We start from the raw sequence: 288,358 nt of genomic DNA on the forward strand, positions 1-288,358 counted from the left end.
TGGAACACAAGCCATCTTTCTGGTGGTTTGGGACTTCAATGTAGTCCTTAACCCCTTTTTAAGCTACCTAATGATAATAGTTTCTCATAAAGAGTGTCTGTAATTGGTCTCTCTGAAGACCAATTACAGACCAATATTCCCAGCATTGCTTCACCCACCGTCAACCCGAACAGAGGCCCCTGCCAAGCAGAGCCGCTCCTGCGTGGGTGTGGTTGTGTTTGGCAGGGCCTTCAGACAACGACATTTTTTAAGAGTCACATGAGTCAACGTGGGAGTTTCTGTCGATACTATTTCTGTTCGAGTAAAACACGCTGAATATCTATGCTGAAAAAGTAAACAAACATGGAAGCTACAGGTCAGCCAATGTCCGCAATCAAGGTAATTAAACCCAAATCAAACGTATGTAGACCCATGTTGTCAATGCACAGCATTTAACCCTCACATGGCCACTTCTGCAATTATATAACTATCTTCAGGCGTCCAAAAAAATTGTTATCTTCCAGCCCACATTTAGTTCTGGCCGTGATCAGTCAGAAATATTTGGAATTTCTGATAGTGATTACATTAAAATGAAATCCAACATTGACTCTAATTCAGTCAATATAACTAGTTAAGCTCTACGCAATTTGTTAGCCAAGTTCTAAGCTAATGATGCTAATCACCATCTTGGAATAAAGCCTGAACACGAAGTCAGAATAACGTGAGGTGTTCCTGTTCTTCCAGTTCACTTTCAAACCTTTACAGGAGCTGTAGTTCCTGGGTGTCAACACAACAGTCTTTCATCCCTGTTAAAAAGTTTGTGTGTAAATATGTGACAGAAAACCTCAGTATTGTGTTTTAGCTTTCCACAAAGACCCAAAAAAGAAGAAGTTCTGTTTAGAAAATACTTGTAGCACACGAGCTAGCCTCAAAGTCGGTTCTCCAAGTCACTGACTCACCAAAGCTTCCTCACACGGCCAAAATGTTGATCCGGAACATCAATAAACACAACGGCAGACAAAACAACGATGGAAAAATAAAAAATAACCCAACTGTTACATCAACAGCAGCATGAAAACATCGCTGCCATCTATGACTTGTGTGGAAATTACTTTCATGCTCAGGTGAATATGTTCAGAAAACATGACTCATTCCTTGACTCAGCTTTCAGAAGCATACATCTCTGCAAAGCTCCTCTCAGCCACAGGTATGTCAGCGCGGAGAGAGAAAGGGGATGATGTGGTACAGGTTCTCAGCTCTAAGTGCAGGCTCTTGTTATCTGAAATGCTACAAATTGATGGAAAATACAGGTAGAGTGTGCAACATGTTGACGTATATAGTGTGGTGGGTATAAATACTGTAAATTACACGTGTGCTGTAAAAACACACGGAGAAGTGAACACGGTTGTTTGGTCTGATATGGAATATAATTTATCACTTGAACTTTCCTTGAAATCTGTGTTGGTACACTTGCAATGTAACGTAATGTCTTCCGATGCTTCCATTACGAGGATCCACATACTTCATTATTCTTGCTGTGATGGCCGGGAGGCGGGAGGAAGCATGTGGGGGAGTTACTTAGGCTATTTGCAAGATAAGAGTAGCAAAGGTGTCCGTTTTTCAAAGCGTTCAACAACATCAATCTGCGCCCACGTCAAATGTGTTTGACGCGATTCAAGAGCACATTTCACGACGTTCGTCTTGGGACTGAGCAGCAGAGAAAAATAAATATGTCAATCACGACTGTCAAAATCTCATTGTTCTGGAGGATTTTATGACTTTCTACCTGTCCTTTCACATGCGTGCCATGTGTTGAGGTCTGTGGACATACTACTGCGGTAGTATTCAGGCATAAGGCTTCGCGACAGATACTTTACACACGCCAGACTGTTAGACGATGGAAGACTGTGAGACAACGATAAAATGTTCATATTAAAAGCATTTACTCCTCTCCGGGCGCCAGACTGTCTGACACTGGCTCAAATTGATTCTTAATCGGGTTTGTATAGACCCTGGATCTACTGTTGATGAGCCCAGTGAAAAGTGGACATCTACGGCTTCGACTCTCCGCAGAAATGTGATAACACAACTGACCCGGCGGAGGGGGAAAATGACTTCTCAGACTTCTCGGCTGCGTTTTTTAAACAACAATAATTATGGAAAGGATAATCTGCACATCTTGAAAACGGATTTATAAGAATGATCCATCATTCAGATGCTGCAGAACAAAGCCACGGACTCAAAGGGATGTCATTACTCATCACAAGTCACAACCAGTTGGTATTAACCAGCTGCATAGCTGCGTAGCTAGATGTCTTTTTGGGGGGACTTGTTTTTTTTGTTTTTTGGGGGAGTAATAAATCACTCAGAGTTGCCGTGGAATGCAATCCAGCTTGGTCTTGGTCTTGGTAGAGGTGATTTTCTGTTTCTAGGCTGACATTCCTCATTATCTATTTTGGCTTGCCTTTGCGTGCACACTGGGCTGTGGAAAAGGCTGGTTAAAAACTGAGCGGTGAGGGGGACGGGGGCCTTGAATGCTCCCCTGTGCCCCCCTACCGCCACCCTCTCCAGCGATGCTCAGCATGCCTGTATTTGAAGAGGAAGCGAGGGAGGTTATCCCTACCTTTTGCCTCGCTTATGAATTTTTCCTGCGCGCTCACAGAGGAGGCTTGTTTCCAGAGCAAGCAGACGTAGCGGAGAGCCACGCTGCAAAGCCTCATTCAAGCTGAGGGGAGAATCTGCTGTGGATTAAGCCTCGTCCACAGTCTGGTCTTAATTTCACTCCTTTTGTGCAGTCAGACTGAGGGAGTGCTTCTGATTTGTCTAAAGCAGAGGTCTTCAATAGGGGGTCGGCGGCCCCCAGGTGGTCCGCGGACGTACTGCGGGGGGGCCGCGGAATTTTTGGTTGATTAGAAAATTAAAAAAAAAAAAAAAAATTCTCTAAACATGAATGTGTCCATTATTTTAATAGTTCAGTATTGTATGAAAGATAACAGGTATGTTTATGCATGGCAGTGGCACTAATGGGCCATCACTCATTTTTCGTTTCCACGTTTAAAAGGAAAACATCAGTTTGAATAGCTTGTGTGCATGATTATCATGCAGTTGACAGACAATGTTGATGTTGGCATTGGTATCAGCTGACAAGGTGTGTTTATAAAAGGCAGTGGCACGGCCCCCCTACTCACTGTAATGTTTAAAATGAAAACATGAATATATGAACTTGTGTATTATTTGAATAGCTTAGTACTGAATGCACAATAAAGAGGTATGTTTATACACGGTACTAGGCCCATTTAATATAAAACACATTTTTATACAATATCTATAGTCGGGGGTCCCTGCTCCATCTCTCTATCCGTTTGGGGGTCCTTGGCCTGAAAAACGTTGAAGACCCCTGGTCTAAAGCCTTGAAGGCTCACTAAAATTTGATAAATTTCAGGAGTCAATAATAATAAAAACATGCTATAAATACAATGGGAGTAGATGGTTCTCCATTAAACAACTCAAAATGACTCATGAACTGTAAATGTCATTACAGTGAGTTTATCAGCACTTGACTGCTGTGAAATACTGAGCATTTTCCTATTTAAATGGAGTGTGTACCAGTGAAAGAGATGTAAATACAACAAAGGAAAAAAAGCTCCATAGACAGTAATAGATATAATGTAACTCATAAACTGTACAAGGTCATCACAGCAAGTGTATATACAGTGGCTCAGTGTGCAATACTGAGATTGTGCTGGCTACATGTGCTACGTTATAAATTCTATGGGAGTAAATGAAATATATAACTTGTAAACTGTACATGTTGTCATAATGAGGGTTTGTTGATCATTCTGAGACATCAACACAGCGTACTGTATGTCTATGTGGGATCGTTTTTAAATTCTAATCATTCATAAAATGTCACAGTGATCGAGAATAAAATGATCTCGGGAGCTTTAGGAGGAGATACGATTCAAAGAGGTCTTTTGGACACTTTATGTAAAGGCAGAAAACTGAGTAAAGTCATTCACATATCAATATTAGAACGGTATTTGATGCATAAACGGTTTAACAGGTAGAAGTGACGGAAAAAGGCACGTAATAATAATAGAAATAAGAATAAGTATGCAAGACAATGTGAGCGCGACAGTTGCAGGATTGCAATCACGCTAATAACGGCAACAAACCTGTTGGCATAACAAGCAGTGAAAAAATAAAGCCTTGAATGGAAGCAGGAAGCAATGGAGCAGGGCTATGACTCAGGCACTTGCCTTCTAAAGTGTTTACAGTGCAATCTCCCCGTGTAGGTGTCATAAATTGGCCGAGGCACCCTGGGCTTAACGGCCTCCTGGGGTGGTCCTCCGCCAGCCTTCAGCCCAGGGTGGGCTAACGTCAGCCTGCAGGCCCGGTGAACTCGTCAATGTCGCTTTGCTGCTTCTATTCTGGTCGTGGAGAGGAGCAAGTGGGTGAGTGTTTGAGTGGGAGTCGGAAAATAAAAAGAAGAACCTGTTGCAGGTCACGGTATGTTCCAAGGCACGTGGTGGTCTCTTCATTTTCAAAGCACTACAACACATTTAAAGCAGGCGGGAAGAATTTACAAGGTGTCCCTGCAAGGAGGAGTCGAGATTCACAAACTGATGTTGCAAAAAAATGCCATGTGTGCGCTGCCAAAAGCCTCGTGAGGGCTGTTTATCTGTCAGCAGGAAGTGGAAACAAGAACGCTGATCTCCCGCCTAAATCAAGACTTACAATTTACAGCACGATTGTTTCCGCCTTTGTCTCCGTTTAAAAAAACGCAGAGTCATTAATCTTCAAAACAGACATTCATATCCATGATTCCAGCCAATAAAGGAAGATTTGGGTGTTTTCCCAGCACTGGGATTTTTAAAAAAAATATTAATCTTCAATGTAGTTCGCCAATGTTTTCATCTGTGCTGAACAAAGGAGCCACGTGATGCCAAACCAAATGTCCAAATGTTTCCGTTCAAAGACCTCCATGATGATTCCCTCAGCAACACATTTTCAAAGGAGGAGGGCATTGTGTTAGAATTACAACCTATTAATTAATATGCAAATAACAAGTAAAACTGCCAACCTATTTCGGTTTTCATGATCAGTTCCAAATTAGGATTAACAAATTTGAATGATTTCATGTGCAGCAGTTTTCTTTCTACTCGGCAGACGGAACATTCCTATGTGATGTGATAACCAAAACCCTTCTGCAGGATGTGACCGCCCCTTTCTTTATAACCCATAAATAAAGAGATTGTGATCTATTTGTTCCTTTATATGCCCCGTTTGGTTCTGCGACATTCTTAGATCCTTTGTGTAAAGTCAAATTTGGCTTTTTTCTTTTTTCTTTATACACTTTATTGCATTCCTTCCCGAACCAAATTCCTCTTGTGCTTTAATGGGTGGTTGTTCCTCTGTATTTTTCACTGAGAGAAAGCTGCTGATGCCAGATTTGTGGTCCAAAAGAACAGCACCACAGGGAACTTCAGAAAAACTCGCTCAAGTTTCAGTTTTTTGAAATACAGTCGTGCCTGTTGGGGGGGGGGGGGGGGGGGGGGGCATCTCCCAGCCCAATATGTCAAATGAGAGATGGCGTGGGACTCTGTTCTGTAAAGAAGGGTGAACGGCCTCCCACAGAATAAAGTATACGACATGAAACTCCACGTATGATAGGCTGGCTGCGAGCTTCTGGGTGCACGTGGTCACTGGCTGACACTTAGGTGACCCCTTTGACAGGTGCTGACGTTTTATGTGTCTGAAGGGCAGCTTAAGAGTTTTCTACTTTTTGTTTTTTTGTTTTTTACAAGCCCAGCCTTGGTTTGTTTCACAGAGCTCGGGCAAATGGCATGACACAATAATGCCCCAGTGTCCGCAGACTGAAAAGAGCTTTTGTGCATTTCTAGAAATACATAACTATTTACAGTACATAAAGCAGTATACTATACTGCGTAGTTATACTTTGTTTTTGTGTTATGCCAGAGTCTGTGTATGTTGTGAATAACTGAGTAGAGCCTGAAGTAGACTGTGAAAAGAGCTCCATTTTGACACAAACGTGGCTTGTTAAAGAAATAGTTTAACATTTGGGAGCACATGCTTATTTTTAAAGACAGTTAGATGAGAAGATCAACACCGCTCTCATGTCTGTACGGTATATATGTAGCGGGGGCCTGCAGCACGTTAGCTTACGAATGTAAGCAGGGAGAATAAACTAGCTTTGCTCTGTCTGAAGGTAAAAAAAAAAAAATCTACAGAGCAGCACCTCTAAAGCTCACTAATTAACACGTCGTTACTGGACTACATCTTGGCCGGGAGCAGTGACTTCAGGCAACCAACAGAGACTCCGTCAAGTTACTTACACTTTGCGTTTTAGAGCAGATTATACAAATATATAAAGTGTTAAAGAGCTTTAGAGGTGCTGGTGGGAGGATTTGTTTTTCTACCTTTGGACCGAGCCAGGATAGCTTCCCCATGTTTCCAATCGTTATGCTAAGCCTAATGTCTCCTGCCTCTAGCTTCATATTCAACAAATGTGTGCCGTGGATCCTCACATCTAAGTCTCGGCAAAGCGAATATGCACATTTCCCAAAATGCTTATCTGTTCCTTTAACGAGCCATTTTTGTGTCAAAGTGTGTGTGCTCTGTTTACAGTTATATAAAACGACAAAAAATCTGAGAAGATGTATTTTACGCAACATGTACTGTATAATAAATGCAAACGTTTATACATTTCCAGAAATAAACAATGGCGCTATTCACTCTTCCCAAACTGCTCAAAAAACAGAGCATGAGTCTTTGGAACTTACTGTACTGTAAATGTGAATAGACTAAACAAAAATAAAAAATCCTTGACTTGAGTTTGAACTGTGGATCAGAATATTTTCATTTATGCAACAGGGCCTTTACTTGTTTGAAACCAAGGCCTCTCTACCACATGATAAATATACATATTAATAAACTGAGTAAACAGCAAATGAAGTAAGTGATGCCTGCAAGTATCCTATATATACGCAGCATACATTGATTAGTTCCTGCATGGGATTCATCCCCCTCAACTCCTCCAGCGTCTAACGTTGCTCATTGGAAATATGCTAATGAGATGAGTCACGATGGCTGATTCCCTTTGAACTTTTATTTTGTCGTGGGCTGACTGAAATCACAGAGGTAGAGAGCAGGAGGTGTTCTGCCGTATGCCCACGGCCCCTCTTCCACCATCTGCCGGACCTCGTTTAATTTGAATAATAAATGATTGCCTTTTCTCTCTCTCTCTCTCTCTCTCTCTCTCGCCGCAAAACACAGAGGCGCCTCGGCTCCTCATATGTTTTCACAGTTGAAGAGAAAAAGAAAAACAACGACCACCAGCCATGACGGAGGACTGCCCTGCCCGGGGTCTACAGGCCACAGCAGCCTGCAGCACGCTGAATATACACACCGATTCAGAGCTGAAATGCATTCTTCCAAGCCCCACACTGAAGGGATTGGATTCTTCCTTTATTTTGAGTAACTGCACATGAATAGGCATCCTGTTTTTCTTTAAGAACAAAAAGACGCTGAAAAATATTTTCATGCTGGGTTGATTCCCTCAAATGAAAAAAAGGTTCAGTCCCATGGAACAAACTAGAAATAGATTTTATCAGCAGGATATGCTCATAAGGTTACATTCTCGCTGTTGATGGCCACCAGATAACAAGAGGAGCTCTATTCAATCATTGGAACATGATAATTTATAGACTAGTCACTCAGTGTAGAGGATATAAAACGGTGGAGCCTGTGGCTGTGGAGCGGATGGTAGAGGCTTTAACTTTTCTTGCACAGATAAGTTTCCTTACTGTCGATTTACATAGTTCCCAGCTGGAGATGTGCTGAGGCAAATCTAATTCAAACTGTTCAAACCTCAAAGACACACAGTGGTATTCCAAATAGCAATAAAGCCACTGGCCTCTGCCCTCTGGTGTACTACCCATCGCCACACTTTATAACCCCAGCTCACAGTGTTCAGATTGGAACATGTGCTCACCAATGGATTCAAATAGAGTCAATAGGCGCCTCTTTCCCCTTCAGCAGTCAGCATGCGGATCTCGAATAGCAGAGCGGTGTGATTAGCATGCACATACTTGGTAAGAATTCAATCCATTCTAATTTCCACTTCGTATGGAGCAGAATCCGAACATGAATGTTAACAGCATGCTAATCCTCCTTTCGTCAAAAGCTAATGCAAAGCTAAAAGCAAATGATGTATGAACCTGACAGTGTGCTTTGTCTTTGAAGAGAAGCTGTGGTATTTATTAAGAACAAACGTCCTGAACAGTCTGTCGAGGGGGAATATGGAAAGAGTACGTAAATCTGGTCCCCTGCTGTGCGCCTCCACCGTGCAGCTCTTACAATGATTGTCCTCTGCAGGTTTCCAGAAGGCTGGAAACAGGGAATGCCCTTGACACATGAGGTATGATAGAAAAAAGAAAAAAATAGCTGAAACCCGAGGGATCAGCGGGGGCAGTGAAGCAGGTTGTTCCATTTCCCCTTCGTTTAAAACCGACTGCCAAGCTCTGCTCAGACTTGGACCCATGTGCCTGGCCAGGAACAATGGGAGCCAGCTAGAATTAATGAAACAATTATCGGCAAACCTTGCAATTAGCCAGCTCTCCAAATTGTACTCTGCATGAGTTGCTGACAGAATATCAGTTGGGATAAAATATACATAGGTGCCATAATAGGAAAACACAAACTCAAACAGCCTCGGAGGGTCTCCGGGGCTCCTGGGACACAGAGATGGAGCTCCCCTTTCCGCTTCCTGTTTCCCTTTCCGATCAAAACTATTAGCAGTGATAATAGCAAAGCACACATCCCAGCTGCTGCCTTGCACCAGCATTTCAATTAGCACGGTGTGCAAAATCTTTCATTATCACAGCTAAAGTGAGATCACCAGGGTATAGCGAGCGAGTGCAGTCAACACTCCGATAACGTGGCGCTATTCCCCGGGATCAACACGAGCCCTACTGTGAAAACATTCTACACTGTCACCTTTGATCAAGTACACACCAGATGCATGAGAGGGGTTGCAGCATGTTGCATCATTTGCTTCTATTTAGAATCAGTCCTGATCCTGAAATGGGTTTTCTTTTATTTAATGTGACATTGTGTTGCAGCACCTTTGGGTATACCTATTAACTGTAATTTCATGGTGAGTGTGGCTTGTTAGTTGTACTGGTCATTGTGCCAACTGAGCTACCATGCTGGAAGTGTAATCTGCCCTACAAAGGCTAAATGCAGTATCAACATATTGGCTCAAAATGTTGTTAAGACCTGAATCTGACATCGTTTATATCATATAAAAAACACATTATACCATAGAAATGTGTAATAAATGTGAAAACATCTTTTCTATAATTGCAGTAACTACAAGACAGAGCTAAAACCCAGCTAAACAGCAGAAACTAACAGAGCTAAAGCAAGAGCGCTATACCGAGCTAAAACTAGCTGGTGAGATAGCTACAGCTAGCCTTAGCTTAAACTAAAGCTACATTTATTCATTCATTTTCCCTGGTTGTTATTTATAATAGATCAAAAATGAACTGACATCTTAGTCATTCCATATAACAAAATGTGGCAGAAGCTGAAATAATCCGGCAAAACTCGTGCTAAAGCTAACGTAATCGTAGCAGTGACTAGTGGAATTCATGTGGTTTGGCGTTGTCAGGCTAGCATTAAATCACATAATTAAATGTACAGTTTATTATATCAAATTCATTATAAATATTATTAGTCGTTGGAAAAATTCTCAGCACGCATACAGAGATACATTTTATTCATTGGAGGTGCTCAATAAGAAAGTCAGAGCATATCTATTGCCGCCACACGACTGTCAGCGACTAGAAGCTAACGTTGCTAACAGCGGGAACAACGGAAACAGTGCTGGCGGAGGCAACAGTGTCCACATGAAGGGTAACCGGAGGCAGGGTGCTAAGCTTCTGCGACGGCGGCGTGGGTCGGGATGGTGTCATCGGCGGTGACCGCCGTTTATGAGCGAAGTGCAGAGCGGCGGCCATCGACTAGCCAATGGGGCACAACAGAAAGACTCACACGGACAGCGAAAGAAACAAAGCACAGAGAAGCTCGTATTACAACACACAGAGGGAGAGCGACATTACTCCGCTATATCTTTACATAGCTAGTAGATGTTTGCTGCTATATTAATGCTATGAATCCCGTACATACAACCTTTAAGCTATTGACTGTAAATAAACAAAACAAAGTTTATTTTCTGAAAGAACACATTTAGTATGTAGTTCCTGCATTTTCCTCCTGTGCTCTGTGATGATTATCCAAAGGCAGCATCTGCATTATTCATGTAATATGTAGGTTTTATGGCAATCATTTTAATTATTAAAATAATCAAGCTAAGAAGACTGAAATGATGGCATTAAAATCTTTCAATATGTTATGTAGTTTGCCAGCCAGTATAAAAACTTTAAATGCTAAAATGTTTTTCTTTCAAAGATATATATGACCATATGGATTTTTATCAATCAAGTTGCAAATAAGCATATGTGAAAGTACATTTCAGGAAAACAAAAACACAAATAAAATGTTTTATGCCCAATTTTTAGTCTGTCCCCTGGACAAAGCAGCTGCAGCAGTGGTTGCACTGAACAATAAACAAACATAAGGACATTATGTTTCATGCCGTGCACTCAAGCAACTGTTCAGGTGATTGTGTTTTAACTATCCTCTTGAGGCAAACCTTTAGTTTTGCTTTTCATCTTGCTTCACAATTTTCAAACAAATTTGAATTTGTCTGTTGCACAGCCAGGTTCGTGGTCGTCGTGTACAAATGCAAATAGAGTTGTGGTGCGTTGACGCACATTTGTCTGACAGTCCAGAATTATGGCAGGCAGACTGGATCCGGCCGTGAGCGGGAGGAGAGAGAGGGAGAGAGGGCCCCCGGCAAGCTGCCCTGGCTTTGTTTACAACAAAAAGTTATTGTTTGATGTGGTCGCGCAGCCGGCTCCAAAGCTCCCGCTCCCACAGGATGTGCTCTGGGTAAAATGCCAGACGGAGACCACTGCTGGATGACTTCGACCTCGCCATACTGGGACTCTGAGCACAGTCCTCCTGAGGCCTCTAGAGACTTAAATAAGTACATAAAACAGCAGTTTGATGATTTTGTTTTGTTTGGGGTCTTTTATGGGAGAAATGTGTGAGGAATATTCTACCTCTCTACCAGACAAGTCCAGGCGGCTTCAGCAGAGAGAGCTAGATGTAGGAGGTGTGAAAATCCCATTTTGTAGCTCTTTGACAGCTTGACTTTTCTTAATTTTCCTTTAATCTAAAGACCTTTACGTTTGTCACTTCAACTGTGTTCTTCAAATGGCACGATTGGTGACATTTTAAGAAGCGAGAGTTCCAAAGTTATTTATTTCTATCGCACATATCTTCTGTTCACAGTCCTCACTCTCCAAAAACATAATGAATTTCTCGTTCCTTTCACTCATAGGGAGATTTCTCTTTCAGCCACGATCTGCCCGACGCTCCACTTCTCTGCCAAATCATCAGTGCAATCAAGCCACACGCTACCAGTTTACAGAGCGCTGCAAACCCAGAGAGCCCTCATTGTGTTTATGATACAACTATCCAATCGTAGCAAATGTAGGCCATGTAAAGGATGAGTCGTCAAAAGAGAGCGCAAGCATTTATTCATCTTTTTTATCATTCGCCCTTAACAATAACAATAAAGTGGGAGAAAATGATATCATAGTGTATCACAAAAGAAAAGTACAATGGGTTTTTTTAATTGCTGAAGTAGCACACAAATAAGAAGACTGTGGGGCTAAACATTCAGTCCACACAGGTGAAGCATTTCCAGCTGAAGCTCTGCAAATGGCTTCTAGCTCTAGCTTTGTCGATGTGTATTTTGGCAGGAAATCATTAAAGAGGGTCTTTAGCTTTTTCTGATGTTTGTGCATATTTGTGAAGAAAGGGCTTTGGTTTGCATAAATATGGAAGAAAAGGTAGGACGAGCCTCCTGACACGCCAAATCAGGTTCTGGCGTGGCACACAAGCCACAAAGGTAGATGTAACAGTAGCCGGTATATGGTGATAATGTGCCTGAAGCAAGACTGGGAAAGCAAAGAAACATGTGTTGGTGAGCCAAGCTGAAATCCCCTCTGACCTTGCCCCTTTCCCTGCAGCCAGGAAGAGATGAAAGGAAGTGCTGATGCCTCTACTGCCCCCCAGAGGTGCTGGCTTCACTGGCAGGAAGGGGAATCATCTTCAAGGCTGCTCTTCATGTGCAGCACTAATAGCGTGTGTGTTACATAAACTCCACGTTGGCTGATGATGGCTCGAGTTTAGATTTTGAGTTCCAGACTTCAGCAGTTTAACATTGTGATTTACTGCTCTTGGAGAAACGGGGCATGCAGACAAGAGGTTCAAGGTACTGTAAGTCCCAACTGCTTCACGCAGGATGTATTTCATTTTTCATGTCGGTGTGAGTACAGAGCAAGCACTAAACCTTAGTGCTTAAAAAAGAGGCTACCTGCAAAGTCCTTGAGGAATCCTAAGAAACAGGCCTAAGTGAACTGTTGGGAAATTATGCCCTCTGTCCCTTCCTCTTAAGAAGTGATGGTTCTGGCGGAGTTGCGAGAAAAATAGCACAAACGCTGAGAGACGAAATAAAAAATAAATGAATCACTGACACAGAGACTGTCTAAGTATGCCTCTTCTATCCTTTTTTTTCCCTCTCCGCAGAAGTTTGTCAAGATAGTTTATAGCCAGCTGTTTCATCTTTCAGCAGTCATGGCTGGAATTAATAGACCCTTAAACACAGGCAGCTGTGAATCTTCTATACTGTGGCTTGTGGCATTAGGAATAATAGTTGTTATTCTGACATGATGAAACATCCCTCATCAGTATGACTTCATCTTACTTGAGAACAAGGAAGCGGACGGAGAGCACGATATGCAAACTCCACCGAACAATCAGATTGTTCTGAAGTGGCTTTGATGAAAGAAAACATAGTATAAATATGAGGCTGTGCCGACATCTGATTGGCGTTTTGCACCGGCGCCTTTGAAAAAAAAAGAAAAAGAAAAGGGATTAATAAAAATGTAAGCAATATGTGAAGTCATTATGCAAACACAAAGGCTTCTGTTTCACAGCAGAGTTTCCCGTGTAAATGATTGATTTGCTTTTTGTTTATTTGATATCACTGACAGAAAGTACAAGCAGATTTATTTTCTTCATATGCAGCAGCACTCTTAATACTTCTTCCTGCGCCATGATGAGTCAGGGTAAATCTATACACTGAATATAAATAAGAGTGCGCCTGCAGAGCTCTGTAGTCGCTATCGGCACCTCCTCTCTCAGCAGCAGCTCCTCCACACTGCAGGACCAGAACTCTGGGAGTCTGAACTGTCGGTGACCTGAGAGGCGAGCAGCACCTGCTGAACCTGCTCCGTGTGCGAGTGCGTTCTCGGGGCTTATAAACCCTCACCAGGAGCCTGTTTCGGTCTGTGCTTTCAGGAAAGCTGGTTCTGAACTTGGCATGACAATAACTACCATCACAAGCTTGTCCACCTCCCGATCAATAAGCTGTTGGATGCCGCAGAGTCGTGAGCACCATCCCCCGTGAGCAACCAAGTCAACACCTACTGCTCGACCCCCAGGCCCCCTGCATCTCTCATCATTCATTTTAACCCAAAATTAAACATCTCAATCATTCCTGGACGGGATTCTCTTCCAATTATTCCTTATATAAACACTTACACTTAAATCACTTACACGTGGCGTCATGTTTTGTATCAATAGTCCACCTTTTCTAATTTCTGTCCATTCTTCCATTGTATACATTTCCCAAACAATCTGAAATAATTGCCCTTTCCCTGAGAGCTTTATCACATTTTCTTGTTAAACTGTAATTATGCTTTTCTGAAGACAGACGTAAGCGTCATACACAGGGGAAGGGTGTAATGGGTAACCGTAGGTCAAACCTGCAGACCTGCGTGTCAAGCGAAAGTCATCTGCTAATTGAAATCCTGTCAGGAGGCGGGATCGAACCAGGACATAAACACGTTCCCGTACGGTTCCGTTCAACTGCACTACATACAACAACGTATCCGAGTGCATGTTCTGCTAGAAGAAGAACCACATTCCAGCTTCATAACTTTTTTGTTGATTGGACGTAGTCACCGACTGCCATTTAGTTTTTTTCCCAATAAAAATAAGATATTTTTAGGCGACCAAAGCGGTTACAGTTAACTTACATGAATTGAAAACACACTGGGAAGGGTTAAAAATCAAAGACGAAAAAACACACACAACTCCCAAACCGGACAACGTTGTGGTCGCAACCCGTCAATCACAAGGCAGCCGCCCTAGATCAAACCCTGCTTTATGGTCTATTTGACTCTAAATGGACCATCATTTACGAAATGAAGATCATGCTGTATTGAACAAGCCTTAACACTAGTGACTGAGACCATAAACTCATGTTTACTGATTAAAAAAAATCAAGTGAGAAGTAGTGTCATTTTCTCATAGACTTCTACACAATCAGACTTCTTTTGCAACCAGAGGAGTCGCCCCCTGATGGCCATTAGAGAGAATACACTACCGCATTGGCTTCACTTTTTGTAACCGGAAACTGCTGCCTGATACAAGCACAATTTGATGCAGGGTATCGATCTCTCCTCAGTATCCCTTATACATCACAGCTCAGTTGTTTGGAGTGGTACATCTCATAATTTTCTGATTACATTACATTGACAGCCCCAGAGGGGCTTCAGATCAGACTCCAGAAGTATTGTTGACATTCAGGTTGTCATTGTCTCCAACATGGTTGTTGTTCGTTTTGGTAGTTTTTGTCCTTTGTCAGTGTTCATATTTTGTATTTATAACAATGACAATAGAAATGTCAGGGTAACAAGCTAACAATAATAGACAACCACCAATGCAGCAACAACAATAATAATAGATAATAATAAGGCACAATAAATAAATTAAAAATACAAAAAAATTAACATTTATATTCCTCATCTACATATTTCTTTGAGCACTTAATTGTAGCTTGTCTGTTCTGTAAAAAGGTAGCCCCAGGTGTGACAGAACAACAATGGAGGGCATTTTCTTCAGCTGGTGACATTCCTGACACATTATTGCGCTTGTCCGACCGGCTCATTTCTAGCCAATACGGGTATTATCCTGCATGAGTGTATTTGACAGCTCCATTGCTTTTAAAACTGCGATTAGGATAATTACATAGGACCACCTTTCTGCTGAAACTGAGGACAAGTTTGACCGTGGCACTGGAATTTTAATCAGGCTCATATACAGGATCTCTCCTCTCTGTATAAAAGAAAATCACTGTCATATGAAATATATCTGAAGTTAAGCATCGCTTTGCAGTCAGACAAAACCAACGTCAAGCCGCTGAGAAACGCAACATGAAATAGAATTAATGATACACAAATCTCAATGGAGCTGCATCCATATCAAAGCCAATGATTATGCGGGCAAAGCCGTGTCTGATTGCAATAGCAGCTAGTGAGGTGATGAAAGAATAGTTTATCATGTGATGTCTACCTCGATGCCTTTGAAACAGCACCACATGTGGGGTGGATTGCTTTAACCTTTAAGTGGTGTCAAAAAAAAATATGAGAGTCAATTGGACATTGTGGCATTGTTCAGGTGGCAACACATCTGTGTTAACTCCCACTGGGCTGCAAACCGTCAGCCATAGGAGAGAGTGAGTAAGGTAGGTATGTGGATGGATAGCTGGACAGACTGAAAGGACTAAATCATCCTTTGTTTCTGTTGCCACAAGCCTGTTAAACTCGTCCTATTATTTGGGTGGATGGATGGATGTATGGATGGACGGACGGACGAATAGATGGACGGATGAATAGACCAATGGATGGAGGATGGATGGATGGCTGGATGGACGGACGGATGGATGGAAAATGGATGGATGGACAGATGGATGGATGGACAGATGGATGGATGGATAGACGGATGGATGGATGGACAGACGGATGGATGATGGATGGATGGACGAATGGGCGGATGAATGATGGATGGACGCATGGAAGAATGGACGGATGGAAGAATGGGCGGATGGATGGATAGAATATGGATAGATGGACAGATGGAATATGGATGGATGGATAGATGGATGGATTGACGGATGGATGGATGGATGAATAGACGGATAGATGATGGATGGATGGATGGATGGATGGATGGATAGAATATGGATATATAGCTAGATACTGTTGTCTGTGGCTGTTTTCTTAGTTTGGGCAATTTCTTCGCACACAAAGCCAAGCCCATTAAAAAATAAATAGAAGGCTTTCTGAGTCTTGTGTCGAAACATTTGACTTGGGTTGCACTGAGCCCCGACCTCAACCCCATTCAAGACCTTTTGTGTTAAACTGAAACACCGACTGCAAACCAGGCCAGCATCAGTGCCCTCACCTCACTAATGCCTATGTGGCTGACTGAAAACAAATCCCTGCGGCCAGCATCCAAAAAAACTGCTGGAAAGCCTTCACTGAAGAGCGGAGGCTTATATGGCAACAGAACAATGCCTACGGTTGTAATATAGATAGATGGATAGATAACATTCAAATCGCTTCTAAAAAAAATAACACACTTTTTTGGCCCATTGCAACTGGTTTCTCAGCATTATATATATATATATATATATATATATATATATAGAAAAAAGACAAAGCAGTGCTTCGCTGTTTAACAAAAATACCAGATGTGTCAAGAAAAAGAGAAGTGATCTCATCTAAACAACCCGCTCTGCACTGTTCAAGAGATTTTGAACAAAACGCATGGTGAATTGTTCAGAACACCATATGTATTAAATTGACAGGCTCGTGCTGAAAAACACGATAAAACTTATTGTAGTGCCACTAAATGACAGCCAGAATAATATCAGTCGTAGAGGTAGACGGTAGTAGTAAATGTGCCAGTGCTGGTGTAGAGAGGTTCTCACAGCATACAAAGGGAAAGTTGTTAGTGTTCATTGGCCCGGCAGCTCTGCAGAGGCTTGAGGATAAGCCTTAAGCCAGAGCACAGCAGCTAGCCAGGGGTGAGGTGAAAGCTCAGACAATACGGTTTGGCTCTGAGGCAAGCATCCTGCTGCAATGGCAGACTACACCAGATAATGTGTCACACAGCAGCATGTTGGTGTCGCAAACAACAAGACCCTTATTCACTCAGTCAGGGCGAAGCGTCATGGAACGAATGAGAAACTACGGCGGGAAGAGTTAGAGAGGCACGGAGAAAGCAGAGCGAGGAGCAGAAATCTCATGAGTGGGATCTTAAGAATAGGTTAGTGAAGGTGCGATGCTGCCGGCACAGAGAATAGATCTCCATTTCTTTCTGTCCTTCCCTCTATAGGAATTGAAAAGGGGCGGCCGGATAATATAATTGGTTCCAGCAGCGGTGAATGACGCAGGGAGGGACTTAAACGTACCCAGAGAAACCTGACAGTACATGCCGGAGAAAGAAAAGAAAAAAGGAAAACAAAATAAATGCAAGTTGACAGGCAAAATGGGGGACAGTTAGGCTTAGTGGTATTACCATGACAAAGAGAAGAGAGCACAGTGTCTGCTCCCTGCGTGGCGGGTGAAGAGGTTTAAGGACAGAGCAGCAGGAGATGAGGAAGTGGCACACTGAGCTGAGCGTGTGTGCTTGTATCAGCCCGAGGGTGTGTGCGTGTGAATCTGTCGCCCTGCGTCTCCCACTTTCATGTGTATGTATGTCAGTAATCATACCTCTTGCAAGGCGTAGCACCACGTCTGCTCTGATATTAACACTAAGGACTTCCTCCACTTCTAAATGATTAAGTATGTTTGTTACGCGCTCACGCGGGGAGCCTTAAAGTGTTTCGGATTGAATCAGCTGAAATGGAGTCGACTATCAAAGACTGATAACTCCTACGGGGCCCTTCAGGCATGCAGGAGACTGATTACTCCTCTGCAGGGCAAGGAGTGACATCATCCCTGACTGGAAGCTGTTAGGAAGAGGGCGAGCATGTACCGTCTTCACATGCCTCACACGCGACTCTCGAGCTTCCCAGACCGGTTTGTGTCTGCACACAGTGGACTGTGACGCTTTGCATCAGCCGACCACATCAAACGGCAGAGGACAGGGTTAATCTCGCCCCATGGCAGCGCCAAATCCTCACTGCCAGATCGAATGACAGGAGCAGATCAAGCCCCGGTTTACATTCTCTCTGTTCAACATGGAGCAGAACTTTAAAAAAAGTGATATTATAATTTCAACGTGGCTTTGAAGCTGAAGTAAATGATTCGGAAATGATGTGAGAGTAATTTAAAATGAAAGTCAAATGTCATTTCACATTTAGATAAAATAATGTATGTTTGCAATTGAAAGTGGGAAAGTGTAAACGAAAGAAAACGCTTAATGGAAAAGAATATTCTGTTCAACATAATTTCATACATAGCGTTCAGTTCTGGAGGCGATGGAGCCCTGAAACTGCAGCAAAATGCAGTAAAATTAAGTCAAAAATTCCCCATGGAAGAACATAACATAAACTCACAGACGCCATGCTTCTATCTTCATCACTTCATCTTCATCGAAGTGTAAGTCCAGGCATCTGAGACATGTTGTAGACGTGTATGATATAACATCTCCTTTCTCTCATGATGTCAAAATAAGTAAACAAAAACGTATAAGTAGCATAAGCTGGATAACTTTGTTAGCATTTGCTTTTCCGGCTCGTGTTTACACAGCAATGCAGTACAAACACTGCATGCAAGCTAGCTTCAGCTAACTTCAGCTAGCTTCAGCTAACTTCAGCTAGCTGGAGAGCGGGAACGGCTGGCGCTCATGTCTGTTTAGTCACCAGTGTTTCCAGTTAAGCTAGCGAGCCACAGTACTATTAATGGCTCCACGGATGTTACACACGCACTAAATGCTTTAGAAAATTGGGAAATGCATGGGGAAAATAAAGAATATGTAAATGATTAAATATTTGAACAATTGTATGTGTGAGTTAAAGAAAAAATAGAAAGCTTTATTTTTTGCTCTCCATCATAATTATTATTGTGCGATGTATACTAACAATCTGTTGCTGTAGTCAGTTATAATTCTGACTTGAATGAAAACTATCTTTGGGATATTTTATTAATTCAATCCAAATTCACAAATACATGTGTTGCATAATTGCAGCAGAGTGTGTCCGCTTGCACCGAACGACTTCTCCCTGGGTTATCTATTCTGTTAAGTATTATTATGCAAAGAGGGCTAGCTTGCCCACATCTGTTAGCCTTAAAAATCTAAAACTAATGGTTATCCCAAGCTGTGACACAAACAGTAACAGTCGGGTAGTTCATTTAGCCGTTATGTTGCCTTGTCTGACTCTATAGCGTCAGACCCACCAACATGTGTTGTTTGCTGCTGGCACAGACTTCTTGTGCTGATAATTTCTACTTGTGCGGATATTCTTGCTCTGGGAATTAACGGAAACAGCAGGCCCTTCCACACCATATTGCCTCCGACAGGCAGGTTATGTTTTGCTAACCTCTTGTTTTTAAGCACTATACAGTGTGACAAAATTCACTCTCCAGCTCTAGAAACCCACAGCAAGTGATCCGCGGAAAGTAAGTCGGAACAGCAGCAGCAGCAGCAGCAGCAGCGTGGCTCTACAGTTTTACAACAGCACTTCCCAGTTTCACTGTTTTTTGGAGACAGATGAGATTCCATTGTATACAATAAACTGAGAGCCGAGGGCTTTTTCTGCACTGATTATACAGTCAACACCGAGAGTCACCAGACACCTATTACAGGAATTATGTTACTGTGAAATAGACATGCGGTGACAACATGCAACGATATGGATTTTTTACATGGGGTCTGCACTCTGCAGCGGTTAAATAGACCACCACAGTTGTGTTAGCAAGAGACCTGACACTAATAGAAGTCAATTGGTCGGTGTTGTTGTGTTGTAGTGATCGTGTTACAGCTCCTCTTACGGCCCAAGTGTGCTCCTTGTTGCCGTCCATGAGAGGGACGAACTGGAGGGTGTGAATTGACGTGAATGCGTTTTGTCGTTATCAACACGACACGTAGCGCAGCAGTGTGGCACGGTGCAGCGAGACATTTAGGAACGTAGGCAGGGCAGAGGGATGACGGCGCCGGGTCCCGGGTCGCCCCAAATCATCGGTGTCAAAAGATAGTTCAATCACAATTATTGCGTTTTTGTTACCGCTGTTAAAAACTCCCACGTTTTCATTCATTCTCTGGCTTATCGTGAGGAAGGTTTTGACAAAATCCTTCACTTTTGTGGACAGAAGATTGACAAATGACAGATATGATGTTTGCAGATCGGACGCAATGTGATGGCGTAAATATTGCAATATAATGATGTCATAATTTGGGTATGGCTAAATTGAATGAATACAGTAAATAAAAAAAATTTTAAAATGTAATTTAAAGTACATGTTTAGATGTGGATTAAAAGGCACTCCGATTGATTACACTACAGGCTTTATAGGGCAAATACATCCATCTCTCATATCATAATATCAAGGCAAGGCAAGTTTATTTGTAGAGCACATTTCAACAACAAGGTAATTCAAAGTGCTTCACATAAAACCATTAAAAGCATCAAAACACAAGGCAAAAGAAAAGGAGATTTCAAAAACAATTAAAAAACAGTGTAAGAAATAAAATGCAGTAGTAAAATGCAGAAATGCAGGAAATTGATTAATATATTAATTGAACGTTGTTCAATTAAAGGCAGCAGCAAACAGAAAGGTCTTCAATCTTGATTTAAATGCAGCTTTCTGGGACTTTGTTCCAGATATGTGGACCAGAAAAACTGAACGCTGCTTCTCCATGTTTAGTTCTGACTCTGGGAACAGATAGTAGACCGGTCCCAGACGACCTGAGGGGTCGGGATGGTTCATAAGGTCGCAGCAGATCAGAGATGTATTTTGGCCCTAAACCATTCAGTGCTTTGTAAACCAACAGCAGGATTTTAAAGTCAATTCTTTGTTGGACAGGAAGCCAGTGCAAATATCTCAGAACTGGAGTGATGTGATCCACCCTCCTGGTCTTAGTGAGGACTCGAGCTGCAGCGTTCTGAATCAGCTGCAGCTTTCTGACGGACTTTTTACAGAGACCTGTAAACACACCGTTACAGTAGTCCAGTCTGCTGAAGATAAATGCATGGACAAGTTTTTCCAAATCCTGTTGAGACATAAGTCCTCTAATCCTTGATATATTCTTCAGGTGATAGTAGGCTGATTTTGTAATTGTCTTGATATGGCTGTTCAGGTTGAGGTCTGAATCCATAATTGAACCTAGATTTCTGGCTTGGTTTGTGGGTTTTAACATCAGTGATTGAAGCTGAGCGGTGATTTTCAATTGTTCGTCATTGGTACCGAAAACAATTACTTCTGTTTTATCTTTGTTTAATTGAAGAAAATTCTGGCACATCCAGTTGTTGATTTGTTCAATGCAGTTACCCAGCCCTTGTATGGGATTATAGTCCCCTGGTGACATAGTTATGTAGATTTGTGTGTCGTCTGCATAATTATGATAACATACTTTGTACATGTAGATGTTGAACAGAAGAGGCCCCAGTATTGAACCTTGGGGAACACCACATGTCATTTTAGTCAGCTCCGATGTGTAATCAGCTACAGACAAAGTATTCTCGGCCCTTCAAGTAGGATTCAAACCAGTTAAGTGCTGTGCCAGAGAGTCACACCCAGATTTTTAGTCTTTCTAGGAGTATGGCATGGTCGACCGTGTCGAATGCAGCACTGAGATCTAGTAACACTAAGACTGAACTTCTGCCATTGTCTATGTTCAAGTGGATGTCGTTGAAGACCTTAACAAGAGCAGTTTCAGTGCTGTGGTGCTGTCGAAAGCCTGACTGGAAAACATCAAAGCAGTTATTTACGGCCAAGAAGTCGGTCAGCTGTTGGAAAACCGCTTTTTCAATTATTTTACTTAAAAATGGGAGGTTTGATATTGGCCTATAATTTTTCATCGTTGCGGAGTCTAAACTAGCTTTCTTTAGGAGTAGTTTAATAACTGCAGTTTTTAGGGCTTGTGGGAAGACACCTGAGAGAAGGGATGTGTTTACAATTTGTAAAAGATCAGTGCTCGTGCAGTTTGAAATATTTTTGATACATATATTATCAATACAATTCTTCCTCTCAGTATTAATGCAATACAATTCTACAGCACCACAAAGTACAGCCTCAAGGACAGCCATTAAATGAACATTTCTCTAACATTCATGATGGTAGTAGACTGCATTCGTAACACTGCAGCTGTAAATGAGTAGTTATTTCATTTTTTAACATCAAAAAACATGATTTTTATGTTCCGTTATGTCGTCTTTTTAGGTTATTTTTAGTTTGAGTGTAGATACACGGTATGTCACTAACAGACGAGCAGATGACCATCTTAATTTTCATCAAATTTAAGTTCAACTGCTATTAATACCACAGCTATATTTTTAATGGATCGTGTAGCGCAGCTACAGTAGAGGTTGAACTCTGAGCCGTCATAAGGGCTTCAAGTGTTCTAACTCTTTCACCCGAAAGAGAACAAAAGGTTATTGTGCCTATTTCTGGAAGTTTTTATTTGTAATATAAATGTTAACTAGGACACAAAGGATGCAGGCACAGAAGTAGAAGATAATTAAGCAGAGGTTAACTTCTGTGGCTACAAGGAGGTTAGAGGAGAAATACGCTCACTGGTTATTGAAGAGACAATGAGATGTTACTTGAAAATTACAGAAATTAAAAAATGTGACATTGAGTAAAAAAAAAAAGGGACATGATTTTGTCTTCCCTGTCAGTTTGCGTTCGGTGTGATCTGTGCTAAACTTTGAACACTAGTTTAGAAGCAGCACTCTGACTGAAGGCTATATGGAGAGAAATCTCAGATCTCACTTGTGAAAGCGATCCTAAATTCAGGTCTGGCGCCCATCGTTCACCCTGTAATCAATTTGAAATAGTCAAGCACATCCGAGCCTCCGACCAACACCTGAATGTCAAACGCTTGCTTGGCTCAGTTTGCCTCGAATGCAATTTGAGGGAAAAAAAGATTTCATCTCCTTTGAGAACCTTTATTGTTTTGTGTTTTTTGCACCCACGTGACAGAAGCAGCCCCGGCATCAGTAGCAGCAGTGGTCGCATTTATTAAACACACAAATGCATGCTTAACACTGCACCCGCTGCTTATTGAGTAATATCATTACACTCCTCGGAGCAGTGTTAAAATGAACCAGCATGACTGTACATTTCTGACCATGCAGAGGATTGAATGATTATTTTTTCTTATTTCCCCTCCTGAGAAGAAAAAGCGCGTTCTCTCTCTCTACACTTAGTTTCTCTGTATTGTTGCCAATGAATGGGATTTCCATGGACTCCAAGGTTTCTTGTATTAGAGGAGAATAAATGAGAGAATTGCATACATGTCACAGCCTTTAGTTCACGCAACAAAGGAGGGAAGGTGTTTCAACACATACAGGCCGGCAGTAGAAACACACACTGCTGCTGCAAAGGGACATCATACCGTCATACATCTCGCTTTATATTAACACGGCGCTACTGCCTTCAGTGAAGACGGCTAGAATATTATTACAACAGGAATTCTCTTTCATTACTGCACTTCATAATTGACGAAGAAAAATATCTTAAATAATAACAGATATACTGAGCATATTTTGGCTCATAAGGGATTGATCTTATAAAATAAATACAGCTTTTTTGTTTTATTATTACATGACCCTGTACTATAGGACGGTTACACACATTCAAACCTGTGCAACCACAGCCGCCTACACTGTACTGCTGATCAGGGTTAGTACAATTCATAATTTATATTATATTATTTAATTTTAAAAGCTATAAAAAAAATATATGTACATTTATCCATTTAGTATATAAAAATGTTTTTGGTAAATTGTCAATCAGAGTATCAGCAGAAAATAAAAAGATTCACGTTCAATGTGTTTTCCATCTGCATCTGCTATAAAAACTAAACTACTAATTGAATACTTAGCACACATTGGATATCCATAAAACAATCCTTCCAGACTTGTTTGGGGTTTTACGTCTGATTCCGTGGAATATCGGCAGAAGATTGGCAGAGGTTTGCAATCCGGGAAACAGGATATCGGACAAAGGAAGAAGTTGAGATGCTGCTTGGCAGGAGATTCTCCATTTCTGCTGGTATTATAGACAAATTAGATACGCTGCAGGCCTACTCCCCCCCCCACGCCCCCATGGAAATGACCCGCACAGTGTAATTTAGGAAACATGCAGTGGACGACACAAACACTCCACCTTCTCCCGTAATCCCTCCTGCTGAGCAAAACGTCTGCACGCTCAGCAACGACGCGTCGACCGAGAGCCGCCGTGGAGTTCACCGTTTCACGGAGCGTTCTCCTCTGATCCATCAAAGACATGTTTTGCAGTCCAGTTGTAATAAAGCTGGCTCTGTGAACTTTCTTTTCCAGAGATATATATATATATATTCGCTCTTATATTAACTACCATTCACCTGCCTGTTTTAAAAGTCCTGCAGAAGGAACAGCACACTGAGCAGAAGTCATTGTTGTGTGGGGCTTTGTTTCGCAGGAGAGAAAAGAACAGCCGTGTGGGTGCTCGGGCTAATAACAATTTCAATCCCTACGAAGCCCAAACATCTGATGTGATTTAGGAAGCTGAGGCGTTGGCAAGGACGCTCCTACAAAGTGTTGGAACTCATTTTGCTCCAAAATCCCCACAGACGTACGCAATCACCTTTCCCTCACTGTATTTACTTATGTCTTATTAATGTTTGCAGATGGCACAAATGCCAAATGACTCTGCAGGCAGTGGTTTATCGCATGTAAATATGGCAAGAGAGCGACTTCCGCTGCTCTGCCAACGCCTTCATCAATCAAACCTTTTATTACCGGGACGTGATAATGGCGCAAATGTGGGAATGGTTTTGTTTTTTTGGCGTTTTTCCCACTACATTTGGCTACGCTGTCCGGTGTTTTTGAGCAAATAAACATGTTCCATCGAGTTTAGACCGAGTAGACCTTCAGCATAACACACTTCTGTTGTTGTTGTTGTTGCCTTAAAGTACTCCAAACACCAGACTGCAAATAAATCCTTTGCATATCCGGTGAACAACACAGGCCAGTGATTTACAACGCCGCAGATTCTTCTTTGCTAACGACGTTTCTTTGATCATTTCTCAAACTCAAAGGCTATTCATTAAATTCCCTTTCAAATATGTTCAGGGCGCTTTGGGAGCCCATCTGCCGCAAAGGTGTTAACCCACATTTAATTACAATTTACAATAAATAACCACAAATTAGGTAGTAATGGAGATTTTCAGAAGCCATGCAGATGAGATTCAGAACGTGCATTTCACCACTAAAATAAGGTGCCGTTGATGGCCTTCAGCTCTTTATGGAAGAATCATATCTGCCACCCACACAACCTCCACCAGCCAATCAGAACACGCCTCCTTTGTCTTGTGACGGGCTATGAATCCATTGTAAACAGCCCTTACAAGAGCCACAGGTATTCTGCAACAAGGCACACTTGTCTTAGTGGGAGGTTGCACACACATTACCGGCCCTAATCCTCTTCTTTCCTTTCCTCTCGACCTCATCAGAGGAGGTAGTATTTCGTCTGGCAGCTGCTGCAAGCTCTCACTTCATTTTGCGGGAGCTCCATGAACCTCAAGGTCCAGAGAAACACATATAACACATGCTGCCGAGACATATAGACAGTATCTTTTCTCCATGTGCCGCTCGTCTGCGCTATAGGGTTGCGTCACTAAAAAGACCGGGCTGACAGAGAATGCTTTGAAGGTTTCAGTCATACCCAAATGCGCTGTTTTTCCCTTTCGTGCGCCTCCGTCAAGGTTCCTCCCTCGTGCGTCTGGATCGGCGATGCTGGGAGAGGATCCGCTACAAAGAGAATTGCAGATCAACTTCAGCTTGACAGTAGATGAATGCAGCCGAGCACAAAGAGCCTAAACGCCGTTGCCTACACCTCAACATTAAGTTAGAAGCACATTTCATTTCGCACGCAATGTGCCGAGGACATATTTTGCTCGCGTACAACAACATTTGCAAATTTCCCTTCTTGTTTACTTCATATTATCGCTACAATAACAACAATAACCCTTTGCCGTTTCATAACTGGGGCACATCTTTGTTACTCGCAATGATCCGGAACAGTTCGGAGAATATTGTTATGCATTCATGGAAATGAATGTGAATCAGAGGCACATGGCTGTGGTTTGCAGAACAAAGCAGGCTTTGCACAATTAAGCGACACTGAGGGTGCTGCTGTGATTGTCCTTGCCAGGCAGTGATGGTTCCAGTATCTCAGAAACAGACAACCCTCCTGCGCTTTCCGTGCATTGGACATCCCACAAACCCTGCAGTGGGCGATAGCTCGGAGGGCAACAAAAGAAACCAGCTCATTAATGGACCGGCATCGAGGGAGGCTTTGCAGGAATCGAGCAAGTGAAAAAAAGGGGTCGACCACAAACAAGCAAACAGCAGCACGGCACGTCATTCGGCACGATGCTGGAGACAAGCTCAAAATGTCTGTGTGATGCTGTCTTCTCCCCCAAACACAGCCGTGTCAGTTTCTGCAACTGGAATGACGTTCAGAAGCAGAATAATAAAAAAAAATCTATTTTTGCCACTTCATGTTTGTTTACTCGGAAAGAAGCGGGGACTGGCCTGCTTTCTCTCTCTCGCTTCAAAACATCCTGAAAAACACCTAGAATCTAAGCTTTAATGTCATTAAATAGCCTTTTATCTTTATAAATATGATTAAAGTGAGAACATAATTGGGTTTACAGCAGATATTAAGATATGTTCTGGACTAACTCAAGGCTGATCTCCAGTAAAGACGCCGTAATAAACTGCCACTGTTCCACGACTCCGGTTCCTCCGATCAGGTGCGCGCTGCTTTAACACTGAGCAGATGTTCCCGTTAGTTCAAACCACACGTGTGTAAGGTCTTTGTGAATGAAACAGACATTATGAATAATGGGTGTAATATTTGTAACTCTCCCACGCAGAGTTAGTAGAATTACTACTTTGGATAATTAGACTTTAAAAGGGAAAGTAATGGGACTTGGTGATACTGACGCCACAATGCAGTGAATAAACACACAGGTCATGTTTTACTTTGCTCGTTAGAGTTCAACACTCACAGCTCTGTTAAAATGTGGGAAGAACAGAGAAAATGTATACATTATATATTACTCTTCTGTATTCTTTAAAGTTAACGTTGGAAAGTGCAGTACTCTAGTCGTGTACTTACGTACAATTCTGAGGTACTGGTACTTCACTTGAGTATTTTTATACTTCTACTCCACGACATTTCATAGAGAGATATTGCACTTTTACTGCATTACATTTATTTTTAGGTACTATTGTTGTTACTTTGCAGATTCAGATTACTAATGCAAAATATAATCAAATGAATTATGATATATTATTATAGAATAAGTGATGCAGCACTATGTAAAGTTACAATTAGCCCCACCTGCTACATTAAAGTGCTGCTTACACTTTAAAAGAACCACTCATTGTATTGCAATTACATAATATATTTGATTATATATGATTCAGACAGGGGTCTTAACAGAGTATTTCTACACGGTTGAGTTGTTATTTCTACCTAAATAAAAGATCGCAGTACGTCTGCCACCACTGAAATTTTAAACTCGCTCAAACAACTCAGAAAGACCGCTGCCACACACACACACACACACACACACACACACACACACACACACACACACACAGAGTTTATGCAACTGCCAATGCAACTTACAAATTGCAGTGTGTGGGATAGGATGTCACTTTTCACTCCCCGACTTTGAGGGGAAAAACAACTCTCTGTATTTGCCTCGGAGATGTAGTTTTTATATTTTTAAAGCACTCGGTGTGTAACGGAAAGATGTAAGCCGTTAATAGTAGGGGTGGGTGGGGGGGGAAATCTATACAGCATGGTATCGCGATATTTTGCGTGGCGATATTACATCGATACACGGACGCCAAGTATCGATCTTTTATTATATAAACTATTTTTTTTAAATGGTCAGGTGAGGTCAGCAGAGGTGCCGGGTCTGGTGCGTGATTGGTAGGAAGTTGGTCGAAACAAAGATGGAGACATCAAGAGGAAGAACTCAGATAAAACATGTTGTTGACACAGTTTTCCTTCGGGGACATAATTTGAAGTTGAAAAAAGTAATGAATCACAATATATGTTATCACAATACTCAGAATATCGCAGTATCGTGAAAGCATCGTGATAATATCGAAGTATCGCGATAATATCGTATCACGAGATCTCTGGCGAGTCCCACCCCTAATTAATAGTAGTTTGAGGAAAACTCTAGAAAGAGGATTTGAATAAGCAAGACGATATGAGGAGTGAAGAACAAACTCCATAACATCCATCTCTGATAGCAGAAGCTGTTGTAGAGCACAGAACCCATCAGCTCTCCTCACAGAGGAGCGTCAGCAGCCCGCTCTGCTGCGAGCTGGATGTACTTAGTGAAATAGCCGCCATGTGAGAGGAATCTAGGCCAGAGCCGTGTTTCTGTTTGCCACAATTTACGCCCGCCGTGCACTCTGGGGGCTTCCTTGGAAAAACAGGTGCAATATCAGCAAAATCCCGTTCCACCTTATTGAAACAGTCGTGGAAAAATAAGCATCGATCTCGTCGTCTATGAGATTCGATCTGTAGACGTCGATAGAATCCATTCCCTCTGTGTCACGCTTTCATCACTCACATTAGGGCTGGGCGATATGGCCTAAAAAAAAAATCTCCGATTTTTTTACAAAAAATCCGATTCACGATTTAAATCGATTTTTTCCCCCACAAATTTTTGCAGATGACAGAAGCTGTTGAAAACATTTTTTTATTTTATTTTGTGATGATTTTCCCTCGTAGGTTGATAAAAATAAAGTGCAAACAAAACCTGAACATTGTAGAAAGGTGCCTGTAGTATACAAAAAATATTTGGTCACTCTTTTGTTTCCCTGAATCATTTAAATATAAAATTAAATTAAACATAACATTAAATGGCATTAAATAGTAGCCTTCCATTGTAAACAACTGTGCAAATGTAACTTTTTACACTAAGCTTTTCTAACTGAATACACTGATACAAACACAGCATGAAATAAAATGTATGTGACCCTTTAACATTCACATTTTCAAAAGTGCAACATCTGATCTAACATCAACATAACATATTTTGCACAGTAAATAAGTGCATGTAAACAAAATCAAGTGCATTCACAACATAACCAACAGTATTAAACAGTAGTGCATGTTTTTTCTAAATATTTTTTGCCAGGAAGACGGCATCGCTTGTGCTCCCGCGGTCCTGCTCCCTGCTCAGGGCGCAACGCTTCTCCCACTCGGCGGCATGCCTCTGTTTGAGGTGCTGCATTAAATTTGTTGTGCTGCTTGATTTTGTAGCAATAGCTTTTAGACAGACCTTACATCGTGGTGCTGTTTGTTCGGTGTCAGATGACATGAACCCGAACCATTTCCAGACCACCGAAGACACATTCTTCCCTCTCTTAAGAACGAGAGCTTCACTGCTGGCCGCCATTGTTTTCGTTTGTAAACAATGCGCGCGCACTCAACTACGGGAACCCAACGGGGGGGAGGAGTGGGGGCGATTTTCTCGATTTTCAATAAAACACATCGCCTTAAAGCACACATTCGAATTAATCGATTAAATCGATTTATCGCCCAGCCCTAACTCACATAAACAGTTTTTAATCAAATCTGCAAAACTCTAATAATGAATTTCCCCCCCTTCAGACGCTCCACGCCTCCTCTGGCCTGTTGTCTGTTTCCTGATTTCCTTTACATGTCAACATGTCCTCCTCCTCCTCCCTCTCTTGACTACGCTGCAAATCAGTGAACTTGCTTGAAACCATTTAAAAAATCCATATAATGTGATTATATGGATTTAAATTGTCTCTTTTTTCCCCTCTTCTCCTTTGCAAATAAGTGAGAAACCAAAGAAGAAGAAGAAACCTGGTGCACTGAAGACATTACCGGGAAAATTAAGGGCCTATTTCACAGACCAGGATTAAACTAATCCTGGTCTAATACACTGAAAAAGAGAACTTTGACTGTCTGTCTGTGAAACCAATCCTTAAATCTCATTGACTTTAAAATGTCTGATATTTCTGTCTTGTACTCCAGCTGCCTTACACAACACGGGAGAGCGATCAGCACGAGGGCTTCATTAACAGCACAGAGATGGGTCATACATGGGTCACGCTTCGAGTGATTTGGGGAAAAAAAGGATTCACGATGAACAACAAACTAATTCACTGCGCATAAGGTTTCGACTTTCAACAGAATTCAATCAAAGAGCTCTCTCTCTCCCGCTCTCCCTTTAATTTGCTGAATATATTAATCTATTCCCTTTTATCTATTTTGGACGATACCAGACCTTTGCTGTATCACTGCGGTGGCGGCCTCTACAGTTCAGTGTGATTTCTGGCACAGAAGACAGAGAATGAATCGCTCCATCATGATGTCGCCCGTCTGCTGTTCTTTAGCTTTTTTAAGGCATTTAAGCAGACACTTCCAGACACAGAGAGTTACAACCAAAGCAGCAGTCGTCAAACTGTCGTCTCGCTGCTCCCTCTTTGCTTTTTACACTGAAAATATTTCCACAGGCAACCAGGATGTAACAATTGGGTTAATTATTAATGGTTACATGATCTCAAATGCTTTTTTTTTGCTCCCAAAACACAGCTGACTGTGTGTGCGTGTGTGTGTGTGTGTGTGTGTGTGTGTGTGTGTGTGTGTGTGTGTGTGTGTGTGTGTGTGTGTGTGTGTGTGTGTGTACGTGGCTGATGTTGAGTCGGGCAGTGTGTAAAATATTTAGGTGTACAAGCCCTTTCCAATCTCAAGAGCTCTGCACAGGATGCTGCAGTCAATATCACGGGGCAGGAATTATCAATGATGACCGCCGCGCTGCACGTTGCAGGCTGCACGCTGCAATGCAAGACCCTTGCATTGCAGCCATTAGCCAGAGCCGAGCCGGTGACTCTGAGCTCGTCTGTGCTCGACTCAAGTGTTGGATTGTTTGATGAGAGAACATTGCCCCCTGCTGATTCCCTTTTGTACTGGATCAGAGGCCTCCAGCAGCCAGTGACTGACAGGACACATGTGGGATGGGGGTCACCGGGATGCTGCAGAGCGATCACTCGTCACTCTACTCTCGTGTCGCAGCTCTGTAGTCGTTTGTCACGTTGTGGATATGCTGCTGACATGGGACTGGGCTCTGAACACCAAAGAAATCTAACAGAATATGAAGTTTGAGAGGAAATATTCACTCATATCCTAAATAAATATTCATGACATAATAAAAAAAAAACCTACTAATTGATTTGGTGCATCCTTATTCTCACTGCAGCATTAAAGGCTCCGGACATCTGAGATATGTCTCTGTGGCGTTAAAGGTGCAGTGTGTGCTGTTTGGTGACCTAGCAGTGAGGGTGCAGATTGCAACAAATTGAAATTTGTCCCGTGTGTGAAGCGTGGAGGAGAACTACCGACGCAAAAGGAACGCGATCGAGTCGGTGTTCGGTTCGTCCGTTCTGGGATTCTTTAGAAACATGGCGGCCGGCTCCATGACGACAACCGGCTCCGTATGTGGAGATACGAACAACTCGCTCTATGAAAACATGCCTATTATTATCATTATCAATGATTCTTTAAATATTCATGACTAAATATGCAACAATCACAAGTTTTGGAGAAATCCGTCAACGTACAAAGAGAAGCGGATACAGCGCCGATGAACCTTAATTATCACGTGATCTGGAGAAAACGAGTCATCTCTTCGGGATCAATCATCTCATTATCTTCAGAAATCTGCCTTTTCTTTTCTGAATTGACAAAGATTTCATGAAACTATGAAACTTGCTCAAATGAGTAAAATTCTGATGAAAATACCCAGAACTCCCAGCAGTCTTTCGCATCACTGACCTCCCAGCAGCCTCGTTCTCAGGCTCATTCACACGAAGGAAGGAAAATAACTCTGGATTCAGCTATAAGTGCATTTTACAACTTTTAGGACTCAATGATTTAAATAACTGCTGTTCAAGGGTTTGTGAAAATCTGCTGAGCTACAGACGTTTGACCGATAGACTGCAGTTCATTCTCAGCTAAAGGGAAACAAGAGAATGTTGAAATAACTTTTCCAGGACAACACAAGACTTCCCAAGACTTTCTCTCATTTTAATGTGTTTTCAATGCCTGGAAAGTTGGTCAACTGTTTTTGCGGTTGTCAAGAACGCGAAAACAAAAATGCCAAATGTTACCTTGTTGAAGCTTGTCTTACATGATAGTTACCTGAATGTCTTTAAAGGTGTAGATATGCTTTTCAGCGTCATTTAACAAACACCATCACCCAAAAGCATGAGAGGTTTGTCACGGCCCGACAGTCGACAGTTCATGGGCCGAAGCTGCTCAGACCGGATAAACGAGAAAGTAGAAAGATCAGCGTAGAAGAGGATGCGTTGGGAGCCTTTAATAACAATAAGCAATGAAAGCTAAGCAACTAAAAAACCCGATGAAGACCATTCCATGTAATCTGCCAGCTTCATGATGAAACGTTCTTGTACTAGTAGTCATCCAACATAATGGTTTCAATATTTCCAACAATTTTAAATGAGAGAAATTGGTATTCTAAGCGCCTCCAACTGATGATGATCTGTATTCACACAGCCTGCCGTGTCAGATGAACGCCTTCAATTAGCAGTCAATTCTATTCAGCACTTCCTGTCACGCCACCGCTATCTACATCCTCTGAAAGCACCCGAGACGGCTCCCCGTCCGACGGTTATAGAAATCACTCCTGGGGAGGATGTGAGGAGCCCCGCTGTGAACAAAGTGTGAAAACAAGTGTTTTGTAGGAATCGGTGGTTGGCTTGTAACGCCCGACGCTCCCTACCTCGTGCGCTGAAGATGTGAGGAGCCAGGAGTTGAAGTGTCGTCCTTTCAGTCTTAACCCGGGATGAAAAGCGGAGACTCCAGCGGAGAGATGAAACACATCCGATGCTTTGTTTCGTGGTCTCATGCTGGCGGGGGTCTTCACGGGCCCTCGGCGTGATGCTTGTCCACCTCACCAGGTGTTCTCAGTGAAGACCGGCCTCTCATTGGCTTTCGCTCTGCTACCTACATGTCGTAAATGCATTCAAAACAATACGGTGCAGCTGCCTCCCAGTTTAATGCACTCATCCGCCTGAATATTACAGTATCAGCTTTGTGTAGTTGTGTGGGTGGCATCGTGCTATTATTGTGAAATGACAAGCATTGGCTTGGGAAAGTCTTTTCTGAAGATAATAAAACATCAGCAGTAGGTCCTCGTCTCTTGCGACTCAATAACCAAATTCATACTGAGATGCCGAGGAGCATCCCGGTTCCTTTGTGAGCTAGTAAACTGGTCCAGTGTGGAGATTCCCAGTCAGTGTGATTATTAATAGTATTGTGCTGCAGTAGTATGGGGCAGCCGGGCACATAAAGGAACATATTTTCAAAGCCAACAGCAGGCCAGTGGGAGTCCGTCTTCAATGAGAAAGAGCTAAAAGGCCAGTCTGCAGAGAGCCTGCCTCCACTCAGTCCGTGTGTCTTGCTGGGTCGGCCCAATAGCGCTCCGGGGTCAGCCGGACCCCCGCTGGAGGAGCAGAATCTAAACAAAGAAATGAAATCCTGTTTCGTAGAATGTGGTGCTTTCATGAAAATATTATGTAAACACACGGACACAAGAATGACCTGAAGGGATAACATGTAGACAGTAAAATACGCAAGCTACAAATATGCAAACTAGAGCTGCAACAATCTGTCAAATCATCACTTTGTCAATGCACAAAACATTACGGCGATTTTGATTCAGATTCATCGTTGCCAAACATGCTAAACATGTTCAGAAGGGATCACTTGCTGCTTTTTTCTCTGATTTAAAAGGGTAGAGATGACATAGCCTACTTTTCTCTGAGACCATTTAACTCGACTTTGAAATTAGCCTCATGATTCACCTTGCTGTTCTAATTAGCAGAAGAAAAGCTTCGTGCAAAAATGTAAAACACACTATAAAGAAGTGTGAGACCCCCCAAAAAAGGGAAATGAAAGTAAAATAAATTCACTTTGAAAGGGGACAAAAGACAAAAATTGACATGGGTACCGACTATAGCTTGGAACGAGCTATTGGGCACCAGACACATTTTTAACAAGCATGGGCAAGTTAATATCCAGCTTTTATCGCATTGTTTCACATAACATGAGTAACTATTTTAACAAGTTGCACACCAGGAGCCCTTCTCATTGTCTTTAGCTACATAAGAACATTTCCACTAATATATTCATGTCCAATTTTCTGCTTTTTGCTAATTCGACTTACAGCATCGATGTGCACGGTCTGTCGGGGGCTGGTGGTGTCGCGCTCTGTGTCGCTACCTTGACAGCACAGAGAACAGGAAGTTGTAGCTGGTGTGGTCGCGCTCTGTGTCGGTACCTGACAGCCCGGAGAACAGGAAGTTGTAGCTGGTGGTGTCGCGCTCTGTGTCGCTACCTTGACAACACAGAGAACCGGAAGTTGTAGCTGCCCGCTGCACCAATCAGCTGAGCGGTTACTCGGACGCCCCTCCCAAACAATACAGGCAGCAGGACAGATTTCTGGAAACACACTGCCGCATATTATGATTTTACGATAGACGGATTTTATTAATCTACTTTATTACATCAAACAGTGTTTTTCAAATCGAGCGACGTTGAGGTATTTTAAAACCTCACTGAGACGATGTGATACTTCCGGACAGCACAGTAACGATAGTCAGTCCGTGTTGGCTACTGTTAGCAATCAGACGCTAACCGAGTTACCTAACCTGTGGGACAACCCGTCAACTGGTATACAAAGTTGTTTTTCAGAAGCTTTTTGGGGCGGTAACGTAATGTCAATCAGCTGTTGAACAACCAACTGACAAAGTCCGATGTGTTTGTTAGCAACGTTGCGTGGTTTAAAATTCAAGCTAGCCAAAGAACACTGACTTAGCTTAACTGCTACAATAAACGACAACATCCACCAAACTGGACAAAACTTTGGAATTTGTGGGGTTTAAATCGGGCTCGGCTGGTTCGCTGACCCCTCAGAAGAAGATGAAGAAGCGGAAGGAGCTGAACGCTTTGATCGGACTCGGAGACAGCAAGAGGAAGAAGACCAAGAAGGGGACAGGTCACCGGCTCCTCCGCACCGAGCCGCCGGACTCCGAGTCCGAGTCCAGCTCGGACGACGACGAGTTCAACAACATGAGCAGCGGAGCGAGCGCTGGGAAGTGAGTGGTGATCCGTTTAAAGACGTTTGTTGTGCTCTAAGGGGTACCAAGGGGTGTGTTTTTACTCATTAACGTGCTGAAGAATTACAATAAAGTCTTTCATCTTGAATTTTGTTTTTCAGAGTCCAATGACACATCCTGCACACTAAGAACTTGTTCAGCCTTTTTATTTGTGAAGCTTGATATCAGCCAAATACAAAAATAATCAACACTACGTTCATCATGATTGATATGATATATTCCACCAGTGTGTAACGTTATATATATATATAATAAGACACCATTATTTACCAGTGATCCTCATAATTCCCACGACACAGAACGCAGTCTTCTTAAAATACCTCCTTCATTAATAATGAAGGCGGCTGCAGATGTAATATCTAACATTACCTTGTCGCTTCTCGTCACAGAAGAAGCTACATGCAGTGCTGCACCGTGTGCTACCCCTTGTTTCTGTTCATCGTACTGGCCGCTTGCGTCATGGCCTGTGCTGGACTCATATGGATGCAGATTGCGCTGAAAGAAGATCTGGACTCACTGAAAGAAAAGCTGCACAGCAGTAAGACTCGCCCTCACACAGTTACCTTGTGACGGGTCATAAAAAGCTGACTGCACCAACACTTGAACATTTTATATCCCCGTTGCTCATGCGTTCCTTGGTCTTTATCGCTGCATTTTAACTAACTGTAATGCTTTTCATCACAGTGGAATTCAGCCAGAAGGTGTCATCGAGTGAAATACCAAAACTAAGTGAGGACCTGAAAAACAAGGACAGGAAGCTTGAAGACATTGAAAACGGGGACAAGGGATTGAGCAAGCTCTGGTCCAACCTCACAGAAATGAACAGAAAGGTCAGTTGGTTTGATACCATAGCATTCATATTGTCACACACACACACACACACACACACACACACACACACACACACACCAGAGCTCATGACAAAGTGGTGGAGAACATCTAGACTTGCAGCAGTTGGCCGTACTTTAATTAACGTTCGTGCTGCACAAGCTTTCTTTGGAAGTAGAATGCTGATTCCGTTGTAAGAGGTGTAACTGAATACTCCATGTCGTTTCCCTCCTGCAGATCAGTTTGCTGGACTCTGCAGTGAACCATTTAAAGGCCAACTTGAAGTCAGCCGCTGACTTAGTCAGCCTCCCCACGACAGTGGAAGAGCTTCAAAAGGTAAAGACGCAGCCGAATGGAATAAAAGGAGAAATGTGGTGGAGAATCTTTTGATATTTGTTGTTGTGATTATTGTGCATTCAAAACGTGTTTTTCTCTTCCAGAGTGTTGCAACTATTGGCAGCACACTGACAAGTGTGCAGCATGATGTGAAGACGATGCAGGCTGCGCTTGAAAAGCAGACGAAAGAGGAAGAGTTGAAGAAGACAATGGTAAACTCAACACTTGTTTTTACAGCTGATTTGGTGAGATTTAATAGTCTGTGAGAGTTTTCAAACCTAAACATCTCTTCTATGCTTACTTTGGGATTATTGTGTAGGCTTTCACCTGCACAAGTTCCACATTTGTTTGTCATACATTGACTTTTTTTTTGTAAGTACAGTCAATCATCTATTTTTATCTCGGAATGAATCAACACTGTTGTCTCACATTAACGGGGATGATGAATGTTTGCAATGAGAAGCAGAATCGTCAAAGAGAATCGCTTTACCTTTCAAGCGGTACGTTAAAGAGTTAAGATGTCAGTGCAGTGTTTGGGGCAGATGGCGATCATCACAGAGGAACCTGAAGCTGTGTTCCTTTTAAATCGAGTACACGACTGCTCGCGCTTTCCTCCAAAGATGTTTCACGACTCAAAGTTAGATTTCACTTATTTTGTTTGCCGGCATGTCTATTTATTTACAGCTCTATGCTCCCTGCTCATATGGCTGGAGGCTGCTTTTCTCATGTATTATTAATGCGTGACCGTATGCTGAGCGGTGTTTATAACATGAGCTAACGGTACATTTTGCTGAAGTGAAAAGGTTGAACAACATGGCGTGCTAGCGTCCCACTCCTCAGTTCCTAGCTGTAGTGTTGCGTCTGCATATTTGTTACTCAGTAGTGAGACAAATTTACTTAAATATGGCCAAAATGATTGTGTTGATGAAATAGATGTTGGCTGAGCCTCTCAACTGCGGCACGAACGCAAACCAGAAGCCGCTGCTCGATTCATTGGTTTATTCGTTTCCCCTCACGTTCCTGAATGTTTCTGCACTTCTCGTCAGGCTCACATTGACGGAGCCGTCGGGTTAAGAAGTTCCCGTCACTTCTTTGATCCATGCGTCGGCATTTCATTCATAATTCATGAAACAAGTGCCAATCTATTTTGGGAGCTGGAATGCTGTAGTTCGCTGCGTGAAACTAGGTCAAATATCTGAGACATCTGCAGGATGTCAAAGAGAGGAGCGGCAAATAATCCTCCACTGATATCATCTTCACGCCGTGACTTTATCATGGGGTCAGTGATGAATTACTCGCTGGCTGAGATCTCTGTAGTCCTGTAACGTTGGACTGATTGGATGCCTACAAGTCAAATCCCATCGAACAGTAAACTGCAGGTTGCTTTACATGGATTGCTTGTTTTTTCTGTCAAAGGACATCACAGAGCTGAGGAAAGCTGTGAGTGAGGCGAACAAGACAGAGGAGCTGCGTCAGACACAGACTGACGAGCACGTCCACGTCCTGCTCTCTACGGTGGCAGAACTCCAGCGGAGAGTGTCGTCATTAGAGAACGGCTCAAAGAGAAGCGTGAGTCATGTGACGCTTCACGCTGTATTACAGGTAGCCACGGCTGGGAATCACTCAACGCATTTTTACATTTCATCTCTTCATCTGGTTCACAGTCAAAGAACGATGACGCAGCAGGAATCACCAGCGAAAGTCCAGCAACCGATGCGGCGAAAGAAGAGAGTACAACCAAAGCAACACCGGGGGATGTGCAAGGTAGAGTGTGCGATGAAGCACTTCATGGCGGCGTGTTTCTTTGCCCCGTGTCCCATTTAAATGTGATTTTTTTTCTTCTTCTTCATTTTCACAGAGGTATCCACACCACTGACAGAGACTCAGACAGGCAGACGCCCACGCTTCGTAACACCGAACCGCTCTAAGAGAAACGCTGAGAGGGCATGCCCGAAGAGGGTGTTCCTGACTGGAGTCAGTTCTCTGAAAGGTGCACATTACCGATCCCGTTTTATGTGTCCGCATTCATTAATTAAAGGAACAGTGTAACGTTTGAGAAAATACATATATTTGCTTCCTTGCCGAGATCGAAACAGCTGTCGTCTTCCAGTGAATGCAAGGCATTTGGAGAGCATTGCCCTCATAGACGAACCGGGTTTTGCATGTTTGTAAATTAAACTGTTCTTTTCAGACTTGGAGGACATCTTCCAGCAGGAAGGCGTTGGACGCGACTCCCCCGGATTGGACTACCGCGGCCTGAGGAGAGTGTTTAAAAAGCCGCATCCCAACGCTCGCACCATGGAGTGTTTCGACAAAGAAGGAGACCAGAGGTTCTCCCTGAGGGAGCTGAGAGCTGCTGTGGGTTTGTGAGCACATCGTCTCTGACGGCAGTGAACGGTCTTTGAACACCCAGCGGGGTTCTGGGAGTTTGAAGTTCCCGACGCGTTTTCTGTAATTGCTGAACTTTTGTGAACCGAGTATTTATCATACTGATTATGGAACAGTGGCGCTGGCATGCCCCATACTCACTCACTCAACCCCCCCCCCCCCTCCTATTTCAACACATCATCCACAAAACATGCGCTTCAAATTTTTTTATTCATCCAATTCAACCTGTGTGCAGAATAGTCCGATCTTATTTTAGCTCATTCCGTGGTTGACATGAAATAAACCGTGGGAAAATTTTATTATTTTGAATCCAGTTTTCCACCCTCAGTTCTCAGACTTACTGTTTTTCTGCACCTTTTATTGAGTTTTGTTCTATTTTGTTTCCAGTTTGTCACATCTTGATGTCACATGTTTGTGTGTTTAGCTTCTCTGGAGGCTAAAAGTCTCGTTCTACTTCCCCAGCGATCAACATCTGGAACAACTCCATGAACTGTATTTATAGAACCTGAGATAGAATTTTAGGAACGTTTACAAATTATTACTAGAAAGTTTTTTGTGAGACTCCTAACTTAACTGAAACACATAATTGAGCATAAAGAGTGAGGATTTATATCTGCTCTTCTCTCGGCTGTCGTTTCAGATTTCTTTCTGCTCAGTTTCTCTTTTATTTTCAGTTAGTTGCTATGTTCTGATTGTTTGGTTTCAGTACATTTTAGTTTTTTGCAGCTTTCCGTTCTACACGTTTCGAAGGGCTATGAACACTTTGAATCATTGTGAGGGTTTTGAAAATGTAACTCATGAGGCATGTGTAGCAATAACAAAATGACGTAGGTATTGCTTGTTTAGAATTGCAGTAGACAGACGATGTGTAACAGGTAGTCCAAGAAGCGCTGACCATCAATCTCCACTTGATTCATTTTATTCCATTTTTATGGGCTTCGTGTATTTACACTACACATTTGTCATTGTCAAACATTGTTGTACTCTGTAAAAATAGTTTAAATGTATTCTCAGAAAGTATCTTGTGGGGGGGGGGGGGTCAGGGGTTGGTAAAAATATCTTTACGGTCTTAATCTTACCATTGTACATTTTTCAAATAATTGCGTTGTAATTAGCATGTTGCTTATGACGTAACATGAACACATTATTTATATAAAGTTAACAGTTTTTGCAGGACAATGTAACAGCTTTGGCCATCGTGACGTAGATGGAATAGGGTCCATGCTGCTGCTGTACTTTGGGGGAAATTCTATGAATGTGTTTTTTTGTGTGAGCACCAATGAATAAACAAAGTTAAAAAGGTTTGATTTTTGGTTTCTTTGAGTCATGACGTGAGAAACCTTTGTCCAAACTGCACGTCACATTTATTCCAGTCTGAAATATAACAAAATATGTGAAGAGGCGTTAAACATATTTACAACAGCTGACAGACCAAAACACACACACACATGTGGCTTCTATGTGAGCTTTAGAGAGACTCAGGCCAGAGCCCCTTTAGCCCTCCAGTCGTGGGACAGAAGCCCCAGCAGCTGCTCTTCATCCTCTTCCTCATCGCTGCCATCTACCTCCATATGTTCCTCCTCGCTGGGCAGCACCTTGCGCTTCACCACGTCCCGCTTGTCTCTCAGTACTTCGACCCGCCTGTAACACTCGATTTGTTCATCTATCTCGTCAATCTGTCGCTCGAGGCGGCCCTCCTCGTCGTCCTCCGCCACGATGGCTTCTGACTTGGTGTTCACCTGTCTTATCACCTTCTGAAACTCGTCCCACTCCTTGTCCATGTGATCTTTGGGCGCGTCGACGTTGCGCACTTTGGCGTCTCTCACGGGGTCGTCGAAGAAGCCCTCCGGCAGCGCCTCGGCGGAGTTGTCCTTCTTCTCGGCGCTCTTCTCCTGCACGTCCGCTTTCAGGATGGATCCAGAGTGAGAGATGGCGGGCGTGGACGGGATGGAGCTGTCAAAGAAGTCATCGGGTAGTCCTCCAGCTTCAGTCTCTTGAGTAACGGGGTCTGTGGCTCCAGCGGGACCTTCCATCTCCGCATCTTTCTCATCATCGTCGCCATCATCATAAACTCCAGCCAACAGACTCAGACCCGCGGACGTTTCAGTAGAAACAGTTCCCTTTTTGTTGGGTTTCTCAAAGAAATCTCCCGGAAGCCCTGAAGACGAAGCAGACTGACCCGCACCCGACGAGGGCTTCACTCTTTTCCCGTTCGCGTCCTCGTTGTCCTTTGCTTTCCTCTTCAGTGGTTGAATCTGTGGTGTCACTGGTTGAATCTTTCCTCCCTTCAGCTCGGCAACTTTCTCTTTATGCTGTTTTCCGAGAACATGCGCCGGCCACAGTAGCTCGGACTTGACGTGCACATTGCACAGCACACAGCTGAGGTGCTCGAGACTGTTGTATTTAGCAAAAGGAGACTCCACTCGCTTCTTGTCCGTTGTTTGTCTTTGCTTTGCCCTCATCATGCGCCGGAGTTCCTCTTGATTCACTATTTTCTTCCCCTTCTTTGAGGATGCCATTCTTGAAAACAACGCAGCTTGCTAGCTTAGCTTAGCTACTTTATTGCGATGAAGTACAAAACGCGTCTCAAGAAGATGACGTAGACGGGCTACGAACTCGCGTTCAAACTGTGCGTCGACGAAGAACTATCGCGAGATTTGCCGTTAGCTCAGAGGATTTATTGTACCGTTCAGTCGTCCGCCTGAATTTTGCCGCAAAGCAAACTGAATCCATCCCGTACAGCGTAAATCAAAGGAGCGACAACGATGTAGTCTGTCATTCGTTTTAATTCTTATCTGTGTGTTGATTTAGCGCGCGTGTGTGTTCTGTGATGTTTAGCATTATTTTCTGATTTCATCGCCGCACCCTCCATATTCATTATTTTTATTGTGGGCTAGCTAGCTTTAAGCTAAGCTAACTGTGGGGCAGCAGGTGTAACGTTATTTGAATAACAGAGCAACCAGCGAGCTACTGGACACCATCGCTGTTGTCTTTAAATTCCATAAGAAGCTTATTTAAAATATATAATTTGATTCCGATTTATGCAAAATCTTACACCAGAGTGTAAGTTAGCGCAATAACGTTATTTAGATAACGTTACGGTCGTCATCATGACTGGCGAGAAGATACGCACCCTTCGAAAGGACCACAACAAACCAAACAAGAATGAGGAGATCATGGACACGTGCGAGGAGACCTCTAACGGGACCATCCCTAACGGGACCGGGAACCACTTCAAATCCAACAAGGTGTATCAGAAAGCTGTCAAAACCTCAGCACAGCAGCACAATGAAAACAACATCAACGGGAATCCCTCACCCATTGACAACAACACCGACACCGACAACAACAAGAACCCAATAATCCTGACTAGTGAGGACCTGGAGTTCCCTGTTCACGAGTGCGTGTTTAAAGGAGATGTGCCCCAGCTCTCCTCTCTCATCAGGACCCACAGCATCTCTCAGAAAGATGTACATGGTGAGCTGTTTTCTGCTGTTACCTGATTTGCTTTTTTTCCAGTAATTTGTTTTAAATGCATTACATAACAGGCCTCTCTTGTCACATGTGGAATTATTTATGTTAATATATCATCTTAATGCGTTTCTCTTTCAGGTAACACGCCTCTTCACCTGGCTGTGATGATGGGCCACAAAGGTAAAACTGATTTCAAGAAATGGAATATAAACACCCTATTGTCATACAGAGGATTTACCAAAATTAACAAAAAAAGCGTCTCGTCTGGTAATCTACCCGTCTACCCAGAAAATGACACTAAATCCGCTGTGCATGGCCTTTGATCTGTGATAATGAGGCTTTACTGAGAGAGCACTTGACGCCCTTTTTAATATCACTTCAGCTCTTCCTCGCCCTCATACTCATGCTGCACTCATCACGTCTTATCTGACCACTCACCATCCTGGTTGGTTAATATTCTACAATACTGTTCGTATAACAAAGGAGTATGCAGTTAATTATATAGGCCATAATCACAAATTAGGGTTTTACAATCTGCACAATATAAGACAATCCCAAGACAATAAGCAATTTGGATACTGACAAAGCAAAAAACATGAGCAATAATAGTGGAACAGAGGAAGTATCTCACCTCCAGTACAGAAGTAGTGGTAGGTGGTGGTACTACTGTTGATGCTGACCTGAATATTAAAATCTTAACATTTGGCATGGCTGCTCAAAACAACATGGAAAGAAAACTGGTGACAAGAAACAGACAAAATCCCATTTGTCTCTGATAACCGTTCTTTCTTTCAGAGTGTGCCCTCCTCCTACTGGCCCATAACGCTCCCGTAAAGATAAAGAATGCCCAGGGATGGAGCCCTCTAGCAGAGGCCATCAGCTACGGCGACAGGCAAATGAGTAAGTTCTGTCAACACTGCTCTGAATAGCCGTCTGCTGTCTCGGGGGGGGGGGGGGGGGTTTCATATTTGGATGAGTTTGTGGTAATCTCCGGGTCAAACACTCACTGTTCTAACTGTTAGCTTCAGGCCGGTCTGATGGGTCGATGGGTTTATGACGGCTTCATGCTGCTGTCAGCTTTAGTCTCTATTTGTCATATTGGGACTTCTGGAACAGCTCTCTGTATGAATGATAATATTGTAGCAGTGGTGGTAAATGTCAGTGTGGTGGTGGTGTGTTCAGGAAGAATGTATTTTCCAAATGAAGAGGGGAAACAGTGATTTTATTATTTCTCACAGTTGATAAAATACTAATTTTAATGTTCCAGAGTCTGTGCTTTGCAGAGAGATTTTGCGGCGGTGTAGTTGAGAGTCACAGTTTAAATCCAGTCAGGACGGCAGAGAGCATCTGAAGATGGCATAAGAAAGAATGACAACATTTAGATTTTTAACTGATAAACCCTCAACAGTACCACTTCCATATTATGCCTAACAATGTGTACATCATTGACAATCATTTCATTCATTCATCTTCGGTTTCTGACACGTTAATGGTGTGAAAAGGCAAAGGGGGCTGAATACTGTTGGTCTGAACATTTAAAGGACCTTTTTACGAGTCATTTAGAATTGTTGAAAGACGGCCACTCGGTCGGTCGGTCGGTCCGGCTAAAAAGCTAAAAGTGTGGATTTTCTCTGAGCACTCGTCATCCAGATGTGCTGGAACGCAGCCGGGATGACGGCTTAGTGTTGGGAAGCGCTGAGCTTGCAGCCCGGCCGCTCCTCTGCTTAATGATGCCACTGCTTTTAGATCTGAGAGTCAAATGACATGTGAAAGGCACCAGCTAATGCATTTGGGATGAATCCACTGCTCTTTCCTTTTTTACATGTGATGTTCATGTTGTATACTTAACAGATAATAGAAACTATAAAGGCCAGGCGAGTGTCGAAGAAAAAAGGACTAAATATTAATTCTTTAATCTGATTTTGTGACAAAGCTGAGCTGACATACTTCTGTTGTTACTGTTTGGCTGTAGAGATAAGCTAACTGAGTTCTCAGCCTCCTGAGCTGGAGGTTGTGAGGCCCCAGCCCTTTGAGGAATGACCCTCAGCCTGGTTAGTATGCGTCGTGAGTCTCCGCTCCCGCTGTGGCCGGCTGGCTTGGGACTGGGACCAGGAGCTCTGCTCTGAGAAGGTCACCCCACTCACAAGGGTGAAGGGGGGGTACACTCACACCCACACCGCCAAGCAAGGACACGCAATAAAAGGCATCTCACAATCAATGATATCAATATGTCTGTGATAAGAGCGGTCGACCAATCGTATCAATATTCCAGTCAGACCAGTGGGAGGTACAAGTTGCGCACCTTGTTTAGCTCCATTCAAAGGTGATGGAGAGACATTGAAAGTGTTTTTCTCTCTCCTCCTCGTTTCTTCAGTCACAGCAATTCTGCGGAAGTTGAAGCAGCAATCCAGGGAGAGCGTGGAGGACAAGAGGCCGAAGTTACTGAACGCTCTCAAGGAGGTGAGGATCCCACTGCCGCCACTTCCACAATATCTCGCTGCCACGACAATCTCAAGTTTTGCATCGCTGAAAATTTCACTCATTTGTATTTTCAAAAATCTCTGCAGGATTGGATTTGCATGAATGACTTTTGTCCGTCCTAGAGTGTGCATATTAAATCTTCTCTGTACATCGGATGAATCACTCAGTCACACGTTTGTGTCTTTTCTGTAGCTTGGTGACTTTTATCTGGAGCTGCATTGGGACTTTCAGAGCTGGGGTGAGTTTTTTCTTTTTTTTAAGTTTTTTTTTTATATTTCACACACAAGAAGTTGTTTACATACCCAACTCTCAACAATTATTACAACGTTGATAATTGATGAGACCAGTTGAAGATAAATGAGTTCTTCACACTCTTCTGTATTTCAGTGCCTTTGCTGTCCCGGATGCTGCCGTCTGATGCCTGTAAAATCTACAAGCAGGGGCTTAACATCAGGTGAACGTGTCCTACAGGAGAGAATCTAACTCACTGCGTTTCTGAAGCAGCAAATAGTCGACATCCAGGTCGAGGACTTCTTTTAGATCTAAAAAGTAGGACGAAACAATCGTCACACGCCCCCTCTCCTCTCTCTCCATTTAGGCTCGACACCACTCTCATAGACTTCAGTGATATGAAGTGTCAGCGCGGAGATCTCAGCTTCATTTTCAACGGCGAGGCCGCGTCCGCCCAGACCTTCGTGGTTCTGGACAATGAAGCAAAAGTGTACCAAAGAATACACCACGAGGTGAGCGAGCGGTACGACCACACCTCTGCTTCACGGCAGCTGTTTAAGTATGAACCGCCTCACCGTCTTTGTGTCTCGCCCTCAAGGAGTCCGAGATGGAGACCGAAGAGGAGGTGGATATTCTGATGAGCAGCGACGTCTACTCGGCCACTCTGTCCACCAAGTCCATCAGCTTCTCACGCAGTCAGATCGGCTGGCTGTTCAGAGAGGATAAAACGGTACGTCATGTGGGAGAAACCAGGACTAAAAACACATTACAACAACAGAGAACGACTAAATATTTACAAAGGCATTTGCAAAAATATGAAAGGAGGCACAGCTGAAATATATAGATGAAATGAAGGTACGTTAAACATAGCTGCACCGATATCGGTCCGATAAGGACTCGGATAGCTGGATCGGGCATCTAAGGCGAATAAATTATCTTCTGAGAAGTTCGAACAGCCCTACCCTCAGGCTGCATCTCCGTAGTGTTGGGTTAATTCACAGGATAACTCGTGATGAAACGCCAACACCTGCTGGCTTTCTGTGCAGGAGAAGATCGGAAACTTCCTGGCTGACTTCTACTCGGTGAACGGTCTGGTGCTGGAGTCACGGAAGCGGCGAGAACACCTGAGCGAGGAGGACATCCTGAGGAACAAAGCCATCATGGAGAGCTTGAGTAAAGGAGGCAGCATCAGTGAACAGAACTTTGAGGTAAGAGGGGAACAAACCACAGTTCTGACTCTATCCACCAATAGTAACAGTAATGGTAGCCTGATGCCTGAACACGCCACTCACCGATACTCTGGTGTCCCCAGCCGGTGAGACGGCAGTCCCTCACAGCTCCAGACCCCAATACGATTTCATGGGAAGAGTACATCGCTGCAGAGCAGGGGAAGTGAGTGTCTTCGTCTCCAGCACAAATAGAAATGCAATCCGGGCCGTTTGCAAGACATTCAGTGGAGATGCTGATTCTTAAATCCAGAATAGAAGTCAATGTCTGTGTGTTTTGTCTTCAGGCCACCTCATCTTGGTAGAGAGCTCGTGTGTAAAGAAAGCAAGAAGAACTTCAAAGCTACTGTAGCCATGAGCCAGGACTTCCCTCTCGGCATCGAGTCGTAAGTACAGCCCTATAACAATATATTGCCTGACATTTTTGAACGACGTTATCAAAGATGACCAAGATATGGACTGTGCAGGACATTTGACAGATGAAAACCAGCCGGTGCTCTCTGGTGGACAAACTATGTAATGCTGTTTCTAAATGACCTAATTCTTTTGCTTTTAAACTAATCTTTCCTGCTGCTGGTTCTCCATCTGCACAAGCTGTCTCTTAGTCTGGTGATGGAACTGTCAATCACAACACTACTTTCAATGACCATTGATTGCCTTGAGAGGAAAACCCATTTTAATGTAAACAATGGGTTCATAGAGGAGAAATAAGGGGATTTGAAAGGATACAGTGTGTTGGACTGAGTAGACGAGGAGGTAGGATGTAGGATGCACACAGGATGTGGGTTGGGTTTTGACTGTAATGGGTTACCGGGACATTATGTAGTAAATTGCGTTATCTCCTCTACTGAACAAACCTTAATGGAGCTGGAATAAAACCCCAGCCTTTATGATGGCTAATGTTTTTTTTAATGTCATTTTCTCGCCTTCTGTGCTTTTTAATGTTATGTTGTACGTACTTCTGTTCATATGTTCACTTTAATGTAATTAATCACCATGCATTTTTATTTTCTCATTAATCTGTAAGGAGTTTAGACTATAACGTGTCAAAGTGGTGGAATAAAACCTGAGATGACGTCATCAAATGTCTTGTTGCTGCAGCGCTCCTCAAGACAAATTGCAGTTGTGACTTAATCTCCTTTTTGTTCAGATTTTTGGGAAAAGCCGGTGAAATAAAACTGCTGACTCACTGTTCCTCTGCCTGCAGGTTACTAAACGTGCTGGAGGTCATAGCGCCGTTCAAGCACTTCAACAAACTCCGGGAGTTCGTTCAGATGAAGCTTCCACCGGGGTTTCCCGTCAAACTGGGTACGTGCATCGTCCTCCCGCTGCGTTCCTGTGAGTGGGCGATCTCAGAGTAACACGTTTTCCTCTCTCTCTCTCTCTCTCTCGCAGACATCCCCGTCTTCCCCACGATCACAGCTACCGTCACTTTTCAGGAATTCCGCTACGACGTATTTGAAGAGTCTACTTTCTTCATCCCGGCCGAATATAAAGAAGATCCCAGTCGCTTCCCCGACCTCTGACCTGTAAACACAAACAGGAAGTGACCGGCGAGCTTATATGTATTTGAGAGTTGGGGGAACAAAAAAATAGGAATCCTGTATTGTTTTATTGCTATATATTAGTGCTGGGGAACTTAACGCGTTAATTTAGTGTTAACGCATTCCTTAATTAACGCCGACAATTATTTTATCGGCGTTGACGCGTTTCTTTTAATTTATTTTTTATTTTGATAGTCCGTTGCTCACTGGCAGCAGTGGAGGAAGTCTTCCGCAGACTACGTTGATGCAGCGTGTGGGAGAAGTATAGTTGGATAAACAAAAGCAAGCTGCAGCTGCAGCTGATTAGTATCGATTAGTATTCGCGTCGCGTTTGGTGTGAACGCACCTTTAGGATCGCAACGAATGACTGCATGTATGAGCCTCAAGAATGAGCTAAGAAAGTTAGCGGAAAGATGAATGTGAGACAACATCCGGTTTCTTCAGATGAACATCCGGTTTTCAGAATAAGATAAAGTATGAATTATATTCACATGAGTATACACAAGTATAAAACATGCTACCTGCACCTAATACACCTAAATTGTGCGTGAAGTGTCTTTATTCTTTGATCGCTGGGTCGCCATCATCACCTCTGAGTTACAGCATTATATTGATGAACAGTAGAGCTGCATTCACGTGCTCTGACTGTCATGAAGACAGACATTTTTGCTGAAACATGTTATTCCTGTTGCACAGCAGTGGAACGTTTAACATACAGTCACACACTGAGCACAGATAGTGAAGAGATAGAACTGCTGCTGTGTAAAAGGAATACTGCTGTTAAAAAGCACCTCATTTGTTTTAATAAGTGTCTGCAAACCAAATGTTATTGCGCTTTTGTTCATATAGCAGTACTTTTAAAATAAAAGTGCACAATACACTACTTTTTAATTCATTATTGAACTTTGCCATAACAATGCAATTAATCGTGATTAAAAAAATGTAATCGTTGCCCAGCACTACTATATATATTATGTTTGTTTTTTTTTAGAAAGGGAACTGGTTTTATTGATCAGTTATTGTTCATTTTTGCTGATGGATCCAATCAAACATGTTACAGAGCGCTATCTGACGTATAGATGCATATCGGCAGTTCTTAGTGAAATGAGTGAAGCTTTCATTGTGCTCACTGTTCACCTGAGCCGTACCACATGCTGCTCTGCTGCTGCTGTTTCCTGTGAAAGCTGTCAGAAGACACAGCCTGGACTCTTCTTCATCATCATCTCTATTTTAATATCGATTATTATCTTCTCATCTCCAAGGACTCACTACTCAATTCTCATCCTTAACTGCACTGACACCATCTGTAATTCATAAGAAGAAAATATCGCTATAATCCTCAAACTGAGCTTAATATTCATTTATAAATCATGTACTATATATATATATATATATATATATATATATGGAGTGAAACACTGTAGCAATACATTTCCAAGAATGTTTTTAACCATCTGGGAGAAGGTTCAGCATAGAAACACAACAGTTCGATATCTCCGCCTTTTTTCCCCGTGCGGGACCGCTCACGTTACCTCTCGGCTGTCACGTGTCTGCCGTGATCGTATGAAGTCTGCGAGTGGATCATTGTGTGTGTGGGGAGAACCCAGATGGGACATCAGGTAAACTGTTCTTAGTACTGCACTGATATCAAGTATATTTAAGGCATGCTATGGCTGCGTCGGCCTACTGGTTCACGTGCATCTGTCAGCTGTATTCTGAGCGTTTCTCATATTACCTGCAGACTTAAGATTAAGGGATAAACTAACACTTTGGAACACCTTGTGCTTATAAAGTCTCTCCTTGATGGCAGTCCGCTCATATTTCTCCCGTTTCTTTTTAAATCCAAGGCGAGTAAACTAAAGTTGATATTGCTGTAAATAATCTGCATCGAGTTGACTAGCTTCAGTTTACATGTACTGCAACCACACCTACTTCACTTCCCTTTAAATAAAGCACCAGCATCATGTTTCAACTGACTTTGTGCAAGTACAATAAAAGGACAGTATTCCATGTTGTACTGTGGGAGATCTGAATTTGTCAACCGCCACGCATTTCACTACACGGAGCTGTGTCGCTTTAATGTGTTTCTGCTTTATGGCAATGTTTTTTGAATCAATGAGATGTACTTTTCCACTCGAGTATATGCCAATAATTTGATTGTTTAATCGATAACAAAATAGTGAACACTCCAAAAGATTCAGTTAACTAATTGAAGACAAGGAAACGCAGTTTAATGATGAATCGTTATGAAATAGTTGCAGATTAATTTTGTGTCAGTGTGCTGATTAACAATTTCTCAACGTCTTGTTTCTTCCAAATAGGCTTTATTATAAAAGAAATCCTTGATAAAACAATCAACACTTTCAAATAACAAGAAACAAATGTATTTAACTGTTTCGAGGAGGGGGGATGGGGAGGCCTGAACAACACACCACGACACTAAACAAAAATGTAAAAGATACAATATGTGAAAAAGTGACAAAACAAGCTCAAGGAAAGCAAAGCCTACTTCCAGTTTGAACCGACTACGTCTGTAGAGGCAAAAAGAGCGTGTGGGTACTTTGAAGCGAGTCGATGACTTCTGTGAGAAAGATCCATACATTTGACGCTCACTTCACATTTTAGAATAACCCCAGTAGGGAGGAGGGGGGGGTGGTGGTGAGGGGGAGCCGCAACATGTTTACAACCAAAACGGAGGGACAATGAGGGACGGACCACCTAATCGCTGACATCCATGTCCTCTTCGTGGTGATCGTCGGCTCCGTTAACTTTGGCCTGCTTCACAGGCCGCGACGTGCCGTTACCTTCTACAGACTGAGGAGACAAAGCAGAGTCGTCAGAATCCTTCCTGTCCTTCCTGTCCTTCCCGCTGTCATAGCCTTGTTCTTCCTCATCATAATCTCTGGTGACCTACGAAAGGAAAACCAATGGATGTGACGGTGTGACGCATAAAAGAGCCCCAGACTAGTTTAAACAGCAACGCTTAGGTTAAGTGTGTAAGAGTGAAGACGACGTGTTAAATACACTATACTGACCTTGACGTCTCCCTTCTCTCCATCTGATTTCCTCTCCCGCTCGCGTTCCCGCTCTTTGTCCTTACTTTTCTTTTTCTTGCTGGCGGAGCGCTCGCGTTCCTCACGACTGCGGTCTTTGTCACCCTTGCGGTCTTTGTCTCTTTCCTTGTCCCTTTTCTTCTCCTTCTTGTGTCTGTGGACGGTTGGAGAGGAAAAGTCAGGCGTGTCATGAAACGCCCCGCACGTACCAACACAAAGGATATTTACTGTATGTTGGTCTGGACCATAAACATGATTTGAGCATTTTAGTTGATATGTCACAGAAACACACCAACCTTCGAGGAGGAGAAGGAGTCCTCTTTTTGGGAGGAGATCGGCTCTGGCTTCGACTTCTCTTGCGTCTCCTGTGTAGCAGGACAGAAAGCGGACGACTTGAAAACAGAGGATTTGGTCGCTGCAATACTAAAGTTTGTATTTTGAATTGATTTCTGCCGGATCCCTCGAGATGCTGCGCTCTACTCACCGGTCCCCGCTGTGAGATCTCCTGGCTGTGCTGTAGCTCTTAGGTGGTGTTTTGGATCTTCTTCTGCCTGAGTCCTCTTTCTTTCTATCTCTGTGGACACATTTCAGATCTCAGAGCAGCCCAATCACACCTTTAACTCTTACTGGTGTGAAGCACTGATGCAGCTAACCCACCTGGATCTGCTTGGAGATCTCCTGCTTTGGTCTCTGGAGTCGGTGTGTCTCCTGCGAGGGCTTTTGGAGCGCCTCTTGTTTCTGGAGTTTGATCGTCGCCGTGATTTGCTCCTAGTTCGCCTGCAACCACAAGTTTACGCCATTTAACTTTACTCCCATAACAAAAAAGCTTCTTCTTCTTGACTCTACAGATACTTAACAGTAGTGATCACCTGTGTCTGGAACGTGACCTGGACCTCCTCCTCCTGGACCTGGACCTGCTACGAGAGCGCTTCTTTTTGCTTTCCTTATCTGCAGGACAGAAACCATCTCTTAGTATTGTCAAGATACAACAATACAAAAGCTGAAAACTAGAACAATAAAGTCTTCCTCCAAACATTAGCGCACTTACTTCCAGGTTCAATGGCAGCAGAAATGAGCGACTGGGCCTCTCTGACTCTCTTCATGGCCTCTTCGATTTCCTTATTAGAAGCGTCCGCCTTCAGACTGGCACTCAGGTTCAAGCCTGCAGCCAAAGGATTCAGCCTGAACAAAAGAATAGCAGTTAGTCGACTCATCGTTACCACAAACTCATCTGCACAGTCATTCCTTTACTCCGTAGTTTAAAACGGCATTCAGACTTACTTTGGATCCGTCATGAACTTCAACAGCTGGTCAGCAGCCTGAAAAAGAGGGAAGACGGTAAAAGGTTTGTCGAGTTGAACATACTGCATATTTAACTTTACAAGTTTTGGAAAATATTGACTTCCCAGTGCCTCTCACCTGTGGATTCATATTGGCTCCTGGGAATCCAAATGCAGCCATTGCATCCATGTTCGGAACACCGAAAGGGTTTCCTCCCATCTGGAATAAAATCAGACATATATGAGTGTGACGGTGCTTTTGTTATGCCAGCGTATTGCTGAGATATTGAGCGTTCATGTACTCAAAGTGGTATTAATATCATTATTTCCATATTTCCAGTTCCAAACAATCACACAAAAGACATCACCCACAAACATGTTGTACTGCCATTGTTTAAATTGAACGCAACATAAATTGAACTGTCCGCAGTATATTGTTCCACATGCGGAGGAGCATTGGAAGTCTTACCCCTGGATTGGACATGGGATTGGGCGTTGGGAGAAGTCCTCCTCCTGGCAGAATTCCTGCTACAGCGTTTGCTGGCGCCAACAGTGACAAAGCTTTAGCCTCATCAGGAATAGATCCTACAGAAAAATAAAAAGCGGCATTAGGAGAGAATCTCCACACACTTCAACTACAGAGAAGACACTTTGGAAAAGACAAAGAAACAAAAAGTCTTCACACTGCAATTCCTCAAATTAGGTTCAACAAAATGGTTACCTTACAGATCAGAGAAGAATTCCCTTAATTCAACATAATCATTGCAGACTTATCTATTGCTGGAATATATCACACTACTCCAATGAACACTGCCAAGAGTATATCACCTGAAAGTGTTTTTTAAGTCATGAACCAAACGTTAGCAAGCACAGCTGCTTCTCCAGTTGGGTGAGCCCTCATTTTTCATTAAGACGTTTACTGAAACAAGCGACTCACGCTGGCGGCTTCGCTACTAAAAGCACACAGAGAAAAATCGAGATACAAACAACAGAGAGAATTTTAGGGATTTGGCAAGAACACTATACAAGCTATCAGTGTTTACTTACCAAAAACACAAATGTCAGAGCATATAGTGGTACGTACTAAATGACAATAGCAGAATTCAGGGTGGGTAGCGCGTCTGCCGTACATCCTTACCTGCCGCTGCTTCAATCAACCAAACCTAGGCAGAGGACTGGTTTGATCAGTCTGCGCTACCGGTCCATTCAAAAGATAACGGCATCATCTGTATTTGCATTTTGCCACCGATTGTATTTTCTTTTTAAATGCGACAAATAAAAACACCTCATAATCATCTCACAATAAATCCACCCCCAAAACAAGTCTTTCACAAAAAGACATGACGTAACTACGGACACACAACAATGACAACATGTAAATATCGGAGCACACTGAAGAGAGAAATTGCTGCAGGAGACAAAACTGTTGGATGGTATTTTCAGCAGGGCCTGGTTTACAGGACTGGCTGAGCCAGGAAAAAGAACTGTAAAACACAACAACAAAAGAAGACCACTGTTAAAGAGAATATATTTGACCAACATAGTGTCATGTTGGGTGGGCATCGTAAGACAACGTGGCGATTAATGACGATAACCAATCAATGAATAGAGTTCCTTGGTTAAGCATGTGCAGAGTCAGCTGCCTGGGCATTGAGTGATGAAGCAATTATTAACACCCAGCATCTTTGTATTGGCTTTTAACACCTAACCCGAATAACAAATGGTTTTTTTAAAACGCTTTTTCTGAGTTAATTGACATATTTGCATAAGATACAGCTGGCGATATAACAGTTTTAGTTCATGTCAGTACTTTCTGCTCTCAGTCATGATCTCACTCGTTACCACTGAAATCGTTAAAAACAGGTCACAGATATACCATTTGATTCTGTATACAAAAGACTAAGACTTCCTAAAACAACAGAAGTTTCTCATACAGCAGTAAAAAGTGCATTTGTTGGAGACTATTTTCAGTGGCGGAGTAATAGGTCAGTGGCATTGACTGAAAATAAACTACAATGCCTGAGCTCATCATAATGAACAAAAAGGTCACCCAGTGCAGCAGTGTGGCTCGATGATGTACTTTTAATGGTTGTTGGTCAATGACGGTATTTTAGTCTTTTCATGGGATGGTTAACACTTAAAGAATAAATGCCAGCCTTATCCGTTGAGGATCAATTCTTTCGCCATTAAATGGCAAAGCAGCATTCAAAAGTGTTGCAAAACAATGCAAAATGAGCACCGTTTCAGGCTAAGTCCCTGCTATCTGAGCTTTGTACCTTGAACTAAACCACCTAGAAAAGATCAATTAGACAGAAGGAAGGGGAAAGAGAAGGCAGAGAAAGAATAGAGGACACAAAAAAGAGCAGGTGGGACTTGAATGCTTGCTGGCCTTTGCACATGTCTACAATCCCCTGTTGGCAGGCAGAGGACCACTTTCAGCCATCAACGAGGGGGCTGCTTTTGCCTTCTTCACTACAAAAATCACACACACACACATACACACACACACACAAATAACAGAGAGAAGTTTAACAGAGGATAGTCCAATATGGGGGAGAAAATAAAATGCATATGGTTAAGAGTTTCAACAACTTCACTTTGCTGCGGCGCCCACAGCTTGGCAATGTTCAACTCCTAATCTGTCAAGCAGATTTTGGTATACTGCGATTTCTACATGCACAACCGATTATTGATCAGGCAGAGACATATGCATGACGCTTGATATGTATTTGCCCAAAGAAATAAATTCCAGTTTATCAAAAGAGTCGCATCATGGTGGTAAAACAGACATGGGATGTGCTACCGCAGTATACCAAAAATCTGACAATAGAGGTCTGTTGAAGAACTTCTCATGGACAATGGGAAGGAATGGAATAAACAATATCATTGAAATTATCTTTAAAGAGTTAATATAAACAGAGCAGGGTGAGTTGACTTGTGCAATTCACAAATGGGAAAGCCCAGATTAAATGCTTTTTACTTTTACATTTTCACTATTCATGCCATTCAATCACTGGACCACTCACACGTGGAAATAATGACGTCACAAACCTTCGGCAAACGGGACCACAATCAGCGCTCTGTCCACAAACACGGTGTTAGTCAGATGCTGAGACACTCCGACGGACTCCGGCTCCTGGAACTTCACAAAGCAGACCCGCGATGTCACCGGCATCTGAGAATCACTATTGAGAGGAAGTCACAAATATGATTATTATTATCCAGCATGAAATCGCAAACAATCATCAAAACAATGCATCTTTGTTTGTGCTGTATTTTGACAATGTGTGTTGTCCAATCATAACCACGGGCATGAAAAGGCATTCAGTGCATCGCTCAAAAACAAAAAGCATCCACACACACACACAATACTGCCATAATGAGAACAAATACATATCATGGACATTAGGGAGGGTTTGAGCTGTTGCAAGGCAGACTCCCTCAAAACACTAAAAGCCTCATCTCACTACAACTTCCCTGATCCCCATAAAACCAAGGCCAGGATCGACAATCAGTAAAAACGTTACAAACTTAACGTTATGATTGTAAGTAAAATTATAAGACTGAAAGACACATTTTAAAAAGGTACTGCGTTAAAGTAGGAGATACTGTGTAGAACTGAAGTCGATTTAATAGATCATCACATTTAATGCACTCATTTTATGTTGATTTACTCGTCTATTATGGAGGGAAATGCGAAATATTCTGTTTCTAAAATGGGTGAATTTGCTGCTCTTCTATGTCTTTGGGTGAAGTTATCAGAAGACCTCACCATTTCGCGGTTTCTCGATCAATCCAGAAAACAATGAATATCCTAGCTAATCAACAATTAAACATGAATAGATTATATGCACAAAGTTAAAATCATGATAGTAAGGGAGAGTCAACACAGACATTTTAACTTGTACCTTTTGTTTTATACAATTAAGAGACAGCGGAAAACAATAGATCCAACATGACTACTCATTGTGAGGATTGTAGTCCGTCTTTTATTATTTAACTTTCTGCCTTTGCTGAGGAGAAGAACACAAAACCCCAAAACACTCAAATTAACACGAGACGGTTTTTTCGTTGCCCTATTTAAGCCTCTACTATATTATTTGACCCTTCATCACAAGCTACACGTACAGGGTCATTTAAAGAAACGTTTGTGTGCAGTTACGTTGAATAGCGAGTTGGTGTTAGGTAACGTTATTAGGCTAGCGTTAACTGTTAGCTAACTACAATCATGGTTAGCATGCTAGGCCCCGTGGTTAGGCCTCGTCAGGTTTCCATCCAATAAAGTCTCCCTGTTTAGAGAAGATACACAGCTAAAATGTAACTTCACCGCCATCACAGTGACGTATTATCACAAAATAAGTCAACTCACTCTGGTGGAAACAACTTCAGTTCTTCGATAGTTCCCAAAAAGCCGAACAGAGTTCTCATCTGCTCCGATGTTGTGCTCGGCGACACATTGGTCACCTGGACCACCTTCGTGGTGTAATTCATCTTCCCCAATTAAAAGCCGTTTAAACAGCAAAGCCCACCGTTGACCACTAAACTTAAATGAAAGTCGCGGTTCTCCGCTGGTTGTTTTTAGCAGCTTGTTTAGGAGGTAAATGGCGGTCTAGACGCTAGGAGCTAGCTATCGACTACGTCAACAGGCTGTAGCATACCGCCGCCATATTGTTTACTCCGAACGAAGTGCGCATGCGTGTAGTTGACCTGCGTTACCGTGAGAGCAACGTCGATATTTTCCCAACAATATCGCAGGTTAATTTAGGTTTATTACGATATTTAGTTTCGCCACCTCTGATCTGTTGATCTAATATTAGCCTTGCACAGCAGCCTGCGCGACACTGATGCCACGTTTGAAAAGTTTTGACCATAAACCAACCAACAGAGGTCTCCCTTTCCTTTATAGAGGATTAGAAACAAGGACAACAACAGAGCAGAGGAAAGGAGAGCAAGTCTTAGCTCCTTTCATTAGATCTGTTCTGATAACCTCCAGTGTATGTAGACCTTCCTGAATAAACATTTATCAAAGTTCATTCTTGGCCTTGGAAATAGTAGTTTGACTCAAACAATCCCAACTCAAGCGGGTTGTTTTTGCTCTCAAACTAAATTTCCCAAACTTCTCAGCCAAGAATATTTTCACCTCATATTTGCTCACTGGCTCTTTCTGGAGCTTTCACCCACATCACACAGTTTTCACCAGCGGATGGTGTTCGCGAGATATGTGACATCAACCTCCACGATGATGACCATGTGATGTGGTCGAAAGCCCCAGAGCAAGCTACAAAGTGGAGTTTGAGTTGGTATGGTTTTATGAAAGTGCATAAACTATTGTTTTCCAGAGTGACTGACAGCAACATGCATGTTTGTTCTACTATAAGTTACAATTGGTGGACAAATTTGGGTCATTTGATTTAAATCGTTTTGGGAGTTTCCTCCACATTTTTGGGTCCTGGCTGTGTTTGGGGTCACTGAACTCTGACTGAACCCCTCTGAAACTCTCACTAGTATTCACTAACTGACCCTTTCTTTTTGATTCATAGAGTTTCATAAAAATGTTATATATTGCTAATGTAGGTCAGTCTGCATGTGTTGGCTGGGGGAGTCACATCACAACCCCCGCCACTGACAAAACTCTCGCTCTCTCTAATGGTGTTTTTTCCCAGAAGGAACAATGCAGCGTTTGTTCTTGAGGCTACGTCAAACATAATCCCTTCACCTGGATTATCGTCACACTGAGACAAGCAAGTAAACGCATTTTGAGTTCAGACCAAAACACAACTGGCCACATTTCACACAATTATAGTGTTGGGTGCAACCGTCTTATTTTGTACAAGATGGTCTATAAATAGTTGTGAAGGTTCACTGTTATTGTGTTTCACAATAGATCATAATGCTATTACTATTACTATTTCAGAAAACCATTATTTAATCTAGAATAAAGTGGCGGTACTTGTTTTTTGTTCCAATTTTGTCTCAATCCAAAATGTTTCTATGAATTGCACACATTCTAAATTACTGAATTTAAAATCCCTGTTCACTCTGTTTACTTGTTCTTTTGTAACCCCACGTTTCATTAATACTCTGAACTATCCTGCACTTAGTATGACTCAGCTTATCTATATCTTAAAGCACAATTGAAAAAAAATCACATGCATGATTGCAACACATTTGCCAATTCTGCGTGATAGATATTCTCTGCCATAGATCCGCTGTCTTAGGGGCAGCCATTGGGTCACCCAGCAGAGGATATTGGCACAATGGGATTGTTGTTCACGCTGCGACATGATTGGCCAGGAGAAAAGTTTACAGCACAGATTTCCAGTGACCGTGAGGGAGACGAGACAAATAAATACCCCAAATCCACTGGGAGAGAGACGTCCAGTTCAGAAGTGACCAGAGTTAGCTTTGTGTGGTGCCACAACAGGAAGGAAGCATGGTCAGCCGGTGAGTTCCAACTTTAATTTACTTTTTATTCTTTCATCTCATACTGATTTTACGTTTCTTTAACTTGATCCTGTGACTTTTACGCAGTGACGTGAACGGTCAGTGTGTCTGCAGCTTATTAAGCTTAAAGGATTTAGTTGCTGCCGTGTTGGTTGATGTCTTCACTGTTTGATCACAGATTTGAACACCCAGCTGGAGGCTACAAGAAGATGTTTGAGACATGCGAGGAGCTGTCTGAGCCTCTTCCAGCGACAGTCATAGGTATGTTTGCACATTTCTGACAGAAATAGACTGCAGTCAAATAAACATTTGACAGTTTTATAACTTGAGTATCTTTAGAGCCCCAAAATTTGTGTTTTTTATGTTGGTGTTTTGCAGGAAGGATTCCTTCCTTTCTGAAGGGAAGTCTTCTCCGTTTAGGACCTGGGCTTTTTGAGGTTGGAGATGAACCCTTCTATCACCTCTTCGATGGCCAGGCCCTCATGCACAAATTCGACTTCAAGAACGGACAGGTCACCTACTTCCGAAAGTAAGACCTGAAGGAAAGAATACTGTTGTGTTGTGTAATTTTTCAGGCTATTTGTAGTAAAAATCAACCTGCAGACACTTGAGCATGTGTGTGCATCAGGTCTCTATTCTATAATCAAGTCACACGAACATACATCAGCAATATTTTATAAGATAAAAGGCTGTCCATGAATCAATAAAACATTTTTGTGTCGAATGTTTCGGGATGAAATTCTTTTCCTCCTCCTAGGTATATCAAAACAGATGCCTACGTGAGAGCCATCACAGAGAAGCGCGTGGTGATCACTGAGTTTGGCACCTTTGCGTACCCCGATCCCTGCAAAAACATTTTCTCCAGGTGTGTTGCACGTAAAACACTTTAAAACATGAAATACAAATGGGTAATGAGTACTTTAAAGTTAGCATACTTTTCCTTTGGCGGTCTTTCCTCATTAAACTGCTAAATCTGCATTTTTTTTTAAAACTCCAGACTTGTGTTGGCGTCATTTCAGCTCATGATATTACCTTGTAATCATTTTTTTGTGTCCAGGTTTTTCTCTTACTTCAAGGGTGTTGAAGTCACAGACAACTGCCTGGTGAACGTTTACCCTGTTGGTGAGGATTTCTATGCCGTAACAGAAACCAACTACATCACCAAAGTAAACATGGACACCTTGGAGACGCTGAAGAAGGTATATCAATGCAAATATACAGTAGAATTTGAGCTGTAAAACACTTTTTTTCATCAGTGAAATGTCTTTATTGTGTATGCAGGTTGACCTGTGTAACTATGTCAACGTGAACGGGTTGACAGCCCACCCTCACATTGAGAGAGATGGTACAGTGTATAACATTGGAAACTGCATGGGGAAGGGAGCAACGTTGGCCTACAACATTGTCAAGATCCCACCCACACAGAAAGGTTTGGATCAGCGCTGGCATCACCACACATAACAACAACAGTTAAACTCTCCTTAAACCCAGTTCCTTTTTAAAACAAAAAACAAAACAAAAATGTGACCTCTCAAATAAAAGCAAAAAAACGCAATTCGTTTTTTGCTTGCTGAATCAAACATTTTAAAAAGCCTTTTATTTCTTAGATAAGTCTGATCCCATTGAGAAGTCCAAGGTGGTAGTGCAGTTCCCCAGTGCTGAGAGGTTGAAGCCCTCCTATGTGCACAGGTGTGTGTAGACTCCACCATATGTTATCAGTGTTGTCACGGAAAGTCAAAGTTTTGACATTCTCTCCTTCCCAATTTCAGCTTCGGCATGTCAGACAACTACTTTGTCTTCGTGGAGACCCCGGTGAAGATCAACCTGCTGAAATTCCTGAGTGCGTGGAGCATCCGAGGCTCCAACTACATGGACTGTTTTGAGTCCAATGAGAACCAAGGAGTGAGACCTCGCAGTACATTGTCGTCTTTGGTGATTCTAACCCTTGATATTTATCATCGTCGTCTCATGATGCCTCCTCTGTGTTTTACAGACCTTGTTTCACATTGCCAGGAAAGAACCAGGAGAGTACATTGATCACAAGTACAAAGGGGCGGCCATTGGCATGTTCCATCACATCAACACCTATGAGGACCAAGGCTTCATTGTTGTTGACCTCTGTGGATGGAAAGGGTAAATGTTGGACTTTAATTTAAAGGTGCAATATACGAGATTCAGCACATTAACTGTTTGCTAAGTAAAGTTACAGAAGAGTGACTGTTGATAACGCTGTCCCGACCGACAGTGTTTGAGCACCCACCCTCCACGTCCCCCTCCGGTGAACACTGTTAGCTGTCCTCACTTTCGCCGTTGTTTGCACCGTTAGCGCTGTTAGCACCGCTAGCTGCAAGCCGCCTGCTCAGCCGTCGCCATGTTGAGAAACATGGAAGGCAATCGAAATGCTCCCAATCCCGTTTAAAGCACCGTTAAGACTTCCCTGTACATCTTCTGCAGATTTGTTTGACACGAGAGGCATTGCTGTTCATTGTCCGTGCAGTTTCGAGTTTGTTTACAACTACCTCTGGTTGGCCAACCTGAGAGCCAACTGGGAAGAGGTGAAGAAGGCGGCCATGATGGCGCCACAGCCGGAGGTCCGCAGATATGTTATTCCCCTGGACGTCCACAAGGTGAGTCGCCTGTCTTTGCTCGTCAGGACACAAACGGCCCCCTACACAGGTAAAGTCTCATGTCATTTGATCTCATCGCGGTGTAGGAGGAGCAGGGGAAGAACCTCGTCAGCCTGCCGTACACCACAGCCACAGCGACGATGCACGCCGATGGGACCATCTGGCTGGAGCCGGAGGTGCTCTTCTCCGGGCCTCGCCAAGGTGCAAGCACATCCAACAGATTTAACTTACTAAGTCACATTAACATTTGATATACACTGGAAATGTTGTCATTATGTAACCATTTGAATGTGGTTTTTGTAGCTTTTGAGTTCCCTCAGATTAACTACCAGAGGTACGGAGGAAAGAATTACACGTACGCCTACGGCCTGGGTCTCAACCATTTCATACCGGACAGGGTAAGTTAACAAAATACCTTCAACTGGTTAAATGTGTCAAACAAGCCTTTTTTCCTGAACTGACTTTGTTGTGCGTAGATCTGCAAGTTGAATGTGAAGACCAAGGAGACCTGGGTGTGGCAAGAGCCAGACTCCTACCCCTCAGAGCCCCTGTTTGTTCAGACTCCTGATGGGGTAGATGAGGACGATGGTAAGACAAACAGCAATACAAACACAACATATTCAAACCTGACACCCACTGTGGTTTTGAACTTGTTTTCATGATAATCCGTTGCTGCGTCCTCAGGTGTGCTGCTGACCATCGTGGTGGCTCCAGGCTCTCAGAGACCAGGATACCTCCTCATCCTCAACGCCAAGGACATGTCCGAGATCGCCCGAGCAGAAGTGGAGTGCACCATGCCGGTCACCTTTCACGGGATGTACAAACCCTAACGCTGCTTTTCTCAGGGCGTCAACAGCAGCCAGCCATTACCCAGTATTAAAAACAGGATAAATGATGACTAAATGGTTGTGCGGGCTCATTTGACTTGGGCTGTAAAATAAAAATGTAATGTGAACTGATGTGGCGTTTTGATTCTAGTTGCTGGATGTACTCAAATATCGAAACCTGAATTGTCAGCATTGCCTTAATAAAGAAAAACGTTGCCTCAGATGAATATTTCATGCTTGGAAAAATAAACCTGTCAACATGAAAACATGTGGTTGTTAGTAATAAGCTACTAATTACTAAGTAGCCCAGTGAACTTGGGTTCAATCCTCTTTACTGGTTTTTAACATGAATACTGAATTCCTTCCATCTGCCGACCATGTGCTCAGATTTTGGGGATTAAAATAACCCGATGCACATTAATGATGCTTTGTAATACCTTTAAACAAGCAGGCATTTATCTTGATATATCATAGACCAATTAACACAAAAATAATCCTTTCGCCTAAATTCTTGAGATATTTGCAGAGATTTAATATGTTGCCACACAAAACCTCATTATGTTTGCATCTGAACAAGTGACCTTCTCGTGTCCGAATCTCATGCCGATCTTGCAACACAGCAAAGCTGATTAATTGTGTCGCTGCATAATCTGAGAAAAGAAAGAACAAAAGGGCATGTTGCAATCCATTATTCTTTTTAAGTGCATATGATGGATGTGTGGCCCTTATATACACAATGTCACGAGTCCACATAAAGCACATTTCATACGTGAGATCCATATGCATAAACAAGGCATCCGTTTGGTTTGAATGGTTTCTACAATTCCACTCGAAATAAAAAACGCTCCATTGGACTCACGTGTTTGCTCCCCAGCTGATGCAAGGCGAGGCAACAAAGCATCAAACATTACTAATATGGCTTTGGCTCGCTTGCTCCATCAGTCAAACGGAGAACCCTGATTATTTCGCCACGTTTTACACTCCACTGCCAGATTTTAGGATTGCATTAATGAAAAGCTCAAAGGAATTTCCAATGGTGTACTCTGTGCTCTGCCCCGTTGCACACATTTAGTCCACTTGACTGATGTGAACATGTTTATATCTTATTTCTTAATTAAACAATAAGAAAGCTATCATTTTTTTATCTTTATTTCTTTTTTACATGATGGCTTTCTAGCCTTCCAAAAAGAAAGAAATAAAACGAGATCACAGGACATCATTTTCAGAATAAACTTAATATGAAAAACACAGCAAAGGAAAAGATTAATGAAAGTCTCTGTTGTGACTATCACACGATAAAAGAAGTCTCTCATACTCTGAAATTCATTTGGGACAGAGGTTTGCACAGTCAGGCTCAAACCAGTGAGTTATTGACTTACTGTCCTAAATACAAAGTGGAATTTACACAAATGTAACAAAAACAATAAAACACAGGAAACAGAAAAATACAGCCACACTTTCACCAAACGATGCCACAAATCAAAAGGAAATGTTTGCAACTACTGCTACAGTGAATGGAAATAAGGAAACTATGATTGTGGAATAAAACAAAAAATAATGTGACAAAGAAAATGACTTTGTACTAATGTGGATTCAAAATCTAAGAGTTTCAAGTCTGCTTCAAATTTAGCCTCTTTTTTCCCCCTTAAAGGAGCAGTTCAACATTTTTGAAAAATGCTTCTTAGCTGTGATGAGCAGATTGATACCGTCGTCATGTCTGTACGCCAAGTAAGCTAGATGAGGGAGGCTATTAGCTTAGCATAAAGACTGGAAGCAGGGGGAAACAGCTAGCTTAGCCCTCCAAAGTAAAAAATAAAAAAGCCTACCAGCACTCTTTAGTTCATGATCAACATATTATATCTTGTAAAATGGTGTATTGAACACTTTACTCCCAGTTACCGGAGAGACGCTTGCTTTTTTTAACCACGCCTTCACTTACATTTCTGAGGACGCAGCTTCGGAGCCATGCTAGCAGTTTACCCCGGCTTAGTCTTTATGCTGTGCTAAACTAATCCCCTCCTTGCTCCAGGAGAACCTCAACGCACATAATCAGAGTGACGTCTTCTTGTGTCAAAATGTCTCCTTTAAACCGCAGCAAGCCTCTGTCCCTTTATTTCCACACAAAAACACACAAGAATGAAAAGTCAAGCGGAACAAAGTGGAGGCTCATACTACTGAATCACAGATTTCATGAACTTCAGGTTTACCTCGATGTGATAAGTGACTACTGACAGCTTTGACAATACCTTTTCAGTTATATAACTTTTGCATCTCAGAAAATGAAGGAATGAAGTATTGACAGTGCAAGGTTATAAGGTACATATATTAATATATTGTTTAGATACTGTCCTATAAGTAAAGTGCAAATCTCTGGATCAGATGAAAAGTGTGTGCAAGCATTTTCTAATTTTTGACTGACCCTGCCCATGCACCAATGAGCCCTTTACTTTGGCTGCCAGCTACTTTAAAACACCGCCTCGAGGAACGCTCCCGTCAGACGTCACATTCCCTTCGACTCAAAGCATTTTCTTTAAAGTCCGGCCATTTGGAGCAGCCGAACATCACGTCGCCTTGATCTCCTGTAGGTGTACATTTATCTTTGTTTGTAATCCGAACAAGCTGGAGAGCGATTTCTTCTGTATTTTCTAACACCAACAGTGTAAACGTATGCTGTTTATTCCCATGCCTCTGAGCGCATGTTCAGAGATCACTCTGTTGAGGAAGTCTTACTGTTGCCACAGAAAGCTTCAAATTGAATCCAACAGATTTCTAGCAACAACTCGTAGCATTTTGGTCGATCACCTGTTGACCTTATTATCCATTTTAATGATGACTAACTGGGAATGAACTGGGGTCAATTTGGGGGGGGGGGGGGGGGGGGGACGCCACTGAGACCGGCTCAAGTGGAAATGCAGTCATCAAACAGCTCACACGCACACACACACACACACACACACACACAGTCATGCAGGGTCGCCTGTAAACAGTTTGTGTAACTGATGTTTAAGACCAGCTTATTATTTAGACCAGAGGACATGGAGGGCCAACATTTGGGTGGCAAATTTTGAATTTTTCAAAGTGCAAGAAAAGTTAACTTTTTTTTTTTTAGCTCCTCTCACTCTACCAGAGGGCCGTTGTTGGGTGTGTGTTTGATCTAAGCTTTAAGGAGGAGGGGTGAAAGATCAGTTGGTCTCGTCGTAGGTGGAGAGCAGGGCAGCATCCACGGGCTCCATGCAGGAGGGGCAGGTGAAGGACCTCATCAGCCAGTCGTCTATACAGTCCATGTGGTAGATGTGCATACACGGCAGGAATCGGATGGGGTCCCCAAAAACAAAATCCAGCATACAGATCACGCATCTGAAAACAGAGGGAAATACGAGCTTGAATACACACAAGTAGATACTGTACAGTTGGAAAATATGTTCATAGCTAATTAAACATTTAACTCAATAAAAAGCCAACTATTCTCTGGTTCCAGCTTCTTAAAGCTGATTATCTATTCAATTGAATTTCAATTCAATTTGATTTTATAGCCCAAAATCGAAAATTGGCCTCAGAGTGCTTTCTATTTTTTGTCTTTATTTTTTTTTATCAGTTGGAATTATGTTACATATTGTTACCATGGCATTATGTAGACTGATATCGCAGCTGATATCACATGGACCATATGTCATATCATAGCACCCTTATTTACGATTAAATATTAGTCATACATTTTAGACTGTCACAAAAGAGATACTGAAGTCAGGAGTACAAAAAAACACGATGTCTGAATTCGTCAAAATTGCTCAGAACCTCCCTCTGTGTCAACATCACTCACTCTCTGATCTTCTTCTCTGAGCCGTCCTTCCCTCCATCGTAAACACCCTTCGGGAGGTGGTGGATGAGGCCAATGCGCTGAGCTATGCGGATCTGCTCCTCCTCTGTCAGCTGGGTGGCCAGGCGGGCCTGACTAGGTGTGGGGTGGTACATGGGCATGTGAGCCTGCTCCTGGTTACAGACAAAAGAGAAACAAAAACACAATCACCTCCTGTACAAAGTAAACAAGACTGGTGAGGCTCTGTGTGGGGACAAGATGAAAGATAAAGCAGCTGTCAGGTCTGGATATACTTGACAGGTCAGTTAATGATGATTACTCTGAAACCAGTTTGTTTACTCTGGTGTTACCTGACTAGACTGAACTCGAGGCAGAAAAATATATGAAACACGGGACACATACAGATTTTCACAAACATTACCTACTGCATATGGACATTTAACGAACACTATCTTATAACACCTTGTCCTTCGTGTGCCAGAAACTTTTCTTTTCTTAAATGAAACACCCTGGGAGTTGTTGGTAACGTTAGACTCTGACCTGGTACGGAGGAGGAGGCTCCAGGTCCGGGTCTGTCCCCTCGCCGAAACTCGCCCTGTCTGACTGGGACTCGTGAAGCAGAGAGATGTCATCTGATGTGGGAGACTTGAGACAGTTGCCCATGTCTTCGTGTCTCCAGCCCGGTCCTGCCCAACGTTAAAAATCTGATCTCTCTCTCTCTCTTGCTAAAGTTGCTCTCGGTAGCTAATGATAGTTTTGTCCAATATATCCCTCTGATCATTAACTAACGTTAGTAGTTCAACTACACATTGCTAAATATACCATGTACATTATTCTAAAACATCTCCATCAACGTTAAATGTTAAAGCTGTCGACACCAGTTTCTCTTGGTGAACACAGGGACCTCCAGCTGAAAAACAAAACAAAGAAATCCGGTGCTAACAACAAGTAGCCTAGCTAGCTACTTTTTTCGCTAGCCAGCTGGACGACTTCCGTGTCGCTCATTCCTTTGAAATAATCACGATTTCTACAAACTATCTACTTCAGCAGCAGCTGTGGCTGTTACACTGAGCGGCCTGAGCTTTGTACAGTAGCGACATCGCCGCCGTTGAACTTTGCGAGTAATATTAAACAGTTCGCTTCCTTGCTAGCCCTTTCTTCAACCGGAGGACATGTTATCGGTCGGTTGGATATGACGTCCGGGTGTGATTCTGCGCTGCGATTGGATGATTCCCCTCTACGTAGTTCTGACAGTGAGCTGAAGTCCCACCCCTTTCAGTCATGAACATAAATTAAAAAGATTGATAAAGAACAGAATTAGTCAATAATTCATAATTACTCTATCGATGAATAGATTATTGTAAAACATAGATTTTCTTCATACTTTTATTGCAAAAATATTTTTCAACACTATAGGCACAATTTGAATCAGTTTGTTTTAGATGTAATTGTTTTTTAAATGTAATATATACACAGCATATGGCATTCTGTGGTAAAACAAGCAAATAGACACAAAAAAACTTTTTTTTATCACATTATAGGATATATATACTGTTGTAATATGGTATGTATTATATTACATGCTATATCATATTTAATTGAATCTAATTGACAAAAAGTCTTCTGGGGAAGAATGCATGAAGCACAGGCTGGAGTCTCCTACGCAGACGTAGAGGTTTAAACAGAGGCACTAAGTGAAAACACCTGTGTGGGTGAAGCATAAAATCAATTTAAAGAAATGTGTCAGTTTATAACACGAGTTCAGATGTCATAATAAAGGTGTGATCAGTGTTAACAACTAATAAGAATAGTAAATCAAGGATATACATTTTAATAAAGTTTCTGTGTGAATTTACTGCTTCAATTTCACATCTATTAAGGTTTTTGATGTTTTCCCATGCTTCATATTTAAATTAAATAAAGGACATTCAATAACAGTGGCAGCTTGAGGACACCTTTATTTGTATATACAGCTATTGTACACATAAAAACCCACAAAGTATTTGCATTCCAGGTACTTATGATACAAATCTCCATGTTTTTGGTTACGTGAGTTTCACAGAATTGGCCTTCTTCAGGCAAAAAAACAACCAAAAACACAAACCTTAAAATGAACATTTTCAAAGATTCCTTTTCCTTTAAAGCTCATCAGCTGACACTGTGTATTGTACTTTTTTCTCTCTAAATATTTCAAACAGCATAATTCCTCTGTACATTATTAGTAAGTTAGATAAAGTAATGTTAATTTGTGAAACAAATGTGTCATGGGGTGTCTAGAGTGTTTCTACAGTCATCGTCTGCAATGGTTCGTACAATATTCACAAGGAAGAAAAAGGTGAAAAACGATGAAAGATCATTTTGCATCAGTTCACAGTAAAATTACACGCCCAGTAATTCTCAAAATTAAATGGTACATATGATTGTCGGGAAAGTCTCATTTAAAGGGTGTAGACTGGTAGAAATAAAAGTAACACGACAATTTTGCAGGATCATTTTAAAGGTCTGAAGTTTGTTGGAGGCTTGATTAACAAATAAGCATCTTTCTCCACGTTGTTCTATAACTGTATTCATTTCTCACAACTTATGTTCAATTCAAAAAAGTTAAATAACGAGGGAAATCAAGCAGTTTTTTCCCCTGCACATTCATTCATACTGTAAAAAAAATCCAGCATTATTGAGTTTTTCTTATTAGTATCCACATTGTCTGGTAAAGTATCCGATTGCCTCTTCGTCATGGCTTGTTGTATTGATCTGGTCTAATAAATGGCAATGGTGTGATGATCACGACGTATTTACAAAATCATCAATTTTTAAGAAAATGTAGTTACATATTCACACACCCCACAGATAAATACTGTTAAGAGCAACACTGAATCTTTTAGAAACATCTTCAGAAATGAAAATACCTATCGACACAAATGACGTAATTTGATCCATTCATTTATTTTCTGCATCCCACAACTATTTGAGATGTGTTATTACTCTCTATCATCAAGTACATATCAGGAAATAGACCTTATTTATTGTCATTCTGTGTGAATTGGCAAGTACAGTTTCAGGAAGTATTGTTCTTTTTGTTTTCATTCGTTTTGGGTTCACATCTTATCAAACATCCAGAGGGCTCGCGGCCTCGAAGCACTGATGCAAAAAGAGTCACATTGACCTTCACTACATTGTCGTACAGCGCCTTCTAATGCCTCTCTGGGATTCCTCCTCCTCCTCCTCCTCCACGCTGTGCGTCCTGTCCCTAGCACCGGTCGTCCTCCTCTGTGTCACTGAGAGGATCACAGCCCGCCACAGAGGTCGTCTGCACCAGGCGCTTACGAAAGTGTCCGTTGGGGACCTGCCAGCCGGTCCGCAAGCGAGGCCGGGCCGAGCTGACGGTGTTTGAGCGTCCCAGGCTGCAGGCCATAGCCGCCTCGAAGGTCAACGTCTCCATGGGGCCGGAGGGGTCTGGGCTGTGGTCGCCGTCTTGGGAGGCCAGGAACGGCTCGGAGGGGTAGCGTCGAAGTGGGGACGGGTCTTGGTCTGCGTCGCCCCGCCTCTCGCCTGCGACCCCCTCTTGGGTCTTCCATTTGGGCTTGCTCCACCTCACGGTCTCTGGGCTGCCTTGCTCATCGTCGTCCTCGCCGACGGAGGGGTGTAGCGGGGAGTAGGAGATGTGGGGGCGAGAGCGGGCCTGTGGTGCGGGTCGTCGGCCGCTGGGGGTGCTGGACTCTGAGGTGGAGGGCACCGGACTGTCCGAGCTGTTGCCCTGGAGCCGAGAATAAAGACAAAACGGAACAAACAAGACTTATTGGATCTTCTTTTCCAGGACATCCAGCAACTTAAACTTAAAAGGGCACTGCAGCAAATTAGAAATGGAGGGGGACATTTGCTGATTCAATTTCAATTTCACTTTTAAGTGTGTCGTGTTGTTAATTTGTGCCTTTGTTGCTGTTCAAGACCGTGAATCGGCTAGTTGGACAGAGCTGCTCTGACCCACCTGTTTATCTTGGGTGCGTGCTCTCTCTGCACTAGAAGACCGTGAGGGCTGCAAACTTCTCTCTTCTGAGTTACAACGAGACGCGTTTGGAGAAAGGAGGTGACAGCGCTCCTTAGATCGCCCACGCTCCTTGTCGCCCTGCTTCCGGTGCTCTGAGCGGGAAACTAGAGGGAAGACATTCAGCAGAGGAGACAACATGAATTAAGGCATTGCCAGTGCACCAGTGTTCCATGTTTGCCCATGGTGGGATGACCAATTAAACACTTTATACCATACGCAGTATTACGCACACAAGCCGGTGTGATTACAGGTGAGCGGGACTCACCAGCAGCCTTGTAGCTTTTGTGACGAGGTCGATAAACTCTCTCCGGACTTTTGTCCTCCTCCCAAAGACCGTTGACCCGCTGATCGGCAACAGTGGAGGCTGAACGTTTCATGGAGCCACTTGCAACCTCCGTCTGTTTATATGTGAAAACACACACAAAACAAAAACAGACAAACATGAAAGCACAGGGAACATGCTGGGATTACACGCGGATCATTTAATGCAGGAGCAGGAGGACCATTGCGGAGAGCTTTTTAAAAACAGAACATGCTTCAGTTAGTGCAAAAATAACGTGCATCTAACAGACTATTTTGGATTAGTTTCCTCTATTCTCGAGAAGAGAGAGAGCTCAAGGTTAGAAGGCATCAGCATTCAAAGATCGCCCCATGTTAACAATTCTTTGAACCTTAATCAGACTCCCAAAGTAGCAAAAGACAAGCCAAAACTCAGATTTAACTTCTCGGCATCACACAAGGAACTTTGGCGTTAAGAGCCCATGCAGCCACTGACGTCCTCGAGTTCCAGCACAGAGGCCGTGTCATGGAAGATGTACCTGCGACTCTACAGCCAGACGGGGCATGGAAGAGGCCCGCACACACAGACCCCTCCCTAGTGGGAGCTCCTGTGGGGCTTCAATCCCCCTACTGCACTCGCCCACCTAGGTGAGTACAGAAACAAGAGAGGAGGGCAAGGAGAGACACCAATCAGACTCGCCCCCCGACAGGACTGCCCTTTAGATACGGAGGTCCAGCTCAACTGAGAGGAGGGCACACAAGCCATTTCAAAACTGAGGGTCATCTATCGTAGACATCGCCATCCAATCAGAAGCCATTCCAGCCAAAAACGGACAGATTAACAACTGGCGACGGGGAGACTGACTTCAAGGAGGAATAGAAACAGTGGAGAAGACAAGCGAGAATAGACAATAAACAAAACAGATCACAGGGAAAGATGAAGTCCATACTTCAGCTTGGAAGTTCATTCAGTCATGCGCGTTCAGGGCTTAATAGCTACACAAACATGAGCCAGACGACATCTGTCTAAAGGGACGAACACATTCCTCTGCAAGAACAAACACTAATATGTGCGTTTTTCATAATCATTTCAGATCATTCATCGAGCAAGCGACGTAGACCAGTAAAACCAGACAGTATAGACACAGCAAAACAACGACAAGTTTGACAATCTGCCTTTGCTGTTCCAACCTCCAGAGGACGAAAAGACACGAGAACAGAGAGCAGCGAGGCCGTGCTCTGCAAGGCACGGAGACAAGTCACAGTTTGAATGATGTATGAAACGTTTTGCTCTGTGAGTTACAATATGTGCTCTGAGACAGTGTTTCCAACCTGGGGACCCCCTCTTAGGGATCACAAGATTACTCTTGCAACAGTGCAACACACACCGGCGGCATATGACGTGTGAAAACACACAGACATCCATTGTTTTCTACGCAAGCCTGCTGACTGGTAGGCTCGACACATCCTAGCTCACCCCTGACAACTTCTGTTGTCTTGTATAGTACGTTATCGTATGTTAAGGGCTTCAACTGAGGCGACACTACTTGGCGCCAAAGATTTGCACTTAAGTCAGCGATTCTGGTAAACGTATACGGTCCCTCCAGAAGTACCGTCCTTCTTGCTCCCAATGCATTGCTCTTCATACATCCGTGGACTTGTTCCTGCACCAGCACCAACAGTTGCTGATTGGTATTAATGGTGTTGTGTCCCGGTCCGAGCCACTTTGTTTGTTTCCTATTTACAGAGCCAGGGCTTTTTTTTCAGTTCACTCACAGAACAGACAGTTAACGGACCAACGAGGAGATCTTCGCTGAATTTAACAAAAAGCATATTGGATTAGAATCACTGACTGCATATTTAAATGAATAACAAGATAATAAAGAAGAAAAAAACATATTTCTACTCTTCAACATGATCTTCTGGAACTTGACCTCCAAAAACTATTCAAGAAACTGAAAAGGAAAATTGCTGTTTCAGTTAACTGGCCACAACCTCTCCACATAGCTGTGACAGGTCCACAGTGATTTGTTAAGAACCGCTGCCCTCAGACGTCGTAGGCTCATGTTGATCCTCTTTCTTACCGGATTCTGCTGCTGAGGAGCATCAGTGTCGGAGTTTATGGGCTGCAAAAACAGTTCCTGAGGTGAGATGGGGCTCAAAGCCACAAAGCCTCCCCTGGTCCTGTATTGGAGAGAAACAGTCAACAGGCTCATGAATGAATATACGAGTACAAGCATAACAGATGAGCGCATGAGCGCAGACTCACAGGGCTGAACCCGCGCTGTGGGCCATCATCGGCAGCGTCTGGGTGTTGGACAGAATGTCCTCCGGGAGCGTGGAGGCATCCAGACTCTTGAACATTAAGCTACTCTTCTGAAATGAGAGAAACAAAAACAAATCAAACGGAGGTCAGAGGGCTTCATTCTGATTTCATTTTCATTTTGTTCAGGCCCAAATTTAAGAAGGTCAAAGAGGACCCCGAAGACAAGACAATGAAGTCATTCCTTCCTCTTTGTGAAGAGTTATGTTTGGAAGTTGAAGAAATATGGGCAACTGGGATGGAACTTGATTCTTGATTTGCTAGACTGCAATTCTTCCAAAGTTTTTCCTTTTTCCATATATCTTTTTTCCTTCTTCTTCATCTTAAAAGGTAAGGTCATATCATAGCTTATCATTTAGAGTTTCTCTATGTTGTTGATCAAATTGTGCGTTAAATGAAATTATAATAGATCACAAGTCATTATCGACACGGTTGTCTTACTACTTACCGAATTTACGTACCTCTTTTCTTTGAATACATGATTATAAAACAGGGTGAAGAAGATGATAACATGCAGAGCTGACCTGAGCTTCAAGTTGTTGCCTGAGCTTCTTGGCTTTGTTCAGTTTGAAGTAGTCCATTATCATCATGGAAGCGTAGATCTTCCCCACCGTCATGTCCGTATCTGTGAGGGCAGACACGCCACATTAACTGCTGCTGCTCGTCTCTCAGCATTACATCGAGTATTTCCTCCTTACTGAGAGCCAGACCTTTGTTGATCGGCACCAGGAGGTCCAAGTTCTTCTGGGACAGATAAGGCCAAATGATACTGATCTCTTTCTGCAGTTCACCATCCAGAGCGATACGGTCCTCACCGCCTGAAGCAAACATCCACATTCAGCCGCAAATAGAATGAGTTACACTGTCAGTTCACTGAAGGTGAACGATTCGTCGATCAATCGATAAGTTAATTGATGTCATTTTTCAAGAATAGAAACCAAACATGTGAAATGTAATCATTCACAACATCACATGTGAAATGTCTCACTTCACATGTGATGTTGTGATTTCACATAAGCCAAATTTTACGTTTTAAAATTACGTGTTTCTAACTAAAAACTACAAAACTATTAACGAACAACTTTCTCAGCTGTGATGATTTGCTGCACGTTCGTCTCATATGACATCAACAGATCTGTTTTTAGTTGTGGATTGTTGGTCGGACAAAACAAACAATTTGACGTCTTCTTTGACATTTTCCCAATTCAAGTTCTCTTTCGAGACCAACTTTTTTTTGATTCTTATGAAAAAAATGTATTCACAAAAAAACGAGAATGAAAATAATCCTTGGCTGAACGCTTAAATGCTACATCACAATCTGGACGCGCTAATTCATGAGTCGGACCTCTGGCTATTTTGACGTCCAAAGCTGTGCGGATGAGCGACATCAGGGTGGAGGTGAAGTGGACGCTCATGTCCTCGTCCACAGGCATGTTCATCAACACCAACCTCTGAGAGACAATGAGGGACGGGGAGAAGAAGACAGAAGGAGATTCATTTAATCACTTCAGTGAACATTTCCAGCAACAAATACCACCCCAGATTATTTAGTTTTAGAAAATTTGAAATGACTCCTCAGAGATTTCCAGTTTTACTCCACATACTGAAAAACACATCTGCATTAGTGATTTTAATTCATTCAGAATTTCTCTCCAATCAACATCAACTGAGCAACTTCTGTAAATGTTCAGACAATAATCTGTATTTGGCTTTAACCATAAAGTTTTTAATTCAACTTCAGTTTTATGACCTTTGACTTGATAGACACTCTGTTGGAATGTTCCCTTAAATCCACCTTATTTACAAGTTGTATTGCTCTTTTCTGTATATACAGTATGAAGAATTTAGGATTTTACCTGAGGTTTCATCTAACCCTGAAGAAAAAAGTGATAATGTTGTCAGTACCTTGTAGGCGATCTTGGCAGGGCATTTTTTGCCCAGGCCCAGGGGCGGTGACATGTGTGTTAGCATCTCATACATGGCAGTGTAGTGGATACGACCACTTCAGAGGGAAAGGTGAGGGGAGGCACAGAGAAACAGAAGGTGGAGAGGTTCATGAACAGTGGCATAAAACACAGATCTAACACAGATGAAGAGAAGTTCCAATTTTAAGATCTTGTGCTGTGGCATTTGAGATTTTAAGAGCAATGTTGGCTTTTTCTATCACAGTGAACTCTAGATGCTCTTTTGGAAACATGATGGCTCATTGCACTGAAAATGTGCTTTGACGGCCCTCTGCTGGAGAAAGACAGAACATGACTGTTGATCAGGTCTGCTTGAGTTTAAATAAAACATAAACGCAGCAGTAATAAGATCCAAGTCTCACCACGCCAGACGATCATACTCCCCCCAGATGCGAACAAACTCGTCCAGGTGATGGGGACCCAGGATTGAGGAGTCTCGCGTCAGGTACTCAAAGTTATCCATGATCACAGCCACAAACAGATTTAGCATCTGCAAAAGAGACATACAGAAGAAAAGCACTGCGTAAAGACAGCAGAGGAATTGACAAATATATAACGCGAGTGTCATTTTGGTGGAGCCCTGACCAGGAACGAGCTGAAGAAGATGAATGAGACGAAGTAGCAGTATGCAAAGTCAGTCCCGCAGCCTCCCTCGTGATCTGGAGACGTGGTGAGTGGGGAGATGGACGAGTCCGGTTCACACTCCCGACCCGACAGACACGAAAGCATTATCTCCTGCCAGGACTCCCCTGTAGCACTCCTGGGGGTTTAAACACAAAGCAACACCTAATTGACATCAAATTCAGACCCATTTTCTCGAAGTGAACGAGAATGAATTAGAACCGAAAGCATCGAGGCTTGAAGGGTACTTTTGATGAGCCCACCTGAAGAGCAGCATCAGCGCACTGAAAAAGTTCTTAAAATTGTTGTGTTGATTGATGTGACTCTCATCATTCAGCTTGATGTTTCCAAACACCTGCAGAGAACCGGTTGTGTTTATTCCATTGGAACTCAATTACATTACATATATTAAAAAAATGTCCAAGTAAAACAATCAGGAACTTAATATAAACAATATTAAGAAAATAATCCACCAAATAGCTTATAAATATAAAAAAAATACAAAAACATCTGTAAAATAAATTTTTTATTGCTTCTTATATTTCTGTTATATTTATTGTGTCATATTTTAAATGCCTTTTTTGTATTTACTATTAATTTTCTTTCTTTTATTGAGCCTCCCAGCAAAAGCATTTTACTTGATTGTCCCTGTATAACCGGAGTGACAATAAATGTCTTCAAACTCAAATGTGTATATTCAGTCACATAGTCTGCATTTGTTTCTTAAAAAGTAAAAGTAGTGCAGAAGTCCTGTACATAACCCGAAGTTAGACTTCCACATTCTGTCTGTTATGTTATTTGTGACATATTAGTGAAAGGATACCTGCATTCCAATGATGGCGTATATGAAGAAAAGCATAGCGATGAGAAGACAGACATAAGGAAGAGCCTGTTGGAGAAGAGACGGCAAAGACAAAACTCGTCATCAATAAAAGTTGTATTGCTTTAAAAGCATCATTATGATCCTCGTGCGAGGAACCAAAGTGATAAGAAATAAGTGAAATGTCCAACCTTGAATGACTGAACAAAGGTCCACAGCAGGATACGGATGGTGTAGCCCTGCCTCAGCAGCTTGATCAACCTGGCTGTTCGGAAAAGCTTCAAGAAACTCATGTTGATTGTGTTCACGGACTGATGCATGAATGGTTGGAGAGAAAGAGAGGGAGGGGGGGAGAGAGAGAGAGAGAGAGAGAGGCAGACAGAAGGGAGAGACAGGATGTAAAACACAGATGGCGGCATTCATCACAACATGACTTAAGTTTTGTCTGGAAGCGGGGATCGTAACACGCGAGGGGAACTTGGAAAGAAAGGATGCTGCTTTTAATGCTAGATATTTGTGTGTTTTATTTCAAGGGTCGCAACATTGTGAAAACGAATGGTGTCTTGGCAGAGTCTTACCTGCAAATCCACAATTATCTCGGAGATGCTGCCAATAACAGTGATGAAATCAAAAATATTCCAAGTATCTCGAAAGTAGTTCTGCGGCAAAAAGAAAAATCTTTCAAGTAATTTGACTCAACACAGACAAATTCTTTGTCAGTGGAGCGAGGTGTGATTTAAATAGCTTCCGTCTTTGATTGATCTCTTGAGTAAAAACTCACCACCAAGCCGAATGCCATGATCTTGAGGATGCACTCCATGGAGAAGAGGACGGTGAAGGCCGAGTTGAGGTGTTTTAGGACCATGTCGTAGGCTGTCGGGGCCGAGTGGTACTGAAGGAAAAGATAACTTTGAGTTGACTGACAGACATGACAAGTGCATCATGCTGGACTTACATGTTTCAGACTGTATAAACGTTGCTTACTTCCCAATTCCGCCAAGCATTATTCAAGACATATCAGAAGTTTTGGAACACCGATACATGCAAACATGACGAACAAAGATCCTTTAAAGTCTCTACTGTTGCCATCTTGCATCCTGCTGTACGCAGAGCTTTACCTTCATCATCAGGACCACAGTGTTGAGAGCGATCATGATGAGCACCGTGTACTCAAAAGAGGGCGATGCCACAAAGTGCCACAGTCTGTACTGGAACGTCTGTCTGTTCTGCGGCATGTAGCGGGTCATCGGCTTGGCGCTGATGGTAAAGTCGATGCAAGCCCTCTGATGGGCAGAAACAGAACAAAACAGACGTGAATGAATATGTGTGAATGTAACTGTGTGTGTGTGGTGTGTCTGCATATGTTCTTCATCGCGACACACCTCGTTCTTCTCCAGAGTGCACTCCTGAATCATCTTGTCGCCCTGCTCCTGGAAGGTGATGATGATCAAAGCCACAAAGATGTTGACGAAGAAGAACGGAAAGACCACGAAGTAGACCACGTAGAAAACGGACATCTCCATGCGGTTCCCCCGACTCGGCCCCATGCTCTCCTCTGTGACGTCGGTGGAGTGCTGCAGGACTCTGGCAGGAAGGAAAGACGGGAGAGAAGAGATGTCATTTGTCTATTGTTGGGCTGTTCAGGCCAAAATCTTTTAATTCACTTATTTCAAGCAACAAGCCACTTACTGAGGCCACCCCTCTCCAGTGGAGACGGTGAATAGTGTGAGGAGGGCCCAGCAGACGTTGTCGTAGTGAAACTCGTGTCTCTTCCACTCTCTCCTCTTCACCTCCTTCTTGTCTCTGCTGTAGTCAATGTAGTAGCCACTGTAGGGAGCAGATTAATTCACCGATTGAACCAGCACTTTGCATGCAGAGAAAGGCATTGAAGCTTTTGTGAGGTGAAAGTACAAATTTGAGATACTTACATCCAGCGATATAATATACGTTATTCTGAAATGGGCCATTCTGCCAAATGAGTATGTTAACGTTTGGTACTTTAAAGTATATTTTGATCCTAATATTTTTCAACTCAAGCAGAATTTTGAATGCAGGACTTTTACTTTTACAGAATATTTCTACTCTGAGGTATGACTTCTTTTACTCCAGTAATAGTTTTGTGTTCCTCTTCCACTGGTTTGGATGAATCCACTTACTGGCATTCCTTCTCTGAATTCATGGAGCTGTCAGTGCAGTAGAAGAACTTCCCCTTGAAGAGCTGCACGGCAATGACAGCAAAGATGAACATGAAGAGCTGGTACACGATGAGGATGTTGAAGACGTTCTTCAGAGATGTGACCACGCAGTCGAAAACAGCCTGTGGAGAAGGATGACAAGAGAGATGGCAAAGCAAGCACAATGTGTCAGACATCTGTGAAACAACACCCGAAACCCCAAATACTGGCGAGTGTTTGCAGATGTTACCAAACCTTGAGTTTGGGAAGCCTCTTGATGGTTTTAAGAGGACGAAGGACCCTCAAAACTCTGAGGGACTTTATTGTCTTGATGTCTCTGCCTTTGTTGTTTCTGTTGACGTTGTAAAAACAGCACTTCGGAAAAACAGTTGTACCCTCAAACTAGCGTACATAGACATATGGCATAGACACATTCAAAACGGTGAAAAAGAAAAACGCACTGAAAGTAAAATGTCAATGCATGTGCATCTCAAAAGGCACAATGAAACACATAATTTCACCCTGAGTGTGTTTGCACGGAGCCCAGCAGGTGTCGAGCTTTTGACAATTTGTGCAAGTTCTACCCTTGAAATAATTATCTGTGGAAAGCAATTAGTTCACTTGCATTTATAATGTGTCCTCCAATCATGAAATGATGCCTTAAAATGATATTAAATAGGATTTAATTATCGGTCATAAGGACTGCCCTCACATAACTGAATTTACTCCGTCAAGGACAGAGCGTTAAATGACAGAATTCATACAATATGTACTTTAAACACACAAATTTGAACATTGTGTGAGTGTCGTAAAGTTTTGAGTTTCAACTGAGATATGTGGACGCATTTTGTGCACCACAATGTGTTCCAGTTTATGAAATATTGGATTATACTTTATTAATAACGCTGCAAAAATGAAAACGTTTCCCCTGACACCTGTCAGGCTCTGTAGTTTGGTGAGATTTAGAAGACACAACAAACAACAAAAACACAGTGAATAAAACCACACAGGTGAAAATAAGAAGACAATTATATGAGAAGCTTATGGGAGACGTTCACATTTAGTGTGACTGAATTTTTTTACCCCATCACATTCCTGGAAGCCCCAACAGTGACAAAATCCACAGGAACAACAGAGACAAATTGAGGCATAAAGAGAGATACACCGTGAGCAAAGCTCGGAGCATCACAGCTACATTCACAACAGAGAAATTAACATACAATACGATCCTCAGTACAACAAAAGGCACAAAAAGGTTAGTAAGTCATCTGAGACACTCATGGGAAATAGAGATGCAACGATTTTCTTGGCGGATTCCGATTTTTTAAAAGTCTGATCTGCGGATTTTTGCGGATTTTTTATTTTCTCTGCAAGAACTAACATTGACTGCAAAGCTCCAAATCTTCTTTTTTTTTTTACCACCATTAAGTACAATAATTACAACCGTCCTGAAGTCAGTGTCAGTGTAAATATTTTACTTTTACCTTGTTATTGTCATCTATCGTGATTATTTGCATAAAAACCCACAGTTCAAATGTTTTCAATATAAGGGAAACATCTCTTATTCTTATTCGATTGTACATTTTCATATTTCACATTTCAAAATGATGTCTTGTATTTGTGTTTACTGTCACACACCAATCACCAGGCCAAATTGCAATAAATCCGCCCAATAGTCATTTCCCCTGAATAATGCTTGAAGGCATCATAATAACCTGCGATAGCATTGGCTCCATGATAAGCAGGACGAGACTCACTGTGTTCACTGTGATTACTCTGATCAGCATACATGGGAATGAATTACAATAGAAGAAATGTCTGATGAGGTTCGTTGTGTTGTTAAGGTTGTTCCTCCATGGCTGATTTTGGACTTAGTAGTTGTGACAAATTGCGAGCTTTCTGTCTTCTTCGTGTGACGTTACTGTCTGTGTCGCTGTGTAGAGAGAAAACTGATCGGCCAGTTCAACCGGCAGCCAATCGATCGATGCATCTCTAACGGCAACGTCCACGAAAATAAATATCATAACGGCTTTTTAGCTTCACTCTCCACCCGTGTGTAAACAGAGGACACAGACATCTCGTTTCCTCTTGTTGTAGGACAAAAGCGACGCTCAAATCTGAGTTAAACGTTTCACAGGACCATGCATGCCTCCACATTTGCCGTTTTTTAAAAGCTACAATGCAACATTTCTTTGCCGCAAAAGGCGTCTTTGAGGGGAAGGTCTTTTATAACAACACAGTCCGCTCAGCAAATGATTTGCTGCAGTGAGTCAGTCATTAGTCATCGGCGGGCAGCACTATATAGTGACTCACGTTAGAGCAAAGGCAATCAGAGCTCCCACCACCACAATGAAGTCCAGGATGTTCCACATGTCTCGGAAATAAGAGCCATCGTGCAGAATGAGACCCTGGTCTATCATCTGGAGGACGAACAACACACCCACAAGGACACATAAAGCGAAGAGATTAAATACGCACAGGGAGCAAAACACCTCGGAGTACATCGAGAGTACGTTAAAGAATTTAAAGTGTGATTGGTCTCATCGAAGTGGAGAACAAGTGTTTCACCCACCTTGATGATCATTTCAAAGGTGAACACTCCAGTGAAGACGTAATCAAAATAACGGAGGGCCTGGATCATTTACAAACAGAAGAAATACATTTTATTGAGCAAAAACGACTTTTCTGATGGTGCATATCCAAATAGTCTGTCACTCACTAATTCTGTGACGTAAGTACTGCATAATAATTTCCTTTGTATAAATCATCAGCACAACGTATTGGTTTGTGCAAAACAGCAAAATATAAACGTTACAAAGAGGATCTAACATATATTTCTGGAGCCAACCACAGTTTATTTCAGTGTTTTTGCAGCTGTGAGCAGCTCCTCCATTTTATTTGTACATTGTGTCCTGTATGGATTTTCAGGGGGTGTTATTAAGTTACTCTTTAAGTTCTTCTGACCTCCTTCAAGAGCAGCACAGATGTCGAGCTAGGGTCTGTGCTGAAACAAAAAGCCATCCCATCGTTGGGAAATGACTGGCAGCCGAGCACGTGGCTGGTGTGGACTACTCTTGACACGTTCTGTGACACAAAGTTGCGAAAAACAAACTGCGCAGCTATTTCCCAGGAAAATCTGCCGATTCTCATCTTGCGTGTGTGTGAAACCGAATGTGTTGCGACACATTGTTGCTGACAGTGTTGCGTCAACTTGAGATCAAACAGTAAACCTGAAAGCTAAACTCTGAGATTTTCATTCATTCTATTTCCGTGAAGAATTGCTTCCTTGAGGAGAAACGTGTGTCGCAGAACGAGTGTACATCGAGTGGCATTGGTCAGCGTAACACCATCAGATCACTCTGTTGCTATTACTTCAGACATCCACTGCTTCTTTAAGGCGGCAGTACCATTCAAATGTATTATCCTTCATCCAAACGTAGATCATGCATACAACTACAGACACATAAGAAGGATGTATGCTGATCTCACCTTGTTTCTGTCTGAATTGGTACACACGGGGTCCTCAGCAGCCAGAGCAATGCTGCTCGCCACGATCACGAGGAGGATGGTCATCTCAAAGTAGCGCATAGTGACCACATAGTGACAGATCCTCCTGATACTGCGGATCAGCAGAGGGAGAAGATCTTTAGTTTTGGTTGATGACACGTTTTTCAAAGAAAGATTTTGTGGATTTTGCAGCATCTTACGGGTTGGAGGCTTTGAAGATGAACATGCTATCCGGAGCTGCAGGTTTGGGAGGAATTGGGGGTTCCTCATCCTCGTACTCATCCTCCGTCTCGTCCTCTTTGTCTGTCTCTTCAGAACGGTATGCCTCCAACTCTTTACTGGTCACTAAAACCCAGACAGAGGTGCAAGAGGAGAGAACTAAATGCGTCAGCTGTGCATGGACAGCTATGATGAAGAAAGAACAACGTGAGTCACCGGCACAATGGATTCATGAAAATAAAATAAAAGACTGTGGAACTCTTAGCAGATGTCAAACACCCACACACGGTGATCCTGACACTAAATCCCACTTTACGATGCACAGTAAAAGAGCGTGACTGCAGTGGGAAGTGATCAGAGCGCTACCTGTCATGGGCGTGAGCTCCAGCAGCGGCTGCGCGGACATTTCGATGGCCACGCTTGCCGCCAGGTTGGACTTGTCCCGTTTGATGGAGACGGAGCGGCTCTCAGACTCGATGGCCGTCACGGTAAACTCTGTGGCCTCTAAGGCGGGCTCCACGGGGTCTGCGTGCCCGCCTTCGCCCTGCTCGGACCAGGTGCAGTCCAGCAGCTGCTCACACTGAGGAGGATCAGGAATGTCTCTGAAATGGGAAAGAAAAGATCACGAAACTTCAATCAGTGCAACAGGTTAAGTGATGGCATGGAAATCTGTCCTGTAGAAAGAATTGTGCACAAGTTCTTGTATACTGAACGATAAATAATGAATTACATATGACGCAAAGAGGGATAAAATACAAACAAATGTTCATGACTGTGTTGATAATTCTTGAGAAGACATGAGAGCAGACTTACCTTCGGTAATCTTCTCCAACTTCTGCGTACGGGTTGATGATGCACGTTCCACCATCATCTTGGACTGACCCTCCTTCTGCCTCTGCTTTCTTCTTCTCCTCCCTGTCGTCCTTCTCCTCCCTCTCATCCAGAGTCTTCCTCTCCTGGCTGAGTGACCGTCTGACTTGTGGCACCTCATGCGGTGACTGGGTGCAGTCCAGACTCTTGGCTTCAGAGCGAGCGTCGCGGTGCCTGTGCCGTCTGTGTCGCGCCCCGTCGTCCGGCCCCTGACCGGGTCTGAACTTGCGGGCCATCCTGTGCCGGCCCCCGCCCCCGGCCCGGTGGTTAGCTCCTGCTGGCTTCTCCTCGCTCAGGTTTACTAGAGGCTCAGCGGTCGGAGGCTCCGGGATGGGGATGGTGACTGACATCGGGGGCTCCGGGAGGGGCATCCCCACAGACATGGGAGACCCGGGCAGGTGTGCCGGGTTGGCCTCTTGGGTGAGGGTGGAGGCGTTGTGGGGGATGGTGGGGGTTTCGGCGGTGTCTTCCGGAGGGTTTGCACACAGCTCCTCTCTGCTTGCCATCTGCCGACGTTTGCGCAGCTGGTTGGCTCTCTGCTCCCACACTGACATGTGAACCTTTCTCCTCCTCTCGCGGCGGGTGACGAAGGTGTTGGCGCCATTGAGAGGCTGTTCGACTGCGGGCATCGCCCGGTCCTCGGGCTCCTCTGGGACGTTTGGTCGGCCTCGGTGGATGGCTCGTTTCCTGTATAGGTACGGTCTTCTCCTCCCACTGAGGACCACAATATATTTTATATCAATGTGCGGCAGAAACAACCCCAAATTTAAGGAATTGTTGACAAGAAACATCAAGACTTGTGTCCATTTAGCATACCAGTTGTATAAAATAATATTCAAACAAATCAAATCAAAGAATCCAGAAAAGGACAGACCTTTTCTCTGAATTTATGTTCGTTAATCAGCAACATAAAAAATTCCCATGTACAATTATGCAAAATGCTAAAAGCTAAAAAAAATACAAATGCATCCAAAAAACAATTCATTAAAAAAATGAAATTACCTGAGAGGTAAGGACAGATAAAAAGAACAAAAACCACAAGAACAAAAAAAGGTAAGGTGCAGGACTTAAGTACAAACAGTGTCGAAAGAATCTCAATAATTGAGGAGGAAAACTCAAGGGAGGAATTCTGCGAGACAGAGATGCATACAATCATACTTACTGGTATTCAGATTCTTTTGGTGTCCATGTAATCAATGAATGATGATTTGAAAACAAGACATTAGTGTTTTACAACATACACAGAACATTTGTTGTGACACCGAACTAAATGCGTAAAAGGGGTCGCGAAGTGTAGATGAAGGTTATCCAGTTTACGCAGGTTTAGAAGGGACTGAAACCAGTTAATAATGTCAAGTCAGCATTCAGTTTCATGGCTGTTACCGTTAAATGTTTTCTTAATTTAAGGTTGAAATTGATTGGAAAGCTGGCAGAATGTCAGAATACACAACATTTTGGTCAGTGCCACATAACAGGCATAAAACAAGACAACGTGATGGAACCAGCAAAACACTGTAATACACAGCAGAGTCAGCATATTGATGGCTGCAGCACGTACAAGACTAACACTCAAATATGTAACAAACAAATGATACATTCAGTGTCACAGCTGGAGGCAGTTACCTGCCATTGCACGGAGGGGATTATTTGCCTTTTCTCTCACTTTATGGAGTTAAATAGTGTCTTTATTTGTATGTCTTTTGTCTGTAATGCAGTTTGTGACTTTGGGGAACATGCTGCACAACAGAACGGGTTATCGTTATTTTTTATTCCACGATTTTCGGGAGTTTAAACGGATCCACCATCATTCAGGATTTTGCATGTTTTAACAAATATCTGCCAATCATGTAAAACGTTTTGCTTGCAGTACCGTAGATGTGTGAAGAGATAAGATGAGTTACTTATGTCAAGTCAGTTTCTGCAGGTTGGTTTTCATATTGTACTGACATGAACAACAAATACATGTCCACCTGGTAAGCAGGAAAAACACCTTCATAATCTGTGATGATATATCTGATGATATATATGGTGTCGAAAATCTAGCTCGTAATGGAAAACCCCAGAGTTTGTAGTTAATGGTGTAAAACATGCAAAATAATGAGTGCTGTCCTAATTGAGACAGGCCAGTGCTTAATGTTAACCAACATTTGATTAACACTCAAGCACTCTTTAGCAATCGCTGTTTTAGGAATCATCACTCCGGGTCATTAATGCCCCTGATGTGACATGTACTGTAGCAACAGTTGGAAATATTGATCTTATTCGCTGCACCTATAATTGATTTTTTACACTTCTTCTCTCCGCAACAACAGAAGTAGCATGACGATCAAATTCAGGATCACCACCAGTTCTCCCACAAGCATCCGTGTTGTATCTTAAGTAGGTCTAAGGTAAAAGGCAAAACAATTTGAAGAATCGTGACAAATTTTACGCTCAATCAGAATTTTCCATTTGCTCAAGAGGAGCGCTGATCTGAGGAACAGCCACACGCTCACGGCTTAGATCTACTTGAGAGCATCTCGTCCTCAAACGCTCATTTTGTCGGCTGTTAAACAATAACTTACTCAGATATCAGACCATCTCTGCCTCTGGCATATCTCTGGTTGAAGAACTCCTCCTCCTCCTCTTCGTCCTAACACACACGCAGATTTAATACTTAATTAAATATTACACCTGCAACATGAATGAATATATTGATTAAACTGCTTGAACAGTGGTGGAAGCAGTTCAAACCTTCGTCAGTTCCTGTGCGTTGGCCAGATTATCCACGGCGATGGCCAAAAAGACGTTCAGCAGTGTGTCTGTCATGAAGGCAGGTAAGAACAAACGCACCAAACTGTGGGAACCTCTCAAGAATGAATACTGATTTTAAGTTTGTACATGTCCATGTAATTGTACTAAACTAAGCTAACCGCAGTAGCTTCACATTTACCTCAGCACCATGAGAGTGGCATCGATCTTCTCAACTAAGACACGTGCATTTTTCTGCCAAAATGTTGACCTAATTACTTTAAGATTTTCCATACAAAGCATGTAGTTATTAAATAAAATATGATGTGATGCTGTGGATTTAACTACAGCAAACATAGTATTTGAAATTAGCATTAAACTCAAAATGTATGTAGCAGCAACAACAATCCCGTAAAATAATATATGACAATATAAACTCTGATGGAGGAAATTCTGCTGGCAAATTTCAGCTTTTACGATTGACAGAATATGTTGCTGGTAATGACTGCATACTTCAACTGAGGTCACATTATGAATGCAGGACTTTTACTTTTCAAGGGCCAATAAGGATACAGTTTCCAAACAAGGTGAGCACTATGAAGTAGATCGACGACCACATGCCGTACTGCACTCCACCCTGCGAGCGAATCCCATCGTACATCACCTCGTTCCAGTCCTCGCCAGTCAGAATCTGTAAGCGAATGCACAGAATATTTAATAAACGACTACACGGCCTAAAAATACATGAAACCCAGAGACATGTTTCCTGTCAAACCAGTTCAAGACATGATATTAAAAATGGCAGTGAAATAGGTAATTACTAGGTGTGCTGATCAAAACACTCTTTCACAGCGCGGTTGGTTTTTGTAGCAGATTCTTATGTGGAGTCGTTCACGTTTCACTCGTCTGATATTCATGTGCGCATATGTGTGCATGGATGTGTGGGATGATAGCGGAGGCCGGGGCTGGAGAGCGAGTGAGCAGAGTTGTTTAATCTGCGCCTGGGGTGAGAAATATACCCAGGGTGCAATGTGTCATGGAGAGCAGGCAGAATGAGGGGATCCGTGGGAGCCAAACCTGAAACACTGTCATGACGGCAGCTGGAAACGTGTCAAAGTTGGTGGGAGTGTAATCTTCAAAGATAAACCTAGAGGGGAGGCAGATAGAAAGCAGGGTCAGATATGACCAAGGAAGAATAGGAGGAGGAAGAAGAGGAGGATACAGAGCTATTTTCATCCGGACATGTCGTTTCCTCTCCTTTTTTCATCATTGAAGAAACTGCCGTTCAGTTTGCAGGGTGCAGAGCAACCATTTGAAAACGGCAGCATGATATGTAGTTTTAGATATTTGAGGGAAATCAGCAGCACAAATCAAGAACAGAGAAGAAAGTTGTCCTCGACAACTCGAGAAGCGAGGATGCCAGTTTGGATGTTTGAAGGCTTTTACTCACCTTCCTCCAAAAAGCTGCATCCCCAGCAGAGCAAACACCACGATGAAGAGAAAGAGAAGAAATAGCAGGCTGATGATGGACTTCATGGAGCTCATGAGGGACACAACCAGGTTCCTGAGAGAGGCCCAGTATCTGACAGAAAGAATTCACAGACTTTTTTTAACAGAACCTCTGTGGAAATACACAAACATACTTCAACCCGGGGTTGATTGAGCTGAAATGCAGTGTTTTTAGTTGCCCCACTTACTTGGTGATTTTGAAAATCCTCAAAAGTCTCAGGGCCCTCAGGACGCTGATCCCAAATGACATGCCAGGCCTGAAGAAGCCCCAAACCACCTCGAAGATGCTGCCAAAAATTACCTGAAAAACATGCCAGCAACAAAACAAAAGCATGTCTTTTATGCTCCTTCCAACGAGCAAATTGGCAAAACCCTTTCTTTATCTGGGGAAAAATGACAGTAAATGTGGACAATTTGCACAGGTGATTTTAATACCTTCCCAAAGCACGCGGCACAGTTATTAATCCTAAACTTTTGTCGATCATATTTGAGGTCCGGGAAGACTTTAAGATCACAGCTGACCAAGCTGCACACCAAAGTCACACAAACAAACTAACTGAGGTAAAATTACTGTTTTTTTTCAATGGAGTCTTGCGGCTTTGAAGGGAGCAAAGATGATACAACAGCTACACTTCAGTCAGAAAGGGCTGTCTGACAGCAAGGTGAAGCAGTGGAAATACTCTCAAGCATACACGTAAACTGATATTGATTCTTTTGTGGGCTTTTCTTTGAAGTGTCTAAAATATGTTTTGCTGCCAAATTGAATAATCAAAAACACCTTTATCAGTGAATTCGGATAACCCACACTCCTTTTGCACCAGAAATCCAAACTTTTCCTCTGTGATATATAAAACGGTGTCAGTTTTTCTTTCTTTTCGAGTGTAATATGGAGTCAGAATAAGGAATAAAGGAGCTCACCCCACAGTCGAAGCAGTTGAAAGATGAATGGAAGTAGAGCCGGAAACCCAGACCATACATTTTCAAAAACATCTCAGCCAAAAACAGCCCCAGGAAAACAAACTCTGCATAGTCTAGAGGTGAGAAAAGAAAAACTCAATTCAGTCAAAGGAGAAGGAGGCAACCGCCCGCCAAAATACAAAGCAGTAAATCGTAAAACAATGTAAAAAACGGAAACCCACAGAGGAAGATGGTCAGCCAGTCGGGCTGGTTGTGGTGGACGATGGCCACACAGATGGTGTTGAGAGCCACAAGACTGAGCACCATCAGGTAGAAAGTGTCTGTCTTCACCATGCGGCGGATGGAGATGCGCAACATGCGCTCTTTACGCCGCAGGTAGGCAGCGGGGCCTCGCCGGCCACTGCGGAAGTTCATCCTCGACCGCGACATGCCTGAGAGGGAAAGAGGGAACGAGAGAAGTTCAGGAGTGAAGAAGTGGAAACACAGTTTGTAACTGAAGAGAAGAAGGCTGCTCGAAAGGACTGAAACAAAAAGTGAAGTTGTTCACTCACTGACAGTAGACGTGTCGGTGTACTTCTCGTCCCCTGGCGCTCCTCTCCGTGCACCAGTCTTCTTACTCGCTCTCTTTAGCACTAAACATGTCCCACAAAATATTAAGGTTGTAAAAATCTATATATATTTCAAATGGTACACTTAATACCTCCAAGAGTCACGAGCTGAGTTCTTGCACTTTTCTGTTATCTGCCTGTATCAAAGCAAACTGATTCTGTGGATCCAACAGCACATTTCAGAGAGGCTGTGTTTGTGATCAGTTCAACCCATGATGGTTTAAAACGTAACATTACTGGCGTCATAAGTCATGGCTTTTCATCGCTCGGTTACGCCTTTATTCAGAGATCACAGGACGGGTACAGAAAGATCTACAATGCTCACATGCTATGTGGCAGCTGGTGCAGGAGAAGGAGAGGCGGCTCTATTGAAACGTGTAATGACGTGAAGACGTGCGATCGGGTCCCTCACAGGAGGATTCAGTGGAGAATTTAAAAACTAATTTTGCCGCTGATTTCTGAAGTAATAAAAAAATCAATTAATGAAGAAGGTTCTAGGGACGCTCGGCCCCACTTCTCAGTCATCAATTTTATAATTCATTTAGTTTATAACTTTAATTTCATTTAAAGTGTCTTTTTTATAATATCCGCTGGGACCTTTTTTTAATTCCTATTTGTTCATGTGCTGAATGGAAAGCGGTTTTGCAGGATTTCATCCATACAGTTGGCATGAATGAAAGTTTGAAATATAAAACTGGAGACTGCTGGTCTGATTGTTTTCTTTTTTTGTTAGGATTTTTGAATCTCTTGTCCTCCCCACTGCAAGAGGACATTTAATCACTTGATTTAACTTTCTTCTTGCACACGAGTAGATAACTAAGTGATAAATGTGTCACAGCGCTTTCAACAACACGAAGTGCATCTCGTCAGATTGCAGTTGATCTATTCAGACACGAGGCAGACATGTTAAATTGCCAACATGTACATGTAACGAGGTGCATATTCAAGAGGGTCTTTAGTTTCACCACTGAGGCGGAACTGGTGACGTTAAATCAAGCATTGGTATTGTTGCCATGGCTATCTGCAGCTTGCACAATGACTTACAGTACTGAGGAGGACAAACCGCTGACCGGAAGTACGTTTCACATGTTTCGATGTACAGATTGAAAGAAGACACAGAACAGACAGAGTACATTTTGTCACGTAACAAACACAGACCGACGTGTACAGTCGGGCGTGATTAGTCTAAAGTGTGTGAACTTACCATCTAACGGCGATCTGCCAGAACTTTTATTCTCCTCTGCCAGCATTACCTCCTCTGTAATACAATAAAAGACTGGATGTTAAACACAGTATTTGTTTTCATTAAGCCACAATTCAGATCATCAGACGTGGAAATAAACATTGCAGGGTTGTGTTCTATCGGATGTCTGCAAACATTTACAGGAACAGAGGCCAAAGTGATGTGAACACCGATGTGAGGCCGGCATGACCTTCTTTAGAGCAGCAGCTCTTATTCTCTCTTACATTCTCGCAAATTCGCTCTCTTCCCACACTCACCCACATCCATGCACACATAAATATGCACCGCCGCTCTCACACACGCACGGAAACACACACCGATGCGTGTGCACACAAATTTAAGTCAGTGAGTCAGTATCACCTTTTTCTCACCTTCTACTTGCGTGGGAGACCAGCAATGTAGATTTGCCATTACACCACTGTGTGTGTGTGTGTGTGTATGTGTGTGTGTGTGTGTGTGCAACTTAACAGAGCTACTCTACTGTAGATCCAAAAAGTGTGTGTGTGTGTGACTGTTGCAGAGAGACCGCTTTACAAAATCAGCTGCAAAAGAGACCATTTAGCTGCTTAATTATTATAAACCTACATCGATACAGCTTGACTCTTCTAAATGTATCTTTTGCAAGTTATTTTTGGCAGCATGTCTCACAAAATGAATACCGCAATGAAGTTTCTGCTGAGTTTAAAGGAATAGTTTGACAATTTTCTTTCTTTTTATTGCTCAGACTTCGGCACAATGTAAACATTTTTGGAATGACTTTTGCTTTAAATATCAGTTTTTTTTTCTGTTATGAGCAAAACCTTTTCATGAAAACACAGAAGTGCATTATGAAGTGTGTGTCTGCGGATGTGAAGTGCTGCCCAGTACCTGCCCTGTCTATCCAGGCTCGGTAGCCGTTCAGTTCTCTTTCCGCCTGCTGCTGGCGGCGTAGCTTCATGAAGGCCCGCCTGTTCTCCACCCGCTCCCTCTCTTTGGCAAATTCTCTGAAGAGGGACGCATTAAGAACACAATGCATCACACAGACAGAAACACCAGTGTTCAAACACATTGGAAGAGTCACACTCACCCCGACAGGACTCCCAACACCAGGTTCAGCACGAAGAACGAGCCAATGATGATGAGAGGGATGAAGTACATCCAGTTCCATGTCATACCCAAGGCATCGTTGGTCTGAAACCCAGAACGTTCACGTCATCACACAACAACCGCTACGCTTCGCGGCTCATTCGTTTCAGCAGAAGCGAGGCTCACGTTGTAGAGCACGGCCGTCCATCCCTCCATGGTGATACACTGGAAGACGGTGAGCACGGCGAACAGGATGTTGTCGAACTGCGTGATGCCGTCGTTGGGTCCGATCCAGGTGCCGTTGCAGTCGTAGCTCTCTGGACACGTCCTCACTCCGCAGGCGAACGCCAACTCTGACGAGTCGACAGTCTCATTGTCTAGAAAAGAGAAGAAGCATATAGTTACGAGTCTGTTACGGTCGTGAGCTGTCACGATGCCTGTGATATACATCACTGTCATGTCCTGCTGTTTGTCACATTTATTATAGATCTCGCTTGTTTAAATAGCAAACTTGTCTTTTTAACACTTCAGTTTTAGTACGGAACAAACAAACAAGCTACAACGCGTTGACGAACGAGCTTTAGGGAACTATTGCTGCATTCAAACACTTAACTCACATTGTTTGCACACTGTATGACCAGATACTGTTTCAATGTCTCGTCATTGTTTGCGTGTGCTTTTACTAAACAACTAAATAAGCCCTTAATTGCACATCATGCTTTCTGCGTAGATGGCTGTTCTATTGTAAAGCCCCCATCCGCTCAAAAACCTGCTTTGCTTGTTGTTTCTTCACTTGGGTGTTCGAGCCTCACTGTGCAGATTGATGTGCAGAGTTTGACACCAACATCTGATTTCACTTGAATCTGCTTTAATCTTTCAGCTCACCTTCAATCTGAGGTTAACTTGTATGAGCAGGTCCAGTACGCAACTTACCAAAGAGTGAAATGTAAAATTGTCTTGCATCCCGTAGAGAAACAATATTTGCATATCTTTCAATGTGGTAGAAGCAGCAGGTATAAATATTTTTTACACATCTTAAAACACATGTAAAACACATTTTTTTAACTTAGAATTTTGGGGGACCATTAGATAATAAAGGAATATATGTAAATATTTGTCTTGTCTTAAATACTGTTTACACAGGTTTTATATCTGAATCCATCTTTGAGTGGTGCAGGGCGATGACAGTAAATGCTATGGTGTCACGCGTGATTACAGAGTAGTTGTTGACTAATTAAGCAGTATCTAAATTAGCCAGCAACAACTCTAATAATACCTCTGAGCTCACTGCTACTGTAATCGAGGAAGGCCTCAGAGTCTTAAACAAAGATGTTCACACAGTCTGAGAACACTGAGCAAACCACACATTTGGTGAACCTGCTGGTAAAGCTATCAAAGTGAATTGATTCGTAATCCAAAAACAAAGCGTGACAATATTCTTCTGAAGGCTTTGGTATTGTGAGAAAAGAACAGGAGGTGCGCACAGATGGCGAGGTGGTCAAGCCAGACACATACTAAAACATGGCTTTTAGATTAGCGTTTAAAGTAGCGTCACATAAGTCCTCCTTCAAACTTCGGGAATGTCTTTTGATTCCACCTCATCTACGTTTAGTTATTTACCAGAAAAACTCAATTGACCCAGAAAAATAAGGACATTATCATCAAGTATTTTAGGAGGCATTGGAAAAACACTCACAATAACTTTGGACGAAACCCAACGCTTTCATTCGAGTGTCGAACTATTTACTTTCACACTATTTTAACAAGAAATGTAGATGTAGACAAAAATGTAGACAAAAAACGAATACTATTTCATGTTATCGTTAAACCAATCTTGTCACTGACCTGATGAAGTCGCCAAAGCTTAGGCTTTGCCTCTACTCCTGATTTGATTGAATTGACACTGAAGTATGATGAGCACTAAATAATCGTACCAAGGATGTCGTCAGATGGCAGGCAGGTGTGGTGAAGCTTCCCGCTGTAGAACTCCAGACCGATTATGGCAAACATGAGGATGGCGAAGAACAAGAGAAGGCCGATCTGGAGCAGCGGGATCATGGCCTTCATGATGGACTTCAGCACAATCTGCAGGCCTTGAAGCATTGACAAAGAAAAAGACATCCTGTTCAAGAACACCGCAGTATTTTTCGTTGCATTGATGTGTTTGTCAGTAGCCCCCTCCCTTTTGTAGAAAACACTTCTCGTGTTTTTCCCAACACGAGTTTGCAACATCACAGTGATGGCAGTTGAATCTACAAAAGGTAGTCCTGTTCTCCCAGAACTCAATTTAAGAGATTAAAGAGAAACACATTCAGGAGGCTCCAACTCTGCCAGTATTTTTTCCTTTTCTATTTCACTGCCTCAACATGAACAAAACTGAAAACAGTCTTGTTACTACAAACACAGTAATTGTCTGTCAAGAATGGGAAAAAACTGCCATCCACGTGCTTTTCGGCATGTTTCTGCACGTGTGAGCTGTTTTTCACAGGTTTCTATTAAAGAAAGGTGCCAATGACTTGCTGCCCACAGTAACTTCTGAATGTGGCAAATACAACGGAGGGTTTAGTCTCCGATATTAATGCTGAATTTAAAGGATTTAAACTCAAAAGGGCCTCAAAAGTAACTTTGAAATTATGCACAAACACAAAGGTTGCAGTGGAGTCGTCATAGACTGTGTATCAGAAGTGGACGTAGTCACCGTGATGTCGCCTATTGAGTTGTGGACGTTTTGAAGCCTTGTCTTCGGTATTTTGTCCGTTGCCATCTTTGCTTTTTGAAACCAGAAGTGATACGAGAGGGTGGAGCTAACTGAACGTAGAATACTTTCTAGGCAACAGCAAAGGTTACAATTTACTTTCAAGAACTGAAAACACACTGTCAAAGTGTTGAAGTTGTTAGACGACAGCACGGACAACTCCCAGACCGGACAACCCTGTGGAAGTGACCTGTCAATCACAAGGTAGCCCCGCCCTAAAGCATTCCCTGCTTTATGGTATTTTTCTCAAAATGGACCATAATTTACAAAATGAACATCAAACTGTGTTGAAGAAGACTCGAAACTCGTGATTGAGACCATGTTTACAATGTTTACTGAGGTAATAAATCAAGTGAGAAGTAGGGTAATCGTCCCATAGATTTCTATGCAATAAACCTATTTTTGCAACCAGAGAAGTCACGCCTGATGGCCAGCAGAAAGAATGCAAGTTCAAGGCTCTTCTGCACTGACTTTACTTTCCAGACTCGGAGGTTGCCAAACGGGCAGCGCCACCCTGACACAATCAGTGCAGTATTAATATCACTGACATACACATTCAAAGGACTATCTAAAAAAGTCCTAAAAATCACCCCCAAAGAATAATCACTTGTAATTTGCATCATTGTAGCAGTGTGTTTAACCTCGAAGACTCACTGGGGATCCCGGAGACGAGTTTGAGAGGTCTCAGCACTCGCACAGCCCTCAGGGTCCTCAGGTCGACTGGGATGTTCATGTGGGCGCCAGCAGTGGCCAGGATCCTGATGGACAACACACACACACACACACACACACCCATACACACACACACACACACACACACACACACACACACACACACACACACACACACACACACACAAACACACATCATGTATACTTGATCCAAAGATAATTCTGATGGTTAGATTGTTAGGCAGACAGTTCATTGTGTTAAGACATTAATACATTAATAGCTACTTGTAATGTCCTGAAAAGAAAAAATCATAAAATGTGGGTTAAAATAGAGAAAATGCCACAGGGACATCCATTAGCAGCTACTGTATACCTGGTGCCAAGCCTCTCTTTCCTTTCTTGAGATGAATGTTTTTTTGTCTGTTTGACAAATTCAATGACATAAACAGGTAAAAGGCAACAAATGTAACAGATGTAACTCAAGGACAGTTTTGGAGATGAGTCCATTTTAAAGGAAAAAAGGGGAAATGATAAACAGATTTGATGTCTGTGCAGCCACTGAGCGGTACAGCATCTATACCAGACTTGTATGGCGAGAGACAAAGAATGCACAGCTACACCTGGCAGGCATTTCTACTCACATCTACCCACGCACACATTGATGTGCCTCCACCTCCACACAAACAATGAAAAACAGCAACAGGGGCAAACAACGAGCACGTACACCAGAAATCACATGTGAATGTTTCCTGTTGGCAAAACAAATGGTTTTATGTTACTTTCAATTCGAGGAAGATCATTTTACAACAAATTACACAAAAGTGCTGTTATATCCCTGCAAACCCAGTTATTGGTGACCCATAACCATTAAAGCTTTCAGTGTTGGCCAATATCCACTGCTAATGCACTGTGTGATCATTTCACTGGGTTGTGAAAATGATCCCAGAAATCATAATTATTTCTAGATTTTTACAAATTTCTTTCTTTCTGTCACACAGACACACGAACAAATCTATTAACTCGTAAAATCTTTGGGCAATGTTGGGGAGTGTGTGTGTGTGTGTGTGTGTGTGTGCGTGTGTGTGTGAGCAGGGGGTGGAAAGCACATGGAAGAAACTCAAGAGTAAGCCCACGCAGAATCTCTCCTGAAAGCAGTGGGAGGGAGAGAGGCCGAATGAGCGAGTGAATGAGCGAGTGAATGAGTGAGGCCCCGTTCACACTGCTGCGGATAAACCTGTGCAAAGTGGTGATCGCTCACCGTCAGCACCGGCATGATCAGGACCGGTCTACTGTCGATACTGAACGGTACGACACGTGCAGATAATCTAAGAATGAATCACATTAAAAGGTCATCATGATTTCAGCGTGTGTACCATTTTCAATCCACATCAAAATGTGAGCTTTAAATCTGAGCTGGTAATGCTGAAAGGATCACAGAGGAAAGCTTTTGGTGGCTGAATAGTGCTGCACATTTCTAAATAAACCAATCTTGATGATACAATTTAAACAACGCAATTTAAAACACCAGATATATACTTATACAGTTGCTCAAATGTGGATAAAGAATCACAAATATTCAAAGGGTACTGCAGAGATTTATTGGTGCACTTCTAGACAGTTGAGAGACTTTTGGTTCTGGGTCAAGCTTGAAAAACTTTCTATTTTCCATGATGCAACTGAAAAACGTCTTTTCTTTGACCCTCGTTACCTGGTGAATGCCATGACTCTCAAACGCCACACTTCTACATTCTAACGCTGCTTTAAACGTGCACATCTGCAGCCTCCAGGATGACGTCAAGAAGGCATCACATCATCAGGTGTTTTTTTTAGCCAACATGGCTCTACAGGCAGCAATGTCAGTTTGTTGGTCAGCTGGTCTGTCAGAAGGTTAAAGTTGAAATTGGAGTTGACTTTAACCTAATTTATAATGTATATATGTACATGTTAATGTACATACATTGCATATCAGTCTTTGAAATGACTGTAGCTTTACTGTATAGTCTGCAGTGTATGTTTTGATTCGGTGCGAGTGTCAGAAGTGTCCTTTCTACTGTACACACATACTGTATACACACACACACAGCTAGTGGCCGTGGAATATCAAATCAAATCGAATGTAAATGAATCAACACGACAAGCAATAAAAACAAATGAAGTCTTTCTATTTGGCTTTCTGTTATTTTGTGGCACGAATGAGGACACCAAACAATCACTTTTACTTCAGTGTGGTCATTAGGGGTAATTGGGTTTTAGTGTGCCTGTTAATGTACTGAGTGAGTGAGTGAGTGAGTGAGTGAGTGTGTCAGACCATGAAAGAGATGACACAGTGAGAGACTCTGAGGCAGCCAGCAGCTCCTTCAAGGCTGCACTTTGAGTGCAACGATTCAATGGAGGCTTCGTCTAAATTTAAGCAAATATTCTCTCTGTTTGTCTTATGATTCATCCCTGCACACACACGCACACACACACACACACACACACACACACACACACACACACACACACACACACACACACACACCGAGGGCATTTTCTTTTGTTTAGTTCTGAAATTGGTTTCCTGCAGAAACAAAATTCACTGAAACAATCTGCAATCATGCAAACCAACATTTTAGTCGTACAGCTTCCAATATCTTACATATATTCCTTCAGTTTACTTGATATGCTGTTTGTATCTATTTGCATCTTACATCTTTGAGACCACAAAATATTGTTGAATAAATTCAAAAACGGTGTGAGACTGGTTTAAATGACTTTATATGGGGCTCCACAGGGTTCAATTCCTGGTTTTATTTAACATCTACATGCTTCCACTACATATAATTCACAGATTATATTTTAATTCACAGATTTCTACCATCATCTTCAACTCAAACTGAAGCAATTATTTCCCGCCATCTACAACCAACACGTTCTCACTCCCAACCCGTCAAATACGGCAGCTTGGTCCGCGGCCCTCCACTTTACGTTGCCCTGTAGCGTCAGCTTTGCTCGTGTCAATTTACACTCTTTACATGCATACACTGTTTTTTCAAAATTACATTCAACGTTCACGTTGTTAGGGTTAAGTCAAACAAAAGACTTGAATTGTGGTTTGGGTTCAAATAAGTACGTTTCTTACGTTAAGTATGTTACGTAACACTACAACGCAATTAACAGCTAAGTAACTTAAAATACCTCAACGTTGACTTCTGGTTTCATACGGGACACGAACACCATCTCCTGGGTGAAAGTCCCATGTTTTTTGACCCATCCATTCACCCCAACATCCTCCCTTAGTGGACTTCTCACTCTTTATGCTATCACATGACTCCCTTGCTATACTTTGGCCGTAATGACGTCCACGTAGAGCGTCGTAGCGTGACATGGGGCCGCTGACCAAGCAGCCGCATTTGATGACTTAAGAGTGAGAACGGATCGTACTTCAGTGGCAAAACAGATCAGGATTACAGAAGCCTCATCAATCAATTCTACGACAAGATTGGTTTAAATATAACAAGAATAATAGACCACAAGTCAACACCTGACACATTCCTTCACCACCAGTAAGTCAGACTACTATGATCCCGTTTCCTGTTTAACCCAGTTACTGGCAGAGCCCCAAAATATATTCTTGACCTTCTTGCACATTATAAAACATCCAGACCTCTTAGATCCTCTGAACAAAAGGTTAAACGTCTGAATTGATCTGCAGTATGTAACCAAATTTGTCTTTAACCTTCAATATGTCGGCGCTCTACTGTACATGAAACTAAATCCAGTTTTGCAGGAGTGGAAATTCACTCAGCATACATATTATGTAATTATTACATAAATGCTGACAGATAAATGTATCATTTTTAGCAGGGCTCTCGGTACAGTAAAGAGACAATAAAACTCATAGGACATACACACACACACACACACACACACACACACACACACACACACACACACACACACACACACGCCCCACTACAGATTCAACTCCGTAACAATCCAGCAGCGAGTTAATGTTCATACTGAGAGGCTAATCTCTTCCTCGTTTGGCTCTCTAAGTGAAGCACTGTTGCACAGTATTGTACCAAACTGGCTCCGGAGAGGCTGAATTCATCACATGCACAGAATGCAGCCTCTCCCACACACCTCCACCTACACTAAGAACACCACCAAAAAACTACAGTGATCAGCAGCATCACGTTGCTCGCCATTTCAGCACAGCTCTGCGTATGGTAATGTCCGGCCCAATCAACATAATGAGTCAACAAATGAATGGCTTTGAATTCAACATGGAAAAAACATAAACTGTGCGTCGAATTGGAACATTAATACTGCTCTGTTGAATTAGGATTCGATTTTTTTTTTTTTTAAACACTTATTCACTATTAGTCATAGAATAATCGGCTGAGTGTGTTTTCCCAAAGAAAACCCAGCTGGGACTTTAAGCTATTGTTTGTTCAGTTCACTTATGAAAGCAAAATTAGAGGTGTCCTTGAAAACACCTGGCACAATACAAGAGACCTGGAGGTTTGAATCGTAACTCCTGAATTAGTTTTTAGAGTCACCGACATGGTTGGAAACACTTTCAGCTTCAAATTTCCATTTGATATTTGACTCATAGTTTTGAGATTACAGACCTCCCGGCTAAAATGCTAAATTTGAATTTACAACCATGCTGGAGCAACCGGCTCCAGGTATAAGAGTTTTAAGAGATTTAAAATTTGTATCATAATCTGGTTTAATAAAGACTGCAATTATTTTTGTCTGTATTTTGCTCACATGGTGTATATTCCTAAATAAAGCAATGTTAATTACATCACCACAAACAAACACAACACAGAGAAAGTGGAGCCAAAGAGTAATGATCCAGCACTGCTTGTTTTTTGGGTCTCAAGGCAAATAAATATTTCCATGTACTGCTGTGTGTGTTGTACTTTATGGGAACTTGGAGGCGACAAGTTAAATACATACACAACTCACAGAAGATGGTTGATGGGGTGGGGACAGCAATCTTTAGCCCCGGGGGCCCCTGACGGCTTAATCCAGTGATACATGCAAATACACATTCAATGATACAGATGAAAACTGCCTTGGCTTGCATTGATAGACTCACTCCTGCGTGTCTGTCTTTGTGACAGATGGCCAATGAGTCACTCCCAACTCCCACCCAGTTGTATTATTCATCCTGTATAAAGAGCAATGATTTTAGCAAAGTGCCACACTGTGTAAGAGGGAGAGCGGGGGGGGGGGGGGGGGGGGGCGGGGCAGAGACACCTGGGGATCAATAACATTCAGGTCTGATGAGGGAGTTGTTAAAACTAATCCAACAACACAAGGGCAACAGGTTCACTGGCAACACTCAGCCTTATAAATAGAGTAACACACACACATGCACACACACACACACACACACGCACACATACACGCGCACAAGTCGTTTGAGACACATTTTGTTGCTAATCAACGCATCGTGTCCACCTGCGCCAATCTGCGTTTGCCGCAGGACATAATTGACCATTTTAGGAATCCGTGAATTAAATTGGTTTTTGGGTAAGTTCTTATCGCTGCTCCGTTTTGCTACACACTCGTCACTCAGATGAAGGATTTTAATTGAGCTCGGTGTCCCAGCAGATTCACTTCTACCAATTCATTAATACGAAATGGAATGATCGCCGCCAGCGCTGGCCCAGTGGCCTCGATTTTAGTCCCAACTGGCCTCTATGTCACATGTGTGTTTTCTTTTAAGTCTGACTTACTTGTACTGTGCCACCAGAGTGCTTGTGTGCGTGCGTGTGCATGTGTGTGTGTGTGTGTGTGTGTTTGACAGAGTGGAGTGGAGAGGAGAGCAGCATATACCGGAAAATGTGTCAGATAGGTGGCAGGAAACCAGGTCGCCAGTTACCAGCTGTGGCTGGAATTGAGCGAGATGATCCGTGGACTGCTTTTTGACGATTTTGTGATTTTTTTTTATACTGTAAATTGTCAATTGTATGAGTAGAACTTAACTTCAACAGTTGAGTCTATATAAACCACATAACTTCCACATTTTAACAGTTACTTCACCGTCGTGTGTGGTTACAGGTGCAACAAAGCACACTTGTGGACTTTTTGGACTTCAGTTCAGCCTTCAATCCAATTTCCCTCAACTGTCTGCACAGCAAGCTGCTACAGCTGCAGGTACCTGGAGTGGTTTACAGACTTCCTAACCAACAGGAAGCAGCAGCAAGAACTTGTTACGTAAGACACACATTTTCAAGCTCCCACCGATGTGTTTTGGAGGACTGTAATTGGGTCCACACACCACAGCTCGCTCTGAACTCCATCAAACTCTTACACAACTTGCACCACTGGCCTTCAAGTGATATCTCAAATCTCTATTTATAGCAGCACTCACATTTTGAATGCATGATGGGTGGCTGGTAAAAACAAGAGCTTACGGTCATCTGGTTGGTTTCAACAGATTCACAGCAGAATCAAAGTATTAAAACAGACAAGCGGCTCATTAATTTCGTCATACTTTGACTGAAACACACTGAACATATGGGTAGACACAAGAGAAGTGGATTATGTTGCAGGTGTGGTTTGTTTCTGTACGTTTTTTATGGATATTTGATCGTGATCATGAAAAGCCATTCTAACTTAAACAGGTTCAAGCTGTTGCTGAAACTACAAATGAAGATCCTGATTGACAATTTACATCAAATTATTAAGTCTTTGCATTTTCATATATAGTTTCTCGGGGAGTACGTTAAGGTTTAAATCACAAACTGTTCTGAATGCCTGTAAATAAACAGAAAAGATAAATGTGCAGACGTGTTTTCTCCAGCCATGTGCAACCATGTAGTTCAAAAAACTGTTTCATATCCACAACTCGTCAAAGGCTTGTGAATAACGAGCTGTCGCTTTGAACAAACAGCGCTTCATTTATTTTGGCGAACGCGCCATTTCTTGAGAAACTGAAAGCAAATGGTTTTGGACCAAACCGATGCCTAATGAGAGAATTTCAAAGCATCCCAGTAAAGCAACCAGTGAGGTAGCAACTGTTCAGAGCAGATTATTAAAACCGACTCAACACTTCTGTCACCAACACAGCTGTTGAGTGTTTGGGCCGGCAGTAACTAGTCTGCAAACATGATGCTGATGTGCCTTTTATGTAAGAGGCCGAGAGAAAGAGAGACAGCAGGACGGAAAGACAGACAGAGAAATAAGAGATGCTGAGAAAGAGAAAGATGTGGGTGTCGGGGTGAAATGAGATGTCAACACACCAAAAGCAATCTTTCCTGCATGCTGAATAATGTACACTTAGCCATAAACAGCACAGGAGTGGTAACAATGCGTAACTTCTGCACAATGAATTCTCAAAACCCAGTCTTATAGGGAACAAATCAAGTCGACCATTATGTTTTTTTTCTGTCTCTCCATCATCCTTTCTACCCATTTTTTCCACTCTCCCTTTCTCTATGCCAGCCATCCATCCTTTCAGGGCTTTTGCATAACAGCGCTGCATTCACATTTAATTCACAGAGGTCCTGGGGGCGAACCGAAGCAGGTTTTAGACACAACTGCCAATCCACTTATCCACCCACCTATCGCTGACTGCAGAGCCTGACTGTGCCATGGAAACACACATTTCTTTTGCATTTACGTGTGGTATTTTTCTGCGGATGCATCTAGTGTTTATACACGCTGTACACGCTAATAGGGAAAATTCAACAACAACAAATCAACAATAAAGACCTGCCTATCGGGCCAACCACGGCTGACCACGTGTCAGACGCGAGGTGCAGCACGCGGGGATTACAAGCCGCAGCACAAGCACGCATGGCAACAACATTGATAAACGCCGACACAAGCAGCGTCATATGCGTGAGTGCACCAACATAACTTGACGATCAGTGTCTCCAAATTAATCTTTTGCTTCACCAGCCACAGCCTGGTAAAGTAAAAATGAATTCTGTCAAAATTAATTGCAGAATCCGTTGCTGAGCATTCATTTAAAACTTTTTTTTTTCTCTCCGCTCTCTCATACAATCAGTGAAGTTTGCAATTCATCATGGAGTTCGACCAAATTCAAAATTAAAATGAGCAGTTGGAGGCGTACCACATGGCGCACGCACTCATATGCACGAGCACAAACATCGTGATGAGAGTTACGTGGCATTTTAATGTTGAAAGGCTACTTTTGCTGAAGTTAGATTCTGGAAGGCATTTAGAATGAGGCCGCAAACATTTATCTTGTAAACAAATCCCATGAAAACACCATAATCAACGATTTTATTGCTCCAACTAACAAGCCTATGTAGCCAAGCTTATTCGTCTGAGCCATTGACCTCCATTGTTGAAAATAGTCCCCAACAAATGCATTTACTGTATTTAAGAAACTGTACTTTTGTGAAATGATTACATCAGATATATGTCTTTAGTAGGAAACATTGTAGTTTTGATGTTCTCGTGTGATTTGTTAACAGTAAGAAATACACAGAATAACACCAGCATTATCCTTTAAGTTTATCAGAGCTTAAAATAGTTATGATGAAGTATATGGTTAAAGGTTAAGTGAAATATATGGTACATTTATCTTCATTGTTAGTCCCATTTGTCGCTTAAGACATAAAAGGCCCACTTTCTTCCAGAAGACTTGCCTACAAAGGACTTAAACCCTTCATCTTGTTAGCTTGTTAGCTTGTTAGCTGTCAGAGCTAGCAAACTGTTGCTCATAGACTGGAGCTCAACATAAAGAGTTTAATGACATAAAATTACTGTTGAAATCAGCTATCCAGAGATATTTAACAATCATACAAACTATATATTTATATATACTAGATATTCCTTTTTCACAGTGGAAGACAAAGTCTCAGCAATTGACGTCACATAACATGACAGTAAATTATTAGCACTGCTGACGAGCAACTGTTTTCAACGAGACGTAACGTACTCTACCTACTTTTATTAAACATATCGCCACAACTTATTGCAATACATGGAAAGGTGACAGGGCTGGCTGTTTGACGACATAAACGACTACTTAAATTGAAAAAAAATAGATGTTTCTCGAGCCCAACACTGTGACCAGCAGTGTAATTAATGTAACGGTGGTATAAAGAGAGCAACTGTGAGGTAGCTAACGGTAAGCCTTTCCAGTCTCTAGACTACTCAAAGGGCTTTTATATTACATGTCATTCCCCCATTTACATCCATTCATACACTGATGACAGGGGCTACCATGCAAGGAGCCACCTGCCCATCAGGGGTATCTAACATTCACACCCATTCACATACCGATGGTGCAGCCTTCGGGAGCAATTTGGGGTTCACAGCTATGGCTGGTTGTCGCAGTAACATTATCTGCACTATTACGTCTCACCATTTTGCTAAATATGCTAACATTTAGCCACGCAATGCAACTTTACTATACAATAGCTGAGAATGCAGCAAGGCAGTGAAAAACAATACCAGCATTGAGTATATTGTGACAGGTTTTGCCTAAAAATATCCACAATTTGTAACATCCTTAATAATAACAGCAAAATAACACTTACATCCTCACTAAACAGTGCTGACCTTTTTCACAGCAAGCATTTCCACATGCCATAGTAAGAGAAACACAGGTGTAATTAATAACGTTAACGATGTGAGCCAACTCCTGATATTGCGCACACTGGCTCACTGGAATTAATGGCTTACATGGAATGGAGCCATTGTTTATTTTATTCGTCACACATGTGCTTTACCCAGCTATGACTGCTTTGGAGAAGATCTAGTAAGCATCCAAACAGAAGAACATGAGGAAAGCGTTGTAAGAAGTTCAGACACTATGCCAATCCAAAGTCGAAGTGCAGTTGCTTTGCTCTGATTTGATTGGCTCGCCGTCAGAGAGCAGGCGATGTTCAAAAAGTCGGTTCGCTACAGAGAACTGATATTTGTTCCTCCTCCAAAAACAGATTTCGCCAGTATGCTTGGCAAGTAGTAACTTGGGAATATGCTGACAATGTTTACAACACACATTTCCCACTTCCAGGCTGTCACTCACCCACTGAGCACGACGATGAAGTCCATGATGTTCCAGCCGTTCCTCAGGTAGGAGCCTTTATGGAAAACAAAACCGAGGGCCACCAGCTTTATCCCCGCCTCGAAGCAGAAGATCCCAATGAAGTACGGCTCTGTCTTCTCCTGTGGAGATAAATATACACGCAGCAGATCAGCAGAGCCTGTAGGACTCAAAACTATAACCTGTTGGGTTTGATGTGCACACGCTGGCACACAGACAACACACATAATGTCATGATAGCTCATACACGGACATTTTCACTACTTTAGTACTTTACTTAACGAAGCAATTGTTGCATTTCGGGGAATTCATTGGTAGAAATGGAATTTTATATCAGTTAGTATGTTTTCTTCGGTGTATAATCACCTGAAAATATGAATAGTTGTGTTTTTGATACCTAAGAATGAGTCTTTTATATCTAAATACGGAGCGGGTCATCTTCACAGAGGCGGCTGCCATGTATCTACAGTAGCCCAGAAGAGACAAAACTAACATGGCTCTAGGTCGGGCCATTTTTCACCTTTTCGCGGCAGCCACCGTAGTTCTCCTACACGCTTGGCACACGGGAAAAGTTTCAGTTGGTTGCAATCTGTAACCTCGCCGCTAGATGCCGGCAAATATATCACACTGGCCCTTCAAGTAAAAGTGGCAATACCGCCATTAAAATGACTCCATTACAGGTAATAATCCCACAATCATGAGCAGCATTTTAACATTGTCACAGTGGAGCTACTTTTAACAAGTTATGAGGCTTTAATCTATAACTACTTTCTTTGATAATCTGATTAAATGTTTTATATTTAACAGCTTAACTGATCTCTCTAATGGTCTACCTAAAAATTATACTCAAATAATGATCTCTAGTCTTGGTCTCTTAGTCTTGTTCCTTTCCACCACAGAAGGTACATTTGTATGTGCCATTCATCCTCATGTGTCCAAAACGCAACATTGAAACAGTGTAAGTTATCTTCCTTTAAAACATTTCTGTCTCAACCATTTCCATCCACCACCTTCTTAAAACGCTCCATGCCAATATAAAATAATCCTTAACTGAGAGGAAGCTTTTACTTTGGGGGATTCTGACCTTATTCTTGTGATTACTGCAGTTTAAGTCACACAACTTGATCTTCATAAACTCTGAGTCGTTCTGCTTTGCTTTCGTATCTACAGCTCACAACAACCTCGCCCACAACCCGGTCTTTCTATCGAGGATGTGAAAACTGATTTTGTCCTCACCAGTCTCTTTGCCATGGGGGTCTTATCCTCTCCAGGGAGGTGCTGCTCCAAGGCCAGGACGACACAGTTGGCGGTGATGGTGGCCAGGATCATGTACTCAAATGGTGTAAAGGCCACAACGTTAAGGAAAGCACTTTTACTCCAACACAAGGAGAAAACTAACACGTAACAAACAAACAAACGCTGACACACACACACACACACATGACAATATATTGTGCATCATTACACAAACAACCAAATCTGCATATTCTAAGTTAATACACTGACAGTCGTGTTATTCTTTATCCACAAATACTTCAAAGTGCATTTGTGCGTGGTTCAGTGCAAAGGAGGAAAGAAAAGCCATAGATGGATGGATGATTACATGACAGATGAATTATGGTTCATATTCGCTGGTGTTGGAGGCAATCTGTTGGAGAGATTGCAGTATCCATGGCAACGTGCTTTTAAAAAAAGTGTTTTTCTACGAAGAGGAGAAAGAGGCAGGTTAGGGAGGGAATGAGAGCTCGGGGAAGTCACCTTGGCCCGACTGGTTTAACGACACGAACTACGGCAAACGGTCCTCGTCACTCCTCTCACTGTACACCGCTGACACCACACAGCATGTGTCACACGGTGCATTCATTTTAGTGTCTCACGTCTTCAAAGCGTTACCTCTTTACTACGGAGGAGAGCAGTCAAGGTTTTAACCTGAACTGAGCGATTGTGAGTTGATTTACTTCATTGTGAGGTTTCACAAACCAGGCAGTTGTGATATCCTCGATAATATACCAGAGGCATTTTTTTGATAATTTTTTAGATTTTTAGATAATTTTTCAGGACCTCGTGCTCTGGGAAACTGTGATGAGCATCTTGTACAGTTTTCCAACATTTTACAGAATAATTGTAAAAAGTAATCATTATCTGCTGAGAATAATACAAGAATTTGATGTTTCATGATGAAATGATGAATAAACAAATGCAATGAAAGCTGCAATCTCGCATTAAAACATTTTAGAGTTGAACTGATCAGCCAATTAACACAAACATATCACCACCTTGGTAATCAATTAACCGTTGAAGTCATTTTTAAGCAGACATGTTGAACATTATTTAGTTCCAGCGTCTCAGTTGTGATGATTTGGCTGCTTATTGTCATTATCACATTATCTTTTGTGATAATGAGCTGATAATAAGTGTTAGCATGCGATTTGATGATGTCACATTGGGTCTTTTTGGGAAATTAGTTGCAGCTTTAAAATGCTAAAACATGTATGTTTACGTGAATTATTCCTTTCAGGATAATCACAAATCACTGATCTCAACCTCTCAAATCTGCCAATCCAAATTTTTCACAAGTGGATTCCTGCACAGACTTGAAACAGGAACACGACTCTTCACCACATTTCCTGCAAGAAACTTGCTTAAGGCTGATCTGTGCAGTTGCAGCTGGAAGTGAGTGCACATTTGTGCGTCTTGATGTGACTCCAAATTCAGAACTTAAGTGCCATTTTTGTTTTGTGTAGGTTTTTAAGCTTTGAAGTTGACATTATTTCTGGAAGCATCATTTCTATATTTTCTCAGGAATGACATCTACTGCAGTCGATTTTTTTTCTCACGGCTGAAACACCTGTTTGTATACGTGTGCGTGCATGGGCCCTATGGATACAGTATATCTGCATATGTGTGAACCAGCATGTGACTATGTGCCCCAACACTTGTCGGTGCTTGTGACTTTCAGTCCCCCGGAGTTCCCATGAGGCAGCTGCTCCTTGTTATTAATTTCCCTGCCTTCAGTGAAATGGGGTCAGTGACTCACAGAGGAGCGCTGCGATGGGGCCCTCTGGGACCCACACTGACTCACATTGACAGGTCCACATTATTGCCATTGAAGACAGAAAATAGCTGAAGTGGGAAATACTTAATAAATCTCGCCCCCTCCAGCTGCCCTTTACGATCTGTTACCTGCACCAGAGATCGTGCTTGTTTGGGACCATTTAGGACAAATCACATAGAGTTAACCATGCCGTTGTTTTTTTTGATATTTATTGTTTTTTTATGATCTTCAAGCAGCTGTTTATTTTGGTTTTAGTTTCGTGGAATGCCAGGGTGGGTTTATCTGGGCTCTACTCTGCCTTTTCTCTTCAATTTGTTGTGGCTGTTTCTCTGTTTTTAACTGGAGGCATTGATAACGTTTAGAATGCAACAATATATTAGTTTGTCTGGTCCATGAAATGTGGAATTAGGGGATGATTGGTATTATTTTTGAAACATTACTTTAACGATTAACTGATTCTCAAAATGTTTCCAGTTTCATTTTCTGTCTATCAACTGATGTGAAATCCAAATCAAGTCTGCAGTTCTGCTGTCAAAGTTACATTCGTAATGGAATGTGATGGATTAGATAATGAATTAAAGCGTAATGGCTCTTTGTGTTGTATGCAAATGAACAGAAACCACTGGCATAAAAACATACCTGGTCAGCAGTGATGTAAAGAATACACGAAGGCTGCAACTAATCATTATTTTTAGAATGTATTAATCTGTCGATTGCTTTTGAGAATTTTCTAACCATTCTATAAAAACATCAGAAAACAGCAAAACATTATCCACCCTAGTTTCCAAGACTCTAAGGTGACATCTGAAAATATCTTCTTTTACCTGACCAACAGTCAAAAACTCAAAGATACCCTGCTTACAATGATATACAACAAAGAAAAGCACACTGGATCATTTGTAAATGACTCAAAGCGATTAATCAATTATTTATGCCCTTGCCGGTTCATTTTCTTTTTCAGGAACTGGTACAATCCTTGAACTTAATTAACTCTATGGTGCAGAGACTTCGGCCTATTGGGCAACAGAAGTCCCATCTTCTTCTAAACTTGAGAGAAATACCATACTGTAACACTCCAATCTATTCGTGCAGGAACATATGCAATCAAAGAAACAGCATAGCAATGAATGCGAATGAATCCGTTTTTTTCACTTGCAAATCTCCAAAAGTTGGACACTGTGAGCAATATCTGGGTCTCACCCAGTCGATACTCTGACATGTGCTGCTCTCACAGCCCACGATCCACCACAGTACTACTGGCCAGCTCTCTCCCACATACCTCTACCTCTGTGATACCGACAGTCACATTACCATGCTGCCTGGCCAGCTAGTCTTGACCACTAGCCCCACTCCCACACACAAAACAGAGCCTGCAGTTAGGTAACAGTGGGAGACTGGCACACTGCACTGAAGGGGGTGTAAGACAGGAGGAGCAGTGGGCAGATATGGCAACTGAGTAATGCTGTTGAACTGATCATGCTTTAAAAATGTCGAAATATGTACACGATATATCAGAAAATCGCTTGATTAAAGCAAACAACAACAAACTGATTTAAGTGAACATGACATGTAATTGGTGACTGTGCATATATATATATATATATATATATATATATATATATATATATATATATATATTTCATGCACTCTGCATTCACGTTAAATTAACTCGCTGCACCTGCTGGCAAAATAACTTCCCTGGTGATCTTTGTTGGAGCTGCAGAAGTTCAGGAGAGAGAAACCGTTTGGCTGAAGCGGGAAGCAGAGAAACGCTGGTGGATTTGAACCGACACCTACTCATGGCCGGGTTCATATTCCAATGAGCACGAAGGCAAGCAGAGATGTGCCTACATGCCACCCCCACAGTGAGCAGAACTGCTTCTAATGATCACCAGTAACTTTCTGTCTTCTGCCAACACTGGAGCACATGGAGCCCACGGATGAATAGAATCGGGGGCAAGTTGCTGAGCAGAATTACGAGAAGAAAGGTTGAACTCAGCTGGGTCAATGAATTAATCCCGTGATTTAACTAGCAGCTGGAGATCATTATGCAGATCAGAAACCACTAAATAAAGAGTGTGAAGGTGTCATGCAAAACACATTGACAGCACTGAGATTGCACTGAAGAAACTACGTTTGTCACTTGTGAGTGAATGGGAGTTGTGCTTGTCATGCTGCCTGTAGCTGTCCATGGTGCTGAACTGACAACGTGCACCTTCTTTCTAATGAACTTTAAGGAACGCAAACACAACTTCAAACACGTTTCTTATGGAAGGATATGGCCACTCAATGAATCGCCTCGCCGTTTTCCTTATGATGTTGTCCTCTGCGAAGATGAAGAGCGCCCTGTTGACGGTGAGGCAGTTCTGCCGGTGGGGGACGGGGTTGTACATAGCCATGGTCCGGGCCCGCTGCGCCTTGGCTTGCTTCATGGAAGCCGTGAGCCCCGCCGCCACCGCGTCCTGTCCTTCCGCGCTGCCGCGCTCCACGTCCCCATCTCCGGAGTCCACTGTGCTGGGAACGGACTCGTCTCCGAACCGAGCCATTCTGCAAAAAAGAGATGAGGAGATCACCGGCTTAGATAGGTTTCGCTACGGGACGACTTAAAGAAAAAATGTGAAGTGGAGTTAAACGGGGGGAGAAAAAAGGCTCCACCTTTAATCCGGTGACAGCTTTTCGAGCGCCAAGATTCCCAAAAAGTTGCAGATTCCTATCACTCCATATCCACAAGAACAAAACCCGGATTATATCATTCAGTTGGCTAATATTTTAGGAGGGAAACATCATCCATTTACTTGAAGAAGAATCAGGAGAACAAGCTGCACAATCTCGTCATCTCTGAGATCCCATCTGTTTAACAGCGCATTACAATCAGCTATGAGCAACTTTTAATGTGCGCGTCTCTAAACTCTGCAGGCAGCGGGAGGGAGGGGAAAAAACACATCCACCGAGTTTATACCTATCGATTTTCTACCAACAGCTCTTTTGGATCTGACAAAGCGGCAGCTGCGTGATCCAAACCTACTGTGTGCTCATCAGAGAGAGAGATCCGAGGGAAGTCCTCGCAAACTTTACGCATCTTCTCGACCCGGTAAACTTGAAAAAAAAGAGGAAGATCTCACGTGAAAGGAAGGCCGTTTAACGCGTCTCGACCAGCTTCTTTAAATAATAGAGAGAGAAAAACTGCACACGAAGTTATTCTCTCATCAATCAGAAAATGCAGTGAGAGAGTTGCTTGAATCTCCAGGTCATCTTACAGTCACATCACCTGCTGGAAAATGAGCACGCAGCCAGGAGCGCATAAGCACCAGCAGCCCCCTCCCACAGTAATATTTCATGATGGAGATTTCAAAATCCATCTGAATGAAGGCTGGTGGAGAGGAGGGACACATATTTTGTAACCATAGCAATTAGAGTTTGCTGAGGATGAACAAAAACAGAAAAGAGCCCATATAGGCTGCAGCAGGCTGTGTGGGTATCAAAAACAATTATGTAAACATGTTAGTGGGTGCAGTGGCAAGAGAAAGGGGTGTGAAAATATATTTAATACTAAAGGAGACAATGCACAGACAAAGACAACACGTGTGGGGATGGGGCAAAAAAATAAATGACATAATAGTGATTTATAGAACAGGGGCTTGACTCCCCCACGCCCTCTCCCATTTGATAGTCAGACAGCATTGTCATATTTTCATTAATGGAGACAGACTTGCACTATTAGAAACATTTAAAAACTAGGCCATTGTGCTAATATTGGAGTAAAATCAGGAGCAAAAAATAGAGCATGAAATAGATCGGAGGGCTGCTCCCTTTTTTGAGGGAGCAGAGAAGAAAGCAGGGTCTTTTTCACGCTCAGTGCCACAAGTGAGACCTCATTATAGACCACGAGGCTCTCTCGCTCCATCTGCTGCTCTCCTCCCTTCCCCACTGTTTCCTGAAGATGACCACTTCAGCACCCGCGGACACGGTATTATCCAATCGTGGCTGAAGCCGCTGTTTGCCACGTCAAATAAACGCAGGGAAAAACAACCCGGGGCATCATCCCTGACACATGACATCACCCTCTTCTGCTGACTGACAGACTCAACTGTGCAGCAGCACAATAGCTAAGGTATCAAAGTGTGCAGACGGGCAGCGAGCGAGGGCTCAGACGAGAAGGAGGGGGATTGCAAAAGCAAGCCAAGAGAGAGTGACAAATTTATGCTTGGCAAACAAGTCGAGATCTGGGGGAGAAGAGGGAAAAAAATCGATTTAACAGGATCTGTGAATAAGTCCCGAAGTGAGCTCCAAAAAACTCTGTTAGCTCCTCATCTCATCCTAATCTGCAAGAAGCAGGCGGGCATGTCGCTTTCATGCAACAAAAGGCCTCACTGACCTATCCAGTGCACAATGTAAAGATAAAAGGGTAATATAACAGATATAAAGATATAATCTGCTATATTCTGGTATCTGCAACATATCTCACATTCACTTTTTTACTAAAAATGTTACATAAGCATTCATTCCTAAAAAAAAAAAAAGACTCATCGACTTGTTTGTGACCCAACAAAAATATTTGTCCATCTTTGCAAACAGTACATCTCTCTGTGTGTTTGTGTGTGTTTGTGTGTGTGTGTGTGTGTGTGTGTGTGTGTGTGTGTGCGTGTGTGCATGTCTGTCTGTCTCTTGCTCTCTCTTTGCTGTTGTTTCCATAGCGACATAGCTCTCTTGAATTCCTGCGCCGCTCGTTCTTTTTATTTCTGCCAACAAAAGCCATGTTGCACAATGGAGCAACCTCTTCCTACAGAAATCTCCTGACACGCACACGCACACACGCACACACACGCACACGCACACACGCACACACACACACACACGCACACCTCCGCTCCATCAGGGTTATTGGACAAACAAGAGGCAAACTGACTACAGCTCTGTCACTACAGTACTGTATGTGTATGATCAGCTGTAGTCTGCTTTAGGAGTGTTTGGCTTTTGTTTCTGCTCTTGCTCACAGCCTACTCAAAGGCTTCCAAAAATAGCTGTGTGAACTGTTAGCGGATCAAAGATCAAAGCAGAGAGGCTCATATCAATTAGCTTTGACCTGACCAAAGTTTGAATACCGTGAATGGGCCACACTTAGCTGATTAAGGGGTAAATTAGTGGCTCACTACCTCGATGTGAAAGCCACGGTCACCTGCCGTGTGTTTTTAACGTCAGCCGTCGAGCAGAAGACATCTTTAGAAACACGGTGGAGGGGAAGGCAGACGAAGAGAGGCTGCAGGTGACATGCACCGTGCAGTTCAAACGTTAATGGGCTTTACTTTGTGCCACAACTCTGAAGAGCATTTATATAATTGCAGACAGGCTTTCATCCAGCAACGACTGGAGTGGTTTTAGCATTAAATTTTTCTTGCTGTTGCCTAGCAACAGACATCCTCTCGTACTGAGTTGTGTCAGTTTGATTCGACCAATAACCGCCACTTACATCATCGCTGATTGGCGCGACACCGTGTGCAGATTACCTTGAAGCATATTGACATTATTATCACGTCAGTTAAATATTACACCTCTGCCGATTAAGGCCTCAATAAAAACAATTTTGCGAATTCAACAGTGAAAGTAAAAATAACTTTTCTCAAAAGTCATATCATGAAGAAATTCGATATCACTCATTGATTTGGAACTTTTCTTAAAATTGTATCCTACAATTGTACAAATTATCAATATTTCAGTGTCTGTAGTTGTTAAAATCAACAATGTCTAAATTCAGCAGCTGAGCTCTGAAGGCATCATATGCTGGTTCCCAGCTGCTCCTCTACTTTGATTCCCTAGCATCCCCTAATGGACAAATAACCACAATACATGTACAGTTGTGCTCTTATATTCATATTCAGCTGTTGTTTTTTTGGGTCCCTCGTTTAATGTTTTGTACTTTTAAGTGCGGTAACTCATGCATGCAACACTTACAGGTTAAAAATAAGAGAATATGCAAATGTTAGTAATCAAGGACGAAACACTGAGATAAATCTCACGTTTGAGTGTCTGTACGTGAGAGAAAAAGAAAGAAAAAGATGGAAAGCCAGAGAGGGAATGGCAGTGAAGTGGATGTGAGTGGGTGGTGGAGGTAAAATCAGAGGATGTGGGAAGGAGGAGGGGGCTTGTTGGTGGGTTGGGGGTTACACTGATGGAGCACCACTCTACCGTCGAGTGGTGGGAAGCAGATAATCAGAGCGATGTGGCTCCAGAGTTCAAAAGTTCACATGCAAGCACCCTCAGCTCCGGCATTAATAACGCTATCCAGTATGTTATTACAGTAAACCGCAGCCAACAATGCTACACAGGCGTTAAAAAAACAAAACATCAATTCAACTGATGAAAGCATGGGAAGTGATTCGGTGAATCATTGGTGGAACTATAACAATGACGGAAACAAAGGAAGCTGCATACGTATTGCTGCGATGGAGCACCATTTGAAACAAAGCACTTTGTAGCTAAGCAACAAAACAACTATAATAAGTGTTATACTTTATCAGTAATCATCAATCATTTGAACACTTGAAGTAGCACCAAGGAACAACGTTTTCAGAGTGGGTTAGTGTCTCTTGTGTGCATGATTTGATACGCAGTCCTGTTCACATTATTCCACTCATCAACAATTGGAGGAGATGCAAATAAATACAGCAGTCAACAAAGGCAAGGAAGCTAGCAAGCAAACATGGAACGTAAACAATACGCTGTGGGTTCAGAGATTCAAGCTACACCTTGTTTAACTTGTTTAACGTTAAAAATAAAGTTCTTTGGCTTCACACTATGTGTTTGTAAAGACTGGCCCTGACTTTGAATGTGTTCTTTTGTCCTCCATGGAGATGTATCATCGTTACACATGCAATTTAAGAGGAATCCTTTGCCTCTGAATCTCTTTTATACTTACTCCCACTCCTTCCTGCGTGCCTGCGGCGTGCTCTGGATTTTGTGAGCCTGGTGAGCCATGATGATGTCTTTCTGCTCCACGAGTCCCCCGCGCCGCCGCTGCATGCCGTGGGGGCTCAGCGACCCCGAACCCTGATCGGACGAGCCCTCTTCCTGACCACAAGGCACATCAAAGCTGGCGGCTCGAGGGGGCAGCCCCAGGTACTCGGGGAGGGCGTGAGGGACCTGCAGGGAGCTGGAGCGGACTCCTTGTGCCAGGCCGTGTCGGGGAGTGGAGCTGGGCTTCCTCCAGGCCTCAGGCTCGGGGAGGGACAGGGAGGACTGGACGTGCATACTTCCACCCGGACCACAGCCGGCCATAGAGAGGAGGCTGGGTGAGAGGGAGAGGGACTGGTCTGAACTGGTGAGCATCTCTACAGAGGACGGTAGTTGGCGGTTTCACCATAATGCTACAAATGAGACAAAGGGGTAGAAAGGAGGGAACCATTGATGAGTGAAAAAGCAGTGACACACATGAAACGTCTCACATTCTGCCTGTCTCCTCTCTGTTTGTCTATTTTTAGCCACGATAGAAGCTTGGCTCTTGGAACTGCAATGTCTACCACATTGCTCCAGATTGAAATATCTCCACTATTCGATGGATTGCCATAGTTATGGTCTCCAGAGGATGAATGTCAACACTGTACCTGTCTTTGACACCTAGAATAGGATTATTTCGCTGACTGTTTCACATTTTTAGAAGTAACTGTTGCAAAATATTGAAGGCAGATAAACGGACAGTTCCTGAACCAAAAACTGCTGCCAACCAGCGTCAATTCGGAATAATTGCAACCATGTAACTGTACTTTTTCTAAATGATCATCAGCAATGTGGGATATTTGTGGGCATAAGACAAGGAGGAACAAAAGCTTTAAACCAGCAGCCATGCAGAAATAATACCAGTAATTGTGCTGACAGGTGGAATAAGATTGTTTGCAGAAATGAGGTCAGAGAGGTGAGATTTTTTTTATCTTAAAAGTGTGGAACACTCGACCTTCTTGCTTTAATCTCATCTGTTGTTTCCAGAACACTGAACACATATCCCTAAAAAACATTATCCTGCCATTGTCCATATCAGCGTGTGTGTGTGTGTGTGTGTGTGTGTGTGTGTGTGTGTGTGTGTGTGTGTGTGTGTGTGTGTGTGTTTGTGTGTGTGTAACTGAGACAGAGAAATATGAGGGAGATGAGGTGGCAAAGGCTGGAAAACAGCAAGTTTGAGGCGAGCCAGTCAGAGACAGACGAAACAAGGTTGTTCCAACTCCGAAAAAGAAGATGACCTGAGTGTGGGACAGCTGAAGCAAAAGGCACAGTGACTCACACACCAGCAGTACGGCTCCTCAGACATGAACTGGACACAATACGGGTTGAGCTCATGCTCTCACAGGCAGCACAGCGCCCGTCTGAAAGGGCTACCAGGGTCAGCGCGCGCATTCACATGATTACAGCGCGGCCCTGCAAGTTCACAAACACACCCTGTGTCATCGGTCGGAGATGAAATCACTTTGTATCCGCAGGCACACCTTCAGAGAGCAAACTATAGGAAGGTTTTCTGTGTTAGTCCACGAGAGCTGGGTTACCTTTACAAACAGACATGATATCAATCAGCAATGCATTGATGATGTTGCTTTATAGATGAGAGCATCACTGCAGTGAGCCGATACAATTACCGCTGCAAGAGTCGTCCTCTCCGTCTGGCTCTTTTTATTATCAATTAAAAATCTCTGATCAATTAGTGCAAACACTGTAGCCACTGAAACAACTGGCAGCCCCCACCTCTTCCAATTTGTGCTCGTCAGCTGCAGGTCTGCGATCGTTTCTTTTTTTTAATTATTTTTCAGGAATACATTGACTGTCCTGTTAACAGGTATTGCTAATTAGGATGCTGCTTCTTGCGGAGTTGAAGTGTTTGACGCGAGTAGCAGCAGCAGCAGCAGTCATGAGTAAGAATAGATGAATTAGATGCTAAACATGTTCACAAGAGGCAGAGGGTTAATGCAGAGCGCGCGAGAGACAGGAAAACATATCAATAAAGTCATGAAATGATTCATGGATTTGAGGGCTTTTTTGTTTGTTTTACCTTGAGGTGACACGCGCGCTCCTTCATCGTCAGAGAGCCCTATTCAGGTGGATCCTTGAAAATTCCGGATTTCTCACTCAGTCCAAGTTGAGATGTTTGAGGATGATTTCTTGAGGATTTTGAGGATGATTTCTTGAGGATTTTGAGGATGGATTCCGCGCGTGGTGATTGCGGCTGTTTGTCTATAAATACCGCGGCGCGGCCGGCAGCCAGAGGAGCGTGGCTTCATGTGAACGTAAACAGGCATGGGGGACAGGAGCGAGGCATGAAGACAATCGCAGTCATCTTCACTGGCTGAGCTGCGGTGATGTGACTCACTTTGTGGGTCAGAGTGATCGGCTGTGTCTTCAAACTTCAGTTAAGGAGAGAAGTGAAATGTGGAAACACGGCTTGAAGCGTTTTACCTGTCTGAATATCAGATTTATTATTATTATATATTATATACATATTTTTTTCGGAGTGAAAGAGAATTAATGCAACAGGTCTGGTGTGAGCATGATGTTTTTACCACTAGATGGTGGACTAAAGCCGCATACCTGACACACAGCAGGTGCAGTGAATAAGGAATTAAAGTATACAGTCAACCTGCATCTATTACTCTTCTTTCCAGGTTTTTCTGTAACACTAATAACAGCATGGCCGGCACAAACCTTTTTGGGGGCCGCAGTAGTTTTTTTTTAATGCCTCTAACGCCCCAAATAAGTAAATAAGCGGTCGTGAAATAAATATTCACATCCTTCACGGAATAAAAAGTAGAACACAGAGTTGAAATGCTCCATTACGAGTAAAAATAAACATGTAATTTAAGCACTTCAAATGAATCAATTGGAGCAGCTGAACTCTGTTTTATTAGAGCCAGATCACATTGTTCTTTCCAGGAAACTTCCTAGGAAAATATTAGCTCATAAAATAAAATATTACCACAATAAACTACAATCAAAAGCAATAAAAGAAAGTAGATCACTGAACCTGGACTTACACCTGTTCAGTAGTTTCATCTAAAGAGTGAAACACATCAACATTGAAAGATTCTCTTGAACAGATGTAAATGAGCAAAGATGCAATATGTATTTTAATGATGAGAAACACAATTTAGTCACTCAAAAAGTGTCACATTTGTTGCATTTCATCGTTTTCTTTGCGATTTAATATAAATATATGATCTGTTCTTCAATTATTAATTTAGAGGATGTATGAGAACAGATGCTGAGTGTTCCAGTTCAAGCAGAATACGTTTTATACCTTAAAGTACAAAAACATAAACAAGGTAAAACTCATAATGTAAAAAGATGTAAGGGTGCCCATTTTCCTGTGTCTATATCATGAAACTATAGAGCCAAGGACAGAGAATAACTTTCCTGTGATTAAAACAGAGCCACGATGGTCCATGTACTTAATTAAAAGGTCAGCCGTGTTCATTTCAACCAATCCTGTAATTCCCTAAACTGAGGAAGAGGTGTTAGCTGTGGGACTGAGAGCGGAGCAGAAACCGTCTGCTGCCACCAACACTGAAGGGTAAATGAAGACATCAAATTAAAACTGTATTTCTCCTAATTCTTGTGCTGGGATGGCTTTCCAAATCTTTGTCTTAAGGGGAGACACCCAGGGGGGGATCGGGTAGACATTTTAATGAAAAGATACAACCACAAAACCTCCCCAGTTGATTTGAGGAAAAGTGTTTTTGTTTTACAGGTTTTCTAAAATGCCATGTTTAGATATGCCAATGAGGCACTGTCTTATCAAATATGTGTTCATTTGCATATTGGTCCACAATAACAAACGTCATATGAAGTCAGGTTCCAATTCCCTGTTTCATTTAGTTGACATATTAGAGTCAAATGTTTTTGCAGAGGGAATTCTCTTATGACTCCAAGAATCAGATAATACTGTCAACAGCCATATAAAGTTCATTCTCGCCATGTTTTTGGGAATAAAATATTCTATAAATCCGGCTATGAATGAGAACAGGAATGAAAATGTCAAGTTTGGTGTATGTAACTGCTACTGAAGTGGAGATTTCTGGCTCAGAGAAAAACAACATTTAAAGATATGTATTGTAAAATCACTTCATCTTTTTGTATTACAAGTTTTCTGAAATGTAATGTTTAAATATGCAAATGAGTCATTATCAAATGCTAACTGTTGGTGAATTTAGGACAAATCTACAGACACAAATAGACAAAGTAGTAAAACAAACACATAAAAGTGTATTTTGGATGTTTTCTTTCCGCTAGTTTGAAAGAAGACATGTTATAGAAGCAGACATATAGTGTCTCGCCTTAATCAAGGATTTATTGTTCTTTAATCTCTCAACTATCTGCTCAAATATCTCCATCAGTGTATTCGCAGTTGTTGTCAGACATGTCTCTGAGGGTTTTGTAACATGAAGAACACTGAGGATTTTCTAATGTCCCGATGCCATATTGTGTGAATTAGACATGGATTTATGTAATCTAGCAGACTCATCTCAGTGAGGAAATAATTGCCGTCTTATCCTCCAGGCACGCGGCCAAGTGGATGCATGACGTGGAGACGCCAAGCAGAGAAACTGCTGCCATTGAAAGACGAAAAAAAAAAGACATTAAAAATGAACCATCAGGTGTGTGTGTGTGTGTGCGTGCGTGCGTGTGTAGGAGGACGAGCATGCTGTTTGGTGCATGAGACAGTTGGTAGTAAATGGTTGGCAAATCAAATCTGGTCTGGCATGAGGGGCCGGCCTGAGGGTGAACATCAGGTTCGCTTTGTCTGCTTGCTGGTTCACATTTTACAGACTCCCGCTGGGTTTAATGTTATGTTTTCCTTTAATTTTAAAGTCAGATTTATTCGTAATCTAACCTTTTTTTTAGGTTCAGAGTATGGAGACAAGTCTTTGTTTGGTATTACAGTCGGGGCTGTAGAAGGGAAATGCTACTGACATTAATTCACCAACAAACTGGAGTCTGAAGTATAAAAACTAGCTGTAGTTTCTAAGTACTCAGCGAACAGAAATGTAAAACGTTCCTGCTGAAATATTTCTAAACGTCCTTCTGAGTTGTGAACACTTGGTCTGAGCTTCATTCTGTCAAAGTGTGAAGTTGGGTTTTAATGATTTAGACGAGTTGTTTCACAGATCTGGAAGTTCCTCCGTGTTCAGCGGCTCTCAAGCTTTTGGTTCATGACACCTTCAAATTAACTACACTTGAGTGGTGAACAGTTCACCCAAAGAATGATTTTGTGTCTTTGGGTTGTTTCATTTGATTTCATTTGGAGGCAGAAAACTATTTCAAGAAAATAAAAAAATAAAAACTGATGCCAGAAATGTGTTTTCCTCTGTCAGAAGTTCATCTAAATATCAAGCGTTTGGAGAATTCCTGAAGTCACTTTTTCAGGGTAGATGTACAATAAGGGAGAACTTTGTATTCAAAGATACTGAAGCATCTCAGGAAAACCTGTTTATTCTGTGACTTCCATCCGACTGCTCACATCGAGGGAAGCTAATGTTCTGTCTAAAATGTCAAAGAAGTGGAAAAAAATGTCTTTTAATCATCAAGAGTCAATTTATTTTCATATTCTAAAATGCAAAGGACATAACAGGATTTGAGAATAAATCCAAGGTTGAGTGCACAAAAATGTTTCACTGCAAGCGATTATGTACAAGAATGAAATCAACAGATCTTTACAGAATGCAACAGGTACTGCATCGATATTTAGAGTCAACTTTTTGAACCTAATAACGGAGACGAGACTGGACTTAGATTCATTTGATAATTATTTTTTCAAACACAGCACATTGATTCATTTACATTTGATTGAACTTTGTATGCTGAATTAAAAGTTCACTATTAGTGCATCGAGGACCGTTGTATGCTCGTTTGGTTTTCATACATTAAAGATTAAAATCCCATTAAGGCCAATGCTACGTGGCCTCATAAACAGGCCTGTTAGCATTACCTTGTAAAGGTGAACAAGCCAATGTCCTCGCCATCGGTTTACCCAAACATGCTACCCATAAATACGTCGGCTGGCAATTACCATTTGATTGTACGGTCATCGTTTAATTAATGTGAACGTTAGTGCGTCATACGAACACTAAGAATCAATGGTTAAACTTCCTTTGTTCTGCTTGCAGCACAAAGAATAGCTGCCACAAACATTTGGCGAGACTTTCTTCTGTCACGTTATACAGAAACACGACTTCAGTCTGGGTGTAAATGATTGAGACAATTAGTTATAAATTAGGGCTGGGTGACGTGGACACGTCCTCATTAAGATCATTGTGTCTTTTTTTCTTTTTTTTTACAATGTCCTCCTGGTTGTGTTTGGACCTACACACCACCTGCTTGCAGGTCGAGTTAAACTGTATTTTTTTCTTATTCATACAATGTCAGTTAAATAATGACTGCAGCTCGGAAAAGTTTCTGCAAATGTCCCCATTTTAGACACGTAAATAAGTTAAACAAAAGAGTTGCATAAGGATCCGACAGCAGGATAAGAGCACAATCCAGCCAGAGAGAACGCGAGTGATGCAGAACATTTGTACACTTTGATCATCACGGTTAATGTAACTCACCCGGCCCTAGTTTGACTTAACCCCATCGACAATTTGGGACTGATCACCTTTTTCTGCCAGTGTCAGTCCGTGAAACAACACTGCATTGTGATAGGAATATGCCTCTACTGAATACAAGATACAATGGATTTGAAAGCTATAATTCAGTTCAACACTATGCGTGCTATAGAAGAGAAGCCAAAAAACACTTACTGTCAGTTTAAATCAAATCAAATATGAAACTGACCATTTCTCAGAACACAGATGACTTTAAATACATGAGTTATACAATTCTTCTTTTTTTTTTTTGTTTTGAAACCTTCAGTGGGGAATAACGAAAGTGCTCTCGTCAAACCTGTAAAAAAATAATTTATACACACCCCCGTCGTCTGACTGGAGTCCTCTTCCCATTCACTCTGCCGCCCCCCCCCCCTTACCGCCCCGCCATCGGATTAATTGTCATTTGTTGAAGGGAAGGCAGGCCGGCAGTATGACGGTGGAACAGGCTGGGCCCGCTAAGGGCTCCGCCACCTCTCCCTCCAGCTCTGTCCACGTTCCTTTCTCTGGGCTGTAGCAGATGGTGGAAGACTTATAGGCCCCCTGAGGAAAACAACAGAAAATCAAGTCATCCTCCTCATTTCTCTCAGCGCTGTTTGGATTTACAACTGTGGAATGGAAAAACTCTTTTAACTGCATGTAGTCAAAAACAGCCGGGACAACTTTAAAGATCAAGTCTGGGGGTTTATTCTACACGATGTATTCCTGTTTGATGAGTAGGATTTGCTAAAAACTCTGTTTCAGAAACTGACTTCAAAAACAGTTAAAGTATATTCCTGACTCATGGCACGGTCAGGGTGGGAAAGAACTGAGACAGACGCAGTGTTTCGGTCTTTTCCTGGTGATTCGATGACAACCAAAACATAAACTTTTGCCATCAATCTCCTTCAATCTACAATAATCCATACCATGCTCCAGCTGTAGCCCCCCATGAGAAAGATGCTGTCATTCAACACAGCGCAGCCCGGGCCGCTGCGGCCCTCCAGGATGGGCGTCTGCAGGATGTTCCACTGGTCGGCTTTCGGGTCGTAACACTCCACCAACATCACGTCTAGATGGGAGAAACCTGTGTGAGAGAAGAAGAAAAATACCTCAAAACCATGACAGTACCTCTGTGTCTCACATACAGGTGATGTGGTAGGGCCAGGTTGCAGTAACAAACTTGCTTGTTTGACTTTAAAGGCCCTGAAAACACATTTTCTTGCAATCAGCGTCTTACTCTGAGCGATGGGTTCTTACATGAACTTTTCCACCGGCTGTATTTCTGTGTGAGCTGCTTCCTCTGTGCTCTTCTTACTGGCTTAAGGTTTCATGAGCTGAATATCAAACTGTGGCAGTGAAAAGCAAATTGGAGCTTCTACATTCAACAGACTAATGAGTTACTTAAAAACAGTATTTCATAAGAGACACACACACACAAGTTCCAGCTTTTCATGATTCCCATTCAAACAGCCAGCGTTGTGTTTTGCTGATGGAATACAACACATCATTGTAATTCAGTTGTTTGTTCAGTTTGCGTTCCATTTAGTACCTTGAATGCTGGAGCATAAAAGAGGTCGCACGGTGTAATGAAGCTCGTCGGCCGCTGATAATAGCAGCATCTCTTTCAGTGTCGATCTTGACCTCTTCTCTGTTAATTCCCTGAAACGCTGGAGTGCTTACCTTTCAAATGGTTTCCACCAATAGCATATAGGCGGTCGTTCATTCCAGCCAGGGCATGAATGGCACGCTTTGTGTTCATATCCTGTTTCCTTGCCCACACATCCATTACGGGGTCATAACAGTAGAGCCAGGACACATACTCTCCATTGTGAACTCCTCCTGCAACAGGTGAACATAGAACCGTGCTTTTAATGCGATGTCGAAAGTTCACACCGAAGCGCGACACACTGGCTGCTCGTATAATAAACGGAGGAGCAAACTGACACGCGTGTCTTTTATTGGATCTTATATAAACACCGTGAAAGTATCGAAACTCTCACTCCGTGGAGAAATACACGCGAGAGACTGTGCCTTAACTCGACCACTTCACAGATGTGAACGTCGACATTCTGAACGTGTCCCGGTGTGCGTTTCCGGTTGCAGTGTTTGTGAATGACGGCAGCTGACAGGAAGTAAACATGGGCCCAAGCTGTTGCCTAGCAACGCAATTCTGTTGCAAGTCAAAGGGAGCGCTTCAGACAGAGAGACGGGTAAATCCAGACAGAGACTAAAGCGTGTAGAAAACCCAAAACACAAGAATGAACCTGGAAATGAGCACGTCTCCTTGAAAGATGATTGATTCATTGCTGAACTTACATGCTGTAAAACTATCTTAAATCACAGATTAATAATTATAGATTTAATTCGTTACTTCTAATGCTATCCAGCTACATGTGCTCATTGTATCGCTGGCTGGACATAGTTTTTGTTTTAGTAGATCTCAGTGCGTCTCAGTGCTCCGACTTCTCCAACCAGCTCTATTCAGACGCTCGAGGTTGGTGCCTTTGTTCCCTTTCTTTTAGTTTTATCGTGTAATAACTGCCGTGGCGCCTAATACAGCACAATAAAATTCACTGATGATTCAGTGATAGCGTTTGGAAGAGGAGGAGGATTTTGATGTATGACATTCTGCGTTGGTGTGATGAGTATTTGATTGATTGAAAAGTCACAGAAACAAAAGAGATCATAGATTTCAGAAGAACTGGAAGTGTTGGATAGAATGTGTGCTGAAGTTACATCGAGCGGATTTTAAGAGTAAACCAGAATCTGCAACCAAACTGTCAGCAGTCGAGTTGCATTGTGGGTAATGTAGGCGCCAGGGTTTGACAAAGAAGAATGTGGGGAATAAAAGAGAGTCTCTGCAGCCTGCTTTACTCTGTGCTCTGTGCGTTTATAGTTGTTGACTGTGGTCACTGTTGGTTTCATATGATTGTGAAACACATTTTCCAGCTGTGACTATAAAGATCACTGATTGATATTGTTGAGTTTTTGTGCCAAATATTTATCTTGTAATAATGTTTTAGAGGATATATCTGTCTCTTTCAAATCCGAATCAAGTACTTTTTAAAGAAAAAACAGTGTATTTTATGTGTCGGAGGAATAAAAACATTTTTACAAAGAGTTAAATGGGTTTTTCACGACAAGAGAAGACGGGTGATACGTGCGGCAGTTTCTCTCCTGACCTGATATGTAGATCTTGCCGTTGTGCACTGCTCCTGCATGGGCGGCCAGAGGCTGCGGCAGAGACGACAAGTAGTTCCACTCGTTCGTCTCCAGGTTGTAGGACTCCACGCTGGAGAGGTAGCCGCTCTCGTTTCTACCACCAATCACGTACAGGTGCTTATCCAGGCGGCAGGCAAAGAAACTGGCTCTCCTGAGGAAGGGAGTGTCAGACAACAGACAACATCATTAAACCAGCGATGACGAGATGTATCGTAGGATTTCCCACTGTTTGTGTGCAAGGTGAGTGACTGTGCTCGTCACATGCTTACCAGCCGTGAGCATTTCTCTTCATGCATAGTGGGTGGACTTACTTTTGCATAAGACATTAATTGAATGTTATAAAATCGTAAAATTCTAAAGACAATACATGTTATAGAGATGCAAAGCAATGGTTGTATGCAAACTGATAAAACATCGAATAATACAAATACGAATAAGATATTGTTTGTTTTCTTTATATGTGAAGTCAATTCTTTTTGATGAAGGTCTTCCAAGACCCGTGAAAATCCATCAGTCTCCTGGTGCATCGTCACAGTTACCATCCTATGTTGTCTTTGGGCAACCACAAACAGACTCACCTCTCCTGCATAGGAGGCAACTGTATCCAACTGTTGAATCTGGGATCATAGCGGCTGACAAAATGAGTGCTGTGCTTTCCTGCAAAAAACCGACAGAAATCAGGATCAATGACGACGACTTAGTCTTTATGGTACGACGCAGTTTAGGCAGACTGTGGCAGCGCTCTGTTCTAATTGGTTAACTCTTTGCCAAATCCTTTGTTTTACACGGCACCAATGAAGCGCACAACTGTGACTCTGTGGGTTTAATATAAACATATTATCTGAAAATCACCACCCACACGTCATGATTTTCAATGTGAGGAGGTGCTGCTTTTCACCGCCATTAGAGTTAACAAGCGCTGACTGAGGTCTTGTTTTTTTTTCAATCATAGATCTGGTGTTGGAGGATAATCAGTTGAAAACATCTTAAATTGTCTCTGATGATGTGTTTTGGTATTGTCTTGATTTTCCACTCTGGGAGCTAAATAAACACATTGTTATGATACTCGGTGGGGAAAGAACAAAAGGACAGTATCAGATTTTTTGATCATTTACAGCCTTTGTTTCTTACTATGGCGGCGCGTTACCGCCATTTCACAGCAAGCACTCTTAACACTTCTCCAACTAAAATATTTCACTGTTAACAACAGTTATTTTTCAATGCCAGTTATTGACAAGTGTTGAGTGGAGTGTTGTTTGTCCACCCAGAGATGAACTGGCTCTAGGATGAGTGTTTGAAACTCTCTAGTCTAACATTAACTCGGATGGGTTTGACCGAGCATGAACTCCAGCTTAGGGCGCTCTCTAAACTGAGTAAACACTCACAAAATGTGCAGAGTGGAATCACTGGGAAGCGAAAGCTTCAGTCGGCGGTGTTACTGTACCGTTTGGGTTCCACTGATCCTCTCCGCCCAGCAGCAGCAGGAAGTTCTCCACCTGCACCACGCAGTGGTGGGCGCTGTTGTAAGGCATTACTGGACGAGACACAGAAACCAAAGGCGTCAATCACTGGAACATGCCAATGATGGGCAGTTTCAATCAAAACTATTCCACGATTGTACTCATAAATGTACTGTAAACTACTTTATCAATACAAGTCTAATGTAGACATGACATTGTGTCATCAAACGGTAATCAATGAAGAGCAGCATGGAAACCCGGCTATCTAGGCCACAATATGGACGATATGGACCCAATCCTAACTCTGCTGCTCAAGCAAGTCTAAAAAGCCTACCAAACAAATAATACTTGATTTAAATGAAACAGTTTTCATTCCACAGCGTTAGACTTTTTGAGAATTACAGATTTACATCTCCAGCCTCATAGTGCAACAAAGAAGATATAATTGTGGAATTGAGGTTTTCATTTTAACGAATGACTGTTAACCTCAGCTGGTATAACTCTGCTCAGCTCCTCGGTCGGAAGACGAGATGCCGCTGGTCAAAGGCGGCAGCAAAGCCAGGTCTGGATCTGTCCGCGGTGGGCTGGTCGCTGCCAGAACCCGACTCGAAAGGCACCGATGACAAGCCACTGTGTAGACATAGCCACACATCGTCCCACTAACGGTCTCGTGAACTTATGGAGGTCATAGTGAGTCATTAGTATCACAGTTAGACTGTTTCATGAACCGTTAAATGTTCCTCACAGTAACGTTAAACCATCAGCCGCCAAATAATCAATAAAATAGTTTTATAGATCAATTATAGTCTTCAATTAATTCTAATAATACTGAAAAAAACGAAACGTATCAGAAATGTGTCTCAACTGCACCTGAAACACGACAAGGACCCATCACTGAACGAGTTCACTCTGGTTGAACTGGACAATAAATGAAATGAAGTTCTTATTAACAGAGCATCCATCTTTACGTTTTAATACTTGTACTGCCGGTCTTCCTCGTTCAGTGACTATTTGTATTTCGTCGCGCTGAGCGTCCGATTGTTTGACGGGGAGCGCTCGTTCTACGCGCTGAGGTCAAGATTGATTAAATCTGCAACGTACTCATCACAACAGCACAACATCTGCTTCTCAACCCTCAGCGTGACTCAATGCTACAGGATTGGTTTCCCCTCCTCACTGCTTTTTGTTTTGTAACCTTCCAGTCATCCATCTACAGGAAGTCATTTCTTGTGGGAAATCAAGCCTGTTGACGCCTAAACCGGAACAAATGAAAATATGAAGCAGAGCAAACAGTCTACTGTTTTTTTTTTACAATATCCATCTATCTTTCTGTCTATCGAATCTGATTAGGCCAATAAGTTATTTAATTATATTTAGGAGACATAACTCACCTGCCAGTGATACTTAAAGGACTGAATCTCAGTGCAAGCGTTTTCGTTTTCTCTTTATCTCGCATTAAAAATATATCCCACAGCAGCTCTCCATCCAGTAGCACACTGCGTATGTCCAGTAAATACGATATTTAGTCGGTATAAACAGCTTGAAGCCCCCCGCTGCAGCAGGACCCCTTGTGAAGGATTTTCCCTTGTGTATGTTTTTTAAGCACCCCTCCTCTCCTCCATCTTCTTTTGCTGAAGTGACCCCATTGAGATGTAGAGAAATGGTCTTAGGTGACAGTCATAATGAACATGATCCTGTTCACTCAATAAATCTCAGGCCCGGTGCTTTTTGAGCACAAATCAGTGAAATGTTAAAGCCCACCTGTCTGTCTCCATCAGTCATTTCCACTGTCACCTCCCCACCGCCTGATGGATCACAGTTGCTGCAAAATTAGACAGCCTTGAATCTCATTCCTTTCCAATTGGCCTCTCCCTGCAATCTCACTCTGGCTGGCTGACATGTGCGGGCTCCTCTATGGGATGGAAGTCTCAGATAGGAACTAATACTACATACACTGAACACAGCTTTATCTCGCGACGAGGGGATTAGGTTGCCTGCCTCCAGTGCACCTCAAAGACGAGTGCCATATGACTGCCAAGTTCCCTTACATGCTATTTACATTATCATCCAGTCAGCAGTATATAGGACACGGATGGGCGGCTCTTTATTTGATGTCTGGCGACTTGTACTCGTACTAAAAATCATCTTGTACCCATGTGAAAAGAAGATTATTGCTTTACAGTATGTCACAGGCTGCAGTGTGAGGAGTGCTGTGGGAGGATTCGGGACATTTGCCTGCCTCTACAGGTGCCTCAGATACAGGTGAACAGTGGGATAAGTGCTGCAATAATTGAGACAACTGTAATAGCCTCGTGCAGAGAAGACCATGAAACATATCAATCGTGTTTCTATCTGCAATGTGTCAGAATTGCGCCGCGAGAAAGAAACAAATCTACCTATCTGTCCCCCTCTGCTCTAAATCTAAATCTTCTACTAACCCCAGGGGTGAACACAGCCGTAGGGCAGGATGAGCACGTCCTCCATGAGATGGACACCATCACTCCAGTCTACAGTGAGCTCTGGGGCTCACTAGAGGGAGTCAGAAACCTCCGCATAGACAGAGGCACAGTCTGGGCTGCTTGAATGACTCCACAGCTAATGCACCACTGCTGCTCCAGCTCTGATGTGCCTTCTACGCCATTACAAACGCATCCCACTGAGCTGAATTCCTTTGTTCCAGGCCACGCTGTGTGGACGAGGTCCACATCCAACGGGGGAGATTTAATTATCAGGTTGGATTTAAACGAAGACGAAGAAGAAGAGGAAGAGAATCGTCCAGCTTTGTGGCTGAGCCTTTGTCTCGTGTTTGTCCACGCTGCTGTGGGTACACTAGATGGCAAACGTTGCAATGGAATCACCGAGCAGTAGATTTATCTGACACCAACTGAGAGGGATCAGATTCTCCCCCAAATTGTGTTGATGAATGTCTCAATCAAAGGCTGTCCCTCTCAGGTTTCGCCTCATTGAAAAGTTATGATTGAATGTTAATAATCTTCTATCCCACATCCATTGTGTGGAGGCTACATCAGATGCCCACTGATGTGTTAAGGGGATGATTTTGCAGTTTTGTCCTTCCACTTGGCCACGGACCATTTGAGTGTTAACTTTTTTAGTTTTGAGTGATGGAAATCCCCACTGACCTTTTGCTTGTAGCAGTCTATACCCCAGGAGTATGAGTTAAATGAGAAAACGACGATACAGACACCAGCGCGCTGCAGGCTGTTGTGTATGCATGGCTCCTTTAGTAAAACGCACCCTGACAGATCTGGCCAAACATGAGCTCAAATAACAAGTAATGTTAGAGTAGCTTGAATATTCTAGCAGAGGAGGAAGAAGCAACGTCCGAAACGTTCTCTGAATTCAAGACACAGCGAGAGAAACAAACAGTACCGAGCTGACAGAGAGCAGAGCCATGGCTAATATGTACGAATGAAGAGACGCTGCTGAGGTTCGGCTCCAACCAAAGCAAAAGGACAAAAACTCAATATCTCTGGCAATGATGATGCAAAGGACAAATATGGTTTACCATTAGCTCTTGTTTGGCCTTTGCAATATGACAACAATAGAGCGGTGCGCCTTGAAAGGTCAGGGGAAGACGAAGAGACAGAAAAAGAGCATGGTCCACTTTACAGAGGCGAGCGCTGCAGGAACTCTTCAAATAGCTTCTCTATTGATTCACTGGTTTTTTTCAATAGAATGGATTCTTTGGGGGGGAAATTATGACAACTTGCTTCCGATATGATATCATAAAATCAATAAACTGTACCCTACTATGAATTCCTACAGGTTAAAGGATATGTCTATCTTTTATTTCTGCTATTAAGTCAATGGAAATGATATTTGCTTCTGAATGTTTGTATCGACATTACAGCTGCTGTGCTCCACTAACTCCATCCACCTCGTTGGTGTCGAACTCACCTGATGCAAACCTTATATCAACAGTGCGACCAGGTCAACAGGCTGCGTTTAAGTAAGCATCGGCTGATTGAATCTCATGAATTGATCAATGTGAGTGAATAATCAAGCTAAGCCGTAAGAAGGTATTGAGGAAAGATGTCATTCATTATTGTTCTCTCTCTCTCTCTCTCTCTCTCTGCCACAATAGATGGTACTGAACTGCCTTTGTCTCGTTACAATAGATGGTAAGGAACCGCACTGAACTGGTTTGGATCCTATCTATCGGATCGATCTCAGTTTGTTTATGTAAATGATGAAGCCTCGATGAAGACCAACGTCAGTTATGGAGTTCCACAAGGTTCTGTGCTTGGACCAATCTTGTTCACCTCATATATGCTTCCTTGAGGCAATATTATCAGAAAACACTCTATAACCTTTCATTGTTATGCAGATGATACTCAATTATATATATCGATCAAACCAGACGAAACCAACCAGCTCGCTAAACTGCAAGCGTGTCTTAAGGACATAAAAACCTGGATGACCTGCAACTTCCTGATGTTAAACTCAGACAAAACTGAAGTTATTCTACTCGGCCCAGAACACCTCCGAAATCAGTTATCTAATGATATAGTTTCTCTAGATGGCATTGCGCTGGCATCCAGCAGCACCGTCAAGAATCTTGGAGTTACCTTTGATCAGGATTTGTCTTTAAACTCTCAGATCAAACTTATTTCTAGGACTGCCTTTTTTCACCTTCGTAATATTTCAAAAATTGTAATTCACTATCCTGTTCTACACATGACATCATTGCACTTCTGTCCATCCTGGGAGAGGGATCCCTCCTCTATTGCTCTCCCACAGGTTTCTTCCTCTTTCCTCCCCGTTAAAGGGTTTTTTGGGGAGTTTTTCCTGTTCTGATGTGAGGGTTCCGGGACAAGAGGATGTCAAATGTGTACATATTGTAAAGCCCTCTGAGGCAAATTTGTAATTTGTGATTTTGGGCAATACAAAATAAATTGAAATCATTGGATTCAAGTAAATCTCATCATGCATCCTGCCAGCATATTTCAGCAAAAACAAGGGAGACCGGGCATGAAGCTCCACAGTGCCGTGAAGTCACGCTCTGATTAAAAACTTATATTGAAAGTGATAGTGATACATTATCACCTAAAGGATTTAGGGAACTCCTTCCCCTCATTTTCGATGGAAATTAACCTGTGTAAAAGTCATCCATAGGAACAACTTTTTCTCATCATAAAAGCCACTAACACAAGATGCCTCAGGTATAAAAAAAAAAGAGAAAGAAAGAAAGAACGCAGCAGAGCCTTTTGCTACTCACTTGTGAGGATCTTCCATGTCTTTTTCTCGTCGTCATAGTACTGGACCAAATTGCTAGGGAGACGATCAGGTCCAGGAGGCAAACCACCCACCAGTAACAGCATTCTCTTATTGGAACGGATTCTGTGATGTCAAAAGTGTGTGTGTGTTAGGAAACAGGGAACAAAACAGGTATTAAGCCTTGAGAAGAAAAAAACATCCAAAAGACCCAAAATAGGCTGAACCTGAAGCTGGACCCCTTTAATTTCTTAATTAACATAATTACTTTGATAGTATTAGCTGCAGTTGCTCGGCGTATTTTTATTTTCCCCTCTGAAAATGCTCAAGTGTGAATTATATCATCAACGAATAAATAGAACCAGATGCATGCATTCAATTAAAAACTGCTTCTTGTCTGGGTACAACTACTGAACATGAAGCGACGTGTCAGGCAACGTGTGGCCGCGTTTATTAAAATGTACAAAAAAAATTGCGGAACAGCGTACTCATCCTTTTGATGTGTTATTGAATGGTTATTGCACTCTAAAGATATCTTTTCAATTAGCTGTGAAGTGAAGACGATCCTGCAGGGTGCCATGCTGCAGGCTAAAAGCGCAATTGAGTGCATAAACCTGCCCATACGATGTCTCCATTTCATTGGCTGCAATGATTCATGTGACATCTCTGAGCCAGTTGAGAGATATGTCCTGCTGTTTCTATATGATATACAACGGAAAAAAGCCAAACACTTTACTGTACATGAATGGCCGTCATCTGGCTCCTAATGGATTTGAACACAAATCCACCAATTAATCACAATAAGCAGTAAAAAGATTAAGAGCAGCTGGCCTTTATATCCAGTCATGTTCACCTTTTTCAAATTTTAGTTTTTTATGCTTGGGAAATTCACCGTCGTCTCGGTACATTCTCTCTGCTACTGGCCCACTCGGAAGTGTTTTGGGGTTATTCATATGCAAATGAGCCCCTGGACATAGATAATGGTGATTAATTGAGAGGAGAGAAACAGTGGCATGTGAAACTAATTATGAGGTTTCTTGATTCTTTGCTCATTCAAGCCCATATGTGGGAATAGATATGTTATTGGGATCATGCAGAAACAGACAAACGATTTCATTTTGAGGTTGTTTTCCGCAAAAATTGGATTTTAAAATTTGGGAGATTCTCAATGCCACAGCTCTAATTTCCTGCTCTTTCAAGGTATATGCAGTGAATTCATAATTGCAGTACTCATTACTACTCAAAACAGAACCATCAATCAACACACGTACTGACAACTCCTGCTTATTTAAGTGCTGATCAGGACAAACATGGAAGTAAGACATGGAGCTCGGCCTATTTTTGTGAGCGAGACATGTTTATCGAAGCTCAATTTAGGGAACATTGTCAAAGTGTCCCTTCTTTGATGAATCCTCAAACATACTCCCCACGACTGTATTTCATTTTCGTGTGCTGTATCCTCGATAGCTGTGATATTCTTGTGCTCACACCAGAATTGTTTCATAATTACCACGTAATCCTGGTCACAATTAAATTACAGCATTTCATATTGTATTCATGAGTTGCTACACATCAAATGCATAACCTTTATCTAGTTTGCTGCATCGTGTCTACACTGATTAGAGAGCAATTACACAGATGTGCGAGGAAATAACGAGTTGCTTTTTTTTCTTCTTCACTGAAACACGAGGTAACCTTGGAATTATGGGTACAGTGAAGCACCGAGTAGAGCAAGACCCTTGACAGCTGAACGTCTTTTACAGGACGAGCCCCACAATCCTCATTAACCGGGCCCCAGACCTCAACTCTCTGACTGACCACCCACATGGTCTAGACTGCACAGGCGGTGCGACCGGTGCTTGTGCAAGTGGGCAAAACTTGAGTCGGCAATTTGTTCAAATTGAACAAGTGGGAGGCATTTAATCACCTTACGTCCACTCTCGGGAAGCTCACTGCTGTGTGTGTGTGTGTGTTTCTCTTTTTGTATATGTTTGTCTCATCCTCACCTGCTGGCCGTGGACTGCCTGCAGTGCTGCCTGAAGGGCATCAGGTGGTAGTTCATGGCATCCATGAGTAGTTTCTGGCACACGGGGTCAGTCCTCATGAAGTCAACAGACTGCACCCTCTCCACCAGCTCTGGAGCAGGTATGAGGGCGAAGCGCAGCCTCTTCATAAGGTCCGGTGCATAGTGCATGCGAGTCTCCCGGTCATGCTCCAGCCAGAGGACTGACATCTGGAAGAGCGCCAGCTCCGACTCCACCGGGGGCGGCAGAGCATCCAGCATGGCGCACATCTCCTCAAAGTTCAGCAGCAGCACATCCTCCACCAGGTACTTGTTGGCCAGCTTCTTGGTCTCATCCAGCCCGTGGAGTGCGGCGATCTTGCAGATCTGCTTGTAGTTCTGCACCGAGATCTGGTCGTTGAGGAACTGCACACTGAGCTTGGTGATCTGGGGGATGTTGAGGATCTTGCTGACTGACAGCACCTCTTCCACCGTGTCCAGGGAAAGAGTCACGTTGGCAGTGTACAGGTACTCCAGCACTAATCGTAGTCCAATGGAGGAGCAGCCCTGGAGGACCAGGTTGTTGATGGGCCTGGCGCTGGGGGTCACCAGCTTGTCGTCAGGAGAGGAAGAGGGGGTCCCGCGGCTGCCCTGGTCCCCTTTGCTGCCCTCATTGTTGATCACATTGTGGGCAGAGAAGAGGGCTCGGAAGTACTGCGAGCAGGACGCCAGCACTGCTTTGTGGCAGTGGAACTGCTGTCCCTGGGCAGTGAGAGTCACATCGCAGAACAGCTGTTTCCTCCATAAGAGATTGAGCCCGTGCAGCAGGGTGTCACTGTGTGTCGGGTCAAAGGTGGATGTTCTATCACCCGATCTGGACATGACTTCCTGACTGCGAACGCCACCTAGGCAACAAATAAACCATGCAAGCCATTTACCTCAGGTCACGTATTTGCACAACACACGCAGCCTACGGATGCAATCAGTCAGCTATTAGAATAGAAAACGATTTAGTCGAGTTAAGTCATTGAACGGCTCTCCTGTCCGGAGGAGGGGAGGGGGGGGGGGGTACACCACCATTACGCCAACCGGGGAGAAGCGACATCCAACGCGGGCTTTGGTCGCTTTCAACTTTGAGCTCACGGTCGTAAAGCAACAAACAAAACCGCAATAGTTCCCACAGCGTGCCTCTCTTATTCATTCTCACCTCGAGGTGATTCATTTAAATGGGGGGGCTGAGGTGGTTTTTTTTTTCAGGGCGCTGTCAAAACAACACAAAAACCGAAGACATGGAGGTGCTGCGGAGCTCTTCCTCCCGGTAAACGCGGTTTGAAGTTGTCGGATCAGGGAAAACAGAGACACGGCGGACGGATAACATGCAGCATTCAGCACAACACTCATCCCTTCTCCTGCCTTTTGCTGCACACCCCCACACACATACACGCGCACAATGAGGACATTACACAGCGCACAGATTTACGGAGTTATACAAAAGCAATTAGTTTGTCTCCGAGCCGTCAGCCAGCTGCACGGATGCGTTTTCGCCTTCAGCCTACCTGAGTCGAGCGGGACGTGAGTATCGGCAAAATAGTCACCGAAAACGCAGCTTTCGGTGAAGTTAAACGCGATATGCATGTCTGTTGTTTCGTTAAAAAGCTATTTTCTACATGCGTAACGCGTGTACAACTTAAGAAGACACGAGCGTGCTGCAAACGTTGTCGCCGGATTCACTTAAAAGCGCCTGTCACAACTAAATGATGTGAGCAGCCAAACTTACCTGACTTCAGCTCTTGGCACAAAAAAAAAGAGAAGAAAGTAAGCTTCAGGATCCCAATATTCTCACGTGAATTTGTTCCTTTGTTCTCCTTTTTTAAGAAATGTCCTTTCCTTTAAAGTCTATGGTCGCTGGTGTCTCCAAATAACCATTGATTCCAACTCATAAAGTCACTATTTTCACGTTGATCATTTGTTCTTCTGAATTAACAAGAAGTGTGTGAGTGTGTGAGAGGGAGCTGTGCTTTCTGCAAGAGAAGAAGAAGAAGAAATATACGTGTGACAAATTATGCTACCAAGAAACAACACATCATTATCCTTGGGCCTGGGGCTCAGTGAGTCGTAACGAGAGTAATAGGAAATCCACGGTTGGGGAGAGAAACGGTCGTGCATGGCCGGTGGAGAGAGACCATGCAGGGGTATGGATGCTGGAGAGACTCGCAAAATTATGGCTCAAGGCTATTGTAAAAACTGTCGAGCGTAAATGACTGCGATTTCAAACATCTATGGAAGAAAGAAAAGAGAAAGGGGGAGAAAAACCGAGTCTTTCCCTCGCTGTTATAGAGAGAACCGTCAAGTTTTAGTGCGCATTGCTAATTAGTCAATTTCTCTCTGCCTTCACAGCCCGACGACTTTGCTGCTGAGCTGAAACTGCTAATTTCTGGGACCAGCCTTTTTTTGGCTGTGAACTGGATGGATGAATGGCTTGTCTCGCACAAATGACAAAAAGCCCCTGCCTTAATCTCCATCGCCAACAGAACCCCTCATCTCATTCTGCTCCTGCTAGTCCTTCAAAAAAAAGAAGGTGCTTCGACACAAACTCAAGTTTTGCATCTGCATCATAAACACCACATGCACCACAATGTCCAGACTATTGTTTAGAATGCTGAATCAAAGCATATTAAAATCCCCTTTTACATTTCTACGTGACACAAGCATCCCCCCCCCCCCCCCCTGTGCACACCATGCCCAAAGTGATGTAAAGTTATAAAACAACAAGTCTAACGTAACACACAGCGTTTCCATGATCTGTTATCTTGTCTGATTCGTTCAGATTCACAGCCTTAGGTCGAGCTGCTGGCCTGCAAACACAAAGGGTTGAAACCTAATCCAGCATCAGCACCAGTGCACAGCAGTGTGTTTGCATGTGGAAGTCCTGGTTGGATATTTCGAGTCCATACGGCGACACACTTCCACCAACAAGACTGACCGTTATCTGTCAAAGCTCGCTGATTGAAGAATCACAACAATGGAAATAAGACTTGCTGTTCTTATGCGAACGTCCACTTGACCCGATGGTGTAATTCATGGCGCTAAAACAACAACAACAACAAGCTAAAGGCCCCAGGTGCCTCCAGTCTGGTCTGGATGTCTTGCACTGACATTTAAAACTTCAGGCGGGGGGGGGATTACAGTAATGACATAATCTAAATTAAGACTGTATCCTTCCTACGACTCATCAGGTAATTCTAACCGTCAACGGGTTGACACGGGATGGTTGCAGGTTTCGAATGAACAAAATAGCATTCTTGCTAATCCAATCAAAAACGGTGAGAAATTACTTATAATTATAATCTGTCAATTAAATAAAGAGCTCAATTAGAGTAAAGAAACATACATACAGGACTCCCGTGGGACCAGAAGTGACAGATACCTCAAGTTGTGAAATGACAGATAGGGATAAATGGGTTTGTTCATGTACTATGAAATAGAGCAACACCATGCTACCGTCAAGCAATAACAGGCCACATACAGGTAGCATTCGTAATAGATGGAACCAGAATATTGTTTGATTATTTGACTATTTGACGCATATCTGCATATCCCCCACTTGTAGTTGTACCGAGCACATTCATGCTACGTGAACGCTGTGAAACGACTGATGTGCACTGCATCTCACGTAATAATCCCCACTCATGTATAAATATGATACCGTCGTATTAATTAGCAGTTTTTCACCACCGAGAAAGCCGTTTGTATTTTTTTGTTTACGACTATGGCTGTGCTGCCTCATTTCCAAAGTCACTGCAGAGCGTTACAGTAGTTGACTGTATTTCACTTCAGAGTCCGCATACTGTTATCGTTACCAGCGCTCAGTTGGCACTACATTACCCAAGTCTCGAGCGAGCTATTCGAACGCAATAAAATGACCATTTTCAACTCTTTCAGCTCTTTGTAGCAACTCAGTCTCCTGAGGCCACTGGTCTTCAGATTGCAGGGCGTTTATGGTTGTAAGTTGTTGCAGTGTGCAGAGGGAGGGGGGGGAGGGAGGGAGGGAGGGAGAGAGGGAGGGAGGGAGGGGGGGGGGGGTCATCAGATAAGAGAAGAATTTCTAGACTAATTAAACCCTTTGAGACAAAGACTCACACCACAGTGATTTACAACTCTCTGTACCAGTTAACCCGACTCATATTTATCTGTCATATTACTCCGATACCTCTACGGGTAAGAAGTCTTCTTTTTGTCCTCAGCATTATGGATACAAGAGGGGAAGACAAAAGAGTAAATAACAACAGGTACATGAGATTTTCCAATACTGTTCACTCAAAGAGACAAATGCAAAAAAAAAAAAAAAAGGTGCAGACAGATCCCAGCTTCTTCCAATCTACTTCGTACAGTTTAATGGTATAATAAGCTCCTTAATTTACCCTCAGCTACAACACAACTTCCTGTGTCATGCTCAAAATAAAACATGGTTTCTCATTGTTTGTAACACGGAAATATAAACCGTAACACCACAAACTGCCGACGTTTTTGCGACCTTAAATCGCGAAACTGAACATTTAATCTAATCAGTGCAATGAAACAAAACAAAAGGAGAAGCTCCAAAGTTGTGAATAGCAAAGTCTACCAGGCATAATTCCTTTTGCTGGCTGCTGCAGAGGGGGGGGGGGTGTATGCTAAGATAGAAAGTATTATTTTCCTAAATGGAAGGTGTCAGATGGTCACGGAAATGTGATCGGCTGTTCAAGATCACTGCTTCCCATCTGCAATTTGTGACGTGTGAAAGATTCAGCCCAAATGTGCTCACCAAGCGTAAATCCTCAGCACTTTCTCTTATCGTGGAAAAGCAAGATAACCAGCTGTTTACAGATCAGAGAACATATCATATTAATATCATGGAGAGGGTGATATCATCTTGTTTGTAAAAATATTTTGTTAACTAAGTGTGGTGTGGTATGGCAACCTATAAAGTGAGAGTTGTAATTCATGTGTTAGTGAAAAGGTTGTTTTCTGATTAAAAAAAATTAAAAAAATGAAACACTGGAAAGCAGAAAATGCAGCAGGCAGCCTCTTTAGAAAGACTGAAGTGAGACAAAATGAATGCAAACTGCAGGTTACAGTAAATACATTTGAATTAAAGACTCAAGGCTTCAATTCCAGTTAACGAAACACAAATAGGCTTCTTTTGATTCCACATCCGTCTTATTGTGTTATTATATTATTGTATATTCTTATATGATCTTTCACAGTTCACAGTTATGTGTTTAATGATATTATAATGTGATGTGGAAACATCCACTATACAGTATTTTCAGGGAATTTGATTGTGAGTCCCAGTAAACTGTAACTTAAACTGTCTGTGCGGCAGAGGTTGGACCAATTTGTCATCTCCCGAGAGTAACCTTCACACAAAAGGAACAAATGAGTTCACTCGCAGCATTAGTTTAATCTACAGAGGTGAGGAGAAAGTGAAAGGGTCAACGAAAGTGCAACATTTCCTCTCAGCAGCTTCACTTCATCGTGATGAATTTGGAAATTTCAACAGATGCAGATGCCTATTTACTTGATCATATGACTTTATCTTCATATGTTGTGATACCGGGACTGATTAGCACGTGTCTGTCATCTCAGATCAACGTTAGTCAGAGATGATTCATAAAAACGTCCACGGTGTAATAAATTGGAAGCACTTATATTTGCCATTCAGGGAGAATGGGAGGCCTGCTGTTTTAAACCCCCAGATCCCCACACATGGCGTAGCCACCACAGACACGGCTCAGAGAGCCAGCCGGCAGCCGGGAGGTGAGCAGAAAGGAACAGGCGGTGTCCTCTTCAGAGTGAGCACAGGCTCGTGTGTGTGTGTGTGTGTGTGTCTGTACAGTTTGTGTGTGTGTGTGTGGCATTTCTCAAATGACAAAAGGATACCAGTTGTGCAGTTCAGGTGGGAGGAGACATGGAGCTGGTGTGGAGACTCACCTGAGGGAGAGTCCGGGCTGTCGGGACCGGGGCTGCAGTGGCGACCCGGACATGTGTGAGGCCCCGCAAGTGGCCACCGTGCTGTGGAGGAGGTTTTTTTTTATGGGGGCTGGTGAGGGAGAGGGGGCTGCTGTTGCGCAGTTTCCCCAGCGTGATGCATCTACCTTCAGGGTGGCAGCAGGCGTGGAGTGGGGTGCGATGGAGCGAGCACGGGCTCAGTGGCGCGGTCACCTGGGGACGCTGAAGCCGCTGTAGCAGGACTGATAGTTATTCCTTGGGAGAATTGCAAGATGAGCCCCATTGTATTAGCAGCCCCCTTCTACTGAAACTGTCTCAATGTTCTCAAGCCTTTAAAGAAACAAGTTGGGGTGCAAAATATCTGACACTCACCTGGAAAGCACATGCAGCATGCTTTCAAGTTTTGTTGATCAGAATAAATATAATGTTGAAGGACCAGGTGTAATCTCTTCATGAAATGTAAAATGCAATGATAAACAAGGGTTCTCTAATGCTCATAGCTGTATGTTTCCCTGTGCATCTGAATTACTGTTGTCTGAGTTAAACTTCAGTAAATTCCTTTGGCAACGAGAAGCCAGCAAATTATTCCACACTGATTTGAAAATTCTCAGACATTGAGCTTTCTCATTTCCAAGCCATACTTTTGTGTTGCAACCGTTTGAGTCGTATGTTTAGAAATTCTCTGTGTCTAATATGGTCAGCACTCCCAATTATTCACTCCACTGACAAGTGAAACAAATGGGACCAACCAGTGCATTCTGTATTATCTACACCCCTTGGATTCCCTGACAATAATTAATACAACGGCAAGCTGCTGTTAGCAGCCCCGACGACATGAGCTCGACAACATAAGCTCTCCTCTTCCAACAGCTTTTTGAGAGGAAATTACATCCGGCGCTGAGGTCACATATACATCGTGGCCACTAGCAGCCGGGTCATATCACAGTGCTGTCTGACAGCCCAGATCAGATAAAGGTCCTATTGTAGGGCGCCGTTAACATCAGCAGGCTATTACTCACATCATTACACCATGAATGTAAGGTGCATGGAATATGTCCGGAATAATATGAATGTAGGACTGTGGCTATAAAGACATACACCACCTTTAACGGCAAATACATACTGTATGTCTCAGGGGAGTTCATTAACATGCCACATGATCGCTGCTACAGTGTGGTCACACTCCGTTATGTAGTTACTTCATTGGCTCATAATATATATTAACAGATTCAAAACATTGCTAATACATCACATAAAGAGCATGTACTGCATGTAAGCAGTATTGGTAAATGTAGGTGTATGTTTTTGCAATTGAAAAAAAACAGTCTCATAATAAAACAAAATGAAATAAATACTTTTTTTAAATTTTTATATGTCCTTTTTAAAGAGTTGTCATGTAATCATAAGAACTCCTCTTATTTTAGCCGACGAGGATATTAAAAGGTTTTTTTTTAATTATAGAGGAGCACATTCTCCTAACATCCATTAAAGGAATGCCATGCTCATTTTAAATCCTCGCAGCAGGCATTGGCATCAACAGAGGAAAAGTGGATGAGTTTCTCTTTAACAGCTGTAATTTGTGTTTTCCAATCACCATGCTGATTCCTGCTCATTATACTCCGGTTTCACACCGGTAAGTGAGCAAAGTTTGGATTGATTGACTCTAATTAACTAAAAAATGTTCCAAGCCACGGATTTATTATCATGCTAGCTAGCCACAAATGTCAGAGACTTTCACAAATTATTATCCTGTTAAGATAAATATCTTTGAAATCAAATGAGTGTGGCAACACAAGGAACATGTATTGTTATACTGATGAATTAGTTTGGCATGTTTTCGGCAGAGTTCCACATTAAAGACTCACCTGGGCAAACACACTGTTCCAGTGTATTGTTCAGCTGCACAGTATGACTGAATGACAGATGCTGTAGTTGCCTAAACTTTAAAGGAACACACTCCCTAATAACCCAGTGTACTGTATAAACACTGAAGGGAATGAACAGCAGACATGGTTTCAAAGTCGTTTGTCGAAATAAAACATTCTCCGTAAGATATTAAGATATGAAGTAGTGCAGATCTGCCTGGTCTACTCTACGTTGACAGAAGACCTATTCCCTCTTGTGTGATCCAGAACTTGGCAGCATCTCGCTCATTGATATTTTAGACACAGTAGCACCTCTCAACACTCACATTCTTTCCTTGACTCCATCAGCTCCATGGCTCAACTCTCCACTTGCTGACGAACAGGAAGGTTTTGAGTGGACACCCTAAGGGTTTTTTTTTTTCCTGATTTTGAAAAGATCTCAAAACACAACTTTGGTGAGCTTGAGAAGACAGACCGTTGCTCTGATTCACTCGGCTTCACTCGGCTTCACTCCAGCGATCAGAAGCGATCGCTGGAGTGAATCCAGGCGGAACGGGCCCCTCGTCTGCATGGTGGCGCCTGGGCTGAAATTGAGAATCATGCTGCCTGTAAATCAGATTTTGCCAACATGTCTCTTGCAAAATCTGCGTTTATACAAAACTGCCAAAAAACAACAACCTCTAAAACCTGCTTTGATGTATCACAGAATACAACAACACGGTGAGGCTTGTGCTGTATAGTCCGTCCTCATCGTACTGAAAAAAGGCATCGAACAGCGAAGAAAATACATCTCAGCTGTCAAGTAGCCCCATCAGTATTTGCACAGTCCACCCTCTTTAGAGTAGCAGCATTTAGGTGTGTGCACTTTGAGGCACGGCAGCAGATAAATGTGATGACATCTAGTTGTGGCTCACTTTCATTTATTTGGGGGATTGATTAGATGCAAAGAGAGTCGACAAATGTGTTGGGGCGGCACTTCCATTTAAGATATTGCCATGTCGTCACAAAGGATTATGAGACCAACTGAACATTTCTCTCCTCGAGGTGCTTTTGGAGATCTAGTGGCACCGAGCGAGTCATTGAGGCTGTTATGTATGTTTAGAATTATATGGTATATTTAAGTTAAAAGCTACAGAAAACCGAATAAAAAAATCTGAATTAAATTGTTGCAGGTAAAAGAGACGACACGTATGAACGTGTGAATACTTTTTCTTTCAGCCAAAAGTATTTCAAAATGTTCCAGTTCGACTTAATAACAACAACAATCATTGATTTGAGGCATCCAGCGTGTCAACAAAACAACAGCATCTCTATCAACCAGACAGACAGAAGGAGAGGGCAGCACTATTTCTAAAGGAGCCGTCTAAGAGCATCGGCCTCGAGAGAATCCACAGCACGTGTGCTCTTTATACAATGATATGACCATTATTATTGACTTATTGCTATTTTTATATGTAAATTAACAGCATGTCATAAGTCAGATGAGACTATTCTGTGTGCAGAAACATTCATCATGTGACTTTTAAAGTCTGCTGTATATGGAGTGTTGTGTACCATTAGTATGTCATTGTTGAAACATGAAAACTATTTTCTATGAGCACTAAATGTGATTGGGTTAAGATTCCAAATTGAAAACAGCGTTTCCCCAGGGTTCTTTAGAAAGCCAGTGCCTCGTGCGCACACAACATCCTTTCGTGCACACTATTTACCCCTGGATTGCTTCAGGCTAATGTCTCAATAATTTTCACTCCTTTCTCAGGTCCTTCCCACAAAGGACTTAACTAATGATCCATGGACAAAATGAAGCATTTAAATTTATTCATTAATCATTCATCTCCAGCTCATTGAAAATGCTAAACTTCCACGAAAATTAAGATTGAATATTGAAAAGTGATTGAGGGAGACAGCTCTCGGAGAGTGGAGGAGCGCGGACAGAAACAGGGGGGTCTTTTCAGGAGACAGTGGTCTTCACATGGACACGGTCAAGGTGGCCAAGGTGTGCTAAGTGCTAGTTAAGGTCACTAGTTGTAATTAGATCTTGGAATCTGGAGAAGCGTAGAATTTCTGTCAACACTGCCTGTAATTATTCTCTTTTCCAATTAATGGTGACATAGATTAATTATCTGATGAGGCAAAGCCAATTGCAATCATTCACCCAGCTAAAATTAGATCAGTCCTGACAGCAGCATGAAAGTCACCTGTTTCATTGTTATGGATTCGCTGCAAGTAAAGGGGGGGGGGGGGATAGTGAAGCGTGCTAGGGTAAGTAAGTAAGTTGTCTGGTACAGGTGAATGTCCAATTACACTGCTATTTGAACTGAAGGCATCTACTCATTCGGTCCTGGACTGGCTTGTTTGTTCACCCCGGCATCATCAGTGGTAGTAGAGTCATCTGTCGAGGATTGCAGGAACGCAGAGATGAGCTGACTTTCTGCTGACAACCCCTCCTGTTTGAAGAACATAACAAATGGAAACAAGCTAATTAAGAAAGGCAATAACACAAACTGCTCGCTCTATCTGCATCCCCACACACACCGCTGATGGTGAGTCTACATTCGTGGAAGTAAAGTTACCATCTCGTTCTTATTTTTGTGAGGAAGGAGAACAAGGGGCTCCTGGTGAACCACGTCCAGGTTCAGTGCTCTTCTGTTTTAAAAACCTCAGCATCCAGTTTTTCTATTAAACTGCCTGGCACTGTCAACCAGCTTGGGAATCTGAACCGGCCTAGCCATGCAGAAATTCTCTGACTAACAATTATATCAGAAACAGGATCTTAGATTACAGTCCCCGGGGACTGGGGCAGTGGGCGTCTGCTCCAATCATTACTGGCCATTCAACAAGGCTCTGCACTGCTCTCCGCTGTTAGCCATTGTCAATTATGCCATCCCTAGTGTAAACTCGCAGAACACAAAGCTGAACTGCCAGTTCTGGCAGGAGTGTAACAGGATGACAGCCCCCCCCCCCCCCACAACTCCCTCCCCACTCGCCCACCCTAGGGTTCCTAGGCCTTCCTCCCCTCAAGCTACTTTTGAACAAACTGCCATTTGGCTTCTGATGCAAGCACGCCTTAGCCGTGAAAGCGCTAACCTGACCCCTCTTACGTTCTGCTTGTGGGGTTAAGTGGACATGATGGATTAGTCTAGGCCTCGTCGGGATTCAGCCTGCTTTAACTCCAGTCACAACCGGTATCAGATTCCTTTGATTTCTTCGCTTCTTTCTCACAAAGTGTTTTGATAATGTATCATGCAATCGTGAATCTCTGTGTTTAGTAGTGACATACTAAAATTCAACATTTCTTTGAATGCATTTCTTTGTGATAGGATCACATTCAAAGATCTTAATATTTAAGCAATTATGCAGATTGTGTGTTTATTCTTGCTCGTAAAGGTTGTTTTTTTTTTCCTCTTCTCATAAAGGTTGTATGTTTTGGAGGATAGACGCTGAGCTGGACTGCTCATGAGGACCCTGTTTAAAGTGAGTGTTGCCTGCTCTGATGGACCCTGCGCTGAGCTGTGACGGGTGACGGTGTGGTGCGCTTGAATACACCAGCTCTTTTGTCCTTCACACTCTGCGGCTCTCTGATAGCTCCTCCCCCTGTGCCCCACTCCTCCCTGCCTTGAGCTGTGATCTGCTGGGGCCTTTTGAGGCTGGGCCACTGAGACATGGCTGCTCCCTGTAATGTCTGGACCAGACCCATCAGAAAAACATGTCAGCAGGAGGAGGAGGAGGAGGAGGAGGAGGAGGAGGAGGAAACCACTTCATAGTTATTTCCACTACTCCCCTGGAAAAACTCTAATCAAATCTGAGCATATTTGGACTCCAGCATATCTGATGAATTTTGGTGAACAACAAAAAAAAAGTAAAAAGGGATTTTCTTTTCAGCAAAAACAACAGATTGCAACTGACAAACATGGCCACTTAGGGGTTTGTGATGCCCTACTGAAGAAGTAAAACGGGTGGAAGCAGTTCCATGGTATGGTTGCGTGCCACCTGGCTCTGCGGTAATGCTGGACAGGATATTTCATAAAGATTCATCACTGTCCCGCCGTCCGCTTTGCCCTCATCTCACATCACAGCACAGATTAGACACCGATTATCCTCTAATTGAAGATCCTTGCTTCTCAACCTTGTAAGAATATGTCGCCACTCTTCTGCAAGACGGACCGAAGGTTACTCTGCTCACAAAGAAGAAGCTGCATGATATCCTCCATGCGTTGTAACGAACTCACTCTGAATTAGCCGCAAAGTCAGAATAACACCCGTGCTAAACAGGAAACGGGCTCAAATGTTAATGCGATGTGACCAAACACAAAGTGCTGTGTGTATATAGAGTTATCTATAGAGGCAGCCTCAGACACGGGGTCACTGCATCGGCACTGTAGCAGACACATCATCCATCACGTCAGCCTGTGATCTGATGACTGAATGTATAGAATGTAATGTAACAGTGTCTTTAACTCCAGCACAGCAGTGAGGCACAAAGCCTCGCTGGATGTTTGCCTGACTGCCCTCGCTTGGCAAAGAAGACACAAGGCAACTGACGAGCCGGATGAGGCTCAAACAATGCCACGCATAACATGGAGTTACTGTAGTATGCAAAAGAATACGCTTCCCTCTGGTGGAATACCTAGACTGGGAGAAAAAGTTGAATAGAAGGATTTGCCATTTAAATGAATGGTGACAGTTTGTCCTGTTTTCCCGCGTGTTTTACATGCATATGTACAAATACCTGGGCTGCTTTTATTTTCTGGCCGGTCTCTTGAGAGAGAGCCTGGCACCGGTCCAGTTCAGCCTGGCTGTAGAGGCTGCGTTGTTTGAAGTATTTCACCGAAGCTCTGTGCATCCTCTTCTGCAACAAAGAGAGCTAGGGGGGGGGGAAGGCAGAGAAAAGGAATTGGTAAGGCAGGAGAGGAAATTAATGGCAGTGTTCAAGAAGAATGATGGAGGGGAATAGAGAAAGCAGTCAATAGCCCATTCTGCAGTACACGGGCCTGACAGGAATTTCACAGTCTCTTGGTTTCTCTGCCCACTCGTGTGCACTCATCAGAATCCAGTCACATCTGGCTGCCAGGATGGGGGGTTAATTTTCTCTAAATGCTTCAGCAGTTTTGTTCTAGCCGAGGCAAACTCTGTGACTGCAAAGCTGATGAGTAAAATATTTCTACTTCACCCAGTTTAACTTTATACCAATCCCCTCAAGACATATTTTACACATACACACAGAGTCATGAACCCCCCACTGAAACCAGAAATTATTCCTAGTCTCTTGGAAAGACATGCTGCTTGCTTTATTATTTGAACACAGTTTCAAGCAAAGAGGTTTAAATTCTGATAGATGCCATTGCTTTTCTTCCCCCTCCATCTCTCTACTCTTCCTACAAAGCTTATCATTGCTTGGCAATGTGTTCCCCAGTGCATTGAAAACTAAAGCGAATTAGCTCAGTCATCAGCTCCTGAAGGAAAGACAATAACAAGAATGCTCTTTATGGTGTTCCCTGTTCAAAGCCAAGAGCTGAGAGCCTCTACATGAGCAAAGCAATGCTTACACGTACACATCGAGAGGATTTCTATCAGAGTATAAGTGCTATCGGATGCTAGTTAATCATTCATTTTTTCATTTACAAATGGGAATTTTGCTTATTTTAATGTATTCACATTTGTTGAATTCTGATGAAGAAATATCTTAATGTTTTGCTGAATTCTCTCTTTTAAAAGAAAAATGTTTATTTCTAATATTCGATAAACCAGCTGACGTGTGTCTTGATTGGACAATGAATGAATAGGACACACTTCCTCCACTACGAACATACAAAGCCTTCACAAACCACAAAACATGCAACACTTGTGTGCTTGAATGAAACTGTTGAGTAAACACATCTGTATCTGTATTATTGAAGCTGCAATCGGCATTTTCTTTGTCTGATACATTTTTTATATCTCATCTGTTATAATGATGATTGTTGTGTTGCAGCTGACGTCGGTGACAATTGTAATAAATATAGAATAAATAACAAACTACTATCAGTGGTGGACAAAGAGTTGAGATCCTTTACTGAAGTAAAAGTCGTAAATTATAATCAAAAATAATCCATTACAAGTTAAAGTGCTGCATTGAAAATGTCACTTCAGATAAAAGTATTATTGACAAAGGATACTTAGAGTATCAAAAGTAAAAGTACTTTTGCAGAAAATGGCCCTGTGATTATTATACATATTATATTATCGGATTAAATGTAAGCAGCATTTTACTGTGGGGGAGCTAATTTGAACGACGTTATAAAAGGGTAGTTTCACCTTTAACAGTGTAGAAGTACCTCAGATTTGTACTTAAGTACTTCCTTTACTTCGTTACATTCCATCACTAACAGTCAAGGTACATGGTTGACAACACTTCAAAGATAACGTAACACGATTGACACGAATGCAGCAGCTTAGTGGCTGTATTTCAAAGTGTCAACCTTTGGAGAGTAAATAGTGGCCGCTTTAAGGGTAGAACTATAACCTGCATTTAAAATGTGAATATTAACTGTGGGTTATGTTGTGATGGCTTGGAAAAACGTTAAATCACAGCTATGAGTCGACTCTGTTATTGTAGTTTTAGATGCAAAAGCATGCTGCAAGGAAATGCATGTATACTAGTAGAAACCTCACCGTACTTCATGCCAGTTTCTATTTCAGGTGTACATATGCTGTATCTCAAATGAATCGTACGGGTGGTTTTAAACTTGTCATTTGAACGATATGTCAGGAATGCCTGGTGTCAGGATTATATTTCAAGGACACTTAAGAGAGACTCATTGTGTCCCTCACTTGAATATAATGAAAGAGATTATGGGCTCTACAAACACACAAATGTGAGGCTTCTCATGTACACGCACGCACACGCACACACTCTAATGCTCTGATCTCTCAAGTGATCCTGACAACGTTAAATGCATTTACCTTGTTGCCTCCAGTGACAAACAAATGGTAATCACATTGAGTCATATATGTACTAACTGGGACATGCAATTCAAACATTAAAAGGATAATTGTAAATTTGAAAGAGGGGGCTTGAATGTTCCTGTATGAATCAGATTAAATGTGATCTACATTTCGGAAATATTGTTGATTATAAGCTTGTTATAAAAAACTAAATTCAGGCATAAAACACTTGCCGACAGGCTGTCGTTACACAAGTGTGGAGTTGAAACAAACAAGAATGGTGAAGGCTGAATCCGGAGTAAAAGAAAATCAGGCTTTGATCACGAGCGTGGAAAATCCTGTCCACAGGATTTTATTTTTGCATGCATTTTTCACTTGATAACATTCATGCAGTTAGATGAGGAATTGCTCAAGTGGAGGTATTAGTCATTTTTTGGAACAAATCGACATTTTTCATTGCAGGAGCAGCGCGGCTTCTTCCTGGTGTTATCCTTGTCAGTGTAATTCTACTCCGGTTAAATAGTGTCAGAAACTATATGGATTAAACAGTAAAATGCCGCCGAGTTGTCTCCCTCAACTAGTCAAGACCTCGTGCTATTTTAGCACTGAAGGCACATTCATTGTCTGATCCTAACCTGTGCTGCTGATCCCTAGCCAATGGTGTGTGTGTGTGTGTGACTGTGGTGAGCAAAGGCAAATGTGTAATAATAAACCGTTTCACCTCTGGCTGCTTTAGAAAAATGGCTGCTTTAGAAAAATCAAGAAAATGTGGAAGGTATAATATTTACATGTACCATCAACCTCTCTCTTTACTCCCCTTGGTGGCAAAACTACATAGCTATCATTACATTATGTCACATCCATCATCCTCCTCCACTCAAGTTATCTCATCATTATTAGATTGCTGCAGACACCTCCTCACTGGGTGCCAAACTAAAGCCCTCTGAGATATACTGCCCATGCAAAGAAGAGCTATCTGGTGCAAAGGAGAAGAGCAAAGAACACAAGACAGCAGGGCCAGAGGAGAGGGGTGGCAGTGAACATAACAAAAAGGATATATAAAGCGTACCTGTGTGTGAAAATGAAAAGATTTATGTGCGCGGTTTTTCTCGCTCAGTGCAGACACTGCCTCTTGTTCGGCCTCCGTGAGGGTCTTCTCAAGACCTTCGTACTCAGTTGACAGCCGTTTGTTCTCCTTCAGTGCAATTGTTAGCGCTACCTACACAAACACATGAAAACAAAAGGTTCAGGTAAGATGGTCAAGGGAAATAATGTGTTTCTAGTTGTAGTTCAGTTCATTAGCACAAAGGGAAGTGACAAGAAAAAAGCAACAACAGTACATAAGAACAAAGGAAGGAAACCCTTCGGGCCTGTAGTAAAAGCTCCCCACTAGGTTTTACAGTGTGTTTTAATACTGTTTGTTACCTTAACGTACAGAGAAATAAAAGACAGACAAAAGAACATGTTAGTATAGGAATAATAGTAACAAACATCAACACATAACACACATACTGAGCACAATATCTATGGCACAGATATCTATTTTTATATTAAACTTAAATACTGGTGGCTGTTATGAATAACCACCAAGACTGGATTTTATAATGACATTGGAAAAGAAACCATATTTAATACAACACCAGATCAATAGATTAGTAAGGTCACAATCGGCCCTCAAAAGCGATCCGGTGTGTCTGATTCATGCATCCCGAACTGTCACCAATACACTAAAAGAAAGTAACAAGGATTGAATACAGGAGCTTCTCACACTTAAATAGAAATTTGGCAACGAGAGCAATCAGAATTAACAAATGGATTTGTGTTAGCGTGATGATCATTTTACCAATATGTTTGTAGTAGAACACAGCGACACTGGCCGAAGAACAACTGCTGACGCTACATTATGTTCAGTAGAGATGTAAAATACATGATGAATGAACGCATAGATCAATGTTTTCATGACATGTACAGACACCAAAGACACGATGGGAAGTGAAGAGTCAATATACAGTACTGAGCATACTGTACAGTAACACACACTGACCTTTAAGAAGATACTTGAGCTGTAAGATGTGTGTGTGTGTGTGTGTGTGTGTGTGTAAAATACAATACACGCCTTTTATAATTTGTGCTGTTAATTAAGGCAATATAAGTAGCACGGATACAACAATGGACGCTATTCTGGGAAATCAAGCAAATAAATCACAGTGAGTTTGTGTCTCTCCGCATGTCCTCTTTTCCTTTCAACAGTGCACGTGGCTGGTGAACAGCTCAAGTCTACCTGCAGACATAATGAAGTGTGTCTCTGCAGTAAAACAGAACAGCACTAAAGTGATGAGTTTAACCCAGCAGAAAGAGGGGCTGTAAACATGACAAATGCCTGCTATTGATTTCAGGTTTAATTACTCCATGCAGCACTGACAAAGCCCATCTGATGCTGTTGTGAAGTGTAAATGGGACAAATTACACTTCATTGCCCGTAAGAAACTGATAGCGTCGGCAGTTTGCATTGTTTACTTTGTGCTCGCCAAACGACGAGCCCTGATCAAATCCAGACAGGTGCGTGTACGGAAGACGCAACACTTTCAGATGCTGCATGGGGTGAATAGAGACGACCACGGATTCCAACAAGTCGACCCATTTGCCCTCGATAGACCCTGTATGCGTAGCTTAGAAATAACTACCTTGTATTTAATATGGCCACATACTATCTCCCATCGTGATGTTCGGTTTACTGACCTGTATTCTGTAGGAAAGAGGAGCTGCGACCTACAGCAGCTTATGAGAGTATAGTACGAGGTCAGCAGTTTCAGAAGAAATCTCTTCTGTAAGAAATATCTAAAAGCGTCTAACCATTCTGCTTCATGCACTGTGGTTTCTGAATGCACACTCTGCTTATTATGTTATGCTAATGCAGACATTATGTGTGCTTTATATTGGTCTCAATGATTAAAGTGACCAATTTCCTTCGCTCTTCGGGCTCTGATCTTTGTATTTGGTGAGGAGTATTGTTGTTCATCTTATTTCGTCAAGTGAAGAGACTAAACCCTTTTTTTTGCATGGCTAACTTTTATCTGGCTAATGGGAGTTGTGTCTATGAGGAAGACTTCTAATTCTTAAATTGTCTCACGCCAACAACTTCTTTAAAGTTGCTGCACTTGGATGCATGGCGGCTTAAGCTCCATTGCCTTTTCTTGTTTTGAACTAATGCATTCTTGATCACCGTTTAATGAAACTATATACCACATGGCGATTTCACATTAGATAAGCCATGTGAAACCCCCATCAGCAAAGAGGCTCTGGCTGGGGCTGATAATCCTGCAGATGAAAACCTTACAATAAATAGAGGTTTCTCTTACAAAGGAGTGTTCAAACACAAGCCATTCTGTGCAGAGTGTACCTACGCTCTTACAAGAGCCTATTTCTGACACTGCTGTATATAAAAAAAACAGATCATATGCTTGTTTGATATTGTGAACAATATGCGTGCATTGAAATTGCTGTGGAAAACGTTGGCCTACAGGTAACAAAATAGGAGCAGCATTGTAATTTTCATTGCACGCAGCCCTTTTCTCTGCGTCTTAAGGGAAGTATTGTGACAAGCAATGTGCTGACACTAATCCACACACAAATAAACAATGAGATGTTTTTTTTCTACAGCTTGTCTCACAGTATTTGACACAAAACAGAGTCGTGTATTCGCAGAAAGTAATACCGAACAACATTTTGCTACCTTGTCGTCTTCCATTGCCTTCTGTCGTGCTGTAACATGAGCGGTGTGTGTCTGCATGGATCGCTGTGTTCGTTGTTGGCAGTTATTAATATCAGACGGCAAGGTGCTCATTACGAGTGCAGCTGACTTGTTTTTGAATTCCACCACATCAAAAACCCTCCTGGAAGGTGAAATCAAACACAAAAGAAGACGATTATTATTCTTGAACATCATGCACATATGATCACTGGGGGAGCCTGTAGATTTATACTCAAAGCCAGGCATTTAATTAAGAAATGCTTAACGTAATATATCATCACATATACTAAACATTTTCAGAGAAGAGGTTGATTATGAGTGCCTTGTCTTTCAAAAAGGCTGATATTGAAGAAAGGTTGAGTATTCCCCAACAATAATATCCCATATTTTATTATAGGTGAGGCAGCTTTGTTCGTGTAGCACATTTCATATGCTGGGGAAAGTTACAGTGCTTTACAGAACAATAAACATACAGTAAAGATAAAAGATTCACAATAAAAAGTACAGACAAGATGTACAAAAGATAAGGACAAAACCTCACCATCCAGTTAGAAGGAAGGCTATTTAAAAGCGAAGCTAAAAAAACATTTGAGTAGGAAGTGTTGTAAAGAAAAGCTTTTAGCTTTGACGTTAACGCTTGAGACAGCCAGTAGGCCAGGCCCAGATGTCCCAATTAGGAACTATTATTTTGAGTGTTTGCTGTGTATGACTAACTTACTCAAGTTCTGCGGTGACTTCTGACATGATTTCGACTCTTTCTTCCATTTTGTCTGAAGCATCCCGGTATTCTTCGCTGTTCTTCGCGAGGTCACTGATCCTGCCCAGCGTGTCGTCATATCTCTTGAACACGACAGCGTTTAGATCCTGTCAACAAATAGTTGCATTTATGCTGAAACCGTGTTTTCTTCAAAGTGTTGAGAGAGACAGAGAGAGAGAGAGAGAGAGAGAGATTATTTTGTTCAACAAAAGATTGACATGATAAATCGCTGGGACTAGCTTTGTGCTCAATGAGCTTTACAGAGTAAACCTGACTTTGCGACTGTTCTCTGACTCGGGAGGAATTCTTTATGCCACCGTTTATGTTTCTTTTCTGACCCGAGCAGCTTTCAGGTGGTCACATTGGAGTTTCTCCTTCTCAAGGTTGACTACTGTGTTCCTGTGTTCACTCTGAATCTTTTCCAAATGTTCGGTCAATTTCTTGATTTTCTATACAAACAAAAGATTCGTCACAAATACAGATGATTTATACTTTTATAAATTGTTGCTTTTTTATGAATGTACAATTATCCTCAGACTGAGATGATAATTATTCAGCTGTATTATTACCACAACGTGTGTCTCCAGTTCTTTTGTCGCTGTGGATGCATCTTCAAATTCTTTCTGAAGTTCTTGGTTCGTCAGCTCTGAGCTCCTTTGCTGTTGATACAGTTCTTCCTTTGTATTTGCACACTGACCCTGATGCAATAGAAAACACAAAGCAGCATGCCATTATCTGAGAGGCTGCAAACATTTACAGGAGGTAAAAGCAGTAACAGGAAATGTAAAGGGTGCGGGAATGTATAAAATGGTGCAATTGAATACAGCCAGGCATTTAAAACTATCTTTATGGAACGTATAATGTTCCATTTTTATTGCGGCTGTGCTTTGTGAAGCTTCACCTCTTCATATCTTTCATCATCTACAATCAAAGTGTTCCACGGAAAAATGAAGAAGTCGGCAAAAATACAGGGATATATTTTTGAAGATTTCAATTTAAATCTCCTTTGTTTGTGTCACATTTTCCTTCTCTGAAGCGCCTCCTGAATTTACCTTCAGCAGTTCCAGGCCGGTCATCTGACCTGTCAGAACTTTCCCCAAGCTTTCAATCTCATCCTGTAGAGCATCGAGAGAGACCCAAATAACACCGAAGAAGACATTTGCTATCTCACATTTCCCTACAAACGGTGACCCGTGCAGTATACACACAACATGTACATATGTTGTCACTGACCCCGGCCCTCTGTTCTTCCTTGGAGGTGAGCTGCTCCTGCTCTTCCAGTTCAGTCTGGGTGACAGTGTGCTGAGCTACAACCCGGGTCACTTCCTCCTTGGCCTTTTCCCACTCCTCGTCATTGTCAATGATTTTCTGGAGCATCTGCTTCCTCTCCTCATGCATCTGCTTCATTGCCTCCTCGCTAACAAAAATCACACAGAAAAGTAATGGTGAGCTCACATAAATTGCTGACCACTGTATATATAGCAATACCAAACAGGTGATGTTACATGTTCCCGCATTGTTTTGGCTTTGATATTGTACCTCTCTGAAGTTGTCATCTTGTAGTCTTCCACATTCTGTTCATGCGCCATGTTTTCTGTACGAAGAGCTGCAAAAGCATTACGTTTTGAAAGGAGCTGCTCTTCTATGCAGGAAACCTCTGCTTCCCCGTGACGTGTCTGCGGATAACACGACATACAGTGTGCCACTGAGTGGATGCACGTATCCAAAACACCCCACAGAGTCATGATTTCAAACATTATTAGCATGCATAGCTCCAGTGAGAGCCCAATCGTAGTCTGGCAGCTATGTGCTCTACCCAGTGAACTATCAAGACACACATAAGTAGACAAAGCAGCACCGATGTCATGAAGAAATGGGGTTTTTTTACATGATTTAAACACTTTTGTGACAATACTTACAGTTTTCTCAACGTTTTCTTGTAGTGCAATTACTTTCTCTTTTAATTTCTTATTATTTCGCGTTTCATCCTCAATTTGAAGTTTCATTGGCAGAATCTGTAATAAAAGGAGACAAACATGAACTGGACTACTTGTGTAAAAGACAATATCCTTTACGCGGTCTTCTTCAGTTTCCTCGAGCTCCATCATTTCAGAGAAACGTTGTGTTGCGGCTGCACACTTTTCTCCTGTAAGTGCGATCATCTTTCTTTATTACTGCCTGTAGACCTTCCTCGAGCATCTTCAACTGGTTTGAATCTCCCCTGGAGAGGAAACACAGTTTTGTCTTAAAGTTGGCGGATTAAAGGCAGTTTTTGAAATCCAGAGTTCACTTAGGGTCGGGAATCACACAATTTTATAGATAATACATTTATAATACAAGTTAAGCGACGGTATCACAACACAAGCGGCTCATGATACTCGCTATATTGCGAAAGGATCATCTACAAACCAGCATGATAACTGGGTGATCACCTCAACAATACACTGAACAGGACAGACAAAACAAATGCGCTTTCCATCAAAGGGACGGACTGGAATCTGCTGTATATGCCGAGGAGACCCGGGACATTTGGGGTGCGAGGAGCACTCCTGAAGACCTTTTATTTTTTGTTTCGACTCTATGGTGGCATCAGCCATCTTCTATGGAGTGGTCTGCTGGGGAAGCAGCATCTCGACCGCTGATTGGAAGAGACTTTACAAACTGGTTAAGGGGGCCAGCTCGGTCCTGGGATCCCCCCTCAGTCCAGTGGAAGTGGTGGAGAAAGGCGAATGATGGCTACACTATCATTTCCTGATGGAGAACATGTCCCACCCCATGCAGGGACACTCTTACAGCACCTTCAGGGACAGACTGCTTCAGCTGCTGCATGAGAAGGAGAGATACCGCAGCTCCTTCCTCCCAGCTGCTGTCAGACTGCTCAATCAACACTGCTCCCAACAGAGTGCACATACCAAACACTGTGCAATATCAACATCCAGGTATACCACTGTACAATATCAATATTCTGTGCAGTTTCAACATTTTACGTTTCCTTTTTCATGTGCAATAATGTGAACTCAACCATTCAGTCCGTCTGTGATTATACATATATTTTTTATCTTTACTTATTTATTACATCTTTCCTGTTTGAGTACTTATTTATCACACTTGTTTTAGCGTCTACTGATGCATCTTGTTGTTGCACTCTCCTTTTTACTCGTGTCTAACTGCAGATGTGCCCGCTGTGGGACGAGTAAAGGATTATCTTATTTTATCTTAACTGAATAGGAAAATACATCCTTAATTAAGGTATTGTTAAGGAATCAAACCTGTATTGATTTTTTTCCCTTCAGAGAGTTTAAATGATCCATGACCTGGTTTTGACTTAGTCAGCATCAAAGAAGAAATATAAAAAAACGACATTCATTTTGTACATCAAAATTTGTATATTGAAATCGTTTGTCAAATGAAACGGTTCGGTCCGTTACAGCGAGGCTCGTCATCTGGTAATGCAGCATCAAGCAGGAGTATTGTTGCTATGGATACGTGCAGTTTAATATACCTTGCACACTGATTTATAGCAGCGGTTGACCGTATCTTTGTTTGAGGGGTCCTTCATATGATTTCAGCAGACTCCTGACAGCCACACTGTTCTCAGTGGCACAATCCCACATACAGAAATGCTTTAAGTAGCAATTACAGATGAAATGTTTAAGGACTGCGTGGTTATCAGAAAGTATGCAAAAGGGATGAATACATTTGACTTCAGTTGTTTTCACTTTGTACTTTGATAGCGTACAGTGCATAAAACCTTCACGAAATCACAGAATAAAAGCATTTGGAAACAACAAAGAACAGATGGACAGAGGCCACCACCTTAAAATAGAAGTCAGATACTTGGTGTACATACTTTGTATACGCTCATTATGCATTACAACTGTTTGATGACAGAGGTCTCCTGTCTCAGCTGTACTACTTTGATGGTCTGTTTTCGCTGCAGTTAGATACTCACAATTTGTCACCCAGCTGATTCTTTGTCACCAACATTAAAGAATCCAGTGACGTCTTTTCCTTGTTGGTGTGCAGCTCCATCTTTTTTTTCTCCTTCTCAACCAGTAGGAGATCCATTTGTGTTTTTGAGTATACTTCATCAGCCTGAAAAAAAAGAAGGGGGCGAGATCATGGTACTTAATTTCACAAGAATTTCATAAAGGTTATGATATTAAAGACAATATATCAATATATATGAATCCCAAACTGCACCTATAAGCCAACAGTGAGTTGTTGTTTTTTTACATTTCTTTGCTTAGCTTTGGCACATATTTGAAAATCCAGAAGCCTATCTATTAACCCTAATAAATTAAAGGTAAACAATTGAATATCAAAGCCCAGGGTTACAGCCAATGACTCGATGAACACACACATGTAATTTGTGCTAATTGAGTCAGTCTGGTGTTTCATCCAGCAACCATAAAGATGCAGAGGTTTCTGTATCTTTTCCCCATCACCCTCCTCTCTATTGACACACTTTTATGGCATATTCGTAAGAAGGCATGCAACTCAAAGTACAGTGGAGCTGAATCCGGTCATTGGACTTTGATGCATTCTGACTCGAAGGACAAAAGCTAAATGAAAAGTCAGGGACTTATTTAAGTTTTTAGGATGCATCCTCTGGGGACCATGAATGCCTTTACCAAATTTCATGGCAATCCAGTCATTTGTTAAAATGGAATGATTTTACTCGACCAATGTGTTGGACAAACACTGGACCAATAGACCGACGAACATTGCAATCCCTAGTGCCATGCCACTTGTGGATTTAAAATAGATTTAAAAAAGAGCGAGTGGGTGAGTGAGTGAGAAAGAGCTCGTGTGTGAGGAAGAGGCAAATCTGAAAATTGACCTTATTTGGTGTTATTTCTCTGTGGTTACATACATAAGAATGAAATGAATTAGAGTTTACCTCAGCTTGTGCGGTGTTGATTTGATTCATAATTCCTCTCTCTCGCTCCAGGTTCTCTTTTACGATGGGAATTTGTTTTTTGGCAAAGTTGATGTCGTCGTGTAAACTCTGGTTCCACACCTCAGTGTGTGGCAGTTTCTCCTGAGCATTGGTCAAGTTTCTCTCTCTCCACGTTTAGCTGCCACTTCAGTTCAGTGATTTCTCCAATGCGTGCCTCGTGCTCTGGAGAAAAAGCAACAGTGACAAATAAATTCAAACATGTATTCATTGTTTTGAAGAAACAGCATCATGATATTTTCATGAGGAAATGACACCAACGTCTTAGTCACAGACCTTTTCGGACTAAAAAAGAGTGCTCTTGTTGCTTCCAAAGTGAAATACTGTCGACTTGGTTCTCCAAGAATCTTTTTCTTCTCTTCTCTTTGTGGAGAGCTTCCTCTGCATACTGCCGATCAGCCTCCAGCCGTTCAATCAGATACACGACCTCTCCGAGGACATCATTTATTTTCTTCAATAGCGGCGATAAGGGACAACTTTCTAGCAGATTACAAACTTTAGAGGATTGGTGCATTGTATCGGACCGTGTAGCACTTTCAACTCAATAACAAAAGCAACAGCAAGTAAACGAGTATTTGCAAAGCTTTGTTGACATAATCTGACCAACTGCAAAGTGCACAAGAACATAAACTCTAAACATCTATGGTATTCTATTAGCAGAAGTGGATACTGGATGGTTTCTTTTTAATTATCAGTGGACAAAAGATGTGAACCAGTAACTGGGACTGGTAGGAATTACTGTCACACTGACTAGCCACAACTGCAAGAAACTGAACCGAGAGCTTCTACAAGGAAGTGCCCACTACACACTTATGTGTTGCTCCTTTATCTACACTGGCTTTTGGGACAGTGCTTGCTTTTCTATTGCTTGAGAAAAACTAAGAAAAAACATTTTCGAAATGATAGAAAAAGGGGTTCACCTCTGGCACTAATTGCGATGCCTTCGACGAACAATTCCGTAGATGTCACCGACTCAGTATCCGAGTCTCTGGACTGAAATCTGTTAAAAAAGGAGTTAAACTCATGTTGTGTTTTTACATCCTACTGAATATAACAAATAAAAACATGAGAGGACTTCACCTTAAAGTTTTGCTGTGTTGATGCTTGTCCTGATTGATCTTTGGTGGATATTTTCCAGACTGGTACAAGACAAAAAAGGAAAGAAATGCTTTTAAATAAGACTTTTACTCCTATCGGATATTTGTTTTACAATCTCTCACGCGTCACATCTGACATCCGTTTACCTGTTGACACCAATTTTCCACCGTCATCTTCAGCTCTTGGATATGGGAAACAGCATTGTTGACACATGGCAAGGTACTGTTCAGCAAAGCACACGTGCGACGTCTACCAGAGCAGACGGCTTGAAGATCTGCTTGATCTTGAGAAACAGACAAAATATTAAGATCTGTTAATGCAACTTTGGTTCATCACATACAAACAGTTGTTTTCAGAGAAGCAATTGAAAGCCAACAACCTACAGATGTCTTTTACGTAATTACACAAAGCCACAAACATTAAAACAACAGACCTTAGCTGGAACATTCACCCTATACTTCAGTAACTTTACTTTGAGAAAGTTCAATTTGGGAAAATTCTGGTTGCATAAAGCATCAGTGACAGAGCAGAGACGACTAATTCCAACATCTCAAGACAAACCCAAGGGCACAATTCTTAGTGGTGAAAGGACGCCATCTGGCTGACATGATGGGTAACAAACAGTGCAGATCAACGTCTGAGAAATTCTGACTTCATCTTTTGTCTTTATTATCGTGCAAAGACATGTGATGCTCAGTCACAACTAAAAGTAACTGCTGGGCAAAATCAAAAGAGTGAAGATTATTTCACACCAAGTTGATGTCGGTGTCAAAACGTTACCTCCTGTACTCGATATACATAAATCTTCTTACAGTAGAAAGTAGATATAAAGACAGGAAACAAGCACAAATATGAGATGTATATTATGTTATGAATTCTCAATTCTTATCCACGATCGTTTCAATCTTATACTGTAAGCTGCAGTGTAAGATAGCATGTTAGGTGGAAGTAATGCATTCATTCACTGCAAGGCCCACAAGACAGAGGGGAAGAGAGATGTTCATAATCAGCAAGACATTTCAAATTGAATTAATTTAGCCAATTTTCCAGTAATTTATTTTGAGGGCCAACTTTTGCGTGTGTGTGTGTGTGTGTGTGTGTGCTGAACTTAATAGGGTGAGGAGTACCAGCCTTGGAGAAAGGGGTCCGCCCACAGATTCATGGTGAACCTGAGTGTGCGCCACCCAAAAGAGGACCAAACGTAGGCAACACACTCACAAGAGCATCATCGATTGTCACAAGCGATGGTGAAACATGCACCACCAGGCCATCATACACCCGCCTGGCCAAAAGGGATGTCTGGTGTTGCCTGGCAGTCGTCTAAAAAGACAGCATCACATGTTTTGGGTAGTTGATCGGCCCCTTTAAAACAGTCAGACGTGTAAATGACCACCTAGGGGATACAACCAAAACTGTCAAGAACCTAAAGACAAACTACTCGTACTCAAGTCAGTATGAAATAGGTCACGAACTGTGTGTGAGACGACTGAACCTTTCCCGCTTGAGATAACAGATATCTTGCAATGGCGATCCGTGAATTGAACAATGGCTAGAAGTGAGCTGACTCAGACTCAGTCGAGGAAGAACTGTGGGGAGACCTGAAATAAAGGCCATCTGTTGCTGAGCAGTTTAGATGAATAAAACACAGAGAAAGAAGCGAGTCGTAGGAAGGTGGTGAGGCGATATGTCACCAGCGGGGCGAATAAGCTGTAAATCATATTGGCAGGGAGTATCATATTATATTATATACAGAGAGTATTATAGCCACAGAGCAGGCCCAAGTGAGTCTGATGGACAATAGTCTCACCTGCAATTTCACTAATGACATTAGATATTTAATGGTAATTATCATAAAACTGTATACATAAAACATAATATAAGATACATCTCTGTACAGTTTTGTCAATTCTACAGAACTAATGTGTTATATTCATATTATTATTATTCATATATATTTGTGTTTGTTTCTTGTCTTTATATCTACTCACTACTGTAAGAAAATATATGTAGATATAAATAATATAGAGTACAGGAGGTAACTTTTTGCCACCGACATCATCTTGGTCTTAAATAATCTTCACTGTTTTGATTTTGCAGCAGTTACTTTGAGTTGTGAATGAGCATGACATGTCTTTGCACGACAATATAATGAAATCTAAATTCCACCACAGCAATGCTGGCCAAAGGTAAACAAACAAAAAAGGTAGTGAGAGTAGCAACAGGCACCTTGGGGTACATACTCAGCTCAGACATCACCTGACACACCTGACACACCTGACACACCTGTGTGTTTGCTGTTTTAAAAACTCAGAGTAACAAATAAGATGAGTGTGTAACGTCACCGCTGATCTATTTCACAAACAAAGAACATTTAATTGCTAATGTATAACTAGTTATTCTTACCTTGCTGACTTGGTCGTCCTTCCCTTGATGGGAATCTGAGTGGCTCAACGTCTGGCATGGCTCAAAGTCTTCTGATGGGGTTTATGAAAATACAGACAGTTTAATGCCGTCCTGTCGTTGAGGTCTGCAACTGATACCTTCACTCATCTCGCTCTCTAAACTGAGGTTAAGTTGACGGTTAATTAACTGAGCTAATTACATATTAATGAGCACGTGGGGGGTCGTTGTCATGGCACAGAAAGTGAGTCAACTATCAACTTACTTGTGTATTAATACACCTTTGAATACCTTCTGTTCGCTATCTAGAAGCGTGTTGTTCTTCTGCATGACAACGCTGCAGCTGACCTGTAAAAAAAAGAAGAAAAAACCTGCCTTTCAATAAAGTTTTCTTGGTTGCTGCCGACCAAGTTGCTGTCAATCTTCTACTAGGGTTGCCTAGTAACAAGGGGCTGGATCTTGGAGAGGGCGAGTTGCGTTCAAGAGCAGCAGTGAAGGTTTGTGCTTTTAGGAGTGTTTGCTATGCTTCATGTGACGTTATAGGCACATTTTTATTGAAGAATAGAGAATAAGAATTTATTTTATTTTCATTTAGATCATTGTTGGCAATGACAGTAATGTCCTCTATCATGTATGTATTTGTATCCTCATTATAATAGGCTTAAAATCCAAACTTAAAATCCAAAAAAATATCGATTATTTTGATTGTCTTGGACTTTTTTTTTTGTGTTACCTACATGTCAGATGTAGGCTTAAGCAGCCATTCACATTGGGATGACAGCACTACGACAATGAATTAATCTGTACGTTACTTGAGTAGAAGAGAACATTTGGGCAAGTAAGACACCAAAATAGCTCATATAACCCATGATGGATACATTTTCCCTTTTGTATTTGTGGTTGTAAAACCTCTCCATATTAAGATTGTTTTGTTTCATTTACTATTAGTAAAGTGTTGTGGGTCATAGCTCAAAAAATATTCAGGGATGTGTTCAATGACTTTCAATTTAAATTGTTCAACCACAGGAGGAAATTAAAAGAAATGAGCGAGTCTGTATCTATCGTCTATTAAAAAAAAGTATGTCTTCTAATGTAATGTCATATTTTTTTAATGAATATTGTTTTCATTCACAAATAGTTATTGAAAACCACTTATCTCGATGACGTCATCTTCCCGAAACAAAATAAAACATCCTACACGCATATATTTGCACGTCCAACTGCGTGCGAACACAGAAGTAAACCAGCTTAACTTTCCCTATTTCCCCACGTTTGTCTTTTGTATCAAACTTTAACATTTGCAGCCGAAGCACACTGACGCAAGTGGAGAGATTCCGCATTACGTCATCGCGAGGGCCACACACTGGAGGCAATGCTGCCGCTATTCTCCTCAGCCAGTAGGCTACGCTACCCGAAAATTTCCACACAACACGAGCTTTTTTTTTTTTTGTTGTTGCAGGAGAGAGCGGCACAGGATCGGCCGCTTCGTGCAGCGATGCAGCGCCCGACACCAAAGAAACGCTGATCGCACCGCCGGGACACGACCAACCGGCCTGTCGGATTCCTGGATGGACAAAAACAGTGATGTTGCACGAGATGCCTCGAAATAAATTGTGGTAAGTCTAAAAAGTGCGCTGCTGCAGCTGCTGGAGGAGCGACCTTAACCTACTTTGTCACTCTGGGGTGAAATGAGTTTCCCCCCAAGTTTCAGCGATAAAAAAACAACCAGAATAAAAACAAAAACACATTAGAAAGTGTCGTGTAGTCGTTTGTGCGGGAGGATGTTTCTGTAATAATGAGAGCTTTGTGTCGCGTGCACACACAGGTGTCTCAGGCGTGACAGGTGATGTCTGAGCTGAGTGTGTACCATAAGGCGCCATTATCACGACCCTTTGTTTACCTTTGAACCAGCATTGCTGTGGTGGAATTTAGTTTCCACTAATGTCCAGAGGGCAACGTGTCAATGCCCGGGAGTGCAGCTCTTTTTCAAGCTCAAAATGCAAATGTAATTCTGTGTTTGTCACATCACACATTCAAATATAATGACTTCCAGTGATTCTACTATTTTTTGATACTTTAAAGAATTTACTTTTATGTTGTGCGCAAAGAGCTAAAAAAAAAAAAAGACAACGTTGTAAACAACTTGTAAAAATGTGAAGCTGCGCTCTCATTCAACATCGGGGTGCTGAAGTTTTGGCCTTTTTGCAGCTGAAACCATAGTGATCATCAGCAGGCAACAGCGAGCAGAGGGCCCTCCAGCAGACATCACTGGCTGGTACCAGACAGGAAGAGAAAGCTGTAAACTCACGACCTACACACGGCATTTACTACAACACTAAAGCACAACATCTCTGAGCTTAACCTCAAGTCAATGGCACAGCTTTTATTTATTTATATTCCTGTCAGGGGATGGGATGCGGATGCGGATGCCAGTGCAGTTTATAGTCTTCGTGATGTAAAAATAACTCCAGCCAATCAGCGGTAACAGCTGCGATGTACTGTACCGAGCCGGCCGAACACAGATTGCTCTATAACTCAAGTAAGTGCTTGTGTTTGGAAATGTTGCATGACAATCTGTTCCAACATCAAGGAGGATGTACATGAACAGCACTGTCCACTGTGTTTTATTGCGCTGCCACAGAAATAGACTCGTGATGTAAATAACTGACTAACAAGGCGTTCTTGCGGTTGAATATTGTCCAAACAGAAGTCCGTGCAGCATTAAAAGATAGAATGAGGCATTACTGTGAGACCCTTGGCTTGGTTTTGGCAGTGCTTGGCCCCACCAGTCCACTCCGCAATGTTAATAGCATGCGATGATTTGCTCTTTTAAGGGCAGTTATGATTCTAATGGTGCCAGTGTGCTAGTGCACACAGAGAAAGACGAATGTTTGCTGGGCACATGCCAGGAATGAGGGTTCGAGGTCTGCAACTAGAGAGCCAGTAAATCTGTGCAAGAATGTGGAGCCTTCGCATTTGTAGTTAAAGATAGAGGCAGCACAGGCTGTATCCTGGCAGACAAGTTTCTAATTTCAGATATCCCCGCTCGTCCATTTGGGCTGCTTTTGTCGCAACGTGTCCTTGTTAGAGAGGAGTTTGCGTTGCCAACAATTGTTTCTAGAAGGAGGACTTGGCTTTTGTAGTAACTGGGAAAGGAATAGGACAATGGTGCTTTATGAGAGGTATGTTGATCATCTTTGCCTCCCCCTCACCATGGCACACTCCGTGTTGGCTGTGCTGCTTTAATATCTGCTCCTGCAATAGATTGTATCAATCTCAGTTATTTCCGAGACTGAAAACAGAGCACGGAAGGTCACATAACTGGCACTGTGGATGTGTTTTGCTTGTGATGTGGGAAAGGATACCAATGTTAATATTTAAAAAATAGTGTGTGTTTGTAAACTTTTTACATTCACTCGCTGTGTAAGAGATGAATGGGCTCGCATACCCATTACTTTCAAGATGGTAAGATGTTGTTTACTGTTGCCATTGCCTTGTTTTAACTGATTAAACATTTTATTTATTTGAATGCACTGTTGTCATTTATGACCCTAAAACGCAGGTGTTTTTAATTCTTATGTGGAGGATCTGCTCTGGCTTGTATTATATATATATATATATATATATATATATATATATATATATATATATATATTATACATATATATATATATATTATACATATATTTTCTACAGCTTGCACTGCTATCTTTTGAAGTGATTTCCTGAAATACCGCACGTGATTCTGGAACCGGGGGGGGGGGGGGACAAAAGTATGCTGTTGCTTGCTTCTTTATTTTTTAAACACAAGGTGAACTCTAATTTCCACCCCACGGAAATTGCAGCATGATATTTCAATTAATGTCGGAAGTAATTTGAAATACCGCGCCTGAGTGACTGTCTTTGCAGAAAGTGTTTTCGAGCCACTCGGCCAAGACGTGCCACTGTGTTCTCAACTGAGCATTATCTCATAAAAGATATTTGCGACTGAAAAACTTTTCTCTGCAAACTTTGCTTGTCTGCAGTGGGAGGTGTAGTGTGTTTGGTGGCGGGGGGGGGGGGGGGCTTGTACTCTGCTAGTACTATGTTTTTATGAACTGAGTGGCTGGGATCTTTGCTGCTATGGCAACAAACCACATGACTAGGTGTATTAGATTGCCTCAGACAGTGTGCAGCGAGGCATGGTGTGAGCCTCCTCTCTGCTGCTCTGCCCCTCTGAAAGTCTTGTCCTTGTCTTACTTAAGTTTTTCTTTGCTACGTTCAATCTGCGCATGTACTTTTACTTTTACTTTTACAACCTGAAAAATTGAGGTCAGTGTGTGTTTACCACGGCCGGATTAAACTGCTATGGGGCCCTGGGGGTAAAATGAGCTGTGGGCCCCCGTTGCCCTCCCATTAGTATTTAATAATATTTTTTTTGTAATTTAATAACGCATGAAAATGCAGGTCCATAAGGTAATTATGCAGGTGTTAAAAACCATGTCATTTCAGTTCATGTTGAGCATTAGATGCACCGCAACAAATGTGCAATTCATCAAATAACCACAAACTAAATTACGAATTCAACTGATCACTGAACCCCCTCCCAGTGATTGTCCAATCGTAGCTAAGCAACCAAAACTAAGCACAGCAGGCCTGTCCACCTTTGGATTTCTTCACAAGGTGAAGTGATGTGCGTAGGTCATAGTAAGACCATTTCATCCTTCATTTCATTCTTTATTGAAGGGTGGTGTCCTCCAGTTTTTTTGCCAAAACACAAAAATTAGATTCATTATACAGAATAAAGCTGAAAGCAATAGGAAGAGCATATGCAGTGATTGACCAGCGCCCTAATTGGAAGCGTTTGTGGACACACAGGCTCTGACATCACTTTCTCTCCTCTTGACCAGAATGATTGAAGACTTCGGGCGGAGCGGGGACAACATGGCAGATAGAAGGCAACTGTTTGTGGAGATGAGTAAGTGCTCAGGGCCACAGCTCAGCATGATCTATGTCTGTTTAAAAATGGCATATTCCTCTCTGTAACTTTCTTGTGAAGCAAATAGATCAAAGTGTCTCCACTCGTTTCAACCCGATAGATTTTAAACTCACGTTGTCCAATATCAGATAAATAAATCGGACATTATGAAATGAAAAATCACCAGAATATTTCATAAATCCAGAATATATAATCTAAACATGATATCACCATCACATTGTTAAATAATCCTATATCATTATTATTATTATTTTTTAATATATTCATCTTTATTGCATCTTATTTGATTCCAGTATTTCAAAATGTCCTTTTCCAAAGTATAATCTGTATTTGTTATTTCTTTACATGATTACTAATTTCACAGTGTAATTTATTTGCTTGATATTGAACACTTTGGGCCTCCGTACGCTCTCCCTCCAGCGCTCCAAATGATCTATGAACCAGCATTGACGTTCCCGATGTTATTTGATAATGAGCAATTATTCCTCAGGGGCTCAAGATCTGGACTCCATACGATTATCGACATACAGAACAGCCTGCAAACTCAGATTCGTGCAGAAGAAATGCAATTGTGAGTATGATGCATTGCACTTTCAACCGCATCACTCTGCTCATAATTCCTTCCCATCAAAATGTTTATACTCCTAGTATTTCTGTTTCCAGTGCATTTGGTTGACATCTGGAATGTCATCGAGGCTTTCCGAGAGAACGGCATCAACACCATGGACCTCAGCGAGGAGCTCTCTCTGGCTCGTCTAAAAGTGGTGCTGTCCACAATTTTCTTCCAGCTGAACAAGCGCATGCCCACCACACACCAGATCATCGTGGAACAGTCCATCAGCCTGCTGCTCAACTTCCTGCTGGCATCCTACGACCCGTGAGTAACACGTCACGTGACGCGTCGACGGCTGGTTGTGTACTTTCTCGTCTGAGGTTTTTGACGTGAGCTAACGTGGTGTGAAATGTGACTCTGAAGTGCCAAAGTGGGGTGAAAATACAGACTATTGACTTTCACAATGTCACAACACGCTGACAGTGTCGAGTGTATATATTTAGCGATGCTAAAAGCTAAGCTAAACATTGTTTAAGCCGTTGCTCACTGTAATTCAAGTGGGCCTCGAGAGGTGCCTTTTAGAAAAACAGTTCAGATCCTAGGACTCTAGACATCGACAGCTTCTTTTAAAATAATCTATGACCATCATGTAAAATGTATTTGCTCCTTTGTTTTAGGGAGAGCCAGGGCAAGATATCTGTCTTTGTTGTGAAGATGGCCCTGGCAACCATCTGTGGAGGGAAAATCCTGGATAAATTAAGATGTAAGCAACACAACAAGTACTTATTTTCCTTTTAATTGTGAAAAATTGAATTGAAATCACCCATTTTAACTGTAGTATATCAGCTAATTTTCCTCATGCAGTTTCTAGTCCAAGTAATGTGCTGCTTTGGAATTCCTAATACAAACATTATCAATGTCTGTATTTGCTATATATCTCTGCTTGGCCTATTGTTCCTAAAGGAAGAAGCGGCACTGGCCAAGCTCTTCGTGGCTGAAGAAGTCATTGTTCATTATCTGAAGGATAGGGTTTGTTACATAATCTACACAATCCGTGGGAGCGGTCGCAATGGCTCGTGAAGGGAAAAGAAGGAGGGCTATGTTGCTGGTGTATTATAACAATTGATTTGAATAACAGCTTTACTATGATTTGTTTTCACAAATAAGTGGGATAATTGTATTGTGTATTGCTGTAATTAGCCGACTGTGGTGGCAATTAGTTTGATTCATTTGTGTAATGTCTGCCTGCGTTGTTCCCAGATATTTTTTCCCAGATATCCGATTCTGCTGGAATAATGGTCCACTCGCAGTTTGACCAATTTCTGAGGGAGGTGCTCAAATTGCCCATGGCGGTCTTTGAGGGACCTTCTTTTGGCTACACCGAACAAGCTGCAAGAACGTGCTTCGCACAGCAGGTGAGGGTTCATTAATTGTTTGAGCATTGACGTCGCGGAGGATTTTTTTTTCCCCCCTGTCCATTGATCTCACTCTCCTCTGCGCCCGACGTCAACAGAAAACGGTCTCCCTCAATGCATTCCTCGATACGTTGATGTCAGACCCGCCCCCTCAGTGTCTGGTGTGGTTACCGCTCATGCATCGGCTCACCAACGTGGAGAACGGTAAGACGCCGCACAGAATGTTTATAAATGGGGGGAAGCTGGCGGGGCTTGGAGCATGTAAAGTTCAGCTTTGCATCATAAGCTTGAGTCACCACACACACAGACACACACACACCTCCATTGAGGATGACCCATAGAGACCTTACACCCTGTGCATGAGTGTGTGTGTGTGTGTGTGTGAGTAATTGTCATGCACACATCATCACCACCTTGTGAGCAGAAGAAACAGTCACATGCTTACACACATACACAGCACGCTGCCGTCGCACCGATTTTTGTGTATTCGGTTGAAATTAAATGTCACCAGAACAGGCTGAAGAGCACATCTGTCCTTTTCAAATTAATGAAAATGAATCCTCCTCTCTTTGCACTGTCCAAAACGATCTGGGTTTTACGCTCACATCTGTTTGCGTGCATGTGTTTTGTCCATCTGCGTTGTCTAACCCCTCCTCTCCTCCCCGCAGTCTTTCACCCGGTCGAGTGCTCCTACTGCCACATTGAGAGTATGATGGGCTTCCGCTACCGCTGCCAGCAATGTCATAATTACCAGCTCTGTCAGGACTGCTTCTGGAGGGGGCATGCCAGCGGTCCCCATAGCAACCAGCACCAAATGAAGGAGTATACCTCATGGGTAAGGGAAGGAGACGAGGGAGGAGGAGAGAGAGACGGGAGGGCTGAGGGAGGTGTGTCTGTGTTCGTTTGCCTCAGCGAGACGTAAGGATGCTGAATGTTCGGCGCAGGTGACAGCGATGACGTCATGTGTTTTGAAGATAAATGAGCGTCCTCACGTTCTCAGAATTTGCACGCCGCTTGTGTGTTTCTCCCAGAAATCCCCTGCTAAGAAGTTATCCCATGCGCTCAGTAAGTCACTGAGCTGTGCATCCAGCAGGGAGCCTCTTCACCCCATGTTTCCCGAAATGCCAGACCAACCTCTCAACCTAGCTCATATCGTGTAAGTTCAACGTCTTTCCTTTTTCTAAACGTTTGAGTTCATCCCTCAGCTGATAATTATCTTGTTGCTGCCTGGAAGTCTGAAGTGAATCCAGTCAATCTCTTGGGTCAGCTGATCAATGGGGCTTAATTATAGCCCTGGGAATGATTGTGATCTGCAACACTGCCGCTACCTTTTCCTTCACTTGTCTGATGTTTTGTGTTGTGCTATAAATAATGGAGCAGCCTCCACAAGCACTGGCTTAATAGCAATCTGGTGCTGTTTATTGAAGGCAGGTAAAGTTACATACAGTAAGGCTACACCTGGAGCATCTGTTTGTGTGCTTATTCTTTCACCAGTATTTTACAGTATAACCCTTAAAAAGCCAAAAGGATTAAGATTGTTGCAGTTTTGTACAACTGAATGTCTGGATTTTTGAAAACAAAACATCTCAGTATCTCAGTAAAGAAATAATGATATGTATTGGGGGATATAGTTTTTCACATTAACACATAAAAATATCTATTTTTTGATACGGATCCTATAAATGCATCCATACAGATATTAAAAATAAGATCCTCATTGGCTGACATTTATGCCGATCATAAGCCAGTAATATTGTCCTAAATATTAAATATTTTCCTTTTTCAGTGAATTTATTGAAAAATCTTTTTTTTTTCTAAATGACTGGAATTTCTACATTTAGTGTAGCCTAGTCTTTGCACTGCTTGGCCGATTGTAATAAACCATTTTCATTCCTTTCCTTGTTCTGTACATTCCTCAGAGATACGTGGTGAGTCTGTTTTGGACATTTAACACGTCGTAAAATGTGTCTGTGACTGTAGATTTGAATCCTTTGTTTTGTGCTCATCACATCCCGTCCACACGAGAGTACTTGGAGTCAGTGTTTGTCGACTCATGGATTCATTCCCCTCTTCATTGCATGTTTTTATTGTTTACCACACACCCTGCGTAACTAATCATCTCTGACGTTGTTGTGACATCCTGATATATGCACAGAAAGTTCATCCACCAAAATGGAAATTCAGATCCAAACGAACAAAAGTTTATGTGGATCTGAATTTCTATTTTGGTAGATTAAAATACACACAAACGAAGGTTTATGTCACATTAACATAAAAAAAACCCCATTTGTTTCCTGTTCAGGCCACCAAGACCAGTGAACATCACCAATGACTACTCGCTCTCCCACTCCATGCCTACATCAGGGAACCCTTACTCCACCAAAAAGTGAGTACAGTCCTAACAATGGATGTCCTGGATTTTCAAAGCAGATCTTTTCAGTCGCTGCACTCCCTGAAGGCCCGTCCCCTGTAGACTCTGCAGCCCACACTGTCTTTCTTTTCTGGCCTTTATTTTCCAAAGTATGTGCATGTGAGAACATTTGTGTGTCGTCGTGCTTTTTTCTTTCTTTCTTTCTTTCTTTGTGGTTCTTTGTGCTGAATGTAAATTGCTTGCCTTACAGCAAGAATAATGATGTTGCGCAAAGACAGCCTTTGACTCGGGCTGCTCCACATCTGTTTAGAGGCAGAGGGTAAGTGACACAGGTGTGCATATTAGAATGCCTTTGTGGCTCAAATGCATGCGTGGACTAATATGGATAATAATCATAAGGCATACACTAGAGTGCTTTAGGAACCAGTTTTCTTATAGAGGGGTTTACATTGTTGTACTCAAGGGGCTATTTAAAAAATGCTGGATGAAGCATCCACCATAAAGATCACTGGCAATTAGTTTGGAGTGTCCATTACAATCTTTATCATACACACAGAAATGGGAAATACTAACTGCTAGTTTCGAATAAAAGCGTCTTTATGTTGAAGCTGTAGCAGTAAAACCGTTTAAATTCCCAGGAGTATTCCCAGGTATGTTAAGAAATATACCCGTTTACATGAAATGGGATTATCTTGTTTTCAGTTGCTATTTATTTTGTATTTTTGTTCTATCAGGATTTTTCGAGTGAAAGGCCACTGAGCTCCACTGCACCTGCACTTGATGGAGAAGGTGTTTCTTTAGGGGACACTAGTCCCTTTCATCGCTCAGGCTTATAGAAAAAAACGTAGAAATGTGATGAGTGAGCGTTCTTCAGGTTATTCTTGATGTGCATATCAGAGCATCTGACATTGTGGTTCCTGTTTTGCACAGACACCGTATAATGCAGGGCTTTCAGCTGATGTCCCCACTGAAGCTTGACAGGCTAACTTTAGCACAACAATGACTGAGAATAACATCCCCAAACTTTATGATGAGAGTTTTGACTTTAGACAGCTGGAATATACCGTTAAAGAGGCACTGCAGTGGTTTAGTGCACTTCCATAATGTTGTGAGATCAATTTTAAAAACAAATTGATGCCCAAATATTCAGACTTTTAGTATCTACTGTTTTTGTCAAGCTCCAAAAACTTGGACCTGACACTTCCCATTATGCAACACAATAAGCTCCCTATCTAGTTTGTAATGCAGTTGTCCTGATAAAGCTGCACTGAGCAATATTTATATCTTGACGATGGATTAACTGTCGGGGTCGCTCATAGTGGTAAAACCACACATTATTATCTGCAGGTCACCTCAGCTCTGTGGAGCATTTTAGCATCTTTCAGCTCATTGTTTTGTTTTTTCAGGCCCACAACGTTGTTGTTCTTCTTCATGTAATTCTCCCTACTTGTAGCAAGCAGCTGATTTGAGCAGAAAACTCTGATAAACATCTACGTGGCCCGCAGCAAATACCTGTAACACACGCTAGGTTAGCTGATTAACATAGCAAAGCAGTTTGCTGCTAAATAGACAGATATTTCAGATTTGGAGATTATTCATCATTATTAGATGAATTATCATAGAATTATCATTATTAGAAGCAAATAATTAAAACAGTTGAGCCTAAAGTTACAACATGCACACATTTTTATTTCTGTTTAATTTTTTTCTGAATGGATTAACGATGCGGTTCTTTGTTGTTTTTGCTGTTGTGAGACATTTTATGGTCACAGTTCTGCGTTGCGCCTCCATAATGGCAGTGGGGATGGTTCCTTTAGGAGTTTGTGATGCAGATGGGAAGCCTCTATAAATATAGGAGCTACATCAAAAAGCACGCTTGACATGTCTGGGTGGCAGATTGTTTGACTTAAAGATAATGACTTTCAGTGGTTTTAATAACAGAGCACTGACTGGTTGATGCTTGGAGAATGTAAACATGGAGCTTGTAGAGTCTTTTTTTTTTGCTGGGCATGTCCTTAATCGTGCTCCTAGCCTTCATCACTGGAGTCTCTCTCAAACATAACATGGCCTTGTTTCCCTCTAGTCACCCGTGAATGGCTGCTTTTCAGCCTCTCCTCCTCTTCTCCTTTGTTGCGTTTCGTCTCTCTGCTTCCTCCCCCCTCACGTCCTTCCCCTCTATTGTCACCTGTGTAATGTCATGTTTTATGTTTTGTGAAACCCTGCGCCCGTTCCAGGTTGAACTACAACCTCGATGTTGCCGATAGACTTGCAGACGAACATGCTCTCATTGGCCTCTATGTGAATCTCCTCCAAAACAACCCCAAAACATGGTTAGTTTGGTGTGTCGCAGTGGAAACCATATGCTCTGCTGGACTGCCACCTAGCAATCTTACCCCTGACCTAACCTCATTCTGAGTGTGTTACAGCCCTAACGCTGCATGCTGTCACTTTACCAGACCAGTCACCTCGACCTTTGACACTCCTGTCAACGCATTATTGCTATTCAGCAGCAATAAGTGTTTGTCTGACTGTTTTGTATCCAAATGGAGTTCATTTCTACAAAGAGATCTGTATTTATTTGATTGGATTTCAACGTGAAACTTGTTTTTTTCACATTCTAACCCTTATAAGACCTTGTAAGTGTACACATAACAACATGACTACATACTTTAACATTTCTCTCAGTCCTCTTTAATCTCTAAAATCAGTGTGGTCCAGTAAGTCTTGTTAAAAACAAAGCAAGACTGTTGTGTAAGCTGACTTAGTTTTTATTTTAACACATTTATTCTATCATGTTGGCCATCTGTATCTTCCTGTGTGAGTGCATTTGAGAGCTTTTAATGTGTGTGTGTGTGCTTGGAAATGCACACAACCATATTTGTTTTTACTTTATCAGTAATCTGACTGTATCAGTAACCTTTCTGTTCTTTGGACACAAACGATAACTTCAGCTCCTCATTTATGTAATAACCCAACTTCATTGCTGCTTTTGTGGTTTTACATAAGTAGCTTAGCATGATTATGCGGGACGCTGCTGTGAAACTTTGTCTGCCAAAGAACTAATCTGACGTTTGAAGAAACTTTCTTGGATTTTTGCATTTTTTCCCCCCTGCACGGTTAATATCTGCGTAGCTGTGTCGTAACCGTGTCGTGTTGTGACTCCATTTTCCTCTTGATCAGTTTGCTGGAGAGTAATCATCAAGACGAAGAGCACAGCCTCATCGCCCGCTATGCTGCTAGACTGGCTGCTGATGCCGCGGTGAGATATATAAGATATTTATTGCTCACAGTATCGTGGCATCTTTTGTCTCTGTCCACAGCCCAAAATCTGTCCTTGATGAGGGTTGAACGTACGCTGCTCCTCTACTCTTTGAGGGGTTCACTCCTTTTTATTGTGAAGATGATGAAGGGGTTTACAGGTGGTGATCATTTCTAACCAGACTTCTATGCCCGTGTATGTTCTGATCAGGTCTTGATAGATGGCCGGTGACTTGACTGTTTTATTACCCCCTCCCTGTGAGATATAAGATAAGGTAATGGATGACATCATCCACTGGTAAAGCCAGTTCACGTGATGTCTCCTGCTTGGTTTCACCAACAGGCTCAGCAGCAGCGGATCCCCACGGACCTCCCCTTCTCTCTGGATGCCAACAAACAGCAGAGGCAACTCATCGCCGAGCTCGAGAGCAAAAACAGGTCAGGGATGACTGCTTTGGTGATGCTTTCAGTCCTCTGCTGTTTGTCTCCTCTCTTCTTTTTTTCCATCCCACAACAAGAGATTCACCTGGAGAATAAGCAGCATCCTGGTCTGACAAAAGAAACAGACCTCAAAGCACATACGTCACTGAAAACTGTAATTATTATTAGAAATGTAGGTATGATATTTCCCCTTAGCCCCTCAGCAAGTAACTAACTGTATGTATACAGTGGAATATAATTCAATGAATGCTGGATCATGCAAGGCAATCTTAGGCAATTTATTTATATCGCATATTTCATGCACAGTGGCAAATTCAAAATTAAATTTCTTAAAATGAATAAAAAAGAAAAGCAGTTAATAAGAGTTATCATTGGACGTAACAGCAAGTTTAACATTAAAATGACAGCAGTAAGTAACAGTGAATGATGACACCAAAGTGGAGACAAAAGTTCAATTACAGGCAACAGTGAACAAGTGCATAGGCTGCAGCTATAATTAATACTTTTATTTAATACAAACAATGGATCACATGACTATTTGTATATGACGGCGGTCACATGTGGTGAGGAACCTGCAGAGAATTATCACCCGACTCAGCAGTTACCCTCAGCTCTACAGAGCTTTATTGGCTCACGGTCACACTGCCATGGCTTGAATAGAGCAGAGCTGTGGTTTATGTTGTTAGTAACATTTCTGCTGTTCCTGCATGCAAAATATCTGTTATGAAAAAAATCTTAAAGGAACAGTGGGATTTAGGGGGATTTATCGGCAAAACTTAACCCCAAAATGCCACTAAACCCTTCACACTGCTCCTTTTAAGTGTCTTTCGCTTCATTGTTTTGAAGACCTTGATTGTTTTACTTCACTCTCATAGTGTTGTTTGCATCAGACAGCAGCTTTTTTTAGCAACAAAAGAAAACGAAGCACGAAAAACCTGTGCACTACCTGCTGAGCCCCAAGCGGCAGACGGAGAAAGTTAGCGACGAGCCGGTGAACATAGTGGAGTATTTAGAAGCTAAAAGGCAAGATATTTCCTTCAGGAGTTCATGGAGTCCGAACACAGCTGAAAGCGAGTGGATGTTGGACCTCATCAGGGGGATACAAACTAATATCTGCTACAACCAAGGAAATAAAATGTCCACAGCTTTTGATTTCAACATGGTCAGATATGGACAGTGTCCACAGTAAGATCATCAGTTGCAAAATGCAGCTTCCATTTATTTGTGTTGACCCGGGGTCTTACGGACAGACCATGTCTGACTTGTACGACCCGGTTTGTGCCTCTCACAGAGAAATCCTGCAGGAAATCCAGCGTCTGCGTGTTCAGCACGAGGAGGCCTCCCAGCCGCCACCTGACAGGGGTCAGCAGAACCCCACTCTTCTGGCTGAGCTTCGACTTCTCAGGTAACTCCGTTCAGTCCTGCACAATGCTGTGCGTTCAGAACAGGCTTCTTTTTTTTGCTTCGGCTGCAGCAGAACGTGCTTATTGTAATTGCCTATTTCCTGGACAAATAAACACCATATGTTGGAGTCTACAGATGCTCATACGCATTTGTTTTTTGTTAGACGTGACATTATTGTATCATCACCATGTACAACTTGTTTCCTCCGTTAGGCAACGCAAAGATGAGCTTGAACAAAGAATGTCTACTCTGCAGGAGAGTCGCAGGGAACTCATGGTGCAGCTGGAGCAACTAATGATGCTTCTCAAGGTATTAAGAGACGTGCTTTTCATCCCTTTGACTTCACAGCACTCAAATACGGAACACAGACAAGACGCCTTCATGATCGCTGAACAAACACTCATTCTGTTTGCTGTGGGGAGCAATAAGGTCGTGGTAATTTAGTTTCGAGTTTTGCCTTTTGGCCAGAATCAGCTCCGTTGAAGTTTACATGTTCGTATATACGGACACGTGTCCCGTATCTTGTGTTTTCTGTTTTTCATTTGGAGGCAGGTGGTAAGCAATACGGCCAGATGACGACGTTCACTTGTACGACAATTTCTCTCAGATGTAGGTGCACATTCCAGTGAATGTAAAGCAAACACTGCACTTTTCAGATGAGGACACATGTTACCCAACATGTCCAATAGAGGGCCTGCATCTTTAATAGGAGACCTATTATGTCGGTTATTGACTGTACAAATAAGAGGTACAGCGTTCACATATTTGATATTTGAGCTAAAGATATGATGTCTGCTTTGCGGTGTTTCTCCACCTGAAATGAAATCATATCAGCCTGTTAAACAAACCGTTAACCGCATCAGGAACATGTTTAATCGAGTTGGTGTCCAGGCGACCAATATTGTGTTTTGGTCTTGTTACAGATGTTATTGATTATCAACAACTGCCCTCTGTCACATACATTTGTTTAAATGATGTCCCTTTGTCTCGTATTAGCTTATCCAAGAGTCCAGAGAAATGGTTTAAGAACAAGGGTGTTGAATTTGGGATTATGCTCCATCGCACCTTACAAGGAGGATAAACTTTGGTGCGAGAATATCATCCGCAGCCAACACGACAGGAGTTCCTGAAAGCTGACATGAACTGCTCGCTATACCGGCTTAAGTGGGGAGGATACCAATCTAATTAGGCTAGAAGGATCAATGTTAATCCATTAAACTTGCATGCGGAAGCCACATGCTTGTCACGTCCTGGAGGAGTTACTGATTGGATTTTCTTTCAGAAATACTCAATGTGATGTAGTTGTTGTTTCATGAGCCGTACAATATTGTTTTGCAGCTGGAGGAGGAACGGAAACAAGCTGTGAGTGTGAGAACTGTGGAGCAAAAAACGAGGCTGAAACAACGCTTGGATTCAAAATGATTGCATGTTTGAAGTAAATACTAACTGCTGTTGTTGGGTGAAAACTTTGTGTCTGAATTTTGGAGACGCATGGTGTTCACCAGACATCACCAGCGTGTAGTCTGGTCTGTGGGAATAGGTGGGATCGCTTTCAGAGAGAAAATCTGCTTTAACAGCATGTTGAGGTTCAGACAAATCCAGACAGAATGAAAAATGCAGCTTAATGACTCCACATATTGTACATTTCTAGCACGTGTGATGTTTCTTACTGATAAAGCTACTGTGGTGTAGAATTAAGACAAATAAGCTTCTCTATTGACTGAAATAAAACGATTGAACTGAATAGGTTGAAGCTGTTTTTCGGCGTTTGATATTCTGTGCTGTGATTTGAGCGCAAAGTTATTTGTTGCATTGCTCGTGGAAGGTTTGCTTTGATAAAAAAAACCTTTTGATCCAGATTATGTGTTGTTCTTCTTCCAGTTTCTTTCTGTTTCTCTGTTAAGAATGCCGAGACAGTGGCACAAGTAAACACTAAAACGGTGTCTGTGTTGTAGACTCAGGGCCCCGGCTCTCCGCGCTCTTCCCCCAGCCACACCATCAGCCGGCAGATCCCCACACCTATCCACTCGGACTCTGCCGGCACGACCCCGACTCACACACCTCAGGACTCACTCATGGGCGTGGGAGGGGATGTCCAGGAGGCCTTCGCTCAGGGTAACGCACAGAAAGGCATGCATTTGTCATGGACGTATGGGAGTGTGGTTCAAATTTTTAAATACCTTTTGTGTTTCAAAGGTCCAAGGAGAAATTTGAGAACTGACCTCCTCATTGCTGCTGACTCCATCACCAACACGATGTCATCGCTGGTTAGAGAACTCAATTCAGGTAGAAATGAATGAAAAAAAGGTTGAATTTTGCTTTCTGAATTTTTGATGCAACAGCTGTTTTTAAAATGTGTTTTTCTGACAGAGGGTGGAAGTGAGACCGAGAGCACCGCGGATTCAGATTTTGGACGTGCCGACCTGTTGGCCACAACCTCTTCAGATCCCCTCTTCACATATAAACCAAGGTACTGCAGTAGGATGTGTCATCGACAATAAAGCAATAAATCATAAGTAATAATCACTGTGTTCTTAACCTGCTTATCCCGAGAAACTGCTTTGACACAGCATGCTGTTTCCCCAGCTTTTTCTGTGGCGTTGAATTGTTTCATTCGATGTGTGTGGAAAACTTTATGCACCGGGTCATCTCCTAGATTTCTAAAGATCACCGATGTAAATCAGATGTAATGGTTGTTATAAGAGATTACAAGTTGGTTCTTGTCTTCTGTCACAAAACTTCCAGTCTTCAGGTACACCGCCGATCACGTGACTTGTTTGAAACTGCCTGTTGTCTGTCACAGGAGTGCCAGCGCTGCGGAGAGCTTCGAGAACGATCTGGAGCAGCAGCTGGAGGACCAGCTCAAGCTGGAGGAGCTAATAAAGCACAGGCAGGAACCAGACAAAGCGTGCACGGTGGGTTGTAGCTGTGCAGGACTGTAAATGGAAGGAGGTGTGTTTCAATACTTATTCTAACTCGCTGTGTGTGTTTTTGGTGGTGTGGTGCAGGTGACGCTGCAGCAGTGACTGTGTTTGTCCAGGTGACTGGTAAGTGTCTGAAACTACAATAAAATTTGTACTTGTATTGTGCTGTAAGTAACAAGTTCTGTGTCCTTAACAGATGAGCAATATGAAAAGCAACAACAGTAGAAGACACTGGACGAGGCGACACTGGGCCGACGGTACAGAGCACTGAAGACGTGAAGAATTTAAGTTGAATAAATGGCTGAATCCAACCATGGAATACATTTATGTAAAGATATATTTTTTAACCAACCACATATTTAAGGTAATACTGTGAGCTAATGTGAAGAGATTAATTAGTGAGCTGTCTATTACACCACAGGTGCCATAAAAACCACGTGACTTCGGGGAATTATTTCTTAATTTGTAAGCATTTTATATGAGTTGTCAAGCAAATGTACAACGACACGGTTTGTTCAAATCTGATTCTTTCAAATGTTCATGTTCCTGCAAACAGTGAACCAGGTTTTAAGTGTTTGTTTGTCTTCTGATTTCAAATATAAACCTGCGTTGGAGTTGAAGTTATAGATGATACATTTTGCAATATTTAATAAATGTATAACTCCAGATTTAACCATTGGTTCATAGATTTCTTACAGTTGCTGTCGAGTGGCTTTTGTGTTGTTTTTTGACTTGTTTTTGGAGCGGGCCGATCAAATGTGCTTGTTTTATTTGATACCTTAGTGATGATAATAATGCACACATGCCTTAGCTGATTGGATGACCTCAATGGAGCTCATTCAAACTGTCAAATGCAGCATGTAGCCAACAACTAAACACGCCTGTTCAACTGCAACGCTCGATGTCTTCACTGGACAAATTAGGTTCAATTCATTAAATCTCATGCTGGGAAGTGATTTGGTCTGCAAACATGTACAATATCTACATATATATATATATATATATATATATATAAAATATGTAACACAGAGACTTCCAAATGGTTTACACTGGTGAGGGCGTTGAAAAATTGTGTTTACTATCAATGTTTTATGAATTAAAGTTCGATCGTGTGCCATCGTTTCATTTCATCTCGCACACAAATCTCTGTGTACAACTCGCACCAAACATGCACACTCCTGAAGTATTTCCTGAGTGTGCGTGAAACTTTACTCAGTCACTTTGGGAAAAGTGGCAAGCCAATCTAAAATCATAAATGTGTATAATATATCTAGTTTGATTTCTGAGCAAGTTCATAGCAGTGATTTTGCATGGTGGTGATGCATAATAATAAAGTGTTGACACAATATCACAATTTTTGTCTATGAACTCCTTCTGTCTTTTTCCATTCCAGACCGGCACACTTCAATTGGCTTGGTTTGGCAGTGCACATTTATTATCTGTCATAAATGCACTGTTGGCTGCCCTCAACCCATTGTCTATAATTCATCACATAGTCCCACCATCTGAGGTAACATAAAAGCAGCCATCCAGCGCTGCATCTCACAGTCATGTGGATATTAGGAGGAAGAATTTTGCTCTCAGGCTCAGGCAGAATTATCAGCATATGAATGAACTGATATTTGTCTTCATTATTATTGTTCTTATCAGTATAGATTTTTTTCAAAGACATCAACACAAGCCTGTTCTTTCCACAGACAGTATTCATAAGATAAATATAAAATATATCAACAGGTCTTTACACAATTGAATGATCTCTTGGTACAATATTTGCTTTCTTTATCTGGTCTATGTTGTGTCTACTCTATCAGCAAAGCAGCTGTAAGAGAGATTCATTTTAAAGCAAGCCGCCCTCCTCCTGATAGTTTAAGTCTTGTATCAAGTGCGTGACTGCACCCTGGTGTTAAAACATGAGGAATGCAGTTGTGTCAGAGGCTGAACATCATGTTTATTTAATCTCAGGTGCAAACTTTAAGCACTGTATTCCCCTCTGTGTAAAATATGCTCTTTGCCTGGAATTATATTTGGATGACAAATGAAGGAATGAGGCATTCTTTTATAGTAAATCTTTAATTTGCTGTCTCAGCAAGGTCCTTGAAATTCACATGGATCCCACAGGAATAAGGAATAGTGTGTACATATAATACAAGAGAGGAAAATAACATGTATTATCAATTCACATATTTTGTCGATTATAAAATGTCCACAACTGTTAAAATTATAGTGAAAATGTCCATCACAAATTAAAAAGGACCAGACCAGTTACATTTTAAATAATATAAAATACAAACAAGAAGCACATTTGAGAAGCTGGAACAATGCTACATTATTATTATTATTATTATTATTATTAGTCGTAGTAGTAGTAGTAGTAGTAGTAGTAGTAGTATTGCGAGATTAATTCACTGTAACAATAAATCGACTCACTCAATTCTCGAATATATTTTACTTATAAGCATAAAAGTGTTTTTTAAATTATATATACATATATATATATATACAAATATATATATATTATATATTATATATTTATTTATTTTTTCTCATTTTATTTGAAAAGAAAATCATTTTACATTTTTAAAACAATGATGGATTGAATCAACATTTCAACCTTGTGTTCAATAAATATTTGTTTTAAAAATATTTGCGTTTCTGTGGGGAAAGTGACATGACACGAAGCGACAGGACGGAAAGCTGTTGGACGTTCCGAATGATCAACGCATCAAGACGTGATTGGTCAAACTTACGACAGAGGTCTCTAGCGGACCAATCAGCTGCGACACCGATGACGCGCTGTCCAATCAACAGCCAGTCTTCAGCTCATCGCCTCGTGAGAATGGGCGTTTGAGAGGGTGGGGTGACTCAGCCGGAAAAAGGAGCATTTTTAAACACCTTTTGAAAACCTGCGGAACGGAGTTAAGCTAACTGGTGAGTCTAATTTTGCTTTTACCGAACTATTCCAAATTATTTTGATTTGAGTCGTCCAATAATGGCGTTTAAGTCTTTAAAACCGGAGCGTGTTTCCGTGTGTGTCGGTGGTTTGTACGCGGACGTTAACGTCATATGTCTGCTGTCACTATTCTGAAGTGTTGAGTTAGCTTCATTCACCGGCAGCAGCTAATTTAGCTGCCTCGTTACGTAGCTAGTTGCTTTGAAACCTCATAAATTAGCATATATGTCCCATGTTTCCCTCACTTTAAACTGTTTCTGAGCGTTGGTGTGCACAGGGGATAGAGAAGAAGAAGAGGGGGAAGACCATGCATGGACCTCCTTGGTCTTTTGTCCGGGGTGCAAAATTAGCCCTTTTTTCCATTGACAAAATCAAACTTTTCCTTCCACACATGTTGTATTTAATTGAATGGTTGAATGGATACCAATGATCAAAGATCAGTGCTCCCTCCTTCTCTGGTCCTCACCCTCCTTGTCCACATTTTTGTGGTTGGGTATGTGGTTCCCCTAAAAATGTTTGCACACAAGTCTGACTCTGTAAACCTCATCTCTTTGTTAAGAATAATCTGCACCTTTTGATAGTACTCTTTAGGTACCTATCACACATTAACCGGCAATTCAGGATATAACAATGTCCTTACTATTATTTGAATGTTGGGTCTGATGGGTGGAGCCTCTCCATCACACACACACACACGCAGTGGAGATATGAATGGAGAGAGCGACCACAGCTCTGCTTTTCCTCCAGTGGAATGAGTTGATGCACATCGGCCCAATGATTTATTGTCTCCTAACATACAGCAGTAACAGAGACTGAAAAGCAAGCCACGTGTACATGCAAGCAAAACAAAGCAGATGTTATAGCTGGATTATTTCTATTCTGTTTCTAGTCTTTTACCCTCATGATTCTGTCATTGCCACATAAACACACTTCAACACCCTCAATCGACCCAAACAACATTGGGCATTTGTGGTGTGTCTACAGCTGAAGTTTCAGTTCAACAGTCTTGAGACATTTGAGGCCATGTTCACACGGACGTTATCACAGCGTGAATAAAACGCAGCACCCTAATTTATTTCCGACGCATAGTTGTCCGGCAAAAAAGGTGGAAACTTGCTGCAACGTTGCCTGGCAATGCAACTGTGTGGGCCAGTTAAATATGTTGAAGCGCACATTCCTGGTAGATTAGTTTTACACCGTTGTAAAATCCTTCCTCGTAGTGTTTTGGTATTAAATAGACCTTTTACATTCACGACTCTATAACCCAAGCTGGACTTGGATCGTATTCATCATCTCACTAGTACCACGAGTCTGAAAGGCCGGGAGTACATTAGCAGACAAGTACTTTATATCTGACAGATATGTCTTTTGTTGTTGTTGTTAAGAGCGCCGAGGAGGACAACCCCTCTGCAGGTGAAGGCATAATCAAAAACAGGCCCAGAGGGGATGCATCTCTCACGTTATGGTCCAATATTTACATATTTAATTGGGCTTCACAGTCTGAATGTTCATTTTAAACCGGACACGCATGCTTCACCTCTGTGGTGACACCTATGGGTGACACCTAAAGACCTGTCAGACTGTGGCAAGTGTCACATTTACTTCAATGACAGCCTTGCGATAGCTTTGCCACCCAACCTTAGCTGTGACAAGTTGCTGCGTTTCATTCTTCTTCTGCTGTTTGACGACACAAAGCGGACATCTGTACTCACTGTTCTGTGATTTGTAATGAGACCGATGCGCTGCAGTTGTCACTTCCAGTCCTAAAGAGCCTTTCAGCATTACTGTATCAGAAGTGTAACTCTGCATGCTTTTGGTTCTGCGTGGAGGCATTTCTAGTGTCCACAGTTTGGTCATTTCATGAGATTAGCACTTGGTTGTGCCATGTGTTTGGTTCTGTAATAGTTTATGTAAAGTAAAGACTCACTAGAGGCAGGGGATCCTGAATATTTATCCTTCCAGAATAACTACTCAAGAGATGGATATCCTGCATTTCTACCACTGCCTTGATTTAGCTTGAATGCACATTTTAGTACAAGGGTGAAGTAGTGCAGTCACAGTCAAAGAGGCAATCCGTGGCACATGCATCCTCTTTGCTCACATGTGACTTTTAAAAGCTCCGGTGTGATTACTTTAAGCTGAATAACAGAGCGATGATGTAAATTACGGCCATAATTTCACAGAAAAACATTGTTGGAATTTGAAATATGTGTTGAAACGTCCTCAAAGCAACTTCCCAAAGCTGCCGCTGAAGTAAAAAGATTGAAAATCCTGTTGAAGTAGGTGACACGTGAAAATTGGTTTCACTGGTAAAATAAGACACGGATCTCAATATTCTTGGGTTACATTATTCAGACTTTATTTGTTCGACGTTTGTCTTTATTTAGTCCGATTTATCTGAGATCAAGAGTCGGTCGGTTCTGTGTAAAAGTTCATGATTTGTAGGTTTAAAAGTGACCTCAGCTGGCCTGATGGTGGCACCAGAGGAGCTGTTTTGAGTGAGCACATTCACCCAGTGTTGCATTAAACATCCCTCACCCAATTTCAAAAGCAGTTTGAAATATTACTCACCGTTTTGACAGATAATGTAGCTGCTGGCACTGCAGTTGGAGGTGGAAGTGTCCACCGTAGAATCAAACCTTTGTTGTTGAGTCCTGTTAAAGGCTTTTTAAAGATGCTTCCTTTCCACTGAGGCAGGGCTTCGATGATTTCTACCAGAAGAAGCAAAATATGTGTACAACAAAACATTTTGCCTCGTTACCAGATGCAAGAAACTCAGAGGACAAACTTTACACATTTAAAATAAAAAGTTTCAATCATTGCTGGCCAAAACTGTGAGTTCACCTTTGGACTGATGGTTGTGCAAGATCGATCATTTGTATTGGTTTCAAAGTCTGTTTTAAATTTGATGTAAAAATGTAAGGACTGTAATAATGGTAATGTGACCTTTCAGATAACTCAATAAAACACGTAGGAAAAAAATCAAGGCAGTAAAACAAAGTTACAGTGTCATAAAGACCGTGTGATTGGCTGGACATAGTTCTTCTTCATGCATAATATTTCTACGGCTGTATTGGCTCAGTGCTGCTGTGATGGAGCTGTGTCACGTGATCAGTTGTTCCATCATGCCCGTTAACCTGCTCATCCACATACAGTCGCTTCTTATCACTGATTACTAACCATGTTCACATATTTGAATAGTAGGGGTGTAATCGTCACGTTTTTATTTTTAAATACGCAAAAGTAGGTTGTAGTACTTTTTTTAAATGTAGCACACAACTTGAATGAAACTGCGTATTTTGACAACATGTATTGAATTTAGATCTTTGCATGAACCAAAGTGTATTGTTACACTAGATGTTTAAAGATGATGATAATCAGGATTAATACGGACTATTTTCATTATCGATCGATCTACTTCTTATTCTTTTATCATTAAAATGCCCTTCGCACGTCCCTTAGTCTTTGTTTGACCATCTGTCCCGAATCCAGTTATATCTCATAAAAAAAAAACAATATTCAAAACAATATAAATGGCTGATTTCTTAATCGACCCATCAACATTTTTAGCAGTGTTTTTTTTTTTTAATCTCTCTCTCGCTCTCTCTCTCTCTCTCTCTCGCTCTCGCTCTTATATATATATATTTATATATATTGGTAATCCAAACATTTTTACCACACCTCCTCACACCATGTGTTGCATCATCATTTCATCAGCACCACTTTGATCTATTAGGATAAAAACATCTGTTTGGGTGTGTTTGCAATAGTGACGAGGTGAAGGTGAAACATGGCGGGCTGCAATAATCACACTCATTCTTCCTAGTTGATTGAATCTCATCTCTCGATCGTTTTGATGATCTGCATCTTCAAAAAGCCACATGCATTGATCGTTGCACGCGGGTGATCGATGTAAATTTTGGTGTGTGCTGAAATAGCCCACCCCGTCAGTCACGTGGTACAGGGTTGCAGCTACGTCATCGGGGCTTTAGGTTTGTGGAGAATAAGCAGGCAGAAGGAACGAGACCCGGAGGCGCGGCTCTCTCTCTTTTAGCATTTTGCATCGTTCCTGTTGTTGTTTTTTTTTTTTTTTTTTTGTTTCCTGGCCAGAGAGAGAACAGAGTATCTGTTCAACATTTTTTAGAGACACCCAAATGCCCGGTCCCACCCAAGCCCTTTCCCCAAATGGAGAGAATAACAACGACATCGTCCCGGACAACGGAACCAACATCATTCCTTACAGGAAAAATACAGTGCGAGGAGAGCGCGCCTACAGGTAAAGCTGTGCAATGATCTGCATGATGTATATCTATAATATAATATTATCATCAAAGGACAAACACCGCTGCAGACAGAAAGCTGCATTCCGGCCTGGTCCTCCTCGGCGCGTTTCTTGCTTTGCACCCATCCAGCTCTGTCTTCCCCGGGTTGTCTCTCCTGTCATGTTAGCTCTCTGGACATGGCGTAAATCCCCCTTTTTTAAGTTGGCTTAAACCCGCCTTCTGGTTGGTGTGCACACATAGCGGCCCAAAAATAAAGCAGGCCCCCGGAGCATATTGTCATGTGTTGTGGTGCGTAATATCACCGGTAGGTTTAGGAGCAGCGGATCGTTCAATGACAGGAATACACAGACTGCTAGTGGATCCTCATCGTGACATGACACTTCTCAGCTACCTGATAATCCCTCATATTACGATATATATATATATATATATATGTGTGTGTGTGTGTTTAGGGTGGTGGTTTAATGTGCAGAACCTGCTGCACAACCCTGATCCACCACTCCACACCCTGTTTGAATCCAGCCCTCAGCCCAGCCCCGGCTATCCCTGCCCGGGCTAACAAAGCATGCTAGCAGCGCATACATCCGCTTTGTTGACATGAGATCGGCCCGGTTTCCTTCCCTCACTTCCCGGAGGATCAGTCAAACCGGAGGAGTCCGGTGCTGCGATAGATAGCCCGACTTTAACGGCCAGGAGTTTATTATTACCCTGCATATGTAGCCCTGTGTGGGCTCGTGGTGATGATGATTTAGCATGATGTGTGACACCATATCAGTCGCTGCCATAACCCAATGAAGAGGGGTGTGTTGTAATGCAGCTGTCCTGCTGTTCTCTTTACATGTAATGCAGCAGTGTACATTTCTGTTATGGGAATTAAAGATGATTCCACACTTGATTAATGTGTAAGATAAATATTACTGAGTACTACCTTATCTTATATATGTACTAAAATACAGACTGTAGTGTGCATGTACACTCTGTTACTAAATGGGCTTTAAAGGACTGACTTCCACAAACATGCTGTTTTTTGCATTAAAAAGATTGAGACACTCATGTTGTCAGGTAAACTGCAAACAAGTTTAATAATTAAATTGTCTGAGCAGGATCAACTAAATTGCTTATATTTGTTAAATAATGGGTCGAGATGCACCTCAGTGGTCTTTGTAGTAATAATAATAATGCATTTTATTTATAACGCACTTTTCATTTTTAAACAAATCTCAGAGTGCCACAGAGCCAGTACATAGTAAAAACATAGTAAAAAGCATAATTAACACATAGTTGACACAATGAACTACAATAAAATAAAAACCAGTGAATGAACAGAAAGGCTTTCCTGAATAAAAAGGTTTTTAGGCCAGTCTTAAAAGAGACCGGTGTCTGTGTTGCCCTTAGGTGGTCAGGGAGACTGTTCCATAGGCGTGGAGCTGCCGAGCCAAAGGCCCGGTCGCCCATGGAGCTTTCTGTTCAGCATGCAGGTAAAATCAGATTAAAGGATCCCAGGCACAAATTCAAAGATGGCCGACAAGGTTTTATACAAACTAGGTGTTAATATAGCTAATGTGTACCGCTATAAAGGTGTGTTGTCACTGTGCACCATAAGTTTAGAGACTCTTTAGATCAGCATGTATCGCAATAAAATGCAGGAAACTAGAGCTGCAATTACACGATCGGCAGAGAATTCATCAGAAACCCTTTTAATGATAACTAAACTGAGGCAAAGTGAACCGGTAGCTTTATTCCAGATGCATTGCTTTTGTTTTTAAGTGTTGCTGTTTTTCTCTGTTTCAGTTGGGGGATGGCGGTCAACGTATATTCTACCTCAATAACCCAGGAGACTATGAGCAGGCATGACATCACGGCCTGGGTTAACGATCTCGTCTCTCTAAACTACACGAAGGTGGAGCAGCTCTCCTCAGGTGAGAACGGAAGGAAACTCTCTCTCTCCTTGTTCCCTCTGTGTCAAAGAAGCCATTTGAGATGGGATGCATATTTTTAGGAGATTACATCTTCGCCTGTAGAGCACGGGGGGGGGGGTCCTATATATCTCGGCTCTCGTCTTCTACTTTTCGAGCGAGGGATTATGCCCTCCACTAACATTTTGTTCCGTCTTCAGGAGCAGCGTATTGCCAGTTCATGGATCTGCTCTTCCCGGGCTGCATCAGTCTTAAGAAGGTCAAGTTTCAAGCTAAATTGGAGCACGAGTACATTCACAATTTCAAACTGTTGCAGGCGTCCTTCAAACGGATGAATGTGGACAAGGTGAGTCCCTTACCCTGAACCAGATTAAAGTGCAGTTATCTGCAAGTTCATTTTAAACTGCATGAATTCATATTTAATTCTCTTTTCCCCGCTCGATTCAGATTATTCCAGTAGAGAAACTGGTTAAAGGCAGGTTTCAGGACAATCTCGATTTCATCCAGTGGTTTAAGAAGTTCTTCGATGCCAATTACGACGGTAAAGAGTACGACCCGGTTGCAGCCAGACAGGGTCAGGATGCCATCCCCCCCCCTGACCCCGGTGAGCAGATCTTCAACCTGCCAAAGAAGTCCCACCATGCAGCCAGCTCCCCTACCGCAGGTAAGCTTCTCCTGCAGTGGAAAGGATCGGGAAGGCTATGTTTGGAGACACAAGGGCATGTTTTCACATTGATGTACCGGAGCCGTGGTATTATTTTCACATCAACAACTCAAGTGATTGTTGAGTTCTTTCAATCTCAGAAAACACACAGATTGTGTAATTTCCTTGTGGGAGAATAACTTAAGTGTGTGTAACGTTGCCAGTCGTCCGTCCCTGAGTGATAAACCTTTTGTCTGCCGTAGGAGCGTCACGGTCGAGCTCTACGACCCCCAAGATCTCAACACCGACATCCAGACCTTCGTCAGCCAAAAAGATCCCCGCTATCACGACACCGATTCCTGCCAAAGGAGAGAAAGAACTGGAAGCACAGGTCACACATCTTACCGAGCAGGTACGTTTAGGAAACGCTCAATTCTGCCTTGCCTTGCCTGATGACGCGACGTCGTCGAACTCTCCAAAACACAAAGACATTCAGTTTAGCATCATGTTGGACAAAGAAAAGCTTTAAGAGGCTGGAACCAGACACATGTTTGTCCTTTTGCTTGTAAAATAACTGAGACATTAATCAATTTATTTAAAAAAGTTGTTGATTATTTTCCACTGATGGTGTCAGCTCTAGATAGCTGTGACGGAGAGCTAAACATTATAAAATGAACAACATTTCTGAACACCTCCACTCTTTGAAGTACGCTTGCACAAAAGGAAATGCAGCAACGTGTAAAATCATGATTGATTTGAATGTAGCTGGGTTATTTGTCTCTCATACCAAAGGCTTCTGCAGCTTTTCAAGCCTTCACAACAACGACCAGCTTGACGTACGACAGCAGCTTCTCTAAAAACATGTTGATTGATGCAGACCTATCCATGTAGATAAAGGCTGCAATAGCTGCCTACCGTACTTTTAAATATTTACTCAAAGTGGGCAAATAATAGTTTTTTAAAACTTTTTATTGATCTGTGTCAAAGTCTTTTTTTACATCCACTGTGATGTAATCGTAGAAAAATACGACATGCAAAAGAAAGACGTCTAAATCAGTGTATTTTGCACTGAACACGACGGAGTACATTTAAGATGTAGAGCTGCACACATACGCAGTCCAGTGAAACAGAAGCCATGTAGAGATCCAACATGTTTCTGCAAACGTAGCCATGCGTTCTGAAAGTGAGCTGGAACTTGATTATGTGGTCAGCAGAAACCCCAAAGTATTGCATTTCAAATGCTACCGAATGAAGAGAAGGTGTGGTCGTTTTAATTTGACAACTGCTGAAACAGATCAATAGATTATCTGAACAATGAGTAGATCAAGACTCCTCTCTGTGACTCATGCTTTAGATAACAGCAAGATCTGTTGTTTGTCGAGTTGATTTTTGTGCTCATCTGTTGCCTTTTTTCTTTAACCAAAGTCCATTGTTTTGTTTTTTTATGTTTTGGCGTTGATGCTAAACGCAGTGTTGTGAATCTCCGTCCTGTAGATGAACACATTAAAGTCTGCACTGGAAGGCGTGGAGAAGGAGAGGGACTACTACTTCAGCAAGCTGCGCGAGGTGGAGCTGCTGTGCCAGGACCAGGGAGAAGAAAGCGCCCCGTTTGTGGATCGGCTAATGGAGGTCCTGTACGCTTCAGACGAACAGGTCAGTCCGGGACCCTCCTTTGATCCGAGCAGCATTTATGGACAGTTGGAGGCTGTTTTGTTTTTTTCTTGTCTGAGATAAGATTTTTAAATCATGTGGAACTTCTTGTGCGTTTTAAAGAGATTCAGTCTTCAGCGCTTCAGTCTTTGTGTGTAATCACATTTGTTTGTCTTGAAGCTTGAGCAACGATTGTTCAGTTGGTTAGAATCCTGCACACTGTTCCTGTAACTCAGCTGAAACGTTGTTTCATATCACGTCATAGTTCATACTCCAGCTGCCCTTACAAAGTATGAACTGTTGCATGCAGTGTGCATACAACTGGAACATACTGCTTCATCATAACGTTGCACCTTGCACCTTGCTCTGTCATCAGTCTGTGCTCTCTCAGTAGCTCACTCAATGTGACGTGTCTTTTACTGCGCTGGGGATTGTGGGTCAGAACACCCAGAAAGTCACGCTGGCTTGCTCACTGCAAAATGTAACCAGATGCAGTGGTGCATCCTGGTATTTCTTGGCATTCCTACCATGAATTGGGACATACTTAATCTCTTTCTGGCATGTTAAATACTGTGGTATTATGGGTATTGGAACGCACATTGAGTCTTTGCAGCCGGTAACAGACGGTTGTGACATGATCTCCGACATAAGCCTTTTCACCCCAAATGTTCAGCACAGCACAAAAACTGTCATATGCCATATATATATATATATATATATATATATGTATATATATATATATATATATATATATATATATATATATATATATATATATATATATATATATATATATATATATATATATATATATATATATATTTTAAATAGAGGTTGTGTAACAATTCTCCTCATTAATGAGAGGAGGGAGTCTGTGATTTGATGATGATAAAAACAGAATAGCTAATAACTAAACGCATAGGGCCTACCTTCATAGATCTCTGTGGACATTTCTCCTCTTTAATTATTGGGACTTGCTTATGGTTTTTAAGTCAACATTGGGAAGAACCTGGGAGGATTTTAAGACATTACAGCCGGCCCGGGTCGGGTTGGGGCAGAGAATCGGAGCTCTACGTGGAGCATACTTCAGTAGTATTAATTCGTATTTTGTATTTTTTCAGGAGGGAGCAGAGCTGGCTGAGGGCGACGGACAGGAAGTGGACCAGGAAGCCCACGAGGAGGCGCCAGATGATCAGCAGGAGGAGCAGGATGAATACTGACCGCCATCATCCCTCACTGCAGTTACAACCCTCTTTTTAAATATGTGAGAACTGTTACAGGATTTTAATTTTTTCCTCATGGTTTATTTTTGTTCTCTTTCCCAAGACTGAGCACATGACGCAACCTCCTGAATAGAAGCACCGTCAGTTTTTTTTTTATTGTTATATTTTTTTTGTATCCCTCTGCTCACTGTTCGATGTTTTTTGTGACTTTTGGTGAACTGCTGCGGAGGGTTTGTGGAGACGACCTCCTCCAGCAGAACAAGCTCAGACCATCACAGAAGTTTCTAAAGGACTGCGTGCGTGTGTGCGTGCGTGTGCGTGCGTGCGTGTGTGTGGAAATACAAATCCTACAGTAGACGTGATGAACCGCTGAAGTTTAGACGGGTAACTGTTACCTGCAAGTGTTAACTTCCCAGCTTCTTTCCTTTTTTATTTTGCATATCAACAATAATTATCACGAGAATGCAATAAGCAAAGCCCTGAAAGGGCTCGTAGTAGCTCTTATTTAACCTCCTTTTCATACTTTGCACTGACATTTGACTCTGTTTTGGACAATCTGTCCATAGACCCTCACCATATTTATTATTATTAAGCCTTAGGAATAGTGCGAGATCCTGCATTGCGTCCTCATGAAGGAGAACAATACAGCCAGTGAATTGTGAATACGATGTAGTATAAAGCCAAGTTCTGACTGTTTCACAACTGTCCTCTCAAATTTACAAGATAATCAACGATGTGTTATTCACGCCGTACAAGGCGGTTAACTCGGTATGCCATAAACCTAGGGAAGGAAGAAACGTTATTGTGGACTAGTTTAATTATGATGCAGCATTTTAAAGTTTTTAACCTCGGCTGAAACTTGTGGTCTGTTCAGATTTCAGATGTTTTTTGTTTTTTTTAAGCCACAGGTCTTAGAGAGTCAGTTCACTGAGTAAGTTTCCAGATATATTCCAGTTAGTACATCGTATACCCTTTCTTAATATTGCATTTACTAATATTGAACTGGGCAGTGCACCATAATGCTTTAGTTATATATTATTGTGTAAATGAAAAAGAATGTAAACATGTACTGTCAATAATTAATGAATGGTAAATGTTTTTTGTTTTTTTTCACGTCCCACTCATGCATTCCCCAAAAAACGTGTTGCATGTTTGCATTTTATTTGTGAATAACTTGACCTGCTTTTTACATATTTAATAAAAAAAACTAGTATGTTAAGTGAGCTTTTTGTATGTTTAACCTGCTATTTGGAAGATGTTGAGATTCGGATGGATTTGCTGTAATAAAATTACGTTTCGAGTCCACGGGAGTGTTGTCTGTCACTCCAACAGCAGCAGCCAGCCCTGACCATAATTATAACTCAATTAAATGATCTGCTGCAGGTGAGGTGAGGTTAGATTCTATTTTTAAATTTAGGTAAATCCTTCATTAATTGGGTCGTGGTGTTATATTGTGTCCAGTTGTAATATTATCAATTATAGTACCGAAAGTATAAGCAGTCAAAAGGGCAGACTGGCGATTTCCAGAATAATGTACATAATATTATAATCAGCTGGTACGGGTGGAGCTAATTTAAAGTACTTTGTATACTGCTGGGTAACCTAATCTATAATAATACCTCATTTATTAATTTGTTATGTATTAATTAATAATCTGAATCTGCAAAGTAATTTTGTCAAATGAATGTTGTGCAGTAAAAAATACAGTATTTGCCTCTGAATTGTAGTGGAGTAAAACTAAAGTAGCACAAAGACTGATGGATGGATGGATAGATAGTTACTTTATTAATCCCACAAGGGGAAATGTTTTCACAAAGGCAGTATTTATGGTACAGATAAATCAAATTGAGTAAAAAATACAAAAATTTAAATGCACAATATGTACAATGAAACAAACAAACGTGGAAATACTCCGGTAAAGTCCAAGTACTTCAAAATTGTACAGTACTTAAAATAAATGAGAAGTTCACGCACACACATACAAACACACACCCGGGCGGCCTCCGGGCCACGCTGTTGAATAATGAAACACACCCCTCTTCTCTTCAGGTTGAGCAACAGCTCAACTCTGTGTTCTGCTCGTTAGTTTGCAAACTAGTGAGTTAAGCAACCACCGGCAAACCGCTACTGCACGACGACGGGTCAACACAAGACATGTCATCACATAGCGCTGTGTGGACACACGTGTAACTTACAGCTGTGGCTTAAACTCTATTTTATTCTGTCGCCATGTCTTCCAGAAAGGTAAGAAACCAGCCAGCTAGCTAGCTAAACTGCTAGCCACTTTATGCTAACTTTTAAAGCTACAGGCTAGTTAGCTTTGAGCTGAATCTGCCTGTTTACCTGTCATGACATGTATTAACTGGTTTATTACGTTCTCCTTTGTAGCGTAGAAGATGCTACAAGGACGTAAAGTGTGTTTTCTTCCCGGATGATGTCGTAAACAAAGTGGGGAGTGAAGCTCCATCACTTCACACTACATCTGCGTCTAAGAGCTGGGAGACGTGTGGAGACAGTTTTGTGGACACTCCAGTGATGAAGGTCGACAACAATGAGATGCATATAATCATATAATACTCACATTACCTTAAACTCTCATGCATTATTCCCCCTGGTGCTCTGACATTGTTGTTGATGCTGTTTTTGTTGCAGAATCTCAAGAGACCAGGGAGGAAACTGTCTGAGATAAGAAAGTCTCCTGCTTCAGGTAACTAGTTGTTTTAGTCTAGTTATGTTGTTTAGTACATTTAGGGATGTGCAATGTGTTTATATTATATTGTTACTGTAAATATATAGTAGATAGTAGTAAAAAATGTGTAATCTTGTTTACTTATTCTGTGAGTGTGGCTACTCGTGTCTGTGAGGTTTTAATTGTTAAAATTTAAAAACAGTTGCCTCATCTTTTCCCGACCATGGCGTGATGTTGTCCTCTTATATTTGCTCAGTGCAGACCAGTGCTGGTAAAGAGGAGCCGGTGCACATTGCGTGGAGCTCCAGTGACAGTGAACAGTCCGGCGATGAGACCCAGGAGCAGCAACAACCTCCTCAGAGACCATCAGGGAGACCCACGGCTCCCCTTCAGTCCTACACCAGAGCGCTGCGCATGCTCCGCACTGAACGAGGTACACTGAGTCTGTTGTGACTTGCTGAGTCGTGGCTGGAACATGTTAGATTGTTCTAACTGTGCAGTTCAGCTTTTCATGAGCTGACGTTTGTTTTGACTCAGCCATCACAATTTAAATCATGAGACTTAAACACAGTTAAGTGTGACAACAGTTCACTGTTCTGGTCTGAGGTTGAATTATTACTTTTATGGAGTGACTTTGGTATTTTTCAGCCTGGACCCTATTTCTCCATGTTTTTGTGTCGAAGTGACCATACGGGGGTGAGAGTGCTGCCGCTGCTCAACAGACTGAAATGACAATCAGTGGCTCAGATTGTTATTTGAAGTGTCTCTCTACATTATTGAAAGAACCCGACTGGGAAATAAAACCTTTTTCTTTAGATTCTTTCGTCTTTTTCTGCTTGGAGAAGTTGCTCGGACTCTCACTCGTAGTTTTCACCGCTTTTTTCCAGCAACATAAAGACTGGAAGAAGCAAAAGGTAAAGAAAAAGGTTTTATGTCCCTGTAAGGTCCTTTCCATAATGTTGACACTTGAAATAACAATCAAAAACCATGTTCTGCACATTTTAATGGCAAAGAAAACAACTTTTATTGAGGTTGAGGAGTTGCCACAAGCGATTGAATTGTGTCTCCCTCAATTCCTGACCAATTAAAAACATGATTATCCCCAAAAATGTAGTCCAGGTTGACAAGTACCAAAGTTACTCTTTAAGTTAAGGACCTGTGGTCACTGCTGTGAGAAAAAGCTAGTCAGTGGAACTCAAGTTAAGGTGATTGTTTTCTTGTATTGATTTATTTTCTTTCTTTCATTAGAAGACCTTCCTGCTATCGACACAGACAGCGATCTGGATGAATGTGAGGAAGATGCTGAAGAGGACAGCGGGCAACAAATCTCTGACTGTGAGTCCTTTGATGAGAAACAAGAAGATCTGTCTCTTCAACCTACAGATGTGAGTGAACTCATTCTGATACTTTCTGCTTCCTCCACGAACTGCATCCGACACGCTCGTTTTCTCATGGTTCATGTGTTGTAATGCACACTAGATGGCGCCACACGACCACTTAACACTCCTTAACTCCAGCGTGTTTCTAATTAACAGTGTTTGGTTGACTGCCGGTGCATGCATTGTCATGCAGTTGTCTTAGAAGTAGTGCTGTAAGTGTCAGTACTTTTCCTAGAGTTCAGTGAGACACCAGATGATGTCCTTCTCACTGAGATGAGCTTTACCTTCAGTTTGGCCTTACATGGCATCAATGCATACCTCTCTGCATAATTCAAAAGAATACTCGCGTTAATATGTTTTTTTAAGTCTTCACATCAGCGTCGTTTTTACTCAGTTTCGTTATTATTTGATTGTATGTTTAGCCGACGCACCACTAGGTGGAGTGTTGTATGTCCTGAAAGAGCCCGTCACGCTCAAACCAGCAAAACTCCAGTTTTAGTTCATAATCCAATCTGTCAAAGTTCACAAGCTGAGGCAGCAATAAAGCCCTGACTGTGTGTGGAGGGAGAAGCTGCCTCTTATCCACAAGCACATGTTAAATCATCAGACAATAGATGCTTTTTATCCTCTGAAACACTGATGTGTAAAGAATTAAATCATTTCAATATCGTTATTCATGGGCACCAAAACACAGAAATGCAGAAATGCCGAATATTTGATTGTTCCAGCGACTTAAATCTTGGGATTTATAGCATTTTGTGTTACGTTACAGTGATTTAAAACTGTTTTTCATTGATGTCAGCTTGGGCTCTGCCTCCATTTTTCCCTGCTCACTGAATATGAACGGGAATCAAAGTAAACAGCAGATGAATCTATAAAGAAAACAACCCTGAGAAACACAGTGTAATATGATGCATGCACTGTGGTTTACTGAGCACACTTGTCATGTTTCTAGTGTTATCACAGCAGTCCATTTGTCGTGGGCCCTCCTGTGTGCTGAGGAGACTTTGACTGCTCCTTCAGGATCAGTGTTTGTTGAAGGCAGAGCCGGCATTTACGGCATGTACACGGAGCGGTGAAGGTGTTAAGGTGGTAACACAGCGCTTGAATAGTTGTAGCACACGCTGCACACTACTGTGGCGATGCGGTCTTTGTCGGTAGCGCTTTTGGAAAACGTTCCCTGAACAGGAGGATGGTGACGATTGAAGCCGGTAATCGATAGAATCGGCACAGCGTTTGACCAATAATGTGCCGGCCAATCGACAAACTCAAGGTGCAGTTAAGTCACAAGTATCTTGACTATTTTTGCAGGCTGTGTGTCGAGAGGAAGCAGATTAACATCCCCCCCCCCCCCCCCCACAGACCCAGCTACTTCCTTCTGTCACAATTTAATTTGCTGCTATCAGCACTCTGGGGTCAAACCAGACTTCAGATCACCTCACTGGAGGCTTGTGGTCAGAGGCCTCCTAGAAAGACTCCTTTTTCAAATGTGGTTGTACTGAAATGTCTGTATGTTGTTGTTTTTTGACTGTGCACATTCAGTAATGGGAAGAACATTTGGGTATCTAGCTTTTTTTTCCTTTCTTATTTTGGAAAAGCATTCATTTTTACAACATTTTGCACATTGTTAGTATTACTGCAAGTAGGTTCTCGTAGCGTTGCGCACACTTTAAACCAAAAACGTTTTGCAGAATGTTCGATAACTATTTTACTTCCTGTTTCCTCCCGTTTTTCCTGTTCAGAGGTTTTCTTATAATAACTTTAATTATTTACAATCGCACCAGGATGCTTTCACCTTCTATATTTTATAAAAAAGAAACAAAAGGGTAATTAGCATTCTTTTTAAATAACGTTTCAGTACAAAATATGGTCATTTTTATGTAATAACAGCAGCAAAAAAATACCAATTTGAATTTCCTCACTGCCCGGAAAGCTTGCTTACACACTGCCACTTTTAAATCTGAACCGGATCTAACAGGATACAGAAGAGACCATCCCTGTCCAAGTCAAAGTTTGTAGCTCCAGATAAATGTTCGGCTGACTCACTCCACGTATGTCTGCCAGATTCCTCTGTTATTGTACTAGCGCTGAGAGTGGATAGGCGGAGCTGTGAGGGCGGTTTTTGCATCTCAATGCCGCTTCCCAGATGAAGCGTGTCCCGGTCCTCTGACACCGGCCGCTTGAAAAAAAAAAGAGGGTCGAGAACCTCGTCCGCATCGGGGGTCTTTGCTCGATCAGGGCCGTGTCAACAGAGCACCGCTATAAACGTGCGTTTTACGACTGTTTGTTCAGGGAAACATGCGAGTAGTGAGGCCGCAGCAGAGCTCTGTGTACTTACAATGCTTCTCGGTGCCGAGTGAAAACATTTTTGAGCGCCGGCCAGGAACATCGTGTTCCTTTCTCTCTGTAGCTAGTTGGAGTGTGACGTCTGATGGCACGGCGCCCAGCAGGGTCAAGTTGATTCAAATGAGACAGCACGTTGGAGCCCGGTATGCTGGTCTTGTCTGCACATGACAGGAACTCAGGTTTCTCCCGTGAAGTTTTCCATGAGAACCGAGTCCCTCAGGTGTAGTGAGCAGCTACGCAGCAAGAAGGGAAAAAAAAAAGCTTCAAGCCCTCACTTGTGAACGTATCAGCCTGACAGTGTAGCATTGTACCATAACCACCCACTGTATGATTGAATTTATTGATTTCATTTCATCTCTTTATGAATTTACCGAAGGCTGAGGCCTTTTTTAAATACCTAATATCCTTTGAATATGAAGAGGTAATTTATCTGCAGTTTAATGCTGTAAGATGTTCAACTTGACTCAAGCGTGACATGTTTCAAAATTGGGTCAAATAATCGTTATTTTTAAGGCAAATGAATAAATAATCGTGCCTCTGTCGCTAGATGACAGAGCTGGAGATCTCCGGCTACGTGTCTGACGGCGAGGACGTCGACGTCACGACGACGCCGAGCCGACCGGACTCTCCTCCCCAAACTGCCGAGGGCAGCAAGAGGTCAGTGAGCGACTGGGTCAGATCTGCTCAGGCGATGCTGCAGACGCCTCAGAAGCCGCAGTCGGCGGGGCAGTCCAAGACTCCAGAGGACTCCGCCAAGAAGAGGAGGAAATTGCAAAGGTTTGAATGTTGTTCTTGTTTTGAAAAAGCCACATCAGGCGCGCACCAATTCAGCTCTTTGTACCGTGAATCTGATATCTGAACTATTTGCTGATTCCCAATCTGATAATTGTTTTCCCTTACCCCTCCCCCCCTTTATTTATTCTGCTGACTACAGTGTGTGTGTAACATATTGTGTCAGCAGCTCGCTATAAATGAATGAATGATCGCAGAAACACCGAATTTTGTTTAGCTGATAGCTGCTTAAGTATTCTGATCTGGTAGATCTGATCAGAACAATCGTCCCGACCTCACGTTATATTTTATATGTGTGTGTGTGTGTGTGTGTGTGTGTGTGTGTATGTATATATATCAAGTGTATTGCCTCATAATAAGAGCACACAAAGTAACGAGACGTATTGCTCGCTGCCAGACGTCAATGTTTCCACGCCAGGGCGGTGATGAAAGGGACACCTGGTGTCACGATGTGGGCGCTAAATGTCACCGCCATCTCCAAGCCCACCGAATCTGACAGATGGCTATCTGTAGCCGTCGACAGCTTGCTGTTGTGCATCAGAAAATCAAATTCCTTTTGAGATAAACAATTCTGCACCAGCTTTTGTTTGAACGCCGCGTGAGTTCATCAAGCAACATCCTCTATTGTCTTGTTCGTACAGTGGAGGTCTCGCTGAGAGGCTGAATCGACTCCAGTGCAGACAGCGGTCAGCCGTCAGCTTCTGGAGGCACCAGTCCATCTCCGACACCTCAGCAACAACAACAGGTGATTAGCACAAACCTAACGTGTTCTCCGCGGTTACGCCGCACGCTTTCGCCTCTGAATCACCGTTCACATTTAACAATGAACATTGATTTGTGAGTGGGACGAAGCCCGCCTCTCAGCAGTGCGATGGTATGGAGAGGCTGATCGCTGTGGCCCTGAACCGTGAACTCAGTATGTAGGTGACAGGAAACTGCTTGCCTGGTTCCTTTTTTTTTTTTTTTTTCTTCCTTTTTGCGGTGTAACCAAACCACTTCTGTTCTCTCGTTGTGAAGTGTGTCCTTATAATAGGACACAAGCAGCGGCTTACAGGTGACGGTTGATTGTGGAAAAAACCACCCACCTGATGCAACGTAGCGTACGCGGTCAGTCGACGGGTTTATTAGCGTAAAGAGTTAAAGTGTGGAGGTTTATGTTTCTTACATTGATGATTCGCTCTGTTCATGTCGAGTTTTCAAACCTTTCAAGTCAGATGTCTTGAGTGCATAGTTAAACTTTTTCAGGAGAGTTTGTGTGTTATTTGTTTGTCTCCCTGTGTGGTAAATGAAACAATACTCTTACCAGATCATCATGCTGTTACATAACACCTGTTTATCTTTGTTGCTCTAATTTTGTTTGTGTGTTATGTAACGCATTCGGATCATCACAGGCCGGGAGGAGGACTCGAGGACTGTCTCAGGTTTGGCCGACTGCCTGCGGTTATTCAGATGATTTAGTAACCTGGGACCTAAACGCACGGAGCACAAATGAAGCGCTTCGATTTCATGTTCGGACAAATGCATGTTAAGACGTAATCGCTCTCTAGCGATCCCTGCTGATATGCTTTTGTCTTATCGTATTAGAATTCCCCCTCCGGCCACTTTCAGGGACTGTTAACGCACGTAGACGCTGAGCTGCAGCGACTGTGAGCGCTCCATGCTGCAGCTTTCACATTTCAATGCAATCAACTCCACACACAGGAATGTCCACGCAGCCAAGTCGCGCTCTTAATCGCGGTTTGATTTACAGCTTCAGGGCGTTGGTTCCATTTGATTTTCTGATTTATATCTGTCGACCGTATTGCCCGGGGCCAAAAGAAGCAAAGTCAGCTCCATAGTGAAATTCCAAACATTTGCACACTCACCCAGTGGGATTGGCTGCGTTTCGTGTCCAGCTCGGGCTGAGTCAGTCACAGCTTCACTGTGATGCGGTGCGAGCTGCTCTGACGGTATAATGAGTCCCACGGAGAGCGAGAGTCCGTGAGAGCACGAGTACACTTTAGCGTACGCACACTGAAACACACACGCACACACACTCAACATCTGTGTTGTTGTTGATCTGCTCTCCAGTGGACAGGCCTGGCGTGCTGTTGCTGGAGGTGCTGGAGGTTCAGGAGGAGTGCAGCGTGCAACTGGCACACTGCGAGCACCGTCCGCCTCCCGGAGAGGGCCACCAGCACAGAAAGCCTCTCTCTGAGGGACCGGCTCGTGTGCTGGTGTTGTTCAACAGAGAGACCGCGGCCCAGCTGATCCCTGCACCCGGAGACATCGTGCACATATACCCGCCATGGTGAGAGATGCAGTTCATGTTTTAAAGCCCCCCTCCCCCCCCCCCCCCCCTCCACTCTTTGGGTGTTTGGCCCTCACTGTGCAAAATAATGTGTGTGCAGAGTTCGAAGGAAAGCTTCTCTGTGCTCGCCTTAAATCTGAGTTTAACACGTGACCGTATGAGCGGGGTTTCATGACATCACAGCGAGTTTGGAGCCAATGCTGTGTCCAGTATGCAACTGACAAAAGTGTAATGAGGAAACTTGAAACCTCCTGTGGACATAGGTGGAGACTGGACTTTTCAGTGAAGCAGAAAAGACATGTTGTTTTGCAGTGAGTCAAAAGGAGTGGATGTCATTTTACAATATATTTAGTTGTTAACTGACACTTTTTGTGGGCGAAACGTGTCTTTTCACATGTCTTAAAATGGGTCCTCAGGGGGTGTTTCAACGAAAATCCCATTTTGCTGCAGTTCTATTTGAATATTTGGGGCTGCGGGGCAGCTAGCGGGGTCTGAAAGTGACAGCCGTTAAGCACCAGCTGCAGAAGACTTTGACTGGGAGGTAAAGTAATGAGGACCATTTGTCACCTTCAGGGGTTCTCCTGCTTTTTAAGATGAATTGCAAGCTGTTTCAAGAATTAGTGTCACCAAATGATATGAGCTTCGCTTGAACCAATGACGGACAAAATTCCTCAGTAATGAATCGATTATCAAAATAGCTTTGGATGAATTTTCGTGTCTGTTTTGGCGATAATAAGAATATATAAATGTAACTATGGTCTCAAATAGAGCTGATGACAGGAGGAAGACACAAATCCGTGAGAAATATTCTACTGATCAGTGTTGCACTCTTTCTTGCACTTCCCTGTTTTTGATTTTTAACGGCATCATGTCCTGCCAGGCCTTCAAAAAACTACACAAAAAAGACACAGTTACACAATTCAAGACTGACTCACGATGTGCAGGACAAAGAGTAACAGGACCTCATGAGATAATGCTGAGGAGGCATTCTGATCGACAGACTACAACACATTAAGCATTGAAAAAAAACTTTTCTTTTGGGTTTTAAGTATGAAAATGTGCTGCTCTCAGCTCACAATAGTAAGCGGCAAAGGCCCAGATGTGAAGGCAGGGCGGAGAGGCTAGGAGGGGTAGCGTGTGTGTGTGCGTGTGTGTGTGTGTGTGTGTGTGTGTGTGTGTGTGTGTGTGTAGGATCGTTTTGGAGCTGGAGTGAGGCAGCAGTTGACTCCAGCTGTTGGGAGTTTAGGTTGAGTGTACTCTGGAATATCCAGGCTGGCGGAAGCGTAGGGGCCTCCTCGGCGCTCTGACGTCACGAACAGCTCCAGGGAATGCTTTACATTCCTCTTCCTGGCAGTTAGGTCATTTCCAGCAAGCCGGGGAAAAAAACAGTGGGATTATTTTCTGGAGCAGAGAGTGAAGGGAGCCAAAGGAATGAGATTGAAAACACATGGTGGCTTGAAAGTACCTCTGGCTTTAGCACCTCTCCTTTCCTGTTGTATTTCATTCCTGAAATCACCAGGAGGAGTAGAGCCCCCACCAAACTCTCCCATTTACTCTTTCAAAGAATCAGTTCTCCTCTGAACAAGCATCCTCAAATCCTCCTTTGTTAGTGTAAACCACTTCCAGCAGTTACAGCATTTGGTCTACATTTTAAATCACTCAATATATAAAAAAAAAAAATCCCTGAATCACAACCAATAAAAGTTGATGTCATGCTTCATATTCTCTGAAGCGATATTCACTTGTCCAACTCTTAAAGTGACAGGACAGGCTGAAGTGGAAAAACCCGGAATTTAGGGCATCAGAGTGTCTGATGAAGTCCTCCAATCGGTTTCCTGTGTGACACTCGGCAGGGGTTAACTTCCTGCAGTGAGTAGGTTGGCTCCTCCCACCTCCCACGCCTTGCGGCGAGTGGGCCGCGGCCTGAGCGGAAATACCTGCAGGGATTGTTCACCGTGACGCCAGCAGCCGGGGCCGCTCCTTAACTCGGCTACCTGTCTGATGATGATGAGGCCGGCTGCCCACTCACCTGTTCACAATGGGGTCACGCTTCCTGTGCACTCGTTGTACCTGTTCTCCTGAACAGGGTGTTCCGCTACACTAACACCGCTCTATGGCTCTGGCTGATCAGATGTTGGACTGATAAGAGTTGTATCTGACATATCAGTGATTATGCAGAGTCATCAAGCGCACAAGTATTTGTTACATCAGGACAGCAAAATTAAGGCAATAAAAACAAGATGAGTAAAGCTTTAACCCAAGATTAGACAGTTAACGAAGGGATAATGTCATATTATTGAATAATAATGATAATATTCATTATTATTGATTCACAGTACTTTACTGTTATAGGTGGTAAATGTAGTACAGTATTAGGATAAAGTAGCATAGAATGGAAACACTCACATTTAGTACCTCAAAATTATACTTAAGTACAGTACTTGATTAAATATATTAATGTAAAGTAATGTTATCTTTGCAAGAAAATAAAAAGATTTCAATTCATTATGTCGTCTAACATTTTGAAAGTTAGTGTGCATGTTTAGGCTGACGAGGTTTAGATTATGATTTGTAGAAAGATGAGGATATTTTAGAAGTGTAACCAGCTCACTTGATCAATGACTTCATTCATTGAATACCGGTGTATTGACTAATGGATGAGTCATCAAAGTGTGAAGCGTACAGTGTGTACTGTACATCGTGTGCGGTGCCCGTTCGTAGCGGGGCGACCGCTTGATCCTCCGGAAGAGCTCGTCGCTCGTCGCCTCCAGGCAAGTGAAGAAGAGTTCGGTTAAGTGACCTGCAGCAGACGACGCGCTCGACTGAAGTAGAGCTCTTAAAAACCCAGCGCCGTCGCTTGATTATTCAAATGTATTCATATTGAAAGTATCACTTGTCCACGCTGCACGTCCTTGGATCACCGACCAAGTGTGAAGTGGATCAGATGGACACACACACACTCACACACATTAGTCTTGCTTGACTGCACATAATCCATGGGAGGAAACCAGTGGCATGAAGAGTTCAATGCAGTCGAGGACAAAAACCTGCAAAACGATACTACCGTGGTAAAGATAAACCCATCTTTTAAATGTTTTATTTAGTTGTTGATTTAACTCTATGAGTGACGTACAGATGTTTTTGTAGTTGTGTCCACCCTCTTTCTACCTTATAATCACTTCTATTCTCAATTATGATTAACAATGATCTGCTTTGATATGTTAAAGGCCAAAGTATTTCAACTTTCCCATTGAAATCAATGAGGACGGACTGAATATCAGTTCCAGTCGGTCTAATGCAATACAATTCAACAGAACTACAACCTCTAAAAAAACACCGAAATAAAGACAGGAACTGAACTTCATAACTTTCAAAAAGTTTGCATTAGACTACATTTCCTTTCAGCTCGGTCCACCCAACATCGTCAATAATAATCACATCCAAAGTAAACAAATAGTTTTTTTTCCGCTTTATCTTTGTTTTTTATTTCTCTGGTTCACCGAGACGAGCTGCGACATGCTCAGCAGTTCCAGTCACTCGGTGATCTTGGCTGTGAGTCAGTGATCAGCCATCATCGTGCCATCATCGCCATTAAGCGTGTCACATGTGCAAGAAATTAAGCCGCAACTCAAACTTACTCGGAACAACGCGCCCTGTAATTATCTATCATTCAGGTTGTTTTATTCTCAGGCCATGCTGTGTGCGTCATTTTTACCTCGATGAGTTTCAACACTTGACCGGAAATGTTGTTTTTAGGTTTTATGGAGACGTTCCACCTCTCCTCCTTGGCACAAACGGTGAAATCTAAGCTGGTAAACGGTCACAAACGGGGTGGAATTAAACACCAGAGCACTTCAGGTCACGTTTACGCAGTCTGGTCGTGACGTTCGTTGAAGTATTTCTTTCCGAGCGTGATGTCACATTTGGAAAGTGTTTTCATCGAGCTGCGAGGTGTTTCCTTTTAAGAGCCTCACTTCTGTGGAAAATGTATCTTTTCACCTCCAGTAAAAGAGGACGAAAAGCATCCGTTGTGTGTTTTCTCTTTGCCTCGGAGAACGTTCATTTGATCTTGTGCTCTGTGCTGGGTTGTACCTCGTGAAGGAACCTGTGGAGGTGGTGGGTAGTTTATCTGAGTTTGACATTCAGTCGCGAGCTCTCCGCCCCCCCCCCCCCCGCCCCCCACGTTTGTGCAATAATCTACTCCGTTTAATGTACTTTAAAATCTCAGTCTTTACATCTGTTATCAACGCAATCACAACACAAACTGTTTATCATTGCCCAACTATGTTTCATTTCATGGTGAATTCAAGGTCTGAAACTATCTCTTTGCAGGCAAAGTCTTTCTGTCGAAGGCTTCTGCTGTGATATTATTCTGAACACGCACTTCAGCCAGAAAGTCTACTCTGCAAATAAAGTGTCCAGCGTGTCGGCTCCTAGAGGCCTGCTCTCAGCAGAAAGATGCAACCCGTGTTCTTTGTGTCAGACGTTTGGACGACTGGAGGAATGCAGGACCGCAGCGGAGAGCGACGCCAAACAAGTACCAATGCTTCGACGTCACAGTCACGTGCCGTACATTTAGTTCTCAATTCAAAATATACTGTTTGTAGTAAGTTATAGGTCATGTCAGACACCAAAGTAACTTTTAATGACCCTCGTACTACGTGACGTCTGTATTTCACTCTCAGCTGCTAGCACAGATGTCATCAGTTCAATGAGCTTCAGTACTAAAGGTTCTACTCAGGTTTACTTGTTCATGTGCCAATGATGAAACATGAGGAGGCTTGTGTCTTCATAAAAAAAAAACATTTCACAACATGTTTTCACACGAAGATTAATAAATCGTCTCTGTGGTGCATTCAGTCTTTGAAAGGATATAAGTTTACATGCATGTTTGATTTCTTAAATGTGAGTGTGTTTGCTTTGAACACATGGAAATATATTTTGGCAGCGATTTGGCCACTTCTGAAAGATGTGGCACCATCGGCCACGCCCTCCTTTTCAAAGCAGATTTCTGATGCAGCATAAAGAAGAGGCGATTGTTATTGTTAGCACTGCTCACCACCATGATGTCATCACAACAAATTATACACAAATGACTGTGTGGCGTGAAGGGAAATTACTTCATGTTGCATAAACAGCATATGGATGCGACTAAAGATTACTTTTATTAGAAGTAGATTTATCTTTGGGTCTTTATCACATCAGAAAATAGGAGCACTGATTTACAAATCCAAGTTAACGTCTTGAAAGGTGTTGTTTTGTCCAATCAACAGTCTTGACTTTTATTAAACTGTTGCAATTATTCATATTTAACAAGCTGAAACAGGCATTTTTCCTTAAAAATCCAAATACTTGCAGGTTAGTTTTCTGCCAATCAACTAACTGATAACTGATCGAGCCATTGCCGCCCGAAGGTGTAAGTGTAAGTCTCATTTCCTCTTCTCCTCAGGTTGCTGCCTCCGGCTCGCTCACTTCAGGAGTTTTAGCGAGACATTGCGTTTCTCTCCTGGAAGCTATCGAGGGGCTCGGCCAGGCTGGTTCTGTGGGGCAGGACGTGGAGGTGGTGGTCCAGAGAGTTTACTCCATCCCTGTGCCTCACTGCTCTCCCGTGTCCATCCTCAAGCCCAGACTTCCCTCAAGGTCCTCCTCAGCTCCTCCTCCTCCTCCAGAAAAAGGCAAAACCAGGTACTGTTGGACCAGCGGATAACTAGCGGCCAAGTGAGGCTTTTAGTTTGTCACTTGATGCCAAAAGAGAATCGCATTTTATCGTCTGTGTATGCTTCACTTCCACAGTATAAATTACGCTTTTTGTAAAAAAAAAAAAAAACTTTGCATGCTGGTTCCCTCGGTCTCAGCCTTGCATGCTTCTCCTTGGTGGCACAATGTGTCTTAAGTGGTCGAGATATGGTTCACAGTGCAGCAGGCCCCACAAAGCGCTCGCACTGTCTCCAGCCATATGGCATTGACAAAGGACACAAACATTTTAATTTAATCCAGCCCCTCTGTGCGCAACTCTGTCCAATTCTCGGGAAAGACAGCGGTGATGCGTTTCAGAATCTCGTGCGCCAGCAAGCCGGAGTTGAATTGGTGCCCATTTGTTCTCCGCTGGGTGTAACAGGTTTGCTTCAGCTTTTATTACCTTTATGCTGTTAAGAAAACCACAAGTATATTTTATGTGGGGTGTAAAAGTGTCACGCCGCTCAGTCTTAGCAGTACAGAAACGGTTCAGTTGAGTGGAATGGTTTGTTTTAGCTTTGGTTACTTTATCTGAACGTGGAGCCTAAACATTATAATAATATCCGTTGGAAATAAATAAATCGTAGTGCTTGAGGGATTACATGATTAATGAGTAGATTTTGAACTATTTTGATAATTGCGGTTCCAGCCTCTCAAATGTGCGGATTGTAGGCTGTTCTTCGTCATACATGATAGTAAACGGAATATGTTTTGGGTTTTGACTGTTGGTCGGACACAATAAGACATTTGAAGACATCAACTTGGGCTTTAGAAAATTGTAGTGGCCATTTTATACCATTTGCTTCATCGGTTAATCCAGAGTTCAATATTCACTCCTTTTGGTCTCCACCACCTCCGGCTAAATGCTGCATTGTGTTTGCTGTTTGGTTAGAGGCGCTTATGCACGCATCATAGGCATGCTGTCATTTATTACTGGCCGTAAGAAGACCGACTTTATCGAAAACTCACCTTTTTAGTGTTTTTCAGATATTTGCAGAGATTCTGGACACCCAGTTTGAAACTGGGACGTTACCACGACGTCTGATCACCGTATGTTTGATTCTTTACCGGACCTTTTTTCAGCAACAGCTGCCTGATGTGATTGGAAATGTTGATGGTGAGATGTCGTGGGCTGTGAAACCAAAACAATAAGCTGAAAGGCACTAAAACGCTCCAGAGTATAGGACAGCAGAGTCGTGTGTTGATCCACAGTGGGTTTGTCACTACCTGTGACTAATTTTCCATCACGTTATTTTTCTTATTGTTGATATAGAAATATAGACTTCTGACTACAGCTTTAAGTCTTATTTTAATAATACAAGCGATATTTCTGTCCAGTGACGTGGAGGCCGATCACCTTTCTCCAAAACACTTTCACGCTCTTCAAAGCTCCCCGTGTTGTTGAAGCGAGGTTTACTCGAGTGGTCTTGTTATTGTTCCTGACTCAGTGAACGTCCTATTTGAATCAAATCCAGCGAGCGTGACATTTAGTTGTTGTTGTAGTTCTTTGCTGAGTAATAAAAGAGAAGCGTTGGTTCCTCTGAGTGGAGCGAGGGGCACTCTGTGTTGAAAGGAGAGCCCCAGTCAGCTGACAGGCCAACTGACTAAACGGCTGTAATATGACACCCGCTCCTGCCATGCTGCTTCTGCTGGCTGGTAAACAGACGCCGCCCTCTGACCGGAAGCGCTCCTTCACTGTCCTCCCCGTTTCTCTCACTACTCAACCAGATCCATCAGGCTCGGCTTGAAGTGAAAGGATGGAGGTTAGGGGGCGACCACGAGGGCCTCCATTCAAAATATGTGGATGACTCTTCCTTAATCCCTGCATCTGGGAAGTTACATTTCTAATCACAAGATGTTCTTTTTTTTTTACGTGTTTCTATAATCCAATAAATTGTTCTAGTACACTTTCATATCTCTTCATACGAGGTTTGAACAACAACTTCTTGGAATATTTTACTGCTTGTCGTACTTTTCCAGGACGTAGTGGGTCGTTTACTGCCCCCATTCTGCATAAAGACGAGGACAGTGTGTCCCCCTTGTGTTGTGTCCCCAGCAGCCTCTATGACTCACTCCCCTGGTCAGCATGCTTATTTGATCCTTTTGTTGTTCAGCCTCTATGTTAACACACACACATGGGAGGGAGGCCAGTTTGATATTTATGCCTGAAGAGGACTTTAAGTTCCCGTAAATCCAGAATAGAATAAACAAAAAGATTAACTGTTTGCAGGATGAGAGGAGAGTTGTTTCTTTCGTTTTTTTCTTCTCTCTGTGGAGAAGGAACACAATGTGCTGCAAGGATCCTGTTACAACCGTGTTTATCACTCGGCCTGCACTGATTGGTGGACAACACTTAGGAAGGAATCCCGCCTGTCCGCCCCCCCACCAATGAGGCCTCTCTGCTGTGTTCTTAATGCGTGGGTCACTTACTTGTGCGTTGCCAAGTAATGTGCATGTGCACACAGCGTGTCTGTGCGTGTGCGCGCGTGTGCGTTTGCATGTGTTTTCACAGGCTCCGTGAATCGTAGTTCCCGGAAGAAAACCGTAGTTGCTGAGAATTGTGTGAGCGCTCACAATAACAAATTCCTGAAAACTGCCTGAAAAGGAAAGCTGGCCAATGGCAGAGAGGCTTTCTCGTGGAGTGAGTGGCGACTGAGGAAGTCTGTTAACGGGCAAAAGGAGGGACAGAGTGGGGAGGCGGTTGTTTATGTCAAGCTGGCACCACTAAGAGTCCCATCTTGTTTGTTTTCTGTCTGTCAAGTGTCATATCAGGTTTTCATGTGAAGTTTGTACAAGTTCAGACAAGCTGCTCTTGAAGTGAAAGTGTATTTATATTCCCACCAAATGTGACTGAAGCAGCTGCACTCAGCGTCACATTGTTTGATTTTATAACATGAATGTTTTATGTGCCTGTATTTATCGTATACGTCTGGTGTTTTGTGGCCTATAGTTTTGTTATTGACAACAACAAACCCACAAAGAACTGATCCTGCTCACAAATACTCCCCTGTAGCCAAAGCCTGGTATATATCGTGGTCCTCCGTGCACCAATCATACCTGAACTTTCCTCCTTTGTTGTCCAAAAACGATTACAAACACATCAATGAGCCACACAGTCGACGTGTTAAACACCATCGCGTTGTTGTCGGTACTCACGAGAACACCTAATGTGTATTACTCTGCAGCTGAACATGGTTAAATACAATCGTTCCCAGATGTTTTAAGGAACTCTTAAAGCCTTTTGAGAACAATCTAATTATGTTTTTGTGGAACACTTTTAAAGACACCGCCAGCCTTATTTGTTATTGCAGATATTGCATCCATTAAAGATTATCCATTTGCATTAATAATCTTGACATACTGCAGGTTCCCAAAAACGTTGGTTATTAATAAACAGCTCCTAATTGGCTGGAACGGTTAGTCCAGAAACTGTTCCGTCAATTATCAGATAAAAAGACTTGCTGGCAGCTACTCAAATGTAGATATTTGCTGCTTTCCTCTTTTTACGTCATTTTTCACTCAAACGTTTTACATACAAAACACTAAATCAAAAGTCAGATCAATACACAATGAGAACTAGTGTTGGTGGGAGCCTATTGGTTCCTTCTTTCATGACCGGGTTCATCGTAGGACAGAAGCACATTTATCTCTCTAACTGTAAATATTCTAATGTGCAAATATTCTTTTTGTGTTTCGGAAGAATGTGAACGTTTTTAGGGACTTGCTTTTGATCCTGAGGCATTTTCTTGCCAGGCTTGACAAAGTGTCCAACATATTAACACGGGATTTAGCTGTGTGCAGCTCCAAAAAAACATTCTTTGTCTCAGTATTTGCATTTTCCCAGATATAGCTCTGATTTTGGATTGTGAACAGAGCAAACAACTGAGAATAATCTTGGCGAAAACATTGGCCGACGCCACCAGAAGTCATGGCAGGAATGTTATTGAGATATCTATTTCCAGGTCTCTGAAAACAAACACAGACCGACCCCATGTTTACCAACAGAGGACGTTTATAGGCTTAATCAGGTGGTTGAAAGCCTCAAAACTTTCCAAATGTCTGCGATGTGCGCATGCATGCACATGCGTTATGGGCACGCTGACAGTCGTCCTCCTCCTCCTCCCTGACTGTTGCTTGTCTCAGGGGATATGAACTCTACTGTTTACTCTCGGGGCTGGTACCGGGCCGTGTCTGGGCTTGACTGGCTGAGATACTGGAGCCTACAGCAGTTCCAGTTCCCCCCTCACTGGGAGCAGCAGAGTGCAGGAATACGAAGCCGCTCACTGGCTCACAACTTTGTGGGCCAAAGGTCTTTCCTGTCAGCAGCAGCCAGCAGAGCAGTAACACTTCCGAATGTCAGAACTGTGCCTTCTTGTTGGCGTGTCACTCGTAATGTTTAATTGTGTTAATGGCTCGTCATTTTTCACACAACAAAGAAGGATCGCATTGTCTGATTTAAAATAAACAATGTTGGGAGTTGTCAAAATCTGATTGTTATAATAGTGTCTTCAATGCAAGTACTTAGTTGATTCATTCATATCGCCCAGTAGGACTCAATGAACTCGGCACACCAAGTATTGGCAAGTTCCCGAAGAATCCTTGAGTCAAGTGACGAAACTCAAAATCTCAATTTACTAGTTCGCTCCATTTGAGTTCGCCTAGTTGCTTTGATACGCTAAAAAAATTCAACTTTCAGTCATTCTGAGAACTTTTAGGGAGTTCTTGTTCATGCTGGCGTAAAAGTTAAAGGGACAACTTCAAGAACTTGAAGAACTCGAAGCCGCAAATTCACAACGACTGGATGGCGGCTGCTGAAGGCCGCATGAATTGCTCATCACTCGCAACTTCTATCTGGACCGTCTCACGGTGTGAGTCACCAAAGATATTGCGTTCATGTTATTACAGTGCGAACACGCCCATGAAGTTTTGCAGCCGAGTGCGTTTTTGTTTTGCATGTGATTGCAATGATCCATGCGGATTAGTCGAAGAGTTGGCAGAACAATGAGGAAAATAAGATGTTCAGATCTGCACGTAACGACAGCAGCTGATGGAAACAAAACACAACATGGAGGTGTCCTAAAAAAAATACACTCTTGGTAAATCAATGTCATGTCAAATCATGTTCTTCAAATACATAACGCTCAACTACATCCATTTAAAGATGCCATGTGGAGCTTTTGACCACTAGTAGCGCTAAGGAGCAATGATTTTACAAGTGTGCTCCAGTTTTGTTGTTGTTGTGCGACGTCACACGTAATGACGGCATACAGATCTACTGATGTTTCACAATATTCTGCTGATCAACAGTTGATGATGGTAATGTGCAAAGAAGCATAGCAATACACCAGGAAAAGCCGAGAAGAAGGCGGCTAGCAAGTAAACATGGATGAACAAATGGTTTTCTACTCCCTAGGACACGTTTAACACCATTATGAAGTATTCATAAGTGTATCAAACCAGTCTAATTCTGTCTTTCCCAGGCTCTGTGTGCTCGTCCAGGACAGCTACGGGACGTTCAGCGTGGTCCAGCTCCACTTCCTGCCCCGCCAGGACGACCTCCACCAGTACTGCCACAAGTGGCGGGGCAGGACCTGCCTGCTGAGAGGTATTAAAGTGGTGCAGCGGGTCACTCGAGAAAGGTGAGACCCACACACTCTACCCGCGCCCTCAAACCCGGGGTAGCTTTTCATCTGACTTCAACCCGAGACCAACACCAATCTGCGATATGGATTTCTGCTCTGTGTGAGGTTATCTAATCTCGCTCCTGAGCCATCTGGAACAACAACCCTGGGTCAATGCCTCAGGGCCTCGTGCTATAAACGCACTGCGCCTCAAGCTCAACCATTGTCTAATGTGTGACTCTCCAGCAGTTTATCTTTATGCGTCTGAAACACCGACGCCCACATTTTCAATCGGATGACAGTTTAATGTGCTGCTCGTATGAACCCGACGACGCTGTCCTACCGGCGGTGCAACTGTGTTTACATGTAAAGTGATACCGAGGTGCACGGCACGCTCTGTGTCCCTCGTGAGTTTCCATAGTCGGGGTCCAAGATTAGCAGCAGTTAGAAGAATTGACATGGGAACATTTAGAGACCGGCCGGGGGTATGTTTACATCCTCAGTATTTTCAGTGCCACCACAGCCTATAATGTCTCTGGCGGGTTTCTGTGGTCGGCCTGTGATGGATGGGCCATCTCCACTGCTCACACATGGGCTATCGTACTCGCTCAAGCAGAGAAGCATGTTGGTCTGGTCGGGGTAAATAAGGCATTCATCACCCCCCCCCCCACCCTAGTTTCTTAGAACCAGTAAATATACGGAAATCTAAGCCCATCACGCAGATTTAGTTACTTTTGGTCAGAGCCGTGCTCGCGGCTTGCCCTGTTTCCAGTCTTTATTTTAAGCTAAGCTAACCAGCCTCTGGCTCAACTTTCATCTTTACCTCACAGACACGAGATTGGTGTCTTATCTTCTCATCTAGAAAAAAAAGTGAGTAAGCGTAATTTAAGATGTGAAACTACGTTTTTAAGAGTATCAGTCTGTTGAGGGGTGTGTGGTTTCTAAACAAACAATCAGAGGCCGCCCTGGAACCTGTGTGAGCAGTGTGTCGTGTCAATATTGCCCCGATGGTAAAGACGGTATTTTCACAGAACGGTTACCTATTCTTGGATGTCTGTTGACCAAAGGGAAAGAAAAAAAAAAAAAATCAAAGCCGTACTTGAAACTTACTCCAAACAAACAGAGAAGGAAGCTCAGTGTGAAAATCAGAGTGAGTTGAATGCGTTCTGTTAGTTTGTCGTTACTCATCCTTGAGCAGGCCTCACTGGACTTGAATGGGCTGCAGAACCAGTTCCACACAAAGGAACCTCTGTGATTACGGGCTGACGAACAGGTTGTTTAACCGCTGGCTGATATGACGGCACACACTTCATGGTTGAATTGCTAAACTTTGACCGGCCACCCTGAGCTCAACATGTTCTTCTGAGGGAAGAGACGGCGAATCAAAAGATTGGCGTGTCCTGTCATCGCGTCTTACTTATTTATTAGTCCTTTCGGTGTGAGCTGGCCGGAAATGAGACGTCACAAAAGCACACAGAGTGCCATCTAAATTCCATCTGTCATTACTGAGATTAACAATGAAAGAAGACAAACGTCACTAATTGAGCACCTAAAACTTCAACCGTTAAAAAATCACTCGTCATAGTTTTTCTAAACCTTGTTAATTTTTTCACCGCAGTGATATTGTGATTTACATATAGGGTTGGACTGTTTTCCCACCCTTCAGTATCTTAAAACCTGCTTGTAAAAACATTTTTGTTTTGTTTTGAGTGTGTGTGTGTGCTCTGCCAGCCCAAGCATGCTCTCTGCCAATTTGTTAGAACAAGCTCTGTCTTAACAGAGCTGCATTTCAGTGGAAGTGAAACTGGCTGTTAAAGCTCTTTATCTTCCCGTTAAAGTCCCTTATTCACCAGTTTCTCCTGCTCCACCCCCTCACACTCACACACACACTCTCTCACACACACACCCTTTTCAGTGCTTTACTCTTTTTTTTTTTCCTTCTGCATTTTTTTGTGTCTCACTCTCAGGAGCACCAGACTTTTCAGCTTGATAGACAGTCTGTGGCCCCCAGTGATGCCTCTTAAAGATCATGGAAACACACCAAGTATGTGCAGTGTAAGTTTTCACCAGTCATGCACCCTCATCATGCTTCTGGTTTAGGGAATATATTCTCATTATTATAATAGGAATTTGGGGCTGCAACGAATGATTGTTTTCATGATGAAGTCCTTGTTTGGTCCATAAAACGTGTTGTCAGACCAAAACCACAGAAGATATTCAGCTGCAACTCATCACACTTTAGAAGCATGAACTACATGTGGCATTTTGTCTTAACAAGGAAACTCCACACGGCACCTTTTATTTGCAATAACAGAACTGCTATACCGTAATACTGAAACCGTCGTTGCACACATCCAGAGATGAACCAAATGAAAACTACGGTGGCCCTGAGAGCCTTAGGCTACATCCACACCGCTACTTTTGCATTTTACACACACAACACATATTTAGGAATCAGTATATTTTCTTGTTTTAGGGAAGTAGATCTGCAGGTGCGGCTCCGAGCTTCTGCTACCTGCTGTCTGGTCAGGAGAGCTCAGTGGAACCTGCTGAGGAGCAAACAGTGTCGCCGCTCTACCTCCCTCCCACTAAACAAACCTTACAAGACATACTGCAGGTGAGCGTTTTCTCACACACACACACATGCAGAACATTTTCTAGAATTTGCTGCAGACCGTGATGAATAATCTCTTTTTTTTTTTCTCTTTTTTTTTTACTTTCTTTTTTCAGAGTGAGCGTCAAACCTGTCGCTGCAGTTTTGTCGCCACTGTTCTGTACAAGAGAAACATGCAGGTGCTTTTTTGTCTTATTCATGAAAAATACAGATTTGAATTTAACTTCGGAAGAACACGGTGTGTGTGTGTGTGTGTCTCTCTCTCTCATGGAGCTCCTCAGTCCTCTTGAGATCATTTGAACCAACAAACTGATAAGACTGAGCGCTGACGTAGAAAGCAGTGTTCATATTGCCGTGTGTGTGCTTTGCCATTGATTGGTAAGACCTTTAAACTTTGACCAAGATGAGATAACATCTCAGAACAAAGTGGACTTTGCCTCGCGCTCACACCACTGAAACACAGATACACTGTTGTAATGTTGTTCTGGTAATCAGCACTGGGGTGTGTAGCTTGTTGAACGAATAATCTCCTCAAAGCTCTTTTCAGGTGATACAACTTGCATCTAACTTGTGCTGTCCATGTAAAAATGTTTCTTTCTAGGTCATTCTGTTTCTGAGTAGTTCTCCGTCTGTTCCTTTTGTGTTTCAGAGTAGTGATGTAGGCCAGGGTGAGGTTTGGCTGGTGCTGACAGACCCCAGTCTTCAGGAGCCCGAGAGGCCCCGCAGGCGAACGGTGGCCCTGTGTGTCAGCACTTCCTGTGCGCTCACTTCCTGTGTCCTCGAAGCACTAAATTCCCCCGCCGCCTGTCGCATGTCATTCACAGATGCCATCAGAGAACACGGTTAGAGTTTCAACGTGACATGACATGCCATTCAACCGCTTCATGTCATGAGCCGTGCACATGTCACCCAAACAGCAGTAAATACACTTATTGACTTTCCACCCAAAGTACAACACAAGATTATTCGACTTCACTTTCAGTGTTTCCATTTTCTGCTACTTTATACTTATGATTTAATAAATCTCAGAGGAAAATATTATAGTTTTTTTTTATGTATAGGAATATTAAGATTATATTAAATAACAAACAGTAAACCGCTATTTTAACATGATGCGTCAGAATTGACTATCTAATGTCATATATAATATCACATGAGTACTTCTGATACTTTAAAGGTGTAATATGCAGCATTTTCCAAAACAACTTGCAGAAAAGTAATCCCTTAGTACTTTTGACCCCCGATAAATGAGTGGGGCTGTGTTTTCTTCTTCTCATTTTTCTGTGTTCGGGACGTTTCTGAGCATCCAGAGATCGAGTTTAATGCGTATTTCACATCCATATTGTGTCGTAATAATTCCAAATTTCCAAAATCTAGGTGTTCTCTTGTGTGTGGAGCAGTCAGTGGTTGAGATGTGCTCCGTGGGCCCTGATCTCACGTCCTCGTCCAGACCAGAGTCTCCTTCGCTGCCTGAGCCTCGGGCGGAGACCCCGCCCCAACCTGTGAGACTGGATCCCCTGAGTCCTGAGATCACACCCAACTCCGTCTGCTCTCTCTCGGGTCAGCTTCCTCCCTCTCTCACTGGCTGCTGTGGTGTTCATGCGATTCCTGCAGAACATGCCCGATGGGTTGTTTTCTCGGGGGAAGAAAACCACTTGTTTTTCTCATGCGCGAGTTTACAGCTCAGCGAGAGGCCTTGATCTGGCTTCAAGGCATCGCTGTTTGTTATTCAGTGTCCTCAGGCTGTCATTGTTTAGGACTTTAGGAAACAAAAACACATGGAATTTAGTTGGATTCCAATCAATTCCCATGGCATTTTGAAGTGAAATCAACATGTCTGCTCCCCAGAAGGCTATAATTTCAGATGAGGGTGCAATGATCCATTGGAAATGAGTTGCAGATTGAAGGAACATTGTTTCCCCTAAACCTCCATCGCATACGCTCGGTGTGCATTTTACTTTACGTTAATACGTTTAGTCTAACATCAAATATGTCGAGAAAACTTTTTGCAACTAAATTAAAACATAGAAATCCTGCTGTGCTGTTTTTATCAACCTGGTTTGAATTAGTCCTTTTGTTAAACATTGCTTTACTTTCTTTAAGTCGTTCCAATGATGTAAATGTGGTGCGGAAAGAAGAAAACCAGCGTGAAACCGATAACAATCTGCATCTGTCGACTCTGTGTCACAGTCGAGGGCAAAGGTCAAGCTGAGCCCTCTTGGTTCTGGCCCCTCCGGCCCAACGTGTTTGGTCAGGTGGCTGAAAAAAAAGAAAAGAAAACGTATTGTCTTGTGCACTTGTGCGCGGATACCATCTTCTGGAAATTACAAGTGAAAAAAGGCTCAGACCGCAACGTGCAACTGCAATTTATCAGCGCTAAACTCGGTATCTCGTGTACGTCCCCGGGTTTGTTTGTGGAGCAGCAGCTCTGGTTGTTAAGTGAGATGGTGTTCAGGGAGCGAGCGCTCTGCTGCGTTTATCACGGCCATCTCAGATAAAAATGAAAGGGATGTTTATCTCTTTACACCCTGTCACAAACGTACACAGACTGAAACAGATGGAGATCATGTATCGGTTTCTTCTAGTTCAGCGTCAGTGTTTTTCCTTGAAAATGACTTAAAATGTAAATAACATTGATGATGAAAGATGAGCTAAAGTCTGTTTCTCAAGATTTGTTTTGCGTGTAAATATTCACATTTTAACACTTTATCGTCTGCCTGCAGGCGTGATAGTTGGTGTGGATGAGACCACTGCTTATTCCTGGCCGGCCTGCAACCACTGTGGAAGTGACAACTTAGAGATGTTCCCTGAAAGACCGTAAAGTTCTCACGTTTCATCAAAGTGACTGTTCATGTTCATGCAAACAAACATCCCGGCAAATAAACACGTTTATGTTCCTTTCCACAGTTCAAACTTCCGCTGTGTTTCTTGTAAGTCGTCGGTGGACAAGCCGGACACGAGGCTCCAGCTGGACGTGTTCCTGAGTTCTTCATTAACTAACTGCACTTTAAAAGTGAAGGTGAGAACAGTGTTATTGGGTTTTTAAGTTTGCATTTGGACGTCCACTGTTTGGTGACTCAGGCTTCAGAAATGAAAATGCTTGAGGGGCTGATCCGGCATGATTTTACACTGCGTAGCTCACAAGAATTTAAAGGAGTAGTCGCGCTCTTGCCAAGTGAGATGAGAAGCTTGATAACGTGTCTGTTAATATCAAGCTACATCCAGCAGCCTTCAGCTTAGCTTAAGACAAAGACCTGGCTCTGTCCAAAGATATAAATACGCCTCTAAAGCTCAATAATTAACATGTTATGTATCATTTGTTGAATCTGTACAAAAGCCGATGTGTAAAAGCGGTGACTTGCCGTTTTATGGGAGGTTGTGGGTCAGACTATTTCTTAGCTGGGACCAATAGCTTCCTGGAGTCTTCCACTTTGCTTCTTGGAATTTCTCCCAGGCTTTCTTGGTCGGCAGATTTTGTTAGCTTCTGACAGAGCCATGCTAGCTGTTTCCAGTCTTTGTGCTAAGCTAACCGACTGCTACATATTTACTCTGCAGACATGTGAGCGGTAATGAACTTCTCATCTAATTCTTGGCAAGAAAACATGGAACTATGGCTTGAATTTAAAAAAAGAAAAGCTGAAGCAGCGAGAGAATTATAAAATTAAAATATCAGAAGATTGACAGTCCAAAGAGCATCCGTCTTGTTGAAGAGTCCTAGAGCAAGGCACTTAATCCTTCCTCTGAGATTCCCACACATTAAAGAGGCTTAATAAATAAAACCCGTGTCTCCATCTGCATGACGGCGTCTTTTATTGTGTAAAACCTGCTGTGACTTTATCAGGACGCTGCGCAGGACGCTGAGCAGCGTTCCTTCTTATCAGCCGGCTGATGTTTCAGCCCCTTCTATCAATCTGTTACTCACCAGCATTTGTTTTTCATTTGCAACATCGAGGCGATAATTAAAAGGACATTAATGGCTCCGAATCTTTTCATCTCTCCCGACAGCTGCAGCAGAAGACGATCACGTCGATCCTGAACACTGCAGCGCTGGAGGGTCAGGAGGTGAGTTTGCTTTTACCAACTGTGATATAACTCTGGGCTGCATTGATCTTTTGTTGGTATGTCCCGAAAGCACTGTCGTCTGTTCATGTCACGCTGATAAACCTGTTCTGTGCTGAACGCACAAAAACCTGAGTCATGCTCGTCACTTAAACAGTTAACAGGAATTTGCCGCCAAAATACTGACGTAGTCTCCCACCCAGCTGTTGTATTTAGGGATTTTTTATTTTTTTTTTAAGTTTGCATGGTGCCAGTGTTATTTGCATTGTAGGCATTAATGATGTTTCCATGGGGAACCCGTGAGTGCAGAATGCATTCGATTAGATACATTAGAAACGCTGCTGACCAATGTGGAGGGTTGCATAGGCCGGGGCCTGACGTGCACTCAGATATTCTTGCAACTTCAGCAGATTTGAAAAAACTATATTTAAGAAGTGCAGTTAGTGTGGGGGAATGTTTTAAATAGTGTGTTTCAGTTCCCAGGTTACGATGTGGAGAATGTCCTGGGAAGAGAGGTGGGCCCCCTCGCCGCTTACGTCCGAGTCGTCACCAGGAAACCGGCCCTCTGGATCGGCCTGGAAGAGATCTGCCTCTGAGGCTGTCAGGGAGAGAAGCTAATGATATCAATCCTCAGGCGGCTCCAAGGATCTGCACAAGAGGCCTCGCTCTGAGCCAGTTCTTCTCTCTCCCCCTCCTCCCTTCTGAAGGCCTCCCTGACAGCGTGAGGCTGAAGGGAACAGGCTGGAAGAAGACAAGGTCTTGTTTGTGTTAGCGATATGTGATCCTGTGGACCAGGACTTGACAGCCCAAGGGTAGACCAGTGGCACGCAGTCTGTCAGAGCAGCCCACGCGGTTCATCAACTGGGGTTTTGGCTGTGAACACTTTCTTTAAGTGGTTTAAAAAAAACTTCTTTCCCCCCAAACTCATCTACCTCTGTATTTAAGATTACTTACACTGTCAATAAAGTTGTATTTTTGCTGACTTTACATTTCCTGTTGCACTCTCACTTCTTCTGAGAACATGCTCCAGCTGTTCCCTCCAGCTGTGGTGTACCAAAGACTACTCAGACCAGGAGATTTCTGCACCTTTTCAGCAATTTTATTATAGATTCCATAAACAAAATGTTTTCAAGGGTTTCATACAAACTATATAAAAGATCATGCTCTGGCTCTTACACAAAGTTTGGAATTGTATAACATGTACCATATCAGGTATATCATCATGTAAATGCAGTGGTAAAATAATTTAATACAGAGAAAAATCCCACAAAATATGGCAGCAACATCATATATATATTTTTTCCAGTGCCATTATGGTAAGCTTAAAATACATCTGGTACAGATGGTAAAAAACGAAATGTCTGTTGAGGTATGTCTCCTAATAGCTCAGTCCATAGGTTCGCGCTTCCGTCACCGGCCAGCGGGGCCCGCAAAGGAAGAGTTGGGCATCTGCTTGAAGAAATCTCTGAGGCCCGAGAGCTCTCTGGTTAGCTGCTCGATAGTTTTATGAAGCTTGTCGTTGTCGGAGCTCAGTTCGAGCAGCTTGTGCTGCATGTCCACGTTGCGCCTCTTGGCTTTGTCCCTGCTTTTTCTCACCGCGACGTTGTTCCGCTCTCGCCTCTGTCGATACTCCACGCTGTACCGGTCCACCCTCTTCCCCTTCTCCCTGCCGCCCTTCCGCGGGGAGGATCTGGCCGAGCTGCCGCTGGAGAGGGGCTCCGGGGTGGTGGGGGGAGTCGGCTGTCCCGTCGTGAGGCTGACGGAAGTCTGCGCGCAGCTCTTGATCTGCGAGGGCAGGGACGAGGACATGTCGCTGTCACTCCAGTCGGACTCCTGCTTGATGGGCGCACAAAACGCCCCTTTATCCAGCCCGACGTCCGCCTTCCTCTCCGCTGCTGCGTACGCGGCTGACAGCTGCTGGTGCTGGTGGAGGTGCTGCTGGTGCTGGTGGTGCATGTCGCCCGGCGGCGCGGGGCTCTGCATGTTGTAGAAATCCAGCTTCTCCTGCTTCACGGTGTTGTTGAACAGGTCGAGGAAGAGCTCGTCGTTGCACAGCTCCAGGTTCGGCACGGCCGTCATGGACTCGATGTACTGGCTGAAGTCGATGGCGCTCTCGTCGTCGTACATGGCCGCGGTGGCGGTGCTCAGCTCCACCATGGTGCCGTCCTCCTCGCTCCTGCTGCCCGGCTTGCAGACGCCGAGCTGCGGGGCGCCCCCCAGCTTGGCGCTCTCGTAGAAGTTAGCAGGCTCCATCGCCCAACTCATGTTGCATCGTGGAGACACGCAGTGAGAGTCCAGGCTGTATATGTCACACATGAACACTGCTGACTTCTTCCCACGTGGTTTTTAGGAAGTTTATATGAACTTGTAGAATAAAGTGACCCACAGATGTGACGGCGCAGTGGATTCCACTCTCTGTGCACGCGCCTTAATCACTTTTAAAAATTAAAAATGAAATAGTAATCTTCTTCTGACAGTACTTGACACTTCTCTGAAGCGTCGTACTTTCGCGCAGTGTTTTTGTATCGTTGCCCCGCCGACGTCACACGTACCGCCCTCTCAGGAGCCAGTCAAGGCAAAAAGGAGGGCACGTGGTGTCCGTTGACTTCCCAATTGAGGCGCGAGGGGCGTGTTGCTCGTGCCACCCACTTTTTACTACGATAGCATGAATGGTTCACAGTTGTTTACATACTGAGGGTTTGGGATTTAGTTTAATTGGTCTCCAGAACTATAAATGATTCAAAGTATTCAGACCATTTACTGACGCAAACGTAGTAATATCACTGTAAAAGCACTCCTTTACTGGTATTTAAGATGTTAAAGTACAGAGTATTATCAGAAAGGTGTACTTAAAGTATCCAAACTAAAATGACTCATCATGCAGGATGAGTTGGTGTTTTACTGAATCGTTATTGCTGAACCATGAACATATAAGCAATACTTTAATGTTGTCGCAGGTCGAAGCTCATCGTTACTACTTTATGTTGTAATATTTTATAAACACGTTTTGTTTTTAAAAGCTTATTCTGAAAAGTACAATATGTCCATCTGAAAAGTAGTGGAGTGTAAAGCATGCTGAGGATTAAAATACTCCAGTAAAGTACCTCACAAATGCACTTAAGTACAATACTTGAGTGCATGAAGCCTGCGCTGCACCACTGGTCTGATAAAGTGATCAAACATCCCAAAAAGTGTTTCAGTGGAGGGAAGTCCACCAAAACGTATCATGGAAAATTCCTTTCATGCTGATCGCCAACATGAAGATGTTTGTAAAAAGTACTACTTACAAAAGTATATGCCATAACAATACAAGACAATATGCATTATATATTAGACTTATACTAACCATGGATAACATATTACTGTAATAACGTGTATTAAGAGTTAACTACTAGTTCTTACTTTAGTTTTATTGAGTTATTTTAGTAATACTTGTTTTATTTCTTAGCAACCTTTTTGAGGTTCCTCATGTTGTGGATGTGTGACTTGGGATACAGTTTAATTTGCCCAAAAGTCTCTCCCAAAATTGGTCGAATATACAAAATTGAATGTGATCAACGTGATGCGGTGAAGGGAAAACAACCAGAAAATGATTGTTTGGTTGAGAAAATAATTGACAGCTTGATCAATGACAATAAAAATAGATCAAGTAAAAAAACAAGTCGTAGTTAACACATGCAGGGGATTTGACTGCTGTTGTTTGTCGCTCTCATTTACATAGCGAAAGCTAATTTACAGAAGGATACAAAAAAACGGACAAACACCGAAACAAAGCTCAACAAATAAGAAAACCTATAAAAATATACATGTGTTTATGTTACCAAAACTCTTGTTTACCTTATTACAAGTGTTATTAATGTTATTAAAGTCATTACACTTCATTATTATACAATGACATTTCATACCAAGTAGATTCATACAAACATACATACATGTGCATACTTATATACATGCGCATACTTATACATACATCCATATATACATCCATAAATACTGATATACATACATACTGACGTACTTACATATTTAAATACATACATACTTACATACATACACACATACATACTGACATGCTTAAATACACACATACATACTGACATGCTTAAATACACACATACATACTGACATGCTTAAATACACACATACATACTGACATGCTTAAATACACACATACATACTGACATGCTTAAAAACACACATACATACTGACATGCTTAAATACACACATACATACTGACATGCTTAAATACACACATACATACTGACATGCTTAAATACACACATACATACTGACATGCTTAAAAACACACATACATACTGACATGCTCAGAGACTGACTCATGTTGACAGAACACATTTAGGGGACATGATGAATGGAGCGGGGTGGTTCGTACCAATTTGAGGGACGCATGTACTGAAACTTCTCGGAAACGCTCCTGTGTTCCCCCCCTCAGGAAGTGTGCTGTACTTTTCCTCTGTCAGTAGCTTTAGAAATGGAAATGCGCCACCTGTTGGTCAGTGAACGCACCTGCAGGATAAAGTCATATTTGAACGAGTAAAAATAGCAAAATAAATGCATCGTTAAAATGCATCATTATAATGAACGACAATAAGATTCATTTTAAGTTGATATTTCTTCAGTTCAGACTGCTGATATTGTGACAAAAACGAGGATTTGATCCACTTACTCTTTCAAATATTCACACTCTGAATCGATGGATATTTTGCTCTCTTAATTTCAGTTTACAATTAGTTTCCTCGTAGAAAAGTAATTGAAATATCTCTATGTTTTGGTTAAAATTATACGCACCATGTTGAGAAAAGTAACCCGTAATACATTATTTGTCCTTAATTTTATATTAAGTATAAACGCTTATATTTTATTTATTTATTCTCAGTTTTATTGGTATTTTTTAGGCACTGGTTTTGCCACTGTTTAATTGTTTTACATTATTTTATTGTTAACTTTTTCAATAAAGAATAGGTAGAAAAAATATGCTTTATTATTGGACCAAACCAAATCAAGTTCAGGGTATAGAACAGCATAATGCCACGCGCACGAAACGCTGATCGTTTTCTAAATATGATATAGAAAAATACATGTTGTTTCAGCTATTTTTTTAAAGATTTATGTTCTTGATCAAGACATTTCAGTGTGTTTAATTAAAGTCGCAAAGACTTAAACTAATCAGGAACCCCCCTCTGCAGTGGAGGAATCGACCGGAAAGAAAACGTGGATCCTGGCTTGCTATTGGTCCAAAGTTCCCCGCGAAAAAACGTCACTCGCAGTTTCGCGCCAGATCTGCAGCTCTAGGACGTACACACAAGAAGAGGTAAGAAAAGACGTATTTTGATGGACTTATTTCTTATGAATCTACTGGACGTGTTGTTTGGATCAAACTGTCTGTGTTTGTTTGATTGTGCATCGACTAACGAGCTCACGTGTAAGAGTTAAATCAGAGAAGTACGTTCCAGCTCATTGTCTCCTCTGCAGCCACATGTCAAATGGTGGAAACGTTATTGTCAACTTTTACAAAGCTTCCAATCGAAGTTGCAAAAGCACAAAGTAATTCAACAATAACGTGACACATAAAGATAAAGCAGCATATGGTGCTCAAGTATATAAAAAATGTAAATAAAGTTGAGCTATTATCATGAAGTATTAGGAGTTAACTTATTGTTGCGTAAACATGTGAAGAAAGGCAGTATATAACTTTGACAGTTAGCTTAGTGATACTCGATAACTGTTTAATTAGACTTGTATGTAGTTTCACAGTAGCTTTAAATCACATTTCGAGTTAATTTTATGTTTTGTCTGTAAAGTGTTAATCTGCAGAGTGGAGCCAAATGTATTGAGTCAAATAGTGGAGTAAATAATGACAAAACGGAAACATTAAACCACAGTATTAGCCAATGCAAAGCCTACAATCTACAAATAAATGAGAAAACAAGTATTAACAATGAAACACCACAGTATTGAGGACTTATACCAGAAAGTATCAAACATATCTGATCTTGGTCTCACTTCGAGGATTGTATCCAGCAGGTATTGTGGCATGAAAGTGCAACAATAAAGTGACAAAGAAAATCTCCATGAAGCTCTTTGTATCTACTGTCCAATCAGAGGCTCAGCAGACTAATCTAAACAAAGCAATAAGTAAACAAAACGACAGGGAGGGCAGGACAACTTCTATAAAATGATCAAATACAGTTTTCTACAAACTCAGGAGATCAGTTGGCCTTGTGACATGTTGAGGCTGCACAAACCTCACTCATTCAAAAGTGAATGTGTTGTCTTCTGTGGTCTGCAACAGAAAACAAACAAACACCCTGACTTTCATAAATCAGTCTGCAGGTTGTTGAAATCCATCCACAAGATGTTCTGCTGAAAACACTACCAGAGAACCTGCAGTTTATGTAAATACTTAAAAAAATAAGTGACTTGAATCCATTTGATCTTCAGATATTCCAGCAACAATGTCATCCCCAATATCGACTCCTGGTGGCCGCAAACGAGGACGGAACACCAACCCGTCCACCCGTGAGTTCACGTGTCCTCGATCAAATGAGACCCTCAGCAGTCATGAGCGCCACTGAGGAGACCACGTGCTTGTAGGTCGGTTGTGTGTGGTGCTCATAACGTGTCTTGTGTGTCCTCAGCCAGCAGCGAGGGCCCCACCTCGCCCCTCTCTCAGCGGCGCAGAGGCCAGGACTCGTCCGCCCTGGACCTGATGCCGATGCCCACCTCCCCGGCGACCGACATGCTCAGTCCAGCGGCACCTCAGGACAATTTTCTGTTCTCCAGCCCCCGGCCCTCAGGTGCCCGACCGCGCACAGTTTATTCATGGTTTTAGCTTTATCCAATGGAAACGCAGGATTGTTTTAATCTTCTTTGTTGTGGCACACTTGAGCGTTAACTCCAGTGTCTCTTTTCTAACAGTCCCGCCCAACGACGTGGACATGAGCTCCCCTCTGATGTACGGGACCCCCAGCTCCAGGGTGGAAGGGACCCCTCGCAGTGGAGTGCGTGGCACCCCAGCCAGACAGCGTCCCGATCTGGGGTCAGTCAGGAAGGCTCCACAAGTCGATCTTCAGTCTGAGCCGGTCAGTGGAGGAGCCGAGAGGATTTGATTGTGTACTTTTAATAAGGAAGACGAGCTTAAAACCACAGTAGTTGACGCTTCTGCTTCTTTTTGCAGCCGAGTGCTGACGGTGCCGTAGCCAGCGAGCCAAACGCAGCTCAGCGACTGGTGATCTGGGGGACTGATGTCAATGTTGGGACCTGCAAGGAGAAGTTTCAGGTGTGAAGTCTTGCATCTCAGCCCTCATAAGATGTTCCCCGTTCTCAGGACAGAGATGTTAATTGTCTGCGTGCTTTGCATCCCTTTGCTCTCAGAGGTTCCTGCAGAGGGTCATTGACCTAACCTCCACCGAAGATGAGAACGCTGGTTTGGACCTGAGCAAGCCTTTGTACATGCAGAAGCTGGAAGAGGTAGCGTTCTTTTTTTTAAATCTGTGACAGTGAGGAGTGCAGCGTTTTCACCCAAAGTTGACTCTCCGCCACCAGAAAAAACAGCAAAAGTGCAGCACTCAGCGCAGAATAGATGCTGCATACCTCGTCACGCTGCTGGTGTTTCCCATTGGAAATCATTAAAACATTTGCTGGCCTCAGGATGAAGCACTTTGATGCACACAGACCCTTATATGAGAAAAGGATGATTGAGTCTGAACTGCACAGGAATTGTCAGATCTAGGTCTTAAATATTAATATTTCTCTTTTTTTTCCTCTCCCACAGATCAGTGTCGTTGGCGATCCAGTGCTGAATGTGAATTGTCTGCATGTGAAGTCCTTTGATGCAGAACTGTACAGGCAGCTCATCTGCTACCCACAGGTACTGCCCTGTAGTTTTAGAATCACATTATTACCTCATGTGCGTTACGAAGACACTTACAAAATGAAGTGATTCATGAATCTTCATGTTGGTCTTCGGCCGGGTATATTACGCCGTCTCGCAATGGAGAGATTTCATGAACAAGCTGCAAAGTCCTGAGTGCAGTGTGAACAGACTGTTGTATTTTATCTACAGTATGTTGTAAGCATCCTTGTTTAAATTAGACTTTATTTCTAGCCTCACTCTGACAGCCTGCTGATGCTGATGAGTGAGTGATTTTCTTCCGTTTGCAGGAAGTCATCCCGACCTTCGACATGGCAGTCAACGAGCTTTTCTTCGAGCGTTTCCCAGACTCCATCCTGGAGTTCCAGATCCAAGTCCGCCCCTACAACGCCCTGAGAACCAGAAACATGAGGAGCCTGAACCCAGAAGGTGTGTGTGGATTCATTAACCCAGCCCATGTGAAGTGAAATCACACTTTTATTAGGACCCGCGATATTTCCTCCCATATTTTGTGTGGGATTTCCGTGAATAGTGTTCATTGCTAAAGCGTCTGTCTGCCTTATGCGTCCCCCCCCCCCCCCCCCCCTTCCCACAGACATCGATCAGCTGATCACCATCGGCGGCATGGTGATCCGCACCTCACAGCTCATCCCCGAGATGCAGGAGGCGTTCTTCCAGTGCCAGGTGTGCGCCTTCAGCACCCGCGTGGAGGTGGATCGCGGCCGCATTGCTGAGCCGGCGGTGTGCCGCCACTGCAACACCACCCACAGCCTGGCGCTCGTTCACAATCGCTCGGTCTTTTCAGACAAACAGATGGTGAGGGTTCAGCGGGGTTGATGGTGTAGGGGGGTGGGGCAGATTGCTTACAGTTGGCGATGACACCTAATCTCAGAATATGTCGAGTGGTAATTAATGAGGTGTGGCTGCCGAGGTCATGACATCTGTTCATTTATCGATCTCGTTTTTTCCAGATTAAAATTCAGGAGTCCCCTGAAGACATGCCGGCCGGTCAGACGCCTCACACAACTATCGTGTACGGTCATAATGACCTGGTGGACAAGGTGCAGCCAGGAGACCGCATCAACATCACCGGTAAGATACTGCTAGGGCTGCAGCTAATGGCTGGTTTTATTAGAAATTCATTTTCTTTTTCTTTTATTGTTTGATCAATAAAATTGACCACAATATTCCGGAGCTGACGTTGATGTCTTCAGACTGCTGTCACGTCCAACCAACTGCCCAGAAGCCAGAAATATTCAGTGTTCGTTGATTTAAAAAAACAACAAATCAAACAAATAAGAAGCTGAAACTAAACAATATTTCCAATTTTTTGCTTAAAAGGTGACTGAAAGCGATGGATTATGTAATTACAATAGTTTCATATTAAGTTTCTGGCTACAAAGTAGCAAAGTAGAACTATCAAAGTAGCTGTAGATCTGAGCCACAGACATGAATGGTTTTAATAAACAAAGATTAAACACTCTTATCTAACCCCGAGACGACATCTTCATAGCTCTGGTTTTGTCGGTGCTGGACTCCCTAACAGCTTCCCATTTTGTCCCTGCAGGTGTCTACAGAGCTGTCCCCATGCGAGCGAACCCCCGTATGAGCAACGTGAAGTCCGTGTACAAGACTCACATCGACGCCATCCACTTCCGCAAGACGGACGAGAAGCGCCTGCACGGTTTGGACGAGGACGCCGAGCAGAAGCTCTTCACCGAGGACCGAGTGCAGACCCTGAAGGAGCTGGCAGCCAAGCCAGACGTCTACGAACGCCTCTCCTCCGCCCTCGCGCCGAGCATCTACGAGCACGAGGACATCAAAAAGGTGTGTGAATGGACGCCGGCCAGAACACGAGTGTTAACCTGTACGAGCACCCTGCTGGAAGAGTAATCGGAACACAAACTCTCACTTTGAATTGCCAATAACACTCCGGTTGTTGCATCTAATTCCCGGCATGGAATTTAAGGAGAGCCAACAGAAATCTGAGACGGTTAATAACATTTTTCGCTCCATTAATGCAGTTTCAGGGCTCTGATGATCTCTCACCGGGACACCCGATGTCAGCGAAACCAGTCAAAATTTCTATTTAATGTCACTGGAGTCATCAATCATCACTCACATTATAAGTCACAGCTGTGTGTTTCCTGCTGTGACAAGTCAAATTATAGTGGACACCCAAATTAAGATGAGATGAAGGATTCATGTTATATTTATTTTATGAGTTTAAAACCTTTTTTATGTTGTCTTTGTTCTGAAATCACTTGTTTCCCCCGAGACAAAGTCTGGAAAAGGCAGCAAAAAAAAAAAAGCGAAAGAATTACCTCATGTCTTCATCGTTTTGGTGACGATTGCATGACGTCGGTACAAAAACACATTTCTACCTGTGAGAATATGCACAAGTCAGAAATAGGATCAGGTTAAATATGATGAGAGAAAACTAAGTCGATAGAGTGAGAGAAGCCTTTGAGTCGTGAATGTTATTAGTTCCACGAAGAATTTTCCTGCTTTGGCGAGTCAAACAAGCCTGTTAATGTAAAGATGATTGACCCCAGGTTATTGAGTTATCCGTCTCAACAGTAACACGATTAGACTTTTTTTGTTGTATTCATTCATTCTGTTGGTTCCAGGGCATTCTGCTGCAGCTGTTTGGCGGCACCCGCAAGGACTTCAGTCAGACCGGCCGAGGAAACTTCCGCGCGGACGTGAACATCCTGCTCTGCGGAGACCCCGGCACCAGCAAGTCCCAGCTGCTGCAGTACGTCTTCCACCTGGTGCCCCGGGGCCAGTACACGTCGGGGAAGGGCTCCAGCGCCGTGGGCCTCACCGCCTACGTGACGAGGGACCCGGAGACCAGGCAGCTGGTCCTGCAGACCGGCGCTCTGGTGCTGAGCGACAACGGCATCTGCTGCATCGACGAGTTCGACAAGATGAGCGACAGCACGCGGTCGGTGCTGCACGAGGTCATGGAGCAGCAGACCCTCTCCATTGCCAAGGTGTGTTTGACACTTTTTCAACCATGAAATGTTTTAAGTTGCAAAAGGGACAGTTCTCACTTCTTTTTTTCTCTGTCGTCTGTCTGCAGGCTGGAATTATTTGCCAGCTGAACGCTCGGACGTCTGTGTTGGCCGCCGCCAACCCCATCGGGTCTCAGTGGAACCCCAAAAAAACCACCATCGAGAACATTCAGCTGCCTCACACACTACTGTCCAGGTGATTACCGCCAGTCGGCACGATCGCACTTCAACGCCCGATGGAAAATCTAGTTGTGTTCCCATGGTTTATTTTCTCACGCTGCGTTCCGGCGCTCCGTCAGATTCGACCTCATCTTCCTGATGCTGGATCCCCAGGACGAGGCGTACGACCGCCGGCTGGCCCACCACCTGGTGTCGCTGTACTACCAGAGCGAGGAGCAGATCGAGGAAGAGTTCCTCGACATGGCCGTGTTGAGGGACTACATCGCGTACGCACGGACGTACATCCAGCCAAGGCTGAGTGAGGAGGCCGGCCAGGCTCTCATCGAGGTTTGTTTATCTACCTTTTTAGCGTTGAATGTACGCCGCACAACATTGGTCTTCAAGGGCTGACAGTCGAGTCCTATTTTTAGACATCAGCCGTCAACTGACCCGTATGCATGTTGGTCCTCAGGCCTATGTCGACATGAGGAAGATCGGCAGTGGTCGCGGGATGGTGTCCGCCTACCCCCGACAGCTGGAGTCCCTGATCCGCCTGGCGGAGGCCCACTCCAAGGTGCGCTTCTCCGAGAAGGTGGAGACCATCGACGTGGAGGAGGCCAAGCGGCTGCACAGAGAGGCCCTCAAACAGTCGGCCACGGACCCCAGAACGGGATTCGTTGACATCTCTATTCTCACGACGGGTACGCAGAACCGTGAATACCAACTGCTTGTTGTGGATGCATTTACAGCTACGGAGGCAATGTGTGACACGAGTGGGTTAGAATTAACAGTCAAAATGTTGCTGTTGTTATATAGTGATGTCACACATTGGGTCTTCGGGATGTTTTTACTATTTTCTGACGTTTTCTAGAGCAGCTGCATAATCAAAAATATAAACTGTAGATAAATCGAGAGTGACAATATTTCCTTGCAGCCCAACGGAGTTGTTTTTTTTGCTGAGTGTATTAATTTGCGTCTCCAGGTATGAGCGCCACCGCGCGCAAGCGCAGGGAGGAGATCGCCCAAGTCCTGAAGAAACTGATCCAGACCAAAGGAAAGACCCCCGCCATGAAATACCAGCTGCTGCTAGACGATCTCAGACGACAGTCTGAAACTGTAAATATCTTCTTTTTTTTTTAAATATTTAAAATACATTGTGCTCCTTGTTTCTGAATTGGTTGAACAGCAGCAGAGTGCTTTCATTTCTGTATATATTGATAACTTCCCTCTTTGTCACTTTGTTTCCAGGCGATCACGAAGGAGCTGTTTGACGAGGCGCTCCGAGCCCTCGCTGACGAGGATTACTTGACGGTTACTGGAAAGACCATCCGTCTCCTCGCCTGAGGCACACCCTGCAATTATGTACAGTCCCTTCATTTTTAAATCCGAGCTTTTTCTTGTGTAGAAAGTATTTTGTGTGATTGAACCACCATATGTTTTGCGGGTGTATTAGATGTTTGAATATCCTGCAGTTTAGAGAGGCGTCTGCGTGGCTCATTCAAACTTTGGTGTCCTGATGTGGGGGGGGGGGGGAAAGAAGAGAAACACAAATAATAGAGCTAATATTTAAATGTGCTTGTATTCCATTTGTTTACCTATTTTCAAGTAATGTTCTTGATGTTTTGTGTTCTGGTAAAAAAAAAAAAAAAAGCTCTTTAGTTCCAACTTGTACATTGTGATGACTCTGGGTTAAGTCACTTATTTCCACAAAAATGAATTGTCCCTGTAGCATTGACTACTTATTAAGAGGAGAAATAAAAATGTTGCTCACTGAAAATGCTTTGAAAGTTGTTGTTTTTTTTCTTCCAGTTGTGGTAAATTGAAATAAATTCCAGTGTTTTAATTGTTGTATTTTATCCTGAGTACATTTTAAAAGTTGACATCAAATTAATCTGCACTCTGTATCATGAAAACACATTATATTGTACACAAGGTTGTTCCAGCTCTGAAGGTACAGACGCTTAATATTCAGTTTGTTTTTATCAAATAGAATTGTAATAGAAGTGTTTTGATTTTATACACATTGCCTCGGAATTCAGATGGCATGTTGATGGTATTTTGGGTTCTGCACAAGAACTTGATGTTCGAGGGTTGCAACAACATGAGTTTGTACGGAATAAACCAGTAGGGTTGAAGTCATTTATCGTCTACTAAAAAGCCTCGATAAACCTCGGCTCCACTAGAGGCCTCTCTGCCTCTGGGGGCCTCCATCTTTCATGTTTATTTGTTCAAACCCACAACAATTTCAAGAGATTCAAGTGGAATGAATCTCCTGTTATGTTCGCTAACTAATTGGACAGCAAGCTAGTTTGCTCTGAATTTAGTTTCCTTGTTGCTACTAACTAATTCATTTGACAACGAATTGGGTCAAACTATTGGCTGAAACACAGTGGTCTGCCAGTGTTTGTTGTGGCTTTTTTCTCTTGTCCATGTTCCATAGAAGTAGGGGAAGATGTCTGAAAACCAAAAGTATTCTGCTTTGTGGTTGTGATTTGTCATTTAGCTTTTATGCTAAGCTATATATTTAACACTAAGCTAGCCAATACTATCTCTGGCTAATGTGATACTAACTGTAATTAGCAGCAGAGTGGCTTTTTAACGTTTTGGGCTAATATATTCTGCTTTAATTACCTTTTTAAACTAGGGATTAATAGGCCTAAAGTTGATTTTTACATTTCTTCCGGTTATGTATGTTGCAAATCCAGTTTCCTTGTTACTCCTAGTGTACATTATTTTTTACAACACCTTTAGTCAAACTAAGATATATTCGTTTGTTTTCATTGGATTTGTTGAGCGACCATTATTGGAAGCGTTTGAAGTAAACCGTCAGACTGAAATGTCCATCTCATGGAATAGTGCGGCCATTAAAAAAGACAGACGGATGAAGTGATGTAAAAAAACCTGATAGTGAATTGGATGTGTCAAAAAAATACAGCCAGGTAAACTTTATGGTACATTAAGTTGCTTCAAGATGCCAGTTATATGAGTACTGTCCTTCATACTAACGCTGCCATTGACCAGTAAAACTGTTCAAACCAGTTTGAGTGAACGCAGCAGCTCTTGCACTGCAGCGATCAGCCACTGAGATATCAACGGTCGGGTTTTACGGCTGTGACGTCACAGTTCTGTGTGCTTCTGGACTCGGCTGAAGAAGATGGCGGCCTCAGGTTTGTGTGCCTTCAAAACTAGACATATATATAAAGCGACACACAAAGTGTGGGCGAACCCACTTGGCCGCGATGTCATCTTGGACACCAAACGTGGCAACTTGCTAAGGTTGATCAAAATTGCTCTTAATGGTCGTTTATTCGTTAATATCTCCCAACGCTCTTTACGGGAGCCGTCTAGCTCCCGGAGTAACTGTGTTGGCTAACCTAGCGTACACGAGCTAGTAGCTTGCTCCGTGAGTTAGCTAAAAATAGCTCACGGTGTTAGAAATAAGCGTATATTTTGCAAGTATTTGCCTTCTGTGTCTCAAAGGAAACTCTTATAGATTGTAAAGTGCGTTATAAAAGTCGAATAAGGGTGTGTAAATAGCCGTTAATATTAAGGGTTGTAAACAACCGCAGATTGTGTTAGTTTAGCTAACCTAACTACTAGAATATTCCAGTACCGCGAGGCAGCGAGAGTCGATCTTGTTGCGTCCGGGAAGCTACTAATTTGATCAGAATAAACGTAACGTTACTATACATTTTTTTGTATTGATTATCCAGGCGTATTGTGCAACTTAATAGTCTTTACGCTGCAAAAAAAATCAAGTGACACGTGTGTTTTTTATACCTTATGTTTTATACCTTCTCTGTGACACACCTTACATTGCAACACAATCACGGTAACGTCATCATTGAAATGAAGGGTCCGGCTCCTTCTATGATCAATACTTCACTTTCTAACATTATTTAACAAGATTGCTACTGTGAGACTCTAGGAATAGATGCAGGAAGTAACTGTCGTTGTTGGGTGGGGAGTATGGAAACGCAGCAGTAGTTGGCACACGTCGTTTCAGCAAGTAGTCGCAGCCCATGCTTTCGTTAAGGGCTAAGCAGGAAGCGTGGTTGTCAAACGTACAAAAGTCTTTGAGAATTACAGAGAAATAAAATGATAATTTAAAAACAATGTCCGACGTAGTTTCTTTTGCGTCAATTTAGCTACACACCACGGGGATACAATTACAAACTGGATAAACGGGAATTAACTTCATAACCGAAACTGCAAGTTTGCAAGACCCGCTGATTCATTTTTAACCCCACAAGTTATTAGTGACATAACTATACATAAAATATAATTTTATACGTGGCACAAATCTGCTCACGTCATCCGTCTTTAATGAGGATTACATTTTATGATCCAAACAACGAATTATAGTTCTTGAATGAGTGGCCATTTATATTTTAGAGTAACTTACATCATGGATTTGACCTACGCCATAATGCTTTTAGTCAATCAGTAATCTAATATACCTGATGTAGCCCAAAATATGTGCCTCTTGTGTATTAATAGTGTAATAGAATGTAAAAATGATAATTTGTTCCCAACGCAATTAAACAAATGTTTGAGGAAAATATACAATTGGGGAAAATCTAATCGCACTAAAAAAATACGAGACACACAAACTGAGGCTGGGCATACTGATTTATTATTAATATCCTCAAAGAGCGGATATACTTTGCTTTATACTTTATACCAATATAGACGTGGATTTGTTGTATTTCCTTTTGTCTTATATCACGGTAAACCAATTCATCTTAAGGTTTCGGACAAAACACCTTCTGATGAAGTCATTTTGTTCTTGTTTTACCTTGTTATAGGCCAAACAATTATTCAATTAAATGAGAAAATAATCGTCAGGCTAATTGATTTGTTGATGGATGTGAGTTACTTATTAGCTGACATACGCTGATACCAGTGATGCTGTGGTGCATTACAATTTGCCGCTAACATTGATCTCTTTACCAGTGTTTTAATGTCTGTAAAGGACTGAAATCTAAATCAACTTCTCGTGAGCAAATACCTTTTAAGGAAATGTTCGAGCCACTTAAGAGTCAATCCTTCATTGTGGCCACCTCACACCAGATGTGAATTATTGATTTTAAAAAGTGGTGGTAAGGTTTACTGTGATAAATGTCTGAGATCAGAGGAGGTGAAATTAACCGTTTGATGATGGAAGTGAATATTTGAGTGTTTTCACCGTGTCTGCCTCAGTCAGAGGCATTTTTAAAGAAACAATTTGTCTTCAAGTTCTGATTATGAAAAGTAGCAGTTAGTTACCTTTAAACGCTGTCCCCTCGACCAATCCTCCAGTCATGAACCGTAAGTGGGTCATCATTTACACCCCCCCCCCCCTGTCAGGCTGTGTGTTACATGCCAACATCTGAGTCGTCCTCTGAGAACATTGCTCCACTAACTAAACACTTTGATTGACTCGTCTTTAATGATTTTTATTAAGTCTGCTGTTACAACTCTCGGTCATAAGATGACTGGATGTTACTCTGAAACATTCATGAACAATCAGCAGCAAATGCCCGCGTGCTCCGGATCTCATGACTGTTTACAAACTGCAGATTTTTATTACGCTTCGATGTTCATCAGATATCTTTCATAGATATCTTGTGAACGAGGTATCACATTACATGCAGCTCCACAGCAGGTAGACCAGGATGCTGGTGCAACATGTGCGTAGCGTACGCCATCATTTGATATCGAGTCATCTCTCGTATCAACCAGTCACATGTTTATCAATCTTACTCGTTTTAATGCATTACTTTTCTGTGATTTAGAAAGATGAATGTGTGTCTGCATCAGTTGGAGCGCCAACAGTGACTAAACACTTTATCACAGTTCTATTTCAGAGGGAACCTATTTTAGGACTCAAGTCACGCTTGTTTACAATTAGGTCTCGAACTAATGATCATTATCCTTATTGATTAATCTGTCAATATATATATTTAATTCAAATAAATTAGATTCTAAATGTAGGTGAATCGTAAAAAACGTGCCTGCCCTAACTTCACAATTTCATTTCAACATAATTTTGTCTGAATCGCAAAGATGTTTATCCTAAACTACGAAGAAGAGAGGCGGAAAGTCTCACATCTGACGAGCAGTAAATCAGAGAATATTTGACATGTTTCCTTTGTAGTTGAATGGAAGAATTAACCGATTGTAAAAGTAGTTGCAGATTCTAGCAATCAACTAATCGTTTCAGCTCTATTCACTAAATTGATTTACCTGCAAAGTATTTTGTCAATAGGTTAAACTTTTGGTCAATTTCAATGTAATAAAATAGTAAAAAAAAGAAAGTGACATTTTAAAAGTCCATTTATGCTCACTATGTTTTTAATAGTTTCTGGCACAGAGTAATAAGTTACAGTAAACCAGGTTGTAGCTACAGAGATGGTACTGAGTGGTAGGTCAATTCATTGTTGGTTTTTGGTATTTTAATGGAATTTGTTAACGGTAGAAAAAAAGACGTATACATTCAATTTGGTTCTTTTTTTGTTATTTTAGGAGTTAAAGTTCCACGCAATTTCCGCTTGTTGGAGGAGCTTGAAGAAGGGCAGAAGGGCGACGGCGATGGCACCGTCAGCTGGGGCCTGGAGAACGACGACGACATGACTCTCACGTGGTGGACGGGCATGATCATTGGACCAGCAAGAGTAAGAGCCGACTCAGCATGTGGACTCATTCCAATGCAGATACTGTCAACTGTTATGGATTCTGTTACTGATACCTACACGTCTTCTGTCTTCTTTCTGTTTCCCAGACCAATTATGAGAACAGAATATACAGTCTGAGAGTGGTATGTGGCTCTAGATACCCGGAGGTGTCCCCGACTGTTAAATTTGTAACAAAACTAAGCATGAATGGGGTAGATCATTCCAACGGGGTGGTAAGTGTCTTCACAAACATGGTTGCATACGAGTGTTGCTCTGCCTCTTATCATTCGTTGAACTCGCACATTGTTTTCTCGTTGCCGGCTGGTCCCCATGACTGATTGTTGTTTTTTACTTTTGTCTCGTCGCACAGGTGGATTCAAGTAGCGTACCAGTTTTAGCAAAATGGCAGCATTCTTATAGCATTAAAATTATTCTTCAAGAGCTAAGGCGTCTGATGATGTCTAAAGAAAATATGAAGCTTCCACAACCACCAGAAGGACAAAGCTACAGCACTTAATCGCAAATGGATTGTTTGACCCTCTGTCTTAAACCTTTACTCTTAGAAATATCGTGTAAAACCATCAAGAGGCTCACTTCACACATCAACAATATCGTCTGCAAGACCAAGATTGGACTTTCTTATTACATAGCTCATTGAAAAGGAAAATGTCCCCGTAGTTCAGCACCGAGTAGTTAAACAACTTCAAGACCACAGTTATCCGCCTTTAAAAGAAAACTTACTTTGACAATGACTTTTATGTTCGACGTGTTCCATTGTTCCGTTGCTTGAAGAGGGAAGCATGACGCCACGCAGTGGATGAACCAGAGTCCCAGTAGTTTTAAGTTCAAGCGACTGATCACTGAAGTAAACAGTGAGATGTGTGTGTGAAGGCATGTTGTGTAACTAATACCTAGTCCAAGAGAAGCCACACTTCAGTTTGTTAGTCAGTTATTAGCAGGTTCATTCAAATATGCAGATTGCTAAATATTGAACTGTGGCTGTAGTCTCAATGTAGTGTCACAATATAAGAAAGATACTTATATATGCATACATATATATGTATGCATATATAAGTATTTGACACGATACCAGTATGTTTCTGTTTCTGTTCTGCGGCTCTTTGACATGTAACAGACGTTGAAGCCTGTTCTGTTCTGAAACTCTTGCATTTAACTTCCAGTGAAAATGGCAGGTGTATGAACTTGTGATTTTCTGATATTAAAATCACTGTCTGCAAAAAAAACCCCAAATCAATCACAAGCGTGACGTTTTATTTGACTCCCCAGCTGCACCAGCACTCACCAGTTTACCCACAAGAGGGCCTCAGCTGACCAGTAGACTTCTGTCTGCAGCGTCATGCATTCATGAGTTATTGTGAGTCAGCCAAGTAATGGAACCCTGTAGTCATTAGAAAAACATCATCAAAATACCATTTATTATACACTACAGTTCTCATTTGATGAGCTATTTATTAAATAGATGAACCTGTTTCTTTATGATTGATAGTCCATCCAAAGCGTGTCATGATATCACCTCATTCTTCTTCTCTTGGCCCATAAACAGTATTTTCCAGTAGATATCCAGCTCTGAAAAACAAAGGTGCTGCTCCCTCTGTGACCTTTTTAGTTGCTTTTCAGCGGTTTGATTATTCACAAAGTTGAATTAAGCAAATGGGCATTTAAAGGGAATTCACTGCAGATGGTGTAATCTTCTGTCTTTAGTATACGCTCAGTTTGTTTATCTGTTCAGAATTATTGTGCATTGCTGAACATTAAGTTGGTGAAGCATCTTTGAATTGAAATTTTTAAACCCTATTGACCAGGAAAATTGAGCAGGACCACGGTCTTTGTTCCAGTAATGGTCTGGGAGAGTAGTCGGTCTGTGAGAGAGGGTTAATGGTGTATTTTAGGGGATTTCTGGTAATTTCCATTCTACTATCCACTGGCACAGACCTTATTTTGGAAGGATTAGTATTTGATGGTCCAGTCGCAAAACACTGATATACCATCAGTCAAATCATTCCACTGACATTTCATTTTCTTCTGAATACCTTTTCATGAATGGTTGTTGAATTGTGGGCCCTTTTTATGTAAGTGAAGCACGGCCCAGTGTGTCTGAGTGAGCCAGCTCAACATGATGAAGCGTGGTGGCTTCCACGTGAGGCCTGAGTGACTTCCTGCTCATATATCTCTCTGGCTGCAGCAGAGCCTGACGCAGGCAGCTCGTCTCGTCTCGAGGCTGAAATGAGCAAACGTCTGTCGCACTTTGTCACTGCGTTATGAGAGCTGTCCGTTGTTCGCGATTCAAAAAAATGCCCCCTGAAAACAAAACTAGACTTTTACCGGGGTCATGTCATTTATATTTCATCTCAAAACCGCTGATTTGCATAAAGATGAGTCGAACCGCAAAGGCGTCTTGTCTCAGAGTGCTTTACTTTAGATGAATAAGAATTACACATTTGCATGAGAAACAAGCAACATAAACAGAAAGAAAACACGGTTTGATTGTGAATTTGTGCAGCATTTGCATATCAAAAGTCATTAATTTTAACTATTTCTATTTCCAAGCCACATTTGCATAGGGTGAACTTTGATGCGCGGCTGCACCGGTATACGCTCCACTGCCTCTCATGTCCGACCGGCTCAGAGCTCTGGCCCCTAGAGGGCGCTCCACACTCATGCATGTCCTCGGCAGGGCTTCCGTGAAGGAGCTTCTGTTTAGAGGACATGTCTGCCCCAGTGATGCTTCCGGGCTCCATTTGTGCACGCTGTCATTATTCCTTAAAAAGTGACGTGTTTCGCAGTTTGCTGCAGGGAACAACATCCCGGCTGTTCGGAGGCTACTGTTCCAAAAGGCTCCTAGCTGGTGTCCCCGAGTGTCCTTATGGGGCTGTGCACGTTTGCTGGATAACCGAGGCAGCGTTTTGTACTGTGCCAGCCATTAAATCCCTTCGTGCAAGCAAGATTTCTTATCTCAATTTGTGTGCATGCGCGTGGGTGTGAGATGAGCCGGCGCTCGCTGCGGAGGATGACCTCACTCTTCCTCAGTCTGAGCGAGATGAGATTTGACTTTCTGGATGTGACAGTTAGTATATGGTCCTAACTTGCATCAGCTCTACGCTGCTTTGCTTGCTTGTTGTTTTTGTCTCTCCCTCTCAATCCTCTCGGAAGTCATGAATATGAAATCAGAAGTGGCTTATGTTGCAGCCAGTTCACTCAGCAGCACAGTCATCCCCAAATATGAAAGATGCAGCCCCAGGTTACAGGCTTATTCCTTTATTCACCATATGTATTTCCAGAGCAGACTTCTCTGAACCTTTTTCTCATGGTGACTAGTCTTCTGCTTCTTCTTCTTCTTCTTCGAATCTCATTTAAATGGAAGTAGGAAATCCTTCCCTGACTATTTAACCTGCAGCCCCATCAGACTCATTTGAATTTCAAACATGCACCTGCACAAAAGCACTAGCTGAAGCTCTTGCACTTGTACCACCCGGGTTATTTTGGTCTCTTTATAAGGTGCCATCCGGGTGAACATAAAGAGTTCTATTGCTTTGGGTTGGAAGGGGATGAAGGCAGCAAGCCGGAGAGAGCTGTCCAGTGATCTAAGATGGGAAGGAATGTGGTGAGGAGGACATACGTCTCGTCTGCTGGCAGACTGCTGGAACCAGACCTCCGCTCCCAGAGCGCTCACCTTTTGCCCCAACGGGCCAAAAGGTCGCGTCTTGCGTCTGTTGATACTGTAAAAAGCTTTGTCTTCTTTATGGCCGCTGAAGGGAGAATGTGTCTGTCTCTCTTAGAAACCACATGTGTTACCATTCTTTAAAGCCTTGTCATAACTTACATTCAGAGTTTCACGGAGAGGAGAGCTCATATAGTCAGCGGCGTCTGATTAAAAACCAAATATGATAAAAGGTCTAGTTTAGTTGACGTGAGAGGGAGGACATTAAATCACACAGAACTACCAAAATATAAAGGATGACGCAATAAATTACAAGTTTCCATTTTGGAACTTAATGTGAAGATGCAGGAGTTTAGGTGACTAGACATCAATATCACGCGAAGATAAAAAACTACATACATCACTTGGAAGTTTCCCATGAGCCAGGATTTGACATTCCTTTTAAAGTGGTGATGCTTTCTTATTTTATATTTTGTAAGTGCAAATGTCGCGTGTAACGGCGTTGCACAACGAGCATAAAGTCAACGCTGACTTCTGGTTTCGCAAAGGAGCTTCACTGTTCAGTTGGGAGCTGCTTCTCTGTGGCCTCATCACAGTGCGTGACCCCATTACATCACATTACGTTCAGTATTTATTCATATAAAAGTGTTGATGAGTGCAGCCTAATATGTTTTTACTCTTATACCCTTAAATCACGAACAAGTACTCAAAGAAAGAAAATTGGCCACAAGTCAAATAAAATTCCGATTTTCTGAGCCAAAAATATGATTGATGTTGTTCACCTTCCCAAGAGTCTGTCGTGCCATTCTGTCTACGCCCCGATTACTCTCTATCTGACGTTCTAGATAACTTTACTTTGGTGCAGGACAGTGCTGGTACTCCTCAGTGTTTTATTCATGTATTCTCAAAAGATAATCAGTAACAATAAGACAGTTTACTTCAGCTAATTACCCACATGGACAGTGTTCTTGGGGGCGACTCTGGAAAACGGTGTCTGTTTTAAGTGCTGTATTTACAGTGAGATAAATGAACGGCCTCCTCTCTCTCTCGCTGTGAGAGAAGAGACAGATTGGAACCACATGTCTGTTGCGCTGCCGGCTCTCTGGGCTATTGACATGCACTTCACAGAAGCATCCACATTCGGATACGCTGCGGCAGCGAGCACTTGAGGTCATTTTTATGCTCACTGATGTTAGACTGCGAGACGAGGAGAATGACAGTCTCGCGTTATGGGGAAGCTTTGATTTGATTCTGCTGTCTCCCTTTGAGGTGTGGATCACGCCATCGTGGAACATGAATTCAAAAGTCAGCGTGTCGCTTGTAACGGCTGAACCTCGTCTCGGGTCAAAGCGACACAGAACAGGCAGAACAGGGCTTCTTACAAAATGTTGCAAAAAGCAGGAAGAGAGAGAGAGAGAGAGAGGAAAAAAAGCAAATCGTCTGTGTACTCACTGCATTCCAGGTTATTTATACAGAGTGAAAAAACTGTGTAGACTTCATGTCTCTACTTGGTGAGAACTATTAAATTACTGGTGGATGTTTTTAATTACTTCACATAAATGTTGGAACATAACACTTCTCCAGTGTTTGGAGGGGGGGTGGGGGGGCCCTATAATGTCTCACATGTTTAGGGAAGCACTGGCTTGCACTTAATCATGGTGGTCCCTGTGTGATTCTGGCGTTGGAAATGTGGCTTTGTGAGAGAAAAGTGAGCATTCCTTCTGCTGGCGCAAGGGAGAGGAAATGGGTAATAAAACCAGGAGTGAAAAAAAAAGCAAAAGCCTCGGCGGCGTGCTGGAGCCAGTCATTCTGGGATCCACTTAATTGCTCTTAAATGAAAAAGATTTTTGGCTTCCCATTTGCTGCGTTTAAAGAAAAGTCAAGTCAAATCCCACATGTATACCAGCCAAGCGGTGACTTCTCATTCAGCAGTATGAGCACTAATCCCTCTCTTTCAGTGGTGCCATCGGTAATATTATTATTAATATTGAGAAAGCTGCTGTTCGCCGTCAGCAAACGCCAGAGGAGGCAGAGATTCTGCTCTTTTGCTCATTTGCTGAGGCCAGAGAAGTCTCTTGGGGAAAGAGGGTATCAATAGTTTGTTGAATGTTTTATCTCTGTGGTTGTTTTCAGTATACGTCCACAAATGGCTGTCTTTGCGTTGACATTTGCAATGGTAATTATTTGTTATTTCACGATATTTTGGACGACTTTGCTGTTTAATCAAAGGCAGTGGCAGTAAATGTCCTTATGACGTCAGCTAGCCACAAGCTTTGGGGGGAAGAAGTCTTCAGATTTGACTCAAACTGAATTATTAGCAGCAAAATGTGCTTAGATTACCAGACGTGAATGTGTTATAAAATGAGATTGGATAATGCAGTATTCTCTGTGTAGCTGGTTGAATGTACACTACTTTTTAAACTGTTGTGTAGTTTTTGTAGAATCTTTAGTCACAACTATAACTGTCAAATACATAGAGTGGACTAAAAAGTACAAAAGAAATGGACTGGAGTGAAACGGAAATACTCAACATCAACATTGTAGTGGCGTACTCTTTTTTTTACCTTATTGCATCATTTCTCCAAGTGCGTGACCTTGTTGAATAATACATTCCAGCATGTCCTCTCCGTGTTGCCATCTCTGGCCATTTTTGTGTGCGAGTGTGACGGCCGGGCGCGAAGATGCCGCTCAGCGAGCCATTAAGGCCCGAAGTGCCACGCTAAGCTGTCATGTCGTGTCATCCGCTTCTTTTGTACTCATTCATTGTAGAGAGAAGTGTGTCACATCCTGTCAGGCCGACTGCTGGCGTCCCTCTGGTCACCCCTCGGTGCCCGGTGCCCGCTGATGCTATTGTGGCAGCGATGGCCGCAGAGGACAGGAGAGCCGGCCCTGCAGGATGTGAGACAATGCTGGGAAGGAAGAGGAGGGAATCCCGGAGCTGTGTGCAGAAGGCCCGGTCAGCCGAGTGTCTCTGAGAGCACTCCCCCGTGACTTCTCCCCCCCTCTTCCCCCGAGGACAGACTTTGTCATCCTCTCACCTCGTGTGTGTGTGTGTGTGTGTGTGTGGGGAATGAGGATGGAGGCTCTAGCTTCTTCACAGGTTTTAAGAGGTGATATCTTCATTTGGTTTGCTTCAGTGGAATTCACAGCAGCACTTTATTTGAACCCTTTTAAGAGCATTAATAGGCAGAATATAAATCCACATTGAACCATTTATAACACACATGTAGTTCTAAGGAGATGTCAGGACATTAGATCAGGGGTGGAAGAACACTACAGTGTAGAAACGGTCCAGTTACAAGTGTAAATGTGTAAAACAGCTATCAGCATGGAGATAACACTTTTTCCAAAGAATAAAAAATGCATTTTACATGTTGTATGTTGTAAAATTGTCTTGCAGTGTAAATAGGTTGTGTAGTACTGTACTGTTGTCAGTATATAGCGGACAAAAAGAAACTACGAACTAGTTCTAAGGATGTAAAAGACCATTTTGAAGTAGTCATCCCTTGATAGACGAACGAATGAACGAATTCATGCATTTAAATGTCATGAGAATCCATCCAATAGTGAAGGTAAGGGTAAAGTCTAGATCACCAAAGTCAGTCGGATTCATCCTCTGGGCACCGTGAATGTCTGTAGAAAGTAACAATGCATCCACTCTTTGTTGAGATGTTTCAGGCTGGACCAAAGTGGTGGAGCGACCGACGAATAGACTTGCGTTGCCCTGAAGTTAAATCTGCTCACAACTACATTCCGTTGTTATAAACCATTCATAAATCATTGACAGGGGTGTGATAATTCACCTGCTGCCAGTTAAAACACCTCTTACGAGATGGAATATTATCCAAATGAAAGCCTTTCTGTGAACTCGGTAAGAAAAAACAATGACACGAGATTTTCCTCATGTTTCCACGGGCAGTTTCACCGCACGTAACGGCGCTTCATCAAACCAGCAGCGGCCATTGCTGCCCGACTGAAAACAGCGGCCGTGCCATTATGGAACGTCTGCGCATGAATCAATGCTCGAGCAGCGACAGACGGCATGGCACGGATGGAGAATTAATGAAGAAGAATCTGCGGGATGCGGTCGCAATTTGCTCCTGCTGAGTATAGCTGAAATGCAGTGACACAATAAAAAATAAAAAAATATGTATAAACAAAAATGCAAGACCCGACCTTTTAAGGTTCTGCCTCTGGCCGCTGGAAAACGTGTGTCTCAACCACAAAAGATGATGCAGTGTATTGCACTACAGACAAGCGGGGGAGCAAAATACATGTCCAAATATTTCCATGGCTCCTGTGGCCTTCTGCTTGCATAGTCCTGGCATGAGCTCATCGGCGTGCGGCTAGTTTGTGCTCCCTCAGCACTGTTCTTTCCCAGTCTGTAAGTATCAATGTCGAAGCTAAGTAGGCATTGACAAAGTCCTCTGAGCCCCCTTTCCCACTACCCACCAGACTCTGGCTCCACTTGGTATTGAGGGTAAAAGTTTTCATGAATGCCGATTACATCTTTGTGTCACCGAACACTGAAGGAGTGCAGGTCATGCTCTCAGGTTGGACTTAACATCTGCAACACTTACAGTGGTCATTCTGGGCCAGGAGTCTGGACGATAGCGCCATTGATCTTCAGTTGCAATCAGGAATCCATTCTTTGTGGTCTGTAATGTCTTTTTAAGTGAGCTCACTGTATGAAACAGTTATTTCGTTAATTCCCCCCTAGCAGTTATTTTTGTAAGCTCTGATCCAAATGGAAAAAAGGCATCAGAAAGCGTCGAGAAGACCCTCCTTTGGGGGGGGGGATAAGCATTCTATTCAACTGCAGTTCAAATCTCCCAAAGAGTGACTCTTTTGTGGTATTTAACCAACGAATAAATTGACATGAAATGTATTCCCGATAATGCAAACATTGGGAACAGAGGAGCCAGAAATAACTCTCCCAGGCAAGATGTGGAAGAGATTAAGGCTGAACCAACGGAATAAGCGAGTGGAGGCGGGAGGTTGGAAAATGAGATGGAAGGGGGGAGGGGGAGGGGGGGGGTAAGAGGAGGTGAGGAGATGGTGTCTGCGGGGGTGAGTGTGAGTATGTGTGTGGTGTGGGGGGAGGGGGGGGGACTCAGTCCGTAGAGGGTTTGCAGAGTGAGTCGACAGGCGGGAGCTGAGTCTGAGAGGGGGGGGGGGGGGGGCCTGTGAAAAGGAACTCATAAAAGTCACATTTGTTGGTGATGCATGAGGAAGTGAAGGCAGCTTTTGGCACATGTGTCTGTGGTGCTAAATTAACTGTTAACACAAATAATCAAAGTGCAGGGCCCATTGAGCGCTGGCGCCAGTGAAATGAGGGGGAGAGGCTGGCTCGCTTCTCTCTGAGAAGTTGCCGCAGACTTGCAGCGAGCTCTAGCAGGTGGAGGTCTACCGGGGGGGCTTTCACAGGATGGAAGTGCTTACACAACAGGCCGGCCAGCCCTCTGACAGAGGAAAGCACCGCCGCACTCCTGCTTTCCAGCTATTGTGTGGAAGCGTGCTTCTCTTTTTAGATCTTTCTTTGTAAATCCTGACAACTCAGAGCACTGCCGGCATGGCACCAGCAATTACCTCTTTGACTGGCTGATGGTGATTAAATGCCACTATTGTGACCTTGGGAGTGTTGTGTTGTTTTTTATTATCCCGGGCTGCACACAGGAGGTCCAAACAACTGGACTTCCGCTCTACAAAACGATGTGGCCACAGAGCTGCTCTCTGAGCTGAGATGAATCTCCTCACAGCTGATACCGATCAAGCTTTTACGAGCGTCAACGTCCCTATTGATTTGTAAAAGTGAAATAAAACTTCCTCTTACTCCTGTTGGAACAAGCTGTAACGGTCTGTTTGGTTGGTGTCAAACAAGATGAGCAGTCCTCTTGTGTTTGTGCACATAGTTATCGGCTCCACTGTTGTTATTACACTTCGGGTTTTGTGCTGATTATTAAACAAACAACATATCATTGGTGAGCTTAAGAGTTGCTAGTAGACCTATTTTGTTACCTTCAGACGGAGACAAATTAGCTGTTTCCACCTGTTTCCAGTCTTAATGCTAAGCTAATGTAAATACTCTATTTTACTTATTGCGCCACAATCGAAATCCCATGTTCCATATCCACTTTTTACTCACTTACGACATTGTGCATACCTTTTATTTATTTCTTTTGCCTGCATTTCCTCTAGTTTGTGTTTTTCCTGCATTTTACTTAATTTCCCCTGTGCACAGTATAAAGAGATGGTAATTAAGCATTTCACTGCAGCTGTGAGCGACTGTGACAAAATAAATATTTGACTCTTGAAGTATGAAAGCACGAGCTTTGAGATAAAACTGCATTAAATAATAATCAGTTAGGGGAAAAGAGTAGATGAACTAAATGGATTTGAACTGATATTTCTCGGCCCCATGAACCAAATAATGCCGAATTGAGTTAAAAGTAAAATAGATCAAGATGTTGTCAGAGCTCAATTCAAACATGATATCTTTGATGCCGTTATGCAAGATTAAACAACTGAGCAGCATTTAAATTCGTCTTTATAAGACCATTTCAGCTCCAGTCCCCCCCCCCCACCCCCCCACTGCCAAAACAGTCACGTCGTGAGGGGAAAATAAATATAACAATTTGGAAAAAGTAATACCCTGCAGCTTTGTGACATCAGCACAAAAGAAGCATGGCCCCTGATGCTCTCCACTTCCCATGCAGCCCACAACTGGGCTGCAGACCGAGGTTGCCTGGCGCCACAGTCATCATGTATGTCAGTCACTTGCAAAACTCACTGTTTTCCTTAGAGGATGAGCTAAGCTCCTCCTTTAGCCCTAACGATTTATTTTAGACTCCGGTGTCCAGAGACCCCCTTTCTTGAAATCCCAGTTTATCTTGGCCATGTTGTTTCAATATGAACCAATCAGCTTAGCCTCCAGTGGAATGTCCCCTGAGACTCGCCTTTGGTTTCCCAATAGGCCCATTCATTTTGAGGACACAAGTTTAACATCTGGTTTGTATTAACGCTCCCTACAATAGCTCTCATCTTGGGCTCAGTCGCACAGGAGGAACAAGAGGGCAATCGCTCCCTGCAGAAACATTATTTGATACTAACACAAATGCAGAAAGTTGACTGAGATATAATTGCTGAAAGAAATAATTTGACATCTTAAGAAATGTGCTTAATCTTTCTTTCTTGCCCAGAGTTTGATAAGAAGCTCAATCTCACTTCTGTACGGTAAATATGTATGCGGTGACAGTTAGCCGGTTAGCTTAGCTTAGCATAAAGCACTTTAAACACATTAGGCTACATTTCATTTGTTTCATCTGTATTAACATGTTATCGACATGTGTTTCGCAGGTATGCAGATTGTTTTTCCTTTGGACAGAGCCATGCTAGCTGTTTCCAGTCCTTATGCTAAGCTAAGCTAAGCTAAAAGGTAACCTGAGCTCAATATCTGCCAACATGAGGCGTCATCTAACTCTCTGAAAGAAAGGGAGTGAACATAGTTCCCAAAATGTTGAACTGTTTATGATTTGTTTGTGTGAAAACTGCAATTCGTCACATAACCAGCAGATTTACTGCTTTTGGCCAAGAAACAGTCCGGCACATAACGAATAGTTGTTTCCTCACTTTGGTGATTGTAGAGATTAAACAAAGATATTTGGCGTGAATTAATGAGCTTTAGAGGGCCTGGTAGGTGGATTTTGTTACTTTTAGACAGAACCAGGCTAGCTGTTTCCCCCTGTTTCCAGTCATTATGCTAAGCTAAGCTAACCAGCTCCAGCAGCATATTTAGCGTACAAATATGAGAGTGGGATCAATCTTTTCATCTTACTCTCTGCAAAAAAGGGAATATGCATCTTTCCCCAAAATGTTCGACTATCGTGATAAAGAGTTATTCTCATGTGTGAACGTGTCTCTCCATATAGTGTCTCATTGCACATGTAGCTGGATGTCTTGTGGTTGGTTTGCTTGACCTCCAAATGTGTGAAAATTAGGCTTCGTGCCACTGCAGAGTGCTGTGCGGACAAATCTCCGTGATATCAGACAAGAACACTTTAATGCTCCAGTAATTGGCCTTCCTATTCCAAGTGTAGCCAGATGTGTCATTGTGGGGGGTTCGTCCTTCGTGAGAGCACACTGAGCCAGCAGGTGCACGTCTCAGGTAAAGGCTGCTGCTCTCAGCTCCTGATAACGGACCCCTCCCTCCCTGTCCTTGTCCCGTTATCATTTGTAACACCCTGGAGTGCAGTGCATTGAGGGGCCTGCCAAAATGAATGCCAAATGAAGAGCAAGAAGGGGAAGCAGGCAAGGGTGCTCCAAGTCTCTGATCTGGCTGTTGAAAAATTCTCCAAAAAAATAAATCATTTGAAGTATCCTTCGATTAGGCCGTGCTCAGAAAAGTTTCATCTTTTGACCACAGTGTTAAGGCCCCTTTCACTGATCTGCCTTATCATATTAGTATCTCAGGTGGAAAAAAAACTAAACTATAGTGCTTTGAATTTACATGGTTCTCTCAACAAACGGTATCTCTGTCTGGTGGAGTTCCTCTTAAACTGAATGGAGCCTTGAAATTCATGATAACGAATTAGAAGCTTGTTATCTTTTGTTTTTTACCGCCCAAATTACTTTCTCTGTGTTCATAAAACAACTCCGGCATATTGTTTATGTCTGCTTCATGAAGTATTTACACTGCTGCTGTCTATTGTCAAGGACCTCGTTGTAACTGGGATTGTAATGGTATGTGTGATAATGAATACCACGGTTTCCCAGTATTGCAACAGTGCAGCCAGGCTGCTCCTGTCTGTACCTTTAACTCACACACTCGCTGATGTCAGGTATTTATAGTACTGTAGATAACAAATGTACTGAGTATATGATAACCGTCATTTGTCATACAGCGGTGCACCGTTACAACCCGCGTTCAAGCAGAAATTATTTCATCAAGGCTTTTATATGTGACATCAGCAAAATCCAATCGACCTCTTCTAAATGTGTTATTGACTCATTGACTATTCATGCAATCAAATCAATTGCTTTTCACCCTATCGTGTCTGAAAGCAGCGCCGCTCACCGTGCAGCGTCACAGATCGCCGTGACACACTTCAGCCAGTCTGTTTGAAGAGTGTTGAAACAAGCGCACACCCCACAGATGAGACACATTTCCACACGACTGATGTCATATAATGTTGATTCACTTGCCGTCACCTCTCTGACTTTCCTCTTACTCATCCGAACAAATGCATCGTCGGGTTTTACGAGTTACAAAATCAAACCATTTCTGTCAAAAGGAAAAGACCGTTATATTCACCTGTTAATAATTATTATTGAGTAATTTGTTCATTTCCTGTGTGTTTACTTACATGATTATGTTTCTTTTTGTATATAATATGTTCAACATCAGCTTTTTTATTCTAGTGATTTTTCTTTCTTTGTTCAACTGGTCTAATCACAATAAACCATGAGGTCTATACATGAATTAAAACAAATTAAATGAAATAAGCAAGAAGCATCCTCCCATAGCGCACCTCAATGACGCAATAAATAAAACAATGACAGCAACGTTTAGTTGCGAGGAAGAGGAAGATGTGACGATGAGGAAAAACAGTAGCTGTGTGAGCGCTGCTCTGTATTATACAGCGAATGAGGGTGGATGTTAAGGTCACTCATTCACAGGCAGTAACTTTGTCTCAGGCTTCATATTAAATCCTGGCCATGCTCAGCCTATGGCGTCTCTCTGAAAGCCCAAACATTTTGACCTCTGACCTCCCGGGAGGTTTGGTTTACAGCCGGAGTTAACAGTGCTGATAGCATGCTGAGAACCTGCCCATTTGATCCAGGAGACAGCTCGCTCTGGACTCTTTTACAGCCGGTGTCATCCAGTAGATTATCAAAGAAAAGCTCAAAGATAACCGCGCGCGTGCTTTGTTCCCCACTTCCATGAATCCATGTTGTTATCCAGCCCAAAATAGAGAGTACAGGTACACAACCACATGAACTAGATTCAAGAATTGACATATAAACTATGTCTTTAACGGTCCCAGAGTCAAGATCGTAGTGACGTGTGGTAGGTGATGTCATCGAGCAATTATGGGACAACACTGTTGGACGGACCAGAGAACCAGAGAGGATGTATAAACACGACAAGTCACTTTCTGTGTTTTACACAAAGCAGGACCGACTCTGTTCTGTGTGATGTTCTCATAAAAGACTCTCTGGGACTTCTCAGTGGGGGAGGGACTGGTGGGGTCTCCCATTGTGACTGTGAGGGGTGGAAAAGAGCATCACAAGTTATTGTTACAAAAGGGACAACAGTAAGAACCTTTTATATTGGGTTTCTAAGTAGAAACTAATGTTTTTAATGATGGTTCATTTATTACTTTTTAATGCTTTATACGTCAGTTACAAGCCGTTAACAAGAGCAACCTTTCTGCAAAATCTCTGACTCATGCCTCTTTTTTCAGTTTGGTAATAATGCAGTACGTTGGTAATAAATAAATGTTCTCACCTTCAGCAATGCCATCGGGTCTACAGTTGGAAATAAAATATTATTAAATATTTTTACAATAATCCATCAGTCTGCAGTCGGACATGTTGTGAAGTTACTGAATACAAAGTGCCGCATTAGAAGGTGATAAAAGGGAGATGCCCACTGACAGGATTTTAATAAATCTTAACTCAAGGTCCTCCAACTAGTTTCAACTACATCTCAAAGTCTTCATCAGCAGATAGTTTTCTTTTCTGCCAGGGACGTTGTCGTGACATGACCTAAATACAGAACTTTAGTTGCGTGCTAATAAGTGGGGAGCGCTTTGTTTCTACTTCTTCAGCTCAATATGGAATTCAGGTCAGGTTGTACATGACAGTGAGCAACATTTGTCAGGGTTATGTTATTGTTGTGTTGCAGTGAAGATTCTGAAATCAATATCAGTTTTTGTTTTTGGATCTCACCTCCCAGAGATACAATGCGCACTAATATTTCACTATTATTCAGAATATGACAATATTCCGAACTTGTTTCATGAAAACAGCGAATACCTTTTCGATATTCCAAACTAGGCCTTATTCGGAATCGAGCATTTTCCAATTAAGACAAGTGGGATCTGCCGATATTATTCAGGTTTTTGGAGCATTCTTTGGACATGTATACAAAGCATTCAGAATATGTATCTCAATCGGGGTTTTTACGGCAGCTTTTGACACGTGCGCGGCCTCGTTCCTGTTTACGACCAGCTCTGTTCTTTGTGTACACGGTTGTACACAAACCAACGAGCTAACACTTTGCAGAGATGCATGCCCAAAACAAAAGCTAAAGTTTCTGGTCCGAAGGAGAAACACATCTACTTTTAAAAATAATGAAGTAATTGGATATGAACAGGTTTTTGGACGTGTGAAAAATGGCAACGCCGACTTTTTCAAGAAGGTGGTTGAAGGAATGAAAGTGAGAAGCTGTGTTCGCACGGTCGAGCAAGTCCGCCACCTCTTACATTAATCGGAGTATGCAAGGCTGCATGTAAACTGGGATATTAGGAGAATTTAAATTTTCATTAGCCATGTAAACAGCTTCGTGGGAATATTGTCTTTTTCGGCATATCGGCAAAAACAGGAATATTTCCCGGGAATGTCTTCACAGACTCTATAGAGCTATAGATAGTGACTTAACAGACATTTATTTATTAAAATCTTCTAGATCATCACTTCATTTCTCAGATCCCTCCAAGCTGATTGATGACAAACAATAGCATTAACACATTAACACACTCAAAAACCTACTTTACAAAGTGGTCAGCAGAATGAAAAGTGACTCGCAGTGAACTGGTAAAATTATGCAAAACCCCCAGTGTGACCTTTTTGAGTAAAACGGAGAGGCAGCTTATTAAGAATGTGAAAGGTCAGTAAGTTACATATGAACTTTCTCCTGCGGTGCGGTGCAGGAGCGGCACACGATGTCTGGTGTGTTAAACATGTTGTAACATACAAGTTAGACCTTCAAAAATAGAAGATGATGAAAACTAACGTCGTCGTTACTTAAAGAAGCTTCTTGCATTCACGGGTAATGACCGTAATCTCATCAGTATATTCAGACCCCGGTGTTATTCGAGCCACTGATGCAACAACTGATTTGTAACACAAGACATTTGTCATCTTGGCAGCCAAAAGCTCTTTTTAAAACATGGAATGAATTTGTGGCTGCAACAACACGGCATAACTTTCTGTTGATGAATGAATGGGAGTAAACGGGAATTCATCTTATCGGCTACTGAAACAACACCATATTTGGTGATGGGCCAGCTCTGGCATCCTTCCTACCCCACAGAGTTCGAGCCTCATCCCTGCACAGTTAACGCTTGATTTCAGTTTTCTTTCGGGATCGTTTCGGGTCCCTTAATTGCGAGAGAAAACAATGTTGTGCCAGACGAAAACCAATGTGGCAGGAGTCTCTCGCTTCATCGACCATCTGTCTTATTGATGGCTGAAAATATCTGAGCTCTCGATTTGATGTCACAAACTTTAAATCGAGGGCACAACAGATAGGTGCTATTTCATAAAGATATATTGCCTGCAAAATGGTGGCAATTGATTTTTCATTTTTCTTTCACATATGGGACAACTATTTATAGGTCAAGATCCCTTCTGGGTCAAACTGCAAACTTTTAATGTTGAAAATACATGAACCTGAAGCTATAAATCATTTGAACTCAAAATGATTTCATGTGTAGTGCTGGATTGTAAGCAGCGAAGGGGGGGGGGGGGGATAGCGCTATCAGTTTAAGCTTGTTTTGATAAACGAGCTCTAACAATCGGTCTTCGAGTCCTTAACAGTCCACAAAATATCACATGAAGCCACTGCTGATGTGCACCGTGGCCGCATGGTCTCTTGTGATTGTCGTGAATGGTCCACATCCACGGTTAATAAAATATGCCTTTGTATGCATGACATGAAATTGCCAAGATAAGTGAAGTGGTACCAAGAAGCAGCAACATTGCATCACGTCTTTGATGCTGACTTTTAGTGTATTTCAAGAAAAACACTAAATCGAATGCCATAAAGAGAAAACAGAGGAGTCTTTCTTATCAAACAATGCTTTGTGAGATTGAAGCTAATAAGCTCTAAGTGTCCATTACCAGGGTTCCACATTAACGACCTCATCTCAGACTCTTTTACCACACGTTTATTTCCCAATTAGCAGTAAGCCTCTGAATGGCTGGCAGAGGATCTTGCTAGCTCCTCTGAAATAGGCCACAATTAGACGCATTGTATTGAATTAGCATTGTGGAGGCTGAAGTCGCGCTCCTGTGAGGGCTAGTGTTTTACTCGTCACCTGGGAGCACTGCTCTGAGGCCAGGTCACAGCTCCACACAGCAGGGACCCTGTAAATCGCCTGTTGCTGCCGCCTAGGCTGACCTGCAACAGGGCCGCCATTCAACCATCTTGTGAGGAATGTCTCCTGCACCAGCGGGGGGGTTGAACGGAAGTTCGATGTGGTTTAAAGGGAACAGACGGATGAACCGTGTGCGGACAGGGTTTCCTTTGAAAAGCCATTCAAAGAATCCTTTGACAGCGACTGTGTCAGCTGATCACTGAAGTCCTTTAACTCTTCTCTGGTATCTGATGTGCTGAAACACTCCAACCGCTGACACTGCAAGAATATACTCTATAGTAGTGTACTTTAGTTCATTTCAGAAGTAGATGTTGTACTATTTATTTGAGATTTTACATAAAAATATGATCTCCCGCTAAAATGTGATGATTTTTATCGATTATTAAACTACCGTTATATGATTAAAACCTCGACCGGCTTTGACTTTAAAATGCTGCCTACATGTTGCATAAGTAATAATAATCCAAGAATATGATATCTATAATTATGTATGTATACCATTCTAATAGGAGACATTGAACATAATACTAATACATACTTTTAATTTGATTTTGTACGTTTACTTTTATCATTTTGAATGCAGGAGGATTATGGGGCTGTTGTGTTACTACTTTTATTCTACATATCGTATGAGTTAATGTAAAACAATACAAGTTATACATATTTATTCAGTTTAAAACATTTGAACAAATATCTGATCCATAAAAATATGGTTTAGTCAATGGGATGACATGCATAGTTCTAATGAGACATCATCATTTATTAGTTTTCTGTTGTATTAATAATCTAAATCTGCAAAGGAGCTAGTAGTTAAAGCTATTGAATAAATGAAGTTGAGTGAAAAAGTACCTCAAAATTGTACTTAAGGACAGTACCTGAGTACATGTACTTAGTTACTTTCCACCACTGGTCAGGTGTTGACTCATCAGTGCTCCTATGAATGCTATAGATTATGTTTTATGTCGAATAATGTCTCATTTGTAAAAGTCTTCTGACTCAAAGCACTTTAAAATACACGTCAACATTCACACACACACACACACACTCATACGCTGCCGGCAGAGGCTGCCGTGAAGGTGCTAAACTGCCCAACTAATAGGATCTAATCGAATGATTCACACACACACACCCCATTATGATGACACATCATTACTGTAGTGTTTTCTCATCATCGATGTTCAGGAGGCCACAGGAGTCAAAACAAGCAACATTTTCAAGTGATTAAAGGGGTCATTTGGGATTTCTGGCTGAAGATGGAAAAAATGGCGTGAAGCACACAAACTCAGGCTCTCTGCAGCCGAACGCACTGCGACTGGTGCGTCATCAAATTACCATGAGTGTTGCCAGTCTCAATTGTAGGGTAACATAATGAGCGTGCTTTGCCGTAATAACGAATAATTGCGATTCTAATGGGACGGCATATTTGTCTTCAGCTCTGCGTAGTTTCATCATGCCTCCTCTATATATATATATGTATATATATATATATATATTTATTCATTTTATTCTTTCTGTTGATTCCAGTTGATCAGGATCCAGAGACAATCATGAAGACTGTATTCACATGAGACAGTAAGTGTCATGAAACATTACAGTGGGTGAGCCTGTGATTACATTCATCCCTCTGCAGAACCACTGTCGTCAGCCGATTCTCCATTGTTCAAGCGCAAATGATGAGAGAAACACTTGAGCAAGAGTTTGTCAGTTGATACTTGCTTCCAGCTAGCTGTGACAGTGAATCGCCCATGACTGGAGCACAATTAGCTGCAGCAGCAGGGCGCCGATCTTAACAATGCCGTTGTTTTCCTCCTGCCGTTGCGGTTCAGTTTTATGGCCGTGCAGGAGTGTACGTTTTCACCTCTTGTTCTGGATTTACAAGGTACGTATTGGTGGAGACGTGATGTCAGGAGTAAAGAGAGACTATTAAATATTTAGCACATTTATTATTTAGTGTAGTTTGGCTTTTGGCAGCGTGCTGCACCTTCTGGAAGACAACATTAACTATATGATGAACTTCATCGTATGCTTTCAAAGTCAGGTGTCGGGTTCATGAATGCAACGAGGCTGCAGACAACTGACACGAGCAGCTCGGGGAGGAAATGAAATGGCATGCTGAGGTGACCTGTGCCAGCTTGTGGTTGGACCTGTGAGTGCGTGTGTCGCCGGGTAGAACCGGCGCACTCAGGGCCGAGAGTTGAAAGGGCGAGGGAGGTGGTGGCAGGAGTGCGGCGCGGAGCAGTCAAGGATAGACCTCCAGTGTTTGTTGAGGGAGGGAGGCCGGCCAGCTCGGGTTCTGGGGGGACTGTGGGGCTCGTGGGCTGGCTGGAGGAGGGGGGGTTGGCGGTGGTGGTGGCGGTGGCGGTGGCGGGTAGGAGGGTTTTCTAACCAGGAGACTGTAACTCATTGTAGCCTGACTCCACTGGCTTGGGTGGCAAAGATCGTGAAGTCCTGGACATTCATCAACCTGCCGAGGAGGGCCGACTGACTGGAGCCAGGGTCTGTTTTCTTCCCCCCTTCTTCTCCCTCTCACCGTGTCAATGGGATCCAGTGCGACTGTGCCGAGGCAGCCGCCCTGAGGAGACAGACCCGGGTCAGTGCAAATAATCAGGCCTCTGACGCCTTGCCTCATTACTGGGCAGGGGGGGGGGGGGGGCCCAAAGTTGAGTGTGGGGGATCCCAAAGGAAACCAGCGACTGGGGTCGGGGCAGTGGGTCTTTCCAAGAGGAAAAGGTCATGCTTTGGGCATGCCAACGGCGGGACAACAACCATTACGATACACATCCAGTACGGTTTTTGTTGGACTGGATGCACGTGCATGTAAAAAAGCGATTCGAAACATGACTCCATGGCCAAGAAATTGGCCTTTTCCAAGAGAAATCTAGCTCGGGGAACAAGATAGTTCTCCACCGAAATGATGTCCACCGGGTTTCCTGTACACATGACGTTCAAGAAATCAGGTTACTGCATAAAGCTGGCTGTAATTGTACCTATGCACTATGCAAAAGCAACATTGCTTTTAGTTTTAAAAATGAATCCTTGTTTTTGCAACCTAAATCAACAGTTGGTGAACTCGTCTTGCAGAATGATCAGAGATCTTGTTTCTGATTGACGACCGGAGACTTCATCACGTTTCTCTCACAGTTGTCAACACCCCAGCTTGTGAGAAGGCCTAAACCCAGTCATTTAAGTGCATGTAAACATGCTGCTTGTCGTGATAGAGCTTTTAACCTGCAGGTGACAGTTAAAACAGAAAGTGATCAGTCACCCACTTTCGTTATCTGCGGCTTTCTCGTTCCTCGGGCTGCTCAGTGTGACAGAAACCTGGCTGACCTTCAGCGACATCAGATGGGAGGAAACCACAGCGAGGACGGAGCTCGAACATCAGTCTGGACGTGAGGGCTTCACTCTGTAAGTCATCAGCAGCTTTCCTATGACTTGTTCCCAGTGATAATGGCGCTGAGTCAGGGCCTGAGCTCTGAGCATGGGAAAATGTAAAGGGAGGAATGTGCGGGGGAAACACTGTCTGCCCTGATGGCACTCCAGAGTCTGCTCTGTGTCCTCTCCGAAAAGAGCTTTGTCTCTATTATGACTCAGGCCTCGTGTATTTACATTAACGGAGCGATGTGTTAATACTTTCAACATTTTCACATTTTGCTTTTGGCACTTCTGTCTTCTCGTGGTCACCAGAATTAACTAAATTTTAAAGAGAAATTTTAAATATTTTTGTGTTTATTTCAAGCCTTGTTGAATCGTCTTGTTTTATGAATGTGCAATTTTTCATCAACTTTCTGGATGATTTCATTTCGAGCATGTTGAAATACCCCGACTGTGTCCTGCTTCCACACTCTTGTCTCCCTTTTCAGCAGAGGATGAATTTCCCTGCGAAAGTCGTCATTTATTCTACTCTTCTGCTCATTTAGCCAGCTGAGCTCATTATCCCTTCGGACGAGAACATTCAGACATTTGTTGGACCTTTTCGTGTCTGTTAACGGCTTCTGTCCCTCGCAACTCATCAGTTTCAGTTTTGAGTTCTCACTTCCAAATATCTTCCCCTGCCCCCTCTTTTTTTTCTTTTCCCTCTCCCCTGCAACACCACCCACCTCCACCTCCCCCAAGGCCTCATGGGAGCTCAGCAGTACAAATTTCCGTTTATACCACTGGCTGGGGCTGACGACACCGCAGCGCTCTACCCCACAGATTGACGAGCCCTCAGATGCCGATTTACTGTACATGGCAGCCACTCTGGAGCCGCCGCACATCTGGAGTGGAGTACGCTTACTGAAAAACAGGGGCCAACCTTGGCCCAAACAAGTGTAGCAGAGCAAAACCGATGAAAGGCAGGCCCCCCCCCCCTCCCTCCACACACACATCCTCAAACCCCCCTCTTCTCCAGAGCCCAGATCTCTCAAGCTATTACAAAGACCTTGGAAGGACTGGATTCTGTAAACAAAAACTTGAGAGAGGCATGAAGAGACATGGTGGAGCTAATGATGTGATTGTTGTGGAGCTGCTGAAATCTCCACTTTGAAAGTGTGACTGTGTGCGTATGTGTGTGTCGCAGCGAGCACAGTCGATTCTTGGAAAAGCGGTGAACCCTCAGCTTTGACAGAGTTTGCAACAGGAAATCTTTCAAGAAAAAAATCAAATGAAAATGCGAAGGAGCGATTTGAAATGTACACGGATTATGTGTGACACGCTTATTTACTTTACATTTCCTGGGAATTCATTTTACTTTGCTTTTGGGCTTCACACTAAAAATACAGAATTACAGAAAACATAAATAATAAGATGCCTCGGCGGCTCGAAATGATTTCACAAGCTGACGTGGCATTCAAAAACAACACAAGAAAGCAGTCGGTTTCCTGTAGGAAACCTGCTGTTTTGTAATCTCGTCTTTTGCAATGCACATAATGACGTTGTTCCCCACGAGAAGGAAATGTTTCATAAAGCATGGGATCATGCCAAGTCAGGAAAAAGCCACTTTAAAGTGTCAAAAAAAATCTTATTATTTCGGATTCTATAAATAATTGTACTTTTGTGTCAGAAAACAAGTTTCAAATTCGTTAAATCTCAAAAATTCAAAACCCAAACAAAAAAATTCTATGTCGTTGCTCCATTATATTCTCATGTGTAAACGCTTCAAACGGGCTCTGTTCAGCGCTCAGAATGTGCTCCACATCCTGCCCGGATCTGGTTGTTGCCGAGCTGAAACCACCGAGACGGCGTCAGGAGTCTCTCCCGCTCGCCATACTGAAAGTGTGTTACCGTGTGTTTTTCAGAGAGTGTCGGGCGCGTCTAGCGAGTGTGTGCGAGGTAAAAAGTGTCAAGGAATTCATTGTCTGTTCTCCACCTGTTATTATTCTGGTCCCAATCAACCTGCTAGCCAGTCTGGAGCCAGTGGCCATCTGGAAACACTGCTCTGTTTATAAACTTGGCAAGGATCAGCACTCCGGGGCTCTGACCTCCCACACAAATCTGGAAACAATTAGAGCAAGACAGTCTGGCTGATTACTGCAGAAAGGGCCCAGCGTGGATCCCACTGACGGCTGCGGGGACGCCAGACCCTTGTTAGAGAAAATGCAAACTCAGTACTCCACAGAAACCCTGGCACAATTATCACGCAGACACTTACGATTTCAGGCTTGTGTAGCCTTTTCATCTCGTGTCTCTATTTTTGTATTCATGACCTTTTTTTGTTTGTTTGTTGTTCTCGGATGGAGCGACTCAACCGCCCACAAACAAACACAATGTATTGATCTTTTTTTGCATTGTTCATGGTACGACTGGCACCTCGCTTTTATTTAAGGAAACTGGCTCCCATAACCTCTGTCCACATGTTGACTCATGCAAACTGCCGACGTAAAATCTAAAATTAGAAAAAACGCCTTTAATAAAAAAAAAACAATGAAAGGAAAAGGAGTTGGATGATGTTCGCTTCTTTTAGATCACGATTCGCCTTTTTTATATTCTGTTCCCATAAATAACCTTAATAAATCTTAGATTAATTATACACATGCCCTAACAGTGCCTGTGTAATACCAACATGCTTCAGAGCCTGGGATTCAAAGGCAGCTCATTTTGACCAGAGCTCAGAAAAGGGGTTTCCCTTGCGAATAAGCAGGGAGTGACATGGAGGTCACGTTAGATCATGGGGTTATTGATTAGACGTCTGCTTCGCCTCGATCCCTCCAGCCTTCACAAAATCAGCTCAAGGATTGTCCTGACGTGCACTTGCGACTCATAGTTGACAAGCGCTTGAGTTAATGCAAACATTTTATTAAATTCTATTCAGATTCATTAGCTTAATTTATAATGCAATGTATGCGTAATAAAGGGATTTAGAGGAGTCAGTATTGCCTGATATCAGACAGAATTGTCATCATAGAGACCAGCGTATCGCCTGAATATAATGTCATTTTAAGTCATTATGTGCCATGACAACATACTTTGTGTCTCAGTGGAGCGGAGCGAGTTAATAGAGAATATACAAATAAAACTAGCCTACAATGCCATGCGATATTGAGAATACATGCTGTATATGTAACATTCATTTGCTGATGAAGGGGGTCGTATCAAACTCCAAAGGCGGGAAAGGGAGGCCATCAATCGAACGCTTGTAATAGATGTTGGGGTCATTCTCCAATATAGACCCGCCGTCTATTCGAGGAGGCTTTGTCCTCTATTTGGACCTCCATTAGCGCGAGTAACAGAGAAATAACAATCACTCTTTGCTCAAGTACCAAAGGGGCAAGTTGGTGAGACTCCTTCTGAAACCCATCTCCACTTTAAATAAACGGCTTCAAAGCAAAGTGCTGATCGGATTTCAAAGTAATCAGGACTTTTAATCGATTTAGAACAGCGTCGATATCAGCGTCTCCATGGCTTCACAACGGTGTTCGTCCCGCCCACGGCACTGATTGGCTAACTGTTAGTGAGCTGCTCATTTTTTAATCGACGAAAGCGTTTCATGTCACGATGCCAGACGAATCCGTTGATTTATGAGCTTCAAGTTTTTAGAATTGTTTACATAATTCTATTTTTTTGTGTGTATTAAGTGGAAAAAACCTGGGAAAAAAACTGCATTTTTTTTGCGGGAATGTCGCCACAGACAGTTTGTAATACTGTAACTATATAAATACTTTTAACAGTGGGCCATAGGCTCAATCACCAGTGTGTTACATCATTCAACGATAGATTGTGACTGAACAGACATTTATCTGAAGAAAAATGGCTCTTTAAAGCTCACCATTTTTTTTAAATATAGATATTTTGTAAGTATTTCCTCACAGTGATGTTGTTAATTGATGTCTGTGCAGTGATCCAGGGTCAATATTCATAAAAAATACCCCAAAAGATGAATTAACAGCACACATTTGTCCTGTTAGAAAGGTCTTATTCATTTCTCACGCTGTATTTAAACCAACAGAAAAGCCTCCAAAAAGCCTGATTGTGAAGGGATCTGATGATTAATACCCAGCACGCATTCATCACCGGCAAATATCAAAGCCATACATCAGTAGAGACTTAAATGATTCACTTTCAGTTCATGGTGTTTGTCCAGCAGTTTGTCTCACTGATTACCAGAACATTATGAATAACGTACATTTTGCCATTAAAACAAGCCCCATAAATGAAGAACCGTGTGCTGTATTGATTCTAAGATCTTGTCCTGTCTCTTGCTCATAATTAGGAGGATAATGAATCAAGAAGGTAATGTAATGCCAGTTACTTTTAGTATTAAGTATGAACTTGATATTTACAGAATTAAAACTACTTTCAGGACATGTTGGTAACATATTACAACCATTAATCTAATGATGCAAATTATCCCAATAAAGATGAGAAACAAGACAATTACAAAATAAATCTTCACAAAAATAAATCTCTTTCAGTAATAATGATGGTGATTGCTCTGCTCTCTCTCTCTCTCTCTCTCTCTCTCTCTCTCTCTCTCTCTCTCTCTCTCTCTCTCTCTCTCTCTCTCTCTCTCGCTCTCTCTCTCTCTCTCTCTCTCTCTCATCTTCTGCCTCACGGCCTCCCTGCTTTTCTTTCTCTCACACATTCGGTCTTTTACAAGGATTTGTGGTATTCTGCAGCACAGAGCATGTGAATAAAGCAGGAGGGGCTGCTTTTAATTAGCAAAGATTATAGGAAACGGGCCCAAAGCACAATAGAACATTTCCAGCTGGAAGTCCAGCAGCAGTGCAGCTCAGCAGCTATCGTTTAACAAGGAGGGAGACGGAGATTGAACGCAGATACTACATTACATGGTACTTTCCCATTTCTGTTTCATTACTTATGTTGGCCGAGCGGCTCCCTTTCTCCCGAGGGTGGAAGAAGTATTCAGATTCTTCTCTGAAGTGAAAGTACCAACACGTTAAGTGAAAGATACTTAAAGTATAAAAGTGCTTGTGCTGCAGTAAAGTGGCTCATGTAACTGATATGTTACATCTTTCATTATTCCTCTTTGTGCTGGATCAATGTAGACGCAGGTGTTTACTGGTGTAGCTGGTTGAGGTGAGAGTGTTTCATACAGGTAGTGTAGTCCAACATACACTCCATAAATAAAGGTGCTAACTAGAACTACAGCTTGTGCCCATATAGGAGAACCTGTTTTAGTTCCTGGTAGAACCTTTTATAAATGAGGTTGAACATGAACCCTTCGGGAAGAGGAGTGTAGGGATCCAGCTCCTCCAGAGGGTTACAAAATAAATCTGTAGACTTTTTTCCTGACTTTTCTCTGATCTTTCCCTTTTTTTTGTGGAATTGGGGATGATTTGACTTTTTTTGGGCCTTGAGCAGTTGTTTGAACGAAGCTTATTTTGAAGGGGAAATGTCTCTTTGGTGTAACTGCGAACAACTAGACATCTAGTGACAGTCTGGCTCTGTGCGCTCTGACTTTGTATTAAGACTGGACTGTGTTGCGTCTGCAGGAGACCTTACCTTGTGTCCTGTGTTTACCATTGAGTCTCTGTTCAACCCAGGACTGTTACACATCAGACACATGACAGGAGGCCCCAACTGTTTTCTTGTGAGGGGTCAAAAGCCAAAACGATGAGAAACACTTGTTTAATCCTGAACAATGCTGTCTATTTTATTTGTGAAACCTTAACCTGAAAAGTACCAAAGTGAAAAAAAAGGTTTTATCTTGTAGTTATGACCTCTGAGGTCAACTAACCGGTGTTACTGTATTCTGTCACCTGATTAGGAATTTCAACAACATTGCCACTGCAAATGTTAATCATATTTCACTGCATGCTGTATTTTTATCAAACAAAATAACTGCCATGCCTAACTCAAAATGTAATAGTATTTTTTTAGTTGCCGCCGACCCGCAAATCACGCTGTAGAAAATGAAGTCAGCAGTCAGCACTCGCAAATACGACAGCAGAGGAAAACTGATGTGATTCAGCATTTCTGAATATCATGCCCTTATTATTTTACTAAACTTGGCAGTAATATATGCAATGTTGACGTATAACTAAAAATACTTATCGCAAACCTAGGAGGAAATAAAAGTGTCTGCAATATTCCCCTCTGAAATGTGGGGGTGAGGAACGATACACAAACATAAAATGGGAATCCTAATAGTACAGCACTACCAGAGTAAATTCCCCGAATCCTATACACACAGATTAAACACAGTAAATACATACAGCATATGGCAACGTAAAATGTCAGAAGGATTTTTCAAAAGCAGTTTTAATGTCAAGTGACTTATGAATCACTGCCCCTTTGCTGTTGTTACATGGATTCAGAAGTTGGTGAGTCATCGCAGCGCTGCAGTAATCACTTCCTCCGACAACCAACCTTTCAAACCACTAAATATCTACAGCGTCTGCAGTGTGATCAGCGATCAGTTATTCCCACTTGGTCATACGCCTCCTCTAAAATTAGACACCATGCTCCTGCTTAGGAAATTACAGCCGCCTTGACAGTGGCGGCCACGTTCGGTCTCATGGTGCAGCGGAGGGCTTGTGTGTCGTGTCACGTCAACCTTCCCCTTTTTGGAAACTATGAGTGTGGAACAGAAGAAAAAAAACAAAAAACGAGTGAAAACAGGATCCTGATCGGGCAGCGCATGGCGCTGGTTTATTTTTGAGGTAGCAGAGGAAGAGCGAGGGCAGTGTCCTTCCTGGTGTTCTACAGCTTCCTGTACAAACTGGAATTTGATTCAGAGCAGCGTGGTACATTCACACCCAATGCCATTGTTTCTCTGACCATTTCTCTCTGGAGATTTGCCTCTGCTGACAACACAACACTCCTCAACAGTGGTGAAAATAGTGGTGAAAGTGACATCACCAAGCTATAGGGATGATAACAGGATACATTTTCCTTCGATGAACTCCATCCATTTTACACATCAAAGCCTGTTTACAGGTCATGGCAAGTATGTGACTAAAATTGCAAGCCTTTTTGTGTCTCCAGTTATGTCGGTTGTTGGTGAAGACTACAAGGTTTAAAATGAAATCTGGGGGTGTTGAGTTAGAAAGAAGAGAGGTTACCAGACCTCTGTAGCTCCTCGTCTCTGCTGGAGGCTAGCAGCTCCAGGCTACATGAACCGCAATTAGCATAGCACATCTCAATCTCTGACCCAACTGTGGCTTATCACCCGATTTTGACAAGGAAGATGACTGTGTGGAATACAAAATAGACGATATCTCTGCTTCTGTTGCATCAATTTGAATTGATCCTTTTTTAAAACTGTCAGACAGTGTGAAAGGAGGGAAATGCTAAATCAGTGGAGTAGGTACAACAAAACTAGAAGAAGGGTGAGCAAGATGTCAATCAAGAGCAGCTGCACACGCCCACGCTGCCCTGAGAGGAGGTTTTAATTAGGCAAGTGAAAACACCTGTGTGAATGGAGTTAAGGTAAAGTCACACTAAATTTCTGTTCCATGGATATTCACTTCCCCTTTCATAAATAATGAAACCCAAAGACGGACAAGTTCACGCATGTTTCCTGTTTGGCTGTGATCTCCCGCCGGCTCTGACGGACCCACAGGTCAGAGTTTACCGATATTGAACTTTGACCGAGCGGATGTGCTCTGGCAGCCAACAGAGCGACTGATACGCAGCGTAAGTACATTATTATTGCATTGGATCTGGATACTTCCTCCACCACACTGTTTCTGACTAATCCTCCTCTTCAGATAATCACCATCGCTAACAACCATGTGAATCATTGCGCGTGGCACTCGTGCACTCGTACACCACATGCAGCAAACGTGAGGACAGATCTGTCTTCCATGCGACATGTCATCAGTAAGCTGCCACGCTCATCAGTATCACACAGAGTCGCTAAACACATCACAGCCGTGGTTGAGGGGGGATAGCGCTTAATTTAAATGCTTGTTGTCGTCTCTAATAAGCAAACCTCTGCAGAATTCAGACAAGTTTCCCACATCAATTACACCTTTTTTCTCATCAACATGCCGCTCTGACCAACCAAATATCTCTGTGTGTGTGTGTGTGTGTGTATAAACAACACATGCTCATTAGGGTGAATGAACACACCTGTCTATTTGGGGTTCCAGGTTTCCCTGCAGGTGATGATGCACTGCTGCTCTGCTCCAGCTGGTGGCAACAGGCCCTTATTTCATCAGGTGCAACAACCACCTTGAGACTCCTACGCCCTGCAGGTCGATCTGGAAAGCTATTTAGTTGGCTATAGGGAATATGATAAACACCTATGCCCCATCAAGTCTCGATAAAAACGTTAAATGTCTCTTTGTGCATACGTTTTGGGCATTTCATAGGCTTCAAGCTGTTTGGCTCTGAAAAAAGGCTCTGCATTAGGTTACTGTAATAAGGTCGATTCATTTATTTAACCACCGTTTAGTGAGATAAAAGAGCCTCACTACAGCAGTCCTGCACATACTGCCTGATCAAAGATGTTTAATGCTGGCATTGGCGCATTTTTTATTTAATTTCTTTGTTCAACTTACTGCCTTTTTTTTTTTCAACAAACAGTCCATTTTCAACAGGCGATCTTAGTGAATGCGTCACCACTGGGCTTGGACTTAAATGACACCCGTCTGTAAACAATTGCTGAAATTCGTCCAGTCACTTCAAGTTTGAAGCGGGTCTGACGTGCTGCTGGAAATCCTCCACTCGGTGGGTTTGCGTCATTCGGATTGGACAAGCTGCAGCAGCTTTGTTTGACGTGCAGGATCCAGGATTTTCACTGTGAACAGACTGAAAGGATTTATTCCTCCAATTCATCCATTAAATACTAGTTCTGCTGAAAGTACTTATTTGCAACACAGCATGCAGAGCATTATTTTGATGCTGGTTTTAAAATTCTGTATATGAAAGTGTTACTAGAAATGTTTATTGTTTACTCAAATAATGCACAAATGAAGAGTAATATTCTTTATATGATATTTACTTTATCTTAAAACCTCTATCCCACGTTATTCTGTACACAATCAAACAATGTACTTTTTTACTCCTACATATACACCTGACAGCTGTACTGGTTACTTTGAAGATGAACATTTTATGTACAAAATATCTGATCACTTTCTTTGGATGTAATTTATTTCCGATGCCCAACAGTAGAGAGGATTTCTGTGTGGTTTCCTACAAATGTCTCACAACACGAGCGATCAGTGTGCCTCATCAAGCCCCTGTGGTGTTTAGGCAACAAAACTCCTTGGTTGGATTTAGGTAGATTAACAAATGTGGTTTGGGTTTAAATAAAAACCGAAGCGGTGTCAACAACGCATTCTAAATCCAACTCGTCACACACTGAGGCTTTGATGGAAGCTGTTGTAACGCACTGGCCCAGCACACAGTCGCAGTAAATGTATCGTTAACGTTGTGAATTAAAATGTTTTGCGTGTACAATCCTAAAGGTCCCATATTGTAAAAAGTGAGATTTTCTTGTTATAAAGCAGATCTATAGGCGCTATAAGAATAATGTGAAAGTAACGAAACGATCAATGCACGGAGAGAATACAAGCAGCCCGTCTTCAGACACTTTGTGACGTTACAACGGTACAATAATTCCACCATTTCACAGTTCCAAACGTAAACATTCTGTCTCAGCTTATTTCTGGGTTGCAGTGCGAGTGAACGACATCAGGACAGGAAGTAAACGTGGATCCAAGTTGTTGCCTAGCAACGCAATTCCGTTGAAAGGCACTACAACCGAGCCTTTCAGACGAGGGTGCGACATGAGGAAAATAAAAAGATATTTGAACATTTTAAACATGTTCTAGTCGAAAATAAAAGTGTGAACCTGGTGTGTGACCTTTTTTTTAAATCTATTTTTAGTAGAAAGCAACTCGTAACACTAGCTGTCAATTAAATGTAGTGGCACAAAGTGCAATGTTTCCCTCTGAAATGTAGTGTAGTAGAAGTATCATGGGGCATCAAATGGAAATACTGAAATTTGTACTTAAACAGTAGAGTAAATGTACACGCCTGCCAATGATGTAATAGAAGACTCTGATGAAGGTCCTTCTGCCCAATTATCACTTTAGTATATTGAGCTACTTCTGTGCCTCTACTTAAGTAAAATGATGCAGCATGCAGGACTTTTCCTTGTGATGGAGTATTTTGTGGTATTGCTACTTTTACTTGATATCTCATTACTTCTTCCACCACAGTTGAAAGAAACTGATCAAACTAAAAGCTGCTGTCTGGATCGAGGAGAGAAAGAAAAGGGCAAAAGAATCACCCGCTCTCTGCCTGCATGTCATGTGAAGATGTGAGAAGTGGACAAATGAACCAGAGGCATCAGGCAGGATTGTATTCAACAGAGCGGGTCAAAAGTACCGTATTGCAAAACTGCAGCGAATTACAATGAGAAAAGCAGCGAGAGCGATGCGCAATGGCCAAATGCGCTTGTTATCAAGTCGAAAGGATCCAGCAGAGCATGCTGGCCAGAGTTATGGCGGCTGGAGATGCACTCTGTTATGTCTGGTGGAAACCTGTAGGTGGAGTGGATCCTCCTTCCTGTATGTTCCCACCAAGCATGAGCATCAGTCCGCCATCTAAATCTCACACACACGTCCGCCTGTAATCACCGGTCCTCCTCTTTATTGCTTGGGAATATTGAGCGCTACACGGTCAAACTAGCAAGTCTGTTTGATTGATGTTTCAATTGAAGAAAAGGAAAGAGGGAAAAGGTGACCGAGTAGTTGCAGGGAGTGGGTATTGTTATTGGGAACATGTTCTATTTGATTATGTTGGCTGGGAGTTCAGGAAAGTTCCTCTCACAGCTCAAGCAACCCCTGGTCAGCTGGAATGAGAGTGGGCAAAGAAAAGAGCATGGTTAAAAGAGAGGGGGATAAATCTTAGAAAAGTGGGCTATATATATATACAGGAGCTATGAAATATTCTCGTCAACGTTTATGGGATTAAATGTTTAAACTCAGGTGTGGGAAAGAGATGGTTCTGGGCTGAGTTAGTATTTTTTTATGGCTATTTTAGGGCTTTCAGCAGCTGCAGCTGCGGAGGAAGCAGGTGTTTCAGATTTGAGTGGCAGGCGGTGATCTATGCAGCCAGAGTGAATCACAGGATAAATCCATAATTCCATATTACAGTATGCAAGAATCCAATGAGACACACTTCTGTGTTGTAAGTTGCTGTTTTTTTTGTAGCACATGCAAATACACATTTATGTTACAAATATGAGTCATCACGCGTAGAAATAGTGCAGGCATGCTGGTACACTTATGTTTTGGTGAAAGGAATCGTGAACATTTTTTGAAATGCTTATTTGTTTTCTTGCAGAGTCGCCACAAAGGACTCTGGAAGTCTGAAACTGTGTGTCTTGAGCTGTTTTTAAAGGTGTCCACATGAGGGAGAGTACACAGCCTCCTTTCGAGACAGTAATCTTGTCCATGTTTTTACCCTCCTGTGTCTTCTTCAAGACTGGGAATAAATGTGACATTATCCAATCTGCTGCTATATCTTCTCTCGCCTCACGCTTGATGGCGCGCAGAGAGCAGAGACAATACTGATTGCCCTCTGACATATCTGGAGGACAGTGACCTGTAAAGTGGATTACCTTTCCGGGAAGGAGACGCAGTGTTAGCCAGTCAGCTTAATGCCTGCAGCGACTTCAAAGTCTGTCAGAGCAATCATGTCAGTGCCAACGCACGCTCGCACACAATGAAGACTTCCCAAAGAAGTGCATTTCAATGCAAACAATGGCAATATTTCTTTTGTCGCCGTCCACAACTTTCTGTCGAAGGACGAAGCTGTTTTCGGTCAGGGGTGTAAAGGTGCATGAGCTGGAGAGAAGGCAATGTTTCTTTCCCCGAACATCTGAAAAAGATAAGCTGTCATTCAAGGCGAGGATGTAAAAGTCTACATTTTGTGCAGAGCAGCGTGTCTCTCCCCTCAAACTGATTGGGATCACTTTCTGTGCCGTAAGAGGAATCCTCTCCCCTCTCCTTTTCATCTCATAGTCTCATTGATCATTGGAACCTCTCTGTTACAGAGGTGTGATCGTCATCCTAATGCATCTTCTGTCTGTGTGTGTGTAGGATTTTTGTGTGTGCTAACATTTAGATGAATACAATCTGGTGTGGTCTGAAAGTATGAATGAATGTTGACAACAACCATACTCATCCATAATTAATTTCAGCTCAAAACACTTTCCAGGGCTTTTCAGGGAATGTTGATTTTCTCCGTTTATCATAATCTCATGTTATAGCGCTCAAACTGGGCTGAATTTTGCAGGCCAAAGACGTACCAATGCAATACCTTCCGGTATTTGTGAACACATATTTGCATGTGCGTGCATGCATGTATATGTGTGTGTTTGTATCAACTCTGGCATAATGACAGTGGGAGCGACGGCATCACCCCAAGCAGGTAGAAAAGCTCTACATTCCTGTGCTGTGAATCTGAGCACAGATTACATGTTAAAACATGCAGCCAGGAGCCACCACTGTGTTAGTAAATGCTTTCAGAGCTGGTGTTTGGAGATCATAGCTTTAGGACAAGATGGGAATTGATTTCCCAAACGAGGACTGTGTGTCGCGGTTGTCCGGTTTTATTGAAGGGTGGAAACGGAAAATTGATTTCACCTGCTGAGGAAAGGGACGAGATATTCTCCAAGGTTTATTGGTGCTTTAAGGAAATAGATTCATATTTGGGGAGATGCTTTTTTCGAGTTCTTGCTGAGAGAATGAATGCCACTCTCATCGCTGCTGAATGTGAAGCTACAGTCAGGACTTACACGTCGTTTTCACACTTCAGATTTTACTGCTGCCAGTAGCCGGTTCCATTAGCTTAGCTCAAAGAGTTGAAGCAGGTGGAAATAGCCATTTAAAAAAACAAACATTGTTTTAATATATTTTCATCTGTTTAACATATACGAGTGCCCACAGCACACTAGAGAATCGGACAGGAAGTGAGATCACGACACAGATATTAATTGATCTATTATCTGTTTTATATTTTTATAGATGGATGTATATCATGGACCAGTACCACACACCTCAACATTTAGAGTTTGCAATCCTCATCCCAGAGATTGGCTTTTATACACAAAACTCAATGAAAAATACAAAACACAAGCAATGACACAATCAATTTACTATAAAACGCACTGAAAAGATTGATCCCTCAATGTTCTGCAATAGATATTATTATTTATGTAGAAAGAAATAAATTGTTATTCATATATTCACATATATTCAGACACAGGCCGTTTTTCGACATTTGACATGATTAAATCAAATTGTGCTATACAGCTGTGTGTCCTCTTGGTCTTTTTGTAAAGTCATTACACAATACGTTTCTCCATTTGAACAAATAAATACTTTTTTTGTTTTGCAAGGAGACTACTTTGGAGGTTTTGTGAGCGATGAACTCTTAACCTCTTGCCTCTGGGCTCTTCACAGAGGAACTTCCTGTTGTTTTCTTTGTTACAGGGATTGAGAACTCTGAACGGGTTTTGGAAAGCCGTCTTTTACTCTCAGCCGTGGGCTGTGGACACAAAATAACAGATAGCTGAAGGCAATGTGAAGACACTATTTAAGAATAGAGCCACTTGAACCTGTCCTCTTCAAGGCTAAACATCCAGTATGTCTGGTATGTAAAATACATTTATATGTACAAGATAATTCCTGTCTGCAGCTCTATAATGGATCCTCCTTTGAATTTATTAAAAAGCTTTAAATGCATGCGACTTGCTGTCTGACGGGGAAAATTGGTGTGCAGATTTATATACCTTGACAAATGCCTTGTATTCTATATTTTGGCAGCTCGTTTTGGGGTTAACTTCCTCTATTTGTTCAGGTATATTTCCCAGTAGGCAGAGCTCCATGCAAGTACATGTCTCGGGAGATTGAGTGACATCCCCTGCTTTTAAGAGGATTTTATTTCCTGAAGCCAGGGAGATGGACCGTGGTGCTAATCTATTCTGACACTGCCATGCTGGTGGATCTGCTGTTCAGTCAGGCAAAGCAAACAGAGGAGGGCAGATCATCTTGCTTCCTCTGCGGCCCCATTGTTAAAAATCCTCCACTCCTTCAGGTGTCTGCGGACGTAATTGCGGCTAAAGTTTGTGTTTTTAGACTTATTTCATCCCATTTGTTTCACTAGCTGGTGAGAATAACATAAAAATTGCAAAAGCAGCATGTAGTGTAGGGCCACACTGAAATGACCTGCTGATAAAATGCTCCAGGCTTAGAGAGCTTCAAGAGGTGTATTTAAATTCCTGTGACTCCATTCCTGTGATTTTTGATTTTCCAAACCAGCATGAGGGCTAAAAATCTTTCATATCATCTCACTCATGTTTTTGTTTTTTTAACAACACAGGCTGCAACAGGCTCTGGATCGGCAAGTTCTTGTTAAACACAACCACAACGATGTCTCTCTCTCTCTCTCTCTGTCTCTGTCTCTCTCGCTCTCTCTCTCTCTCTCTCTCTCGCTCTCGCTCTCGCTCTCGCTCTCGCTCTCGCTCTCGCTCTCGCTCTCGCTCTCGCTCTCGCTCTCGCTCTCGCTCTCGCTCTCTCTCTCTGTCTCTGTCTCTGTCTCTGTCTCTGTCTCTCTCTCTCTCTCTCTCTCTCTCTCTCTCTCTCTCTCTGTGCATTATTTCAGAAATAGGTTCGCATGGAATCTTTGAACCTCAAAAATGATTGCTCTGGGCCTTTCATTGCCACTCCTACAATAAGAAAATGTTGTGAGCGAGTGTGATCCATGGTGAGTCACGTCTCCTTCAAAAGATTCTTCTTCTCATTTTGCACACTGAACCTTTTCATTCGGACCCTTCTGTGCAGATGATTACTGTTGCACTGTGATGACAGGAATCCCATGACATGGCCAGACTTGCAAGCTGACATTTGTTGGTGATTTGCTGTGCTGTAGGCAGCTACAGGTGCCTCTGTGGTGTAAACAGTTCATCCTTGCGCACTGGGGCGGAAGGCTGAATGCAGTGAGGGCTTAATGAACAAAAAGGATGATGTTGTTATTATGATTGAGAAATACAGCCACGTTTCTGAGGAAGTTATCGGTGGAAAATGAGAGTCCTCTGATGTAAAGCTTCACAAGTGCCCCGGTTATTTCATACCCTTTAATACTTCAGCTTTAGGATTAGTCCACTCCCATTTAAAAAAAACCCCAAAAAAACCTTTCCAGTTTTAAATCTAACTGCTAAGCACTCTGTCAATGATGTATGACTTTATTTTAAAGTCTGTAAATGCTTTCAGTGCTCCTTTTTTTTTTTTTAGGGCGGAACATAAAAGAGATCCCTGGGATTGTAATTGCTGTTATGATGTATTATCTTCCACATTAGCCTCCATGACAAGCATCACAACAATCCTATAATTTTATGTTGGAGCCCTGGGATTTTCCAGTTCCTCCATCCCGTCTTTAGAAGTGCAAGTCACAGTGTACGGATCTGGGTAGCCTTTCAGCGCAGGGTGGAGACTGAGTCCTCCGACTTGTCCCGACAACTCGGCAGGTTGGGTGCTTCTCAATAGAAACACCTCGGCAGCGTCACGTCTGCTACCTGCACCTGCCACAGGCAAGTGCTTCTGCCTCACAAAGGCATAACTTAATGCTGAAGCAGGTCCCAGCCTGCATCACCCCCCCCCACACACACACACACACCCTGCATCCTCTTACCAAGCCCTGCCTTGTTGTTCTCACCGCCTTATTGTCAGACCACAAGGAAGGCAAGAAAAAGTGCCTACTTGACCTTCTTTGCCACGACTGTCAATAACTTTTATCCTGCAATAACTTGGATTGTTTAGACCAGATCATTTGAAATCCTCCTCCTAGTTGATATTATGGCACACCCGCGCTGATAATGTTGTTTACAGGCAGCTCACAATGTGCCTTGTATTTCAACAAATTCAATTTGTCTTCTGTCCGGGCCCTGTGTGCTCTCTGATGGGGGGAGCTATGTTTTATTAAAGGCTTCTTTCAGAGATGCTACACTATTCCGTCACAATATCACCACCGTTGTTTGCATTGAAATGTCAGATTTCCATTGCTTCGACCACTGTAAGACCAAAGCAGTTGAATCGGTGAATCAGTGAGACAAAAGTCAAAACACGATTCCTCTGTGCTCGTGATAACCCTCCGACGCATGCCCAAACAGATATTATTTTGAATTCCTTCGCCCTTATCTCCATCTTGCTCGGCATCTGCTGCCAATTACATCATCAAAATGCTTCAGTTTCCTGTTTCCTCCCTCTCCTGAATGGCTGATCGCCCCTCGGTGGCAGTCGAACAGACCCACCAAGGATTTCATTGAGAAGGGGAAGGTATGAGTGTCTGAATGGATGAAGCGGAGTTATTAATGTGAGGGAGATCGAGTACGTATTAGAGCAAATTACCATTATTCTGTCCTGGAGGGGAGTTAAATTGATGTTGAGGAACTGCTTAAAGTGTATTCTCTAAGGCACTTAATATGTGCAGGTCGTGGACAAAATAACAAGGACGGAAACTTTTTCTGGATCAGACAATTAATCAAGAAAATAATATGCAGATTAGTCCATCATTAAAAAAAACATCCATTATAAATTAAACGTGTACAAAATAAATTGCAGACCTAATACCACAGTACAAATTAGCCTGTGCTGGTTGGGGGGGGGTTTTCATTTATTTAAAATTTTTAAGATGACTAACATTGACAACACAATGGACTTTCTTATTCATTTTGATATATCCAGCTATAGGCAGACTTTGTCAGTGATTTAAAAAGTGTCCATAGACATAAATGTCTTAACATCGGATGTTGTTGCGTGATTGAAACTAGGGTTGGTAATCTTGAGGAACTAATCATTGTCAAACTTAAAATCCCAGCCCAGTGTTGCCAACTCTTTTCCAAGAACAGTAACCTTTGGCGCTGGTGCTGCTCGTTACTAACGCCTACGTTTGGCCCAATTGAGGGACTGAAGCGGAATCAATGGAAATTTTGAATGTTTTTTATCATGACTTGAGTCAGGTGTTGTCACCGCTCAGTCTATTACTTTATTGTATTTTTACCTCCCGAGTCTACTTTGAATGATGGAATGCAATATCGGTCAATAAGATGAGCACACATAAGAATGGCTGTTCTTTTCTTCCTGTGCTTCATGAAAAGAAAAGCCAAGTCATTTGTCATTGATTTTTTCCCCGCCTCGCCTTCAGATTACTCTTTCTCCTCCGCCATGCCGAATACCTCTGGGAGAGCGCGCAGGAAAAAGAGGGCAGCTACACCTGTGGCTGCTGAACAAGTGTATCACTGTCTGGAGCGCTCTGTCCCGGCATGTCGGGCCCTCTCACCTGGAATGTGCCGATGAGACAATCAGGTGCAGTAGGCGCGTGGCAGCTTGCTGCAGGGAGAGATAACCTGCTTTGAGGCAAAGAGCGGCGAAGGACTTTCCACCCCGCGTACGCACACGTCTCTTTAAAACCAGACGTGCCAAAACAGAGAGAGAAGGAGAGGCCATGTGACACGTCGGTGAGCACGCTGGCTGAGTTCTAAAGAGATCCTCCTCAGGAGTAAAGTAACGTCTGCAGACGCATCATCGTGTGGGCTTGTTTGACTATCCCAGCATGACTCACTCGAAGGGTGGAGTGCTGTGCGATTTTCTTCAGCCTGAGGGAGTGAATTTCGTTTCTACCAAGAAAAAGGTCACAAGCAATGTTACAGCTTCACAGGAAATGCATCAACGCACATAATTGGATAACCTATCAGTTTTGGGGCCACCGTGATTGAGGTGACACTATTTGCCAGTGGTATTTGGTCAGCTGGATTGGTCGTGAGGAGAAATGTCAGACGCCAAGTAGCTGTTTGGGCTGCTCGGGACAAAAGTTGCCGAAGCAATAATCTTTTATTTGCATGTCGTTGCAAAACATCAACAAGAGCTGTTGAGTTGCCGGAATTGAATAAATGTATACTTATGTTTATGTATAAGCTGCTTAATCAAATGAGCTTTCTGATTTCCATCTAAAAATAACATTTCCATGTTGTTATTTTTACCCGCACACAGTTTAACGTCTTTAGTCTCGGATCACAATGTGATTACGAGCTGTGTTTTTTTACACGAGGCGTCGTAATCCTTCGTTACTTGTAAATTTAGATCAATGGTTTGATAACAACAGGTCTTGTATTATCTGGAGGCATTTTTGTAAAGCTGCATGATTTCCCCCCTCTGAAGGGAATATCATTTACCGCTGAAACCCAAGCAAGACGTTTTGAGGAGAAAACGACCCTTCTCAAGTGTTCACTTTTCCAGAAAGTGTGTGTTTTTGTTGTCTAGGCTTTCCTTGGTGGCAATGAACAAAGCGTTCCACTGTGGAGTAGTTTCAGCGATCGCAGACACAGTGTCTGTACAGGGAGTTCCTGTCCCTGGCCCAAACCCACAGACCAACAGCAAAGAAGGACAAGGTCAACCATTGCTTCTGCTTTCTCTTGGCATCGAGGCAGAGGAGCTTTACCTCACCCTCGAGTTGTATTCCTCCAGGCTCCAAGTCGGTGGATTTATTCCGCAGATGAATCTAACAAACCTGATAGAATGTATTTCTACAGACGCGCGTCATTAAAAATGACTCCAAACTGAAATTATTGTGGTGGAAAATACAGGGAAGACAGTACAACAGAAGAAAAACTAGAAAGGTGTACTCGGTAGAGTGTAGACCTCCACCAACAACGGCCACTGTATTAATGGACTGAATACAAATCACAATTGCCCCCCCCCCCCCATCTGGACTGCAAACCTTTCGGATGCGTTTTTCACCTACACGTCTCTTAGCTTAGCACAAAGACTGGAAACGGGGGGGAACAGCTAGCTTGTCAACAGCAGAATCTGCATACCGGCAACTCAAAAGCTCACCAATTAACACGTCTCCCGTAAAACCACAACATGTAGTTTCTACACGTCTTTCGACACTGGGCCTCAACCAATTGTCAAGGATAATTAACATGTTATTAACATGTTAATAACATGTTAATTTGTGAGCTTCAGGTGCTTGTCAGTGATGTCGGCTTGGTGACTTTCTTGCTAGATTTGAATCTTTTGGAGCCAGTGCTGCTCGCTTCTTTCATTGGAAAAGAGTTGGCAACACTGGGCTGGGGTACATTTGAAATACCTTACTCTTGCTATTTATTCCAATGTTGCCTTCCCAAGCTTTAAAAGGTGTTCTACTAGAAGGACCCATTAACTTGGTGGTAACCTCACTTACCAGTTTTGAGCCAGTTTGTTAAAATGTTAACAATCCACATTAGTTCAACTCTTTGCTCTGGTAACCACCGATTACGAGACAATTATCAAAGGCTGGAATTCCAAACTGTGCTGCACATGATAAGAGCCGCTCGGCGGTTATAGAAGATAAAAGCAGAGACACCCACCAATGAAAACACAAGAAGTCTTATCAGATTGCAATAGGCTTTGTAGATCCCCCCCCCCCTAATCTGTATGTGTACTTTCTTTCCCTGTCACATTAACTCTCTGCCATATGTGGTTCGTCACCTTGGTCTGGGTGGGAATTCATGCTCTTGTTTGTTTTTTTAAAAAGAAAGCTTGATTTCATTAAAGAGAATTGATTTACATTTTTCCAAATGAGCTCTAGTGCCGTTCAAAGCGATTGATCTTTCATAAGTGAGAACATCTATTATATCTGGATCAAATTAATTGTAGCAAGTTAAAAGAGAGAGCGACAAGATAAATATCCTAGATTAGATTCGATTTATGTGCCTCTGTGAAATAATGAGTCTTCAGTCAGCACAAAGATCACAGGATTTCATACATGTCACTCTGTAATACGCTCAAGTGATGCACACGGTTAAAGAAAATACACCTCAATGGATATTACGCGTGATGCAAGACTTATTTTCCACGGCATTACTCTGACGGAGAGCTTAAGCATCCTCTCTGATAACTGCAGCAGGCCTGCAGGGGGAATATATGGCCTTTTGCAATGTTTTCCAGCGGCATTTTAGATCCACATTACATGCAGCGGTATCTGCGAGGCCGTCTCTCTGCAGAGCTTCAGCAGCATTATCTGGAATCTGACCTCTTGACTTCATGCTGACACTGACATCATCAACGTGTTTGGAGCCGGAGGAACAAGATTGTACAAAATGATCTATGACAAAAACCAATGCCATGACTGGTTTGCTTTTTTTCATATAGTTTGAAGTGCTTCTGCAGTTTATTGGTATTCTGAGAGCTGTGGAAATCATGTTTTGGCTACTGAGTAGTCTGAAGGGGGGGGGGGGAAATCTCATGATCAAACTCTCACCAGTAAACTTCTGCAATTCCAGGTTTTACATTTCTCATGGACAGCTGGAACTCAGTGTTATATGCCTCTATCTAAATATTATAGCCGTATTAGGAAACCACACCATGTTTTTATCATTGTCAACAAATCCCACGAAAAGACCAAAACCAACAATGAATCCATCATGATAAGGAGTAAAAGCTTGATATTGTAGCCTATTCATCCATGCCGTAAACCTCCAAAAAGCTATTAAAACACGAACATGAGACGTGTTCCTTCATTATGATGAGCACGAGCATTGCAGTTGATTTTGAATTCCACAGACACTGTTCTCCTGGAGCACAACATGTGTTTTAGTCCGCAGCTGAAAATACTCCCCAACAAATATACTTTTTACTCCTATTCTAATAATGCATGTTAAAAACTACTAACCATATATATATATATCCTGCCTTTGAAATGAAATGAAATGAAAGTATGTATTTAATTTATTTTTTTTACATCTTCTAGGTTTCGGCCTTGGATGGAAAGCCGTTGCACCCAAAAAGTCTGTAAAACAAATGATATATAACATAACAGGGAAGCTTTTGAGATGATGGTAGACGGTTTATGTTTCCTTCGGACAGAGCCAGGCGAGCTGTTTCCCTCCATTGCCAGTCTTTATGCTAAGCTAAGCTAACCAGCTGTGTCTTTATATTTACCACACACACATAGGAGTGATTTCGGTCTCTTCTCATTTAACTTTCGGCAAGAAAGAAAATAAGCTCATGTCCCAAAACTATTTCTTTAAGCCACATAGAACTAATGCCATTTGCAAACTTCACCTCAAACTCTTGAACCGGAATGACTAGAAAACACATTTCCATACATTGATATGGCAATAAACCATCTGAAGCGTACTGTCCCTTTTGAATTATGCAACACAAATAGTACTTCCAAATGTCTTGCTTTGCTTAACAAGTCTTTGATGTGGCGCCCCACTGAGCAAAGAAAAGCACAACAGGCCTGTACTGCATGATTATCGGACATTATTAGCCATGGTCGTTGCTTCTTTTAACAAATCATGGCCGTGCAAGCGAAGCCCCCTTGAGAGCTCCCTTGTCTACACCACATCCGAGTGAGTAAGAGCAGGCCAAGATGCTGATGTACTCCGGGGCCTGCCTACTTCTCCACACCTACCTCACCATGTCATCACGGTCAGAGCTACTTGCTGAGCCGTAATTACCCCGGACTGACACGCACAACAAGGGGGATGCCTTCGAGTAAACACAGTCCAGATTCTGGCCCAGCTCACTTCAAAGCTGGAGCATGCTGATAACAAAGCACACCCTGGAGAGCCCTCCTCTCTCCTCCCACAGAGAGGGTGGCCGGGGCTCGGGGGGTCGGGTGGGGGGGGCGGGGGTTTGATAGTGGTGCCGGTGTGAGAGAGAGCAAGAGAGGAGGTGTGAAGTGGCTTTTGACAGCACAGCACCTGCTGCGTCTTTACTGCCATTTGTCTCGAGTGACCGGTTAGCGCGGACCGAGGGGATTAGAGCTGGGGGGGGGGGTTCAACCAAGAGGCATGTTGATGGGGAAGGGTGGCGTTGAGAGAGAGGTGGGGTGGGGGGGGGGATGTTGCTGTGTGATCGGACGCACCCTCTGTCATCCCAGTGGAACATTCCAGCTGTCTGTGGCAACTAACACTGCCGTTGTGGGACGATGACGTGTTTTCCCCCCGCGGGCCCTCAATTCATATCCACTCCTGTGCTCGGTGGCATGTCTCATATCGATGCTAACATCAGTGATCTCAAGCCAGTTTTTTGTTTTGTTTTTGAGTGTCACTGCAATCACAGAGGCCTAAATGAATGTTAATATATCACCAGCATGGTCTCCTAATACAATCCAAATGTTGCTCGTTGCCTTTAAAGTCACGCCTCGTCCCACACCACTGGGTGTCTTCTCGGTCTCTTATCAGCCGTGGTTTTCTCTGCGGCTCATGACACAGCTGGTCCAGGTCTCCTGTGATCAGTCCACTGGAATGAAAGCATCGGTGCAGACCAGACAATCTCCGAAAATACTCAAAGGCTGTGGTGAAGGCAGAGGAATGCACCATTGACAGAGGATATTTATGGCAGGGAAGACTGTGACCACTAGTTTGCAACGACAGACAATCTGTTTCTCGGAGGGGGATTGTGATATTGATGCAGTGTTTATCAGACCCGTAATTGCAAAATATCACTCCGTACAAGTATTCAGCGGCCTGGTGGGTTATGTTAGAAATCCTAGAGTGCTGAAATATTTCCTCCGACTCTTGAAAAACAGGAAAATAGCAATAAGTTCTGTTCAACTTGAATAAACTCCAGCAGTCCCAGAGGACTTTTCACTTCACTGTGGACAATTGTGTTGGATACTGTTGTAAACATTTCTGTATCTATTCTGTTCCAATCATCACAGAAAAATACAATTCGAGCCAAAAAACTAGTCATACTAAAAACAAATGTTTTAATGACTGATGACGTTCAGCCATCTTGGTTCTGTATGCAGATGGTATTTCATTGTGCATATTGTATGGAAATGCGCCGCCAGACTGGATTTAGTGAGAAAGAGCATTAAAACTATCACACTATGACTACAGTTGCTTTTTCAGATCTTGCAAGAAGAATCTGTTTCAGTGAAAGTAGCTCATAAAATATTTCTCAGGCAATTAAGACACTGTGTTCTTTAGATAAAAAGAACTATAAAAGATTCCCATTCACAAAATGATTTATTGCGTGATAAACTTTTAGTCTGGCCCTGGTACAGACTCTTCAAAGCCTTCCTGGCTCATCGAGCTGATAACGTAAAGTACTGGAAGATCGGAGTCAGCATTTAGTGGGACATGTACATATGGAAGTTTTGGCAAGAGGAGAGGTGAAGGGGTCAACACGATGACGGTTACATCCTTTAGTAACTATAAATATGGTTATAAAAACTTGGGGAAATCAGTTTTCTGATGTACAAAGTTGACGTGAGGTGCTCACATAGCGGTCCTAAATTAACGGGTTCATCTTTTGGGAACAGGCGGCAACCTCCGGGTCTGAAGCCAACGACAAGCACCTTAAAGTTGCATTCTTTCAAATGGCCATCAGGAGATTGTATAGAAGTCAATGAGAAAATGAAACTACTTCTCACTTGATTTATTACCTCCAGTAAACATTGTAAACACGAGTTAATGGTCTCAACCGCTTCACGTCTTCTTCAACACAGCACGATGTTGATTTGTTTTGTAAATTATGGTTCTGTTTATAGTAAATTAGATGATAAAGCAGAGTATGCTTTAGGGCGCGGCTACCCGCGGCTTTAGTTCGTTACCGCGGCTTTGTCGGGTGAATTACTGCATGATTCTTCTTCTTCTTCTTCTTCTTCTTCTTCTTCTTCGTTGAATAACTGGTGACAACCTGCTGACATATGCAACGTGTGACGAGGGGCCCCAAGTAAACCAAGCTTTGTTTTAAAAGTACACAAGCCATTTTGGTTGGATACCACTAACGCAAAGAAGAGATTTTAACATTTATAATAAGTCATTTTAACATGTTAAGAAAGTTCCCTTTCATACTTTTCAATTAATCTCGTGAAAACATACTTTAAAAAGTAAAATGATGACCTCAGACATTACAGAACACAATGAGTAATGAGAAAAAATAAAACTGCCTGTTTTCTACCATGTAATATAATCCAATCCAACATTTCTGGAATGATTGGTACACTTGTGAAGCTTTAATGCATTTTTAATTGCTGTTTACATGGTGTCAATGGTGTTCATTCAACTCGTTCAACTCTGAGTTGCAGTTTGCGTTGCTGTTGTATTAATCGCATTGTTTTTGGGAACACCTTTAAATGTAATGTAGTGCAAAACAGCATAAAGTGCCAGAGAACTGCGTCAAAACACAGATCGACTAATGTGGTCTGAAAAAAACACGTGGTAGTATTTCCTGCAGGGCTGCTGCTGGATTGCATAACAGCTTGCAGGTGTTTCTATTTTTCTAGTTGTGACATTTCATGTAAAACACAACAGCAGAGGCACAGATTATCTACATAACTTTTTTTTCTTCTTTTTAATCCGCCGAGTCAAGTCCTACCAATCCCCGGAGAAGCTTCTCTGGAGGTGCACGTCCTGTTGAGGCTTGTCAGCAGAGTACAATACCCAGAGTCTGAATAATGTGGCCGGGAGCTAGTTTATTCAAGCGCCTTTTGTTTGTGCGCCACACTCACCTTTTCCCTCGTCTGATGATCAGATAACCACGAGACAGAAGGGCGAAAAAAAACCACTGTCTGATGCACTAGCTGCCACTGGCTCTTTGCAGAATGTGTCTCAGTGGATGTTGTCGTCTGATTTCATACCGTGTCATGGTTTGGGCCAAACACATCCATCTGAGAAATCCCCCAAATCCCTCAAAGCAACATATTCAAGTCGTAACTGTGTTGTCGATAGTGCCAGATACCACTCGGAGGCCCAATGTCATGCCAAACTATAGGGCGAGCCTTTTCTCAAGCCCCCAGAGTATTCTGTTTCACTATTTACCCATAAGTTAAGAGGTCACGCAGTACGTGTGTCCCCGAACAGCTGCTCTTTGATGTCGGTACCTGGGTCTCAACAGGGATACGCATATTTCAATGACAAGCTCACACAATTTCGATCCAGTTAGGTTTTGTTTTTTTGTTTTTTCCATAAAGGAGTAGTATGGCATTCGATGTTAAAGGGATAGTTCGGGTCTTTTGAAGTGGGGTTGTATGAGGTACTTATTCATAGTCAGTGTATTACCTGCAGTCGACGGCAAAGTGGAGAAACACTCACAAGTACCAGCACAGCAGCAAAGCAATGTACTGAAGCCATTATCTATGCTCTCGACCAAAGCTACCAGACTCCATTGGAAAAAAACTGTATTTTTTGTTGCTTATTGATTCACCAAAGTCACACAATAACAGAAACACTCTAACCAAACAAGGCGGAGGCGGATCAGCAATTTCTTTGTTTTGCGAGGTCAAAGTGATGTTTTTTTCAATGGAGTGAGAGCATAGATGGATACAACGGCTTTAGTTCCCCGTTGGAACGGCTGCCTCGTGGCAAAGCAAACCGACGGAAATATTCTAGATAAAGCAGACATATATCAACGTCTGTATGTTTTTTTAGGTCGACCTTTGTTTTAAGTGGCTAAAATAAGGTCTGCTAACGTCCCCGTCCACAGAAGTACGTTACTTTGCTGCTGTGCCGGTCTGCTTCTCCAAACTGGGCGCGTGTCATCTGTCATTTCCCTTAAGTAATATGGATAAGTACCGCATACAACCCCACTTTAAAAGACCCAAAATATCCCTTTAAGTTACGAGAAGAGGGATATCATCTAACTCTCGACAAGAAGCAGGTTCCCAAAAGGTCAAAGCAGTCCTTTTTTTAAAAAGCCACACAACAAAATGTCTTCTTTCATACTCAATAGTCCCCTTTTTTCCAGCTCATACAACAAGAAAATATGTTGAGCCAACATACCTACCGCCTCTGTGGAGCTCGGAGCATCGCGGTTGTGTTTTGCATGCTCTGTTGAGGCTGTTCATGCTGTTGCTGTGGAGTGTAAAAGCACTTAGAAACGGCTGGTGGCCGGACAGCTTTTTCCCAGCTCTGATTCATCATAATTAGGTCATTGGCTCGGTCTGCCGGCCTCTCGGGGATCATCTCACACTATACACTCACACCACTGTGCACTGCCAACGCTGCTCAGTGATAATCAGTGATCAAAATGACATGCCGTGAACGTGCAGCAATGCTCCTCGTTTTTACAGTAACTGCAACCCTCCTTTTGCACAATCCAATGTTGAATTATTGTCTTGTAAATCCTTCTCAAACTCGTCTGCGGCTCTTTATCCGTCTCCTCCTGTGTCAGTGGTATAGATTCATTGGGTGAGATCAATTAAGGATAATAACCTCATCAGTGGACGTCATGAAATGTGCCCTGTAACATTTTTCATATTCAGGATATGTAATAGATTGGAATAAAAGGAAAGAAAACAAGTACATTAAGATGCACAGCGAGTCCCACAACAGGTAAACAATGAGAAAATCAATTTGAATAAATGACTTCGGACACAGCTGTACAATTAGAAAGTAAATCCCATTTCCATGATGATTATTTGTCTTTAACAGTCCGGTGCATTCTGTTTTGTAATTTCTCCTCCTAATGTGAAGGGAACACAGCCACAGTTGTGATTGGACCCAAACGACTGGTAAATACAAAGTCGGTATAGACCTACCTCGCTGTTAATTTGTTGCTCAGAGCAGAACGTGACTGAAATAGTACAATTAATTCTAAAAGTGGAGATCCAGTGTGGAGCACACACAGGCTGGATGGAGTTACCTTATAGAAGCAAACATTTAGAGGTGATGGTTGTTACGTCTCTGAACATTCATAATTGATCTCCAGATTTGTCTTTCGTTATCTTATGTATTTGCCATTAACAGATAATGTGTTTTTTATTTTATTTGGTAATAGACAAAATAACTATTGGTGCCTAAAATTAATTAATGATAACCAATTACTGACAAGCTACCAGCCTGTTTAAACACTGACCGTGTATGTGAGGCTCCCTTAACTCGTAACGTCTGATGGCTGTCCAAACATCCTCTGAAAGAGACGAGAGCAAGTCCTGCATTGTCTCACTGGAAAATATTAATATTTCATGTAATTGAAAACGCTGCGGCTGAAAATAACGATCAAAACATCCTTCTTGATGTGAATACAAAATTAAATGAAATACCTCCACAGGAGTTTGAGTTTGTTTAACCAAAGGAGTGAACCCTGAACACCATAGCATGCAAAATATGTACAGCAATACAAATATTTTCAATCAGTTCGAATGTGGGTATGACCTCGGCCTATCCAGAGTTTAGCTTCAGCTACTAAATGCTTCTTCTGATAAGATTTATTTTGCCAAATTTTTACCTGATGACGTCACTGATGATGATGATGGTGAAAAGTCAAGGGATCACTTACATTCTTAAAATTCATCCTGAGAGGGGCCTGACTGTCTGTAATCAATGTCATGGCACTCCACACAATTGTCATCGCAACATTTCACTCAAAACCACAAATGTGAACTTTGTGATGGCGCTAGAGGAACAGTCAGGGGATCGACAGAGGTCGGTTGTTTTGGTGTAACAAGGCTGTCAATGGATGCTGATGATACATTAGGATTTAACAGAAAGCAGAGCTCCAAATCATCGCCTTATCGACAAAGCTAAGCGTTGTGTTTACCAATGATGTGGCCCAGGGGGACCTACTGTATGTGTAAAATGGGTTGGCTCAGAAATGGAGCCCTGAGGAACTCCACATTGATGTTTGCTCAAGAGAAAGATGAGATTCCACCGGTGAAATAAAAGTTTCTGTTTGAGTGGAGGGAGATGAATCAGTCAAGCGCAGGGCCGGTAATAACACCCGGTGCTTACGGCGTTCAATTTAAAATTGGATGATCAACGGTGTCAAAGGCAGCTCTGAGTTCGAAAAGGATTAAAAACGAGCAATTTGCTGCATCCACTTTTCAAAGAATGCCATCATTATTATTCAAATTAAAAGCAGGTTCTCCCCACTAAGTGTGAGAGTGGCTTCACATCAAACTCTCCTGCATCGCTTTGTGAAAATGACAACCATTCAGAGGTGCCTGTCAGGACATTATTTGAAAACTCTGATGTCACCCGGATGGAAAGGACTCAAAACTCTGGAGAGCTGCATGTTGAAAGAGAAATCCAAATGAATCGAATCATCGTGGCGGCATTAAAATCTGTACGCATGCAGCTCATCTTGCATGTTTTGAGATTGTACTGAATATGTTATTGTGGAAAAATGCTCTGAAAGTTCAAGAGGGGAATTGAATTCAAATTGGAACGATGTTCGAGGAGTCAAGGATCATTTATTGTCATTATGCAACACAGGAATGCACAACGATATTCAGTTATAGCCAATTTGTAACACAACAAACAGTTTCACATGTAGTGCATTCTTTTTTAATTTGCATCACAAGGAATGTAAAACACCAGGAACAAAAATAATTCTCCGGGCAGATAATATGGCCGACAGCTTCACATAAAAAACTCAACATGAGGAAAACATTGTCCATCAACTCTGACTGTGTTTACATCAAGATGCTTGGCGCTCAAACACAGAGTCCTACTCCTCTCGTCGAACCGTAGTCCGTCAAGTGCAGCTTGGCCCGGGATGAACGATGGATCCAGGTCTCCGTGAAGGCTGGGTTGTGGACCAGCCTCAGGTCTTAGCTGGGTTAGCTTAGCTTCCACCTCGGCTCTCCTCCCTGGGCCAGGTCTGGCTGGTTTGTCACAGGTTTATCAGTCAATACTTAAATATAAACTTCACAATTTCAAATAACTAACATCTTAACACACACACACTATCTAGCTTAGCAGAGTAGCTGTGAATGTCATCAAAGATGCTCTCTGACAAAGATGACGCATGACGAGCTCTCCCAGTCTTCCCACACACCTTGTTTGGAAGTGTTGATGAATGAAAGCATACTTGCATAATGAATTTATGTTTTCTTTTGCTGACATTAGATATGTACGCAGCTAACGGCCACATTTAGCTCACTAATGTTCGTTGCCAGATCTCGTGAGTGTGTTGCTGACACAGAGAAAAGGTCTCGAACAACGTTCAGTTTCTCCTGATTTGTTTGTTTGAAAAATGTCATTTTAGTGTCAGAATGTCGGTGAGATATGTGACTTGTGAAAAATGGGTCTGACTACTTTACAACTGTACTCTACTTGGATGACTATGGAGCAAAAATAATCTGTCATAATCTGTGTGCATGTTCACTTCTCCTTTTGGAGTCAATAGACTCCAAAAGGGCGAAATCCACGTGACACAGAAATTGACGGCAAATTGTCCGTCTCCTCTCTGAACTGTCTCTCGCGTCATCTCAGCTTTGGATGCTGGTGGCAATCTAGAGGTCAAACCTTTAAATCGCTTATTATGATCTGTCAACTTGTGGATATTTAATATTCATATTTTAATATTACTTAGACAGACAAAAACCTGCAGGCAAAACGGAGATAGTCCTACATCTAATGAGCCATGGACTTTAAATAGTAGGGCGATGCACTTGAATAATCAGCACATAAAAATGTCCTTATCTCTGCTCACAGCCGCAATATTTTAATTGTTTATATACTGCTTATGCATGCTCGATTCTTTTTTTAATTCAATAAAACTGTTAGAGTGAAAAGTTTTCATACAAAGGACAACTTTCAGTCAGTCAAACCATCAGTGGTCACAAAGGGCCGTGTTGTTCACAGAGATGATCTTTTACGGCTGCTGTCATGGGGTTTTGTGGGTTGAACATTAAGGAGGAAATACAATCAAGAAAATATGATCACAGGATCTTTTGACAGCTGACCTGTGCTCGACAAGGAGGCAACAAAAAGAGACCAGAGAGCTATTGATTAGGACAACACAGCCCTGTCTGTGTCTGCTGGACTCTTCACTTCAGTGCTCGTAACGACACCCAACAAAAATCATTTATGACCTACATGTGAGGGTCAGCAGTCTTTTCTCTGTGCACGAATGCAGCCTGCCGCACATCGAACAGGCAGTCATCTCCTTCTTTTTCTCACTGAAATGATATTTCTTTTTCAGCCCCTCAACGTTGAATCGTTTTACTTTTAATGGGATAAACACATAAGACCATCAGACAGCAGCAGAGCTTCAGAGGAATCTATTTTCCCCGGTGATTAAATCACGCTCGCTCGATCTGCATGAATCCAATTTATCAACAAATTGAGCGCCGACGCAAAGGACGGCACACAATTAGAGGCAAACCGTATTATCTGGAGAATATGCACCTCCAGCTGATAAAGCAGTGGCATTCTAAGTAGCTGCCCAGTCACTTGAGGAGACGGCAGAAATGAAAGAGAATAGTCTTTAACAAGATGCGGGAGCTCAATAAACAGTCAAAAATTCCTCCAGGCGGTCGGAGTAAAGAGGAATACACAATCATCTCCCTTCTGATGTGGCGGGGAGAGAGAGGAGGGCTGGGGATCACTTCCCGGCTAGGACAATCAGACCTCAGAGGGCGCCCTTAACTTTATTTGTTCCGCTTGATGGTCATAAAGAAATCATACTCCCCGATTCACCATAAAGTCAGCAGGTTTCTGAGAGCTGTGGCCTGCTTTACGTCTAACCCACTGCTCTCGGAGGCTGCTCTGGGTTTTTAAAACGCCCCCAAGCACTCGTCTGTGCAGATTGAGGACATTTATTTTACATGTGATATAAAATACATGATAAAAAACAAAGAGAATCATGAATTCAGGCTTTAAGGATCGTAAAATATCACAAGGATGGGCTTCCACATGAAATGAACAGACGGCTCAAGAGGCAAAATCATGTTTCAGCTCATTAGTCGACTAAACATTTATTTGATTGACAAAAAACTGAAAGAAATCATCTTTTTAGTCATTTTTTAAACAAAAAGGCCAACTTCCAGCCTCTCAAATGTCAGGATTTGCTTCTTTTCTTTGTCAAACATCGAAGTAAGCTGTTTGTGGTTTGGACTGTCAGATGTAACAAGCAATTCCAAACATCCCCTTGGGCCTGGGGGAAAGAACGACGGGTATTTACATCGACAACGAAATGACTTGTTAGTTGCCGCTTTGATTTGAACTGAAAATGATAAATCACTTAATTCAGGCCTCAAATATGTTCATTTTAGTTGACGTTTGGGAAAGATCTGATTGCATTTCACATCCTCTTTAGAATATGTCACAGTTCAGTGAAACGGATAGAAGTAAAATAGGCAATGTGGCAAAGGAACATTTTATTTGCATTGTATATGATAAACGACTTAATTCAGGCCTCAAATGTGTTCATTCCAGTCGAATCTTGGGAATGAGCAAATCACATTCAATCTCACCTTCACATTATTTCAGCGCAGAGATTCTTCTGACACCCACCAGCTATCTACCTGCACTGCGGGATTCACAACTTAAACACAACAGTGTGACTGTTAACAGTCTCCACACCGAACAAATATTTGATCTCACATTCTCCAACACATCCTCTAATAGGCATATGCTTCAGAACAGAATGAGCTCCTGCTCCCTCCCCTCCCCTTCTCCTCCCACTATTATCACAATGGCTAAATCAAATATTCATGTTGGAGGGGGAAGCATTTAACACGTTGTTATCTGAGGAATCTGCCATGCGGTTAATTGTTGTTGTAAAAGGGGAAATCTTGCATGATTATGAAGCTAATTGGCATCATGCATTCATTGTTTTTCCTCTCTGCCACCAGCATGATAAAGTGTTGCCTATATGGAGTAAAGGACATGAGTGAGTGAGGACAAACAGCTTCACTATCTCAGCAGTGTTGGAGTTTAGAGTGCCCTCTCGATGGCACTTTACTTTCACGAGGCAAATGATCTGAATAATAGGAACTGCCGCGTGTAATGTTTCCACATTAGGTCACGGCTGAGGCTTCCACATGTGTCGGCGGACCTGTGGCTGCGGTTTGAATCCTCGCGGTTGCACCTGTTTTTTTTGGTTTGCCGAAGAGTCACCTGGCTCGACTCAAGAGCATGGGCGCCGAGCACCTGGAATAGCTCGACGATGACTCACACAGCGAGGAGAATCTACCTACAGGGGAGTTCAGCCGCTCGCCAGCGAGGGAAAAAACAAGTGTCTGTTTCTTCAGATCACATCACTCAGGTCAGTAGCTTTTGGGCA

The 288,358-nt window shown here is 42.5% G+C and overlaps 15 protein-coding genes across 24 annotated transcripts; 8 read left to right on the forward strand and 7 right to left on the reverse strand.

Moving 5' to 3' along the window:
- Positions 1-34,704: 34,704 nt before the first annotated feature.
- efcab14 (EF-hand calcium binding domain 14) lies at positions 34,705-39,165 on the forward strand. The gene is made up of 9 exons (XM_079284516.1): positions 34,705-35,380; positions 35,791-35,939; positions 36,086-36,231; positions 36,467-36,565; positions 36,670-36,777; positions 37,982-38,134; positions 38,230-38,329; positions 38,424-38,555; positions 38,757-39,165. The coding sequence occupies exons 1-9, from the start codon at positions 35,205-35,207 to the stop codon at positions 38,933-38,935; spliced, it is 1,242 nt and encodes a 413-aa protein (XP_079140642.1). The 5' UTR covers positions 34,705-35,204; the 3' UTR covers positions 38,936-39,165.
- Positions 39,166-39,308: 143 nt separating this feature from the next.
- znf830 (zinc finger protein 830) lies at positions 39,309-41,520 on the reverse strand. The gene has a single exon (XM_079284517.1). It carries the CDS (start codon positions 41,470-41,472, stop codon positions 40,432-40,434), a length of 1,041 nt encoding a protein of 346 aa, XP_079140643.1. The 5' UTR covers positions 41,473-41,520; the 3' UTR covers positions 39,309-40,431.
- Positions 41,521-41,673: 153 nt separating this feature from the next.
- LOC306789361 (ankyrin repeat domain-containing protein 13C-like) lies at positions 41,674-49,900 on the forward strand. Its single transcript, XM_079285273.1, has 13 exons — positions 41,674-42,430; positions 42,566-42,607; positions 43,223-43,327; positions 44,802-44,887; positions 45,101-45,146; positions 45,296-45,362; positions 45,507-45,651; positions 45,738-45,869; positions 46,186-46,347; positions 46,452-46,531; positions 46,653-46,751; positions 47,573-47,673; positions 47,761-49,900. The coding sequence occupies exons 1-13, from the start codon at positions 42,064-42,066 to the stop codon at positions 47,889-47,891; spliced, it is 1,563 nt and encodes a 520-aa protein (XP_079141399.1). The 5' UTR covers positions 41,674-42,063; the 3' UTR covers positions 47,892-49,900.
- A 319-nt stretch (positions 49,901-50,219) lies between these two features.
- Positions 50,220-56,910, reverse strand: LOC306788760 (uncharacterized protein). 3 transcript variants are annotated; one of them, XM_079284395.1, is made up of 12 exons: positions 56,612-56,910; positions 55,294-55,427; positions 52,712-52,827; positions 52,382-52,462; positions 52,244-52,281; positions 52,011-52,144; positions 51,832-51,910; positions 51,620-51,739; positions 51,447-51,536; positions 51,259-51,327; positions 50,945-51,116; positions 50,220-50,723 (listed from the first exon to the last, which is right to left on the reverse strand). In XM_079284395.1, exons 1-12 carry the CDS (start codon positions 56,731-56,733, stop codon positions 50,628-50,630), a joined length of 1,251 nt encoding a protein of 416 aa, XP_079140521.1. In that variant the 5' UTR covers positions 56,734-56,910; the 3' UTR covers positions 50,220-50,627. The 3 variants fall into 3 exon arrangements, with proteins under 3 accessions (XP_079140521.1, XP_079140520.1, XP_079140522.1); XM_079284394.1 differs by having other exon boundaries at positions 50,220-50,819; XM_079284396.1 differs by lacking the exon at positions 56,612-56,910 and adding an exon at positions 53,071-54,714 and having other exon boundaries at positions 50,220-50,819; positions 55,294-55,414.
- Positions 56,911-58,841: 1,931 nt separating this feature from the next.
- On the forward strand, positions 58,842-62,143 carry rpe65a (retinoid isomerohydrolase RPE65 a; the record flags this gene model as incomplete). The annotated part of the gene is made up of 13 exons (XM_079285549.1): positions 58,842-58,947; positions 59,065-59,215; positions 59,444-59,551; positions 59,744-59,885; positions 59,968-60,115; positions 60,294-60,375; positions 60,456-60,588; positions 60,680-60,819; positions 61,184-61,313; positions 61,400-61,514; positions 61,617-61,711; positions 61,790-61,901; positions 61,998-62,143. 13 exons carry the CDS (start codon positions 58,842-58,844, stop codon positions 62,141-62,143), a joined length of 1,608 nt encoding a protein of 535 aa, XP_079141675.1.
- A 1,207-nt stretch (positions 62,144-63,350) lies between these two features.
- Positions 63,351-67,132, reverse strand: LOC306788940 (RING finger protein 11-like). The gene is made up of 3 exons (XM_079284674.1): positions 66,498-67,132; positions 65,961-66,130; positions 63,351-65,497 (listed from the first exon to the last, which is right to left on the reverse strand). Exons 1-3 carry the CDS (start codon positions 66,618-66,620, stop codon positions 65,323-65,325), a joined length of 468 nt encoding a protein of 155 aa, XP_079140800.1. The 5' UTR covers positions 66,621-67,132; the 3' UTR covers positions 63,351-65,322.
- A 2,072-nt stretch (positions 67,133-69,204) lies between these two features.
- On the reverse strand, positions 69,205-114,684 carry LOC306789313 (voltage-dependent R-type calcium channel subunit alpha-1E-like; the record flags this gene model as incomplete). Its single annotated transcript, XM_079285202.1, has 48 exons — positions 69,205-69,711; positions 69,943-70,106; positions 70,268-70,400; positions 70,821-70,925; positions 72,366-72,465; positions 72,551-72,657; positions 73,129-73,229; positions 73,315-73,422; positions 73,950-74,055; positions 74,510-74,606; positions 74,931-75,058; positions 75,154-75,328; positions 75,453-75,544; positions 76,013-76,078; positions 76,201-76,320; positions 76,588-76,668; positions 76,791-76,901; positions 77,128-77,292; positions 77,392-77,593; positions 77,699-77,836; positions 78,166-78,326; positions 78,439-78,535; positions 79,267-79,278; positions 80,497-80,603; positions 80,756-80,815; positions 81,673-81,802; positions 81,891-82,035; positions 82,276-82,511; positions 82,723-83,493; positions 85,344-85,411; positions 85,513-85,580; positions 86,083-86,200; positions 86,587-86,656; positions 86,960-87,091; positions 87,207-87,319; positions 87,937-88,049; positions 88,158-88,367; positions 88,488-88,568; positions 89,749-89,802; positions 90,655-90,770; positions 90,854-90,957; positions 91,039-91,229; positions 92,787-92,945; positions 94,262-94,365; positions 104,289-104,428; positions 105,543-105,638; positions 109,614-109,908; positions 114,275-114,684. 48 exons carry the CDS (start codon positions 114,682-114,684, stop codon positions 69,205-69,207), a joined length of 7,167 nt encoding a protein of 2,388 aa, XP_079141328.1.
- A 6,692-nt stretch (positions 114,685-121,376) lies between these two features.
- Positions 121,377-133,757, reverse strand: klhl14 (kelch-like family member 14; the record flags this gene model as incomplete). The annotated part of the gene is made up of 8 exons (XM_079285278.1): positions 121,377-121,517; positions 121,883-122,040; positions 122,637-122,795; positions 124,139-124,329; positions 124,757-124,835; positions 125,623-125,712; positions 130,878-130,999; positions 132,880-133,757. The coding sequence occupies 8 exons, from the start codon at positions 133,755-133,757 to the stop codon at positions 121,377-121,379; spliced, it is 1,818 nt and encodes a 605-aa protein (XP_079141404.1).
- A 10,443-nt stretch (positions 133,758-144,200) lies between these two features.
- On the reverse strand, positions 144,201-160,964 carry ccdc178 (coiled-coil domain containing 178; the record flags this gene model as incomplete). Its single annotated transcript, XM_079285830.1, is given in 20 exon segments — positions 144,201-144,413; positions 145,461-145,595; positions 148,725-148,874; positions 151,389-151,548; positions 152,125-152,270; positions 152,502-152,612; positions 152,733-152,861; positions 153,216-153,278; positions 153,397-153,580; positions 153,703-153,839; positions 154,239-154,329; positions 156,116-156,258; positions 157,067-157,213; positions 157,215-157,288; positions 157,400-157,603; positions 158,044-158,123; positions 158,204-158,262; positions 158,368-158,504; positions 160,625-160,695; positions 160,887-160,964. Coding segments are annotated over 19 exon segments (2,421 nt in total). The 5' UTR covers positions 160,683-160,695; positions 160,887-160,964.
- Positions 160,965-162,095: 1,131 nt separating this feature from the next.
- On the forward strand, positions 162,096-179,303 carry dtna (dystrobrevin, alpha). Of its 6 annotated transcripts, XM_079285099.1 has the most exons (25): positions 162,096-162,237; positions 162,830-162,919; positions 163,028-163,160; positions 165,511-165,578; positions 166,090-166,170; positions 166,263-166,476; positions 166,830-166,915; positions 167,413-167,567; positions 167,666-167,771; positions 168,236-168,402; positions 168,599-168,723; positions 169,870-169,953; positions 170,189-170,257; positions 172,173-172,268; positions 173,119-173,197; positions 173,540-173,634; positions 174,929-175,042; positions 175,254-175,350; positions 176,380-176,403; positions 176,997-177,156; positions 177,238-177,327; positions 177,412-177,511; positions 177,845-177,956; positions 178,050-178,088; positions 178,162-179,303. In XM_079285099.1, the coding sequence occupies exons 4-24, from the start codon at positions 165,512-165,514 to the stop codon at positions 178,065-178,067; spliced, it is 2,139 nt and encodes a 712-aa protein (XP_079141225.1). In that variant the 5' UTR covers positions 162,096-162,237; positions 162,830-162,919; positions 163,028-163,160; position 165,511; the 3' UTR covers positions 178,068-178,088; positions 178,162-179,303. The 6 variants fall into 6 exon arrangements, with proteins under 6 accessions (XP_079141225.1, XP_079141226.1, XP_079141227.1 ...); XM_079285100.1 differs by lacking the exon at positions 162,830-162,919; XM_079285101.1 differs by lacking the exons at positions 162,830-162,919; positions 163,028-163,160.
- Positions 179,304-180,843: 1,540 nt separating this feature from the next.
- On the forward strand, positions 180,844-191,933 carry mapre2 (microtubule-associated protein, RP/EB family, member 2). Of its 2 annotated transcripts, none has more exons than XM_079284266.1 (7): positions 180,844-180,893; positions 186,990-187,117; positions 187,315-187,460; positions 187,562-187,778; positions 188,021-188,169; positions 189,252-189,410; positions 190,529-191,933. In XM_079284266.1, exons 2-7 carry the CDS (start codon positions 186,997-186,999, stop codon positions 190,625-190,627), a joined length of 891 nt encoding a protein of 296 aa, XP_079140392.1. In that variant the 5' UTR covers positions 180,844-180,893; positions 186,990-186,996; the 3' UTR covers positions 190,628-191,933. The 2 variants fall into 2 exon arrangements, with proteins under 2 accessions (XP_079140392.1, XP_079140391.1); XM_079284265.1 differs by lacking the exon at positions 180,844-180,893 and adding an exon at positions 184,955-185,191.
- An 800-nt stretch (positions 191,934-192,733) lies between these two features.
- On the forward strand, positions 192,734-219,105 carry spidr (scaffold protein involved in DNA repair). Of its 2 annotated transcripts, XM_079284681.1 has the most exons (20): positions 192,734-192,874; positions 193,019-193,171; positions 193,283-193,337; positions 193,576-193,752; positions 194,568-194,704; positions 197,592-197,821; positions 198,478-198,581; positions 199,907-200,126; positions 204,459-204,663; positions 205,576-205,811; positions 211,343-211,501; positions 213,451-213,538; positions 213,960-214,100; positions 214,214-214,276; positions 214,747-214,939; positions 215,475-215,657; positions 216,821-216,914; positions 217,005-217,116; positions 218,103-218,159; positions 218,633-219,105. In XM_079284681.1, the coding sequence occupies exons 1-20, from the start codon at positions 192,860-192,862 to the stop codon at positions 218,750-218,752; spliced, it is 2,742 nt and encodes a 913-aa protein (XP_079140807.1). In that variant the 5' UTR covers positions 192,734-192,859; the 3' UTR covers positions 218,753-219,105. The 2 variants fall into 2 exon arrangements, with proteins under 2 accessions (XP_079140807.1, XP_079140808.1); XM_079284682.1 differs by lacking the exons at positions 204,459-204,663; positions 205,576-205,811.
- A 138-nt stretch (positions 219,106-219,243) lies between these two features.
- Positions 219,244-220,633, reverse strand: cebpd (CCAAT enhancer binding protein delta). Its single transcript, XM_079285573.1, has one exon. The coding sequence runs from the start codon at positions 220,470-220,472 to the stop codon at positions 219,567-219,569; it is 906 nt and encodes a 301-aa protein (XP_079141699.1). The 5' UTR covers positions 220,473-220,633; the 3' UTR covers positions 219,244-219,566.
- Positions 220,634-223,450: 2,817 nt separating this feature from the next.
- mcm4 (minichromosome maintenance complex component 4) lies at positions 223,451-230,997 on the forward strand. Its single transcript, XM_079284978.1, has 17 exons — positions 223,451-223,489; positions 224,620-224,697; positions 224,817-224,975; positions 225,097-225,260; positions 225,356-225,457; positions 225,553-225,648; positions 225,953-226,048; positions 226,342-226,480; positions 226,647-226,867; positions 227,023-227,143; positions 227,619-227,878; positions 228,682-229,047; positions 229,137-229,264; positions 229,368-229,575; positions 229,700-229,928; positions 230,210-230,343; positions 230,476-230,997. The coding sequence occupies exons 2-17, from the start codon at positions 224,634-224,636 to the stop codon at positions 230,569-230,571; spliced, it is 2,583 nt and encodes an 860-aa protein (XP_079141104.1). The 5' UTR covers positions 223,451-223,489; positions 224,620-224,633; the 3' UTR covers positions 230,572-230,997.
- Positions 230,998-232,333: 1,336 nt separating this feature from the next.
- Positions 232,334-237,127, forward strand: ube2v2 (ubiquitin-conjugating enzyme E2 variant 2). The gene is made up of 4 exons (XM_079284675.1): positions 232,334-232,394; positions 235,735-235,883; positions 235,991-236,116; positions 236,254-237,127. The coding sequence occupies exons 1-4, from the start codon at positions 232,382-232,384 to the stop codon at positions 236,398-236,400; spliced, it is 435 nt and encodes a 144-aa protein (XP_079140801.1). The 5' UTR covers positions 232,334-232,381; the 3' UTR covers positions 236,401-237,127.
- The last annotated feature ends 51,231 nt before the right edge of the window (positions 237,128-288,358 follow it).

Source organism: Melanostigma gelatinosum (genome assembly GCF_949748355.1).
Source record: "Melanostigma gelatinosum genome assembly, chromosome: 15".
Lineage (NCBI taxonomy): Eukaryota > Metazoa > Chordata > Actinopteri > Perciformes > Zoarcidae > Melanostigma > Melanostigma gelatinosum.

Excerpts from the sequence above, each read along its gene's own strand:
- efcab14 (XM_079284516.1), top strand. The coding sequence starts at position 35,205 with ATGAAGAAGCGGAAGGAGCTGAACGCTTTGATCGGACTCGGAGACAGC. Across the intron at positions 36,566-36,669 it reads CAGTGGAAGAGCTTCAAAAG|AGTGTTGCAACTATTGGCAG; the intron begins GTAAAGACGCAG and ends TTTCTCTTCCAG. Across the intron at positions 36,778-37,981 it reads AAGAGTTGAAGAAGACAATG|GACATCACAGAGCTGAGGAA; the intron begins GTAAACTCAACA and ends TTTCTGTCAAAG.
- znf830 (XM_079284517.1), bottom strand. The coding sequence starts at position 41,472 with ATGGCATCCTCAAAGAAGGGGAAGAAAATAGTGAATCAAGAGGAACTC.
- LOC306789361 (XM_079285273.1), top strand. The coding sequence starts at position 42,064 with ATGACTGGCGAGAAGATACGCACCCTTCGAAAGGACCACAACAAACCA. Across the intron at positions 46,348-46,451 it reads TCAGTGAACAGAACTTTGAG|CCGGTGAGACGGCAGTCCCT; the intron begins GTAAGAGGGGAA and ends TGGTGTCCCCAG. Across the intron at positions 47,674-47,760 it reads GGGGTTTCCCGTCAAACTGG|ACATCCCCGTCTTCCCCACG; the intron begins GTACGTGCATCG and ends TCTCTCTCGCAG.
- LOC306788760 (XM_079284394.1), bottom strand. The coding sequence starts at position 56,733 with ATGAATTACACCACGAAGGTGGTCCAGGTGACCAATGTGTCGCCGAGC. Across the intron at positions 52,463-52,711 it reads ATCCCATGTCCAATCCAGGG|ATGGGAGGAAACCCTTTCGG; the intron begins GTAAGACTTCCA and ends ATTTTATTCCAG. Across the intron at positions 51,911-52,010 it reads TGCTGCCATTGAACCTGGAA|ATAAGGAAAGCAAAAAGAAG; the intron begins GTAAGTGCGCTA and ends TCTGTCCTGCAG.
- LOC306788940 (XM_079284674.1), bottom strand. The coding sequence starts at position 66,620 with ATGGGCAACTGTCTCAAGTCTCCCACATCAGATGACATCTCTCTGCTT. Across the intron at positions 66,131-66,497 it reads AGCCTCCTCCTCCGTACCAG|GAGCAGGCTCACATGCCCAT; the intron begins GTCAGAGTCTAA and ends GTCTGTAACCAG. Across the intron at positions 65,498-65,960 it reads TCAGAGAAGAAGATCAGAGA|ATGCGTGATCTGTATGCTGG; the intron begins GTGAGTGATGTT and ends CTCTGTTTTCAG.
- dtna (XM_079285098.1), top strand. Across the intron at positions 172,269-173,118 it reads CAAAACAACCCCAAAACATG|TTTGCTGGAGAGTAATCATC; the intron begins GTTAGTTTGGTG and ends CCTCTTGATCAG. Across the intron at positions 173,635-174,928 it reads GAGCTCGAGAGCAAAAACAG|AGAAATCCTGCAGGAAATCC; the intron begins GTCAGGGATGAC and ends TGCCTCTCACAG.
- mapre2 (XM_079284265.1), top strand. The coding sequence starts at position 185,070 with ATGCCCGGTCCCACCCAAGCCCTTTCCCCAAATGGAGAGAATAACAAC. Across the intron at positions 187,118-187,314 it reads GGTGGAGCAGCTCTCCTCAG|GAGCAGCGTATTGCCAGTTC; the intron begins GTGAGAACGGAA and ends TTCCGTCTTCAG. Across the intron at positions 187,461-187,561 it reads AACGGATGAATGTGGACAAG|ATTATTCCAGTAGAGAAACT; the intron begins GTGAGTCCCTTA and ends CGCTCGATTCAG.
- spidr (XM_079284681.1), top strand. Across the intron at positions 217,117-218,102 it reads ACTGCACTTTAAAAGTGAAG|CTGCAGCAGAAGACGATCAC; the intron begins GTGAGAACAGTG and ends CTCTCCCGACAG. Across the intron at positions 218,160-218,632 it reads CAGCGCTGGAGGGTCAGGAG|TTCCCAGGTTACGATGTGGA; the intron begins GTGAGTTTGCTT and ends AGTGTGTTTCAG.
- cebpd (XM_079285573.1), bottom strand. The coding sequence starts at position 220,472 with ATGTGTGACATATACAGCCTGGACTCTCACTGCGTGTCTCCACGATGC.
- mcm4 (XM_079284978.1), top strand. The coding sequence starts at position 224,634 with ATGTCATCCCCAATATCGACTCCTGGTGGCCGCAAACGAGGACGGAAC. Across the intron at positions 225,458-225,552 it reads CCTGCAAGGAGAAGTTTCAG|AGGTTCCTGCAGAGGGTCAT; the intron begins GTGTGAAGTCTT and ends CTTTGCTCTCAG. Across the intron at positions 229,048-229,136 it reads AGACCCTCTCCATTGCCAAG|GCTGGAATTATTTGCCAGCT; the intron begins GTGTGTTTGACA and ends GTCTGTCTGCAG.
- ube2v2 (XM_079284675.1), top strand. Across the intron at positions 235,884-235,990 it reads TGATCATTGGACCAGCAAGA|ACCAATTATGAGAACAGAAT; the intron begins GTAAGAGCCGAC and ends TCTGTTTCCCAG. Across the intron at positions 236,117-236,253 it reads TAGATCATTCCAACGGGGTG|GTGGATTCAAGTAGCGTACC; the intron begins GTAAGTGTCTTC and ends CTCGTCGCACAG.